At 51.1% G+C, this 209,701-nt stretch overlaps 78 protein-coding genes across 78 annotated transcripts; 51 read left to right on the top strand and 27 right to left on the bottom strand.

The window, feature by feature from the left end:
- Positions 1 to 511: 511 nt before the first annotated feature.
- On the bottom strand, positions 512 to 2,078 carry N7477_009476 (FKBP-type peptidyl-prolyl cis-trans isomerase; the record flags this gene model as incomplete). Its single annotated transcript, XM_056971137.1, has 3 exons — positions 1,985 to 2,078; positions 1,484 to 1,930; positions 512 to 1,429 (listed from the first exon to the last, which is right to left on the bottom strand). Exons 1-3 carry the CDS (start codon positions 2,069 to 2,071, stop codon positions 512 to 514), a joined length of 1,452 nt encoding a protein of 483 aa, XP_056818116.1. The 5' UTR covers positions 2,072 to 2,078.
- Positions 2,079 to 2,593: 515 nt separating this feature from the next.
- N7477_009475 (putative DNA damage repair protein Mus42) lies at positions 2,594 to 6,016 on the top strand (the record flags this gene model as incomplete). Its single annotated transcript, XM_056971136.1, has 1 exon — positions 2,594 to 6,016. The coding sequence occupies one exon, from the start codon at positions 2,594 to 2,596 to the stop codon at positions 6,014 to 6,016; it is 3,423 nt and encodes a 1,140-aa protein (XP_056818115.1).
- An 898-nt stretch (positions 6,017 to 6,914) lies between these two features.
- On the top strand, positions 6,915 to 8,615 carry N7477_009474 (cytochrome P450; the record flags this gene model as incomplete). Its single annotated transcript, XM_056971135.1, is given in 3 exon segments — positions 6,915 to 7,639; positions 7,711 to 7,990; positions 8,010 to 8,615. 3 exon segments carry the CDS (start codon positions 6,915 to 6,917, stop codon positions 8,613 to 8,615), a joined length of 1,611 nt encoding a protein of 536 aa, XP_056818114.1.
- A 443-nt stretch (positions 8,616 to 9,058) lies between these two features.
- On the bottom strand, positions 9,059 to 11,094 carry N7477_009473 (glycerol kinase; the record flags this gene model as incomplete). The annotated part of the gene is made up of 4 exons (XM_056971134.1): positions 9,059 to 9,640; positions 9,698 to 9,864; positions 9,920 to 10,905; positions 10,961 to 11,094. The coding sequence occupies 4 exons, from the start codon at positions 11,092 to 11,094 to the stop codon at positions 9,059 to 9,061; spliced, it is 1,869 nt and encodes a 622-aa protein (XP_056818113.1).
- A 1,741-nt stretch (positions 11,095 to 12,835) lies between these two features.
- Positions 12,836 to 13,997, top strand: N7477_009472 (MIP/aquaporin family protein; the record flags this gene model as incomplete). The annotated part of the gene is made up of 4 exons (XM_056971133.1): positions 12,836 to 13,152; positions 13,209 to 13,434; positions 13,497 to 13,754; positions 13,833 to 13,997. The coding sequence occupies 4 exons, from the start codon at positions 12,836 to 12,838 to the stop codon at positions 13,995 to 13,997; spliced, it is 966 nt and encodes a 321-aa protein (XP_056818112.1).
- Positions 13,998 to 15,027: 1,030 nt separating this feature from the next.
- On the bottom strand, positions 15,028 to 16,595 carry N7477_009471 (glycoside hydrolase family 16 protein; the record flags this gene model as incomplete). Its single annotated transcript, XM_056971132.1, has 3 exons — positions 15,028 to 15,827; positions 15,884 to 16,444; positions 16,502 to 16,595. 3 exons carry the CDS (start codon positions 16,593 to 16,595, stop codon positions 15,028 to 15,030), a joined length of 1,455 nt encoding a protein of 484 aa, XP_056818111.1.
- Positions 16,596 to 19,418: 2,823 nt separating this feature from the next.
- On the top strand, positions 19,419 to 26,790 carry acyA (adenylate cyclase acyA; the record flags this gene model as incomplete). Its single annotated transcript, XM_056971131.1, has 7 exons — positions 19,419 to 19,592; positions 19,960 to 20,125; positions 20,191 to 20,458; positions 20,549 to 21,069; positions 21,128 to 21,635; positions 21,689 to 23,301; positions 23,408 to 26,790. 7 exons carry the CDS (start codon positions 19,419 to 19,421, stop codon positions 26,788 to 26,790), a joined length of 6,633 nt encoding a protein of 2,210 aa, XP_056818110.1.
- A 1,450-nt stretch (positions 26,791 to 28,240) lies between these two features.
- N7477_009469 (putative sister chromatid separation protein (Src1)) lies at positions 28,241 to 30,576 on the top strand (the record flags this gene model as incomplete). The annotated part of the gene is given in 3 exon segments (XM_056971130.1): positions 28,241 to 28,874; positions 28,894 to 29,794; positions 29,946 to 30,576. 3 exon segments carry the CDS (start codon positions 28,241 to 28,243, stop codon positions 30,574 to 30,576), a joined length of 2,166 nt encoding a protein of 721 aa, XP_056818109.1.
- A 3,887-nt stretch (positions 30,577 to 34,463) lies between these two features.
- On the top strand, positions 34,464 to 35,027 carry N7477_009468 (Zn(II)2Cys6 transcription factor domain-containing protein; the record flags this gene model as incomplete). Its single annotated transcript, XM_056971129.1, has 2 exons — positions 34,464 to 34,628; positions 34,701 to 35,027. 2 exons carry the CDS (start codon positions 34,464 to 34,466, stop codon positions 35,025 to 35,027), a joined length of 492 nt encoding a protein of 163 aa, XP_056818108.1.
- Positions 35,028 to 36,301: 1,274 nt separating this feature from the next.
- On the top strand, positions 36,302 to 38,617 carry N7477_009467 (Zn(II)2Cys6 transcription factor; the record flags this gene model as incomplete). The annotated part of the gene is made up of 3 exons (XM_056971128.1): positions 36,302 to 37,164; positions 37,220 to 38,519; positions 38,573 to 38,617. The coding sequence occupies 3 exons, from the start codon at positions 36,302 to 36,304 to the stop codon at positions 38,615 to 38,617; spliced, it is 2,208 nt and encodes a 735-aa protein (XP_056818107.1).
- A 1,282-nt stretch (positions 38,618 to 39,899) lies between these two features.
- N7477_009466 (mRNA-binding protein NAB2) lies at positions 39,900 to 41,389 on the top strand (the record flags this gene model as incomplete). The annotated part of the gene is made up of 2 exons (XM_056971127.1): positions 39,900 to 40,282; positions 40,345 to 41,389. The coding sequence occupies 2 exons, from the start codon at positions 39,900 to 39,902 to the stop codon at positions 41,387 to 41,389; spliced, it is 1,428 nt and encodes a 475-aa protein (XP_056818106.1).
- A 431-nt stretch (positions 41,390 to 41,820) lies between these two features.
- Positions 41,821 to 43,765, top strand: hem14 (oxygen-dependent protoporphyrinogen oxidase; the record flags this gene model as incomplete). Its single annotated transcript, XM_056971126.1, has 3 exons — positions 41,821 to 42,126; positions 42,183 to 42,881; positions 42,932 to 43,765. The coding sequence occupies 3 exons, from the start codon at positions 41,821 to 41,823 to the stop codon at positions 43,763 to 43,765; spliced, it is 1,839 nt and encodes a 612-aa protein (XP_056818105.1).
- Positions 43,766 to 44,249: 484 nt separating this feature from the next.
- Positions 44,250 to 44,900, bottom strand: N7477_009464 (putative RNA binding protein Pym; the record flags this gene model as incomplete). Its single annotated transcript, XM_056971125.1, has 1 exon — positions 44,250 to 44,900. One exon carries the CDS (start codon positions 44,898 to 44,900, stop codon positions 44,250 to 44,252), a length of 651 nt encoding a protein of 216 aa, XP_056818104.1.
- A 474-nt stretch (positions 44,901 to 45,374) lies between these two features.
- On the top strand, positions 45,375 to 45,723 carry N7477_009463 (cytochrome b-c1 complex subunit 9; the record flags this gene model as incomplete). Its single annotated transcript, XM_056971124.1, has 3 exons — positions 45,375 to 45,457; positions 45,523 to 45,571; positions 45,661 to 45,723. Coding segments are annotated over 3 exons (195 nt in total), but the record flags the coding sequence as incomplete, so codon positions are not given.
- A 671-nt stretch (positions 45,724 to 46,394) lies between these two features.
- Positions 46,395 to 52,886, top strand: N7477_009462 (putative ubiquitin-protein ligase E3 component (UBR1); the record flags this gene model as incomplete). Its single annotated transcript, XM_056971123.1, has 2 exons — positions 46,395 to 52,561; positions 52,619 to 52,886. 2 exons carry the CDS (start codon positions 46,395 to 46,397, stop codon positions 52,884 to 52,886), a joined length of 6,435 nt encoding a protein of 2,144 aa, XP_056818102.1.
- A 539-nt stretch (positions 52,887 to 53,425) lies between these two features.
- Positions 53,426 to 55,049, top strand: N7477_009461 (uncharacterized protein; the record flags this gene model as incomplete). The annotated part of the gene is made up of 2 exons (XM_056971122.1): positions 53,426 to 53,568; positions 53,636 to 55,049. The coding sequence occupies 2 exons, from the start codon at positions 53,426 to 53,428 to the stop codon at positions 55,047 to 55,049; spliced, it is 1,557 nt and encodes a 518-aa protein (XP_056818101.1).
- Positions 55,050 to 56,097: 1,048 nt separating this feature from the next.
- Positions 56,098 to 57,303, top strand: N7477_009460 (uncharacterized protein; the record flags this gene model as incomplete). Its single annotated transcript, XM_056971121.1, has 1 exon — positions 56,098 to 57,303. One exon carries the CDS (start codon positions 56,098 to 56,100, stop codon positions 57,301 to 57,303), a length of 1,206 nt encoding a protein of 401 aa, XP_056818100.1.
- Positions 57,304 to 57,783: 480 nt separating this feature from the next.
- On the bottom strand, positions 57,784 to 60,063 carry N7477_009459 (SNARE-binding exocyst subunit SEC6; the record flags this gene model as incomplete). The annotated part of the gene is made up of 1 exon (XM_056971120.1): positions 57,784 to 60,063. One exon carries the CDS (start codon positions 60,061 to 60,063, stop codon positions 57,784 to 57,786), a length of 2,280 nt encoding a protein of 759 aa, XP_056818099.1.
- A 534-nt stretch (positions 60,064 to 60,597) lies between these two features.
- On the top strand, positions 60,598 to 60,950 carry N7477_009458 (mitochondrial 54S ribosomal protein uL30m; the record flags this gene model as incomplete). The annotated part of the gene is made up of 2 exons (XM_056971119.1): positions 60,598 to 60,879; positions 60,945 to 60,950. The coding sequence occupies 2 exons, from the start codon at positions 60,598 to 60,600 to the stop codon at positions 60,948 to 60,950; spliced, it is 288 nt and encodes a 95-aa protein (XP_056818098.1).
- A 373-nt stretch (positions 60,951 to 61,323) lies between these two features.
- On the bottom strand, positions 61,324 to 63,214 carry N7477_009457 (sphinganine-1-phosphate aldolase DPL1; the record flags this gene model as incomplete). The annotated part of the gene is made up of 4 exons (XM_056971118.1): positions 61,324 to 62,335; positions 62,391 to 62,524; positions 62,588 to 63,065; positions 63,120 to 63,214. The coding sequence occupies 4 exons, from the start codon at positions 63,212 to 63,214 to the stop codon at positions 61,324 to 61,326; spliced, it is 1,719 nt and encodes a 572-aa protein (XP_056818097.1).
- A 527-nt stretch (positions 63,215 to 63,741) lies between these two features.
- hcsA (homocitrate synthase) lies at positions 63,742 to 65,400 on the bottom strand (the record flags this gene model as incomplete). The annotated part of the gene is made up of 5 exons (XM_056971117.1): positions 63,742 to 64,708; positions 64,765 to 64,832; positions 64,898 to 64,978; positions 65,049 to 65,278; positions 65,340 to 65,400. 5 exons carry the CDS (start codon positions 65,398 to 65,400, stop codon positions 63,742 to 63,744), a joined length of 1,407 nt encoding a protein of 468 aa, XP_056818096.1.
- A 4,238-nt stretch (positions 65,401 to 69,638) lies between these two features.
- On the top strand, positions 69,639 to 70,472 carry N7477_009455 (uncharacterized protein; the record flags this gene model as incomplete). The annotated part of the gene is made up of 2 exons (XM_056971116.1): positions 69,639 to 69,944; positions 70,002 to 70,472. The coding sequence occupies 2 exons, from the start codon at positions 69,639 to 69,641 to the stop codon at positions 70,470 to 70,472; spliced, it is 777 nt and encodes a 258-aa protein (XP_056818095.1).
- A 582-nt stretch (positions 70,473 to 71,054) lies between these two features.
- N7477_009454 (aminoacyl-tRNA hydrolase PTH2) lies at positions 71,055 to 71,740 on the top strand (the record flags this gene model as incomplete). Its single annotated transcript, XM_056971115.1, has 2 exons — positions 71,055 to 71,376; positions 71,436 to 71,740. The coding sequence occupies 2 exons, from the start codon at positions 71,055 to 71,057 to the stop codon at positions 71,738 to 71,740; spliced, it is 627 nt and encodes a 208-aa protein (XP_056818094.1).
- Positions 71,741 to 72,497: 757 nt separating this feature from the next.
- Positions 72,498 to 74,513, top strand: N7477_009453 (U4/U6-U5 snRNP complex subunit SNU66; the record flags this gene model as incomplete). The annotated part of the gene is made up of 1 exon (XM_056971114.1): positions 72,498 to 74,513. The coding sequence occupies one exon, from the start codon at positions 72,498 to 72,500 to the stop codon at positions 74,511 to 74,513; it is 2,016 nt and encodes a 671-aa protein (XP_056818093.1).
- A 941-nt stretch (positions 74,514 to 75,454) lies between these two features.
- On the top strand, positions 75,455 to 76,970 carry N7477_009452 (aspartate aminotransferase; the record flags this gene model as incomplete). Its single annotated transcript, XM_056971113.1, has 4 exons — positions 75,455 to 75,574; positions 75,649 to 75,727; positions 75,807 to 76,447; positions 76,521 to 76,970. 4 exons carry the CDS (start codon positions 75,455 to 75,457, stop codon positions 76,968 to 76,970), a joined length of 1,290 nt encoding a protein of 429 aa, XP_056818092.1.
- Positions 76,971 to 79,286: 2,316 nt separating this feature from the next.
- Positions 79,287 to 81,638, bottom strand: N7477_009451 (RMD1 family protein; the record flags this gene model as incomplete). Its single annotated transcript, XM_056971112.1, has 4 exons — positions 79,287 to 79,558; positions 79,609 to 79,794; positions 79,844 to 81,500; positions 81,585 to 81,638. The coding sequence occupies 4 exons, from the start codon at positions 81,636 to 81,638 to the stop codon at positions 79,287 to 79,289; spliced, it is 2,169 nt and encodes a 722-aa protein (XP_056818091.1).
- Positions 81,639 to 82,260: 622 nt separating this feature from the next.
- On the bottom strand, positions 82,261 to 84,444 carry N7477_009450 (uncharacterized protein; the record flags this gene model as incomplete). Its single annotated transcript, XM_056971111.1, has 1 exon — positions 82,261 to 84,444. One exon carries the CDS (start codon positions 84,442 to 84,444, stop codon positions 82,261 to 82,263), a length of 2,184 nt encoding a protein of 727 aa, XP_056818090.1.
- A 1,939-nt stretch (positions 84,445 to 86,383) lies between these two features.
- On the top strand, positions 86,384 to 87,217 carry N7477_009449 (isocitrate lyase/PEP mutase family protein; the record flags this gene model as incomplete). Its single annotated transcript, XM_056971110.1, has 1 exon — positions 86,384 to 87,217. One exon carries the CDS (start codon positions 86,384 to 86,386, stop codon positions 87,215 to 87,217), a length of 834 nt encoding a protein of 277 aa, XP_056818089.1.
- Positions 87,218 to 87,700: 483 nt separating this feature from the next.
- On the bottom strand, positions 87,701 to 87,947 carry N7477_009448 (uncharacterized protein; the record flags this gene model as incomplete). The annotated part of the gene is made up of 2 exons (XM_056971109.1): positions 87,701 to 87,843; positions 87,896 to 87,947. 2 exons carry the CDS (start codon positions 87,945 to 87,947, stop codon positions 87,701 to 87,703), a joined length of 195 nt encoding a protein of 64 aa, XP_056818088.1.
- Positions 87,948 to 89,947: 2,000 nt separating this feature from the next.
- N7477_009447 (putative C2H2 finger domain protein) lies at positions 89,948 to 91,306 on the bottom strand (the record flags this gene model as incomplete). The annotated part of the gene is made up of 2 exons (XM_056971108.1): positions 89,948 to 90,855; positions 90,910 to 91,306. The coding sequence occupies 2 exons, from the start codon at positions 91,304 to 91,306 to the stop codon at positions 89,948 to 89,950; spliced, it is 1,305 nt and encodes a 434-aa protein (XP_056818087.1).
- Positions 91,307 to 95,836: 4,530 nt separating this feature from the next.
- On the bottom strand, positions 95,837 to 96,643 carry N7477_009446 (SDR family NAD(P)-dependent oxidoreductase; the record flags this gene model as incomplete). The annotated part of the gene is made up of 1 exon (XM_056971107.1): positions 95,837 to 96,643. The coding sequence occupies one exon, from the start codon at positions 96,641 to 96,643 to the stop codon at positions 95,837 to 95,839; it is 807 nt and encodes a 268-aa protein (XP_056818086.1).
- A 785-nt stretch (positions 96,644 to 97,428) lies between these two features.
- On the bottom strand, positions 97,429 to 98,873 carry N7477_009445 (glycosyltransferase family 31 protein; the record flags this gene model as incomplete). Its single annotated transcript, XM_056971106.1, has 2 exons — positions 97,429 to 97,765; positions 97,813 to 98,873. 2 exons carry the CDS (start codon positions 98,871 to 98,873, stop codon positions 97,429 to 97,431), a joined length of 1,398 nt encoding a protein of 465 aa, XP_056818085.1.
- Positions 98,874 to 101,948: 3,075 nt separating this feature from the next.
- Positions 101,949 to 102,751, top strand: N7477_009444 (uncharacterized protein; the record flags this gene model as incomplete). The annotated part of the gene is made up of 4 exons (XM_056971105.1): positions 101,949 to 101,987; positions 102,045 to 102,065; positions 102,113 to 102,170; positions 102,237 to 102,751. The coding sequence occupies 4 exons, from the start codon at positions 101,949 to 101,951 to the stop codon at positions 102,749 to 102,751; spliced, it is 633 nt and encodes a 210-aa protein (XP_056818084.1).
- A 1,324-nt stretch (positions 102,752 to 104,075) lies between these two features.
- N7477_009443 (signal recognition particle subunit SRP72) lies at positions 104,076 to 106,344 on the top strand (the record flags this gene model as incomplete). Its single annotated transcript, XM_056971104.1, has 4 exons — positions 104,076 to 104,570; positions 104,630 to 104,894; positions 104,945 to 105,089; positions 105,141 to 106,344. The coding sequence occupies 4 exons, from the start codon at positions 104,076 to 104,078 to the stop codon at positions 106,342 to 106,344; spliced, it is 2,109 nt and encodes a 702-aa protein (XP_056818083.1).
- Positions 106,345 to 106,513: 169 nt separating this feature from the next.
- N7477_009442 (Gfo/Idh/MocA family protein) lies at positions 106,514 to 107,821 on the bottom strand (the record flags this gene model as incomplete). Its single annotated transcript, XM_056971103.1, has 1 exon — positions 106,514 to 107,821. The coding sequence occupies one exon, from the start codon at positions 107,819 to 107,821 to the stop codon at positions 106,514 to 106,516; it is 1,308 nt and encodes a 435-aa protein (XP_056818082.1).
- A 1,697-nt stretch (positions 107,822 to 109,518) lies between these two features.
- Positions 109,519 to 111,358, top strand: rfeF (uncharacterized protein; the record flags this gene model as incomplete). The annotated part of the gene is made up of 4 exons (XM_056971102.1): positions 109,519 to 109,836; positions 109,954 to 110,818; positions 110,874 to 110,941; positions 110,993 to 111,358. 4 exons carry the CDS (start codon positions 109,519 to 109,521, stop codon positions 111,356 to 111,358), a joined length of 1,617 nt encoding a protein of 538 aa, XP_056818081.1.
- A 1,151-nt stretch (positions 111,359 to 112,509) lies between these two features.
- Positions 112,510 to 114,410, top strand: N7477_009440 (uncharacterized protein; the record flags this gene model as incomplete). Its single annotated transcript, XM_056971101.1, has 2 exons — positions 112,510 to 112,792; positions 112,855 to 114,410. 2 exons carry the CDS (start codon positions 112,510 to 112,512, stop codon positions 114,408 to 114,410), a joined length of 1,839 nt encoding a protein of 612 aa, XP_056818080.1.
- A 43-nt stretch (positions 114,411 to 114,453) lies between these two features.
- Positions 114,454 to 117,389, top strand: N7477_009439 (uncharacterized protein; the record flags this gene model as incomplete). Its single annotated transcript, XM_056971100.1, is given in 2 exon segments — positions 114,454 to 114,983; positions 115,001 to 117,389. The coding sequence occupies 2 exon segments, from the start codon at positions 114,454 to 114,456 to the stop codon at positions 117,387 to 117,389; spliced, it is 2,919 nt and encodes a 972-aa protein (XP_056818079.1).
- A 1,168-nt stretch (positions 117,390 to 118,557) lies between these two features.
- N7477_009438 (uncharacterized protein) lies at positions 118,558 to 119,042 on the bottom strand (the record flags this gene model as incomplete). Its single annotated transcript, XM_056971099.1, has 2 exons — positions 118,558 to 118,864; positions 118,963 to 119,042. 2 exons carry the CDS (start codon positions 119,040 to 119,042, stop codon positions 118,558 to 118,560), a joined length of 387 nt encoding a protein of 128 aa, XP_056818078.1.
- A 451-nt stretch (positions 119,043 to 119,493) lies between these two features.
- On the bottom strand, positions 119,494 to 120,011 carry N7477_009437 (uncharacterized protein; the record flags this gene model as incomplete). Its single annotated transcript, XM_056971098.1, has 3 exons — positions 119,494 to 119,547; positions 119,599 to 119,832; positions 119,883 to 120,011. 3 exons carry the CDS (start codon positions 120,009 to 120,011, stop codon positions 119,494 to 119,496), a joined length of 417 nt encoding a protein of 138 aa, XP_056818077.1.
- Positions 120,012 to 121,420: 1,409 nt separating this feature from the next.
- On the bottom strand, positions 121,421 to 121,707 carry N7477_009436 (uncharacterized protein; the record flags this gene model as incomplete). The annotated part of the gene is made up of 2 exons (XM_056971097.1): positions 121,421 to 121,428; positions 121,470 to 121,707. The coding sequence occupies 2 exons, from the start codon at positions 121,705 to 121,707 to the stop codon at positions 121,421 to 121,423; spliced, it is 246 nt and encodes an 81-aa protein (XP_056818076.1).
- A 582-nt stretch (positions 121,708 to 122,289) lies between these two features.
- On the bottom strand, positions 122,290 to 123,223 carry N7477_009435 (uncharacterized protein; the record flags this gene model as incomplete). The annotated part of the gene is made up of 2 exons (XM_056971096.1): positions 122,290 to 122,775; positions 122,831 to 123,223. 2 exons carry the CDS (start codon positions 123,221 to 123,223, stop codon positions 122,290 to 122,292), a joined length of 879 nt encoding a protein of 292 aa, XP_056818075.1.
- A 522-nt stretch (positions 123,224 to 123,745) lies between these two features.
- Positions 123,746 to 124,833, top strand: N7477_009434 (uncharacterized protein; the record flags this gene model as incomplete). The annotated part of the gene is made up of 2 exons (XM_056971095.1): positions 123,746 to 124,091; positions 124,148 to 124,833. Coding segments are annotated over 2 exons (1,032 nt in total), but the record flags the coding sequence as incomplete, so codon positions are not given.
- Positions 124,834 to 124,958: 125 nt separating this feature from the next.
- On the bottom strand, positions 124,959 to 126,768 carry N7477_009433 (Zn(II)2Cys6 transcription factor domain-containing protein; the record flags this gene model as incomplete). The annotated part of the gene is made up of 7 exons (XM_056971094.1): positions 124,959 to 125,027; positions 125,099 to 125,644; positions 125,709 to 125,786; positions 125,837 to 125,986; positions 126,034 to 126,558; positions 126,645 to 126,662; positions 126,712 to 126,768. The coding sequence occupies 7 exons, from the start codon at positions 126,766 to 126,768 to the stop codon at positions 124,959 to 124,961; spliced, it is 1,443 nt and encodes a 480-aa protein (XP_056818073.1).
- Positions 126,769 to 127,395: 627 nt separating this feature from the next.
- On the top strand, positions 127,396 to 130,065 carry N7477_009432 (reverse transcriptase; the record flags this gene model as incomplete). The annotated part of the gene is made up of 1 exon (XM_056971093.1): positions 127,396 to 130,065. The coding sequence occupies one exon, from the start codon at positions 127,396 to 127,398 to the stop codon at positions 130,063 to 130,065; it is 2,670 nt and encodes an 889-aa protein (XP_056818072.1).
- A 1,293-nt stretch (positions 130,066 to 131,358) lies between these two features.
- N7477_009431 (SDR family NAD(P)-dependent oxidoreductase) lies at positions 131,359 to 132,353 on the top strand (the record flags this gene model as incomplete). The annotated part of the gene is made up of 3 exons (XM_056971092.1): positions 131,359 to 131,952; positions 132,030 to 132,093; positions 132,163 to 132,353. The coding sequence occupies 3 exons, from the start codon at positions 131,359 to 131,361 to the stop codon at positions 132,351 to 132,353; spliced, it is 849 nt and encodes a 282-aa protein (XP_056818071.1).
- Positions 132,354 to 133,440: 1,087 nt separating this feature from the next.
- Positions 133,441 to 134,085, top strand: N7477_009430 (uncharacterized protein; the record flags this gene model as incomplete). Its single annotated transcript, XM_056971091.1, has 1 exon — positions 133,441 to 134,085. One exon carries the CDS (start codon positions 133,441 to 133,443, stop codon positions 134,083 to 134,085), a length of 645 nt encoding a protein of 214 aa, XP_056818070.1.
- Positions 134,086 to 134,663: 578 nt separating this feature from the next.
- N7477_009429 (uncharacterized protein) lies at positions 134,664 to 136,240 on the top strand (the record flags this gene model as incomplete). Its single annotated transcript, XM_056971090.1, has 4 exons — positions 134,664 to 135,039; positions 135,095 to 135,441; positions 135,495 to 135,947; positions 135,998 to 136,240. 4 exons carry the CDS (start codon positions 134,664 to 134,666, stop codon positions 136,238 to 136,240), a joined length of 1,419 nt encoding a protein of 472 aa, XP_056818069.1.
- A 681-nt stretch (positions 136,241 to 136,921) lies between these two features.
- Positions 136,922 to 137,185, top strand: N7477_009428 (uncharacterized protein; the record flags this gene model as incomplete). Its single annotated transcript, XM_056971089.1, has 2 exons — positions 136,922 to 136,958; positions 137,043 to 137,185. 2 exons carry the CDS (start codon positions 136,922 to 136,924, stop codon positions 137,183 to 137,185), a joined length of 180 nt encoding a protein of 59 aa, XP_056818068.1.
- A 1-nt stretch (position 137,186) lies between these two features.
- Positions 137,187 to 137,652, top strand: N7477_009427 (uncharacterized protein; the record flags this gene model as incomplete). Its single annotated transcript, XM_056971088.1, has 2 exons — positions 137,187 to 137,268; positions 137,318 to 137,652. The coding sequence occupies 2 exons, from the start codon at positions 137,187 to 137,189 to the stop codon at positions 137,650 to 137,652; spliced, it is 417 nt and encodes a 138-aa protein (XP_056818067.1).
- A 29-nt stretch (positions 137,653 to 137,681) lies between these two features.
- N7477_009426 (uncharacterized protein) lies at positions 137,682 to 138,494 on the top strand (the record flags this gene model as incomplete). Its single annotated transcript, XM_056971087.1, has 1 exon — positions 137,682 to 138,494. The coding sequence occupies one exon, from the start codon at positions 137,682 to 137,684 to the stop codon at positions 138,492 to 138,494; it is 813 nt and encodes a 270-aa protein (XP_056818066.1).
- Positions 138,495 to 140,791: 2,297 nt separating this feature from the next.
- On the top strand, positions 140,792 to 141,856 carry N7477_009425 (homeobox domain-containing protein; the record flags this gene model as incomplete). Its single annotated transcript, XM_056971086.1, has 1 exon — positions 140,792 to 141,856. The coding sequence occupies one exon, from the start codon at positions 140,792 to 140,794 to the stop codon at positions 141,854 to 141,856; it is 1,065 nt and encodes a 354-aa protein (XP_056818065.1).
- Positions 141,857 to 141,891: 35 nt separating this feature from the next.
- N7477_009424 (Homeodomain) lies at positions 141,892 to 142,602 on the top strand (the record flags this gene model as incomplete). Its single annotated transcript, XM_056971085.1, has 1 exon — positions 141,892 to 142,602. One exon carries the CDS (start codon positions 141,892 to 141,894, stop codon positions 142,600 to 142,602), a length of 711 nt encoding a protein of 236 aa, XP_056818064.1.
- Positions 142,603 to 143,538: 936 nt separating this feature from the next.
- Positions 143,539 to 144,261, bottom strand: N7477_009423 (phosphatidylglycerophosphatase; the record flags this gene model as incomplete). Its single annotated transcript, XM_056971084.1, has 1 exon — positions 143,539 to 144,261. One exon carries the CDS (start codon positions 144,259 to 144,261, stop codon positions 143,539 to 143,541), a length of 723 nt encoding a protein of 240 aa, XP_056818063.1.
- Positions 144,262 to 144,564: 303 nt separating this feature from the next.
- Positions 144,565 to 145,257, top strand: N7477_009422 (putative small nuclear ribonucleoprotein SmD3; the record flags this gene model as incomplete). Its single annotated transcript, XM_056971083.1, has 4 exons — positions 144,565 to 144,621; positions 144,741 to 144,801; positions 144,919 to 145,048; positions 145,152 to 145,257. 4 exons carry the CDS (start codon positions 144,565 to 144,567, stop codon positions 145,255 to 145,257), a joined length of 354 nt encoding a protein of 117 aa, XP_056818062.1.
- Positions 145,258 to 145,852: 595 nt separating this feature from the next.
- On the top strand, positions 145,853 to 147,159 carry N7477_009421 (adaptin-binding domain-containing protein; the record flags this gene model as incomplete). The annotated part of the gene is made up of 3 exons (XM_056971082.1): positions 145,853 to 146,660; positions 146,731 to 147,030; positions 147,080 to 147,159. The coding sequence occupies 3 exons, from the start codon at positions 145,853 to 145,855 to the stop codon at positions 147,157 to 147,159; spliced, it is 1,188 nt and encodes a 395-aa protein (XP_056818061.1).
- Positions 147,160 to 147,530: 371 nt separating this feature from the next.
- N7477_009420 (protein tyrosine phosphatase-like domain-containing protein) lies at positions 147,531 to 148,276 on the bottom strand (the record flags this gene model as incomplete). Its single annotated transcript, XM_056971081.1, has 2 exons — positions 147,531 to 147,604; positions 147,682 to 148,276. The coding sequence occupies 2 exons, from the start codon at positions 148,274 to 148,276 to the stop codon at positions 147,531 to 147,533; spliced, it is 669 nt and encodes a 222-aa protein (XP_056818060.1).
- Positions 148,277 to 152,150: 3,874 nt separating this feature from the next.
- N7477_009419 (Hpt domain-containing protein) lies at positions 152,151 to 152,841 on the top strand (the record flags this gene model as incomplete). Its single annotated transcript, XM_056971080.1, has 3 exons — positions 152,151 to 152,184; positions 152,222 to 152,399; positions 152,448 to 152,841. 3 exons carry the CDS (start codon positions 152,151 to 152,153, stop codon positions 152,839 to 152,841), a joined length of 606 nt encoding a protein of 201 aa, XP_056818059.1.
- Positions 152,842 to 155,993: 3,152 nt separating this feature from the next.
- Positions 155,994 to 156,657, top strand: N7477_009418 (uncharacterized protein; the record flags this gene model as incomplete). The annotated part of the gene is given in 4 exon segments (XM_056971079.1): positions 155,994 to 156,095; positions 156,204 to 156,311; positions 156,326 to 156,515; positions 156,584 to 156,657. The coding sequence occupies 4 exon segments, from the start codon at positions 155,994 to 155,996 to the stop codon at positions 156,655 to 156,657; spliced, it is 474 nt and encodes a 157-aa protein (XP_056818058.1).
- Positions 156,658 to 156,869: 212 nt separating this feature from the next.
- On the bottom strand, positions 156,870 to 158,504 carry N7477_009417 (uncharacterized protein; the record flags this gene model as incomplete). Its single annotated transcript, XM_056971078.1, has 3 exons — positions 156,870 to 157,798; positions 157,942 to 158,019; positions 158,069 to 158,504. The coding sequence occupies 3 exons, from the start codon at positions 158,502 to 158,504 to the stop codon at positions 156,870 to 156,872; spliced, it is 1,443 nt and encodes a 480-aa protein (XP_056818057.1).
- A 1,846-nt stretch (positions 158,505 to 160,350) lies between these two features.
- N7477_009416 (uncharacterized protein) lies at positions 160,351 to 160,923 on the bottom strand (the record flags this gene model as incomplete). The annotated part of the gene is made up of 2 exons (XM_056971077.1): positions 160,351 to 160,772; positions 160,899 to 160,923. The coding sequence occupies 2 exons, from the start codon at positions 160,921 to 160,923 to the stop codon at positions 160,351 to 160,353; spliced, it is 447 nt and encodes a 148-aa protein (XP_056818056.1).
- A 1,876-nt stretch (positions 160,924 to 162,799) lies between these two features.
- Positions 162,800 to 164,728, bottom strand: N7477_009415 (CAAX farnesyltransferase subunit beta RAM1; the record flags this gene model as incomplete). Its single annotated transcript, XM_056971076.1, has 7 exons — positions 162,800 to 163,052; positions 163,108 to 163,386; positions 163,444 to 163,561; positions 163,621 to 163,748; positions 163,803 to 163,877; positions 163,926 to 164,081; positions 164,268 to 164,728. 7 exons carry the CDS (start codon positions 164,726 to 164,728, stop codon positions 162,800 to 162,802), a joined length of 1,470 nt encoding a protein of 489 aa, XP_056818055.1.
- A 1,507-nt stretch (positions 164,729 to 166,235) lies between these two features.
- Positions 166,236 to 168,656, top strand: N7477_009414 (Zn(II)2Cys6 transcription factor domain-containing protein; the record flags this gene model as incomplete). The annotated part of the gene is made up of 4 exons (XM_056971075.1): positions 166,236 to 166,608; positions 166,641 to 167,992; positions 168,111 to 168,489; positions 168,556 to 168,656. 4 exons carry the CDS (start codon positions 166,236 to 166,238, stop codon positions 168,654 to 168,656), a joined length of 2,205 nt encoding a protein of 734 aa, XP_056818054.1.
- Positions 168,657 to 171,596: 2,940 nt separating this feature from the next.
- Positions 171,597 to 171,827, top strand: N7477_009413 (uncharacterized protein; the record flags this gene model as incomplete). The annotated part of the gene is made up of 1 exon (XM_056971074.1): positions 171,597 to 171,827. The coding sequence occupies one exon, from the start codon at positions 171,597 to 171,599 to the stop codon at positions 171,825 to 171,827; it is 231 nt and encodes a 76-aa protein (XP_056818053.1).
- Positions 171,828 to 172,129: 302 nt separating this feature from the next.
- On the top strand, positions 172,130 to 174,286 carry N7477_009412 (putative RING and UBP finger domain protein; the record flags this gene model as incomplete). The annotated part of the gene is made up of 2 exons (XM_056971073.1): positions 172,130 to 173,062; positions 173,129 to 174,286. 2 exons carry the CDS (start codon positions 172,130 to 172,132, stop codon positions 174,284 to 174,286), a joined length of 2,091 nt encoding a protein of 696 aa, XP_056818052.1.
- Positions 174,287 to 175,446: 1,160 nt separating this feature from the next.
- Positions 175,447 to 176,778, top strand: N7477_009411 (t-SNARE syntaxin TLG2; the record flags this gene model as incomplete). Its single annotated transcript, XM_056971072.1, has 5 exons — positions 175,447 to 175,469; positions 175,531 to 175,847; positions 175,903 to 176,061; positions 176,138 to 176,481; positions 176,536 to 176,778. The coding sequence occupies 5 exons, from the start codon at positions 175,447 to 175,449 to the stop codon at positions 176,776 to 176,778; spliced, it is 1,086 nt and encodes a 361-aa protein (XP_056818051.1).
- A 439-nt stretch (positions 176,779 to 177,217) lies between these two features.
- N7477_009410 (uncharacterized protein) lies at positions 177,218 to 178,654 on the bottom strand (the record flags this gene model as incomplete). The annotated part of the gene is made up of 5 exons (XM_056971071.1): positions 177,218 to 178,029; positions 178,087 to 178,228; positions 178,284 to 178,342; positions 178,400 to 178,473; positions 178,557 to 178,654. The coding sequence occupies 5 exons, from the start codon at positions 178,652 to 178,654 to the stop codon at positions 177,218 to 177,220; spliced, it is 1,185 nt and encodes a 394-aa protein (XP_056818050.1).
- Positions 178,655 to 179,077: 423 nt separating this feature from the next.
- On the top strand, positions 179,078 to 180,032 carry N7477_009409 (clathrin light chain CLC1; the record flags this gene model as incomplete). Its single annotated transcript, XM_056971070.1, has 4 exons — positions 179,078 to 179,117; positions 179,186 to 179,373; positions 179,467 to 179,567; positions 179,681 to 180,032. The coding sequence occupies 4 exons, from the start codon at positions 179,078 to 179,080 to the stop codon at positions 180,030 to 180,032; spliced, it is 681 nt and encodes a 226-aa protein (XP_056818049.1).
- Positions 180,033 to 180,521: 489 nt separating this feature from the next.
- On the bottom strand, positions 180,522 to 182,029 carry N7477_009408 (Hsp90 co-chaperone CDC37; the record flags this gene model as incomplete). The annotated part of the gene is made up of 2 exons (XM_056971069.1): positions 180,522 to 181,017; positions 181,068 to 182,029. 2 exons carry the CDS (start codon positions 182,027 to 182,029, stop codon positions 180,522 to 180,524), a joined length of 1,458 nt encoding a protein of 485 aa, XP_056818048.1.
- Positions 182,030 to 182,446: 417 nt separating this feature from the next.
- Positions 182,447 to 184,919, top strand: mdr2 (ATP-binding cassette permease mdr2; the record flags this gene model as incomplete). Its single annotated transcript, XM_056971068.1, has 3 exons — positions 182,447 to 183,679; positions 183,737 to 184,372; positions 184,428 to 184,919. 3 exons carry the CDS (start codon positions 182,447 to 182,449, stop codon positions 184,917 to 184,919), a joined length of 2,361 nt encoding a protein of 786 aa, XP_056818047.1.
- A 418-nt stretch (positions 184,920 to 185,337) lies between these two features.
- On the top strand, positions 185,338 to 186,739 carry N7477_009406 (nucleoside transmembrane transporter FUN26; the record flags this gene model as incomplete). The annotated part of the gene is made up of 2 exons (XM_056971067.1): positions 185,338 to 185,498; positions 185,578 to 186,739. 2 exons carry the CDS (start codon positions 185,338 to 185,340, stop codon positions 186,737 to 186,739), a joined length of 1,323 nt encoding a protein of 440 aa, XP_056818046.1.
- A 930-nt stretch (positions 186,740 to 187,669) lies between these two features.
- Positions 187,670 to 189,419, top strand: N7477_009405 (cytochrome P450; the record flags this gene model as incomplete). The annotated part of the gene is made up of 4 exons (XM_056971066.1): positions 187,670 to 187,741; positions 187,801 to 188,866; positions 188,984 to 189,173; positions 189,236 to 189,419. 4 exons carry the CDS (start codon positions 187,670 to 187,672, stop codon positions 189,417 to 189,419), a joined length of 1,512 nt encoding a protein of 503 aa, XP_056818045.1.
- A 1,146-nt stretch (positions 189,420 to 190,565) lies between these two features.
- N7477_009404 (glycoside hydrolase family 47 protein) lies at positions 190,566 to 192,531 on the top strand (the record flags this gene model as incomplete). Its single annotated transcript, XM_056971065.1, has 4 exons — positions 190,566 to 191,275; positions 191,326 to 192,114; positions 192,171 to 192,428; positions 192,483 to 192,531. The coding sequence occupies 4 exons, from the start codon at positions 190,566 to 190,568 to the stop codon at positions 192,529 to 192,531; spliced, it is 1,806 nt and encodes a 601-aa protein (XP_056818044.1).
- A 193-nt stretch (positions 192,532 to 192,724) lies between these two features.
- Positions 192,725 to 194,413, bottom strand: N7477_009403 (uncharacterized protein; the record flags this gene model as incomplete). Its single annotated transcript, XM_056971064.1, has 5 exons — positions 192,725 to 193,454; positions 193,531 to 193,648; positions 193,770 to 193,998; positions 194,045 to 194,149; positions 194,219 to 194,413. The coding sequence occupies 5 exons, from the start codon at positions 194,411 to 194,413 to the stop codon at positions 192,725 to 192,727; spliced, it is 1,377 nt and encodes a 458-aa protein (XP_056818043.1).
- Positions 194,414 to 195,825: 1,412 nt separating this feature from the next.
- N7477_009402 (putative GABA permease) lies at positions 195,826 to 197,620 on the top strand (the record flags this gene model as incomplete). The annotated part of the gene is made up of 7 exons (XM_056971063.1): positions 195,826 to 196,000; positions 196,052 to 196,100; positions 196,185 to 196,298; positions 196,353 to 196,435; positions 196,486 to 196,887; positions 196,941 to 197,266; positions 197,315 to 197,620. 7 exons carry the CDS (start codon positions 195,826 to 195,828, stop codon positions 197,618 to 197,620), a joined length of 1,455 nt encoding a protein of 484 aa, XP_056818042.1.
- A 1,566-nt stretch (positions 197,621 to 199,186) lies between these two features.
- Positions 199,187 to 201,169, top strand: N7477_009401 (FAD binding domain protein; the record flags this gene model as incomplete). The annotated part of the gene is made up of 3 exons (XM_056971062.1): positions 199,187 to 199,190; positions 199,250 to 199,821; positions 199,898 to 201,169. The coding sequence occupies 3 exons, from the start codon at positions 199,187 to 199,189 to the stop codon at positions 201,167 to 201,169; spliced, it is 1,848 nt and encodes a 615-aa protein (XP_056818041.1).
- Positions 201,170 to 202,075: 906 nt separating this feature from the next.
- Positions 202,076 to 203,026, top strand: N7477_009400 (pyrroline-5-carboxylate reductase family protein; the record flags this gene model as incomplete). The annotated part of the gene is made up of 3 exons (XM_056971061.1): positions 202,076 to 202,303; positions 202,324 to 202,624; positions 202,731 to 203,026. 3 exons carry the CDS (start codon positions 202,076 to 202,078, stop codon positions 203,024 to 203,026), a joined length of 825 nt encoding a protein of 274 aa, XP_056818040.1.
- Positions 203,027 to 208,184: 5,158 nt separating this feature from the next.
- On the top strand, positions 208,185 to 209,199 carry N7477_009399 (homeobox domain-containing protein; the record flags this gene model as incomplete). The annotated part of the gene is made up of 3 exons (XM_056971060.1): positions 208,185 to 208,286; positions 208,339 to 208,998; positions 209,053 to 209,199. 3 exons carry the CDS (start codon positions 208,185 to 208,187, stop codon positions 209,197 to 209,199), a joined length of 909 nt encoding a protein of 302 aa, XP_056818039.1.
- Between the last annotated feature and the right edge of the window lie 502 nt (positions 209,200 to 209,701).

Here is a 209,701-nt window from a genome sequence, read left to right as displayed (position 1 = left end):
TTCAAACTATAGTTAACGGTTCGGGCTCTATGCATTTGTCTTGAGTCAAGTGAGTTTAGTTTCCAACTTCTTTGAATTCGACATTGTGTATTAGTCTGCGGTTGACTATATTGGCTGATATGCAACAAGCATCGCTGACGGCCGGGTTTCCTTGATTCGATCACAGTGATTCTACCGTTTTCCAGGCTTGGTTGCAGATAGAGTAGATTCAAAACCCGTCCTTTCCAGGGCCAAGGGAGTGCATCGACGGAAGAACAAGCTACGTGGACCGCGTCTAAGGAGACCTACAAAGGAGATGATAATATTAACAGGGAAATGACAAGTTCTTGCATTACATGACAAATTTGGGCAACTTTTCAAATGCAGGGGTACAAATTCCTCGTGATAGCCTCGTCCTCAATCAGGAGAGGCTCAAAACAGAAAAGAAACAAGCCGGATATCACGAGAAATCATGCAATCAAACAGACCCATAACAACACCCTTGCAAACGTTATATGATTAAGCTAGGCATTTACTTGATCTCCAGCAGCTTGACGTCGAAGATCAGCTTGGAGTTGGCGGGGATGCCGGGAAGGGCCTTCTTGCCGTAGGCGAGATTGGCAGGAATGGTGATGCGACGCTCACCACCGGGGGCCATACCGGCAATACCGATGTCCCAGCCCTTGATGACCTCACCCTTGCCAAGCTTGAAGGAGAAAGGCTTGCCTTTCTTGTTGGAGTCAAAGACCTTGCCGTCCTCGAGCTTGCCGATGTAGCGCATGGCAACAGTGTTACCACTGCGGGCAGTGGCACCCTTGCCAAGCTTCTTGTCATCGATCTTAACACCACGGACCTCCTTGACACCGAGGGTGCCGGTGGGCTTGTCGCCGGAGGGAGTAGGGCCCTGCTCGAGGTTCTTGGCAAACTGAACCTTCTTGTCGGCCTTGGTCTCCTTCTTGGGCTCCTCCTTCTTGGGCTCCTCCTTCTTGGCCTCAACAGCCGCAGCGTCGCCGTTGTTCTTCTTCAACTTCTTCTGCTGGGCCTTGGTGAGGGTGGGCTCGGCCTTCTCAGCCTTCTTGGCACCCTTGGCCATCATGTCGTCGAGGCTCTCCTCCTCAGCGGCGCGCTTGTTCTTGCCCTTCTTGGCCTCGACTAGCTTGGGAGCCTCCTCCTCCTCGCTCTCGACCTCGGTGATGCGGGGGTCTTCCATGCCGTCAAGGTCATCGCTCTCGTCATCCTCCATGGCCATGATCTCGTCCAGGTCGAGCTCATCCTCATCAGGGGACAGGTCGTACTCATCTTCATCATCCTCGTCGTCGTGATCGTGGTCGTGAGCCTCATCGAGGCCAATGACGTAGTTACCGGTGAGGTAGATGGTGTAGTTACCGGTAGACTTGAAGAAGACGGTCTCGCCCTCGCAGACAGTGATGTCCAGGGGCTGCTGGAAGTTCTGCACGATTGTTAGTTACTATCGCATTTTGCAATAGAGGAAAAGCACGCTTACCTGCTCAGCGTTCAGTGTGCAGATAACGCTCTCGTCGAGGTCGAGGCCCTCCTCGGACTCATCGTCAGACTCGCCGTCGGTAGCGGGGCCCTTGCCCTTGATAAGCTTGGAGATGGCGGCCTTGAGGTCGAACTCGCTATCTTCCTCGTCATCAGACTCTTCATCCTCCTCCATGGCCTCTAGGAGCTCCTTCTGGGCAGCGAGCTGCTTAAGCTTGCGGGCCTTCTCCTTGTCGCTGGGACCTCCGTTGACCTCCTCGTCATCGGAGTCTTCCTCATCGTCTTCCTCAACATCGCTGTAGTCCTCATCATCGGACTCATCATCACCCATGTCGAGACCGGGAGGAGCGCGAACAATCTTCAGAGTAGCGCGGGCGGGCTTGCTAGAGTCGCCATCCTCGAACTCGGGGGTCTCATCAGGGTCGATGGCAGCCATGCTCACGCGGAACTATTATTTCAGTCAGTATGCACTCTGTACTTCACTGTGAAAGTTTGTACTGACCGAAGCGGCGGCATTGGGCACGGCGGGAACCATAGCGCCGGCAGGAACCCGAAGGGCGTAGACTGCGACAGGCTGGACTGCAGACATTTTGAGGGATTGGTTTGAAAAAATATTTGCAAATTGAACAAGAAAAGAAAGAGGGTATGAGAGAGAGAAATCTGAACCACCGGGTGAAAGCAGATGTGGATGAAGAAGAGAAAAGATACGACCCAAGCCGCAGCAACAGAGATCGTAGGAGCTCTTTTTTTTTTTTAATTAATTTTTCTGACTGCTTTCATCGACCAATGATATCAATGTGAATGAGCTCACCGCTCACCTACTTGCTTTGATTGACCGCTATGTCCACCGCTGCTGATCACCTGACCCCGTCACGCTTTTCTGCCGCTGACGCGTGATTTGCCTTCGGCCGCGTCGCATCGGCCAAAGTACCCTGTGTATCACAGTCCTCATTTACTGAGTGTCATGTTGGTGCTGCTGGCCCAGCATGGGCTCTCGTCTTGACGCTAACTCTAGCGCAGTGCGCAAACGCATTGAGAACCGTGAGCACCGAACCTGTCCATCTTGCCTTCGAGCAAGCTCTAATCAGCTTCTATATAGATGACTTTAACGATGAGGGGGGGCGAGGAATATGAAGCTTCCACCTTTGGCGGATTTGGAGACTATATGCGACGAAAAAAAATTAAACTCCAGAATCTAGATGCGGAAATCCGAGCCTCGGCTGGCGATCGTCCGCCGATATTTCGCGGTATCGTCGCGCACGTCAACGGCTACACACAACCCTCCCTCCAGGACCTCCACCGTTTGATTGTCAGTCATGGTGGTGGATTCCTACAATATTTGGATGGCAAGACAATCGCGACGCACATCATCGCCAGTTCTTTAACTCCGAAGAAACGCGAAGAGTTCCGACGATACCGTATTGTGAAGCCCGCGTGGGTGACCGAAAGCGTGAAAGCTGGACGACTGCTTCCTTGGGATGAATTTCGAGTCGTAGATGAAGGCCGGTCTCAGAAAGTGCTGAAACTCAATGATGGCCGCTTCACAAGTCAAACAAATAGTCCACAGGTGGGCTACAAGGAGCAATCAAGCACAAGTTGGTATAATTCCCAACTGAAAGCTATGAGCGCGGAACTCGACACGCTATCTAATCCACCGCAGTCGGCTCCTTTACAAACTGCAGAGTCGACCGAGACCACTCAGTCAGACTATGGCGACTTTCCTAGCTTTGACTCAGTGGAGGACCAAAATGCAATCACTACTCCTCATCAAGCCAAGGAAAATACGTCTTCCAACATTCAGACGCCAATTTCTAATATTACACCTCGAGAGCACAGTGACGTACCCGTGTCTCCTCACAACAAGTCGCAGACTTCGCCTTCAAACCAGGCCATTGCTGTTAATCCAAACATGACCTCTGAAGAGTATAACGCGCAATTATTGTCCGATCCTCGAATGAGAAAGTCAAGTGTCGTCAATCCAGAATTCCTGCAACAATATTATCGAGAATCGCGACTTCATCATTTATCAACATGGAAGGCCGAGTTGAAGGCTCAACTTCAAGCGGCAACCAAAGAAAAGGTCAATTCTCGCATGTCCCAAAAAAAGCCCGTGACTGGTGCCAGACGATACATCCTCCACGTGGACTTTGACTCCTTTTTTGCCGCTGTCTCGCTCCTCAAACATCCCGAGCTTCGAGATAAGCCCGTGGCTATTGCCCATGGTCCTGGCTCAGGTTCTGAAATTGCAAGCTGCAATTACGTGGCTCGTGGACGGGGGATCAAGAATGGGATGTGGATGAAAGGTGCGATGCAAGCGTGTCCCGAACTCCAGGTGCTGCCCTATGACTTCCCAGCCTACGAAGATGCCAGTCGGAAATTTTACAGCTCCGTTTTGTCTATAGACGGAACTGTTCAGAGTGTGAGCATCGACGAAGCCCTCATCGATGTCACTAACCAGTGTTTGGAAGCTGGCGGCTCAGACGGGAGAGGCATATCGGAGGGTTCCATGTATCGCGAACAAGCAAAAGCAGAGGAGATAGCCCAGGCTTTGCGTGATTCTGTCCAAGCGAAGACCGGGTGCGCAGTCTCTGTGGGCATCGGCGGCAACATCTTGCTAGCCAAAGTCGCACTGCGAAAGGCAAAGCCAGCTGGGCAATTTCAGCTGAAACCAGAGGCTGTCCTGGATTTTATCGGAAATCTCACGATGCAAGATCTTCCGGGTGTTGGCTATAGTCTCAGCAACAAGCTTGAAGAGCTTGGGGTCAAGTTTGTAAAGGATGCTCGAGATGTCACGAAGGAAAAACTGATCAGCAGTCTGGGACCGAAAACTGGAATCAAGATTTGGGAATTCGCTCGTGGCATTGATAAGTCAGAAGTTGGCAACGAAGTGATCAGGAAGTCCGTTTCGGCGGAAGTCAACTGGGGTATTCGATTCGTCAATCAGAGCCAGGCGGAAGACTTTGTCAGATCTCTTTGCGGAGAGTTGAACAAGAGACTCGTTGAGAACTTGGTCAAAGGTAGACAGCTCACACTCAAAGTCATGCGACGCTCAATGGATGCGCCACTCGAGCCAGTGAAGCATCTCGGCCATGGAAAATGCGATGTATATAACAAAAGCGTTGTCCTCGGCGTGGCAACCAATGCACCTGACACCCTGGGCAAAGAGGCCGTCTCGATGTTAAGAAGCTTTAACATTTCTCCGGGCGATCTACGCGGCCTCGGAGTTCAAATGACCAAACTTGAGCCACTCAAGGCCGGCCCTACAGCAACCCTTGAGAGTAGCCAACGTCAACTCAATTTCCAACTGTCCCCATCCCGCAAGCAAATGCAGACTCCATCTCGCAAGCCCCCTGTTATAGATGTTGATCCTGATGAGCTGGAAAGTCCGCACAAGGACTCATCCACTCGAATCCAAGTCGATCCGATCCTCAGCAACAGTGCTCACAAGCCTTTGAACATATCCGGGTCTCAATTTATAATGCCAACCCAAGCCGACCCCAAGGTTATTTCAGAACTCCCGAGTGATATCCGATCAAGACTCGTCGCTCAAAAGTCTCGACAAGATTCCCGTTCTGGGTCACCATGCCCTCCTCCACGCCGAGTGCCAGAACCCACCACCAACGACCTCCCGCCTCACTCTCAATTGGATCCTGAAATTCTAGCAGCTTTGCCACCAGATCTGCGAAACGAAGTGTTGGGGTATTACAAGCAGCCTGTGCCGTTTGAGCCACCATCGCCTCCACCCCCAATGGTGTCCGCCCCTTCTATCTCTAATCCAACACCTGCGGCAAGATCTCTCGAATTGAAAAGGCCAATATCACCGCTGAAAAAGAGGCGAGGTCGTCCGCCCAAGTCGGCAAGTGCCAGCAATAAGACTTTAAAACAGACGGGCTTCGGTTTTGGCCGACCAGTGACCTCCGTCACGTCTGTTCAAGATATACCATCTAGGCATCAGTCTCCAGCCGTTGAGGAACAGCCCGAAGTCTCGGCGGAGTTCCTGGCCGCCTTACCAGAAGACATTCGCCAAGAGGTCCTCGAAGAGCAGAAGCGTAATCGCATGCTCCAACGCTCCCATGCCGCCGCTGCAACCAATTCTCGGCCAACATCCCAGCACCGGAGTACACCTGAGCCTGTCCCGGTCGAGAAACGACTTCCTCTTCCTCCTCGCCCCGAGCGACCCGTTTTTACTTCAAAGCGCCTGTCCACTCTCCCAGACCTTCGTGACGCCGTCGGTGCTTGGTATTCTGCATTTGCAAGTGATGGTCCATATTTCGAGGATACCGAGGTTCTGTGTACCTACCTGCGACGTGTCGTTGCCGAAGAGAAGGATATTGACAAGGCCGTCTCTGTGGTGCGCTGGTTAATGTGGCTTGTCGATGAAGACAAGGGCTCACAGGATTCTGCAGAGAATCAAATTCCCCGATCTGGACAGGGCGTTGTGACTTGGGCCGATGCAATTGATACTATGCAAAGGAGTATACAGCGTGCTTTGGATAGAAGGGGATTGCCGCCAGTGGATTTCGAAATAGGGTAAAGTGATAGTTACCGGTCACGATGTGATGTTTGATGATATACCCTCAATTGCTTTCAACGATTTTTCTATGATCCAAAATCCAAACGCAGAGCTTAATTAATCCCGTAATCCCTCTAAGCATTCGTAGGCCCGAGTCGGGGCTCAACCCTGAAATCGTTGCACCATGGCCTCAGCATGACTTGACCAGATCTCCTACAACTACGGGAAAACTATCATCCTCATACCTAGGGAAACTCGTCTAGGCTCTTTGTCTGATGATCATCACTTCCGTGTTAGCGGCAAATTCGCGGCACTGACTCAAATCGTCATTGCATTCTCCACATCAGAATCATATGAAACCCCCCCTTTGGAACCGAGGTCCACAGATGCCCTTTCCCCGGATTTCCCCACCCCCTGGTAGTTGTGAGTTGAATCCGAGTATAACCTGGACTAGAGGTGCATTGATTCCCGAAAACACAAAGGATATGCTCAACGACTGCAAATAATGAAGCAGCAGTGAATCAAGTGGATCGAGCTCGGCATGAGATCATCGAGCGGGGCTCGCAAGCACCTCGCAAGAAACACTCGAAGGGGAGTCCAATCCAGCTAAGGGGAATCATCCGTGGTTCCTCATAGGGCCACTCGTGTGCTTTTCCTGGGTACACCGGAGCCTTTGGACCCGAATCGATCCAAGCCCGCGACGGGACCATTTTCACACAAGCGTGCATTAGCGCGGACGCCTTGGGGCATTGATCTTTAAACGTGCCGGTCCCCTGCTAGCTGCCTTTGTGATCTGCCATCAGTGCATGTAGCTTGGATCTCAGTCTGGTTTTCGGTCCTATTTCAAACTCCTACTTGGATCCGAGGCATTCTTCAGCACAACCACGCGAGCACAACACCAAAAGTTCGAATCACCAATATGATTGAAGAGCTCCTTGAGGGCATGACGCCTGGACAGGCCATTCTGTGGTCTCTAGGCGTATTTACCGTGGTCTTGATGCTTCGGAGAATTCAGACTCAGATCCAGATCTCGCGCCTCGGTGCTAGGGCGCCCAAGGTTTCATTTCGTCTTCCATACGCCCTCGACTTTATCTACAAGGGCCAGATCGCCAACCTTGCACACAACGACCTTCAGTTCTGGGGGGACACCATCATGTCCGCTGGAGGCAAAACAAATGTCAAGACTGCCGAGGTCGATGCTGGTGTCTCGACACGAGCGATAATGACCTTGGACCCGGAGAATATCAAGGCGCTATTGACTGGCCAATTTGCCGACTATGGAAAAGGTGAGCCTTTCCATCGGGATTGGAAAGAATTCTTAGGCGACAGTATTTTCGCTACAGATGGTGAAATGTGGTCGCGCTCGCGCCAGCTAATCCGGCCTATGTTCGTCCGAGACCGCATCGTCGATACGGAGATCTTTGAGAAGCATGTCCAGAAGCTCATTCCACTTCTCGGCGGAAGCCAATCTCCTTTTGGAAGCAAGGTGGTCGACGTTGGATCGCTCTTCTTCCGATATACGCTCGATGCAGCTACAGACTACCTGCTAGGCCAGGGCACTGATAGCTTGGAAAACCCGGCGACACGCTTTGCGGAAGCTTTCAGATATGTGCAACAACGACAAGCCGAGTTGTTCCGATTTGGGTCAGTATTCCCGATCTTGTGCAATGCAAGAAATCAGTCTATTGGCGAATGGAAATCTAATCTGGACACAGCGTCTTCAACTTTGCCATGTCGCGCAAAGAGTTCCGCCGCAATTTGAAGATCATGGACCAATTCATTCAGCCATACATTGAAACTGTACTATCTTTATCGACCGACGAACTGGACCAGAAGCTCTCAAAGCGTGAGACATTCCTCGATGCCCTGGCTCGCTTCACTCGCGACCCAAGAGTCCTCCGAGACCAACTGGTCGCCGTGCTCCTCGCAGGCCGAGATACAACCGCCGGAACACTATCCTTCTGTCTCTTCGAATTATCTCGCAACCCCGAAGTCGTCACAAAATTGCGCGAAGAAATCCGCGGACGTCTCAGGCGTCGGCGCCGACGCTCAGAAACCCGAATACACAGACCTCAAGGAGATGAAATACCTCAACGCGGTCATCAACGAGACAATGCGCGTCTACCCTGTCGTTCCGTTCAACGTGCGCTACTCACTCCGCGACACGACCCTCCCTCGCGGCGGTGGTCCAGACGGCCAAGAGCCCGTCGGTGTCCGCGCGCACTCGCGAGTCATCTACTCAACTATGCTGATGCAGCGCGATCCCGATCTTTACGATGGACCAGAATCGAAGAATTATTTCGATCCAGGCAAATGGATTCCTGAGCGCTGGGTTTCCGGATGGTCGCCGAAGCCGTGGCAGTTTATCCCGTTCAATGGTGGTCCACGTATTTGCATCGGGCAGCAGTTCGCGACTATTGAGATGGGATATACCATTATTCGGATCTTGCAGGCTTACGAGCGGATTGTGGCGCTGCCGGTCAGCGGAAAGGATCGCGTCGAGGATCCCGTTCTGCGCTTTGAAGTTACCTTGAGTCCTGGGTCGGAGTTGAATTGTGTCTTCTTGAAGGAGGGAGAGGACTTTACTCGGCTTGGTTCTAAAGCTAAGGTTGCTGCTTGAGTTGTCGAGATCTTGGATCTTGGATCTTGTATGCTTTGGAGGGAAAGCTTGCTGGGCGATGGCGAATGGGCGTCTCCTCTCTCTTCTCTTTTGAAATTAGGGGCAACTATTTGATATCATACGAGAATGAATACACACATTGAGCTTTACACGAATGATCAACCTCAATCAACATTGAAAGTCATGGGACTTGAGAGGAGTTTGAAACATGGCGAAGAATGGTATTATACACCGTTTTTTCAGGTTCTCAGAGAACGGGCATGAGCTAATTGATGAAACTTCTCAAGAGTGGCTCAGCCTCAGAATACATAGACTAATGTGATCGAATACCTCTGCTCTTGGCAGTACACGGTAACAGGAAATAGGTTCTAGGAGATACTCGGTTCGCTATTGAAATCAATATTATTGAGCAGTGGTAGGATCTAAACCAACGCTTTTCAAAGCTAGTAATAGCTCAACTTCAATTTACGCAATTTTTTCAACTTCTGCAAAATCTCCACCCTCCTTAACTCCATGAACAAATCTTCTTCATCGGCGTCATCATCTAGATCTCCGGAAATACTAAGCAATGGGGCTTTCGCCGGTGAAAATTGCCCGCCGTTCACTGTCCGTGTCTTCACTTTGGGCATTTCACCCACTCCGCTCATCGCCGCAATATCCGATATCAACGATGAAAGGGCTGGCTTTTGAGTCTTGAGGACTGGGTCAACACGGCTCTCTACCAAGGCTCCGGGGGTCTTATTTGTTGGTGCTTTAGTGGAGCTGGCAGGCTCGTCGATGTCATTCCCTCCAACCCATCCTCTTGACATCTGTACGGCTTTTTCCCAATTTGCAGATTTTCTTGCGCTCTCTTCACGAGAGATTTTTGGCTCGAATACGGTTCCGCCAGCGCGATTGATATCTCTTAGTTCGGCAAAGCTGTTCCAGATGCCACATGCAAGACCGGCTGCAATTGCGGCACCTAAAGCTGTAGTTTCGCGCATTTTTGGGCGGTAGACGGGGATTGAAATAAGGTCTGCCTGCGTCTGTTTTGCGGTCAAGTCAGATTATACCTAAGCATCTGTGCGCTATGGGACTTGTACCTGCATGGCCAAGTCTGAATTGCTCATTCCTCCATCCACGGCCAACTCGGAGAGTGCTTTTCCGCTGTCCTTTTCCATTGCGTCTAGGATCGCTTTGGTTTGGAAACAAGTCGCTTCCAGTGTTGCTCGTGCGATGTGGCCTTTTTGGGTGTAATGGGTAATTCCGACTACGGAGATATATCGTCAGTCTTCGATTGGATATCAACAGGGACGGGAACTTACAGATTGTTCCTTTAGCATCATCAATCCAGTAGGGTGCAAACAAACCGCTAAAAGCCGTCACAAAAATGCATCCGCCGTTATCATCCACCGAGAGAGCCAAGTCATTGACATCTTTTGGCTCCTGAAAGAAGGTTAAGTTATTCTGTAAGAACTTGATCCCCGACCCCGCAACAGCAATACTTCCCTCTAAGGCATACACAGCCTTCTCACCAATATGGTACGCCACGGTTGCCAAAAGACCGTGTGTAGAGAAAACAGGCTTGTCACCAACGTTGTAGAGCAGAAAACACCCGGTACCATATGTGTTCTTCGCCATACCCGGCAAGAACCCTTTCTGGCCAACCAAGGCAGAGGACTGGTCACCAAGACATCCCATTATTGGCACACCCTTTAAAGGGCCTGATGCAAGAGCACCATAAGAATGAGCATCCGATGAAGGCACAATTTGGGGCAAATGAATCTTTCCTTTGATCCCAAAGAAATCTAGTAACGTATCATCATATTGTAAAGACTCCAAATTGACGAACATTGTGCGCGACGCGTTTGTCGAATCCGAGACATAGACGTTGGCACTCACGCCACCATTCAAACGATAGACAAGCCATGAGTCGACCGTTCCAAACGCTAAAGTACCGCGGTCGAATGCTTCTTTCACTTGAGGTACATGAGCTAGCATCCACAGTAGCTTCGTGGCAGATGAGTAGGTCGACAGCGGCAGGCCACATATTCTCTGGAGCTGTGATGCGCCGGCTCGTTGTTTCAGCTCGGTCACGATAGCTTGTGAGCGTGTGTCGGTCCATACAATGGCATTGTAAAGGGGTTCGCCAGTCTCGTGGTCCCAGACTACGGTTGTCTCGCGTTGGTTAGTGATCCCGACGCACTTAATGCTGGCGCGGGTGTGGCCGTGTCCTTCAAATGATTGTACGGCTTGTTCAATGCAGGTCTCTACCGAGGTGACGAGCTCGAGGGGATCGTGTTCGTGCCATCTTCAACGAAGATTATTAGTTGCTCTCACCAGGCTGTTTGCCATGGCTTACTCACCCTGAATTAGGATAGATCTGGGGGAACTCCACCTGGTGGGACGCCACGGGCTCTCCATCTCGATTGAAAATGAGGAACCGGGTGCTAGTTGTGCCCTGGTCGATTGAGCCGATAAAGATCTCCGAGGACTGCATAGTGAGGGTTGTCGGAGGGAAGCAAATCCACTGGTCTATGGAATCATCGAAGCAGGGTAGCAGAGGTAGAACAGAGAACAGACTCCTATCGAACCCAGGGCGACCATGTTAAATAAATGCCGTGGTCACACAGCCTGCGGGGTCTTTGGCCGATGGATTGGTGGAATTATGAACGACCCGGGGTGAATCCGAGCCACGGCAAACTCGTCCAGTTGAGGCTTGAGCGTTGCGAGAATTGAGACCGGAGGGATCGGGATGGGTCTGACAGCGACCACTCTGTGCAGGATGCATTGCAGACTCGAGTTCACATTTACCAGCAGTGCATGCATGTTTCTATACTACAACCTTTACTATAGACTCTATCCTGGGTGTCTCCTCGGTAATCAATCCAGGGAAATGTCATCTACGAACCGTGGTGCCTGTATAGCCACATCGTCTGAACCTCTGACACTATTCCCCAAAACCAAGGATCAACACCCTTGACACCAATGTAAGGATGCGAGGCATCGGAAGACTCTACTGTTAGCACTTTCTGGAGTGTATGGAGTATCTACTCCACTCCCGCGATATGACAGCTCTGGCTGCTGCATCTCGCTCTCAGGATTGTCGTCTGGTCCAAATTACAACTCCATTCAAACTTCAACCTCTGCGCTCTGTATGCAACATGCACTTACTCTCCGTTTTCGGCTCTATCGGTGAGTCTATCCCTGACAATACACCTCTGGGAAGACACTACCTCTAGCCATTTTTTACACCCCCTGTCCGATCCTAGAAGAGATCAAGTCTGATCCATCCTGGACCTGGTGATGCGACACGCATGGAAAGGCATCACACAGGAGATGAGCACGGGTGTCATCACGAAGAGCCGAACATCTCCCAATGCCACCATCAGTCGCGCATATGGCCCCGAAATGGCGAAAGAGGGTATAGATCGAGGGATGGATACCGAACAATAGCCGTTCCAAGCCCACACACCGTCACTTTCCCAACCAGAATTGTACAAACCGTCGTCTTGGTGGTACAGTTCGAACTTCTAGAAATCACAATACGGTCTGGCGTGGGCTTCAGTCTCCCGAGTTACTCATGAGTAACAGAAGAAATGGAAACTTCTTCATACCGCAACATTCTTCCAATCAATAATGCCAGGCACCCGTCCCACCTGTAGGAATACCGCGCAAATTTCCGGTGTCACTCAAAGAACCTGTCTGGAAAGAAAGAAGCAAAAAATAAAATAAAAAGGAGTGCCTGAAATAAACTTCAAAGTCAGAAAAGGGCCGGTGTTCTCCGGCTACACAATTCAAACGGCCGTACAAACGCTCGTGGGACTGCCAACAATGGCATATATCGGGAGGGGAGGGTTTTTTTCTCTTTTCTGGCACCGCCCAACTGAGAGAAAACAAAAGGGGAAAAAAACGAAGAAGTCGCTCGTCCTGGCTACTCAATCCTGGCTGTGACATCTACCGCCGGTCACGGTCACCCCGAGACTTTGACATCTGCATCTGGTTGTCGGCCGGCTCACGCGGGCGTGGAGAGAGACACGCCTCTCCCGAGGCTTGCATTCGTACAATTGAGCCAATTTACGCGAGACGACACTGCGCAAACTCTACCTGTGAGGGTTACACCATTGGCAACCGAGTCAGTGGCTGCTAGGCTGATATATCGGTGTGCTGGTTCCCTCTGCTGGAGAGGGGTGAGATTCCGAGATACGCTGCTAGTCTGAGTATCATCTCTGTTTTTCTTCATGCTCTGGACTGTCACATACAAGCCAAAGACGAAGACACATAAAGAGATTGGTTCGAACATGAGTCAGGATAGTGGGTGTACTTCTCTTTACTTGGGGAGTAAAAATGAGACTTCGATTCATGATCTCTCTTCCTCTGTCGATGATCCTGTTCCGCCGCCGCTACTCTGGTCCCGGCTGAGAGCATACGGCCGAGATGCATTCTCCGAATTCTTCGGAACGATGATCTTAATCCTTTTCGGTGACGGGGTGGTGGCTCAGGTTCTTCTCAGCCACGGTCAGAAGGGAAACTACCAGTCCATCTCCTGGGGGTGGGGGTAAGTCTACCTACTCTGCGGCCACTCCCGTAATACTCATGAACCTCCATTTCCAGATTAGGCGTCATGCTCGGAGTATACGCCAGCGGCGCCTCAGGAGCCCATATCAATCCAGCCGTAACCTTCGCGAACTGCGTCTTCCGCGGATTTCCCTGGCGGAAATTCCCAATTTACGCACTATCCCAACTCCTTGGCGCCATGTGCGGCGCAGCAATTGTCTATGGCAACTACAAAACTGCCATCGACGTCTTTGAGGAGGAGCCCACATCCGCACTGTGCCAGGTTACTCAACCACCGCCACAGCGGGCATATTCTGCACATATCCAGCAGACTTTATGAGCAAGACAGGACAATTCTTCTCTGAATTTCTGGCCAGTGCAATCTTGATGTTCATGATCTTCGCCCTGAAAGATGATGGCAATCTAGGCGCCGGCCCTCTCACGCCTCTGGCGTTATTCTTCGTCATCTTCGGAATCGGTGCTTGCTTCGGCTGGGAGACTGGGTACGCTATCAATCTGGCCCGAGACTTCGGTCCAAGGCTTGTATCCTACATGCTGGGCTACGGACATGAAGTCTGGGCTGCGGGGAATTACTACTTCTGGGTATACACTACTCCCCCCCCTTTTTTTTAAAACACCGTCTGTCATTGCCTGTTCTGTGCTGAATTTATGCGACGATAGGTCCCAATGGTAGCCCCATTTCTAGGCTGCACCTCCGGTGGCTGGATCTACGACCTATTTCTATACACAGGTCTCGACAGTCCAATCAATACACCCTGGATGGGAATCAAGCGTCTCCTTGGACCCTTCCACCGGAAGAAGCTGGCACTACAGAATCCCGTTTGAGGAAAATGTGGAAAATAAGCGCAAGCTGGTGGTATTCGATGCTCAGGTGGGACAAGAGTTTACCGGGGTATATTTCCTTCCAGATCCTGGAAACATGTAGAGGACGGTTTATGTACTGGACCATGGTCGCTCAAAGGCTTCGAGGACAATAACTTGATGGTAACAGTTCCCGTAAAGCTCTGTTTCTGTCATCAAATATCAGAAAATCAGTCTACTGGGTCAAAAAAATCATTTTCATGTGATGAACTTTCTCCTGGCGTAAGATTCAGACCCGGGTCAGCTTCTCGTCAACATTGTCTGCATGGGTTAACGCAAGTGACAGTTGACGCGGTCCTAGTGCGGCTTGGTCCATCTATAAACGTTGGATATGTGTATTTGTATTTTGTCTACATTTTTTACAAGCCCCACTTGCGTGCTTTGCTGGTGCTCACTCGCGACTCAAGCTGCAAGGTGATTTAGTTACGTATCAGGTGTCTCCAATTACCAGGATTGGACGGACTATGGCGCATGACGTGGGGCTTGTTTGCTGTTGAAGTGTAGCTATTGGGTATCATTGCTTTGAACTAGCGAAGGGCGATTCCAATGCGTTGGAGGGGGATCGGGGGAGGGTCATCCAGGGGTTTTTGCGTGATATGCCGCTAGTAGCGAGCAGTTGTGAGTGATTCAACGTAGCTATTTACAGTTTGGGTAAGTCGATTGGTAGCTTGAGAATTGCATTTCTGCGTGTATGATGTATGAATATCTATAAACACTGTCAATGATTAATACATGAAAGTGGGTGGTGGGCTATATTGCTCCACCGAACGCGATATCCATCGAGTTTGGGTATCTATGCGTGACAAGAATGAAATACTGAAAAAAAGCAAAATACGTAAGCGCCAATATGCTGTGGACCTGTGCAATCAGGTACCGCCTAAACGTTTCGCGTCTCATGTTACAGGTCGTGAAGTGAAAGTGTCGTTTTCGCCTTGTTCAAAAAATCATCCCATCATGAGTAATAATACAGGTCGTTGGTCGTCATGACCCGGGTTTAAAGGACAGCAAAAGTGCTACCAATCAGAGCGCAGAAAATGCTGAGCATGGCTGGAGTGCGCGTGCTGATTCCCGCGTTCACCGCAGAAGCAGTGGCCGATATCGAAGTAGTGGCTGGCTCATTGGTCTTGGTGGGCTCGGTCTTGGTTTTCGCCTTGTTAATCTCGGTTTGTGTCGTGGTTGTCTTGGTTTTCGTCTTGTTTGGGTTGGTTTTCGTCTTCGTTTTCTTCGAGGTCATACTGGGGGCAAGACGGGTCCCATTGCCCCAAGAGGTCTCAACACCAGAAGGGGAAAAGGCAGCCGAGGGTGAAGCCCAGAACACTGAGGTAGATTGGAAGGTAGACTGTGGAAGTGACTTCGTCTTAGTGGCTGATTCCAGGGTCTTCTTTACGAAGGGTACAGGGTATTGCTCACTCATTGAGCTCCCGCCAGGTGGTGAGATGCGGCCAGAGGCAGATTCCCAACCATTGGGCAGAGAGGTGGAAGCCGAGGATGAACCAGTGGCAACCCAGGGCCAGACGTCGGGGGTGGTCCAAGTCGAGGTCTCCTTGTGTGTTCCACTCCAGGGAATCGGAATTCCAGAGGCGGTCGACGTGATTGTGGGAGCGGACTGGGTCTCAGTAGGCTCATCGGCACTGTTGCCGTTGATTTTGCCTCCGTTAGAGATAATAGACTGCCAGGTGCCAGATTTGTCGCCGTAACTGTATGACTTGCCGGTCGAGTAGTCGGTCACCACCAGCTTCTTCATGTACATGCTGAAAGGACCTTGGCTGTAATCGGTCACACCACCAGCCCAATCTAGAGAGCTCGTTAGTATCGCTGTGCCCTCGCTTGCATTGAAATCCTGAGCTCACCAATGGTTCCTTGGGCATTGTCGGAATCACCGCCGGCCCAAACGCCGACCTTGATCATCATCGGAGTCTGGGGGTACTGGTTGGTGTCTGCTGTCGCGGGCGTGAGGGCGCGAACGGTGACACCATCAATGGCCCAGACAATTTCTTCACTGGTCCAGTCGACGGAGTAGGTGTGCCATTCAGCCTGGTTGTTAGGATTGGAGTGGAAGGCGCCGCGGTTGTAGGTGCTCGTGTCTCCTTTGCCGAAGTAATTGGTCTGGACCTGGGAGCTCTTGCCTCCGAGCCACTCCCAGTCGATCTCGTCAAGATCGTCGGACTGCAGTACGGCGCTGCTCACAATGCCTGTTCCTGGAGCAGCCTTGATGGTGAACTCGACCCTGCCGAACATGATGTACCAGCCGGACTGGATCAGGGGCCCGTCACCCTTCTTTGCCACGGTGAATGTGGCGCCGTTGGTGTCATCGTAAGTCACGGTCCCGGAGGCAGAGAACTGTTCCGAGGCACCAGAGGTGAAGTCGTAAGTGACATCCGCTTGGCCCAAGGCAGTATCCGCGGGGCAGGCTATTTGTATGGATGGTTAGCGAACTGTCAGGTTGCACCAAGATCTGGACCACATACTTTTCTCGGTCGGATTGCAATTAGTGTACGTCTGGGCTGTGACCAAGACGGAGGAGGAGAGCAGGCCCACGGCTGCAGTCAGAGCGAGCTTCATGATGTAGTTCACAGCGGTATGATGATATAGAAACAAACGATACTGTAAGATCTGGGGGGCGTAGGGTATGAAGAGGGTAGGGTGAAAGAGGAAGGAAAAGTCAGACGCTTAAGTCGAGATCAACACTGGCCCAACTGCCCAAATGGCAGGATCGATCTCGTCATTGAGAAAGAGGAAAGAGCCAGCCTCCGTCTTTTTTAGATCCATCGCTTCCTCATTGGGCATCCGTGGGTCCTGCCTAATGGCCCAATCATATCCATGAGTCTGAAGTACTCGCGGATTCCTTTGTTCCTTTGTGTTCCCTTGTGGTTCGCTAGTGCCTATTGTGTCTATTGTGTCCCCTACCGGGCTATCAATGTTGAATTCCCTCATATGTCTCACTCTCCTTGCCATCTCCGTATTATCCGTGTTCAGTGACTGAAAATCTTTGAAGATGTGAATTTGGGGAGATGGGGTCGGCAAGTGGATCCTCCATCCCAGCCTCCCCATTTTCTGCATCAACATCCGCGTTTCAGGCTGTCGTGCGGATGGAAAGTTGTCGCTGGTCGTTGTGTACCCTTGTAGATCGCATCGGTGTCCAGATCAATCTGCATGGGGGTTGGCTTTGCCACCCCCTCGATCGGACAGTGTGAAGAACGATGCACCATTGTGATGGACCTCGCAAAGCACAATGACCGCAATGGGTCCTGACATTTCAAGATCCTTCAGATGCTTGCACCGTGGTCTCGATGTCTTATCCACTTGAAAATACCGATCGCCAGCTGTACCGGCGATCCTCGGTGCCACATGGGCGGGGACTCCCCCGCCATTAATAGCATAGCCTCCGTACCACGGTGGTGCTGTGCATCCATCAACACAACAGATGATGGATCTCACGCTGCACCGACTGGACAACCTGGCAACTGCTGGAGCACGTCAATAGCTCACGATCTAGGGGAAAGAAGCTTCCTTGCTATCTTGGTGCTACCTCCCCACCCCTAACTTGCAGTAGATTGTAGATTATTCCCCAGCCAAAGAACATTTTTACCAAATATATCCTTTCTAAACCTTCGCACAAACATCCTTGATTTTGCCTTGAATGACTGTCCTCTCTTCGGCGTGAAAGCGAGCTTATGTATTTTCTATTGCCAAGTAGTCGACCAGAGTCATCTGAGGATAGCCATGGAGCCATGTGCAGGACAGTGGCAATGCTCTCAACACGCTCACTCCAACTCAGTATGTCAACATGAATCAGTACGGAGATATGCTGAGCAATCCTCATAACTTTCTTTTGAGGCGGACTAGTCCTCCGGTCTACTCGCAGCATTGCGATCTACACTTTACATCCTGTCACCATGCCCAGATCAATGCCCTTGATCCCCAGTGGCACGAGTTTGGCAGGACAAAGTAAATCGACTTAATGTTGTCTCATTTCAATCCGGATTTGACCATTCTGTATACAAAACATGCAATAGTGGCCATGAGTGGATCGTCTGAATTAATTACCACACTGGTTTCCTCGTCACCTGCGAGCAGCTCCCACGAGAAACAGCTGCCGAGCGAGTCTCACCGTCTCGAGTGGCTTTCCTGAGTTTCTCCGTTCATGTCTCTTATACACTGGGAAAGAACCCATCATCTCCAGAGATGCGACTCTCCTCCAGGGCATTACGAAGAGAAAAAGACACCGGCTCACGAGACGCTACCAGGATAGCAAGCTTATGATAAAGCGACTGTCGTGCCATCCTCGAAGGTAATCATGAGCTATGTCTGCCCCTGAAGTCATCATAATTAGGATCTACCGCGCCGGATCTAGCTAGATGGCACCGATTGTGCAAGTTTACATGCAAGCGTCCGGGCGATCTATCCCGGAGATCAGACACTTGATATACGCCCATGTCGTTGTTGAGAAGCCATGGCAATGATCTGCAAAAATGACTGGTCGCTGACCGCTGTATAGACGATTCAGCGTTTCCCAATTCAGGCTCACGTTGTGCTCCCGTCGCCTGGGTCCGATAAGGTTTGCAGCGGGGGTGTTACGGCCGAAAAACCGCAATAGCTACGTCAATCGTTCGTCGACGAGTAACCGAGTCTTGAGCTCCTACGCTTTTTACTTCTCGCCGCAAAATGAATTTCTCTTTCCGTTTAACCGATATCCGCAAACATGAACTCGAGCAGGACGTTGTGCACATCGAGACATCAAGAACAAAATCGAAACAAGTAATTCTTTGGACCCCAACTGCTTCTCGTCAAAAAGCTTGAATCTGCGTAGCCTTCGAGTCTATCATAGCCGTGGGGTTTTCTTTGGGTCCAATGGGCCTCCAGGTTGAACTTTGCTGCGCATAGGCTGACACTAGTCAAGGATTTCAAGGACGAGATAAAGGGATCAAGGCAACATTTACTGTCTAAGTTTCTAGGAGCCAATCCACGATTGAGTTGCTGAGGTTGATCCTTGGAAAGTAAGATAAATGTCATGAACTAGCATGATCGGTTGTTGAAAGGAAGAGAGGAAGAGGAGGAGCGTGAGATGAGCCAGAATCGTTTGGTCAGTGAAATCCTAGGAAGGGTGGTAATAGGGTGACAAGTGCCGCTCGATTCGGGTAAATGGGTCATGTCAGGAGAAAGGGACGCTTGAAAGCAGTCAAAGATATTTGTGAATAGCTCGTCTAAGAAAACCACACGACTAGGCATGCTCACTTGATGCTCGTAGTGCTTGTAAAGAGCTTCCTGTACAATTTTCTACGCGCCTTTTTGTATTTGTGATGATTCATTTTTCCCATGGCTCATCGTACAGTACAGGGCTTGCAGGACGGTCAGACCAGTCAGATTCCAATCATCCGCGTCGTTATGCGGGAGCGGGAGCGCTGGGTGACAAGTGCAGCTCCACAGCAGGAAGCACGGACAGCCTCACAGGACTCACGGACCATTTTGCCCCAGACACAAATCAGCCAGGGCCTGGCGAATAATGAACATTACAATCGATCTTCTGCAGCTACCTCTTATGAAATCGCCGGTCTCACTGTGAGACCAGTCCAGCACCAATCAAATACCCACTGGACCTGGAGAGCCTCACCTCCCTCCCCCTCCTCCGCCTCAGCTTACTCTTCCTCGCTTTACATCCACCCGACTCGTTTGAACCTCGACCTTCTCTTCAATCGGCACGGGTATCGGCTCAGTCCTGCATCACCATCCCCGCCTTGTGCCGTATTTGCACATGGGACCTGCCTTGTGCTTTCGTATGACGCCCATCCGCATCGCTGCGCCATGTTCCCCATCGGCCTTTGACCGCGCCACACTTTGTTACGAGAATACACTCTAGCGACACGCTCTGTCGTACCCAGACCTTTGTGCCTATCCGCGCTTCATAGTTTGTCACGCCCTGCTTCAGGGACTCCACACCCGATTACCCCCGCCCATCGATGAGACCCGCCTCGCAGCCTCACTCATCTTCAATATCCCCGATCGCACCGGACAGCCCAAGTCCACGCCACTTCCAGCCATACAAATCCCCGCCGCGCTTCCGCATCGGGTTCCACACGTCGGCGCAAGCATTGGTGAGATCCAGATCAACCTTCCTCTAGCTTCGTGATCCTCCGACGTATCCGATACCTATCCGCAGTTATTGATGGTGGCCTGCACGGAACATTTGTATCATCGGGAAGCACAGCTGGCACTTATCTGATCAAGCCCTTTGTGGCGGGACTCACCCGAGTCTCAGGACCAGTCATGCCTGCGCAGGATCACGAGCAACCCGACCGGCGTCAAGGCTCAGCGAGCTCCGGATTCTCGCAGGAGACAGTACGGAACAACGAGAACTCACGTCGGGCTCCAAATGCTTCCTTCAACGGTCGCAATGACGACATCTTCCCAGGCAACCTGATGGACAGGTGAGAGCTCTATTCTGCGACTCATCAATACCGCGGCACACGCGCCGCGCTGTGGTGGGGATTACAGCTAACATGTTAAACTTCATCCAGATCCAACGCGTCCCAAGGTCCGATCAATTTTGGACAGTTCAGATGGTCCCCAGAAGTCTCCCCAACAGAAGACCGCAAAGGCTCCGGGTACAGCGGTCACCGTAAGGCGCTGGCTGTTCTCGGAGCCGGCGACGAAGCCGCTCGATCAATGTCCAACAGTCCGCGACCCCCGCCTATCAATCTTCCTCCCCATCACGATGAAATGGACTCGATTGCTCCGTGGGCTACGACGCCTGGCACTTCAGCTGGCCAAACGTTCTTCAACAATGATTCCGAGTTCGAGCAGTCCCCTGCATCCGCAACATTCCGTCGTCCAACGACCGGGCGCACCGCGTCGAGTGAACCGGCCGATTTAGATTGGAATGGAGACCGACGAAGGCCATCCGCTGTGAGCATGACGAGCAGCCAAGGTTCGAGGTCAAGCCAGAAGCGCTTGAGAAAGAAGACCAAGACATCAGTCGGAGAAGACAACTCGGGGTTTGATGAGCCCGAAGATGGCCCATCAAATCCACCGAGCAGACGTGGGGGGACCAATTGATCAGTTAAAGGCCCGAGAAAGAGCTAACTCAGATGGTGCAGAAGCAACTGGGTCGCAGCGGCCCTCACGGCCACGAGCTGAGGGTTCTCTGCCTTCGAGTGACATAACTCCATGGGTGTATCAAAGCTATCATGACATTCCCCAGTACGGGGAAGCTCCGGTAAGACAGGTGCCTATTGGACCTGACGGTCAGCGTCTTCCGTCCCGCGCTCCTAGTACTGCCAACAGAGACACAAGTCGAAGAGCGCACAATGGACACCGCCATTCTCGAAGCAAAGAAGAGAAACCTACGCTCGCAGGGGATCTTGCTGGATACAACGCCCGTTCAGGTGGGTTCGACGACTTCAATGTCGGCCTTAGACCCTGGAATGACAGTCACCTCACCTCATATACTGCTATGAGTTCTTCTACCAATCTCGGTGGACGTTCGACTAGCCCAACACCAAGCGTGCAAAGCGCGGTCTACCGTGAGCAAGGCCAAAACTCGCCTGGGGGCCCACCCAACAAAAGTGGCATACTTGGCAGAATCGGACGACACTTGCTGCCAGGGTCACACAAGCCGCATGAAAAATCCAAGCGTGACCAGTCCCCGGCCGACACAGGCAGGGTAGCATCGAAGGGCCCTCTGGCAGTGGCCGCAATTTGGAATCATCCGACTCCGGTAGCATTAAAAAGGAATCTGGGAAGGGCCTTGGTGGTATCCGGGGGCCCAAGTTCGGCAATCGCCGCTTTGCCAGCAATCTGACCGGTGATCTTGGCCCGCGAGACGGAGCACACCATGGAGAAGAAGATAAGCATGTCTTCAAACTCGACACTGATCTAAAGAATGTGGATGATATTGTGCGTTCCACTTCACCAAGCCGCATGCTCCAGGGAACGGAAGGAGCTGCTACACCTCATGAACCTCTGACCCGGCCTGATACCCAGGCGAGTTTGGGTGCCGACAGTTGGCATGCGCCTGATAGTTGGCATGTCAAGAAGCAAAACGACCTTTTAGATGCCGACGAAGGCGGTCGTAAGCCGACTGCCAGTCTTCGTGATCGAAATGGTTCATCTTACTTCATCCGAGTTTTCCGCATCGATTCCACCTTTGCTACTCTTTCAGCTGGCCTGAACGCAACTGTTGCAGAAATCCTCTATATGCTTGGGAAAAAGTCGTTCTTGCAGGATCATCTCAACAACTATGAGATAGTGTTCAGAAAGAATGACTTATCTCGGCAGCTTGATCATAAAGAAAGGCCAATCTTCATGCAGAAGCAACTTCTGGAACAAGTCGGCTATACTGAAAGAGACCGGATAGAAGATATTGGTCGTGAGGACCATAGCTATCTCTGTCGCTTTATATTCTTACCGACGAAGCTCAGCGGATACACCAGCCTGGAAGCTGACCCTGGCTTCAACAAGATGCAAAAGTTCAACCACGTGGATCTCCAAGGCAAGAGCCTTGTCACAATCCCTATTACACTATACAAGAAATCATCGGAGATCATTTCCTTGAACTTGTCCAGGAATCTCTCCCTGGATGTGCCAAAGGATTTCATCCAGAGCTGCATAAACTTAAGGGAGATCAAGTTCGTTGGAAACGAGGCTTCGTATCTTCCCACAAGTTTCAGTTTGGCCAGTCGCTTAACCTACCTGGATGTGTCAAACAATTTCCTGGAGAATTTGGATGAGGCACAGCTTGACCAGCTCCAAGGTTTGGTCAGTATCAAACTCTCAAACAATCAGTTGACGAGCCTGCCTAGCTACTTTGGAAATTTTAGTTCCTTGAGAAGTCTGAGCATGTCCTCGAACAGCTTCAAGGTCTTTCCGGAATTCATTTGCAACCTGAAGAGCTTAGTCGATCTTGACATCAGTTTTAATGGCATCGAGTCACTTCCTAATATCGGCAAATTGACCACTTTGGAGCGTCTTTGGATGACGAATAACAACATTAGCGGATCTCTTGATGAGTCTTTCAGAGACCTGGTTAATCTGAAAGAGATCGACGGGCGATTCAACGCCATCACTAGCATTGACAATCTGTCTCGTTTACCGCGACTAGAGCAGGTTACCGTCGGTCACAACTTGATATCTCGGTTCAGAGGAGCATTCCCCCGGTTACGCAGTTTGCACATGGATCACAATCCATTGACACAGTTTGATATTGACAGTCCTATGCCAACGCTGACTTCTCTCAATCTTGCATCTGGCAAACTATCCCAATTTCGGGATGGTATGTTTGAGAACATCACGAATCTTACAAAGCTCATCCTAGACAAGAATCATTTGTCCTCAGTTTCGATACAAATTGGCAAGCTGCGTCGACTGGAGCATTTCAGTATCATCAAGAACCCCCCTCTCCTCGTTGCCTGCCACTATCGGCTGTCTTTCTGAGCTCAGGGACTTCAACCTGAGAGAGTGCAACCTCAAGGTCTTGCCGGAGGAAATCTGGCACTGTGTGAAGCTGGAAACTCTCAATGTCTCCACGAACCTGCTATCATCTTTCCCCAAGCATGGAGCCCCACAGCCTTTGATACCTGGAGAGCCGACCACGACTCCTGCCACAACTCCCGGAGTTTCTGGAACCCCTAACTATGAGGAATTGGGACCACTCGATGAAATGAAATATCGCCGACATAGTCAAACATCCAGCGGGGCTTTACCATCTGGGGCATCGCCAGGTGGATCGTATCGAAATCCTTCGACGACACCATCTATTGGACAGTCGACAGCAGGACGAAAGGTATCATCAACATCACGAACAGGAAACATAGAACCAAGCTCATCTTCCCGAAAGGATTCAAACTTCTCACAGCATGGTGTAGCAATGAGCTTTGCCGGATCTTTGCGCAACCTTCACCTTGCCGATAACCGCCTGGACGACGACATTTTCCGCGAATTGGCGCGTCTCCCTGAATTGCGTGTCGTCAATCTTTCCTACAATGAGCTTACAGAGCTGCCCCAGGGTGTTCTCAAGCGATGGCCCAATCTCTCCGAACTCTATCTTTCTGGCAATGAGTTGACCTCACTTCCATCAGATGATCTCGAGGAGGGAAGCCAACTGAAGGTTCTTCACATCAATGCTAACCGCTTTCAAGTCTTGCCTGCCGAGCTATGCAAAGTCAGCAAGCTCGCCATTCTTGATGTTGGAAGCAATGCCTTAAAATATAACGTCTCGAATTGGCCCTATGACTGGAACTGGAATTGGAATCGGAGCTTGAAGTACCTGAACTTCTCGGGCAACAAGCGTCTCGAGATCAAGCCCAACATTGCATCTCTGGGCCAACCGGTCACAAACGGAGCTGACTTGACTGACTTTACGTCTTTGACTCACCTTCGTGTTCTCGGTCTAATGGATGTCACTCTTACGATTCCTACAATTCCAGAAGAAAATGAGGATCGCCGTGTGCGGACTTCTGCGTCTTTGGCAGGTTCACTTGCCTATGGTATGGCAGATACACTCGGCCGGACCGAGCACTTATCCATCATCGATATGATTGTGCCACGCTTGAAGCCAGATAACGTCGAGACACTGATGGGGATGTTTGACGGTTCAACAATGTCGAGCGGTGGCTCCCGGGTTGCGAAGTACTTGCATGAGCACTTTACTCCGACATTTTCTCATGAGCTGAAGAAGCTTCATCGGGATCAGGATGAGACTCCAGCTGATGCTTTGCGTCGTACATTCTTGGCTTTGAACAAGAACATGGCTGGCTCAGCATACAGATCGATTGATGATCGTGAGCTTCGCCAGTATAACAGGCGAAACATTGGTTCAAAGCAGCTCAATCAAGATGATATTCAATCTGGCGGTGTTGCGACCGTATTGTATCTGCACAATATGGATTTGTATGCTGCTAATGTCGGTGATGCTCAAGCCATACTTGTGAAGTCAGATGGTTCCTTCCGCAATCTGACGCAAAACCACGATCCTGCTGAGCCACGAGAGCGAGCGCGCGTTCGTGCTGCTGGAGGCTTCGTGTCTCGCAATGGAAAGCTGAATGATGTCCTACCTGTTTCGAGATGCTTTGGCCACTTTCCAATGATGCCTGCTGTCATCGCGGCTCCGCATACCATGCATGCTAGTTTGACGGAGCAGGACGAAATGATCATTCTGGCCTCAAAGGAACTTTGGGACTATGTTGCACCAGAATTAGTGGTCGATATCACCAGAGCGGTTTATCCAGACTTGATGTTTGCTGCTCAAAAGCTTCGAGATCTGGCCATTGCCTTTGGCGCGAACAACAAGTTGATGGTGATGATCCTCGGCGTGAGCGAGCTTCAAAAGCGACAGAAGAAGTGGGCTCGTCCTAGCCTGTCTTTGGGTCCCTCCGCTTTCCCTGATGAGCAGATCATTCCCACAACAAAAATTCGCAAGCGGCCTCGTGATGTTCCTGGAGATTCTCGTTTGGCTCGCTTCGATTATGTTGATGCCCCCATCGGTGAACTGGTCATCATCTTTACCGATATTAAGAAGTCAACAGGTCTGTGGGAGACTTGTCCAGAAGCTATGCGCTCGGCCATTCAAATTCACAACGACATCCTGCGACGACAACTTGGCATTATTGGTGGTTACGAAGTTAAGACCGAGGGAGATGCATTCATGGTCGCTTTTGCAACCACAACTGCTGCATTGCTATGGTGCTTCAACTGTCAAAATCAGCTGTTGGAAGCTGAATGGCCTACGGAGATTCTCGAGCAGCCGCAGTGTCAGGTTGTCGTTGACATGGAGGAAAATGTTATCTTCCGCGGTCTGTCTGTTCGTATGGGTGGCCATTGGGGAGAGCCTGTCTGCGAGAAAGACCCCGTCACCAATCGCATGGACTACTTCGGACCTATGGTGAACCGAGCATCTCGTATTTCCGCTGTTGCCGATGGTGGGCAGATCTTCGTCTCGTCTGACTTCATGACGGATATTCAGCGCAATCTTGAGATCTTTGCTGATGCCGAGCGCTCTGCTTCTACAAGCTCAACCGAGAGCCACCCGCGTGTTGATAGCCTTGGACAAAACATTCGCCGGGAGCTGAACCAACTCAATAGCCAGGGCTTCGTGATCAAGGACCAGGGTGAACGAAAATTGAAGGGCCTTGAAAACCCAGAGCCTCTATACCTCGTCTACCCTCACTCGCTTGCTGGTCGCCTGACAACCATGGAGGAAGCGAGCAATGAGCCCAGCGGCCCAGCTACGCTAAAGCCCGGGTCAGAACTCGACCTCAAACCCGAACTGATCTGGCGTCTATGGGAAGTTACCCTTCGTCTAGAACGTCTCTGCAGCGCTCTTGAGACTCCCATCAACCCCACACTTCGTGAACCAAACATCGCCCTGTTCAACATGGTTAAGAATCACGGCGGCGAGCTCAACGATTCAACCGTAATCAGCCTAGTCGACCAACAAGTGACCCGCATTGAACTGACCATCAACACACTCTCCGTGCGGCACATGATGCGGCCCTTCAAGCCCGGTGACCGCCTCGAAGACCACGCCGTCCCAATCAGTGAAGTGATGCAACAACTCGCGACACAACTGGCCGAATACAACGCCTTAAAAGAACAAATGGCCATCGCAGATACAAGTCTTGCCGTCGTACCCCCAGCCGGATATGGTTCCCCAATCCACATCACCGCCAGTGGACATAGCAACGACATCTCCGCCTCCTCATCCTTCCTCAACCTTTCTGCGGACAACCCACGCAACTTGGAGTTCCCGCACAACGCCCGTTAATTCAGGTCTATCCGTATTTCCTCCACTCTCATAATGGCTTTTGGCTCTTTGGGCCTTCATTCGGCTTCTTTGCACTATCTTCACTTCCCTATCTCGGTTCTGTTGTTCGTGGGCGGCGTCTCACCGGTTGGGGGGGGGCAATCTTTCAGATCGATTAACGATACATCTGGGGCGTGGAGCCACGGGGGATATTTCTGTTTCTATTTGATTTTTCTTTTTTCTTTTTTCTTCTTTTTTCTTCCTTCTTTCTTCCTTCTTTCTTCTTTCTTCTTTACAACTTTGTTTGCAAATGTTATTTATGGTGTGTATCAACGTGAACATATGGTCATTACTTGTACACTGATCTCTTTCGATGATTGTTGTGTTAACTTAGAAATGATGAATCGTTTTATCAGTCGAAACCTGTTCTCTATTTATATACCAGCAGAGAGGTGTCCGAGACATCCACTGTGCGATATCTATAGTAGGCGAGGATACACCAGGGCATGTGTTATATGCCCAAGGTGCTCAAAGATGTGTCCCGAGATGTATTTGAAGAGATACTTCGAGTATTATCCTACAGGGAATGTGTATCGAGACCATTTGGTGTGCCCAGAGAAGAGAACGTCTAGGCCCATTTATTTCCTTGGTCCAGCTGTGCAAGGGTTGAAATATGATGACCCTTAGAAACTAAACTATGACTCATTTCCGACCGAAGGGATACAACTCGATACATCCAGGGCTTTCATGGGACGGTTTTGAGGGTCCATTTTGGTGATACCTTTTGTCATTCGCCATCGCCATTGCCAAGCTGAGATGGCTTTCAGCACATGTCAACCAAAAAATGCCAATACGACCTGGTACTGAAACACGCTATGTGCGGACTTAGGTGTATTTTAATGAGACGTGGGAGTACATTGTAGGAGACCTTTCTCCTGCGTCGATGGAGGCTTTGTACTATTGAGGCACCACGGAAGTTTCTTGTCTTTCAGTGGCAAGATCACGTGGAGCCTTTGTTTGTTTGTACGTCATCGTGCAACAGTCATCAGCTTTCATTTTCCCTTCTTCGTCTCCGCAGCGTGAGAAGCACACTTCTGATCTCTCCAGGGCTAGGATCAACTGCCATCTGAGGTTTGACCAAAGTGCCCAGGTGGTTGTGCTCAAGCTTCATTGCACCCGCCCCTCCTGTTGCCCCGACTACGAGTCTGACCAACCGTCTCTAGTCAAATTGCCAAGTGGACAAACATCCACTTCGATTTTCCAAACCCTGCACTTTTCACCCACTGCTAGAAGTAGGAGCGATCGGTGGCTGTCTCCTCTTGCAACACTAACTTCACTGGACGTGTACTGCACCGTGCCACCATCCCTGCATCCCGTTACTGAGCCACATCAATCTTGGTCTGCTGACCGTTGGCAACCTCACCATCCTCAGTCAACCAGTCGAGTCCGCGCGCTCCCCACATCATACATCATGGACGAACTAGAATACCTGCAGCCAGGATTCGACCTGAGCTCCCTCACTATGCCTCGTCTGCGCAATATTCTTGTCAACCACGATGTTCCCTATCCTGCCTCCGCGAAGAAAGCACAGCTGATCGCTATACTGGAGGACGAGGTCCTGCCGCAGGCTAAGAAGCTATTGCGCGATCGCGAAAGGGTGAGGAGGACCAGCACCGGAATCACCGATATGGGCAGTCGAGCTTCATCAGTCGTCAGCTCTAGGGATGAGCGAGAATCCATGCCACCACCTGCCACGCCGTCCACCGTTGCTTCAACTACAAGCACAAGACGCGGTACATCCCGACGGAGCGTCCGCGCTTCAACAATCGATACTGAGGAGTACCTCGCGCCAGCGACACCGGCTTCATCCAAGCGAAAAAGCACAGCGCGGTCTGTGGGCAAGCACCCTCGTGCCTCGGATACGGAAACCGGCGATGACAACCTTGCAACACCAGTCGTTGCTGTCGGTACCTCACCGCGAAAATCTACAGCGCGTAAGATGCGGCGCAGTGAGGTTCTGCCTTCCATGGAGACCGATGACTATACTCCTGTCAAGGCCGAGCCCAGAGACGATGTGCTCTTAACGGATGACAATCCCTTCCAGAGTGGAAGCCCGGATTACAGTGCGAGCCGAAGGTCTCAGCTATGAGCCTAAGCGCAAAAGTGGTGGACGCTTGTCTACTGAGAGCCCGGCCCGTAAGAGTGGACTGCGGTCGCGGAAATCGGCCACTCCCGGTAGCGTTAAGCAAGAAGATGGGATCAGGGCTCCTACGCGTGAAATTTTCGACTTTGCTTCACGCCTAAAACCTCCTAAGGAAGAGTCCGAAGAGTCCGATGAAGAGTCCGATGAAGACGAGGAAAGTGAAATAGGTGCCGGCGAGGAGTTTACGCCGGAAGAGCAGCTTGCCCTGGAGACAGAGCAATATGCACCGCTCACCCAAGTTCGAAAACGCTCGCGCAAGCAAGGGAAGACCAGTATCATCGCGTCCTGGTTCGTGATCCTCGGAGTTCTTGGTGGCTTCGGTGCTTGGTGGCGTAAGGAGAAGATTGAAATCGGCTATTGTGGTCTTGGAAAACCTACCTGGTCGCTCGCTGAGACAAATGTCCCTGAATGGGCCAATGTTCTCGAGCCACGATGCGAGCCTTGCCCGCCTCACGCATTCTGCTACCCCGACTTCGAGGCTCGTTGTGAGCACGATTTCATCCTCAAGCCTCACCCTCTCGCCCTGGGTGGCCTCGTACCTCTGCCGCCAACATGTGAGCCCGACAGTGAGAAGGCACGCCGTGTCAAGGCGGTTGCGGATAAGGCCGTAGAGGAACTTCGGGAGCGGAGAGCCATGTATGAATGTGGTCAGCTCACTGAGGACGGAAAGGTACCATCGCCTGAAATCAGCGAACCCGAACTGAAGGAGGAAGTCGCCAAGAAGCGCCGCCGAGGGCTCAGCGACAGTGAATTTGATGATCTGTGGAAGGGAGCCATTGGCGAGATCGTTGACAAGGAGGAAGTCGTCAGCAACACCAAGCAGTAAGTTATCCCTCTATAGATATCTTGATGTCTCCTTAGTTCCGCATGTTGTTCCGGATCCCTATCCCGTGGCCGGATTTCTTTCAAAACAAAAAGGTCTTGGTTCTGACATTGTGTATTGGAACTAACAGTGGCGCCCTCGCAATCACAGACCTTCCGTCCTCGTCCTATCGTCAACATCAACAGCCCGACTCCCACTCACATGTGCCGCCCGCCGCTACGTCCGACTCGCTCTCCTCGCGTATCGACTCCCTCTTTCATTTCTAGCTACGATCATTGCGGCTCTGGCTTACGCCCGCTCGCGTGTTCGGGCCCGCCGCTCTGACATGGCTCGAGTGCCCGAGCTAGTCGCAACTACTCTCGACCGTCTATCTACTCAAGCTGCATTGCACGCCCGCGGTGGCGCCATAGAGCCCTATATTCCCATCAGCCAGCTACGTGATGATGTCCTGCGTTCTGAATTGCGGGACAAACGGCGGGAGGAGCTATGGACTCGAGTTCGTCGTGTCGTCGAAGGTAACGCCAATGTGCGAGCAGCCGTTCGTGAAGGCCGCAGCGGTGATGTCGCGCGATGCTGGGAATGGATTGGTGGCATCGGAGGCGCTGGCGGTAATGGCGCGGAACTTGAGGGAAGTGCTAGTCGCGGGAGTGCTCGGTTCTCACTGCCTTCTCCTTCGGGTAACGCCGACGTGGACCAGCATCACATGGACGACACCAAAGACGAGCTAGCTACAAGTCCTCGACAGGCCCGCCGCTGGGACGAGGGCCGTCCGATCTACTGAGCACAGACCCGCTTTATTTTTCCTTCAAGCGGGTGGCCCCTTGGGCATCCTTGCATCTCTTGAGATGCATTGGATATTATATCCCGCTCTGAGTGCACGAGACACGGCATTGCACATTTTGTACGCTTATTTTCTTTTTTTTTATTTCTCCAGTACATATTCCTCTTTCTCCTGTTGTTACTAGCTCTATATGAAATGTTCAATACCCACATACTATCTACTTTGCTAGCTACCACCTTCCGTATTACCAGACTCACGGACTGGTTGACTAATTGACTTGAGTAGACCGAGTAACGTGAATGCACAAGCCACAGCCACACAAGCCAAAATGTATCTATCGTGCCTATTCGTGTCATCTCACCGACGATCTCGACGATCTTACCCATAAGCGACAAACTCGTCTACCATCCCTATATGCCGTCTCCTGAAAGACCAAAAGACAGCATGCTCATGCCGTACAAACCCATCTCATCTCATCAGATCCGATATCATATCAGGCTCGCAGGTTCGTGGGGGGCGCGTAGAGGTATGCAATATAAGTAGCACCACCGACTATTCCTTCGGAAGGCGTTCAATTGGTTTTGGGAGGGTGAATAGTTGGCACGGACAATTGCCGGATTGGACGGTATACGCGGCCTCTCGGCTAAGCATCTACACTGACTGTTATTTGTCCTACTTGGCAGATTGCTACCTTGTTCGGCGCAGTATGGACACAGTCGAGTCGTGCAGATGCACGAGGTCTCGAGGCGAATACCTCTAAATGGCCGATTGGAGCATCCAATCAGGGTGCGTGATTTAGCGAGCGATTGGCGCAAAGGCTGCATTTGCTTATTATATCATACGGATATCATTTGTCGCTAGTGTTCCGATGGACAGGGTCCGCCTAGTCTGTTTAGGGAGCTGCATATTTCGGATTGACCACTGGGAGTCTGTCTTGGCCGGGCTGAATGCCATGGCTATGTATCTCTGCTCGTATTGTAGGTGTTGGGAACGGGACTCCTGTATCCTATCATGCCCTCGCGCTGAAGAGGCGCCTTGGTGTTTTTGGACGTGAAGCGAGATCGTAGGCGCTCCCACTTTTCTACATACTGTATTGTAGTAATCGCAAAAGTGTCGAGGGTCAGCCGATATTCCTTTGGGGGTTGGCTCTCAGAGGAGTCGGGGAGTTTAGGGAAGTCTGTTGGTGGCTTTGACGCGGGTCTGCTAGTATAGCTCGGTAGCGTAAGCGAGTCATCATTGCCTGTCCAAACCTGTATCAAGGGTGGCCTGGAGCTCGGAGTATAGTATTTCAAAAGCCAGGATGAAGGTGTCAGGTACCCGATCTGTCAGTTCCGATATGGGAAATGGCCTCAAGGCTAGGGGCGGTAGTTGGGAGTTTATGGGCGCAAGGGAAAGACCTCGAGGACACGGACCCCGGCAATGGTCTTCCTCGGTAATTGCAGACGCCAACGGGATCGGAGTCTAATGTGGCTTCAGGACCTGGTTGTTGGGCCGGGCTGCACTGACCCAGGACGGTTAACGCTGCCAAGTGGGCTTGCCAAGTGGGCTGCCAGATCTGTTCGGCCCGGGCAGACAAATCATGCTGCTGGGAAACGGTTTCCTCAGATCGGCGGGAATGTCAACTGAAAGCGGCGCCGCAGTGGGGGGAGCAGATTGCTGGGACCAGTCTTTTTTTTCCTATCTGTTCCTCAGGGTCGAGGGCGGTACTATACGTCTGTCATACGTGGTTCTCCCATGTGGTGAGTAATATGTACTTGTAATAGATTGCGATGACTTCCTCGGTCAGGGGAGGGGGCGGAGAGACTGGAGAGAAATCTTGCCGATGCTATCCGCAAGCTATACATGGCGATCTCGATCCAGCAATGAAGTTCTCAGAGGAGTGGAAAGTTCAAGAACCTCCCTAGGAAGGTTTAGCTTGACCGAGTACATGGGAGACTCATCGATCGCACGACCCTTCCTGTGCCCATCCTCATCTAATGGTCTATCGATCGGTTGATCTGTTGCACCAGATCAGAGGTCCTGCAGCAGGTGCAGACGTAGACTTTTCCTACGATACTATGCACGGGAGACAATTCCTAGAATAGTAAGTCTACCATTGTGGGAAATTGGTTCAGCCACACGGGGCTCAGTCGAGTGGAACAGTCGAACAGTGGGTGATGTGCCACAGTCAAAAGGGCTCCTCAAGCCGAACCAACACTAACTCGTTCGATCCTCACGGTGGCAAATCTCGCTCATCGTTGACGACCATTTTTCCGGACCTTCCGGCTAATGACTCCAGCCAATGGTGGCGGGGCCCGTCGAGAGAGAGGCGATGCCGTCAAGGCGCCGTGCCTCTGATGTCTGCAAGCACCACGATGACCGCCCGGTTACGACACTCGGGTAAAGCAAGCCACAGTGGGGGATGGCCAACGTGGTGGAGTTGGAGGTTGGAGGGTGGCGAGTCTTATCATGTCACGACTTTCTCGGGTGCCTGACGCTGGGGTATGCAGGTGCTTTTTTTTGCTTTTCTTTAACTGAGGGCGGGCCTAGGAGCTTGCGCGACTCAAGTACTCGGCCGGCGAGACACCGTACCAAAATACATGTACCGAGCTGGAGGGGCAGAACGGGGAACAGGGCTAAGACCACCGGGGACAAGCCTTGCACAACCTTGGAAGACGATCTGTCATGATTAGATAGATGCTCCAATGATCAGCGAGGAGAGTCCGGATTCCCGATCGAGTCAGATCACCTTGGCTGCACTCTTTCGCTCGTGACGCCTAAGTGACACGCCCGTCCTCGCACTCCCTTGATGCCCGTCCTATGGCCAGCCTCGGAAATGGATTCCGATCCCCCAGTCGGCCAGAATCCACTTTTGACCCTGATGTGTAGTCTCGCCTCCAGGGGGAGACATGGGCATGTGTTGTAGAACAGCAAATAAGAGCCAACAGGCTATGGCCGGGGCCCTTTCATCCCTCCCAATCAGATGCTCGTGGAACTCGATTGCCGCGGTTCCCTCGATGGGCCTATCTGCATGTCAGCTCGCGTGCAATGGCTCCCGAAAGCTAAGTCAGAGGCTCCAGAGAAGCAAGCCCAAATTGCTATATACGGCGGGTAACGTCTTCACCTGAGCGGAGTGGAAGTAGACTGCAGATGGCGCCGGAATCGGGGTGCAGGCCACGATAGGAATCCCACGCGAACTTGCACTTATCACCGGGCTACCAACTCGACGATGGACTATTGGGCAATGATCGGTCTGTGGTGGCGCTGTGAAAACCCGAACGTGTATTACGCCCATACACTTACACTTTACACTTACACATACCCACACCCAGTACAACGTACAACGTACAACGTACGACGTGTGTGCATGGGAGCAGATAGCTGTTCCTGGCTAGCTTTCCATGGCATGGATTAATTGATTTAATTTTCCCTTCTCTTTTCTGAAAATCCATTACTGATACATGGTTTCCCCTCCCGCCCTTAACAAGCCCCCAGGACAGTTTTAGGGGAATGCCAGCTTAAGAGAAAGATCCACACTTCCGCCACACACGCTCTTGATTATCTGCCAGTCTCTCCTCTCCCATTCACTCCCTATTCCACACACAATCCCACCCCCCGTTTTTTTTTTTTGGCCCTTGGACGACCCCCCCCCACCGCCTCCTCCACCTACCTTTTCTGGCGCCCGGAGCAGTGCGCAGCTTCTGTGCAGAATTTGTCTTTGACCATACAGTGGAGGGGCTAAGGATCAACTGCGCTCCGTTTCCACTCGATAATATGATTCATGTGGCATAGACTATGTTTCTTCATAGTGGCTTGTCCGGATAGTCAAGAGCCATAATCCTTCCTTTGCTTTTCTTTTTGTGATTCTATTCTTCTCTTCCCATCCACTGCTTCCACCTACTTTCGCGATGGGCGACGTAGGCAAGTTTAGGCCGATTGCGCCTCGGACCGTTCCTCCACACGGCGGAAGTGGGAGCCCTCAACCGCCGAATGGCAACGGAGGTGCCTCTGATGACGGCAGGATGAAAAGGGCCTCGACGGCCTGTAAAGAGTGCCAGAAACGTCGAACAAGGGTATACTCACCTCTGATTCCCTGTCCTTTCCCATCATGACTCTGCCGTCCGTAGCTAACACTTGCCACTTAGTGTAGCATGAGTCCCTTAAGTAATAGCTGCACTGAATGTGAGACACATGGTCGCGAGTGTCTCTACGATGAAACGTCGGACAAGCGCCGCAAAGCAGCGGCCAAGCGGACCCAGGAAGATCTCGCCAACCTACGCGAATTCGTAGAACAACTGCTACATCTCTTACGGGCTGGCGACAACAACACCGTCCAACATCTTATCCACCGGATTCGATCCGGTGCCTCGCAGGAAGACATTCGCGCCATCACCCTTCAATACCTGACTCAGACCGGTCAACTCAACCCCAATATGGTGAACAACAACAACAACTTCTTCGATGATCGATAGGACTCCCGTGTGGTCTTAGTCTCGACCTTGACATCGTTGCATTCCACTGGAGTGAATCTGGAGTCCCTTTCTTCCATCATCCGTTCAGACGGCGGTCATATCCGTCGGGGTCATATACACGAACTGATTCCGTGCATGACGCCATCCCGACCGCGAAATCGGTTCTATAATCAGGATGGCTGCTTGCCTGTTAGCTGACCTTCATACGATCGTTCTGTTTTGATTGTTCCAATTGGAATGGGAAGCATATGCATTATTCATAATCATGACAGGAGGTACAACCCGATTGAGCTCCTCGAAACTGCACCGTGCGGAACCTCTCCTTTTTGAAACTTGTCACAAATCATTGGTTCTCCGGCCTTGTATTTCTCTTTTCTTCCGAGTCCTAGCCCTGTATCTTCCTACTTGTCTCCTTGTCCGAGTTACTGTGGTAGACTCACACCTTTCTATTCTCCTATACCCGACGATAACATACTAATCACGATGCATATGGTTCCTCAATTGGACCTTCATGGATGTCGCTTTTGTCACGCGATGTCATGGTGTTCATGGCTTCCCCCTTGGGTTCGAGCGTTACGTCTGCGAAAAGGTGACGTGGGTGACGAATATTTGAAATTGCACTGGGAAATACCCTGCGCCACAAAAGCTTTTGACTTTCAAGTCTTCGACAGTCCGTGTGACACTGACCTTGAGTCGCCGGTGATCCAATGTTGACGTCTGCACTGTGGCTCGCGGGTCTGACAAATGGTATTGTCCAGTTTTTTTGACTCTGAATAGCCATTATCAAACTGACTCAGAGCTATGAAATTGCAATTGACAGAAAATGAAGCAAGAAATGGCCTCAGCTTTCGTCAGTGATGTACTGGGAAAATCATATCTTTAAGAAAGTAAAAACAAAGTGAAGCCAAATCAGGCACGCATAGGCTGAAATGAAGTCAAAAGTACCCAACCTTGTTCGATTCTCATCTAGTGCACGTCCGGGATAACTGTATGTAATGGCAACTGAACCCAGCAATGGCTCATCACACCACTTCTGCGCTGCTGACCACCCGATTCAGGAGCAGCGCCTGTTCCCGTATTCAGACCCCGTTTCAAATAACTGTCAAGAAAATTTATATAGTTGTATATCAACATAAAAAATCTGCGGAGAATAAAAGTGGAGAGAAAGGGAGAAAGCGCACGGGTTGACTCCGATCGCGGGGGGCTCTCCACCTCCCCGGATTCTTCTCCTCCCCCTCACTCCGGAAATGCCCTGAACCATCTAGCACCCACGCATGGCACCTAGCGCAGGAACAGCCCCGGGGCCGAGTCCTGATCTGCTCTCCCCGGGCCACGACTTCCCCAGTCGCAAACGGAAATCATCCGGCTCACTACCATATAAGAACGGCATCCGCCAGAAGATCACGCGAGCCTGTGATTCGTGCAAAGAGAAAAAAACGCGCTGCACAGGTACTTTGCCCTGCACCCGATGTACGCGACTCTCTCTGTCCTGTGAATACACCGCTGCCTACTCGCGAGGGCTCCCGCCAGACCCTCTGCCGTCGGAAGATCGGCCGGCATGTCGCAGGGTTGGCCGGGTGTCCAACGGCTCGCGATCTCGTGGCAGTGCAGGGGCCGAGACGGGCCTGAATTCAGGCAATCCTGCGTTCTCCAGTCGCGGCCCTTCGTCCTTGCGTAATTCGCCAGAGCCAGGATCTACTGATTTTGAAGGCAATTATATCGGCCCTGCGTCGGGTGTCTCGTTCATCAACCGGGTTTGGAGTCGATTGAATCAGGATGAGACGGCGCATATACCTAATGAAGTACGAAATGAGTCTTCAGCGAATACGGCCGTTTTTATGTTTGGTGATAAGCCGTACTCTCACCCGCAGGATGTTGACTTTACGTTGCCTTCGTTTGAGACGGCAATGGAGTTGGTGGCTATCTATTTCGACTACTCCATGGTGACTTATCGGTTTTTACATCGGGGGAGTGTGGAGAACTGGGTCAAGCAGGTATACGAAAGTAAAATATCTATGTCGAATCTTCCTGTCGGGAATATGGTTGCTCGGACTACTATCGTTCTTATGATCTTTGCTATCGGCACGATCCATAATGACCTCGCCCCGGAAGATTTAGTGGATGGGCACAGTGAAAGGTAAGTGCTTGTGCTCTCACCGGGACCAACACTCAATTTGCTAACCAACAAATAGCGAGCGCTGGTATGCAGCTTCCAAGTTTATGTCATCTTTAGAGTCGGGACCTCCGCGACTAGAGACTATTCAAGCTCGACTCATCCAATGCTTGTATCTGCTCTCATCATCAAGAGCGAACGAGTGCTGGTATTCTTTTGGAACCGCCTTACAGATTGTAACCGCCCTTGGCCTACACCGCAAATGCCCTGTCAAACTATCCAAGAAAGTTTGCACATACTTCGAACTCGAACTCCGGAAACGCATTTTCTGGAGCGTCTACACTCTAGATAAATACCTCAGCATAATGTTCGGCCGGCCCCGTCTCCTTCACGACGAAGACATCGACCAAGAACTCCCCGATGAAATGAATGACGAAGATCTTCTCGAAGAAGACCCGTCCCGCCGCTCCGGCTCAACCGACAGCATGATGATTGCATCAATCCTTCACTACCGTCTCGGCCTCGTCCTCGGCGACATATCCCGCCAACTCTACAGCATTACCCCGCCATCTCGCATCTCGCCCCTCGAAAAAGCCGTTCGTCTAACCGCGGACCTCGAAAAATGGAAAGCAAGCGTCCCGCCCCTCTTCAACAGCGTCCGTCCAACAAGCCTAATCCCTCCTCTCTGTCGCCAAAGCCAAGTTCTCCAATTAGCCTACTCCCACGCCATGATCCATGTCACCCGCTCTTTCCTCCTAAACGACTTCACCGACCTAAGCCGTAGACCACGAGACCCGCATCCCATGGTCAGCGCACACGCACAGAAATGTATCGGCGCCGCAGAGGACATCATGACGCTAGTCGATAGTCTCGCTCAGCAAACACTGTTAACACAGTCCTTCTGGTTCACCCATTACGTGTGTTTTTGCGCTATCCTCGTCGTGTATATCCACATTATCCAACAGCATCGCCAATCTACAGTTCCCAGTCCGTCAGCCTCAAGTCCAGCAGATTCCGACAAATTGCAATCCCTCTTCTCCCTCGCCGAGATGTGTCAGCAGCATCTTGCTGAAGCTACGAGGAAAAATTGTCCCAGTCGAAGGTATGGAATTATTCTTGAAGAGTTGCGGCAGGAGGTTCATAGGCAAATTGGTTCGGATCATTCATCTACGCCGAAGATTAGTACTTGGAAGGATGAGGTGGGGCTGGGTATGACACCGAATGAACACGATAGCGAGCCTGTTGGCGCTGCTCAGAATGTGGATTTCATGCCAAGTATCTTACAGCCTGGGGAATTGGGGTCTATGAATCCTATGGAGGAGGCTGGGGTTTTGGAGAACCTTGAGGGCTCAATTTGGTGGGCTCAGTTGGATTCATGGGTAAGTGGTTTCCGGCTTGTTGGCGGATTTGTTGCTAATGATTGATTTGATAGGCGCTTTCTAGTTTTCCGAATGATCCCTCGACGTTTATTTTTTAACGCTAGAAGTGTGTATCCACTGTTTTCACATGTATTTATTGATTGAGTTGTTTCATAGACCAGTACTTGTCTACTTCATGTGGCTCTGTGACAGCTACGGATAATGGATATTGAATTGCTTGGATCTGCATGAGAGAACTAAAAACATGATAGGAATCTTTGAAAATACGTGGCAGCCTGATCTGTGCTCTCGGCCCCAATTCGCGTGCACGGAAATTCCTTGTGCATAGATTCGTCGTTTTGATTACTTATACCTCTGGATCCTTATCATCTCTCAGAGATTGAAATGTGTTCACGGAGAAATCGAGGCTGAAAACCACTGAATATAGTGATTTAGGCTGACCAGACCCCTATGATAAGTCGTGCTTTTGCCAATTTCGTTAATTTGACCTCTAATTGACAACATGGCAGCGCAAGGAGCCTGTTCAAATGTGCGAAGCAATTCGAAAGTTAAAAAAAAAAATGGACTCGCGGGGAATCGAACCCCGGACCACTCCCATGCTAAGGGAGTATTATACCACTAAACCACAAGCCCAGTTGATGAAGGATACTCTTAAATTTATGTTGCTTAAATCTGACAGACATGTCTCTTGAACAACGTTTTTGTTCTGGGGCATATGTTGCTTACAAGTTGGGCACAAGCGCACCTTCACAGGTGTCAAAGTTGGTAGGAAGGAACTCAAACATGAAAATGAATCTTAAATTACGAATACCAGCTTTTCCTGTCAAATCCATCTGTCTCACAGGTTATTGAGTGTGGAGACATTGTACGAATTCGACAATCACTTCATATTTCCAATAGAGGCGTTGTGCGCAAGAGACCTATGTAGATTGTGCCTCTCTGTTCGGGTTTACCAGAGGCCAATCAGCAATTCTGCTCCACGGCGTCGAACGCGTACAGATATCTTTTGGCTTGAAAATATTCCTAGCCTATAAGCAAAAATGCAACCTCCGTCTGCAACGGACAGCGTTAAGCCTCTTTTGGACTTTTGTGTTTGACTCATTTGCAAGCAACGTCACGTGATCATAATCGCATTTTCGCCCCCGAAGCTTTCGATTATCGCGTCAACTTCTTACTGAGCTCGGAAATCTTCTTGCTTCAGAACCCACAGCGCACCCTACCTCATCGAAAAGCTTCAAGCGCATTTCCTGAATCTCGTCTCACGCCAACTTTTCAGTGCGCTGAACTTGCCGGAAGCGCATCTTCTCGAGTGGCGCGAAACACCAACCTCTCCAAATTTGGAGTCCTAATTCCAACATCACTCTCCCTTTAAAGTTCAATATGCTTCCGACAATCACCCAGGATTCGCCGCTGGCGGCGGCCATCGCCGAGACCATTCAGCCGAAATTGGTGGAGATGGGCTGGAGCGACGCTGGCCAGGAGTCTGCTCTTATTGAATACATTGTCCTGATGTTGGTGAACGGCAAGTCTCAAGAACAGCTTGCAACCGAGCTCTCGAACGACTTCCTCGGTCTCGACGAAGGTGACACACAAGCGCTAGAGTTTTCAAGATGGCTGTTCGGACAGGTTGAGATTCTCAACCAACAGATCAATGGCGTCTCAAGTCAAACTTCAGGCGGACAGGCTCCTTCATTTGGACAAGGTTCCGCACAGGCGCAAGGCTCTGGAAACGGAGATGCCGAAATGGGTGGCACTGATTCCATGTAAGTTTGCATTTGGAACTGACCCAATTTGTGTTATGCTAACCTTGTCTTTTCCTTTTCAGACCCACTGGACCCAAGTCGATGCGTAATGGAAACCAACGAGGTGGTCGAGGAAGAATGCTCAACCATCTGAACCGCAATATGGATCGCGCCGGCGACGCCGCTCTTCATCGTGTGAACGGACAACAAGGAAACAGCCGCATCGGTGGCCGCGGCCGAGACCAGCGGGGCGGCAGAGGAGGTCGCGGAGGTCGCAACATGGGCGGTATGGGCATGGGCATGGGTGGAATGGGAGGAAACATGGCCAACGGCATGATGCAAATGAGTCCCGAGAATCAGATGCAGATCATGAACATGTTGGAAGAACAGGCACGGATGATGTCCCAACTAATGCCCGGCTTTGGATCTCCAGCTATCAACCCATCCTTCCAGAACGGTCAGGCCGGTCGCCCACTCGGTGACCGAGTCCAACGTCCTGGCAGAGGCGGACGGTTCCAAAAAGGCGATCACAAGCCACGCCATGATGGAGGCGATGTCGACATGGATTCTTCCATGAGCGGAGGGCAAGATGAGAGCAACACAGACAGCGTCTGCCGTTTCAACCTCCGATGTACGCGCAATGATTGTCCATTCGCCCACCAATCGCCTGCCGCCCCCGAAGGCACCTCAATCGACCCCGCTGATGTCTGCTCCTTCGGCGCGGCTTGCAAAAACCGAAAATGTACCGGCCGCCACCCATCACCGGCAGTCAAATCTTCACACCAGGCCGAGGAGATGTGTCGATTCTTCCCTCACTGCACGAACAAGTTCTGCCACTTTAAGCACCCCAGCATGCCGCTCTGCCGCAACGGAGCTGACTGCAAGACTGAGGGATGCAAGTTCACTCATGTTCAGACCGCCTGCAAGTTTAATCCGTGCATGAACCCCAACTGCCCGTACAAGCACGCTGAGGGCCAGCGGGGTGCATTCAACGACAAAGTTTGGACTCCTAACGGCGGCACTCATGTGAGCGAGCGCAAATTTGTCGATGGCGAAGAAGGAACCGAGGAATTGATCAAGCCCGAGGCTGAGACCGACGGGTCTCAGGGCCAGGAAATGACTGCGTGACTGCGCCTGAATTGACGATATGAACGGATACAATGCTGAAGACAGAAGCCAGAAGCAAGAAGGAAGAAAGGAATAAGCAGCCAAGAAAGATAGCTCTGCAAAGGAGCCATATTGTGTACAATCTGATCTGTGATGATGAATGGTTGGGGAGGGCGTTCATACTTCGATGCATTTTTGCTAGTCTCAGGACATTTCGAGTCTCATTCTGTACATAGATATCCCCTGATATTCACGAAAAGAATAACGCGCCGCGAGCGATACCGCCTCATTCAGAATATATATTGCTGTTGAATCGTAGTTCAAATTGGAAAACAGGCCTACAGGGTTCTCAGTGCTCCGCGCCGGCTTAAGTAAGTCACGCCACCTCCAACCCTGGCCGGGGGACCTTCGAGACAGCTCCAGCAACCTTGAGAGACCAGATCATTGCCGAAATGCGGTTAACAGGGGCTACGAGGGAGCTCCGAACCGGCCGCACGACCGTCGTTTCTATCCTCCAGTCGCAGCGGCGCGCCTATAATCTCGCGGTAGTCGGAGGCGGTATCACCGGCCTCACGTCCGCGTGGTTAGCATCACACAACCCGAACTGCACCAGCGTCACAATCCTCGAGAAAGAGTCACGAGTCGGCGGATGGCTTCAGTCCGAGAAGATTCCTGTCGATGGCGGCCATGTCCTGTTCGAGTATGGCCCGCGCACCTTGCGAAGCTCGTTCCCGGGCTCAATGCCTCTGCTCACCATGGTGAATGCGACCTTGCAAGTTCCGCACCGTTTGACCAAGATGCTGACTTTGCAAAGATGTGGGACCTGAAAATATTCGACCAGATCATTACGACTTCTAGAAAGAGCCCGGCCGCGAGGAATCGTTTCATCTACTACCCAGACCATCTCGTCAAAATACCTACCCTTGATTTATCCTCGCCCTCCACTAGTATAAACAGTATCATGAATACATTTCGAACACTTCGCTCCGAGCCAGTTTTTCAAAATGTCATGTCGAGCTTTATTCTTGAGCCTACCAAGCCGCCGCGACCCCATTCCGAATGGCAAAAAGACGAGTCTATCGCAAGCTTCATTGGCCGCCGATTTCACCCAAGCATGGCAGAAAACCTGGTGTCAGCCGTCATGCATGGCATCTACGCGGGAGATATTGATCAATTAAGTGCCCAGACTATTCTAGGCTCCCTTCGCAACATGGACGATGGTGGTATCTTGAGAGGCATGCTTGATTGCGCCATTGAGAAGAAGACGCCCCTACAAATGGATGACATGATTGCCTGGTACGCAGTTCGCGGTCGTGCGGATGAAGCCTCGGAAAAGACTCGATCTCACATGCGAAATGTGCTGAAAGAGAGCTCTACCTTTACTCTGAAGGGAGGAACACAGCAGCTTGTCGAAAGCCTAGAGACGGCCTTGAATAAGTCAGACAAAGTCAAGATCATGACCGGCACCGATATCAAATCCATGACACAGCAGGCAGGCCGCGACTCAATACAGGTAAAGTGTCCTGCTCACACTTGACATATTGCGATTCTCACCATCTACAGATCCGAACCGCGGAATCCACCGAATCATTTGACCATGTCATTGCTGCGCTTCCAGCACCTGCCTTGGGGAAGATTTTGGAGTCAAAAGCAAATTTGCCCCATCAAAAGGCCCCGCCATATGATACTATCCACAAACTTCGATCGCACAACTACGCTACGACTATCATGGTGATCAACCTGTATTATCCGAACCCCAATCTTCTCCCTGTCGAAGGATTTGGTTATCTGATTCCTCGCTCCATTCCCGCCGAGCAAAACCCCGAGTGCGGCCTAGGCGTCATCTTCGCCTCTGCGTCCAGTTCCGGCACGAATGCTTTATACAGAGACAGAGAAGAATCACAAGATACCGCCCCAGGAACTAAGCTGACCATCATGATGGGCGGCCATTACTGGGATGGCTGGAAGGACAGCGACTATCCAGACCACGATTCAGCCGTGAACATGGCTCGCGCCATGCTGGAGAGACACCTGGGCATCACCGAAGCTCCCACGGTGGCGCGAACCCGTCTGCAGAAAGATGCCGTTCCCCAGTATACCGTTGGTCACCTTGACCGGATATATTCGTTGTCCAAGGCCGTCCGCGACGACTTTAATCGCCGACTCGTTCTCGCTGGGAATTGGTATTCCGGCGTCGGCGTCGGCGATTGTGTGAGGTCGGGGATGCTGGCCTCATTACTCGGTACTGGTCATTGGCACCTGGGCGACCGGCCCGCGGGGGATCGCACGTGGGAACCTTGGAGGGATTATGATTATAAAGATTGGGAGTTCGAAGGCGGGATTCCTACGGCGCCGATTCGGATTTTCGACTTCCGTGTTGGAGATTCAAATCGTTGAGGAGGGTTGTACATTAGATCTTTGTAATATAGCTGTATCCAGGACAAAATACATATGACACGTGCTCGAGGCAAAATATGGGCATATGCCAAACTCTGGATTTCTGAGACCTGCCTGTATAGATCGAGGTCATGCAATTTCACTATCTCTAACCGAGGCCCTGTTGGTTATTGAACAGAGTGATAATGTCCATCTATCGCCTTGATCATTTGCAGAAGACGAGACGTGCTAGGAGTGTCTCCTATTGAGATGGACGCAACAGTTGCCTGACAGCTGCGCCTGTGGGCCGAAGTTGCGAAAACGAGGTGGGAATTGGCATATAATACCATTCAGCTTGGTAGGTGCAGATTATTGTTCGGGGTGCGACTTCCTTTCGGTCGCAAGCCCGATGCACTCGGACGCACATAACAATGTCGTGATAACATGCTGAGAATCCGACTCGGCCCGGGGGAGTTGTACAAATAGAACACACGTAGCGACGAGCTCAAGGGTTCAGGGGCTCGTTGTTCTCCTTCTTATCGCCATTAGAGTCAAACCCAAGAGCATCGAGCTGTCGTACAAGCTCTTGGATCTTGATGACTTTCTCCAACTGCTCGGGCAGCAGAGCTTCGCCGGAGTTCTTTTTCTCACGAAGATCGCGCGCTTGTCGTAGTTTTTTCTTCAGATTGCGCGCCTTCTTCTCCTTCTCGGCCTCGACGTCCACAGGATCCTCTACCGGCTTCTCTACGGGCTTGTCCGCGGGCTTCTCTTCCGGTTTGGGAGCTGCCCGCCAGTTGTCCGAGTCCGAACCCTTCTTCTCAATCGTGGCGTCAGTGCCCTCGGCCTCCTTAGCCTTGCGTTTGGCTTCTCTGCGCTTGGCATTCTTGTTGCTGGCCGTGGTGCTAGGTGCCTGTGCATTCTTGTCGTCTTCGCTACTCGGGGCTTCAGCACCCGGCACCCCACCTCGTGCGGTACGGTTTTTCCATGCAGCTGCGGCGCGATTCTTATACAGCTCCACGTCTTCCGGAGGCTTGTAGCCAGGTCGCACACGGATCTCTTTGCGCTTGGAGCCATCCGCACGAATGGATGAGGGAATGTATCGTTCGCCGGTGCTTTCGTCGGTGGTGATACCGGCCTTGGAGACGTTAGAGGCCATGTTCAGGAAATGTAAACCGCAAAGAAACAGGGACGAAGCAATAAGTCCGAAGACTCAACCCCCGTAAGACAGCGCAGGTAAAAAGAAATAAGTAGTCAAAGAGAACTGCAATTGAAGAGTAAAAAACAACGAGGGCGGATGGCCGGACTGAGCGTTGGAGCAGAGCCAATCAGCGGGCCGGGAATTCCCGCAGCTTTTCGTCCTGCGAACTTCCATCCTCGTCTCTTCTTTAACCTCACGCAATTCTGACTTCTCTCCGCCCTTGTCTCCCCAGTCGTGTCTTCTTCCTCGTCACAATGGCCGGCGTACGTTTCTCTCCTCCCCATAGTGGGACTATCCGATCATCCCCAGCGCACTCAGGACCCTTGACTGACTTGTCGCATCTCCAGATCTCCAACATTATCTACCAGCACGTCTCCCCGCTCTAGCATGGTCGCAATTGCTTGATTCTGCTTGATTTCAATCTAACCGAGGAATTTCATCGTGTCCAGGACCCTCATCCGCAAGAACGCCGTCTACTTGACTGCCATCTTCGCCGGTGCCTTCGCCTTCGAGCTGTGCGTGACATTCGACCGTCCCTTCATGCCGTACATTATTTCTGACTGAATATCTGGCGACTTAGGTCTTTCGACACTGCCTCCAACAAGATCTGGGACACCTGGAACGCTGGCGTATGTTCCCTCGGCCCCCATCCCTGACCGCGGCGATACTCGGAACCTGCCTCACGAAACACTTGCTAACCTGTCTATCTCACTTATAGCGTCAATGGAAGGACATTAAGCCCCGCTACCTCACTGCCGCCGAGGAGGAGGACGATGAATAAAGGAATCGATTTGCCGTGATAGCTGCGGGATATACCGCAGCGAAGGGGACATGGGAAAAGCGGAGGGACCCCTGTGATTTTACTCTTACTCTATTGTGCGAACTTGTGTACGGATAGAACTTTGAAGTCTGTATTGACACAATTCATATTGACCATGACCTGAACGTGGACGTAGCGTGGAACGCTGTGGCGCTTGGAGACCGCTCCCAGCCGTCGATGTCATAGCGAAAAATACTTAGCCCTCGCCCAACTACTTTCCCCTATCCTCGCTTCTCTCTGTACATTTGTAAATTTTGCGTTTCCAGCTACGGTGTGATCAAATCTATCGCTTGCATCATTTCTCGCGTATTCGACCGATGCACTGTGGCTGGTTCGAGCTGCTTGTCGACCTCATTGATCCACCTCTCGCCTGTCTTCCCTCCCCCCCACTACAATCCTCAAAGAACCTCACGAAAGCTAGGGACCTTTGAAACGACCCAGCGCTGGGATTTGAATTTTCTTCGAATCCACCTGAACTACTTCCTGGACTGCAGATCCTGCATTGCAACTGAACGCTCGATCCTCTCGACTTAGAGTATTACGACCTCGTTTCACCGCGCCAACGGCTCTCCGTCCTTTCGCCCGTGGCAGCCGTGCGGCCTCTACCTATACTTCCCTCCGAAATCCAAGCCATGCACATGCTCGCAGAATGTGAGAGAATCCTCGGTGATGGCCTTCTACGATTACCTGCGCAGCACAACTACCGCTACAGCCCAACGGCGGAAAAGGACTTGCTAGAGCTTCTCTTCCGGTCGCTGGTCGGTCACAATGAGGAGCTGATAAATCATCTGTTCCCTGAAGGTGTGCCAAATGGCCCTTGGAAGCTGGCTGAGGCCCACGGCGCCCGTGAAGGAGCCGAATATAGCGAGGCTGCGCGGGGCAAGCGATGCGGTCATATTTTCCGAGCGGGGGAAGCCACTTATCGTTGCGTGACCTGCGCTGCGGACGATACCTGTGTGCTTTGCAGTCGGTGTTTTGATGCTTCGGATCACACCTCTCACCAATATCAGATTTCGCTTTCGTCCGGCAATTGCGGTTGCTGCGACTGTGGTGACGAGGAGGCTTGGCGGCTACCGCTGTTCTGCGCAATTCATACAGACAGTGGTCACGAAAAGGAGAAAGAGAGAGAACAGAGAAAACTTCCACCTGATTTGGTATCTACGATCCGTTTGACGATCTCGCGTGTATTGGACTACTTCTGCGATGTCATCTCTTGTTCGCCTGAGCAATTGCGCCTGGCGAAAACCATCGAGGGGATCAAAGCAGATGAAGAAGCTTCAAGACTGCGTTCAGGCTGGTATGGTGAAGGTGATTTGGAGGAAGAAGAACCTGAGTTTGCCGTCATGCTATGGAATGATGAGAAGCATACGATTCGGGATGTGGCCCATCAAGTCACCCGTGCCTGTCGCGAACGAGACAGCTTCGGCGTTGCCCGCGCACATGAGACCAACGACATCGGTCGAAGTGTGATTAGATACTCGAAGGATCTTCAGAGACTGCTGGCAGTGTCCAAGATTATCGAAGAGATCAAGGTGACAGTCACAGTACGCTCCGCCCGAGACACTTTCCGCGAGCAAATGTGCGGGACAGTTGTCGAATGGCTGGCCGACATTGCTGGCTGCAGTATACTCGGCGACAACGAGATCTTCAGACAAATCATCTGTGAAGAGATGCTTAGTCCTTGGCGAAAAGGAAGCGGGGCCTACAATGCGGAGATCGGCGTGAAGGGCATTGATGATCAACAAATACTCGACAATCACCTTCCTGGTCGGACTGTGATGCTTACTCTGCCGCCACATGGTCAAATTTTGTTGGCAACCGAAGACGATGTGGAAGAAGATGACGATGATGATGCTGGGGAAGGTAACGAGCAGGATGAAGATGACGATTATGTCGAGGCTCATGATGACGCCGACGACGAAGATGATGAGATGGAACTTGAGCTTGCTAGGCTTCAGGCTGAAGCCGATGGTGAAGACGACGACATGGACATGGATATGGGTGCCGACGACGAACTTGCTCTTGCGGAGCGCATTCTGGCCAACCTGACTCGCCCACCGCGCCCTCATTCGCCTCCTACTGAGCCAAGAGAGCAGACACCCCAACCAGAGCATGCTGATGCAAATGGCTCGGGTGCCCCCAGCTATGTGTCCATCCCAAGGACACCCCATGCTGTAGTCAAACCGCCCCCAGCGAGAACTGAAGGCCACTGGGAAGTGCGACCACCTATGCCTGCTCCTGGCGAAAAGGTCCCTCCGTACGAGGATTTGTGGCAGCGCACGCGCCTCGACTGGCTGGTCCTGTTCGACCTTCGGCTGTGGAAGAAGACGCGCACCGATCTGCGAGATCTCTATATCAGTACCGTTGTCAACGTTCCTCAATTCAAGCGCATCATGGGTCTTCGCTTATCTGCTTTATACACTGCCCTTGCCCAGCTTTATCTTATTGCGGACCGAGAGCCAGACCATTCTATCGTCAACCTCTCGCTGCAACTTCTTACCACACCTTCCATTACCGAAGAAATTGTCTATCGTGGTAACTTCCTCACCAAGGTGATGTCAATTCTTTATACGTTCTTGACAACTAGACAAGTCGGGGAACCTCAAGCCGTTAATCCAAATGCCACCCTAGCATTTGATTCTGGTTCGGTGACCAACAGGCGCCTGTACCATTTCTTCCTTGACTTGCGATATCTCCTTCAGTCCGAGTATGTCCAGCACCGTGTCCGCACAGAGGAACAATATCTGCCTCAGTTCCTTGATCTCGTGAAGCTTTCCCAAGGTATCTGTCCAAATGTACGCGCCGTAGGCGAGCACGTTGAATACGAGACAGATGCCTGGATCAGCGCGTCGATCCTCATGCGGGAGATCAACCGACTTTGCCGCCAATTCTGTGAAGCTTTCCGCAGCCCTGAACTCGACGATGGCCATAATCTCCTGCGAGCTATCAAGACCACGACCCTCACCGCCATCATTCACTCCACTGGTGTTGAACGCAAGCGCTTCGAGCAGGCAGAAATCAAGGAAGAAATCCGCTTCAAGACTCTGCCGCCCTTCGATTTCGAAATCGGTCGCTCCGGCCAGATTCCGTGCCATCGGGTGGTCGAGTTCGTCGTGGAGAAGGGCTCAATTAGTTTCCACCATGCGCTGCATTATACTTTGTCATGGCTCATTGAATGCGGCCGCAGTGTGGATAGTGCAGCGATGCGCGGTGTCCTCTTTGAAGCCGCGCAAAATGCCAGAGACGAGCTTCACGCTGCCAAAGCTGCCGACAAGCCCGTTGAAGAGAATCTTCTCGCTCTTGGTCCTGAAGATCTTCTTTTGACCATGTTCGATTACCCTCTAAGGGTGTGTGCCTGGCTCGCGCAAATGAAGGCTGGTATGTGGGTGCGCAATGGTCTGAGTCTTCGACACCAGATGTCCCAATACCGCGGTGTGTCTTCTCGCGACTTTGCCTATTACCGGGACATCTTCCTCTTGCAAACTGCACTGGTGACATGCGATCCTAGCCGTGTCCTTGCGTCCATTGCGCACCGATTCGGAATGGTTGAGTGGATGTCTCGAAATTACATGCCTCGCTCTGGCTACGAAGATTCCCAGATTGTCGATGTTGCTGAGGAATTTATCCATCTGCTGGTTATTTTGTTGACGGATCGTACCTCCTTGACTGCAATCGACGATAGTATCCATCTGACAAAGGAGAACATCAGTCGCGACATCGCTCATGTACTGTGCTTCAAGCCCCTCTCCTTCTCTGATCTCTCAACTCGTCTTAGTGACAAGCTGCTTGAGGCGGATGAGTTCCAGGATGTATTGGAAGAGGTGGCTAATTTCCGTCCTCCCGAGGGATTAAGCGACTCTGGAACTTTCGAATTGAAGCCTGAGTACCTGGATCTGGTGGACCCTTATAGTGCACACTACACCAAGAACCAGAGAGACGAGGCCGAGAGTATTTACAGAGAATGGATGGCCAAGAAGACCGGCAAGAAGCCGTCTGATATTGTCTATGAGCCAAAACTTCGACCTATCAGCTCTGGTGTCTTCTCTGATCTCCCACGCTTCACTAGCACTATGATCTTTGCTCAGATCGTCCATCAGTGCCTGGAATATGTCATTTCGTGCCAGGAGTGCACACCGACTATCCCACCGACACGCGTGGAAACATTCCTACAGGTCATCCTGCACCTTATCTTGGCTGCAGTATTGGAGGACAACTCTCACGATGGCGACATGGAGACGGAACAGAGCCAGTCTTTCAATCTGCATGCTCTGTCCAAATCCCGCGAGATCAAATCGGGCAAGCTGACCATTGTCGGTCTCTTGGAGAGAATATCTGTGATGAACGAGTTCTCAGCTTGTGGACCCAAGATTCGCCATATTCTCAAGCGCCTGTGGCAAAAGCGCCCGCAAACATACACCGCTGCTACTGCTACTCTCAAGTTCCCATTCGACCGCATTGATACAAGCTCTCCTGCAATCGACCTGGACGGTGAGAAGGAGACCAAGAAGAAGCAGGCTATGGAAAGACAAGCACGCGTCATGGCTCAGTTCCAGCAACAGCAGCAACAATTCTTGAACAGTCAAGGCGACATTGACTGGGGCGAAGAAGACTTCAGTGACCTGGAATCAGAGACTGAAGCCACTCCTGAAACGAAAACGTGGAAGTATCCTAGTGGGACTTGTATTCTCTGTCAGGAAGAAACCAATGACTCGAGACTTTATGGTACTTTTGCTCTGATCCAAGACAGCACTATCTTGCGACAGACCGACATCAGAGACCCTGACAGGATTCGTGAAGTGCTTCGCACTCCCACAAGCCTGGACCGATCTGCTGAAGATATTCGTCCGTTTGGTGTTGCCGGAGAAAACCGTACCACAATTCGTCGACTGGACTCGTCTGGAGGCGAGGTCATCAGTGAGAAGGTTGGCCTCAGCAAGGGCTTCAATCCGAAGTGCACTCTACGTGGACCTGTGACAACTGGCTGTGGCCACATCATGCATTACTCGTGCTTTGAAGTCTACTATGGAGCAACGCAGAGACGCCACACACAACAAATCGCGCGAAATCATCCCGAGAATACATTGCTCAAGGAATTCGTATGCCCGCTGTGCAAGGCGCTTGGCAATGCATTCCTTCCCATCACCTGGAAGGGCAAAGAAGAATCCTATCCGGGTGCATTAAACACGTCGAGTTCATTCGACGACTGGATGGGCGCTGGACTGAAGCAGAGTTTGAATCAATCACAGAATTTCCCTGTTCTCATGATTGAGAAGGACAAGGCGTACCAGCAACCTTATTCAGATTTGTTTGTCGAATATCTTTCGAAGACTTTGGTGCCTCCTCTTGCCTCAAAGGTCGGCCAACTTGTGAACTCGTCGGGCCAATCGGGCGCGGCGCCCCCGCATTTCATTTCCTCTTCATCACGAATGGCAGTGCCGGGCCTGTTTCCTGGAGACGACATTGCGCCATCTAGTCCCTTACAGCAAGTCTCTAGTCCATCAGACAGCCCTATGACTGAGCTTCTGCAGATCTATAGGCGTCTCAAGAAGACGATCAAGATGAACCACATCCAATCGATCTTCAACAACCCCCCGGATACCATCAACAATGACGATCTCGTGCACATTGACTCTCTGATACGAAGCTTCGGCTTCAGTATCGCTGCGGTCGAGATTGCCCAGCGCGGAGTTGAGTCTGAGCAAGGCTCGACTTTGCTAGATAAGATTCCTCCTTTGACCTTGACCCATCTGCGTGTCCTGTCGGAAACAGCCCTGACATATGCTGCTGTGGGCTGTGTTCACTCCAGCGGTATTGGAAAGAGCCTTCCGACTCATGAGTTCCAGGAAATGCATCGCCAAAAGATCTGCCAGTTGTTTGTTGGGCACCCTTGTCTGAGCGGCACCGCACTGTTGAATGATGTCAGGAACATCGAACCTTTGCTGGCTATGGATACATTTGTTTTCCTAGCTGAAAGCTCGCTGTCATTGCTTCCAGTCCTGCAAATCGATATGCGCCATCTGATTCAGATGTGTTACGTTGCTGAGATCGTGAAAGCTGCCGTTACTTTCATCTTGTGGCCTCTGGGTCTCAAGGAGGAGATGGCGCAGCAAGGAGAAACAGACCTTGCGGGCTCGGAAGTTTCCAGCGAGCGATACGATGTGACAAGACATTTCTTCGACTCCATCGTGGCCGAGCTCAAGGCAAACTCTGTTGGTCGTGCTGAAGGCTCCTCGTTCCCGGCCGAAAGTGGATATGTGAAGGATGGCGAGGAATCTGCTACTCCGGCCGTCATCATGGCTCTCCATCGCCTGATTTCAAGCTATGCTCTCACATTCCTGCGGAAGGCCGTTATCCTTCTTCACGTCCAGCACGGTGTAGATTTCCCGAACTCAGGCTTCGCTGATGTCGGAGCATCGGAGCTGGACAGACTCAGCAAGGTCTTGCGTCTGCCTTCGATTGACGAGGTATTCATGACTATCAACCCGGCGCGTAACACCAATAACCCCTTCGATGCGGTTGTCTCGGGATGGATTTTCCATTGGAACGCCTCACGCTCTGGCATCCGCTTCGAGGATCACCGATTGTGGCCTAGCCTTCCCCATCCTGCTATCTTCGAGCTTGTCGGTCTGCCCAGGAACTTTGACAGCTTGATTGAAGAGGCGAACCGACGCCGCTGCCCCAACTCCAAGAAGGAACTCAGTGACCCGAGTATTTGTCTTTTCTGCGGAGATATCTTCTGCTCACAAGCAGTATGCTGCATGCACAACAAGCTAGGTGGCTGCAACCAGCACCTCCAGAAGTAAGCAAGTTCATCTCCTTGGTGTGTTTCTAATTATCTAAACTTTCTCTCTTCTAGATGTGGCAAGAACATCGGCCTCTTCATCAACATTCGCAAGTGCACTGTGTTATACCTACACAATCACAATGGCTCCTGGCACTGGGCCCCCTATCTTGACCGCCACGGCGAAGTTGACCCCGGCCTCCGGCGCAACCGCCAATTGATTCTAAACCAAAAGCGGTACGATCGCCTCTTGCGCGATGTATGGCTCTCCCATGCCGTGCCCGCGACCATCAGCCGCAAGCTGGAAGCAGAGATCAACAACGGTGGATGGGAAACGATCTAATGACAGACCTATCGATAAAACTGCGTTATGTGTTTGCTGCGCTAGAATCATGATTATGAGGGCGAACTCGGCATGGTGGGCTAACATCATTTGTTTTTGTTTCTTTCTTTGCGTTTCTATGATCGCTTCGCTTGTGTATCTATGTATATCGAGGTTGTCTGTTCGTATCCTGGGGTTTATGATAATACGACTCTTCTTTTCAATCTTATTTTGCTTGTTCGGTTATAGACTGTGAATGTTCAATGTTAGTGATCGAGACTCGGGGTTGAATGTGAAGATGTGAAATTCCACGAGTTCGACCATCATAAACTAAATAGTGCAACAAAAGACCACGATAATCTAGACCTATGATTCTGATCATCGTCTCAATTGTACTTGCTACCTTAGTTGCCTTTTTGACGTTGGTCCACCCACCGCCTTGACCGATGGTTCCCTTGCCCCCAACACCCCGACGATAAGGTCTCAAATCGTTATCCGGCGCTGGAGGACCTTTCCCCGTCTTAAAATTGACGACTGTTCCTGAACGACCACCACCAGCCATGAACAACGAGCAATTTCGGCGGCTCTTAAACACCTCGTCGAGCTCCGAGACTTCGTCAGCCCCAGCCCGCAATGCATCATCTGGGGCGAGTGGGGGTGGGCTCCTCGGCTCGCGAATGCGCAATAGCATTCCCATGACTCCGTACGTCTTCCCCGCTCATCGCTCCCGTGTGTTCAAGCCAAGCTAACATCCAGTCTTGCTGCTATAGGCGCTCTGTGTCAGGAGTCGATTTCGCTCGCCAACTCGCCGACCAACGCCGCGAGGGCGATCGACCGAGCAAGCGATTCAAGTCCTCCGCCGCGCCGAAGGGAACCAAACTACCAACGGGATACCAAGACCGAGCACAATTGCGCAATGCGAACGACGAGGCAGAAAACAAGGATGATCTCGAGCAGCGCATCAAGGCGCTGGAAGAGATGGTGAAATTAGGACAGATAGATCAGGCGACGTTTGACAAGTTGCAAGCTGAGCTTGGCGTTGGTGGTGATGTCGGCAGTACACATATGGTCAAAGGCCTTGACTGGGGGCTTCTACGGCGAGTCAGAGCCGGAGAAGACGTAACGCAGGCTCCCGAGAAGCCGGAATCAGAGCCCGCGGAAGAGCCTGTACTGGAAGAAGATGCGGAAGCGGAATTTGAGCGCTTGATGGAGGCAAAGGGGCAGGAAGAAGTTGTCCCTGCGCCGAAAGAGCCAAAGGAGAAGAAGAAAGGAACTATGGCACCGCCTCCGCCGCGTAAGAAGACGAGAGATGAGATTCTCAAGGAATTGAGGGCTAGCCGGGCTGCGGCTGCGGCTCCTCCGCCGCCAGCGCCGGTTCTGGGCTCAAAGTTCAAGAAGCTTGGGAATGGTAAACCGGAAAAGAAGCGCTTTGTGGAGATTGATGAACCTACTGGTCGTCGACGAGAGGTTTTGGTCATTACTGATGCTGAGGGTAATACGAAACGCAAGGTTCGATGGATTGATAAACCCTCCGATTCGGCGAGGTCTACTAGTGCGCTTCCTATGCCTGACAAGGCTGCAGAGCCCCTAGGAATGGAGATTCCTGCTGAGGTTGCTGCTCGAGAAGCCGCCAAGGCTGCGTCTGAGGAGGATGATGATATCTTCGCCGGTGTTGGCGCAGACTATGACCCGCTTGCTGGCATTGAAGACGACGCGTCTTCGTCCGATGAAGAAGAAAGTCCGGAGAAGTCTGCGACAAAGGAGAAAGTGCCTACACATGATGATCAGAAACCACCGGAGGAAGCAGCTCCCACGCCGCGCAATTACTTCGGAACCAGCACCGCATCCGATACTTCGGTGGATCGTACCAACCCGCTCACGAAAGATCCCACTATCATGGCTGCGTTGAAGCGAGCAGCGGCTTTACGACAGGGTTCTCCTTCTACCGAGGAAGGCGAGACTCCAGAAGCTACTCTTCGTCACAAAAAGTTCCTTGAAGAAGCTCGGCGACGCGACGCCATGGACGCTGCGGATCTGGATATGGGCTTCGGAGGCAGCCGAGGAGAAGATGCTGAGGATGAGGATACTGTTCTGCATGACTTTAATGAGGACGAAAAAGGGGGAAGAAACGGAAGCGTGGTCCGAAGAAGAGGAAAGGTGACAAGGACAGTGTCAATGATGTGATGCGTGTTCTGGAGGGCCGGAAGAAAGGAGAGTAGATGAACTACTCAATATTCTCTCATGCAGTTCAGCTATTGTATACCCCATACAACATTCCATTTCTACTATGTTATCTTACTGTCTACTGCAAGAGGACTTGAGTAATATTGATTTTGTCTTCGAGTCCCTTCATACAGCTCGACCTAGGCAATAATCCCAACAGGTCAAAATACCTAATTCTTTGATTCCGTCTTAACATCCCTCTGGAAGTCGCTGTGTGTTTTCTTTGAGATTTCTGCAATATAGCCTAGCATCATGCTGGAGCCGAGAGACAATTGAAATCGTTCCCAGCCGGACACGTTGTCGAACTGAAGCAAGACGACCATTCATTGATTTGATGACGTGTGGTCCACTAGTACCGAATCATAGTCCTTGGATATTGGCACTTCGATATAAAATTCAAGGGGCTAAGCCACAGCTCTGACGCCCGCGCTGCGATTCCTCTAGGACGTCGTCTCTACAAGAAGGTGAACTGGCAAGGACATTGCGGAAGCTTTGGGTAATTTCCACATGCCTAGGAATTGGTTTTACAATATTTGGAAAGCAGAATATGATCGGACTTGGGGTTGGCAGACAGCGCTGAAGGATTTTGCAGCGTTTGTAAAACTTCGTAGGTTCGACTATGGGCGAAGTGGTAAATTCCTCAGGCTGTGGGAGACTGAAGCGGGTTAACAGCTAAACAGCAGTCAAGCTACCTATAACCAACTCATTTAATTCCTTGTTTTCTTTTTGTTGCTTATTCACCCTGTGATCACTCAATCAAGCATGAGATATGAGATGATGTCCAGTCGAAACTCCGGCCAGTCCAGGCGGTAGGCGGCACTCGCGGGAGACAGGCTGAAAATAAGATGAGTAGTGGTCCGATATCAAGTCAAGACCCTCAAACATCACTTCAACTACCTCGATCGCCAGCTGAACCTCAATGAGGCCCAGATGGCCACGAGTGCCCTTGTATATATTCACCTTGACCTTCAACCATCAGGCCAAATATTCTTATTCAGCTCGAACAGTCATGACGGGAGCTAAGCGCAATGCCCCGAAACAACAGAACCGAAACCAAAACCAACGACCAGAGAAGCGCCCGCCCCTCACGCATTTTCTGTGTCTTCCACTAGTCAACCCCACCTCATTATCACAGTTAGAGTCTTCTTTTGCATCTTTCAAGGCAGACTATCAGCCAGTACCGGTCACAAATCTGTCAAATGCATCGACGAGACAAGATGCGCGCGCAATCATTCCCGAAGGCGCAATCCGTCCGTTGGGCACACTGCACCTCACTATTGGAGTGATGAGCCTCCCGACCGTGAATAAGCTCGCGGAGGCATTGCGGTTCTTTCATTCGCTTGATCTCGCTGGTCTAATGCGCGAGACGGGGCGGGTTGCAACCGAGTTGCGAGAAAGAAGAAAGTCTCACAATTTGTCAAATTCCGCAATGGATGACCCTCGACATATCAGGTCTCGGGCATCTGTGACTGAGGCATCGCGGGATCTAGGCCCCATGCATGTTACTCTCCAGTCACTGCATAGCTTACCACGGGCAAAAGCCGCGACTGTTCTACATGCTTTTCCTGAGGATCCGACTGGACGATTGTATCCGTTTTGTCTGATGCTGCGGGATAAATTCATTGAAGCTGGATTTATACGAAACGAAAATAAAGACAATCAGGGACACGATAAACAATTCGCGGAAGACGATCGGCCTCGATCGGAGTCTAAAATAGCTCCTCAAGCATTGGACCCGTACACAGCGGCTCTCAACCGCGTTCCGAAACCACGTCCTCTGCTTTTGCATGCGACGATCGTGAACACAATCTACGTTCGGAGACAACCAAAGGCTAAGCCTGACGTTGGGCATTCCAAGAGAGCAAAGAACAAACCCAGCCCTCTTGAAATCGATGCAAGAGACATTCTAGCTCGGTACCAGAATTACTATTTCGATGAAGCTCGAACAATTCCCCGGCAAGGACCTCCCTCACACTCTGAAGCCATGGAAGCTACGCAGAATGAGGACAACAGGGGCGCGAGTCAACCTACGAAAGTCTGTCCCCAGTACCCATTTGTCTGGGCAAAAGATATCCCCATCGACACAGTCTGCATCTGTGAAATGGGCGCAAAGAAACTCCCTCTCCATTCTGAAGATGCAGATTTGAATAAGCGGCTAGGGGAGAAGTATACTGTCGTTGCCCAGCGGAGTCTCTCAGCCTCCCATAGACGGTAGCATCAATCTTATACCGTGCGATCCCAGGCTCCGAAAGCGATCTGGTATTCTTCAGCTGTCCACTAGCGTGACCAATCAGCGGCGAAATCAGCTCTTCCATCTGCCAGGGGTAGGAGAACCTGACTTCCTAGGAGAATATGTTCATATTAAAAACACTTCCGTTGCAGCATGTTTCTCCAGTTCTCTCCAGACATCTATCTCGGCATCGACCGAGGGCGCAACCGAGGGCGGTAGGTTCAAAAGGGTAATTGAATCAAATGCCTCTTGTGGGCCGCCACAAGCCCCAGATTTTACAATTAGTCAGGTTTGCAATGTAAATGAGATTCCAGTTTTATTATTCATAACTATTGCTATATCTTCAAAGTGGTGCAGGGGTGTCTCAAGCCAGCTTGAGCATACCAAATACCATTCCATGTATTGGTAATCCCTTACTCATAGTAAAGTCCGAGAGCCAAACCCGCTTCAAAGACCTCATACGAATTACCTCAATCGACTCATGATTGTTTCCGCACCACGCTCCACAGATAATTCTGCAGCCTTGGCCTTGATAGAGCTGATCATGCTTCGTTCAAAGTCATCACGAGTGCGCAGCACAGCCTCCACCCATGACAGTTGCAGATCCCAGTACTCCATCTTGAATGACTCGTACACATTGACAAGAGGCTGGCCCTTCTCAGCATCAAGTAGACGGACAAGCCAATCGACCAATCGCCACTTCTGTTTGATTGTTCCTTCGAAGGAATCCTCGTATCTCTGGAAGAAAGCGAAGACCGTGAGGACGTCGTCCTTGAATTTGTCGGTGTACGGATCGACATGGCGGCGGAATTTGACGCCTTTGTTGCGGACAGATGATAGATAGCGCACCAGCAGCTCATCTGATAATTCTTCAACGAGGATGTCGACGAGAGATGGGTGGAGCACGGGTGTGTAGTCGGCCATGTAGTCCTCGAAAGTGGAGATAATGCGCTTGACGGTATATTCGCCATACCACTTCGATGTGAACAAGTCTGGAATGACGGTTGCCAGATCCACGGTGAATATCACGGCCACAAACTGCGCCAGACAGTGTGTGCTCAGGTCAACGTAGCTGTCGCGCAATGCGTCCAACTCGGCATTTGCCCGGGTGGCCATGTATTTGGGTGTCACCAGCGGCTCAATGTCACACTTGAATCTTGTAAGGTATCCCAGCTGACCGGTCTCCTTGTTGTCATCGATACAGGCAATCTGGTCGTTGGCTACTCCGATCAGCCAGTCCTGTAGAAGCTGCACGCCTTCGGCTTGGTCGCCACCTGGTGCTTTGTGCTTGGTACATTCTTCGTCAATGACTGCGACCCATGCGCTCATCCGAGTCTTCAATGCGCGGAACATGGCGTCGATAACGCCTTCGATCACGTCGGCTCGTTCAGATGCAGCGGAGGCCATGACCTGCTCGTGAAGCATACGCCACATGTCTGCAAGGGTCTTGGTGCGGAAGTATCCGTCTGCATTGGTGTCCAGGGCATCTGGTTGTCGCTCCATGAGGCCTTGCTTATCAGCCTCGAAGATGCGGTCCATGAACTCCTCCACCGCGTTGATAATAACACTCTGCCACTGGCGCACAAGTTCAGGCTCACGGTCATCCAGAATGTTGGGTTGAAGTTCAGCTGGTGACCAGCCCAGCTTCATCATTTTCTTGTAATACTTGTCGCTCCAGTGGATGATCTTCAACAGATTGTCGGCAGGGATCTCAGGGTCATCGATCATACCAACGAGGAAGTCATGCATCATCCGATGATAGATATTGGTGTATGTCTTGAATATCTTCCATTTCTTCGGCACTAGGTTCTGCATCCCCTGCTTCACTGTGAAAAGATCATTGAAAAACCACCGGAAACTCTTCTCCAGAAGGTCAGGGTCTCCCAAGAATTCTTCTTTGGTCCTTTCAAATTGATTCGACGCGTAGAACTCAATGGCCTGCATGAATTTCTCCTTGTACCCACGAACGGTCTTGGGGCCGATATTCATCGACTTGAAGCGGCTTGCCAAGTCTTTGTGGTCTTTTTGAGCCTCTTGCAGTGCCCTCACGGTCTCATCGTTCTTCTCTTCGTTGGCAACCACCACTGCGAGTCGAACAACCATACTCTTATTATCTTCCTGAACCAGAGGGATCAGGTTCATGCACGCCGTGCCGAGGTGATCATCAAACCAGTCGATCACAGAGTCTAAGCCTTCAAAATATTCTGTCAAAGTCTCCTCAGCACTTGGATCATTCGCTTTGCGAATCTGATCCATCGCCTCATCCCGGAAATCCCGCAACCGCGAGATATTCATATGTGCTCGGAGTAAATTGGGTTGATTTTCAAGGTCATCGTCGTCTTCTCTGAGTAAATTTTCCACCTCTTCTATGTCAGCGCTGAAGTTCTCCAGCCCTCTCTTCATCAACAAAGTAGCATCGAAATTTCGTTGAATCCGAGCGAGTTTGTCGATCTGCGCAAAGTCCTCTACACTGTTCTGGGATTCGGCGCACAACTTGTCGATCCCGTACAATTCATCCTTGGTTTTCATAACTTGTCGCTGACCTTCCGACAAAATCCCAATACTTCGCTGCACTGCTTCCAACTGGTCTCGCAGGCCTTCACGGAGTTGTGAATCGACGGCGCCTTTCTTCCGCAAGTATTCGGCTTTGAGACCATTGATCTTGTCCAGATCCTCTGGGTGGCGTAGAATATCTTCCAGGCGAGGCATGGCCACCGTGCCATCGGTGTTGGCCGCTTGGGCCATTGTGATAGCGTGGTCTTGGTCAAGGAAGGGTAAGGTGTCGTCGCGGTCAATTCGGAGCCGCTTGTTCTAGCTCCAATGATAAATTCAGGAACAAGTCGATAGGGCAGGCATATGACGAAAACCCTGGAGCTTTGTTGTGCAAGGGCAACACTTGAAGTGTAACAGTCACGCCCAAACACGCTTCATAGCCGTCAAGTATGCAATGTAGGCGTCCCGCGTTCCAGAGCTGCGGAGCTGCCCACCCGGGGATGCGGCAAAATGTACACGTGATATACCGCCTGAGATTTTGCGAAATCGCGCCAAACATCCGCATCTTAAGACCTTGATTGAAGCAGCGCAACACAGAATCCCCAGCCTCTCACGGAGTCTAATTCTGCAATCTATCAATCTACTTCAATTGTTGTTCCGAGTAACACGCAAATCACGGTTTCTCCCAACGGTTCATCCATCGTGAACCAGCACGAAACTCTGAAGACTTCACTACCTCCAAAACCACGAATTACCGGACTTGCGTCCCCCACACACACCATCAAGATGAGCTTTACCTATTTCCGCATCACCCTCCTCCGCTCCGCAATCGGTCTCCCGCGCCGCTCAACAGACGTCCTCAAGGCCCTTGGCCTCAAAAAGCGCATGGCCACAGTCTTCCACCCCGTGTCTCCGTCCGTTGCCGGTCAGATCATGCGCGTGAAGGAGCTTGTCTCGGTCCAGGAGGTCGAGCAGGCTCTCACAAAGCAGCAAGTCCATCTTGAACGGAAGCCCGATCCCGGTTATTACATTGAAAAGAGCTGTGTTGAGGAACGGGGGAGATGTTGGGTCAGTAGATGGGATGATCTTCTCTCATGAGTTGGAGGTTTTTCAAATACTGATTGAATGCTGAGAAATAACTTTTCTTGTGGGCTTCACTGGCGCTATTGCTCTCGAAACAGGTTTGTTGCTGGTTGAAGAAGGGCATACAGCCTTTTCTTTCTTTGAGGTTTTTTGCTGTGATTTTTATTGCATGGAGCGGGCTTATTTTTCATGTCATGTACTCTACGTCCCCTATTTGTCTCGACTACTGTACTATACCGGACATTATTCCACAATCAAGAACAAAAATTACTTGGGATTAAGAACCATGTGCAATTTAAAATAGACGCTGAATAGCAATAAAGGCGCCAATCGTTTTTGTATCGACCCGCGTGAGCTAAGGAGTGCGTAGGGATATCTGTGGCTGTGGCTGTTGATGTACAGTGCAAGAAAGAAGTCACACTCAGGCCTTCAGGCTTTGTACAGAGTGTCAAGGAAACCCTCGGCCAAGCGGCTCACAATGCTCTTATCAGGGATGCTTCCAGCCACACCGTAAAGGGCGGAGGTATCGCCGCGTTTCAGGATGTAGGCTTTGCCTTGCTGGCGGCGCTCTTCGGCCTTAGCCAACTCCTTCTCAATGACCTCGACCACATCGGTGATAAGCTGGTCGACAGCCTTTGCCGTGGGAAGGGTGAAAGCGCAGTGCAGAGCCGCCGGGGACTGCAGAGCATTGAGGTGCCAACCCTTGGCGGAAAGGTCGTCGGCAATGTCATATGTATCAATAGCGCCATTCTTACTGCGGAAAGCGATCACGCTGACCATGGGGTTACCCACGACCTCCATGTGGAGCGAGATAAGGGGGTGTCCACGGACAGCAGAGTCGAACTTGCGCGCGGCATTGATAATTTCTGTGCAGCTGTTGATGTATCCGGTCTCACCGACGCTCATCAAACTAGCCCAGCAGCCAGCAATCAGCGCGCCAGGACGAGAACCCGCTACGGAGGGAGAGGCGTAGACACCACCCGACCAGTCGGGGTAGATGAAGTACTGGTTACTGCGGTAGGCCTTGTTGCGGTAGAGAACAACCGAGTTTCCCTTAGGCGCAAATCCGTACTTGTGAGTATCCACACTGATACTGGTGACACCAGGCTGGCGGAAGTCGAAACCACCCTCTTCCTCGTAAGGCGAGGGGAAGCCAGCCTTTTTGAGAAGGGCAATGACGAAAGAGCCCAAGCAGCAGTCGACGTGGAGAGGAATCTTATACTTGACCGCCAGGCGCGACAAGGCGGGAATATCATCGACGATACCATGAGGGAAGTTGGGAGCAGAGCCGACAAGGAGAACGGTGTTAGGGTTGATCAAACGGCGCACAGCGTTGACATCAACCTTGAACTCAGGTTCAGGGCAAGGGACGCGGTGCAGCTTAATCTTGAAGTAGTTGCAAGCCTTGATGAAGGCAGCATGAGCTGTATCGGGAATGATCCTGTACATGGTTAGCAACTACATCTCACCAATGCTGAGAGAAAAGCCAAACTCACATTTCCGGCTCCGTCACACCACGCTCAAGGAAGCCCTTTTGCCGGGCCGCCAAACAGGCCATGAGAATTGACTCAGTACCACCACTGGTGGTAACACCAGCGCCGTCCGAGGGAGCATTGAACATAGACAAGACCTGCGAACATTAGCCATCGCGTCCCAATCATGTCGCGCAGCGCATTGAAGACATGCAACATACCATGGCAACGACCTCGGCCTCCATTTTGCGAACACCGGGGAAAACATCTGGATGAATCGGGTTTGCAACACCAAATTGACCAAAGGCCTCCGTCTGTAGTTTCAGAAGTTCCTCGCCACCATGATACACCGCGCCGCTGACACGGCCATCTTCCCAGCGAGTATGTTCCAGCCCGGCCAACTTAGTGAGTTCCGCTCGAATCTGATCCGGTGACCACCCCTCCTTAGGCAGTGTAAGATACCTCGTTACATCCGGCCCAGTCTGCACAAGCTTTGACTCAAGCTTCCCAATAGCCTCTGAAACCTGCTTATCGACTTGACCGCGGACACCGGGAGCGCGAAGGAAGATACCGTAACAGAACAGGCGAACAGCGAGGTAGACGTTGCGGATGCTTCCAAAGAGGCCGTAGCCGCGAAACGAATAGAATGACTTGCGCGTGTAGCGCAGAATGAAGATTATGAACACAATGTTGCGGATGCTGTGGTAACGGTCAGTGTTGACGTTCGGCGTTTCGCGGAGAGGCGCTACTCACAGGTCTAGGTTCACGGCTGATAAGTGCGCGCTAGATGCCCGGCCGTAGCCCAGCAGCTTGTTCTGCAGGGCGACAGGGAGTGTTGGATTCATCATCTTGTCCCCTATGGATAGGTGTAGTGACGCAGAGTCGGGGAAGTGGATGTTAAGTAACGTCCGTTCCGCCCGCGGACGCCGAGTCCGGATTCTCCTAGCGCCTGCCGAGGCTGCCACATGAAGACCCTGGGGACTTGTATTGGATGATTCTTGAGCCGCTTGCTCATGTATTACTTTGCATATCGTACTTCACATCTTATCTGACTTTCTATCTTGATGCTGATATATAGGGTATTCCCAATCCTACGTTAAGAAATGACATTTGAATGCTTCTTGATTGCCGCAGCCGATAAGGCTTCGCTTATATACATGGAGAGATCACTCTCCGAACACCAGTCCAGCCGTTCTTTTTTGGTATTCAGAAAAAACAAAACGACTTTTGAAAACCTGGAAAAAATGAGAAAGAAAGTCCCAAACACATGAATCACATCGAATCATCAGAGATTCCACGACACCCAATGTTTATGTTGAATGCGGAAATGGTCTGGCGAAAAGCACGCTATTGAACACAGAATATATGATGTTGCTTAGATAGCAACATTGTTGGTCTCGGCCTCAGCCGCAAGCTCCTTCTCCTTCTCGGCGAATTGGGCCTGCTCCTCGGGGCTCAAGTCCATCAAGGGCTTGTTCTCACCAGACTTGAGGTTGCGGTGGTAAGCACGGATAATGGAATCGGCATCATCGACGGCGATAGGGCGAATGTCAGCCAGAGCCTTAATCTTGGCAGTGCACTCCTTGCACTGCGCATCAGTCAGGTCGATCTTGAGCTGCTGAGCACGCGACTTGATGGCGTTCCAGCCAGTCAGACGAGAAGCGAAGTGGACGTAGCGGGTCATGCCGAAGTCGGCGGGATTGATGATCTCGTAGGTGCTAGGGTTGTTGAGGATAGCCTTGGCGTGGATACCGGCCTTGTGGGTGAAGGCACAGAAACCAGTGATGTAGTTGTTGAAGGGGATGTTGACCTGGACAGCCTCGGCAACGAGATCCTCGATGTCCTTGAGCTTCTCGAGCTTGTACTTGCCCTTGACGTACTCGGGGTCGGCGACCATCATACGGGCCATCAGACCACCGAGAGGGGTAATACCGTTACGCTCACCGATACCGAGGACGGAGGTATCAATGTGGGTGGCACCGGCCTCAAGGGCACAGTAGGCGTTGGCAATGGCACAGCCAGTGTCGTTGTGGAAGTGAGTCTCAATATCACAGCCAACAACTCCGCGGAGGACACGGACGAGCTCGTAGACCTGGCGAGGGGAGGCACAGCCGACAGTGTCGGCGATACCGACACGCTGGACACCGACCTTGTCGACGGCGGAGTAGATGGACAGAAGGTCAACCAGGTCGGAACGGAAGGAGTCCTCGCTGGAGAAACGGATCTCAATGCCCTTGGACTTGACAAACTCAATAACTTCAATGGCGGCGTTCTTGATGTAGGTCATGTCCTTGCCGTGGGAATGCTCACGGAGGTAGGAGGAGGTGCCAATGACGACATCGCTGGGAACGAGTGTCAGAAATAGTTCAAAGAGTGTCCAGTTTAGTTAGTAACTCACACTCCGTCAACACCAGTCTCGACAGCAACACGGGCATCATCCATGTGGCAGCGAATGTGAGTGAGGATCTATACATGATTTAGACTCCACTCCACCAATATGAGCGCAACTAGCCTCCGGGTCTAACACATACCTTGGCCTTAAGACCAAGCTTGCAAATTGCCTCGCAGTCAAGACGTGACTGCTCAGAAGCGCACGGGCTGGTGAGCTCGATCTATTGCCAGAATCATGGTTAGACTTTCATTCTTCATCACCTTATCATCCGTGAGTTTTCCATGACTCACGTAGTCAACACCGAAGTCATCAAGAGCCTTGGCGATTTCGATCTTCTTCTCGGTATCAAAGAAGGCATTGGCGAACTGCTCGCCCTCACGAAGGGTGCTCTCAATGATCTGGAAGCGGGAGACATTGCTCAAAAAATCGGTAACACCGACGTTGTGGCCGTAAGGGTTGCGGGATTGTGTAGGGTGAGGATTCTGGCGGGTCTCGATACCAGTGAAGCCGGGGTGGTCACCTAGAGTTCCTGGGATTAGCATGGCGAGCTCATGGTCCGAATCCGCCGGCTGGATTCTTACCGTTGGCACCGTTGGCACCGTTAGTCTGCCCATTGGGCTCGGGGTCGGCACCGGGACACATTCTGTGCGTAGATAGTGGGGTGGAGGGGCTTGAGGAGTGACGGGTGGGCTGTAGTGACGATAGCACTAGACAAATATGCAAAAGTAGGGTAAATCGACCAAGCAAAAATGAGTCAATTCAAAGATGATATTTATGTGCTGAGGAGAAAGGAAGTAAGAGTCATAGGTGGAGTGGGCGGTGTGGTTCCTCTTTTGCGTAGTAATCGTCGCACCTTCGCTCGGCGGCAAAAAGGTGAAATTTTTTGCCTGGGGGTGTGGGGAGCGGCCGTTCTCGCTCACTGGATATATCCTGCCTGTGTGCAAATGCAACAAGTCTTGTGTACTATATAATCGTTGAATATGACTCAAAAGACTTATAGTGATTGACCTGCATGTCCTGAACTACTATTACTGTGAATTGTGAGGAGGAATGGTGGGTTACTCACTCGTCGCCGCCCTGAAGATTTCGAGAGGGAGGGGGAACCGACATCGGCACGCCCGGGCCTTACTCCGTCAATATTTTTTGCGTCATGTTGGTGGACTTCGCCGATGCCCTGGTTCAAGACCTTGGAATTGGTAATCCTACAGCTTGTCGCAACAAAGAATTACGGGCCAGGTATCTGGCGAGATTTACTGCGTTACGTAGTATTCTTATCAATTTTACGTTTCATGTTCAAAGACCTTACGGTCCAGGTTCTTTTACCGTACTGGTCTAACATCTTGAGCTGATTTGCACACTTCGTGTTAGTAGTCCACTCGGCTGTGGATCACGTTACATTGGTACCTACAGAGCCTCGGGCTGCCCGGTGGTACCTACCATAGTACCTCCCCTCCAGAGTTCTCGGGCCACGCTAAACATCGATTACAGTACATGCGGGTGGAATTGACCTTTCCTAACTAACTTTAGCTTCAAATTGGCCTGAGTTCTATTTAGTGGGCTGTTCACCCCCATCTGCACACCTTCTATCCCACTGGAATTTCAACTTTTCAATGGCTTCACAAGCCCTGCGGTCTCGGGCCCCTGATGGCAACAAACACCCTGTGGCTTCTTCATTTGCCCCCCCGAAACGATCGCATCGATCGCATCCTTTTCATCGAATGAAGATATTAAGTCGTTGCGCTTGAGATGCAAAACGCTCAGCGAGCTCACGCTATTCTCATCGTCTCGAGTCAATCCGTTGGACATCCAAGTTTTCCGCGCGATTGCGGACCACCCAAAATTTCGACAACAGATCACGGAGATCATCTGGGACGACGCGTGTTTTGTCTCCGCACCATTGGTCTGGGAAGATGTGCACCCAATAATCAACCCTAGAAGCTTGCAAATCAACCGCGATAAAGGATGTCCTGAGTGGTTCGTGGAGGAATGCAAAGAAAATCGGTATACGATGAAACATCGGAAATCCTATAATGTGGACCGACCTGACCATCTTACTCGGAAGGAGGAGATGGATATAGAGATGCCTCTAGAAGCCTGCTGGGAGTATTACTCGCAAATATTGCATGATCAGAGAACTGTGATCAAATCTAGTGACGACGAAAATGCCTTTCGTTATGGCCTAGAGCGGTTCCCACGATTAAAGAGAGTGACCGTTACGCCCGCGACTCATGGGTGGCTTTTTGCTCCATTATACGAGACACCGATGATCCGAGCATTTCCATACGGATTTAACTATCCTATTCCGCGGGGATGGCATATAGAAAGAAACGAGGGTCAAGTAGCTAATCCGGTGCCGTGGTCAGAGCAACCGAGGGATATAAGGAGCTATGGCGGGGTGCTCGAATCGCTCTCCGCGTTTTATCGCAGGTACAGAAATATAACGTTTCCGAGCTAAGCTTCGATGCAAAGCAGCTCCTTACCGGAATAAATTATATGATCTTTGCCCAGCCATGCGAGGAATACGATCAATTCGCGGCTATTATAAAACGACCCGGCTTTCGGCGCGTGCATCTGTCCTTACTTACCGGTACGAGTGGTATTTGGGACTGGGGAGGATTCCGAAGCGGACTTCTTTATCAGGCTTTCAGCCAGGCTAAGGACTTAACCCATATCCATTTATCGACAACATTTGATGATGAATCCTTAGCGGGGGGCCAACCTATTCCCTTAAAGAACGTTCTTCCTATTAAGCAATGGCCAAACCTATGTTATTTGGGACTTTTTCGTTTTAGTGTCGAGACGTCAGAATTGATCGATTTATTCGACGTGGTGCCGGACTCATTACATTCTATTGAATTAGGATTTCTTGAGTTCCCAAATAATGAAGATCGATTCTCTGGGCTATTGAATAGGATGCGGGGGGAACTGAATTGGGCTCAGAGAGATCCACCTCTGCAACCGACTGTCATAATCGCTATGGAAGGTTTTCGCGGAATACCGGGGAGGTTCGTTGAGCTTACAGACGAGGTGGCAAGCTTTCTCTACGGCTCTGGTGAAATCCCCGTGGAAGGACAAAATACTCGCAACCCCAGGTTCGGGATGGGGACGAGCCGTGACCTTTTTGAACCGGAGTATACTCGGCCCAATGTGTCTGAGGAGCTCGTGGAACTCGGAATTGTTGATTGGTAAGATAGACCAAGCCGACTTCAAGCAAAAAGTCTTATTATTTGTCATTGGTTGAGAGTCAATAATTGGACCGGCGTATCCAACAAACTGTATGAATGTGTGCCAAGACATGCCTCATTCAAGATGTCTGGTCGATTTTACTGTTCCCATCACGCTGAAGATACGCCAACACAAACATACTCACTCGCTCGGAGGCCGGAGCAGTCAGTCTTCACCGCTGGGTTCCAGGAATAGAAATAATCGAGTGTAATCCCAAGGCCTCAATCTTCCAAACCTCCAAGACGAATGGAAACTCTACATCAACACGGCCCTCGGTTTGATCGTCTTCCAACGGCAAAACCATATTCAATCGGATGCATGCCTGGGCGTAAGTCAGCATTGATTTCTCCTTTTTTGCTTGGATCTAACGCAGCCTTGTTAGGACTCTTACCAACCCATTCTGGGTCACTAAATGGGGCTGTATGTGGTGGTTCAATAAAGGTCAGATCCGAATGGGTAGAAGTTGTCCGAATCTGCCAAAGTAGCAGCTGCTAGGGGCCGAGTCCATTATGGCATGTGTATATCCTTGAAACGAATTCAAGCAGAATCAGTGGCCGAGAGGCTTGTCTCATCTGACATCTTCCCTATGTATCCTGTCATTAGGAACTTACAGTACTGAAAATCATGCTGCGTAAACCCCCATTCAATTGAAATTCACTTTATAACTAGACGAGTTTCTGTCGGATCAGGAAGACGGAGCGCTTTTTTCTGGACGCCTTGAATGTCGATATTGTAAGAAGGGAAGAAAGAAGCAGCCCAAAGAGATGCATGAAGGCAAGAGAGGTCTATCAGAGGTCTGGAGGGTCTAGATACGGAAAGTTAGGTGACCGTTACGCCATCCGCCGAAGGGCATTTGAAATATGATTTTCTACCGCGCTTTTCATGAAGAGGTTTCAAAATGTACTGTGACGATATTGAAACTCATTGATGCCTGCTACACAATTTCTATGAAAAAAGCCCCTACCCTGATGCATGTGAAAAGGCGAGTAGAATCCATTGGTCGCAAAACATCGGGTCGATACTCAGGAGGTACCCACAGTACTTTCTTGTCGTCCAGGTTTATCCACAACCATTCTTGGCAGTTTTCATATTCACATAGCGTGAATCAGGAGCATGAAACATGTCTGCACTTTTCTTCGAGGCATCTCAGTCTGTTCATAAACATGGGAAGCTATGCAGCATACATGCTGCCGCTGGAGCTCTGCTAAGTGGGACCCAAGGCGAGATCGGGGAAGGCTCCAGCTGCACCTCATATTTCAAGTGTAGCTGGGGATACTGTCAGCATGATGTCTACTATCCGCGGATGTTCATGTGTCGGGTTACTCCAGTGGGTCTAGAGGTGTAGGTGGATGATGGGAATGGCACCGAGCTCGTTCAATAGGGAATGCTCCGGACGAAAAGGAGTGCGATCACGGAGTGGAGCGGATCTCCCCGCGTGCGAATTACGCGACGGTGGTTGGCCCGGGCGCTCAGGCCAGCTGTCGTTCTAACGCTCACTGGGCTCGTTCCTTATTCCTTCTCTCCCTATTCCTCTCAGGTGCCGTTGCAGTGATCTATAGTTAGTCAAGGTAAGTTTAGCTTCTAGTCCATCGAGATTCATCTCTCCCTCTCCTTTCTTTCCGCGCTAATCCCTCATACGCGTCGCAGCCATCAAGATGCGTTTCACTTCGCTTGTCGCCCTCCTCCCTGCCGTCGTTTTGGCGCAGGAGCAGATTCCCCTCGTCGATCGCGTCCAGGGATGGTTCAACAAGGCCAAGGCCATTGTTCCCACTGCTGTGCCGTCCGAGCCTATCGTGAAGCTGGCCGAGAAGGTTTCGGAGAAGTCTGTCACTCCCATCACCCTCAGCAACTGGCAGCCCACCCTGGAGCCCAGCTCCGAAGCGAAGGACTGGTACATTTACGTGACCGGCGGTAACAAGACCTGCTTCGGTCGCTGCGATCGTGCCGATAAGGCCTTCAAGGTAAGCTTCCGCGCTCCTTGTGCATCAACCTGTCGCCAGCATCTGATCATCATCTAGGAATCCGTCCTCCTCTTCTCTGCCGACCCGACTGCCCCCAACCTCGGTCTACTGGACTGCGAGGAGAACCGCGTTCTTTGCGCTGCCTGGTCCGCCGGTGCTCCCTCCGTCTACTACTACCAGATCCCTAAGGCCCAGCCCGAGGGCGAGGAGCGTCTGCCCACCCCCCTGCACGTCGTCTACATGAATACCACCACCGTCACTCCCGAGAACTTCTACGAAATCCACTCCAAGAAGATCTATGAGGATGCCGCCGAGTACACTGGCGCTTTCCACCCCACCGACGGCTGGCTGGCGAAGTACCAGCTGCTCATGCCCCTTGGCTATGTCATCTTCGCCGTTGGTGCTATTCCCAGCTGGTTGTTCATGATTGGTATTAGTTTCTTCAGCCGTACCGTCATGGGTCGCCGTATGAACAACGTGGGCACTAACCGCCCTGCCGCTGCTCCTGCTGCGGGAAGTGCTAACTAAGAGTTTGTTTCTGGCAAATATATCTTTTTTTCTGGCATGTACATAGTAAGCGGTCGGCCAATCTTGGGTCAACTGCACCCCGGTTGGTTTTCTTTTCCCACGTTTCCAAGACAATGGTCGGAAGCAGTTTCCGGCTGTAGGAATTTTAATCAACTTGCGCATGACTCGAGGCTCAGTCCCAAGGCATAATCCGTAGTGATGCTGTCACAGACGTTAGAATGTAGATACCTCGATATGGAGGTAAGACCTAATTTCAGAATTAATATGACCGCATTCCGATGACTTGAGATAAAGGGTCGCGCCCAGGGCGGCAAAAATACATCATTACGATCTCAGGCCTACCACATATCCTAGAGCACATATGCCAAAACGTGTATGTTGAAAATTGCTACTGAACCCTTGAACACGAGAAAGATAATGGAGGAAATTTCACAACATTGGACTTCTTGAGTTGAGTCGTTTGGCTGTTGCGCGTTCTTTGAAGGATATGTCATCCCGGTGAGGCGATTAAGCGCCGCGGAACAAATTATCTGTATCTTCCACCCAACTGCACCGACACCACCCCAACCTCTTCAGCTCAAAATGGCCGCACCAGTGCCGCTCGATCGAATTCCTCCCACAACAACTGCCTACGTAATCGCCACCGCCATTGTCGCCGGCGTCGCAGGTTACTTCATTGGCCAAGGAAAATCGCTCGGCCTCTTCAAAGAGAAGCAGGGCTGGCCGAATGGCTACGATGTGAAGGTCCACAAGGACTCTTCTGACGAAGAAGGCGACTCCGAATCTGAAGAGATGAGCGATGTGGAAGACGATGGCAACGGCGAGGAACTGGCTAGCTTCAAGGACAACACCGACGAGGTGAAGCTGGTGCTTGTCGTGCGGACAGACCTGGGCATGACCAAGGGTACGAGCTCTACAATCTTTGCAAAAGCAGACAATATGATACTGACTTCTGCATTATAGGCAAAATCGCCGCCCAAGCCTCGCACGCGACACTCGCCTGTTACAAGTACTTCCATGCGCACTCGCCTGACTCCCCAATCCTGCGCCGCTGGGAGCGCAACGGTCAAGCCAAGATCGCACTGCAGGTCAAGTCCGAAGATGAGCTGCTTTTGCTGCAGGCCCAGGCTATGAGCTTGGGACTTTGCGCACGCATTATTCAAGATGCTGGTCGCACTCAGATTGCCAGTGGTAGCCGGACGGTGTTGGGTATCCTAGGCCCTAAGAGCGTCATTGACGGCGTGACAGGACATCTGAAGCTTCTGTAGAATACATATCCTTCGGTGTAGACAATGACGTTCATGATGATAACGCATGCGACCCGACCTCGAGAATGCAACCTGTAGCTAAAGATTCGACCTAGTCTCTGCAAGATTTTAGCGTTCACTCAAGTGATCACAAAGAGATTCTGCGCAAAGATCGCAAAGTCCTTAGAAGCAATTGCCTGTAGCAACTGCTCAATTCTCTTCGGCAAGTTGAAATAGACTGTTCCTACGATTGAAGTAATTCTGAGAGCTAATGAGGGTATGTTGGCTAGTCATGGTTATTCCCTGGCCTCACTAGCCAACGGCCAATCGGCAAAGGGATCAGGAATATGACGCCGTCCACAACCAGGACCCAAGCCGAGCTCACCAGTGGGAGCTCAAGACCCGGGCCACGCCTGGCGCGGAGCTTTAATCTGAGATCTGTCGACAGGAAACCGTAGTGTGCCATACACAAGTGAGTATGGCTCCGTAGTCGTCGAACTGCCCAGCTCTCAACCGAAACACAGATCGCTCCGTGAACGGGAAATCTGGACACAGATCTAAGGTGTGTTTGTGGTGAGGAAAGAAAGGAAAAGGAAAGAGAAGAGTCTTCTTATTTAAGCGCGCTAAGAATTCGTGGCGCTAACCTTATTAGGACTTAGCGTGTCAGTCACATGACACATCCTGATATCAGGGTCGGCGACTCTGGCGACTTCTCAAGGCAGCTCGTTTCTTGCCTATTCCCTCTTCACTTGCGTTCTTGGTCGACTATACCGTCAAAATGGCGGACGCTTTATCCATCGAGCAGAACAACAAGATCCGAGTGGCCCTTGGCCTCAAGCCACTCCCCGTCCCCGGCGCCGAGCCTGACGCCACCGGGCCTGATTTCAGGGACAATGGTTCCAGCGACTCCGGCGAAGAAGAGGAACCCGCGAGCACCATCGACACGCGACAGGCTCAGAGCTATGAAAACTGGCAGAAACTCCAGGAAGAGGCCAACGCCAAGAAGAGACGAGAGGAGAAGAATGCCGCCATCAAGAAAGCACGCGACATCGCTCAAAGAAATCTGAAGCTGCAAGGCTCTACCCTCGGGGAGTTGGATGGCGCAGAACTCGACACTAAGGCTTGGTTGATGCAGAGCAAGAAACGCTCGAAGAAGATCGAGAAGGAGCGCGCGCGCAAACTTGCCGAAGAGCTGGAAGAGCGAGAGCGAGCGGCGGCTGTCGAATACACTGCTGCAGATCTGGCAGGTGTCAAGGTCGGCCATGCTATCGGCGACTTCGAGGGTGGTGAGGACCACATCCTTACTCTCAAGGATACCGGAGTAGATGATGACGAGGAGGGCGATGAGCTTGAAGATGTCAATCTGGTCGACAAAGAGCGAACCGAGGAACGCAACGATCTCAAGAAGCGCAAGCCTGTTTACGATCCTACAGCCGAGAACCAAGGAATTCTTTCACACTACGATGAGGAGATTGAGGGCAAGAAACGCAAACGTTTCACACTTGATGCCAAGGGTTCAACTGAAGAGGAACGTAACGCTCAGCGACAAGAGGCTTCGGACCGACTGAAAAAGGGTATTATCAGTCTCGACTTTGAGCCTGAAGTTCCAGCATCCGATTACATGGATATCAGCGAGATCAAAATCAAGAAGCCAAAGAAGAAGAAGAATAAGACGACAAAACAGAGAGCTGTGATGGATGATGAAGATATTGCCCTGACGACCGAACCGAATGGCACAGCTATGGATATTGATTCGACAAACGGTGCCGCGCCTGTGCCCAAGAAGCCGATCAACCAAGATATTTCCTTTGTGGATGACGATGACCTGCAAGCATCACTTGCGCTCCAGCGTCGTGCTGCTTTCAAGAAGCGCAAGAAGATGCGTCCCGAAGACCTTGCACAGCAACTTCGTGAAGAGGCGTCCCAGACCCCAATGGACATTGAAAATGAAGATGGCGCAGAGGCACCCGGTCTTGTGATCGACGAGACCTCGGAGTTTGTTTCCAACCTTCAGAAACCCATATTGGCAGAACGGGAAGAGCGGCGAACAAGAACACCGGCCCCTGCTGACGAGGCCAATGCTCAACCGACGCTCGAGGCTGAGACTGAGATTGTGGACATGGAACGGACCTACAATGATATTGAAGACGAAGAGGATCTTGAGGAGCGTATCAGGCGTGAGGAATCCAAGCAGGACCACCAGGATTTGACTGGCACTGGTCTGGAAGAAGAAGCCACTTTGGACCAAGGTCTAGGAGCGACTCTATCGATGCTGAAGCAGCGTGGCATTGTGAAGGAAACTAACAGCACCGATCATAACGCGCTCATGCGCAAACGCCAGCAATTCCTTCAAGACAAGCTCAACCGCGAGGCCGAGGCCGATCGACGTGCGCGGGCCCAGCGCGAGCGCGACCGTGCCTCCGGCAAGCTGGACCGCATGTCCGCCCGCGAGCGTGAAGAACACGCCCGCTGGGAGAATAAGCAGCGCGACCAGCAAGATGCACGACAAATGGCCGAGATTTTCAACAAGGAATACAAGCCTGACGTACAGCTCAAGTACACGGATGAGTACGGCCGCTCAATGAACCAAAAGGAAGCCTTTAAGCACCTCAGTCACCAGTTCCATGGCAAGGGCAGCGGAAAGATGAAGACTGAGAAGCGCCTGAAGAAGATTGAGGAAGAGAAGAAACGCGAAGCAATGAGTGCGCTCGACAGCAGTCAGCACACAGGTATGAACAACGCCATGGGCGCTCAAGCGCGAAAAAATCGCCAGGCCGGAGTGCGCCTGGGCTGAACTCTGTCGCCTTTTTTTTTTGGTTTGTGTGTGTAAAGAACTTGCATGATCAATGATCAACCCTTACGATATCCCGCCCAGATAGGCAATTCCATGCGCCGTGTTGATTCTCTCAATTATCATGTCCTCCCGATTCACTAGAAGACTCCGCGTGCTACGTAATACCGCCGAGGGATCGGCCACTGCTCCTGTCTCCGCGTGTGGGGATAGCCCGGGTAACCTAGGGTAAAAGTTGCATTTTAGCCGAGTGGATTCACCCATTTCTTCAGGCGTGTTGTACTTGGGAAATTCACCTAGGGCGAGTGTCTCCAGTATAACAGTATCGCAGCCATTGCAGCAACTGAGTCTCCCTGTCGGAAATGTTGTCAGTCAATCATAGGTCATAGGTCATAGGGCAGCTACTTACCCCAAACCCGTGAGGGGAAAAAAGGCGTGAGTGGAGTCAAGAAGCACTCGATCAGCTCACCGGGGGCAGCAGAATTCCGATGTCGCGCCATGTCCGGGCACAAATCTGGAGAACCGTTGGATTTGGTCATCGCTGTTGGCAAACAGTTCCATGGCTCCAATTGAATTGCCTCGGCGATGGATATTGTTACTAGATGCTCAATTCTACATTCTACATTTCTTTACCCTAAGCAAAGGGATAATACCAAGAGAAACCCCTGCCGTCTAAATGTAATGATCCGCGTTGCGCGGAAGGACGCAGCCAATCCCGCGTAGTCGCTATTCTCGCTGGGCGGTGATGTATCAGATACCTGCTTGGCTATGTGGGGTTACATACTGGACAAGGTACCGAGTACTGCTGTCACATGAGTCAGGCCAAAACGACGCACCGCAGCATCTCCGACCTTTTCAGATTCTCCCGGTTTCTTCCCTTTCCCCTTCCATCCCAGTTCTCTGAGCTAGGTCTTGTCTTTTCTTTTCCTGATACCATCGCAATCATGCTCTCCACTCTGCGCGTTGCCAGCCGCTCGGCTGCGGCCCGCGAAGCTAACATGCGCACCATTGTCATCGGTGCTAGACAGGCCTCGGCTTGGTCCAAGGTTCCCCAGGGCCCTCCCGTAAGCTTGAAACAACCTATCTGGTGCGCGCAGCACAATTGCGTGGGTCAATGCTAACGTAGTCGTTGTGCTAGGATGCGATTCTCGGCATCACTGAGGCTTTCAAGGCCGACTCTTTCAAAGAGAAGATCAACCTGGGTGTTGGCGCCTACCGTACGTTGTGTTCGAAGAGATCAAGAGTAGTTCTGGATCACGCCCGTGGCACGTTACTAACTGGATTGCTGTTGTGTAGGTGACGATGCGGGCAAGCCCTACGTTCTGCCCTCCGTCCGCACCGCCGAGGACAAGGTCGTGGCCTCGCGCAGCGACAAGGAATACGCTGGCATCACCGGTATCCCTGCCTTCACCAAGGCCGCCGCTGAGCTCGCCTATGGTGCCGACTCCGCTGTTCTGAAGGAGGACCGTCTCGTCATCACCCAGACCATCTCTGGAACTGGTGCCCTGAGAATTGGTGGAGCTTTCCTTGAGCGCTTCTACCCCAACGCGAAGAAGATCTACCTTCCCAACCCCAGCTGGGCCAACCACAACGCCGTTTTCAAGGACTCCGGCCTTGAGGTCGAGAAGTACCGCTACTACAACAAGGATACAATCGGCCTGGACTTCGAGGGTCTGATTGCCGACATCAAGGCTGCTCCCGAGAACAGCATCATTCTGCTGCACGCTTGTGCCCACAACCCTACCGGTGTTGATCCCACACATGACCAGTGGCGTCAGATCAGCGATGTCATGAAGCAGAAGGGCCACTTCGCCTTCTTCGACATGGCCTACCAGGGCTTCGCCAGTGGTAACGCTGACCAGGATGCCTTTGCGCCCCGTCACTTCGTCAAGGAGGGCCACAACATTGCTCTGTGCCAGTCCTTTGCCAAGAACATGGTGAGTCACGAGATGTCCGATAACGGCTAGCGCGGCTAGTCGTATAGAAGCAAGAATTAACACAAGTTTTCAGGGTCTCTACGGAGAGCGTGTCGGTGCCTTCTCTCTCGTTTGCGAGAGCAACGAGGAGAAGAAGCGTGTCGAGTCTCAGATCAAGATTCTCATCCGTCCCTTCTACTCCAACCCTCCCATCCACGGCGCCCGCGTTGCCTCGACCATCATGAACGACCCCGCTTTGAACGAGCAGTGGCTCGGTGAGGTCAAGGGCATGGCCGACCGCATCATCGAGATGCGCTCTCTTCTGCGCAAGAACCTCGAGTCTCTCGGCAGCAAGCACGATTGGTCCCACATCACCAGCCAGATTGGCATGTTCGCCTTCACCGGTCTGAAGCCCGAGCAGATGGAGGCTCTTGCTAAGGAGCACTCCGTCTACGCTACCAAGGACGGCCGTATCTCCGTCGCTGGTATCACCTCCGGCAACGTGAAGCGCCTGGCGGAGGCCATCTTCAAGGTCACTGGTTAAGCGGAAATAGACACGATGAACTTTGGGGAATCGATTTGATCGTGAAAAGGGGGAACGAAGAAAGCTGCTACGCATTGGCTGAAGCCGGCTCTTGTACTCATATCTAATGTCTCTGTGTTTTATATTTAGCATGGCTTGGCTTTGTCCATCTCAACGTAGATTTCGGATTCATTCGCTTCTCGTAAATATAGAACTTTCATTATCTCAAAGGATACGTTCAGTTCCTTCGAGCTCTCCCATGAGGCTCTCAAGACTTCCTCTACCATGTATTCATACTAAGCGGAGAGGTCTTGAAATGAGCAAACGAGGCGGGTTGATTGACTGGGGCTTGAGACGGGTTTTTAGTTTCTGAGTGTTGCATGGGCATGTCCGGTCGTTTCGTTGGTCTCGAAATTCAAAGGTGGTAGGCTCAAGTGTTGACTTTGAAAGGATCTTCGGAAGTCACTAGATCCTGTATTCCCAGTCTATGCTGTACCTAATGTCGAAGTGGCGATGAATGGAACAATCAAGATTACGTTTGTGACTAGCCAGCAAATTCCACCTGTGGCGATGAGAACGAAACCCTCGAAGATAAGGGGAAAGAAGCTCATCCTGCACCTAACGGCGTTCTCAACTCTTCCTTCGGCTGCTCTGGCGCCCAAGCGTCTCAAGGATGCATGGGCGCTAGTGGGGGGACATTGAGTGCAGTTATGCCAACCCAGCCAACTCCCGGTCCTATATCCAGTGTACCGATGGAACTGCCTACACCGTGCGGTGCAAGAGTGGAGAGTACAAGGATGCGATTAAGGCCTGTAAGCAGTCGGGGAAATAAATATCTGATTCTTGGACGGCGTCCGATGTCGGCCACTTTGTACTTGGCGTATCTAGTTGACGTATTCAAAGGCGAAGAGCCGAACTAAGGGAGGGCCGGATCCCCCAGCTCGGCAGCTCAGGTTTCGGCCATCAAATGCTCCTAGGACTAGTAGTTGTCACAAACCGCCGCTCTGAAAGTCCATAGCAGGCAGCCATGACGGCGGGCAATTGAGTGGTTCCCAATCCCATATTTTCTTAATCTGGACGTTGAAGAACAGATGCTATATTTCCATCATTTTTGACTATCAAGGCTGGCAACATCGAAAGACGGCAATATTTGCAGAATGTCTCTTCAGTGGTTTAGCCTTCGAGTCAGAAGTGGCCTCTCGCGCTATGATCTTCTTGCACTAACAGCCTTGACGCACTATTTCCGACATACATCGCCTCTCGGTCAGGAACTCCTTCATGGGTTGCCCCGGTCACTTCATATCCAGATCACCACTTGTTATTTTAGCAGACTTCAAGCTAACTCCTAGTATCTACGCGCATCACTTTCAGGACGGATACTTAGGTACCAAGGTGTAGCGTAAGGTAGAGGAAGTGCACCGCCAAGTATAGATACAACGACCCTGCCCCTGCTGACCCCCTTGGACCCAGCCCATCAGAGAGCCATGCACTGTGGATTCTATCAAACAAGCCACGTCCACTTTCGCAAGAACAGCCCCACCCATTCAAAAAGGGTGAATTAGAAATTAAATAAAATAAAATTGGGAAAAAAGTAAACGTCAGCTACAGGATTCGAACCTGTGCGTGCGAACACAACGCCTTACAGTTCACAGGCGGAGCTGTGATCCATAGCAGGGCGTCGCCTTAACCACTCGGCCAAACTGACTTGTTATGATGTTAGTCATCAGAGACTGGTCCTTGTGGTGCCCGGGAACATTCCAACATTTGGATGAAGTATCGGTGCGTGTTGGGGATTGAGTTGCTTTGGGGGATATCGGCACAAATGTCATTTATTGAGGCTTGAAGACTCTAAACATGATTCTTGTCCACAAGCGCGAGGTCTATTTGAGGGTTAAAGGCTAGCCCATAAGGTCAATGGGCTCACCGTGTGTGAAACAAAATTCGGCAGGCCGTTAGATATATCTTGGATTGACCAGCCAGTCCCCAGGGGCCAATTCCAGTCCATTGTAAGCTCGCCAAATGTCATCTTCTACATATTCATCCCGAATGACAGTATCCACAGGTATCACGTAAATACGAAATACAGATGCCCACGAGGTCTTAACGAAAGAACTCCTAGATTAAAAATATCTCACCAAAAGATTAATTAACGAGCGGACAAAACCCAATCGACGCATTCCGCATAGACTCAGTATGTAACACTTGAAACAGCCAATTGATCGTATTTGTCCTGTTCCAACCTATAACACCAGTACACCATATTTCCATATTTCCATATTTCGATAAAAAAGATACATATACTGGAATCCGTTCCAAAGGATAGAGCAGGGTACCAGATCAAAGCCCATACCCACTCAACCCACTAAATTCCGATCCAGTAGCGGAGGGAAGAGAAGGGCAAACACACCCAGGCGGGGTATTCGGCACATTGTAGGACCAGCCTGCGGGCGGCGAAGGAGGCACAGAGCGGCCCATTGCGCGGGCGATGATACTCGCCGGATTAGAGGATGTGCCCTGACTAGAGTGGAGGAGGCCGAAGCGAAGGAAGACTTCGGAGCAGGTTACGATGATGGAGATGATAATTAGGATGATGATGATCCAGGTTTGGTCTGGACTTGTTAGTTCTTCAACATTGTGAAGGGGAGGGGGTTAGGCATACGGGATGTGCGATTATCGGCGATGGAGTCGGAAAGAATCTCTGCGAGGTCGAGGAAGACGCGGCAGCGTTCATTGAGGACTTGGATGCGGGGTTTGATCTCAAGGTATTCGCGCACGGCGATGTAAAGGGGGTACAGGGTTGGCTCACTTTCCCAGAAGAAGTTGGGGACGTCGAGCATGTTTGATGCTGTGAATTGTTAGTACAATTTGAGACACGGAAGGGAATAGACGCTTACAAAGATTGACCTCCACGCGGCTTTTGAACAAACGGCCTAGGATACGGAAGACTTCTTCGCGTTTCATGCCTAGTTGGCCTGTCATGGCGAGGCGGCGGGGAACGTCCTTTGCGTCTGCCATTTGGCGGGCCATAACCTCTTCAAAGAAGCATAGCTTGGTACTCTGAGAGATGCCGTGACTGATGGCAAGCTTGATCATGTGGTCGCCGCTTCGGAGGGTGATCATGTCGTTGAAGACGCGCGGGCGGGAAATTTCTGTGGAGTATTCGAAATGGAACTCTTCGGTTTCAAAGTCCTCTTCATGGAGAGGCATGGTGGTCAGCGGGATGGGCGTGCCAGTCGCGGAGGAGGTAGCGAATGCTAGATCTGCCAGCAGGTCCTTCTCTTGTCGCTCTGTGAAGTTCCAAAAGACTACCACGCCGTAGCTGAAGACGAACATCTCAGCCACGTTGTAGAGAGTTCGTGCGGGAGCTTGGGGTAATGTGGCTGGCATTGGCGGGGAAGATCGCTCGCGGAATAGGGCATGACCATCATCAGAACTGTATCGACGGCGGCGAGGAGTTGGCTCGCTTTGCTGCTCTTCGACAGGTCCAGACTGGGACAAACTATGTAGGCCACCATTATGGTTGGGTGCATTCTGCTGGTCATCTTGAACCTGACTGTCTTCCTCGGAGATGCGGTTCAAGAATCCCTGATGATGCTGCTCCCCAGGACCATGTTCCCCAGAGTCCTGAGGAGACGCTTCGTGGTGATGCTCCTCCCCAGGCCGATTATCGCCCCCAACAGAATGATCCTCAGCCTCGTAATCATCATGGTGATCACGCTGCTCATTCCGCTCAATCTCTTCGTCCAGGAGTGACTTTCCACCAGGGAACTTGACCACCGGACTGCTCCGCAACCGATACCCCTCGTGACCAGGCAGTAGAGGGAGATGGTACGCAGTGTAGAGACAATCATCATAAAGCTTCGTCCTTGCGCCATGCCACTCCTTCACAAAAGAAGCCAAGGACCCCATTTTATACGCCTGCGCCGTGCAATATGCCGTTACCCGCGCAAGCTTCTCTGTGCGACGCGCCTTAGGCAAACGTTCTGCGTAGCTCTTCGCGCGCTCAGGCCCAACACGTCGTTTGCGCTGGTGCTCTTCGTCAGCCAGCAGAGGCGCCATATCATTGTCTACACCAAAGTCACCGGCAAGCCGCTTCTGCGCCAGCAATTGCTGTCTCACGACATCCGGATCAACGCGTCTCTCCCTTGAGAGCTGCTGAACAAGCTCTTCGTCAAGGAGATCATTGTCCTCATCCTCATCTCCTTCATCCTCTTCAACATCTGGTTCTCCAACACCACCAGTATCAGGTAATAGCACCAGCTTCTCGCTAACCTTAGTCGTTCGAGGTGGCAGACGCGGCTGCGCCGCAAGGCGCCCGATAGTTCCGGCGGAGCCCGAGATCACAGTAGAGCTACTGCCTCCGGCGCCAATTAAGCCACCGGTGGCTGAAGCAAGGCGGCGGGATCTCGAAATGGGCGGCGGGTGCCGCTGCTGCATGGAGGGGACGTCGGAAGCATATTGGAGAACATTATCGACAGTGATGAACCTTGTAGCCGGGGATCGTCGGCGTCGGGTGGTGGAGGTAGATTGTTGGTCGCGGGAGTCGGTGACCTATGTTCCGTACAGCTGTCTCAGTAATCCATGCACGGCAATTGCTTTTGGGAGGAGGGAGGAGGGGGCTCCTGTCTTTCTTACCAGAACGGTCGGACTTCGCTGACTGGTGCCCCGTCCGCGTGAAGGGGGAGTCATTGTCGCGCTCCTTACACCAGGATAGCTTCAATTGCTCGAGGGTGGGACGGGCGGGTGTGTTGGATGCTCAGAGATGGAGAATCGACTTTCCCAAGTTCCTACGGAAGCTAGGCCCAACACAGGTTAGTGGAAGAGCACTTGATGACGTAAACGGATGTATTTCTTTCGTTTTGTTGGCTGTAATATAACAGGGTCTCGTGACTATGCCACGTGCGAGCCCGCGAATCACAAGGGACGGATGGGACCCCACATCCACTAGAGGGTGCGAGTGTTCGGTTCGCTGATCCGGGGTAAGGCGTGGATCAAACACTACGAGTACGAGGTCGGGAGTAGAAATTGCATCACAGGAATTTTGGTTCATGTTCTGGTAACATGCATGTGTATTGGTGCTCGAAGATGGGAGCGGTAATGCAGAAGTCTATGCCACAAATCACGAGGTTTCAGGGAATGCACGACCGGTTTGCAAGGGGAATATGCAGAGGGGAAAAAAAGGAAATGGAAAGGGAAATTGTAATCATTGAGAAATAAAACGCCGAGCTGTCGATCTGGTAAATTCAGGGTTCAAATCTTCGCCATGTGGGTGAATACGAGAACAGTCGTCACCATGCAGAAAAAGGTATCGTTAGAAATCACGAGATATGCCGTCATTAAGTCTGGCGTGTTCGTCCCAGATCTCTTCTTTCATGCTTCGCAGCATATCATGCTGTCGACTGAGTTTGTTGAGATCGGCTGATGAAGGATTGGTGGAGGTGTCGAGGCTGCGATGCAAGGAGAGGTACTTTGCATAATATCTCTTGAATCTCATCGACTTCTCCCGCAGCTGCTCCCGAAGAATCTCCTGGCTTAAAGGTGGAGATGCGCTTCCGGTGCTACCCCCACTAGAGGTGCTGACCGCCCGGCGGCGCTTGTGGTCAAGGTTTCCAGTCGTGCGTCCTGTGACTGCATGGGACGGAGCCAATCGGTCAGATTCCGCTTTGCGTTTTAAGGGATTACCCACAAGCCCAGACTTGGGGGGACCATTGGTTGAGTCAACAGACTTGGAAGGTCGAGCAGCAGCTGTTCCAGTCGTGGCTTTGTTGGTACGAGCGAGTTGGGAGATAAGCGGGGAAGAAGACGAGCTGGAGGTCAGGTTTTGGCTGTCGGAACGGCTCCGACGGGCGGCATCGGATGCATTGTCAGGAGGAGAAGACCCAAGAGGGGAGGGTTTTTGAGGAGAGGTTGAGCTCCGAGGGGCAGGTCGCTTGGAAGTAGCTGAGGTGGTAGAGCGGGATTGAGAAGAGTCAAGTTTGGGAGCCGATGATTCAGTCTTGGTAGACTTTGCTGCAGGTGGAGCATTGTTGGTGACACGAGGTTTGGCAGGCGCCGGAGCTTTAGTCGGAGCTTTGCCCGGAGCCTTGATAGCAGCCTGGGGCTTCTTCGAAGGTGCTATCTTCTCTTCCTTCAGACGTTGAGCCAGGGTAGGCGGAGAAGGAGCAGTATTGGGAGTGTCATCATCATCGTCGGAGTCATGCACGAACTCCGAAGACTTGAATTTGGTCTCAGTCTTCGCTGAGGGCTTGGCGGCAGTCTTCTTCGTAACCCGGCCGGTCAATGTGGTGTTGTTGGTGCTCTTGGTCTTGGCGGGACCTTTGGCGGCAGGTCCCTTGACAGGACCCTTACCAGCGGTAGGCTTCTGGGTGGGGGTCGATCGAGGAGTGTCCGATGTCTTCGAAGGGGCGGCGCGTCGGTCCGTCTCGTTGCCCGTGGTTTCACCGTTCTTGCCCACATCGTCACCGCCATCTGACTGAGATCGACTCTGAGTAGTCTTCTTCACAGGACCATTGCTAAGGTTCAGTCGGGACAGACACTTGCCCTTGCCCCGTTCGGCCTTGGGAAGCAGCATTTGCCATAGCTTATCAGTGCGGGAAATCCGCATACGATCGAAAGCTGAAATAGCATTCTCAATTGCCTCCTGCCGATCGTCCTGAGTTGGGTAGGGGAAGGCCCACACATCGAGGTCCTTGTAAGACTTATCCTTGAGGTCGTATTTCTCGCGATTGAGGCGATTCTCGCTGCCGTACTTTTGGGCGAGGACCATGCAGTCTTCAATCGTGGAACGGGTTTGACGGGCCAGAAACTTGGCGGAGACGGCACGGACAGCGAGAAGGTGGATGAAAGGTGCCTTGAGAGCCTCGTGCCGGGCGTTGTTCTTGGTCTGCAAAAGCGGTGCGGACGTCGGAATGGGGGCCGGAGACTTGGCGGACCCCAAGTTGGGGCTGGAGGTCAGAGACCGGGAAGCAGCCGTGCGAAGTAATCGTTCTTTCTCCAATTCAGCCTTGCTTCTAGGGCCTCGCTGACCGTAGCCACCAGCAACACGAAGAGACCTCAATTCATCCGGGTGTTGGATCATGTGAGTTTTCTTGGATTCCTTGCCTCGCTCGAAAGCATTGAGACTCTCCTCCAGATTGGCCAGGGCCTGATCAGTGGCGGCAGTGGCGGCCTTGGCCTTTTCAACCTCAAGGCTGTGGCTCAGCACACCCGTGAAGTATAGATTTCGCTTGTCGGAAGAGCTATGGTAGATCTCAGAGCGGTGTGTTTCGGGGTAGGTGTGGAAGGAATGAGATTTCCCAGCGTATTGTAGGGAAGGGTGTTTCCCCAGACGGACTCGAGCAGGCTGATCATTTCGGAGGCTCTCAATCAGCTCGTCAAGGGTGCTCTGGACTAGGTTCAGACGCATGATTTGAACCGGCTTGGAGGCAGGTTCGCCGGATTGCTCTCCGGCACAGAGAGACAGCCCGGTCTCGGGTATATCGAAATCTGTCGTCATGACGAGTGGAAGGTGAGGGAGGGAGATTGGGAAGGTAGGGTTCGGAGGTACGAGCAGGGTCGGATGGCAGCGTGAGAGCTGCAGGTCAGGCGGCCAACTGCACGGGGAGATGAGGCGACACCATACGCCATAAGATCGAGGACAGTATTGGGGCCAGGAATGGCAGAGGGTTCGAAAATGCAAATCCAAATGCAAAAAGAGGAGAGCTGGGTGGTGAGTGAGTCAAGGTAGAGAGTGAAGGTGCAAGAGAGGGAATGAGGAGAGGGCGAGCAAGGCGAAGCGGAGAGTGGGGAGAGCTGACGGGGCGATTCCCTGGGTAAATTACAGGGGATTCCCGATGCGTGGAAAAAGAAAAAAAGGAAAAAAAAACCCCTCAGGTAATTCTTTTCCCAATTTTCTTTTTGTTCCAACGTGCGAATCACTCCAATGCCATTTTCGTTCTTCCTCTTTTCTTTCTGCAGGGCCGTGGTGATCCTCGGGTTGATCTCCATTCGGAAGCGCGATCCGCGCTGTCTCAATCTCAACTTTCTTTCAGGCTTTCAGGAATCATAATGGAAATAATTATAGTACATATTCCATGGTTCCCTGGGACATAGTCTATGGGAACGTAGTCCATAGCCTCTCTCCTCCCTGGTAGGGCCATTTCGTTTTTCTTTTGTCCGTTTCGAGTACACATCTTACGAATCTTACAATCTTACCAATTTACGGATGTACCATCTTACAATTCTTACGTTTTCCCTTACACTTCCCTTTCCTCCGAAGTCCGAGCTGTAACGCTGTACAACCCCCAAGGTTCGAAGACAGCGGGCAAAGGCAAAAAAGAAGGTGTTGCACCGGTGCGCTTGCACCTGGAGAGCTTGAGGACCTGCTGACAACAATGGGTCTTCCCGAGTCCAGAACCCACTTCCCACTTCCCCTCAAGCGGAGTCCAGGGTAATTTATGACGGGTGTTGCCGGGAAACGTTGTCAGGAAATGTTGGCAGTCGCCTTATTGCGACTTAGGTACCTTTACCTAAGCACCTGAGCACCCGAGCACCTGAACACCCTGAACGCCTGAATACCTGGGCACCCAAGCACCTAAGTAAAGCACCTGGGCAAGGCACCTAACCTGGTCTGCCTCGATGTACTTGTCTTTCCACTACCATGGTATGCACATACCATAGGGTTCCGAGCTGCACAACCTCTATGACCGAGCCAAGGAATGCCAGTACCCCCTCGTTCATGCACGTAGGCACGGATCGAGCAGGAGGCGAAACCAGGTCGCCCGTGATTGAAAATTTCCCGGCGCTATGGGCGAGAATGTACCTACAGTAAGCCCTAGGAGGTGCCCAAGATCTCTAGACCGAGGATACACGTACAGAGGAATTACATCAAATTGATTGGCAGTCCTGTTGCACGGCATAGACTTCGTTCATGCACGCCCCCCAATGGCGCCCGTCGCGCTCCGGGCCTTCTCAGAGGGCCGTCGCTTCGGCTGTATTTCCGCCCTCTTGAGTCGAACCGATCGTGATTTTCTCAATTTTGCTCCGGTCTTACGGAAGCGGGGAATGGCCGAGTCCCCTTGCTTGTGCTACTGCTTCGCTGCTAGACCGTGTGGGCGACTACAATAGTGCCGTAATAGTCTGAGACAGTCAGTAACGAGACTTGTTCTGCATTGCATGACTCGGATCGACTCTGCACGTAATGCCCAGTACCCGGGAGTGTCCCTAGTGTTTCTAGTGTTTCTAGTGTTCCTTGTCCAGACATGGGTCAACGTGGGTCATCTTGCTGGACCGGCTTTCATTGGATACTTTACAGCAACGTTCTCGTATCTCAATCCCATTTCAATTTATTCAGTCCACGCAATAAAAGCCAATCTAGCCAAAAACTATTGCCTACTAACCAAAACAGCAACTTAATACACCCACAGAAATCCCTTTACATCCTGAGGCCTGAGACCATGAATACTCAGAACGAAATCGCCCAACACCTCATAAGTCTCCACAATCCCGGCAACCGAATCATTCTCCCAAACGCCTACGACGCAGCTACCGCGACAATAATCGCTTCCCTACCAACCGCCCACGCCGTTGCAACAGCATCCTTCGCAATTGCGGCCACCCTCGGCGTAAAGAACTCAGCACTCACCAAGATCAAAAACATATCCGCGCTAAAATCTATCGCGTCAGCCGTGCACGCCGTCAACTGCACCAAACCCATAACGGTGGACCTGCAGGACGACTACGGCTCAGTGGCCGAGCTTTCCGCCACAATCCCGGAAGTCATTCATTTGGGTGCGGTGGGGTGTAATCTCGAAGATCTAGATAGTGGGACTGGTGCATTGAGGACGCTGGAGGATGCCGTAGAAAGGGTCCGGGCTGTTGTGAAGGCTGCTGCAGAGGCGAGTATTCTTGATCGCGTAGTAAATGCGCGGACGGATGTACTTTGCCAAGATGGAATGGGTATTCCGGATGCGGTGGCGGGAGGACGGGCATTTTTGGAGGCGGGGGCGTGTACGGTTTTCGTTTGGGGCGGGCCGTGGGGAAGGGGGATTTATAGTAACGAGGGTAGGGAGTTAGTGAGAGCGTTGCTGGGTATGGTCAATGTGAAGATGTCGTTGAACAGTTTCTTGGATGTGCAGCAGCTTCGGGATCTTAGTGTCGCGAGGATCAGTGTTGGTCCTGAGTTGTGGAAGGCAGCGATGAGAACATTCCAGCAGCGTGCGGAAGTCCTGCTAAGGCCATTTCAATTTGAATATTTATCCCGACAATGCTTTTGGGATACAGCAAGGTGAGTTGAATCTAGCCGAACTAACAGTAAGATAATAATGGTTCTGAACGGACGCCCATGATTTATTACCCCAGACGTATTCGAAGTCATGCAACTAGACAAGAACAAAAAGTCTTGCAAAGAGAACCACGAAGAGACCTTGAAAGATGCGAAGGAGGAACCGAAGAACTGAGCCCATTGTTCCTGAAATCATCCTCACTGTCGGGGCTCTATTGAAGCAATCCATAGAGCCCTGAAGGCTTTATACCTCTCCACTACTCAGTTGCTGAGCACAACGTCCGGCAACACACTTATTCTCATAACAACAATTGCCGTCACTCAGACAGGGATATCCATCTTCCTGACAATCAGGCCATTTACTATCCGTCGACCGGCACTTGGTAGCGGCGCAGTATCCCGAACAACAATTGCCGACAGGTTGGCCGCCAGACGAACAGTCCCCTACGCACGACGCACGGTCAATAACGAGTAGGGCAACAGTCAAATCCTAGTACTTACCGTAAACACCCAGACAAGTGGGTGTCGGGATGCAGGTCGTGATAGTGGTAGAAGTAGGCGCCGTGAAGGTAGCTGTGGCACAGAACTCGGTGCCGAGGCAGGCGTTTGCGTTGCCGCATCCCATCCCCGCTGCTACATAGTCAAGATTAGCAGGGCTGACGTGTGGGTATGTGTGATGACATACAGCCCAGTGCAATATTCGAGAACAGCAGAGCGAGAGACTTTGAAAATTGCATTGTGATTCTGCCTGTTGATCAATGTTACTTGTGCGTGAATTGATTTGCAAGGGCATCCTGGTATCCGCACCAGTTGACCTATATACCCAATCTTCGAACGCGCCACCCTTCCCCCCAACCTCGAACAAGAATGTCAAATTTCTCGCAGCAGATGACCGAGCCCGAAGCTTTCAACCCATAATTTTCTCTTTTCAAAGCAGGGATAATAACCGCGCCATCATGCTAGAGACATCGAAATCCCCTACGCGCTATATGAATACGAGTGATGACACGGAACAACCTTGCGGGCAACAATTTAATTGGTATACATATGAGACATCTCTCACTTATACCCTCAACTCACATCTAGGGGACAAAAGCATACCAAATGCGAAGCAAGTTCGAGACCGAGACCGCTTCGCCAACATGATTCCGAAGACGCCTGAGTCGCAGATGCACTGAAAAGGAGCTTTTTAGGGGCAGTGACAAGTCTAATTTTAGAGAACGAACAAAACCATAGCCTCCGTGTCAACGCATGCCACAAATTCGGTATCTTCTCCCCATTGCATGTTAATCCCCTCATTCATATCCATTTTCCCCTAATCTAGGTCTCGGGTACGAATTCACCGACTTATACAAATGCCCCAAATCGTGATAGCCTAGACCACCGAGCTCCACCCAGCCTCGGCGACAAGAAAAAAAAGCAAATAAAAGAAAAGCAAGAAATCCCTCCTTACAACTCAGCCATGTCCACCGCTACACTCTAAATTGTAGATCATGCAAATCCCCAAATATTACAGTAGCGCTCGTACCGCCCCCTAGACGTGGCTTAGATATGAAGCGGGTCTCTTGCCTCGAGTCGACCTACCCCTGGATGGTCCACCGGTTCTATACCATAAATAGTATTTTTTGTTCCTGATTTCCAAGCGTTTCATGAGATCATTGTGGTATGGGCTGATCTCAAGAGACGGAACTGGGAGCTTTGTTTTTTTGAGGACCCTGGACATATCGTTTTTGCAGCCTTGTCCGCTATGTTGAAAAAAGCTTGGTGGCCAAGAATAGGGGAAATTACAAAGGATGGGTCCCTAACAACAAGCTAGCTTGGCTTGAGACGGGAAGTGTTGAGGGATCTAGTGATAGGGTGAAAATGGTCTCAGAACGCTTGATCGAGGCGGGTGTTTGAGATTACCCTGACGTTCGGAGTCAATCCGCTCATCTCGCAACTTTTTACGAATTTCTTATTCCAATGATATATTGGTGTAAAGCAGACAAGATTGGAAAATTATAAACTGCAACTCTATTATACACAGCTATAGTACATAAATGGGATCGAAGTCCTCATCTCACAAAATGGTATTCGATGCGAAAGAGGAAAAAAAAGAAACCACACAAGAAAGGAACCTGACGCGAAACAATGAGACCAGACCAAATAATCGAGAAAAAAGAGGAAAGAGAAAAGGAAAGAAAGCAATGCAACAGCGGATATTAAGGGCAGAAAAAGATGTATATGAAACAGACAAGAAAAGGACGAAGGACATATGAAGCAAAATGTAGACAATATGCAAAACTTGAACGCAGTGAAAAAATGTCAAGAATAATTCAGATACCAACCAGACACCACACTCAAGGGCCAGATATCCCAAGCAAAGAAAGCCCAGTCCCGATTTCCAATCCAGTACAAATGATACCCCAAAAGATCCTGATCCCTGGTCCCGCGCTCTATCTATGCTGTTTCCTCGTCTGGTCGTGTCTCGGTAAAGCCATGTCATCCGCAAAGCAAGAACAAAGGAAATGGTGAATAGTGGGGGGATGACAAGGTGCTCAAAAAACAAAAAGATGGACGGTCCTGACTCCAGGAGGACTGTCTACCTATAGATACAAGTTGTGTAAAGAGATAACAGATGCGAAAGCTCAAACGAACGATGGAAAGTTACTTGTTTCCATGGGAATCAGGGGAACGATGCAATGAAATGATGTCAACATAGGAAATGGTGGAGCTGTAAAGCAATATAGAGCACTGATCATACGGGTGTGGACCAAGTGTGCTCGCCCATTCGGGGCTTGGTCTCGTACTGGTCCGGCTCGGTTGAGCCGGGCCTCCGAATTGTCGAATTGGGGAAATACATGTGAGGGGGCATCGAGGTTGGGTATGCTGGGCCGCTCGGCTCGGGGTAGGTGAAGTCGTTGGCTGAGCCAGGGGAGGGCATGCTACCATGAGAAGGCGAGGCCCAACCGAGACTGGTCATGTGCGGGCTCCCGCCGACACTGTTTGGCCGGTGGTCGTTGTTCGCCGGGGGCTCGAGCGGCTGCGGGGGAGCATAAGGGTGAGACGTCATGGCTGGGCGCGCGTGAGGAGCGCTACCATAACTGGAGAGAGAGGGAGAAGTCGCTGTGGGAGAAGCACGAGGACTGCCTTGCGTAAAGTCGCCGCGTACATGAGGGGGAATAGAGCCATTACCCATGTAGTAATCACCGGCCGAACGATGCATGTTCAGAGGAGGCAGATCACCACCAGGGGACATAGACTGGGCTGGGGATGGGGCAGAATGAATAGAGACGTGGTCCGGGAACATGCCCTCGCTCGGGCCCCGGCGTTCCTTATTTTGACGCAGGTTGGCCTCGGTCTCAGCAGCAGCTTCCTCAATAGTGCCGGTGTGGTGGTTTTGGTGACGGGTCAAGGTCGTCCGACGAGTGAAAGTCTTCTGGCAGTTGGCGTACGGACACTTGTAGGGTCGCTTGCCAGAATGGATACGACGATGCCGAGCCAATGACGAAGAATCACTGAAGGGTTTGCCACATCGCTCACACATATGGGGCTTCTCACCAGTGTGTACACGAGAGTGTACTGTTAGGGCAGAGCGTTGGATGAACTGCTTGCCGCAACCAGGCCAGTCACAGGCATGAGGCCTGATACCTGTGTGGATTCGCTCTAGATACGAAAGGTTAGTACTGATTCAGAAGGGCAGTTAACGAGTCATCTTACCGTGTCGAGCGAGATCACTGCGTCGAGCAAATCCCTTGTTGCAAGTAGAGCAGTGGAAGGTCTTAGGTGGCGCATCAGCACTACTCCTTCCGACGGGAACGGGCGCTGGCTGCATCTGAGCATCGCTAGCATATCCGCCAGGGACGTATGCCATGTTCCGAGGGGTGGCACCTTGTGCTTGAGCATAGTAGAAAGACTCCGCCAGTCCTGAGTCCATTCCCGGGGGAACAGCGTGAGGAGGGTATGCGCCGACGGAATTGTCGGAGGCACCCGGCTCGGGTTTCATGGCGGAATTGTGGTGAAACTGGTTCTGCATGTATTGTTGCTGTAATTGTGCTTCTGCGGCGACAGCTGCTGCGGCAGAGTTCTTTCGATTCAGAATGGTCGTGAAGTCCATGACACGACCCAGCGATCAGCTGAGTGCCCGCGGTGGAGGTCAGCTTCAGCAAGCGTCTTGTTCTGCGCGAACCGTTCAGAGTCCTGCTCTTGTCGTGTTCACGAGTTTTTCGACTTGATCCGCCTGCCTGGTAGCGTGAGTATGAGCGTAGGCGCGTTCTTGCCGCCTTACTTTTCAAGTGCTCGGAGAAATCGAGGCAATAATGCAGCAGCTATTTGCTGGGACGAACAAGCGATGTCCTCAAGTGTAGAATCCGGCTCCCGAGCCTTTTCGACGCGTTATGCGCTGAATGCCGAACCGAAGCGAAAGCGGATGCTCGCGGCGTAGTCTTATCCGAGACGCAGGAATATTGTCCTGTTTGAGTCTCGCTGCTTGAAAGAGCAGAGAAAGTTCAGGTATGGCGATCGGCTGGAATCGGAGGAGATGGCTTGTGATCGGGGCGTTCGCCAGGGAGAGGAGGAAGGAAGGGCAGAATGCCTGTTGCGAAAGAATACGGTCAGCTCAAAATCACTTTCCAGGGATCAAAGACCACCAGTGCTGCCCAGTTGCCCGGATCTTGACGCAGGTCTGCAGTCTTCACGTCTTCGGTGCTCCACCGCCGTGGACCTTGCAGGAGGTCCCAGCGCGAAAAAAAAGTTCCCCAGGAAGACAGCACCCAGGCTAGTGAACATCCGTATCAGACCCGGACAGATGGCTAGCTCGAGGCAAAATGTCGCAAGGGCACAGCCCGTTGGGCAGCCGCGCCACGCGGGGAGGGAAATTGCGGGAATCGCGGTCAGAGTCTCGGAAGACAGGTACGAACCTTAGCACGGCCGAAGATAAGGCACAAAGGATGGGCGGCAGTAGGCGTACGTCCCAGGTCAGATAAAGGAGAGTCGCGACAACAGAGTTGGCGAGAGAGAGAGGGAAGTCAGTGGGGAGGCGGAAGGCGGAACCAAGTATCGAGAATGCAGGGTGTGAAAGAGAAAGGGGAGGGGGAGAGAAAATATGATGGGACTATGTGATGATTGCTTGGGTTATTTAGGTGTGGTAGGTGCCACTGGCATACATCATTATTTACATCGAGAATCCGTTGCTGCATTGCCCCCACTTGGTTTAGAAGGTTTGGTCAAGGACTGGAAATTGAATCCCTTTTTGGTGTTTGGGTTTGTATTCCTTCTCATCAGTCAGTATTATTTCTTCTAGCTTTGGCTTCATTTCCATGCCCAACCCTTCCTGTTTCGTACCTCTAGCGATATAGCTATAGCTAGACCGTACAGATGTACTGGTACTAGTCACCTCCTATTCCCCTAAAGTTCCGTATCCCTGCAGGCGGCCACGCTCGTTCTAGTTGATACCCTATTTTCTTTAGTCGCCCCCAGCGAAGTGCGCTAGAAGGAAACCTGGCCGCACCAGAAGCCCCCGTCAGCAAGCCGGCTCCACAACGTGCGGTTTCCCCCGTCCCTGCGCGTGAAAAAAAAGAGTGGATACGAGATAGCGACGCCGATCTGAATCACAATTTCGCTGAACGGGGCCACTAGTCCTAGATCCCTCTCTTCACTACGTTACTAAGAAGCAAACCGCTGCACTAGTGTGAAACGAGTGGGAAACTTTGCCAATGACGCAAATCTCACATGGTTGAGCAGCGGTGGATCTCCTTCCCAACCGCCCCAGAACTGCAAGAAAGGGGAAAGTAGTGCCAAGGGGGGTTAGAATTATACAGGGTATAGTGGACATTTGATATGGCTTTTGATTCTCGTTTGCTCGAGTTCGGGCATGAGAAGACAGAGGTGTTTTACTATAATTCATAGTGATAGTGATTACTTGCATTATCCCCTAGAGGCGGGAATGGTGCGACACGAACGATTGTATACGGCACAGTAGATCATCAAAGACGTCAAGGGGAGGGGATGAGCCCATCGCGGTAGTCCGCTTCCCACTATTGCCGGCCGATGCTAGACGGCCAAATGCTAAATTGATTCCTTCTAGAAGGTTTCTACGAGAGGAGGGGCGCTCATCCAAACACGCCAACACGGGACACAAAGTGGCCTGTTGCACAGCAGGACTCAATTGTCTCGTTCTCGTTCGTCCCGGATCGTACAACCCGTTGCTGACCAAGTGCGAGCCCTAGGGACGATCCAAATGGAGTGGAGTCCGATGAAGCTCCCCCCCGAGCGTCGGTAATTGCACTTCCAAAGTCGTCCATTGCCCCTTTTTCTCCGGGGCCACTAGAAGGACCACTGACCGCGTTCAGCCTCCAGAATCTCCACTTGTCTGCCACCACGGCTCGGCGGGCTGGAGGAATCACTCTGGATTGGCCTGCCAAGCCTTCTCCTGACCTTCCAGAAGGCCGCCAGAAGGATTTCGAAGGGCCGTGGAAGCCGCAAAAAGAAGTCGCCGTTGGTCTCCATCCTGCACGGTCGATGGGTCCAAGCCCTACTTTGTGTACTACCGTGATGAGCAACGCCGAGACCCATTCCAAGGCTGTGTTGCCCGGAATTTAATTGGGCTCTGCGTATCCCTCCAGGTTGGGTAATAATAGACATGAGAGCAGCCGTGGCTGGTGCCTGACTGCAAAATCAGGAGTTCACTGAGTTTGCAAAGGGAAACGGGTTGGGCACAACGAAGTTGACCAGTCAACTTGGCGGTCAACTTACAGTCGTGTCAAGCGGTCGAGTGGCCCAGCCACGTGCCCTTCTCTGGTCTTTGTCGTGATCGCCCTAGCTGTGTATTTTCCCGTTCAGGTACCACCCCCTGACCGTTGATGATGCCATACACCTTGTCCAAGTTGCAGGTCTTCATTCCGGACATACGGCGCGTTGCGGAAATTATTCGCCCTGCAGATATTCGTGTTGCAATAGGTGTCTCATCTTTCGAACCAATGACCCATCGCATAATGAATTGCCTGCCACTTCGTGCCAAAATACCCTGTCATGAATGATCGAATCGTCGGAAGCCGGAAGCTTGAACGGAGTTTATTGGACGCCTAGCAAGGGCGAGAACCACATGGTTGTGGCTGAGACGTGCTTTGGTGTATCAAGTTCTACGCTAGTCTCCATATTTTCTATTAGTAGAAACAGGAGGTGGGCGCCTCCTTCCGACACCGTAACCTCGAGAGGATTTCTCAGGGGGTGGACCGCGTGTCGAGCCACGAAGAACATTGAAAACAAGGAAACTGGATATAAAAAAAAAACGGTCTAACGCTAGGACGAAATCCACGGCCAGGGGAATGAACCAGTGTTGCCCTGCATGATGTCACTGGGGAAATCGTGCACTGGCCCGCGCGGTTCATCCATTGCGTGCCCCATCCAAAATTAAATAGTTCCGATCAGTGCGAGCTTTCATTTCGGTCCGTTTTCCCTGACCTGTCCGGATCGTCTCGACGAATATGCTGAGTGCCCCCGAGACAAATGATCTGCATCCAAAGAGGAGACATGCTTAGCCGAATCGTCGCCTTGCGCACACACCTCTGATCTACCGTCACTTGGTCATTGTCGTCTCGCACTTTCTTGCGTTCACCTACAGGTTTCATGTGGAGGTCCTGGGCCATTAGCTCGCCAGGTTATCGGAAATTTCGGATTCTCGGTGAACGACTTCAGAGCATGAGCGATCTCAGTAGCTTCGATCTTAGATCGGAAACGTGGCGGGGACCGGAAGAGCGCTTTTGTGGCTGCCCGAACGCCCTTTGGGCTAAGCCCGTATCGAGTTGTCCGCCTCTTAGGGTGGAGCGTCTTACTCGTACAGTAGGCTGGAAGGGTATCAGGCCGAGGGTTCGGTGGCTGTTCGGTGGCTGTTTGGGAGCCAAGTGTCTCGTGCGTGATTGTCCAGGGACTGCGAGGTAACCCTAGTCTACCCCACGAAGCCATTGCTTCAAGGCCCGGGTCACATTGGGATATCGGGCCGAATTTAATAATCTGTCGGGATTTAAGAAGCCACAAAGTGAACATTGGAGCATGGGTGCTGAGTGAAGTTGAACTTATCCAGGGAAAGAGAATGGTTGATTCCTGACGTCTAGTCAAAGTCGTTTCTCTCAGTGGAGAGCCGCCATTTTGCGTGCCACTCCTATTATATTTGAACAGGACTCATCTCTTGACTTTGGAACTCCAGAACACCGCTACTTCTCGTCCATATCACTGTGATCTGGGTTAAGCAAGGATATGAAGGACCTCGGATGGTCTGACGAGCCATTTTAGATGAAAAGTGTAATCCTGCATGGCAGACAGCGAGGTCTGCCCGCAGTCTGACAGATCAATCTCGCACCGAGGAACCTCTTGAGCGCTACACGTAGTCTAAGGATCGCTTGCATGCATCGCAGGACCATGGATGATCAACGGTGTTCGCCTTCAAAGTGCTTCAGGACGCCCGGTAAGTTCTGAGCGCTGTAGATCTCACGCTCGAGCCATATATTCATTGTTCAGCCTTTGAAGGCAAGATCTGATTCGAAGCCTGTGTTGGCATGCACAAGTAGTGTTGTACTTGTCGCTCCTAAGGTCCATGAACATACCTGGAATACCAAATCCACGACTTCATTCGCACTGAGACACAAATTGATCAGGGATCACTACACCAACCCCCATCAACGGTATAAGTACTTCCAGTTACCGCACTCGCCTCCTCACTCCCCAAAAATACAATGACTTTAGCAACCTCCTCCGGCTCCAAATCCCTCTGCAGACTCTGATTCCGCATAACCGTATCCCGATACTCATCCGTCAGCACTTCCTCTCTCTGCCTTCTCGTCGCTATCGCCCCAGGCATAACACTGTTTACCCGGATATTATCCCCACCAACCTCTCTCCCTTGCACCCTCGTCAACCCCATAATCGCCGCCTTACACGCAGCGTAAACAGGCTGACTCGGATCCGGTATCCGCCACGTAATAGAGCCCAGATTGACAATACTCCCACCGCCCGCTTTTTTCATCGCCGGCAACACAGCTTGCGTGAGGAAGAATACGTGGCGGAAGTTGGCGTTGATGCTGAAATCCCAGGATTCGGGAGTTACTTCCGCTGTGGAGCGGCGGGCACCGGAGCCTGTTGCTGCGGCGTTGTTGATTAGGATGTTGATGACGCCATATTCGGATAGTATTTTGGATGTCGTGGCTTGGATGCTCGGGAGATCGGTAATGTCGCAGTAGTAGAATACTGGGGTGGTGATTGGGGGTGCACCACTTTGGGGAGCTAGAGAGGCAATGTGATCGATTGTGTTTTGCGCGGAGGTTTGTGATATGTCCATGAACAAGACCTGGCTGCCTTGGCGGGCAAATAGTTCAACTGTTGCGGCGCCTATACCTTCGGCGCCGCCGGTGACGAGAACGACCTTGCCTTCGAGGCTGGGGTAGATTGCGTGGCGGGTCATGGGGATTCTTCTTCAGATACTTGTAAGGAAAAATTGTCTAGTATATCTTTCGAGATGAGAGCTGTTAACGGAGTAATGAGATACGAAATGAACCCCCGCTCCGGGATCGCGGGGGTGATGACTTCGTGTGGGGGTTCCGCTGCCATTGCAATCAGGTCGTGGGCTGCGGTGCTTCGCGGATTTTTCGACCTTGATCTCGTGATGTGGTTTGCGAAGGTCATTGTTCACTGGTTATTTTTGACATCAAGATGCGCTGGAGAGTCTGCTCCTAGATTTGATTGAGATTTATTGACAGAATGACATCGGAGCAGAAGAGGTCAGTTCTCTCTTCGAGCCCATGAAGACCTCACGAGGCACCGACCAATAGATCCGGATACATTCTGGCTAACGTTCCTGAGGTCTATGAAGACTAGTCGGATAAGTTCTTGTAGAACAAGCCAAGGGGTCGGCAGATGACAATTCGACTTCGAAAGAAATGAACACTTTGGCGGAAAGCAAGTTGACTGAAAAAGTGTACTGCCACATGAATCGTTCTAGATAGCCATAATTTATTCCATAGTCACATTAAGTGTGATCGTCCTAAGCATTAAACGGTGTAACGAAAAGGATGTATCGCCGATCTATAAACAAGAATCCATGCAAAGAGCCCAAGACCAAGCGCCGGACCGATGAGATGAGGAGAAGAACCCGAATTCGAATGCCACCCATCCTCATATAGCGTGAATAAGCAGAAAGTAACAAGAATGCAGAGACAGAACGAAATGAAACCTGCTAAGCCATGCACATTACTGCTTGCGCCATGTCAATTCCAAGATTTCGTCGCCAAGGATCGAGTCCCGCTTGATATACCACTGGATAACGTGACCGTTCTCCTGGATCTTGGCATCTTCGAGAAGATAGCTTTCTTTCATTTCGTCCTTTCGGCGGAGAGGACCTAGCTCGTGGAGGTACGATTCCTCTGTCGCGCCGTTGTGCGGCTCCCATGTCATTTCCATGGAGAGGTCACCAGGCTCAGGCGGGAATCCGTACTTCACGACGGAGAACCCATTGGTTAGTAGATAGCCATCGGAGAATTGCCATTGGCGCAAAAGACAGGTGTCGCCGCACAACTCGGAGATTACGCTAAGTTTGGGCATGTCGGCATTGAACCATGACTTCCAGTGGTGTACCGAGAGCGGGAGCTCTCGCCTGACTCGAAAAATCCGGATGCATCCTTCATCAAGTCCAGCTGATGGAGGCGGTGGTCGATTGTCATGCGAGTTGTAGTGTACTGGTAGATGCAATTGGCGATCCGGCGGTCGCCGGTGTATGTCATCTGTTCGCATTCATCATAGACGGTTGCAAGATCGGATAATAAGGGTCGAGAAAGGAAGACGCCAGCGCCTCCGAAAGCGATGATTCCGAAAACTGCAATCTGGGGGGTGCCTTCTGAGAGACCGCCAATGTACATCGGCTTGGTGTGGTCATATTCAGCCAAGGCGTCCACCAGCGCGGACATGGAAGGGAAGAACGTGTCGTCGTCGATGATGCACGCCCACTGTGTCTGCCCCCGCATGTGCTCCTCCAAAAGGGCAATGAGCGCGAAGTAGCGATGCAGGTAGTCATCCTCGGATTCGGTGATAAAAAGGTTGATTCCCAGGTTTTCCGCCTTGTGCTTGACATATGCGACTCCTTCTTTGGTCTCATCGGGCTCGATCAGAGCAAATATGCGAGTGCGCGTATACCCAGCCCAATGAGCAAACTGGTCAAGCGAGTCGTTCAATCTTCCAATTGAAGTAGCGACTCCAAAGTCGATGTGCGAAGCCACCGCCATCTTGGGTGGTTGGACCACCTGGACCTGCATGGGCGTCCTGACGGTGCAGCCGTCCTGCGACTGTCCAGTCTCGGACTCAGAGGCCGAAGGCTTCCACTTTGTGTCCAGCAACGGCTGCTTTACGCCCTGACGGATGGGGAGCGGATCCGCAGAGAAGTCCAGAATCATCTCACGGCGGGTATAAGCGACCAGCTTTCGTACGTCGAGACGGTGCAGCATTTCGAGGTCAAGGTCGCACTCGACGTTTGAGGAGATAGTCACGTTCGAGTAGGCGTGCATCGCATTGTAGCGAGGTGGGGAGGATGGCCAGAGCAGGGCGGCGAAACCCGTGACAGCGACGATGATGATGGCAAAACGCATGATCTTCTTCCAGGCCCATGAGGCCGGAATAGGCCCTTCCCTATTCTGGAACAGCATCCCGGCTGCTGGTGTATTCCTCCTAATTCGGGAGTGGTAATCGGTCGTATTATAGAAGGTCAACGAGTAGACATCCGCATTGCGGAGACAATCTCCGTGATCGAGCAAGCTATTCTGAACCCCGGCCGAAGAAAAAGAAAATCGACACGGAAGGCGAAGGAGGAAAAAAAAACAAAAGCAGGTTCCAAAGAGGGACGGGAAGTCAAGGGACGATCATGGTTCCGTGGACGCTCCAAGCGGCAAAGGCGTAACTCTGCCCTTAAGGGGTGACGTACGGTCACGTGCTCTTTTACGCCCATTCTTTATTGTAATATTTCACAGGGCCTTCAGCTTTTGGGCTACTCTTAAGTATTTTCATCATTGGAGGCAATGGGATCACCTACATGGTTACGACGCCTTTGACCTCAATTGCGCATAGACTTCGCGTTGAGAGGTATATAGCGCCCCGAGTGTCTCATCAACCCCGAGTGCCAAGACTCGGAACCAGGGCAGTCTCTCACTCGCCGTTACCCCGTCGCGTAGCTCCACGTCCGCGCGTCCCTTGGCACTGACCTCTGTCCGATTCTGTACTGTTGGCTGTCCGAAATGTTCTATCATGCTCTTTATGCATGCCGCCGAGACTCATTTTCTACTGAGACATGGGAAATTCTCAGTGTTTGGTCTCCCCCCCCGTGGTGCGCTGTTTTAGGTGATCTAGATGTCGATCAGCCCCTGTCGATGACCTCCCAGCTCGACTCACCGACACCCACCCGGCGGGAGATACTTTGACCGCTTGAAGCTTCTCTAGCGGCCAAGCGGATCGCAAGTGGTTTTCAGGGTCCAGCCCGAGTCTCAGCGCACCCTGGGGTGACCATTATTGCGCCCTAGGCAAATGGGCGGATTGGGGGCTACGCCGTCCCAAATGCCCTTGCAAGGAATGATGGGGCCTAGACTAGGCTTTCTGAGCCTATCTGCCACCTGGACGATCGAGTGTGAAACCGTGGCGACCCTCCATGACTTGACCTAGGGTTAAGCTTGGCCCCAGAAGCTTCGTTATTTCAAGGAGTGACAGTTCATTAGGCTGTAGATACCTCAGGCTATATGCAGATATCATTTTGTAGTAAGCAGGATATTGCCTGCAAGATGGGGCTTTCTAGTCTGGGCTGCCATCGCTTGTTTGGAGGGTGCTTCGGCTGCGGCTCACTGAGTAGGTGCCAGTACGGGCTCAGACTCTAAGTGATCACACCAATGTAGTCATGCGCAACTATGTAGAAACAGAATCGTGGATGCGAAACTCGGCGCGTTGAATTGGAGCAGGCCGCCGGAAGATTTTGCCAGTAAGAGTGGCCCCGCTATGCAGCTTTAGGCAAAACGACTAGACATGACTGCTACTATCCTTTCGTAAAGGGGACAACGGTCAGAATAAGATGGTGAATGAATGCATTAGATGGGACTAACGTAATGCATTTTATTGAGATGGGCTGCTGACATAGCTGCTCTCCCGCTTTGCTCAGGCCATGTCAGTGATGGAGATCGGATTGCTCACTGAGCGAGCCATCTGGCTTATGTAGCGATGAGGAGTTCTGCTCAGGAACGTGCTCGAACTTAGATAATCAACAAAATGCGGCAAGAGGTGAGCCTTTGAGCCAGGAATAGAAATTCGAAATTGACAAACATTATCCGGTAAATAAGTGGGATGGGGAGCGGATGCTGGTCGTATGGTGGTGCCAAGGCACACCAAGATTTCCCATTCTCAAGATCTTACTTACATATCGAAGAAACAACGTTGGCATTTGTTCCGGCGTATTGGAATATAAGATACATTCCGGGTCGAGTTTCATGATCTACACTGCCTCACGTTGCTCCACTAGGCGGGTTACCAAATATTTACTCTCCTGGATGTTCAGCAACGCCTAAGCAGATTCATCACTGTCAAGAACAGCGACGCGATGCTCAAGTAGTCCAATGCTCGGGCGCAGCTCTCAAGAACCTTCTTGCATCTTGAACTATTCATCACCTCGGACCCTCGTCAGCTGGCCGGGCTGACCTGTAGTTTGAACACAACTTGGGCCCACGTGCCATGAATACCTCGGGCGTGGGCTAAATATGAATACACTAATCTGGGACATTTGCAAGGTTAGGTAGATTGGGGGGGTAGTCCAAGTGGGTTTCCACGACATGATCAACATGATTGCACTGCAAAGTCCTACCCAAAGGGCTAGCCTTTGTTTGTTTTTAAGAAAAAAAAAATCTAGAAAAGAAGATGATAAGAGTCCAAATATGCTCAGAAAACTTCGTCTACAAAGCCTTATCAAGTACAGTGAGGTATCACAGCGTTATGCCAAGAGCATAGCTGTCGTCAATTCAATTCAAGTCATTCAAATTCTATTAACCTGATCGAGCCTAACTAGTGTCGTCGAGGCTATGATAGCTGTCGTCACAGCACATGGAGAATCAGGCAGCAAAGCCCAGCGAAAAAGCTAAGAGATACACATAGAAATACCGCAATCGCGGGGTCGAAAAAGACAACGCAAATATGCATGAAAGTGGCGAGCGTGAGATCCTGCGGTCTGTGTCCATTAGCAAATCCCGCTGCGAATACCTAGTCAATTCGTGTGATCCATCCAAGCTAATATGGATCGAAGTTGCTCTTTCAAAACACGTGTCCCTACATACCAAGCCATGGGCAGTGCATTGGCTGGAAATATCATGGGGTTCAGCGCTCAGCTACGCCGAAGTGAGTAGGAATGGCTATTTATGCAAATATTAGCTTCTCAGCCATGTATGCACTAGGTGGGCATCCTGCAGGAGCCTTGCAGGCGGAGACCACGGAGCCATACATTACAGATACGATGTAAAGTATGAGAGAGACTGATGTGCCGGGTTTGAGATCTCCTCTGCATATGCGGCGGTAATCAGGTTTTGTCTTAGGAGTGTCGGCAGCATTTTTTTTTTTTTGCAAACTTCACTTGATTTATCTTCATTTGCATGAGTCGGTGGTGAGACTTGGACAACATGAATCCGCAACGGCTTCATTCATGGGCTAAGCTTGTCAGTGGGCCGCGCCCTTGTTTGCTCGAAATGCGATCGTCGCAAATGTTCATTGTCGCGACTATCTCGCTATCCATGTTTACGGTATGTCTGCGGGTGCCAGCTTTGTGCTTCCGCGAGATCAAAGCTAATTTTTCCAAGGACACCTTTCTCCACGGAATGGTGTGTGATTTTCCAATTTTTAATGCACAGCTCTAATGTGCAGGCAGATCATACCCATCATGCCGACTGCCTTGATCACTCGCACCAATATAGCATTCGAAGATCGTGCGTGATCGTGAGGAACTGCCCACATTGATTGTTAATTGTACTGATACATGAGCAATTGAGCAGTTGAACTTTTAAACAGTATTCTGCTCGTATCTGAAGCCACAGCCAGTTTCCTTAGCGCCCTAATCTTTAGGTACGTCCTCGACCGGTCGGAGACGCGTCGAAAACTATACATTATTGGACTGCTCCTATTGTTGGTCTCAATGGCCTTGCTTACATCTGCATTCTCATTTGCCTGCTACTTGGCAGCACGGATTCTCCAGGGTGCCGCTGCGGCTATGGTCGCAGTAGCTGGACTTAGCATTGTTACCGAGACAATAGATAAGGCTCATCTGGGCTATATGCTTCGCTATATTGATTTTGGCCTTATCCTGGGATTTGCCTTGGGCCCTTTGCTAGGCGGACTCATATACCACACCGCCGGATATTATACGGTGTGTGGAATCGCTTTTGGCCTTATTAGCATTGACCTTGTGTTGCAACTAGCAGTCATTGAGAAAAAGGCTGCGACGTATTGGCTTGAGCCGGAGGAAAACGAAAGGATGCCCGATCCCGTTCTTCCCACACCTTGCCTGTAATATGGCGCAATTCAGGAGAGTAGTGAGTCCCTGAACTCAGAACGTGGGATGTTTGCATTCTGGGCGCTTCTTCAGCAACCACGAATTTTGATCACCACATGGACATTCATCCTACAATCGCTCTTTCACTCCGCTTTAGACTCAGTGAGACTTTCTTTCCACAGATTCTGTTTCTCAGATCCCCCTTCTAACATCAATCTCGATAGACGCTTCCTGGTTTTGTGATGGACAGATTTCATTGGGATACGTCCGGTGCCGGCATGATATTCTTTCCAATAGTTGCCACGGTCATATTACAGCCATTTTGCGGTGACCTCTGCCATGTGACAGTTAGTAAAGCTTAGCTAATTATATAGGGTATTATTACGGTCGACTCAGCGCCCGTATAATTGCGACAACGGGTTTCATACTCATCGTTCCATCGTTGATATGTCTACGGTTCATTGAGATGGAGTCAATGCGGGACAAAACTCTGCTTGTCATCCTACTCGCACTTTTCGGTACATTGAACAATGGAATCTCACCTTTTTTGTTAGTGGAGATGTAAAAAGTGGTCGATGAGCTAGAAGAGGAAACCCCTGGAGTGTTTGGTGAGAATGGGGCCACAGCGCAAGCCTTCAGTCTTCTACGAACGGCTCAGCTTACTGGAATGGTGATAGGCCCGATAATGGGGGGGGTTGAATGATCATCTTTATGGGTGGAAGGTGATGACTTTGTGTCTTGGCATACTTTCTGCAACCACGGCTGTCTTCACACTCCAGCTCTCGGGGCCTGAGTCAAAGGGAATTTCGGAAGAGAGCGACCAGGAACAGGAACACTCCTGAGGCGATTGGGCTGACATCCAGATGAAAAAAAAAGATCTTGAGGTAAAGTATAGGCGAACGGAAAGGACTTGCATTCACCGGGATAGTGCCTTTCACATTGGTGTATTCTAGGAAAGATACGTGGGGTTGGATCGTACAGCCTGACCAAGGTAACTCTCTTACCTTCCCAGTAATATCTAGCGTTCGACTTAATTGATATACAAGATTCCCATACCAGGCTTAAGAGGCACTGGGGAGCAATCGTTGGTCTCTTTAATGATACGTCAAAATATCTCTCATTGTACCTGGGGACTTCGAAAAATCTCACCAATTATGTAGCTGGGATCAAATCATCGGTTATTGCCTGATTCAAAATACACCGCAAGGTTTCAAATGAGTTACTTCCCTGACTAATGATTGAGATCAGTGTCATATATTTGCGCGCCAGATATATGGCATTTGCAACGTCAACACGTGATCAAATACGGCGGGGCATTCGACACTATGCGCAATATTGCCCAATGGGGAAGGACATTTCCGCACACTCTGGCGTTGTGGAGGTGGATAACAACCTGGAGATCTCCCTGATTGTGACAATTGCACCAAGTTCGATATTCCGAGGCCATCGCATTTCAATTGAACGCATAGATTTGCGAAGAATCTGTGCTCTCGACGATCTCCCCGCAACCCCCGCCATGGTCGCGCAGTCGCTGAGCTCGCTTTTGCAGCGGGCATCGATTGATGATCATGAGGAGGTCATTCAATCCTGCAATGAAACCCTCGCCAAGTCCAAGACCGATATTCACGCCCAACACATCAAAGTCATCGCTTTATTAAAGCTGGACCGCTACGAGGATGCGCTGCAGGTGCTTGAGGCCGGAGGCGATGCCCTGAAGCAGCGGGCTGGGTTGGAACATGCATATGCGCTGTACAAGTGTGCGAAATTGGAACAGGCTCTGGAGGCTGTGACTCGTGCGGGTTCTAGCCGCGGTGCCAGCCATTTGGAGGCTCAAGTGGTATGGCAGATCGTCTCTGCTGCTTTTCGCGACATAGGCTAATATTGAATTTTGAACAGAGCTACCGCGCTGAGCAGTTCCGTCGGGCTGCAGAGATATACGAGAAACTCTCCCAGACTCCCAGCTCTGAAGATCACGATTTGAGCATCAATTCATGGGCCACCGATGCCCAGCTGCAGTGGAAGGGCGAGGCGGAATACGTGCGCCACGAACGGCCTTCTAGAGAGGATCTGGAGGCATTTGAAACGGCATACAATGCGGCTTGCTTGAATATTGCCAAGGGTGCTCTTCCGCAGGGCGAGGTCCTCCTCAACCGCGCGAAGAGTAAGTATCGCGCTTAAAGACCACCTGAGTCAATGCTGACAGACTTGCAGACATTTGTCAGACATCAGAGGACCTCTCACCCGAGGATAGGGCCGCAGAGCTGCTTCCCATCTCTGTCCAGTATTTATATGTGTTGATTCGGCAAGGAAAAACAGAGGAGGCCGCGGCGCTCCTTAAAGAGATCTCCGTGGATGAGTATGTCGAATCCTAACACGATGAAACCTCAGAACTAACTTATTCAACTAGCATTCAAGAGCTTTCCACAAAGAAAGTCGCTCGTAACAACATTGTTCTGGCCCGTCAGGCTGCGGTCAATCCGTTCACCCTCTACAAGGCCCTGCACGAAACCCCTGATGCTATTAACAACGACCGCCTGTTCGACTACCAAAACAATGCGCTGCTGGGTAACTCGCATGCAGCGGATCTCCTCGTGCAGAAATATGATGGTATGATTCGTTCAACAGCCAAGGTGCTCTCAAAGAGCCCTTGCCCGTCTACCGAGGCCAGCGTGAACCTTCAATCCGTCTACAACGCCGCTGGCCATGCGCGCGGCGAAACCGGCCAGAAAGCCTTGAAGCGGATCCTTCCTGTCCTGGAAAGGCGGCCAAAGGACCTCGGTCTCCTCCTGACCGTGGTTCAGCTTTACGTCGACGTCGGCAACACTACCTCCGCCATCACCGCCGTCGAGCGCTCCCTTCACAGCCTCGAAGAATCCATCTCCGAATCCGACCAAGACGCTCGCTTTAACCCTGGCTTGCTCAGCGTTCTCGTCTCTCTCTACCAACGCGAAGGCCGGAAAATCCAGATCCAATCCACCCTGGCACAAGCAGCGAACTACTGGCGCAAGAAGCCTGAGCCTCCTGCCTCCCTCTTGCGCGCCGCCGCTACCTCTCTTCTCCACTCCGATGATTTCACCAACCTAACCATGGCCGCAGACCTGTTCCGCTCCCTGTACCAGCAAGACTCCAGCGACCGCGTCGCCATCGCTGGCTACATCGCTGCTCAGGCTACAGTAGACTATTCCCAGGTTGAATCGCAACTCGAGCGCCTTCCTGAGATCAGCGATCTCGTCGCCGATATCGACATTTCTGCCCTCGAGTCTGCAGGCATTGCACCCTCCGCCTCATCTGCTGCTGCGGCTGCGGCCGCATTCGCTAGTGCCCGGAAGCGTTCTGCCACGGACAAGGGTGACCACGCTACGAAACGTGTCCGCAAGTCTCGTATGCCTAAGGACTACGACGAGTCCAAAAAGCCCGACCCCGAGCGCTGGCTTCCTCTGCGTGATCGATCCTCCTACAGACCCAAGGGTAGGAAGAACAAGCAGCGCGCCGCGGACCGTACCCAGGGTGGCGTCGTTAGCGAAAGGGTCGAGGAATCCCCTGCTCCGCAACAACAAAAGTCTGGCGGTGGAAACAACGCCAAGAAGAATAAGAAGAAGGGCAAGCGGTAGTGGAGTTCATTGCTGGTTGGTAAATATGGATAAATACCCGCCTTGCATATCCCTATTACTGTTACATTTTCGCCGATCTCATTGTAAAGACTAAGAATTAACGGATCATTGACCCTGATCGCACTTTTCCAACGTCCAGCAGAAGCACTCCCCCGCAACGTATATTTGCTTAACCCAACGGGGTCCGAATGGTTCCACACTGCCGATCATAGTGTCCAAAGATCATATGCAGCAGACGAAGATCACTCAAGGCATCCTCGGGGGTTGTCTTCGCTTCCGGACCATTTCCACCAGAGAGATAGGAGTGCAGGGCGCGCAGTTCGCGATCGTATGCTTCGTTGCAGGTACTCACGTACTCGGTTCTCTTGACGCGGGACCGGACGACATCAGCTGCATTACCGTTTCCGTTCCCGTTTCCATTGATTGCATTTCCATTCGCATTCATAGTTCCATTCCCATTTCCCATCTCCTCACCACAATCTACCTCTTCGACCACGACCTTCACCGATCTCTTTTCTCCCGCCGCCTCCCCAGGCAGCGGAAAGTCATAGACCACACTGACCGTCTTCTTCGCCCCATAAACAGTAAGATGTGCATCACACCTTGGCAGCGCATTCACACCGGCCTCATAGAGCAACGTAAACGGATTTCCATCATCACCCGAATCATCCGTATAATGGAAAACAGCGGAGTAGAACGGATCTGTGATCGAGACGCAGGAAACAGCATCGGGGAAACCAAGCGACTCGCGCATCAATGATAAATCATGACATCCGAGACTACCCAAAAAGCGGCAGAACGCGACTCGCTCAGGCGTGATGTCTCCATCGGAACCGAAGATATCAATGAGCAAATTCTGGAACTGAGGTTGGCTTGCATGTCCATTTCCTTCCTTAGCGCTAGCGCCGTTTGATCGATGTAGTTCGTTGATAGTGTCATCATACCCGTTTTTCGGGACGCGAAGTGGACCAGAGATATTGCGGCATCGCGCGTAATGAATCCGGGGAATGGTCGCCAGTTCCTTTTTGAAGATGTCAGTGTAACATGGTGCGTAGCGGCGGGCACATCCAACGAAGACACGAGGGGCGGAGGTGGTTTCGTCGGGTGAACGGGCCAAGAGGCCTTTCTTGGTTGCGGCGCGGATTCGACGAAGGGATTCGATGGTCATTGAAAGGGGAACTTCGACCATGACATGCTTGCCAGCTTCGAGTGCGGCGATGGTATATTTTTCATGATGTTCGAAAGGAAAGAGGTTAAGGATAACCTCTATTTGGGGATTGGAGAGAATTTCTTCGGGCGATGTGGTGATGTTGGGGATGGCAAAGAGCTTTTGGCAGCGTTCGATGGCTTCGAGGTCACTGGTTTGGAGGGCAATGATGGTGAAGTGAGATTTGAGCGTTGTGAGAGTGGGGAGGTAAGTTGTTTCGACAGCGTCGGTGGCGCCGAGGATGCCTAGGCGGAGAACCGGGGTAGACATTGTGGCAAGTTCGAAGGTCCGGAATGATGGATCGGGTGGGTTGCGCGGAAAGAGAGAGCTTTTGACTGGGCCTTGAGGTAGTCCTTTGATGCGTGGCGAATGTAGAAGGGAATCAAGGGGGTTCTTCTTGACAGAGGGGATTAGGGAGGCTTATAATAGAGTAGGTCAATGGGGAGTCCCTTGGATCCGGTGACTTCAGAAGTGAAACTAAACAAAGAGGCGTCTGATTAACCAGAAACAGAAAGGAAGGAACAAAGATGCACTTGATGTCCAGGCTGTCCATTCCGCAAAACAGCATCCCACTTCTGCCGTGACATCAGTCGCCTCTAATGCCATCCACGGTATTTAAATTGAGACCTGGTTGGGCCCTGAAGCTTCCCCGGAATGTTCCCATGGATCGGCTCATCAAGGGAATCAGCGCCCCTGAAGCCATCGCTACGAGGTTAGAGTGTCGACCTGAACTATGATTATGGGGTCATGGGGCGAAGCCTGGACTGGTGCGCAAGGACGAATCTCTCCGTGGCGAGCATGGAGAGTACATTAGGAGTTTTGGTCAAGGACATTCAATGTAGGAAGGTGATTCACAGGTCCCCATTTCCAATGAAGCAGAATGGAAGTATAACGTAGCAGGAAGTTTCCACTTGTTCTGGAAGGTGGATCGGGTGGGTCCCACAGGCACAGAGTTGATGAGCTGTGCATTCGGCGCCTGTTTCTAAACTTGGCGACTCGTAAGTGCCATGTAACTAATTAAGTACTCCGGGAGCTGAAGAACAGCCAAGGCTGTGTAGACATAGATGATCAGGGCCGGGGCCCAGGTCACCTGCCCCGCTGAGCAGTACTCATCTTATGTTCACCTTGACACTCACGCTCACGTATCCGTACAGGGTGACCAAAGAAGAGAGGTTACTTCTGTTCACCGCCTTTTCCTTTTAATTACATACCGCCTACGTATTAACTTTACGTGACGGGTTCAATCCTTCCCTTTTCACAAATTACCACGCGGTATTGAGGGAACGAAACAAGCTAGATACGTTGATTATTCATATAAAACTGGCAGAATCGAAGTGGAGAAGTAACCTTTATTCCACAGCCCCGTAGTCTTTCCCCAATCTGGTGTGGTGTGAACTTGTCTGGCGTCATCAGCTCATCCACTCGCTTTTCTTCCTTAACTCTCTCTCTATCGACACAATGGGTGTAAGTATTCGATCTGTCCTATTCACCTGCTCACCCGTTTGCCTCTACCCCGCGAGGAACCGAGCTGACGCGACTTCAAAACGCACAGTTCGCCTCGAAGATAGCCGCTTCCCAGAGTCAGAACCCAAACCAAAGCCAGAGTCAGAATCAGACCATGTCGAACACTGGCAACACGGGCTCCTACCAAGGCGCACCTCCTGCGGGATACACTGGAGGCCCCCCGACTGCCCTGCGGCCTGCTGGATACGTAAGTCACCTGTGAACCTCGCGACGTCATGGTGGGACAGGGTTGTTGAACTTTCCTGCAGCAACAGCCACAAGCGCAGTACCAGGCTTATCCAGGATCCCCTCCTCCTCAGGGATCGGTAAGCTTCCCTTGATATTATCCTGTTGCCTTTCTTTCTTTCTTTTTTTTTTTGGTCTTTGTCTTCCCTTCAAGTACCCCTCCATCGGCTTCCCTCGGCTCCTCCCCCCCCCCAACCTGCGTGGGACAACTCGAAATCATGTCGGGTCCCTATTACAACCAGGGTTATCCTCAGTACGACGGCTCACTTGCTCAACCCTACCAGTCCTACAATACTCCTCCTCCGGGTGGTGCCTACAATAGGGCTCCGCAACAGCAACAGCCTTACCCCGCATCGTCTCAGCAGGGCTATGCACGTCCTCCCCCCCCGCCGCCTCAGGGTCAAGGTCAGCCCTACGGATCGTCACAATCACCTTATCCTGGACAACCGCCTCAGTCTCCGTACCCCACTCAACAATCACCCTACCCTGGACAGCAGCCACCCCAGTCCCAGTACCCCGGACAGCAGCAGCCCTATGTACATTGAACCCCATATGCCCCTGTTTCTCTTTTTTTTTTCTTCTTTTTCCTTTTTGTTTGTTGCATCTTTTATGTTGTATCAGAGAGGACGCGAATGAATGCTGACGAGAAACAGGGCCAGGCACCCTACCCAAACCAGGGCGCTCCGTACCCCGGTGGACAAGGTCGTCCTGGACCTTCGCCAGGACCTCCTGGGGGCCAGTATGGTGCTCCAGGTGGCCCTCCACCCCAGGCTGCTCCCGCCACTCCTCAGCAACTCAATGCCTATCGCCAGCTGTTGATTAGCACCATCCAAGAGAAAAGTCTTGAGAGCTTCTACCCGCCAGAGAGACTCAACCAACTCGTCCAAACTCTCGCCAATGATGCACCTGGCAAGCTGGCCAAGTTGACTAATGAATGGTCTGTCCCTATGGAGGTGGCCACTGATGTTATGAAGCTCGCTCTGTTCGACGTGATTCTCTATGTCGACGACAGTGGATCCATTGAGTTCGAGGAGAAGGGACTTCGTAAGGACCAGCTGAGACAAATCTTGGGCATTGTGGCCACCGCTGCTTCGACTTTCGACCAGGATGGAATTTCGGTACGATTCATGAACAACCAAGAGCGCGGTGATGGCATTCGCAGTGCTATGGATGTTGAGAATCTGGTCTCGCGTGTGCGTTTCGCAGGACTGACCCCTCTGGGTACTGGCCTGAAGGACAAGGTCGTCGACCCCATGGTGGTGGGTCCTGCTCGCGCCAACCGCCTCGACAAGCCAGTCCTTATCATTACGATTACGGATGGACAGCCCGCAGGTGAGCCTCACGGGGCTTTGCGCGACGTAATCCAACACGCCGTGAACGAGGTGTCGCGAACTCGGTATGGCCGCGGTGCTGTTTCCTTTCAATTCACTCAGGTTGGCAATGACCAGCGTGCGCGTGAATTCTTGTCTGAATTGGACGAGGATCCTCAGATTGGCCAACTGATTGACTGCACTTCGAGTACGTTGTGCACTATGTCCCGCGGGCCACTTGGGCGTACTAACTATTGGAATAGACTTTGAAGTGGAGCAAGATGAGATGTCCCGAGCTGTGCCGCCGGTGCATTTGACTCGCGAACTTTGGGTAGGTTTTGATGATGGCTCGTAATGGACCCCCTACTGATCATCTCCCCAGTGCGCGAAAATCATGCTCGGAGCCATCGATTCGTCATACGACACCAAAGACGAGAAAGCAGCCGGACGATCCAACGCACCCCCACCCCAGCAAGGTGGCTATGGTGGATACGGTCAAGCACCACCTCAGGGACCGCCTGGAGGATACAATGCTCCATCTGGCTACCCTCCGCAGCCCAGCTACCAGCAAGCTCCTCAACAGCCGCCTCAGCCCCCTTACCAACAAGGCAATAGCCAGGGCAACCCTGCATATGGCCAGGGCCAGGGCCAGGCACCCTATGGATATGGTGCTCCCTCGCCGCAACCTGGTGGATCAGGCTATCCGCCTTACGGATCCCATGGACAGGCGCCACCACGCCGTTATTGACGGCAGTGACGTCACGGGGACGATCACGATCCTCTCTTCTTCATTCATGTTATCCTTAACCTATGGACCTTTTCAACAATCCCACCGTTAGCACAATAGATTGTAGGACGTTATCAAATGTTCCCGCTGCCAAGTCCCAACTTCTAAAAACGGAGATCCGTAGGGGCTCCCGGACCTTGCAATCGCTCTAGCGAAATTGTGGAGACATCGCTCAGGGTTCCGAACACCCAGAACGGGACCTTGAATTTAGGCTGCGATCGCCAGTCTGTATACGAACAGTAGAGTCATTGTCGGGGAAAGTTGGTAGTCCATCACCCTGGACTATGGACTATAGACTATGGACTGTGCACTGTGTGCTGTACAAAAGGCCGCCTAGAATGGCTAAAATTAAATAGGGTTGCCACCACACTGACATGGATCAATTTCTGGCCACGCAATGTGAGGGAATGCAGCCGGTTGGCCAATAATTCTTGATGCCTGTTCACGGCCCTCGTTAGGCCCATGGATGCGGCAGGCGGAACCCCGTATCTCCAACTTTTGGGTGGCTGAGTGCCGTCGCAATCAGCCAGGGCCCGGTGTGGTCTTTTGGCGCAAAGGTGGATGCAACCGTCCATCTCCTACCCACCATTGCGCGTGCAGTACTCCACCACCCCCAGGCACGACGAGTCTGGACACCTGGGTGACAGACGACTCCAGTCTTCGCTCCTCTGGTTCCCTCCAATTCTAATCTTAAATCTGCTTGCCTTTTTTTCTTTTGCCTCCGTTTCGGGTTCTTTGACGCTTCCGGTCTTGCACCGCCTCGACACAACAAACTTCTTGTTTCGCTGGCAACTCGCAACTTTACGATCTTGAGATATCGTCTTCTCTTTTACACTCGCTTTCCTCCGCACCTATTCATTTGGACCCCTCGCTTGTCCTTGCGTCGGACACACTTTCGTTGGCGATCTTCTGCACCATTCATTCGATCGGAAAACTCACCGGGCCATGTGGTGAGCGATCAAGAATGCCTCATCTTTCCTCGAGCTCTTAAATCGATTGTTCCGATTATCTTTTGAAGGAAGAAGGCCGAGGAAAGTCGATTACATTTCTCGAGCGCAGTGATCGGCACGGTGCCGCGCAGGCACGATCCGAAGCATTTAGCATTTTCCACCATGTCCAACCACAGGTCCTCCCATGATGACCAGCCCCCGGAGCCTCACGACGTCGCGGAGCACCCCTCTCTCGTCTCGCGTTCCATGTCCGACTCCGGGCGGCGCACCTCCCAACAACATGTGCGCTTTTCTACAGACCTCGAACGAGCCCCGGTCGATGAACGACAAGCAGGCTGGGACCGACGCCCCAGCTCGCGTGGCCTGACCATGACCATCAATACGGCGCTGGCGCCTCCGACGGTTACATCGCCTGCCCGCTCGCCTACCTCCCCTCTTTCGCCCAGTACTGCCCCCGGGGCGACTCTCTCTCCCCTCCCTTCGACCTCCCCACGAGCCCTGAAACAGGGCGATCGCGCTCGCGAAACCGTGGTTACTCTCTCCGCCGATCGATCTTCAATAGGAATATTCAGACAACCTCCGAAACAGATGTCGGCGATGCAGAGCTAGGTGAAGCTAAGGGACCGAACCCTGTGCCGGAGGATGGTCCAGCGCCGGCTTTAATTGAGCATGTGGTTATCAACGACAAGGACGAATTGACCATTGCTCCGACTGCGACCGTCGGATCTCTCAAGGAAACCTCGACCTACCCTTCGACCGACTCTTCAGAGCGCGCTTTTATAGACTACTATATATCTGCGCAGGACACATGGGTAAAGAAAAAGGCTGCCACCGCGGCGATTTGCAACCGAGTAGAGGCTGTCATGACCGCCATGCAGAGGGTTATCTTGCGCATCAAGGATATCCCACCTACGCAGGACGGACGCCACATCGATTTGAATCCATCATCAGTGGAGAACTTGCTCGACGAGCGGACCGGCAAGCCTTACGTCGGCAACTGGATTCGGTCGAGCCGCTACAGTTTCTGGAGTTTCTTTCCCCGGCAGCTGTTTGCCCAATTCACGAAAATGGCCAACTTCTATTTTCTGATTGTTGCGATTCTGCAAATGATACCCGGCCTGAGTACTACTGGAACATACACAACCATTGTTCCGCTTTTGATTTTCGTCGGTATCTCGATGGGTAAGGAAGGATTCGATGACTGGCGCCGGTATCGTCTGGACAAGGAGGAGAACAATCGATTTGCATGGGTGCTTCGGTGTAGCGAGGCCGGTCAACAAGTCTGGGTTGAGATCAAATGGCAGGATATTCGAGTTGGAGATGTCATTAAACTCGGACGAGATGAGCCAGTACCGGCTGATTTCGTTCTGCTGCATGCAAATGGGACCAATGGCGTGGCCTATATCGAGACCATGGCCTTGGATGGAGAGACCAATCTGAAAAACAAGCAGCCATGTCAAGCAGTTTCGAAGGTCTGCTCTACAGTCGAGGACATTACCAGTAACTCGCTTCATTTCGTTGTGGAGGACCCGAACCTGGATCTCTACAAATTTGACGGTCATGTCACTGTCAACGCCCAGGAGAAGCTGCCCTTGACCAATAACGAAATCGTCTACCGAGGAAGTATTCTGCGCAACACCGACGAAACGATCGGCATGGTCATTTACACTGGTGAAGAATGCAAGATCCGCATGAACGCCAACAAAAACCCTCGAATCAAGAAGCCCACACTGCAATCGAAGGTGAACCACGTCGTGATGCTGATTGTGGGTCTCGTGGTTATCCTGGCTGTTGTCTGCACCATCTGCTACAAATACTGGGAGCAAGATGTGGGAAGCCGCTCTTGGTACTTGACAAACGCGAGCGTTAGTTACGGCCCGATCTTTACCTCGTTCCTCATCATGTTCAATACTATGATCCCTATCTCACTCTATGTGAGTATGGAAATTGTCAAGGTTGTTCAGATGTTCCTTCTCAACGATATCGACATGTACGACCCCAGAGACCGATACTCCTCTCGAGGCCCGCACATCCACCATCAACGAAGAGCTGGGACAAATTAGCTATATCTTCTCCGACAAGACTGGAACCTTGACGAACAACTCAATGCGTTTCCGGAAGATGAGCGTTGCTGGCACAGCGTGGTTGCACGATTTGGATCTTCAGGAAGAGGCCGCTCGCGAAGGCGATCACACCAAGCTCATCCACAAGAAGCGTAAATTTAAGGGAAAGAAAGCTGTGGGGCGCAAGTCTACTGCGTCTGAGGCACGCATGCCATCCGGTCCTCGACCTTCCAATATCTCTGCCAATTATGAAGCTATGCGCCGCCTTCGTCACTCGCCGTACAAGACGACCGACATGCTCGAGTACATCCAGCGCAAGCCTTACACTGTTTTCGCGCGAAAAGCCAAATTGTTAATCATGTCTATTGCACTCTGCCACACTTGTATCCCAGAGAAGGATGAGAATGGCAATGTCTCCTTCCAAGCAGCCTCGCCCGACGAGCTGGCTCTTGTTCTGGCAGCCCAAGAACTCGGCTACCTGGTCATTGACCGCCAGGTGAACACATTGACGATCCGCACCTACCCCAACGGCCCCGAAGAATCTGCCCAGACGAAGTCTTCCAAGTCATGGATGTAATAGATTTCTCCAGCGCCCGGAAGCGTATGTCAGTCGTGGTTCGCATGCCTGATCAGCGCATCTGTCTCTTCTGCAAGGGCGCCGATACCACTCTCATGCGTCTGTTTAAGAAGGCCGATCTGGCACAGGAGAAAGCAACCGAGATTGAGCGCCGTGTTAGCAAGCGTAAGGCTGCTGAAGCGAACCAGATAATTCGTCGCAATAGCGAACACCATAGCCGAAAGGACAGCGGTGCTCGTAACAGTCTGAGTCGGCCTAGCTTCAACCATCGCCGCTCTTCTGTCTCTGGGCACCATGCGTCAGCTCTGCGCGAAAGCATCGATGTCTGGCTTCGCGATCGTGAGACAGATGGTGGTATGCTTGACCGGAGAGCTGATAGCGAGTACTACAGTCCGCGCCCGTCTGCACAGATTGGACGCAACTCGACCGCTATCTCCGACTCTGGCAGTGAGACGAATGGCGAGGAAGACGAGGACTTGGTCGAAGAAGCTCTTGTTGTCAATGAGGCGGCCATCTTCGAGCGATGCTTCCAGCACCTGAATGACTTTGCTACTGAAGGATTGCGTACTTTGCTTTATGGTCATCGCTTCCTGGACGAGACTACCTATCAGTCCTGGAGGGCTGCGTATCACGAGGCGTCCACCAGTATCGTCGACCGACAGGAAAAGATTGAGCGCGTTGGTGAGGAGATCGAGCAGCAGCTCGAGCTGACGGGTGCCACTGCGATTGAGGATAAGTTGCAGAAGGGTGTTCCTGAAGCCATTGATAAGCTGCGCCGTGCCAATATCAAATTGTGGATGTTGACTGGTGACAAGCGCGAGACTGCCATCAATGTTGGGCATTCTTGCCGTCTTGTGAAGGATTACTCAACTTTGACCATTCTGGATCATGAGAATGGAGACGTCGAGCAGACTATTGTCCAGTTGACTTCTGATATCAGTCACAACCGTGTGGCTCATTCTGTTGTGGTTGTTGACGGCCAGACTCTTTCGAAGATCGAAGCAGATGAGATTGTCATGAAGCGCTTCTTCCAACTCGCCATTCGTGTTGACTCCGTCATCTGCTGCCGAGCTAGTCCCAAGCAGAAGGCGTTCCTGGTGAAGTCTATTCGCACGCATGTGCAAGATGCAATTACTCTTGCCATTGGTGATGGTGCCAATGACATTGCGATGATCCAAGAAGCGCATGTTGGTATCGGTATCGCTGGTAAGGAAGGTCTTCAGGCTGCGCGTATCTCGGACTACTCGATTGCACAGTTCCGCTTCTTGTTGAAGCTGCTTCTCGTTCACGGACGGTGGAACTACATGCGGGCGTGCAAGTACACCCTCGGCACATTCTGGAAGGAAATGCTGTTCTATCTCACTCAAGCGCTGTACCAGCGCTGGAACGGTTACACCGGAACTAGTCTTTACGAGTCTTGGAGTCTGAGTATGTTCAATACTCTCTTCACCTCGCTGGCTGTCATCTTCCTTGGTATCTTCGCCAAAGACCTTGCTGCATCGACATTGCTCGCTGTCCCTGAGCTGTACGCCCGAGGTCAGCGACACGGTGGCTTCAATATCCGCTTGTGGCTGGGCTGGACCTTTATGGCAGCATGCGAAGCCATGATCATCTTCTTTACGATGTACGGTCTGTACGGTATGTGTCACATCAATCCAAGTGACATCGATACCTTCTCCCTAGGCCTCCTCACATTCTCGGCCTGTGTAGTGGTGATCAACATTAAGCTACAAGCCCTGGAGGTGCACAACAAGACCTATCTCTCCATCATCGTGATCGTCATCTCCGTTGGCGGCTGGTTCCTCTGGAACATCATCCTTTCTGAGCGCTACACGCTAAGCTCCGGTAAAGGCGTCTACGACGTCCCCGAGAACTTCCTCCACCACGCCGGCGACAACCTTCTGTTCTGGGTGGTCCTTCTCATTTCCGTCGCCTCCGTCCTCCTCTTCGAACTCACCATGAGCACTCTCCGCGCCCTCTTCTTCCCAACAGACGTGGACATCTTCCAAGAGTACGAGCAAGACCTTGAAATCCGCAAACGTTTCGAAGAAGCCGCCGCTCCAGAACTTCAACAAGGCTGGGACCACGGGAACAAAAAGTCCAGCTTCGAAATCGCGCGCGAAAACGCCGAATTGGACGCTCGGGAACGCCAGGTCCAGGAACTCCTTTCTCGACCCCGCGTCATGACCAAGTCTAAACCCGTTACCCACGAGATCGAATTGGAAGGCTACTCCAGCGTCAGCGTCAACGCTAGTCACGCAGACATTGCGCCGGAACCAGCCACCGTCACTTACGCGGAACCAATGTCTCCGGGAGAATCGTGTGCGCCGAGGCGCTCAGTTGAGATCCATGAATTATTCAGTAAGGGCTTCGGGGCTATTCGCAAGGGCCAACTGAAATGATTTTATGGAAAGTGTACAAAGTGTGCATATGTGGGGCTGTTGCTCTCCATTTCCTTCTTTTTTCCTCATCTTGTCATTCCCTCATAGCGTCTGTTTATTTGTTGCCTTTACGATGCCACCAGAAGGTGTTGGTGTATTTGACGTTCCTTTCTATTATCATGCGCAGTCGAGACAGACTGAGATACCCCGTTGATGGACGCCTTTTTTTCTTCTCGGTGGGATTCATCCCAATACATATCAAACTCTTGCAATTCTACACAATACGGTCCTACATGTTACTTGCATATCTTGCACTCATCAGAAAAGTACTAGACGTGAGAGCGGAGTCATAATACATATCGTAAGGTCCAGCTCCAGCGAAAGAGGTATATCAAAAAGCCAGAACCCCCTAATCTCGCCTCTCATTCTCCCCTTCCCATCTTTCAAGTCTGCTTTCATCGGAGGCTGATGAGAGATCTCATATAATTCCCTATGAAGTTTCCTGAACAGCTCCCAACTCTCCTCAGCAACCCAATCATCACTACCTGCCCGCAACATACCGCAGAACATATCCTTCAACTGCACCTACGACCTCTTGTCCTTAGCCTCTTTGTTACGCTTCTCGACTCCCCAGACCGTAGCTCCCGCCGCGGAGACACTCCACTGAAATCCAGACTCCCCCAATCCTTTCAAAATTCTAGAGTGAGCTCTCGATATATGCTCGGATATCTCGGCGTCCAGATAATACCATGCACTCAATACAGCCTGGAATCATTCACACGCAAAGCCAGAGGAGTATCCAACTCCATAATAGACTTAGGGCCCGGTCAGTCTCGTTCCCACTCCTATACTTGAGCTTTTTGAAGACAAAGGTGTCGAGACTACTTTGCTTTCATTCAACAGAGTTTACCCAGGGAGAACACGATCGTAAGCCTTTCGAGCGTTCCCCGTCATTATCATGATTTCCTACGTATCTACATGACGAATGAGGTACATCATGGATGTCAAGCTTACTAGCAAAGTAATAAGTTATATCAAGGTTGGGTGAGCCCTCCTGTAGTTAATATTCAAGTCATATGAATACGTTAATCATGCTCGGTTTTGGGGTATCCAAGGTTTCCTCCACCCTAATCTGTATTGGTTTCACAAGCGAGTCCGTTTACAGACATACATACCCATGTCACCGTTTTCAAAGCAGACCGATCACAATATCACCATAGATCTGGGCATCGAGATCCAGACGGACCTTCGCGTAGAGGCTGAGGTGGATTTTGATATTCAGACGCCCTTCCTTGCCCTCAGAGCCACCCTTGGTTTCATTGGGCATGGTCAGGCCAGTGCTAGGCAGGGCATCACCCACCTTGTTGGTGACACCGCCGAGCTCCTCTTCGGGGCGATTGCCCTTGCGGCCTCCTTTGGGAAGAGTGTCGGTGACGGAAGTCACACTAGGCGGAGGAGAGTTAGCCGGGACTTCAAGCTCAGGAAATTGCGCGCGTCTGGCAGAATCTGAATTTGGATTTTGATTTGGGGATTGACATTGGTAATTAATAGCAGGCGCGTCAAAAGTAGCGCTTCGAGATTTTGGTCATTTAACATTGAGGCTTGATTAGTCTGGGTCGCCGTTGACACATGGTTTTCCTGGGCGTCTACACGGCTGTGTGTGATTATTGTCATGGCGACTATTTCAATACCTCGGGTCTCGCCATTTGATTAATTGGACTTTTATACCAGGCTCGTCTAATCAAATGCTCACTTTAAGCTCAATTAAAAACATGCGTAGTTCCCTGAAGACAGAAATTTATCAGGTACCGGAGGCGAGCGGTTGGTCAACTGACAGGGACAAATGCTCAGCTTGAAATCACGAATATTCGACACGGAGAATATGACCTAGCAAAGGGCTTTAGCATCTTGCAGTCGTGAGAATTGCCTCTTACGAAGCTATGAACTTGGTCTTGGGACAAGAGATATGAGAATTGGTTAATGAAATTCCGCTTCTGTACTAGTCTATACATAGACAAAGCTAAATGCCAAAAAAGGATGTGAAATAGGTACAACACGAAGACAAGATATACAATGCTTTGCGGGGAACTAAGAAATCAAATATCGTCGTCAAGATATAGGGCCATTAGACAATGACAACGGTACGGTTCAGAGCCTCGAGGAAGGGGAATGGTCCGGCCTGTAATTGTGTTAGAACCGAGTTTAAACAGAGTTGCGTTTCAGGACTTACTCCGATGAGAGTAGCGTGCGCGACATTGATCTGGGCAGTCCCAGCGGTGAAATCGGCTGGGACCTTGACGGAGAAGTTCTGGTACGGAGGCAGGTAATACTCGTGGTACTGGGGGTGGAATTTGCCATTGTAGAGAATGGTTCCCATAACCTCATCAGACTCTTGGCAGACATCAGAGGCGCAAGAGGAAATGCCAATAGCAACGGCCATCTCAGTAGATCCGGTGATGGTGTTCTGCTGGGATTAAAATCGCGACTGTAAAGACCGGGGGGATATGAACATACAGGACGCTGAACCTGGACAACCACGTCTCTGCCCTTGTGAAGCTTCTGTCCAACAGTAGGGAGACCAATCTGGGCGCTCTGGGCCAGAGCGGCACCAGCAAAGGCAGCAAGAGCAAGGAAGGACTTCATTCTATAGATAGAAAGATGAACAAGAGAGTAGAATTAGCTTGAGATTTAAGGGTAGAATATTGTGGGTTGAGTATTATAGAGCTTCGGGCCACCAGCTATTTATCTGCCGCTCTCCAAGAAACACTCTCGGATTTTTAACGCTTGAAGGAAGGACCAAGGCGACCGTGGTCAAAGAGTGATTCGCCAAGTCTCAGCAGATCTTTGCAGATCTTGGAAAGATGTCTCGGTATGATGCCCAATTCCACTTCTTGTTTTACATGATGTGGACCCTCCCTCGGAGAAGTCGCCAATGATACTCTGCAAAGCCTCTTTGCAAGAAACCCGGTTCCTCATTTATTGATTCTCCACGCTAGGTTCTTTTTTCGGTCTCGGAAACAGGGGACCCCTTAGCGCGGATACCCGTTGCCGTGTCGATCCGGGCGCCCAACCTATGCCACCAGTGCCACCTAGAAGCTTACACTGCCACCCGCAGCTACAGTACACCGACCTCACGCTATTCCACCAAATGTGTCCTCCGATGCAGTGGGCTGAGGCTTAGCAATCTGCTCACCATTAGGCCCGCTACTCATATGACTACTTATATGCCTGCTTGCGCATATGATTGGTAATTTCCGTCTCAAACACATCGTATTTTCCAGATCTGTGCTTGGCTCTATAATAAGATCGCTGTATCCGTGTAAATAATTCATTGTTCATCAGCAAGAGACCTCAAAAGTTGCCTGATCATGTATTATGGGTCTCAGAAGATGGTCACATTGTCACAAAGCTGCACCAACAGATCAAATGTGAACAGTCTATTTGGAGACCTTGGAGTCCCCACTAATGGGGGGCCTGACGATGATTACTGTTGAAATGGACACGAGATCCGAACGCACTTCATCGGCACAGTTCACGACATGCGAGCTTTGTAATCAAGGATGAGTCGATTGTATAATCATTACTCTGAAGCATACAGTGGCGACCGTTATTGCCTTTCATGTCGGAAACCCAGAGAGCGGTCCTTCAACCCCTAGTCACATGATCAACTAAACCTAATATAGGCTACGCGTAAATGACCTGTTTTGAGAAAAAACCAGGTAATAAATACCAGATCTTTTATCATGTCAAAAGCCGCATGTACTGTACGACGTCCCAAAATGGAGGTCCAAACGAGGAGTGAATAAATCCCGTCTTCTCTAATTCTGTACAGGACCAAAATAAGACAATTGAATTACACAACCCAATTACATAAGCCAAAGTAGGCTGTTAATTAGGGTGCCAAATTTGGTATCAATATTATAGCTAGTCACTTATTATCAAAAGAGTGATACAATCGATCCATAACCGTGTTATACTCTTGGGCCTTTTCATTATAGATGAGGATGAAGTACAACTTCATTTTCCCCTTGTTGAAAGTAGTAGTGACCACCTTATTTCGCTAGTTAGTAATTATCAATTATTTAGCATATGGTCGCTCACCATCACCGCGCAGAACAACTTCCCTATTAGCGTCGAAATTCACATCAGCATCAATATGCCGGATATCCTTGTATTCCTTTCCGTTTGAGGTATCTGTGCGGAAAAGAGTAAACTTTTCAACTTCTCCCGTGATACCTTTGAATCGAGTGTCAGCCTTTGCGCTATCACCCAGGGCCATTTTCGAAATGTCGAATGCCGACACGGCGATGTCGTCATTGATAAATCTTGCTTTAGGCATCGTGGAATACAGTAGAATAATTTTTGTTAGAGTTATGAAAAGGGATTGATGGGGAAGGATAGTAGTGAAGCAGTAGCTGGTATCTTTTCATAAACTGTCACGATTCCTGCTAAAATTGTTGCGGACAGGATGTCATCAGCTTATATATGCGTATTGTGTTGAATATGTACCGTCGTCATAATGATTACTTCTTACCTATTGTATGTCAGTCATGATATCATCAGCTAGTTCTGTACAAGGTCTAGTTTTGAAGCTGTAACAATACATGAACATAGAACTACTTGGTTTTTTACGCGCTTAGTAATATACCGTTCAACTCTGTAGCAGATCTTTCAATACAGGAATAACCATATCGGGATTAATGTATCACGTGATTAGGATTCGAAAGAGCATCTCTGGTTTTTCGACATGGAAGGTAAAAGCGGTCGCCACTGTACAGTACGTCTACATTTGGGTCGTTGTAAGAGCGCGGTCTACGACTCAAAATTCTGAATGTCGTCCGATTTCTTCTTTCAAAATGTACTTTACTTCCATACTGATTGCACCCTGCGCGACATGTCAATACAAGGGCCAACCCCATCTTCAACTTGTAAGCGACGTTTCCAGGTAGGTAGCATCCACTCGCGCTTTCTCCCGCGTTAAGAAGTTGGCAAAACTTCCCAGCTCAATCCCCCAAGACTTGATCTTCTCCATTTCCACAAACAGTGACAGATCGCGCATTGCCAACTGAGCACGAACCATCGGGTCCTGTGCTGCATTTATCTTGATCTCCTCCTCCGACATGAAATTGGCCTTAATATTCCTCCCCGTTGCTTCCGATAGATCCCGCATCACATCCTCCACTCCCATCATCTGCGATGCGATCTCGATCTCCTTTTGATTGAATCTGGCGGGGTCCAGGATAGCCGCAGCAGCGAATTTGCCAATGTCATCTGGGTCAACCATAGGCAGAATTGTGTCGCGAGCAAAGGCGGTAGTGAATGTGTTCGTCTCCACCAGGCCTTGGTACATTCGAACCACAGGATTGAGGAAGTTGGTCATAAAGTTGCCCGGTCGCAGAATGACCCACTTCTTGAAACCTGCATTCCGATAGTTTCTCAATGGCTTGCTTGCTGAGGAGCACCATAGCCACAAGACTGTTTGGGTCCCAGTACGTAAGGCGCGTAGGATCCGTGGTGGCCATGGCGCTGGTGTAGATGACTTGCTGAATACCGAGCCGCTTGGCCAGATAGAGAATACGCTGAGCTTGTTCGAGTTCTTCCTGGGGTTTTGTGTAGTTGAAGTTCAGGTTGAGGAAGAGAGTTGTGCAACCGGTCATACTCTTCTCTAGGCTTACTTCGTTGTCGTAGTCACCTTCAGCAAGAGAGACACCCCGCGCGAGAAGGCTCTTAGCAGAAGCAGACTCGAGATCCCGACTGATGGCATGAACTTCAATGTGATGATCAAGTATATTTGGAATGAGGGCGCCTCCTTGGTTGCCGGTTGCGCCGCAAACGAACACTTTTGGCGAGGACATGGTTATTCGAGTAGAGCGTATGAGACGAAGTTATTCATACAGATTGTCTGATTCTATTTCACACAAAGTCTTGCCCGTCTTTATACCTTGCTGCGATGCTATGTCTAAATGCTGCCCTTCGTCGTCTTCCTTTTCTAGAATATGTACATCGTGGAATTCCGCCGAGGGAAGGGTGGAGTGGATCTTGATTGGATCACAACAAGGCTTGCTCCACTGTTAGCTGGCGGAATTCCGCACGCTAGTCCTGGCATAGAAAATATTATCGATGCTCTTAGTCTTACTGCCAAATTCTGGCACCTCATCTCATAGAGCCGCCAATATGTACGAGACAGGTGCTCCGCCGCGGCGCAAGTCTTGCGAGGCGTGCAAGACGTCTAAAAGACGATGTGATCTTGCTTTCCCGTTCTGCTCTCGATGCATTAGCCGGAATTTGCCATGCATATATCCCGGGACGCAGCCTTCTGCTTATCCCGACTTTGCGAAGAGATGCCTACCTATTTGGCTCCAGTGAATACATCACAGCCAGTGGTGCTCTCGTCGCCCTTGGAGCTGGATACCCTCTTCTGTCCCCAATCAAATATCACGCCCAATACTAGCTACATAGATGATGCACAGCCACGAAATTCACTCCCCTATCTACCTCGGAGCGAAGTGCTGGCTAGTCGTAACAACTCGGCATGCAAGTCGAATCGCCAATTAGTGGGGTCGAGGACCAGGCCGCCAAGACCACTTTCTGAAGTTATCGCCTCCCATCTCCAATTTGCGATCGATGTCCTCAAGGACACACCGCGGATGATGGTTCTTCGGAACCAGACTCCGTGGTGCCATCCATCTCTTTATACAAACCACTTGCCAAGAGCAATGCAAGGTCAGTAATCTTATTGTAATACCATTTAGATGGATCTTTTACCTGACTTGAACTAGATGCCTACGCCTGCTGCTCCCTCTACATGTCAAAAACCCAAATTAACGCCCCTGTCATCATGTCACTTTTCGAAAATAGAGTCAGAGAGCTCCTCGAATTGCCAGAAACAAGAAATACCCGCGAACTACTTGCTCGCACCCACGCGCTAATCCTGTACCAAATCATGCGTCTATTTGACAACGCCATCTGCACTCAACCAATAGCAGAAGCCCTATTCACACACTTGGAAGCATCGGTTAATATTCTTATGAGAACGGTCTGTATTCCAAATCCAAAACAGCCGATCGACCTTCTCCCCTCCTCACTGAACCCGATCATTGAATTCTGGGAGTCATGGGTCTTACAAGAGTCCATTCGACGAACTGTCCTGTTGACATATTTCCTTATGCGAGTTTATAGAATTCTGCAGGGCATGGTCCCCGTTGAATGTGATAGCAAGCTTGGGATGTGTGGGAATCATGCGTGGTATCTGTCGGCTCATTTGTGGACTGCGCCGAATGCATTCGACTTCGCAATTGCATGGGCGAGACGGGATCACTTGATTGTGTATGATCTTGACTTCACCCGGACTTTGACGAGTGCACAGCCTGATGATTTGGATGTTTTTGGGAGAATGCTGCTGGTGACAATTCTAGGATCTGATAAGGCCAGAGCTTGGTTTCATGTTCGCGGGGCCGTCTTATGACACCATGTATCTTTGGACTGGGGCTCTAACGAACTAAAACTGAACTGTGAATTTTCCATGAACTGTATGTCTATCCTGAAGGCCCCGTGACTCAACTCCTGTAGGATTAGCGGAAGGGAATACTTTCACACTCCCACTCCGATGAGTGTAAATATGCAGCCGCTGGCAAAGTCTTCGGTTTCGAATGTTGAGGACTAGATCAGCAACGTGTCAGCATCATTTATCCTGGGACTTTCATTGCGCAGCAAATAACTCGATTACTCACTTTGGAAAAGAGAGAAGCCTGTCCAATCCCCATATTCTTCCCAATCCAAAGAAGACATCTCTTTAAATAACACCTCACATCGAGGTCTACAAGCGACAGATTCGATATCACATGCAGAGGGTGCATAAGAAAGAGCCCAGAGGCCGCTTGCCCAACATTTGCCAGCGGGGCTCCGCTGTCAATCTGATTGAGGAATCCGTACAGGTTTTCCGTCAGGTGATACGGAATGGACGATAGCACATCCTGAACAAGGTCGTCCATGTCTTGCCCGTGTCGGGGGTCTGTTCTTGGGTTTCGATTCCCATTTGAAAGTGTCAGGATCAGTTCAGAAAGATATAGTCGAGCAGCCCGGTAGATGTTCCAGATGCCTGCGATATAGCGGTCGAAGTACACGTCCACCCTTCCAGGCCAATAGCCAACAATGGACTCAAGGGCAGTGGTTTTGCTCACTTGGCCAATAACTGTGGGTCTGTTTCTTTGGCTTTGAGCCTCGCTCCATTGCTTGAACTTTCCATCGAGGTTCAGTGCTTCTCGGAGAAGCCAACTCTTTTCATCGCAATCCATAAAGACCACCCGTAGCAGTGATTTTTACTTTTTCTCCGATTTTTACAAGTGCAAGCAATAGCGAATCCAATGATTCGGTCGAAGCGGTCACATTGGGCATAGCGAGTAGGCCCATTTTGTCATTCTAAATAGGTCACTTAGTATGAGCGATCCTGACAAAGACAGGGGACATACCTGTATTCCTTCTCTGAGAATACCGAGCGATCTGCCATTATGTAGAGCTTCTAAAACGGACTTTGAATTGTTTTTGAGTTTAAGCAGGGCGGCGAGACCAATTGCATGTGCGTTGTGGAATCCGTTTCGGGCATCATTCGCGATAATCATCTATCGCTATCAGACCAAGGAACAAGTCATGTAAAGGGACAACTCACTTCATAGATTCCAAGAAGCGTCACGACCAAGGCGTCATCTTTTTTAGATGCACCGGAATTGTTTTGAAGACCAACAGCTAAAGAAGAGACCAGACCATGATTCAACTTCTCGGCTTCGACGATTGAATCGGGGCGGTTGAGCTTGACGCCGTGGTTGGCCAATGCCACCATCTTGCATGCTTTCGCTAAGTTGGACCGGTCATTCACTCTGCGTAGCCTTGGCTCCATACCACTTAAAAAGCCATGGGTTACCTCAGATCCAGTTGGCACAATACAGAACTCATGTAGAAATGATTGGAGCGTGGAGTCATCGACATCTCGGTCTGGAACCGCTTTTGGAGGAACGTCTTTTGCGAGCGCGACCGTCCTAGGTAATCTTTGCCCGATTGGAAGAGAGCTTCTTCGTGCGGCAGATCGAATCGGAAGAGCCAGTTTCTTTCCGCCATTGAACTCATGGATTGTGAGCGCTTGCTCGTTTTCGTAGCTGCTGCAAGTACGCCGCGCATTTACGCATCGCGAACATACCTATCACTGATAGTTAGTATGCTAAGTACAGCGGACGAAGCATTCTTCTTAAGAGTTCAGATTGATCACAGCTCTAGTGAACATACTGGTCGAGCTTCATCCCACTGGAGGATTGTTAGCGTTGTCGGCCCCATATTTCGCAACGATAATCACCTTCTTGCTTCGTCGCTTGCAGGCCTCGCAGCCATTTGGACGACCGAGGCTCACCATTCCTAGATATCAGTGAAAATTTTGACCCTCGAAACATACAATCAACTTTTCAAAAGAACCGAACTTCGATCCTCACAAAGCTTGAAAAGGGGGGGTTTGCCGGATGCGGGGCAGCGTCGGCCGGCAGTTTACCCTGGAATACGTGAGATCTGTACCAAAGCCTGGAAGCTACTGCTTTTTACATGACAGATTTCTCTAGAATTCTTCTTTTGCAATAACGTCTTCAACATCAGCTGCCTGGCGAAATAGATGAAGCATTGAAGGAGTTTCGATAAATCCAACCAAGGGCTCAGACCCCGCGAATGTTCCTTATGCGGTAGGTAAGAAACAAGAGGCCCATTTGTCGGTGAGTCATATCACCCCTCAAATTATGGGGCTCTGTACTTGAAAAGCATGTTTTGAAGCAGATCGAAGCTTAGCCAGCGATGCGTTGGCCATTGCGTGGTTTTTTTGTCGATCGCAGCAGGCAGCGAAGCAGGGGTAGCCTGCCGAGTGCAATGGCAAACATGAGGCTGAAAAGATCTACAGCTAAGGGACCAAGGATAAATAGAGTCGCCGTTGACCGAAGGTGGTTGAGTTTCACAAGCAACGAGTTCCTGCAAAACACACGCTGGAAAGCTACTCCTCATGGATCCATACCTCTCTCGAACTCTCCAATCGCTGACTCGGAGCAAGATTCACGAGCTGAAAAAACAACGAAGTGAATACGAATCTCGCAAAGCCGAAGTTCTCGTGGCCGCAGCTCAGCGCTCAATCCTTCGCGATAAAGTCGCATGCCTCCTGGCTGGAACCAAGGAGCTCGCACCGGGCGCCAGCCATGACAACGCCATTTCCAATATCGAGCACTGGATTGAACAGGCGAAATACGATTCATCGATCCCTTTAGAGAAGCTCGAAGAGTTCGAAACACACCTGCGTAACGCCTTGGACGCCCATAGCCGAAAGCTGAGTCTTGCGGATTTGTATTCACGGCTGTTGACCGAGTGGATGAACCCGCCATCCAATCAGACCAACGAGGCTGTAGAATTCTCCAGCGAAGGCGACGATTTTCTCTTTGTTGATGAGCGGCAAAAGCAGAGACTCAAGCAATTATGCGATCAGTTCGAGAGAACAGTCTTCGAGCCTTATGAAACAGAACCAATTGCAATTGACTCGTTTCTGTCTGGCCTGTTCCCCACCGAGAAGAGCAAGAATGCGCTAGAATCCTTGCGTGAGAGTATCCGGAGATATCTGGCGGCTATCTGGGAAGAGAAAAACCCGTTTACGATCGACTCGCTGTCTGCATGCATCCGGGGCATTCAGACAGAGGAAATTGTAAGCGAAGAGAAACAAGAGACCTTGAAACACTTCCTCAACAGCAAAGTTGTGCTGAACGAGATTGCCGATGTCCTCAACATGCGATACACGGACTTGAAGAATTGGGACTGGCATGCTGATGACGAGGGTGTCCCTGTGCTTCCTCGTCAGCAGCTGAATGGCAAATACAGAATCTGGATGGATGATGATGTCCTCGAGACCATTTTCGTGGAACACATCTGCATCAAGCTTTGTGTTACGCTCAAAGCCATTCTAAAAGACTACATTCAGAGTAACGCTGGTTGGAAGTTCGCGCAAGGTCCGGAATTGACGACTCGTGATCGCCATCGACGACAATATTATCTTGAAGAAAGACTTGATCATCCTAACAACGTTGAAAGTCGTCGTAAGCAGGACTATCTCGATACATTTTTCCTTGCATCTATGCCAGCAGACGAAGACACATTGGCGGGCCGTATTTGTGGTTATGACGAAGACGAAGATGATGGTCAACGAGGAAGCTTGGCCTCAAAAAGCGTGAAACAGCAGCTTCTGAGAAAGATAGTGACGGAGACGATTTTCCGTCGTCAGTTCTATGGTCAGGCTGCTGTGATCCAATCTGATCTGCAGTGGTATGCCACGTCGATTCCGCATAGCACCGCCTGCACCATCTTGGAGTTCATCGGTTTCTCGCAAGACTGGATTAGGTTTCTGCGGAAGTACCTTGAGACGCCTTTGAACATGGACAACGCATTCGAAGGGCACGAGAAGGTCGGACCTCGCAAGCGCAGACGAGGTATTCCGATCGCACATGCCTCTGAAAAAGTCATCGGGGAACTGATCCTATTCTTCATGGATTGCGCCGTAAATGAAAAGACAGGCTTGCTTCTGTATCGTCTCCATGATGATATTTGGCTGTCTGGTGATCCTGAGAAATGTGCACAGGCATGGGAAGTCATGCAAACGTTCGCCAACATCACCGGCCTCCAGTTCAACGAAAGTAAGTCTGGGTCTGTTTGTCTTGGTGACGCTGTTGGCAAAGAAATGAAGTCCCGCATGCCTCAAGGCCCGGTCAAAATCGGCTTCTTGATGCTGGACCCGGTAACCGGAGACTGGGTCATTGATCATTCTCAAGTCGATGCACATGTTCGGCAGCTGAAGACTCAGCTCGATAACTGCAATAGCGTCATTTCATGGGTTCGTACCTGGAACAGCTGCATTGGGCGGTTTTTCAAGAACACGTTTGGTGAGCCGGCGCACTGTTTTGGACGTCCTCATATCGATGCCATTCTTGACACGTACAAAAAGATGTATGATGTCATATTTGAGACAGAAAATACCAAGACCGGGCGTACCGTCGCAGACTATCTGAGAGGAAGAATTGAGTCAGACTTCAACGTCTTCGATGTTCCAGATGCGTTCTTCTTCCTTCCTGAGAAGCTTGGCGGTCTTGGCCTACGAAACCCCTTCGTTTCGATCTTCATGCTACGCGATAGATTGAAATATTCGCCACGAGAGCTCATGGACATTTTCATAATCAACGAACGTGAGATTTACGAAGCTGAAAAAGAAGTTTTTGAAAAGAGGACCGCGACTCAGCAACGTCGAATTTGGCAGACTATGGAGAACGACCATGAGCTCGATGAGCTCAAGGATGCTTTCCCGTCAGGTAAGAAGGACAATTTTCCATCTTTTGGCGAATGGAGCAAGTTCCGTGAAGTCAAAAGCTCCAAATTATGCGGACTATATGGCGCTTTCATGGAGGTGCCTAGCTCGACCTACCCGAAGACAACAAGCGCAGTAGAAGATGCGGTCACAATGGCCCAGAGCATTTTTGACATCGGAAATCAAGGAGCAGAAATGAAGTGGACTCTGTACCTGTACGTAGAGGACCTTATGATTAAATTCGGTGGGCTGAATTTGGTGGACAAGCAGTTTTTGCCCACGGGTGTGCTTGACATGATCAGAGGGCAGAAGGTGAGGTGGCAGATGGTGCTATAGCACGATTCTTGAGTGCAATAAGCACACTCGTATGTCGAAGAATCGTGTATCCGTCCATGTGTTCCATCTCTTAAGTTGAATAGAGATACCCTTAAATTGAATTACTATATGGTAGCTTTCCACTGTGAAGATACAGAAGTAGCGAATCGTTAATCAGGGCGGCAGGCTAGTAGCTATCTCATCGTTCCATCTCCCAAATGTACGACCTCAATGGCGAACGTTGCCATGATCATGTTTTGTGGGATTCACAAGTGGCCCCTCCGGAACCTGAATCATTCCTCGCCCGCTACTTCGCTGGACCAGTCCACTTGTTTCTATTCCTGGATGTATTTCTCAGATCTTCCGTATCTTGGATATTCCATTTCTATTTGAATTTGTTAAATAAATCGTCGCGGCACGATTCACAAGTCAGAACCTCACAAGCAGGTCCCTGAATCAAATTTCCATAACCCGAGTAGCATTCTAACACATTCTCTCGTCCTTGAATAACTTGAGTCTGAGGACATGTGAGAAGAAAGCCAAATATTATCGCTTAGAAGGTTCAGATGACCACCTTTGTACTCGTAGCTTTGTGCCTCGAGTCGCCGCTGACCGCCTGCTACCTTCCGCCAGCTTTATTCCTTCTGTCATGGATAGTCCATCAACGACTTCAGACATCGTACATTACTTTTTAAGCCATGATACTGGCGTGCTATATTGCTCTATTTTTGCATCTCCCCTAAACGAGGCAGCATGGCCGAGTGGTCTAAGGCGATAGACTTGAACGAGATTAAATCTTATCAGGCATCTATTCTCTTCGGAGGCGTGCGTTCGAACCGCACTGCTGTCGTTTCTTTTTTATTTCTTTGCTCTCCCTCCAAATCTGAACACATTAGTCTCAAGGCCCAGTATAAGCAAATGAACTATGCGAAGAAAGCGACCTTGAGAATAAGCAGCATGCTGACACCCATGAGTTTTACGCATTGATCCCCGTTTTTTCCGAACTATATTTTTGGGTGAGTACAACCACACGAGGTTTGTCCTACTATCACCTGTCTATATCCAATTTCCCAAAGTCACTTTCGGAAGCGTGTGACAATCAAATGTACCTAGAAATGCGTCAAATGGTACACAGCTTCTTCTAAAACTTTTGGACCTAGCCTTCGTCAGTGAATCCCCGGCTTAAGTCCGGCTAAGCCCGGGCAGTATTTGACTTTGGCATTGATAAAAGAATCTATAAAGCTCGTTAAGCATCCGAAATAAGTATTTAACATCTCATCATTCAGGACATTGTGCGAATTATCTATCGTCAGGATGACGCCTACGCCGAGTCAGCTCAACGCACAGCACTGCCGCAACTTTATTCCCAAGCTTCATACGACACCCTATCCAGATATAGACCCGTCAAGTGTAAAACTGCCTTCTCCGTTTGTTGTTTGCATAATCGGCGGGCGGGGTGCAGCAGGTGGTGGACTAGCTCGAGCATACGCCCAGGCCGGGGCATCGGGTCTCATCCTGGCTGCTCGCACACGTTCGGGTCTTGAGGAAACAGCCAACCAAGCACGCTCAATCAGCTCGACGATCAAAGTCGTCATCTCAGAATGCGACATCACCATCGAGGGAAACATTGCTTCGGTCGCACAGACTGTCATGTCTGAATTTGACGGGCACCTTGATATTGTTGTGGTAAACTCTGGCTATTCGGGCCCGATGATACTTGATATTGCGAAAGAGTCGCCGGAGGATTACCGAACTGCGTTTGATGTCCACGCGATTGGCCTCTTCTACGCGGCACATCATCTGCTCCCTTTGCTTGAGGCCACACAGTCGCCCGCCATGTCTTTTATCGCGATCAGCTCTATGGCTACGCCCACTGTTGGTGGGATGAGCGGTCACGCCCATTATTGTGTGAGTAAGGCTGCTCAGGCAAGGTTAATTGAGATGATCTATGAGCAGTATTCGAGTCGTGGACTCTTTTGTGCCAGTGTGCACCCCGGGGCATGAATAGCGGATTCATCCAGAATGATGTGCCTGAAGATATCAGGAAGAGTATGTGGCATATCCTTACTTGTTATACAAATTTTCAAGCGTTTCGAGCTGACTATCGCGACCGATCAGTGCTAAACGATAGCCCCGATCTGGTTGGGGCATTTTGCGTTTGGTTGTCGACTCCCGGCTCTTCTGAAAAACAACGAAAGGCCCTCAACGGTCGCTTCCTCTCTTGCAAATGGGATGTGTCCGAACTCAAGGATCGATTCGATGAAATTCTGAAGAAAGACTTGCTGAGATTCCGGATTGCTGTGGATTGAAACTTCGAATCGACCACCCTGAACTTGTCGAAATGAATAGTCAACTTACTTCTCTATACCTAGCCAGGTAGTTTGCAGAATAAGCTGATCGCACGGCTCATACATACTTGATTTCGTGATGACAATGCAGGTCACTGTTGAGGGCTTGCTATGAGGCCTAGCTTTTCCTTGTAGCTGCATCAACCGCCCAACCATAGGAGCGGTGAATATGCCGTGCGTTCCAAAGATCGCCAAAGATCGCCGAGCTTCAATACAATTTTTGGCCAAGCGTCCCCACCGTCCTGCATGTTGTGAGCTCCTCAATACAGCACTATGCGGTCATAGGGATCTGAGTCACCAATCATAGATCATGGCCTTCAGATATTTCCAACATTTTGGTGTTTGCATGCATGAGAAAGGGCAATGGTCGCATGCCTTAAGAGTTCCTTTCAGCTGAGAAAGTCCACCCAAATTCTGGCTCAAACGCTTTTTGTCCGCTTTCCCTTCTCATTTTAGGACTGATCTTACGTCCCCGTAAAGTTTCTCCTTACAAACATCAAAGGAACCTCGACATGAATGGCACAAAGAGTGATTTGCGAGTACTTGTCACCGGAGTGAGCAAGATCATTCAGTCTCTGCGTGAAAACATTGTACTGATCAAAAGCGTATAGGGCGCCGGGTTTCTTGGGTCCAATTTGATTGACATGTTGCTAGAAAAAGGCCATGAGGTCATCGGACTCGACAGTTTTGAGACAGGTTCTCCGAGAAATTTGAGTCATCTTGAGAACCATCCTAGATTCACTTTAATGAAGTAGAGACCCTAAAGCGCAATCTCAAGCATCGAGAATACTGACCAGAGATATTGAACTAAACTAGACACGACATTCAGACTTCTCTGGATGACATAGGGCATATTGATCAAATTTACAATCTAGCTTGCCCCGCAAGTCCGATTCAATATCAAAAAGAGCCTGTCTCAACCCTGCGGACGTGTTTTGTTGGGACTGAGAATCTCTTAAAGCTCGCAAAATCGAGAAACATTCGCATCCTACATACGAGTACCTCCGGTTCGTGATATCTTCCACACTTTGAAGTCCTAATTAACCACATGCACCCAAACTCAGAGGTTTACGGGGACCCTCTTGTTCACCCCCAGCCAGAGAATTACTGGGGAAACGTTAACCCATTCGGTCCACGCTCATGCTACGATGAAGGGAAGCGAGTTGCAGAAGCCCTGTGTTTTGCTTATCGCGAACAGCATGGGGTAGATATTCGCATTGCACGCATTTTCAATACATACGGACCCCGCATGAGCAGCAGCGACGGACGGGTGGTGTCCAACTTTATTGCTGCAGCCTTGGCCGGGGAAGATCTGAAGATCACTGGCGACGGCTCTGCTACTCGATCATTTCAGTATGTCACCGATTGTCTCGCCGGACTTTACACCTTGATGAACAATGATTACGCCGAGGGTCCTGTGAATATCGGGAACGAGGGGGAATTCACGATTCAGCAACTGGCTGAAATTGTCAATGAGCTTGTCTCGGAAATCACAGGGCATGCTAAGGTACAAATTACCTATCATCCAAAGGTTGCAGATGATCCGACTTTGCGTCGACCACAGACATCGTTGGCTGAGAGGGTGCTTCACTGGACGCCGAGGGTTCAGTTGAGAGAGGGGCTGCGGAAAACGATCGAGTGGCATATTAGTCAAGGCAATGTCAAGGGGGGGCGGCTGAATATTCCTCAATGACTACATGGCTACCTGAAAGACTTGAAAAGCACATTCTCAGAGCTTTGATTGCATCATGGCTATGTTTCTATATAACCCATCATACGTTCTTTTACCCAACTCAGCTCCATCCTTTCGAGCACTCGGAGATTCTAGCAAATCCCACAGCATGAAAAACAAGCCCAACGTTATCACCTACCAACTTTTGTCTTAGTTAACTAAAATCCCGACGATTCGAGGTGATAAAGGAGACTGTTCAGTCTATCGTACTCCTGATTCGATGACCAACATCAACACCCCATCCCGATGATGTGGGCCCGACAAAGATTTCCCTTTTGGGATTAGTTCTCGACTGATAAGCTGCTTTGGTTCACGTTTACTTCTACGTCGGGTGTTGAGCACCAATCATAGTTATTTACTTTAGATAATGCTCGGTTACATCGAGCTTGGAAATACGGGATTGGGGTTGCTTGTCGCCAAGCCCCGTTATTATTTATAGGCTGAGGTCATCCTAGAGCAGACAGGTTCATAGTTGTTCTCTCACATCTCCGACTTCAAAGTAATATCTCTTTAGTCTTTAATTTACATCATATATCATCATGGGTGCCTACCAACCGGACACAGCCGATGTGGTTGTCCCCACCATACTCGGCAAGCCTGAAGCTGACATCTCCCGAGGGCAAAGCGGCGTTTTATACCACCAGCTTCGTCAAAGACCTCTCAATATTGTCGGCGGTCGTGGAAGCTACCTCATTACTGAAGATGGTTTGGAGATCTTGGACGCTACCTGCGGTGCTGCGGTGTCCTGCCTTGGCCACAGTGAGAAGCGCGTGCAAGAGGCCATCATGGAGCAACTACAGAAGGTTCCCTACTGCTACTCGATGTTTTTCACCAACTCCGCTGCAGAAAGTCTCTCCAAGATTCTGGTGGATTCAACCGGAGGGAAGATGACAAGGGCTTTTATTGTAAGCTCAGGTACGTCTGACCATCATCTTTGTTCGACCATTTTCAGTCAATGACTTCGTCTCAGGCACCGAGGCTGTGGAAGCTGCTCTGAAGATGGCTGTTCAGTACTTCATGGAGCTGCCTACTCCTCAGCCCCAGCGAGCCAACTTCATCTCTCGCAAACAGTCATACCATGGCAACACGCTTGGTTCACTTTCGGTCGGGCATCACGTTGGCCGTAGGGCACTTTATGAGAAGGTCCTTGCGAAGAATACTGGACATGTGGCTCCTTGCTACCCATATCGCGGAATGCGGTCTGATGAGAAGGTTGAAAGCTATGTTGCCAGGCTTGCGCAAGAATTGGAGGAAGAGTTCCAGAGATTGGGACCGAATACTGTTTGCGCATTCGTAGCGGAGACAATGGCTGGCGCGGTAAGCTTTGAAATTAGGTGCTGAGAGGAACCCGCTGACCTGAGAAAACATAGACTCTGGGGTGTGTTCCCCCTCTACCCGGATACCTAAAAGCAATGAAAAAGGTCTGTGAGCGACATGGAGCCTTGTTCATTTTAGATGAGGTCATGTCTGGCATGGGACGCACAGGAACGCTTCATGCGTGGGAGCAGGAAGATGTTGTTCCAGATTTGCAGACCGTGGCCAAAGGTCTCGGGGCTGGATATGCCCCTATCGCCTGCCTGCTCTTGAACAAGCATGTTGTCGATGCTCTGACAGAAGGCACCGGCGCGTTCTCTCACAGTCAGACTTATCAAGGCCACCCGGTATCCTGTGCCGCTGCGGTCAGAGTGCAACAGATTATCCAGGAAGACAATCTGTTACCTAACGTCCGCGCGATGGGTGATTACCTTGGTCAACTTCTCCATGAGAAGTTCGATGAACATCCTCATGTTGGAGATGTCCGTGGCAGGGGACTCTTCTGGGCTGTAAGTGAAGACGTTCTGCTGCGGTTTGAAATCTCACTAATTTTGTGCAGCTTGAGTTTGTTCAGGATAAAGAAACTAAGGAGCCGTTTCCACCAGCTAAGAAGCTCGCATGGACTATTCATGCTACTGGCCTCAAGCCACAGTATGCTATCTCTCTGATGCCCGGTAATGGTGGTGCTGACGGGATTAATGGTGATCATATCTGCTTGGCGCCGCCATACAATACCACTCGTTCTGAGATTGAAATGATTGTTGAACGCACATTTTGTGTCATTAGAGAGGTATTGGGCTGATCGCTGTATCTTTGGACCTCAGCGAGGACTGTTCACTGGCGAATGGGTGACCAACCCAGGTTCTGAGTAAAGTGCAAAGTACTCAACGTCTTGACCCTTGGCCTTGAAATGACAACTCATAAATCAACTTTTGATACAGAGCCCAAACTGTGAAAAAGTGTCTATTTTTAATTGTAAGCCGCCATAAATCTCACCTTTTCCTCCGACTTAGACTTGATAAACTCGGGGATGGTGCCACTGTTTTCGCACGCATATTCCCACTCTGCGCGCATTTCCCATTTGGCATACTTTGGGCCAGCCAAGTAGCATCCATCCCTGCAAAATGCCCCCCCGGATCCTTGGTTCCTTTATCCTGGACATACTCAAGCTGCTCAAACTTAGTGAGATTTCATATCGAAGAAGAGCTTCATTTAAATGATCACGATGTTCGAAATTATGAACTTGGGGTGTGAAGTCTGCGTGAAAAGTAGAGGGCTAACTTTATCAACTCTTTCTGCGCAGTTTTTTTGTTCCCTCAGGCTGAAATTTCGCGTATAATTTGGACGCTGTTATGCTTAGTTGGCTCCATCATCATGTGATCGGCTGGTCGTGATAAGCGGGGGAGATCCAGACGTGGAGCAAGCATTGTCATGGAGGTTCGAACATCCGATCATCAGTGCACAGACTAATCTCGCCGGCGGGATGCCCCGTGACGATCGATTCCACCGATCAAAGACCGGTAATGAGGCATCTTGGAGGAGCATACGACAGGCGCTAACATGGGGCTGTAGGATGTCTACAATGTCGCAGGAAACATCATAAGTGCGACGAGAATCGACCTATCTGTTCATTCTGCTCTTTGCGGGATCTAGAGTGTCAGTACCCATCGGGCCTGAAATGGGTCCATCAGACGCAACCGATGTCTTCGAGACATCGATCTCGCAGAGGACCTCGGCCTATGAATGAGATGGCGATATTGGAGAGATCTCCGTTTATTTTCCCGGATGTTTTATTTCATACTGAGGAGGATAGACATGCTTGGGAATATTGTATGTGCCATGAGTGTCCCATGTCTACGGTACTGAACAAATCTTTCAGATGTGCGGCTGGTATCCTCGAATGTACCGGCGCTGGATGGTCCCGACAATCCATACCGGCAATTATCATTCACGGCGTTGACGTCGCCAATTTTACTTGAGACTATTGTCTGCATCGCGACAGAGCACATGCTTAACTTTGGCCTGGGAACGGTGTCAACGGCAGCACAGCGCCAGCAACAAATGCTCAGAACCATTGGACATAGCCTACATGGCATAGATGCGACAGGAATCCACATGACGGGCTCCGCAGCAAACAATATAGATCACGAAGCACTCCTCACGGCAGTTGTCCTCCAGGGGTGGTGGTGGCCCAGTCGGCCGACGGCGTCCTAGAACCACACGTCAAATGCGCCTCGTTCCTTATGCAAACCCTGGACCACTTCAGACATGTTCCGCACAGCACGCTTGCACGCATGGCAGTACAACGCTTCGGCATGGTCGACGTGATGCTAGCCATTTCCCGGCAACGACGACCCTACGCCCCGCGCAACTTTGTACTTCACGAGCCAGATACCGAGCGATGGGACAACTCGACGCCCTCATTCCGCAACATGACCGGCTGTCCCCAGCCGCTAATGTGCTTCCTCGTCAGCATCTCACATCTGGCGTGCGACGTGCAAGAGCGGCTGGAGCAGGCTGCGTCGATGAACGATATCCTTGCACGGGCATATCGGCTCGAAAGTGACCTTCGATTTTGGGGCAATGAATTCGCGGGTTCAGAGAGTATTGCAGAAGACATCGTGCGCCCGCCGCTAGATATCCTTACCGAATGTTTCTACTGGACGGCACATCTATTGCTGGCACGTCGCGTGTTTCGCGATTCGACCCGCAGTCTCCGGGTGCAACATCTGATGCACACGTGCTTCGGCCTCATGGATCAACTGTCTACTGGGTGTGGACCGGATTCGTCTCTGCCGCAGCCGTTCTATCTTGCTGCTCGGGAAGCTATCACTCCTGAGGATCGCGCGTGGGTACGGCAGAAGCATGAGTCGATGACTGAATACTATCGTGAACAGCAGAGAAATATGGCAATGCATCTCACTGAGAGAATATGGGATATTAGTGATGAGGCCCAGGTGGCAAGCTCTATCGGTTCGCAGCCGGTCACTGCGCTATCGAATGGAGATGATAGGATAAGGGCCATGGATCAGCAAAGCTGTCTGTTCATTTTTTGACAGGCCTGTTTCTAAATATATCGCGGTGGCAAGGTTCCGACACGTATCCACCGGTTTCCAGTGGCAAGGAGAACGTCGAAAATCTGGACACAAGCTTGTGTTTGACGTAGCCCATGAAGTAATGCTAGTTAGTCCGCGTTCAATAGTGTACAGGTAGCGCGAGATAGTTATTGCGGCACGAGTGGTTCGCAACGAGGAGGCGCACACTAGTCCATGTTGGGCATACCCATGCAAGGACTGGCGGCGCCGCCAAAACCCACCGAGGATTGTGGGTTCGCCCACACTATTCTTGTCCTTTTCTCGGAAATAGACCTTCTATGGATGTACCACATATCGAGGTGGTACAACTTGATTATTCAGGTCTTGTTCGTTGCGTCAGCAATTGACCGGTTGACCGGTTCAAGCCTGACAGTCAGGCTGGAAATTGTGAGCAGCCTGAGCGATGTCTCGGCACTCCTATTGCCGTTCAAAAGTTCGAAACATCGGATGCTGCGGATGGCGCGCACGGAGTCGTATTCGCGACGTGCACTGCAGAGAACTCACGGCTTCATCCCTGCTCACCTCGGACCGATTGGGCCAATGGGACCGCGTCAGGAAGCGCACGGAACGTTTTCGAGACCAAGCTGTGGGTGGGGGGGGTTTAAAAATACCGGGGATTTGGCCTAGGTCAGGGTTGCACCCTGGTCCGGGACTGTGTCCAACGCGACTTGAAGGTCTGGAATGACCTGTCATGATGTGCTAGACCAATGAGCAGTGAACCCGGGGCGGGTACCTGAATGGTGTTCCCCTTCTCCGTCGCAAGTCTCGGGGTTCCATGGGCCACAAAACAGACTCTACGCTCATTGGCGCTGTCCTGATGGATCAACCCCCTGGCACCGTGGGCGTCCAACGGTGGGGACTGGAGTCGTGGCGGTCATATTCTCGAATCAGGGGGGGAAAGGTGTTTACCCAGGGACTTAGACTTTATTTTTTCCGTAAGGATTTGGGTGGATGCTACAGTCGTGATAAGGGAGTGTACTGCAGACAGCCCGATGCATTGGCACAGGGTTATATCGATGCGTCAACCGTCACAAATAGGTCCGGTGTTTCAGATCCCCGCAAATCTCACGTGGGAGTCGCCGTTCGGCGGCATTTGGCGACGATCTATCGTTTCTGGATGGTTGAGAATTGTGTCTGTGGTTTGTCTGGTTTCTTTGGTACTGAGGGGACGCCACAATGCTCACGGACTCTGATGGACAAGTGTATGATCTAGGTCCGTGGGCGGACTCCTTTCCATTCTTCTATTTTTCCGTGAACTGGCGCAGTACAACAAACTTGTAGTACAGACGTAAATTTGTGCGATCCGAGTTGAGTAAGGAGTGCAGAACAACAGGGGAAAAGTTCAGACTGCAAGTTTGTATGCAGACCGATGCAGGGGCAGGGTAGAAGCCAGGAGGGTGGAACGACAGCCACGACACGGCGCAGACGCAGACGCAGACGCAGACGCAGACGCAGGCTTGAGAGCGAGTGTAGAAGGGGTTCATACACCAAAGTCGAGGCCCTGGTGGTTTGGAGACCAAGGCGACTGGAGGGCTCCACGAGGTGCCAATAGTCGCGGCTCATCTCCATACTGACTCAGCATCTCCTGATCTCCCTCTTTCTCTTCACACTGGTGTGTCCTCCCTTTCCCTTCGCCATCCCATTCTTTTCTTTTGCCAGGTCGTTCGTTTCACTCTTTCAACGGCGACCTAGACCACTCTTTCTACCCATCTGTCACTTCATTTCTTCGGTTTCCCGACCTTGTTCTCGAACCCTCCCCCCCTCCCCCAGTTGATCGATTCAACCCGGGTATTGCGATTCCTCCAAGTCCGACCTTTTATCAAGTTTCACGGTCGATACCTGAGCCTCAATTGCCCTTATACTAGAGCTGCATAGGCCAGCCTTTTTTCAGTTATTCCTTCCTTTACTGGGACGCCTCTGCGACGTGACCCTTACTACCCAACCCCCCCCGTTTTGGACGTGAACGCAATCGAACGCGACCGCGATCCGATCTCCTTACGCCAGAGCGATTTCGTTTCTTTCTCTTCTCGTTTTTACCTCTCGCGCTTGACGCTGCTTCGAGAGACTAGGATTTCGAAGACCATCCGTCATTTTCTGCACCCACATCTCCACTCGTCGGCCGGATCGTCACAACATTGAACCTCTTCTTTGAAAGAAACGCTTACGCTATACGCAAACAAATAACCCCTTTGTGAAAATCTTTGATTCTCACTATCTTACTTTCTCCAGCCTATATCTTGCTGGATCGTGGTCGCAGCATGTCTTTGTCGTCAGAAACTCCCGAGCCCTCGGGCACGGGCACCACAGCTTCATCCACGTCCCCAAATTCCACACCTTCTCCTTCCACCTCGAGCGCTACGACTGTTACCTCAGGCTCTGCTTCGCGCCGTCCGCCGCGCAAGAGCACTCTGACTCAACAGCAGAAAAACAACAAACGCCAACGCGCAACTCAGGATCAGCTGGTCACTCTGGAGGTCGAGTTCAACAAGAACCCTACTCCCACTGCGGCCACTCGGGAACGCATTGCATCGGACATCAACATGACTGAGCGATCGGTCCAGATCTGGTTCCAAAATCGACGCGCCAAAATCAAGATGCTCGCGAAGAAGAGCATTGAGACTGGCGAGGGCTGCGACTCAATTCCGGAGTCAATGCGCCACTATCTTGCAATGCAATTCGATCCAACGAAGCCGGGAACACGGGATCCTTTTGGGCACTCAGTGGGGTACAGCACACCTGGCATGTATCCCAATGAGTCTAACCCGACCGGCAAAGTTGTGATTTCTCATTTCACCTGCCGGTCTTTGACTATTGGAAGTTGGCGCCGTATCGGGCAGAACGCCATGGACCTGGTGGTCTTTTATTCGCCTGACAAGGCCTGCATGACCTACTATATCAACAATGATTCTGCTGGTTACAAGATCGAATACCCCTTCGCGCATATCAAAAACATAACATTGGAAACCGGAGACTCGAACCCTGGGCCCCATGGCGCACCGCCCCGGCCTGGTGGTCTAGTGGTGGAATTGAACCGCCCTCCCCTGTTCTACATGGACTCGTCCAACTCTGGTGGTTTCTATCAATGCGGTGATTTTACCGAGGAACAGCAAGCCAGCCAAATTATGGTTCATCACCTGGGAGGCCACCCCAAAGTCCTGAGCGTTCAGCTTGCGAAGCTCGTTTCTCTGGAGTCTTTCCAGAACCGCCTTGTGTACAACAACGGTAACAACGGTAACCACTTTTCTATGCCTGGTGCCATGTCTCCCCCTTCATCCAGCGCCCAGCCTCCCAACCCAATCACTTCCAACCCGCCGCCTACTTGAATATCTACCAAGACCACAACCACCTCGGCTTCAACATGCCGGCTGCTCGTGGACATAAGCGCCAGCGGAGTCGCTCAGTGCCAGCGGCTGTGGACTTCTCTGTACTGCAGGGTCCGATGAACTCATTCAACATACCGCAGACACCGGCTCCGTTTAATCACACCGAGTCGCACATTTATGCGCCAGTTCCACAGTCCGCACACGCTCTGCCCACCGACCTGCGCATCGATACAGATGGATACGGTCTCGATTTCCGCCCGAACCCCATGTCTGCAACAACCACTACGTCGCCGTCCGACTTCGCCAGCCCTTCCATGTTCAGCAGTGCTACCAATGGTGAATCGACTCCCGTCGCCAGCATGGCGCCTCAATATAATGTTCCCTACGGGCAAGGACCTTCCGACTCTTCAGCCGTCGGGTCACATGCGCCGTCGCCCTACTCTGGCGTGAGTCCTGCGGACCCTATGATTGCCAACCACTCTCCCCCGCTTTCCAACATGTCTCATTCGTCCGACATGTACGGATTTGGGCACGACCAGAAGTCTACTTTTGCTGAAGACGGCCTCTCCATGAATGACATGTACCCCAAGCATAACTTCAACTACACGGTTTCGCACGATGCTCCTACTTTTGAGCTACCGATGCACGGTATGTCTGGTCATGCGTCTCCTGCGTTGGATTACACCCTCGGGATGGTTAACTTGGACGAAATCAACTCGCAAGGCCTGCCCTCCGGGTCAAGATGACCTTCCGGGACTCGAAGTTGAAGCTTTTCTTTATATATTTATGTTTCACGGACTTTGGAGTGATTGTGGCGCTTTTGTTTTGGTTCTTGGTTCCATCTCGGAGACATCCTCATTGTCCCTGATGAATCGTCGATTGCGACTAGCATTGAGTGGGAAGGAGCGGTATGGTTGTTGACTCCATTCTTGGAGAACTCGTGTCTCGCTGGCGATGACCGGGACAGCAATTCCGATGGAATGGTTGCTATTTCTGTTCATTGCGTGACATATATCCCTTCTGTCTTGTGCGTTGTATTAATACCCTTCTACTCTGGGGCCGGTCCTGCAGCGAATTTCTGCTCTTTCAATCTCATGGAATCCCGGGTGTTCTGGTCAATTCCTTTTCTTCTTTCTTCTTTCTCCTTTCTTCTTTCTTCTTTCTTCTTATCTTGGCCACCCCTTTTTTGAGCCTTTGATTATACTGGCCAGGATCTTTTTTTTACGTGGTTATGCCCTACAGACCGACTTGGACGGCGACTCCCTGATCTTCCTACCTTTTTCCTTTTTTTGTGTGATTTGTGACTTTTGTCTTGTGGGTTTCAAGATGGATCCCAGCGTTGGATTGCATTCCCGTGGTTTAGTAATGGGTTTGGAGTCAGCCTTTTCGCTTCCATTGCCATGTCGGTACCTGTTCGGGTCTGATGACGGCGTTACTTCAATTGATCCTTGGGTTCAAACATCCTGGGGGCATCTGCAGTTGGCGCTGCTCTGGCGGTAAACGAGGGAGATTTGACGCTAGGCTCCGAATCGAATACTTCTTTTTGCCCTTAAATTCCGATTCTGTAGTGGCATATTTTCTGGCCTACATCAGTTTACATGAAACCAGTGAACTGGTCTATGGAACTCATCCTATCGTACAAGTAATCCCACAATGCAAATATTATACAATGATTCCTGACCTTACGACTCCCACCCTTTCGGCGTCGGCGCCCTCAATCCCTTCCTCTCCCGAAGATATCTCTCAATCCAAACCTCCATCTTCTCCAACAAGTTCCTCTCAGGCTTGCCCTCCTCTCCGACCTCAAAAGCGCCCTCCTTGGTCCAAACGCTCCATGACCCCATCAAACCAGCCATTAGCACATCTGTCCCCAACCGATCCCCCACTACAGCAATCTCATCCGGCGACTGAACAACATCTTTTTTCTTAAACCACTTCACAACCTCATCGCCACAAAACGGCTTCTTCGCTGTCCCCTCCGGAAGCCTGAACACGGGGATCTGCAGATGCGCGAGCTGCGATTCGAGCTCATGCACCTCTTGCTCGAAGGACGGGTGGCTCCCTGCCCGGTTCGAAACGATTAAGATTGAGTGTGGATTGCGGCTTTGGTGAAAAGGGGATGTTGGGGACGTGCGGAGGGATTGAAGTTTTGCTAGAATTTGCGGACGGAGGGCTGTGGTTTTGGGCGCGCAGAGGGTGTTATCTTTATCTAAGACTAGGGCGCGGATTGTCGGTGTTCGTGGAGGCTTTTCTGTGCCTTTGTTGATCAGATGTGGACCGAGTTCTTCAGGGAGATGCGTGAAGGTCGGGATGGTTAGGTGTGGGAGGAATTGAGCCGGTTGTTTGAGGAGGGTTTGCACGGCCAGGTTGAAGGCTGCAAGGTTGGAATTTGGTGAGCCTGCCATTTCCTCTCTTTCGTTTTCTCTTTTGACCCCTAGACTAGGCCTAGGTTGGGTAGAGTCAAGGTTATAAGTTCTGGTAAAGTACAGATTGTAGAATGGGTCTGACGCCCAAAGCGGAAAGGAGGGAGAGCTCGGCCGCAAAACTCGCCTTTCGATCCTCCAACTCCATCGTCGTCCCACCACCCGCCAAGTCCTCTCGTCTTCCACTTCTTGATCGCGATCAGATTGATTTAGTCGTCGTGGCAACGTATTTCTCGCCTTTACGAATCGAATCCTCCGTTTCGTATCGCACAACCCGCCGTTGAAATGGGCAAGCTCACTAGCACGATCGGTATCCCGATCAAGCTCCTGAACGAAGCGCAGGTGTGTTCTTGCTCTCTGCTGATCCATTGTGATTTCTGCCTTTGGTGGGATGAAGACAACTCTCCGTTGAAGGGGGGTCATTTGGATCGCGTGCGCAGACCGCTAATTTCGTCTTGCAGGGTCACGTCGTGACGCTCGAGATCACATCCGGTGTCGTCTACCGAGGGAAGCTTTTGGAAGGTAGGTTGGGCCCTTGATATATCCTAATGACGAAGAGGGCGATTGATCTTTCATTGACGATCCAACTTGCTCAACTCGCGCCAGTCGAATCTCGCTAACAATGTCCTTCTCTCACAGCCGAGGATAACATGAACGTCCAACTGAAGGATATCACCGTCACAGCACGCGACGGCCGTGTTTCGCATCTTGACCAGGTCTACATTCGCGGTAGCCATGTGCGATTTTTCATTGTGCCGGACATGCTGAGGTACGTGGACAGCCGGTCAATTGAATTACTTGGGGCTTCAGTTCCGTCCGTTCCCACATTCCAATGATTAGTACTGACTCGTCTATTTTTTTCTTTTTTACAGGAACGCTCCCATGTTCCGCTCACGAGGCGTGCGCGGACGCGGCGTCGGTTTGGCCCGTGGTAAGGCTACTGTGCAGCGCGCGCGGGGCCAGACACGGAGAGGGTAAATGAAATGAGAGAGCGCGGTTTCAAGAGCAGCTTTCAGTGGTTGGCGTTTATACTTGTTGCGTTTTTCAAAGAATCCAAAGGAAATTTCGAGGGCTTTCGTGCTGCGCTGAGCATTTGTCCGCGAGGACTCTATCTTCCCACTCATGATTGAATACCCGACTCGACGAGTTTCTTTGCTTCCGAGGCAATCGAAGCTCTTTCAGAAGTATAAGTATGATTATGGCATGATCGTGGCATTGTTGCTTCCCGGGTAGCTCAAGGCTGGGAGGGGGGGTATGGGCTTTCATTTCTTGCATTGGTAGCTGAAAAGCCACTGTGCTCATAAAGCCAATCAATTCATAGAAATATATACACCAAGGCTGTAATCAAATCCCTAAGACCAAAGCATTTTGTAATGTTCAATAGATATTGGAAACACTTCCAAGTATGCTGTAGTAATAGCAAGGTCATACCGATAACCTATCGGACCTTGTCGCATCTCCGCAACATTTTTCGCTCATGCGGGGAGCTTCCTCTCTACAAACCCCCACTAACCATTGCCTGTGGACGACCACTATCTGTCCCACGACTTCGAGAGCAACCCATTATTCCACAATGACAACGTCCTCGGCCTCCGCATCCGCGGACAAATCAAAAGTCAAAACCATCACCAACCCCCGCCGGCTCTTGATCCTAACACCAACAACCCAATCCCTAACAACAATTCCACCTCTCCTACACTCCCTCACCGGCGTCGCTATCACCAACCCCCCACAACGAGAGAAAGAGCCTGAATCCAAAGAAACACCCACCACACAAACGACCTCCTTCGCAGGCTACACAACCCACAGCCCTCTTCGCCTCTCAACGAAATACTACACCGCCGAAATCCCCCTATGGGTTGACGAAATCCCGCTCCTCGAGAAAACAGAAAGCTCAAAGCAATGGCGCACGGAATTTCTCAGCGGTGAAGCGGAGATTGTGCGCGAAGCAGTCGGCGCATTGGTTGTTTGCGTGCATGCGCCGGAACTGAGCTCAAATCCCACGGGAAACGAATCGGATATCGCGGATCGGGAGGATGTGCGCGCTGTGCGCGAGTTGATGGGGGATGTCGGGGCTGTAAAGTCTGTTATTGATGAGGAGAGGGGAGGGATGGGTGATGTTCCTGGTATTCTTGTTCTTGTTGGGGGTAAGAAGAGTGTGTCAGGTACAGCACAAGCTGCGGCTACAGTTACAGCTGCGACGACAGGCGAGGATGAGTTGGGGTTGGGCGTCGGAGATGATGAGCTGGGGGAAGACACGGCACCGTTATCGGTTGGGTGGTGGGAGGACCAGATGTTTGATATGGGGTTGTTTGGATGGGAGATTATTGAGTGGGACCCTGCGGAACAAGGTGGTGAAGTTACGAGGAATAAGTTCGGAGGTATCACAACCCATCCTGTCCCTTGTTTTATTTGCAGTTTTTCTTGACGAATGGCTCTAATGGTGTATAGAGTACGAGGGCATGCCGCGTATCAAGGAAGTTCTCGAAACTCACGACTGGACAGCTTCCGGAGATTCATTCGATGCCGACGAGCTCGATATGGAAGACGACTTTGACGAGTTTATGAGTGGTGGTAAATCACACTCGCGAGGTTTCGGGGAGGAAGTCAATGAATTGGAGCGTGAAATGTTTGGCCTGCGCATGGCTATTGAGCGTGGTGGGGATAGACATGACGATAGTGAGAGTGAGAATGAGGAGGATCAGGTTGAGTCCATCGAGGCGCTGATGCTACGCATGCAGTCCATACGAGGTATGTTGGCTGTATAACATAGGAGTGGGCTGTGCTGATTATGTTCCAGAGATGAGCGCTGATATGCCAGAGGCTCAGAGGAAGAGATTTGCTGCGAAGGCTGTGCAAGATATTATGCGGGACTTATGAGAGTAGTCTTACTTGCTAACAAGGCTGCCGAGCCCATTCTAGAGGGCCATCTTGGCTACAATAATAATGGATGTTCATTTCTCCGAGTTATTTCCATTATTCGGGCTTCCGGGGTCTTTCAGCTCAAAGAGCAAAATATCATGGAACTGTGATCTGAAGCTTGCAAGGGAGCAGTAGTCTCGGGATCAGCATAAACTTCCTTAGAGATTTCCACCCGGTCCTACGAAGTAGCCAACCGTGAACATATTCTATGCAACTACATATTAAATACAATGATCTCTACGTCGAGGTCAATATCTATGACAACACTACCGTCCCCGTATCTCTCCAGCAATCAGCACAATGCATCGGGCAACTCGATCACCTCAGATCTAATCACTGCGCTTCTTTCCTCGAAGGACCTTTCGGCGCTGCGCAATCATGTGGGTATAGAGCACGTAGGAGCCTAAGATGAAGTTGAAAACAAGTCAGCAAAACCTGCACTCCATCACAGACAATTTTCAAGTAACAGAAAAATCATACCAGGCACATAGATAACCAAAATGGCGATCAACGCCCACCGGAATAACGGATCAATCTCCGCCGCCGGCCCCAGAGCCTTGTAAATAAGTGTGCACTCGCTCGAGATACCAATCGGATACAACACATAGAAAGTGTTATACCGCAACCAAGTCCACCAGCTCGGCACACTATTCCCCGAAAGCGTGATTGCAAAGAACCCATAGCGAATGATCTCCGTAATTCCCCAGGCCGCAACACAGCCCAGGTACGCGTAATCGCCGAGCTGAGTACGACTGTTACCGACAATCTCGCCACCAAAGGGCGCCATGATGCCCCAGACGAGAAGCAGGCGACTGGCGACTTGCATCGCGGTTGTGACGAAGGGTGCGCGCACGAGGCGGACGAGGCTGTGGACGACTTCGAGGATGGCGAGGGATTGAGTGAGCAGGAGGGGGTGGAATGTTTCATTGAAGATCGAAGGGATCTTGTTCTTGGAGATGGCAGCCGGGAGAAGGCTGGCGACGGAGACTACGCAGCTGCCCCAGGCGAGGAGGTTTAGAGTGTTGTAGGTGAAGAGGTAGGCTCTTGTGAGCCCCGTGGGCGCAGAGGAAGACATTTTGGTTGTCGACGGGTGAACGGATGGACTGGCGTGGTTGCGAATTGATGCGACGTCGAGTCTGGGTCAATTGAAGCCCCAGTTGGGTCGAGGGGGAAGTCTGTTGGGAATTCACGAGAGCTTCGACTTTGTTGAATCGGAAGGGGACCTCGGATCATTACATAAGCATTCCAGAAGCCGCTGAGAACTTGTGGGGGAGGGCAAGCTCCAGAATGCAGATTACCTTCACTCTAACTGGGGCTAGTCGTGGGCTCTGCGGAGCCCCTAGAGGTGTCATGGCTCTTCGCAATCGTGTCTGCGACATTCTGCTAAAGGCGAGGTTCGGGGCCGAGCTCGTGGTTCCATTGACGGATTTGATCTAGTCATGCTGGCCATGGTTTTGACCTCTGCTAGTCTCTGCTGGCCTTTACGACTACTTCTAGTTTGGGGGTTACTTGGCCGTGAGAAACCAACCGGAAGACTTTCCCACCCTGCAATACACGACGTGGAAACTGCCCCGGGGGTGTGTTGTGCATTACCCACCACTGCACGATCTAGTTCCCAGTGCTACTAGTGGCCGGTACCAGGCGCCCTGTCGCCTCGTGTTGTGATAAATAGCAAACGTCGGCGGGGCCGACTTGCTGATTCTGCATGCTGGTCATGTTGCTGAACCCAGATTGTGACGGGATCTGTCTCGGTCAGTCGGTGGCTGGTTTTGATGGCCCATTTGGGAATGGCGTTTGTTGGAAGGGTGGTCACGAGACGGCATGTTATGGCATTGGCGGTTGCGGGTGTGGCTGTTGCTTTCGCTGTGTAGCATAGCAATCCTGGCCTTGGACAAGATTTACCAAACCCAGCTAGAGCCGTGACTGTGCTCGGCGAGGGGCTGACGTCCGTCGTACATCCCAGGTGCGCCCCTTTTACTGTAGTACAGGACACTAGACTCCCTAGGTCGCACGGTCATCTGCAGCCTGACATCATGATCAGAGTCATATTTACAAAACCGTGATATTGGCGGAGCAGCTTGGACCGAGCAGGGGAAAAATGAGTAGACGTGGCAAGAACAACATAACCCCGGACTCGTGAGGCTGGAGTTGTAGATGTAGATTGCCGTATTATTTCCCATTATGTAATCGACACAAATGACATCAGAGGCGGCGTGCATCGGTGGGCCGATCCGTTATGATGTCATGGCGGCATACCAGCCCTATGATTGGTCTTCGGGTTTCGAAGCGAACCACCTCACGCGAAAAACCAGAAGATGGCCACGATGAGCACGAAGCCCCCCTTTGCTATATAAACAAATGAGTCGGCGTAAATCCGCAGAGAGATGGATGCTTCATTTTCTGGGTGGTTCCGTACCTGAGAGTTCACCGATGTCCTTCAATTGGAGTCAAATGTTAATAATCCATACCCCAGGAATGTGATCCCGCCTAAACGTCCAATTCCACCCAGCATCGTCATCGGTGACAGCATAATGGCTCGTGGGCTCATGTCTTAGGGGCCCAGCTTACCCCTTCCGATATCAATCCGACCCGACCAGCTCAAGCTCATAGGAAGGGAAAACATGCCGTGCCCACACTGACCACTTCGGAAACCATGCAAGTATGCAACCTGACACGGTCCAGGTGGACTGAGAAATGGCCTTCCGGTTTGTTGGCTTTGGGACGACGAGGGCCCAGACCGTCTCCGGATTTGGGTCAGGTTCTCGCGGTTCGCGGTCCAATGCATTGTCGACACAAAATCTTGATTGGGGTGATGGCTCATTTGCCTCCCAATCCCCCCCCCCCCCACCTTCTCGCCCCTTCGGGACTGCGGCTACAAGAAAAAAGAAAAAAAACCCCCCCTAAAAGATATTAACACTAGGCTCACTATTCTTACCTCGAATGGACCGTATGACCATTTCCCACCCTTATCTATCAACTAACGCAAGTGGAGATTGTCTGTGTTTGCTGGTGGCTTGCTATCATGGGTTCCACGTGTGGTTCGGGGGTTATAGCAACCAACCGTCATCATTTGCAGAGAAGGGAGTGACGTGCCTGGGTCTGGGATCGGCGGGCCGATGATGTCGTTTTGCGGCTGCACCCCCTGCCCGCTGCCAGATCTCTGGCCCCAGTTGGTCAAGACTATCGCTTCGCTAGCCATCTTTCCACTTGAGGGCCCAGTATTTTTGTTTCTTCCCCACTCTCCATTTCGCGGAATGTACCCATCCAGTAAATGCTGAGGGGGGGTAAATGATCTCAGAGCTCACATGGTGTTCCGGTGGATCGAAGGCCCGGGGTTCGTTTCCCTCCACGGACCGCTAATGGTGGAAGGTGTCCGGAGGGGCCATGATCCAATCATGACCTCAGAGTTCAGATTTCGAAATTTCAGCTTTCAGTTTTCAAGTTCGCAGACAGGGATTATGGTTCTGGAAGATGGAGAGGGTTTCACGGTCTCAAAAGCCGTTTTGGGGGGAGTCACCGGAAATCGGCAGCCTGAGAGGGATAGCATACAGTCGTTCGGACTCCCTGCATGATCCAGGCTCACCCATTTTTTTTTTTTAAAATAGCCAACAATTAATATGAAAGAAAATTTGCAACTCCCAAGTACAAGCCATCAGTCCAGATGCGTATTAGCGCACAATTCCCAAGTATACAGGAGGCCTCAGAAGACATTCCGCCAGTGAGAAAGCCACTTGCTGTGAAAACAGAAGAAGCTCTTTCTCTCTCTCTCTCTAGCATAGTGATGACTTAGAAATGAACAGTGTTTCAATCAGATTAATGAACTAGGAGATGTCAGAAGGCGGGAGGGCGGAGAAGGAATCATTGTCCTCCGCTCGTTCGGTTTGTGAAGGGCCGCGATAATTACCCACCCTAAACGTTCTCCGCCCTCCCCTTTCCCTCGCTAACCCCATTTTCCCTTCCTCCCTTCGCGTGTCCTCTCCCGGCGTGGTGAAACCTCCTCCCTGTTCCTAGAACAACCATAAAAAGGTATCCAGGTTGCCGTGAGAAGCTTTGAGCCTCCAGAACAGATCCGAACACGAAAGGTGGGATGAACTCCAATCCGCGTTTGACATTCTGCCCCTCCTCGCCCATTCTAGCCCTGACATAAAATTCCCTCCACACGCGATACCCGATTGATCTGCCCTTTCTGTTGGAGATTTGGGTCTTTGTGTCGACCCAGTTTCTATTTCCTTTTTCATACTCGCGCATCTCTCTTGTCTTCCCGTTCGTGTGGGACCCTGGGTCTCTTTCTCGCTGCTGGAAGCCCCCGCGACGGTCGAGAGTATATGCGCGGGTGTATTGGGCCAAGCCTTGACTTATGAGGGCGTGTACACACTCCTCCACTTACTTCCTTTTCCCTCTTCGTCCCTCCCAACCCTGTCCCCTCGGCTTGCGGTCTCGCACAGTAAGCCCCTCCTGCTTCCCTTCTCCTTCCGGCTGGGCTGGCCCGCTTCAAAGCACCACCACTCAGACCTGGCTCGTTCCTCGGTGGCTTGTCCCATTAATCCCCCTGACCCGCGCGTTGACCCGGAGCAGTATCATACCTGCCGCTCCGGTGATCATCTAACACCTCACACGCTCGATCTGTAATACACCCTTGGCTTTAGTAAGGGTCACATTCGACGGTTCGACGTTTCGACGGTTCTCTTTCGGAAATGAAGCGGGGTCGTAGTCCCAGCCTGGGATCACATTCCAAGCCGATCTGATTCCTCCCTTTGCGCCTCCCAAGATGTGGCATTCACGTGGAGATAAAATGTGGCTGACCAAGAACTTACACAGATCTGTCGAGCTCCTCGATTTGGACTCACTGTCAGACCGGGCAACCGGAGTTCGATTTCTACGACCTGACGAACCGTGCTGTGGACTAGTTGATCCTTTCCTCGCACTTTCTACTCCCCCACATTCACGACATGGCTCCCCCTGAAAGCAAGGCCGAGGCGGTATGTTTCGCTGCGTTCCTCGCATATCGCATGCTAACCAGATGACCAGCCCAAGAGCGCTCCTCCCAAGCTCTCTGACGTCAAGGAGCTCATCGATGAGAGCACTTTCGAGCAAATCCTGGAAATGGATGATGACGATGACCGGGATTTCAGCAAGGGCATCGTCTACGGCTTTTTCGACCAGGCTCACAACACATTCGACAAAATGGAGAACGCACTGTAAGTGTCTCAGCTTGTCAATGCAGACCCAGTCTTAACATCCCACAGGAAGGAGAAGAAGCTCGAGGAGCTTTCACAGCTCGGTCACTTCCTGAAGGGCTCTTCGGCTACCCTGGGCTTGACTAACGTTAAGGACGCTTGCGAAAAGATCCAGCATTACGGCGCCGGCAAGGACGAGTCCGGCTCGACAGACGAGCCGGACGAGACGGTGTCTTTGAAGAAAATCGATACCACCTTGAAGGAAGTCAAGGTCGAGTATGCCAAGGTCGAGAAGTTCCTGCGCAGGTACTACGGCGAGGAGGTCAAGGAGGAGGAGCCCAAGAAGGAAGAACCCAAGGAGGAACAGACGAAGCTGGAGCTTAAGAAAGAAGAGCCAAAGCCCAAGGACGACAAGGACGACAAGGAGAAGAAGGAAAAGAAGGAAGAGCCCACGAAGAAATAAGCGGCTCGCAGTTTGCTTTTCTCTTTTAGCGACGGACGCAGCATTGCAAGGGCCTTTGATTTGTTCCAGTTTCTGCTTTCTTGACGTACATATCAACCCGCCACGGCTCGACTGTTGGTGACAATCCTCAGGTACGGTCAGTCGAGAATCTGTGGGGGAAACTAGCGACAGTGCACTTTTTCCAGAGGGATTTGAAGAGTATTTGAACGGAACCCGAGGGCTCCTACCTGGCCAACTCCTCCACGCCGTGCATGTTACCCTATTTTTTTTTTTCCGAGGACCGGCTCTATTGTGGCTCTCGAGAACCGGGAGGAGAGTCACACCGGGGAAGTACAAATTAAGCGCGTAGACGTGCATAGACCACGGAGACCAAAGATGCAGGCTAGAACCAGGCCCTGCTCCACCGAGACCATGCATCCAGGGGGACGATTGGTGCCTCAGAAAGTTTCCGTAAGCCACCGCGGGTCTAAGAGTCGTTCGATAAGCTTGAATCGACTCCCCCAGAGCCGCACTGGCGCAGTCGATCATGTAGATCAATCTCAATCTCAATCTCAAGCATTTTATTTTTACTTTTGTCTTAAGGATCACTTCTTTTTCTTTTTTCTGTTCATATATAGATATGTAGTGCTTGGGGTCTCGGTACTTCTCGTTCTCTGCTTCACCTCGAGTCTGACCCAATACAAGACTCAAACAACCCAGCAGCTCGCCACACAATCCCCAGCAAGTTCTATTAAAGTCAAGACCCGATCCAAGTGCAGATCCACGCCAAAGCCTCCATCCAACGGACAATATGGCATAATCGGGTCACGGAAGAGCTCCCCAGCTTCCCCGGGGAATTTCTGCATCTCCACCCGAGCCCATATCCACACCTGAAGCTATGGGTAAGGTTCGATTGAAAATCGGAGGCCCGGCGACCTGCATCTGATCGAGTCGATTGTTGAAATCCATGCGGCAAATCAGTCCCTCCGATGACCAGACTCACGGCTCATTCTTTTCTTCTCTTCTATCATCTCCCCAAATCGTTCGTCGAGATCATCCGAGATCATCTGGAGAGATCATCGGCAACTTGTCGAGCGATTCAAGTAAAAGTGCTCTATCATAGCGTCACTCACTATCGGCCACATGCATCGAATCCACGCTGCGGACGACGTGTCGCGGCCTCGTGTTTACTATGGTAACATCCGGATCCTGTTCGATGGGCGACTGAATATTACAGCCAGTCCCGAAAGAAAAAGCAAAACCAGAAAAGCTCCGAAAGGGACTTTGAGTCTGTGTCACCCCGTTTTTACCACTCTGTTTCTTGAGTTGCCAGTATTACATGACTCTCTATCTCCTGGTATCCCCCTCCCCTTGCTTTGGAGTTCGTAGACACATGGCTCTTGTATTCCCTCCCAGGACGAGGGAATACACGAAAGTGGTCTGTCACTCCTTCATCCGGGGATTTCAGAGCTGTCCACGTTGTGGTTTCGGCTCATTTGTCTTACACTCTTTCCGCATGTGGTCATGTTGGACGAGAGGCTCTGTGTCCTGCCGTTCTGGGCCTGGTTACTTGGGTGAACAAACGATTTCAAGAATATGGTTCTTTGTGTCTTGCGGATAGGACGTTATCTATCCTTTTCCCCGCAATCCATGCAGCCTTTTGGCCGGACTGGTCTTTGTGGATTGTATGCAGGCTACTCGGTTTGTCAAGTATCAGATTGTGATTCAATCGGTGTCTGGGCGCGGCTTGGCGCGTCACACGGCATGCTTGCTGGGCCGCAGCCCGGTACAGGTTCCTGCCCTATTGGGATTATTGATCGCTGGAGATGGAAATGAGGCTAATGATTGTTTTCAGCTATCGTGAGTGGGAGCGTTGTCGTCGAGTCATGAGCAGACGTGAGAAAGAGAGGTAAAGTTTAGAGAAGGGTGCTTATTTTGATATGTTGTCCTAGATAGGGGGGGGCTTTTTTTTTACTACGGATAGAAGCATACGTCCCTCGAATGTATGTAAAGTTTTTGACTCGGCCAAACTACAATGTTTGATTGTAACTAGATTTGTACTTGGCTCGAAGACTCTCCCTGCATCCAAATCTACATAAACCTCCCGTCTGTCTGTCTCGGATAGTGGACTTGATCTCGGGAAGTCTCCTTCGAAAGTCCTACGCTGTCCACAGCGCCTAGTCCTCGACTCCAGATTATGTCTCATGATGCACATTCTGTGTCGGATCGAACATCTCGGCGAAAGGATGTATTTCCTGCAGATCGAGCTCATGGTCTTAGTAGAGTTCCGTTTGCCAGCTTTCTTTTCTGTATCTAGGGGTGCATATGGTCGTGTCTAACACAATATGATATACACCTCTAAGCGTTATGCCCTCTACTCATATAGACGAGTCCAAAAATTAATCTGACAGCTTTAACAAAAATCCCATGTCCAACATGAGTAGTCTGGGGTTGGAAGCCAACGGGTGTACGATGGACGAACAGACACATTGTACAACCAGCACAGCCAAAGAGAAGCGACGAATCTTACAGACGCATCGATGCGCATCCTGGATGATTCAAATACCCGAAAACAGTAAGAAAAAGGACGAGCTTAACTCTGCCACCCTACCCTTTCTGTTCGACCTAGACATTATTTTTTTATTATTTCCATTTTATATCCTAGAATTGTGCGAATTACTTCCCGAGGCTAGTCATTCATCTTGTTTAATTCCGAGTGTCTCCCTGTCCGCCAGAACGAACAGAGCCCATCTGCACTGTCCTCCGCCTCGACCTACCCACTCGCTCGATTGCATTGCCCTCATCCTCCGATTGTCTGTTATCCGTTCGTCCTGCTCCGTTCCGCAGGGCAATCTGATTGCATTACATCCTTGACTATCCCAACGGCCTGCAAGTCACGGCACTAGCGACCGTTGAATGAGATCACCGTTGGGATGTCGAATTTGAATTGGGGGGCGGTGTTGTTCACGATATAAAGAGCTGGAAGTTGAGGACCCAAAAACAATCCACGCAACCATACTCCATCTTACTTCCCAAGTTTGATAAGCGATTCTTCGAGATATACTCTTGATCCGGTGTACACGACATCCCGGACTCCCTAGCTCAGCAGCACACTCGTATACATATTCCGACTCTACAACTTACTCTATATACCTCGCGCCCTCACTAACACCATGGCGCCCGTCGGGCCCCGAGTCTCGAAAGAGGAATTCATGCACGCGCTGAATCTGAATGCGCACAATCCACAAGATGAGCATTTCTACCGCGCCATGCGAGTAAGTATCCCGTCTCCCGGCTCTATACCAGCCCATTTATGCCCAGTACCCTCGAAATATGTCCTTTTCTCGTCGGATCCCAAAAAAAATGAAACTAAGTTTCTCCAGGATGAAGCTATTATCGTCTACAATCGCATGAACCAAGATACCTCCTACCTCGTTGACAGTGTTCGCGCTGACCCAAACACCCGTCCCCGTTCTTCTGGCACCATATCCGTCCTGACCACCAGCGGTACGCTATTATGGAGATCTGGCGCAATGCAAGCCCCATGACGCGGCGATGCTTTGACCAGGGCGGCACAAATGGCGAGTACGGGCCGAACTGGGTTGCTGGTTGGTTGCTGTATAGTGTGTTTCGGTCGAGAGATGTGCGCAATAATCGTAATCGGAGGAAGGGGGAGAGTGGAGCTGTCACTGATGGTAAGTCTGATTGTTTTGCGATCTTTGTTGATTGATGAGAAAAGGCTAATGGGGTTATTTGGGGATAGGGAAGAAACAGGTTGAGGACACGACTTTGCCGAAGAAAGGGTACTATGACCCGGTGCGGAATGGAACGTTGTGATCGATACTAGGCAGTGCCTAGAAGTTGATGATTGGTAAAAATGAGATGAGAATATAATCAGTTGAATCCCGGGGATAGTCAAAAGGGTAATGCAAGTAATAATTACAAAGAGAAATCTGAAAGCGCTATGAATTCGGTGTAGACAAGAGAGACACCAGATCTAAAACCAGATCTAAACCAGAATGATATCCAACTCCCGAGCCTTTACTCAATCAATCGGCTTCAACGTCCTTATCCTTCTTATTCTTCCTCTTGTCGTCCTCCTCCTCCTTCTTGGACCTCAACGCCTCTGTGACCCTCTCATCCTGCTCATCCGCCCTCTCGTTCCACTCAGCATCATACTCGGCCGCAATACTCTTGATCTCCCTCCTAATAGCCTTGCCCTCATCAATCAGATTCTCCCAGAGCTGCAAGTCCACATTGTGCAACTGATACAACTTCTTCTGCCTTGCACTGACTGTAAAGTCCAACGCAGACTTGTAGGAGATCTCCCGATTGTGGTACAAGAACCACAAATAACCTCCCATCAGCGTGGATAAACTGACCAAGTATGTAACTGGCTCCATGGTATCCCACCCCAAATCCGTCTCAAAGGTCAACTTGTATACACTGTACCACCAAACAGCCAGAATACCGAATCCGCCCATCGCGACACGCTGCGCCCCGCGGTGCGCGAGCTCGTCACATTTATGCTTGATATCTGCGATCCCTTGGATGCGACGGGATAGTTTCCGCAACCTGAGACGCAGGAAATATGTCCGTTCGTGGAACGAGGGCACAGTTACCCGGATCTGACCTAACCCCTCAGGCGCACCCTCGATTGTCACGATGAACTCCCCTGCGCGGGAAGCATCGCGGATGAAATCACCCACTTCGGTCGCCTGGGACCATCGGACGAATCGCTCAGGTTGGCCCTCTAGAGGGTCGAGGCTGGAATCTGTTTTGCGGGGGTAGCTGTAGATTTCTGCGTCTTCTTCACGCGATCGGCGGCGCTGGACGGGTTTGTTGTGGTATTCATCGGGGTTTCCGCCTTTGGTATCACTCAGGTCATCATCAATGCGCTTGCGGGGTCTGATTGCGTTATCTTCGTGTTGTAAGGCAATGAATGAGACGGCCGGCGGACGGAGCTTTTCATTTTTGCCTTCGATTGGGGGAAATTTCGGATTGAATGAGGCGCTCGAGGTAGGAGAGTGGTTGGTGCGGGTGGACCAATATGGCGATCGGTTCGAGTCCTAATTTCTCTCAGTTTTGTGTTGCGGTAGAGAGAGGGAAAAGCTGACTTACCTTTGTTGCCGTGTGTGTCGACGGTGGTCAAAGGAATAATCAATTTGAAGAGTCGGGAAGGGGTCGTTAGCATTTTCCCTATGACGATCAGCTGGTGCACATTGTGTTGCCATGGATTGCTGCTTACCCTTGGTCATGTCTTCAGACCATTTGGCATCCTGTCGCTCTGTGGATGGCTTCTCTCCTTTGGCATTGAGGACTTTCGGTGAAGAGCTGGTGTCCGGCTCATCATCCCTGACTTCAAGCGCCTCAAGGACATCTTCGGTCCTTTCATTGTCGCCAATTCTCTCGATGTAATTTGCCTTTTTGAAGAAGCGAGACTGGGTCTGTCCTAGCCCCTGAAGAGCTCCAACATTGGGTGTGAATAACGTCGGTGAGGTTGACAACCGCCATCGGGATGGATTGTTCCTCCCAAACCGATCGTTCGAGAGCAGGTGCAATTGGCGATATCCACCGAGAGCAATCGTCCCCGATCTGCCAGCTAACGCAGGTATTCCACCACAGCGCGCCTGGTGTCTTGCCATCGACACGAGGGGCGCGCAGCTTCGTGTCGCGTGACGCATCGTGAATTATGTGAGTGGTCTGTCCTTTCGCTCAGTATGGATAGTTATATTGCGGAGTGAGGGAGCTAGAGGACATCCGTAGGTATGTTTATGGAGAGAAGAGAGAAAAGTGAGGCGCGGTTACTTCATGACGCAAAGGTGTTTCAAGGAATTGTGGAGAAGACTTGGGCGTGCGCGGTCAAGACCGCTAGGCCCAAGCCAGATCTAGGTCCAGGTACAGCAACAATTCTCGATGTCATCTGGCGCTGCCTTGGATCGGCGGCGTGACGTCATGTCGATAAGTGGCGGATTTTGGGCTGCTGTGGCGGTGTTTGAGGCTGGTGAAAGGTTAAATGCTTTCTGGAACAGATCTAAAGAACTTTGTTTATCTCCAGGCAGGGGTTGCTTCTGCTGTACAGACGCCCTTATCTTCGGGCTCTTGCTCTTCTGCCTCACATCTGTGTGAATATTCACGTCTCACACCGCTGCCAAGTGTTTCTCACCGTTCGTAGTCCTTCAATGCGAACGCGACTACGCTCGTCTGTTTGGTCTCCTTGCTGATCTCAATCATATTTGAATGGGGTTCCTGAAACAAGATACACCTCAATCTGCACTCAACAAGGTGCTTGCGCAGTGTGCATCAACAGATGAATGATAAGAGTCCTACAGAATTACAAGGGAGCTTTGAAGCAATTGTTCTTTCATGCCTGTTCTTCCTGAATTATATGTATTTGCCTTATCTTGGACTTTTGAACCGGCGTTCGAGTTGCAGAGAGATGCGTTCAAGCCAATCCCTCCTGTCAGCGCTTATTATGCAATTTCTGTTTAGAATTGACAGGAAAAATAAACATTGCGACAATTTTCGCAATGCTACAACGCGTAGAAACCAATGATTACTTTCTCTTAGATCGCTTAATATGCTGTAAAATCGCAGTAAGTAATCTAAAATAAGATACAGGTAACTTCAATCTGAAGGTCGCGTGGGCAGGACCTGCAGTGTCTTGAATTGATTGGCTCAGCCAGGAACTAGACTATAACATTAGTCTTCTGTTTTCAAATCGCAGCTTCCCCTATGCTTTCTTGAGATCTGCCAACTTTAGCTTACTGTGGGCTGAGTGGCTGAGATTAGAACCATTGGTTGTTCAAGGGGATGTTAATGAGAATTTGATGCGCCGAAGGCACATCGGATTTCACCAGATGCACCTGCACAAATAGTTGTTCAGCGTTCTAGTGTTCAATAGTTGTTACGAAATCACATATCGTGGATCTTCAACGCCGATCTCAAATATGGAGAACATAGATTTTACCACTCTGATGCATTCCCGCAATGCGATGTCCCGACCAAGGAACAAGCGATTGTTATATATTAAACCGGAAGAGAGCAAACGAATGTATTTGAATCGTAATCGAGAGCCAGAAAGTTTATAGAAATGTTCATCACATCGTCATCGGAATACCCATCGACCAACAAGCCACGCTAAATGAAGATGAAGATCAAGAGCACAACAGATCATGTCCACAGCGCTTGAGAGATCCGCACAGTCGCACAAAGCCATCGTTAACCACTGATCTCCATAATGATGCAAAATTCCAGAAGACCCAATGTTGAAGCTCGAAACCAATCCACCATCTATGTACCATTAGTTCAAAACACAGCCATGGCTCAAGCCCAGATCATCAAAGCATCAACCAACAGTCACACATTTTCATCTATGAAAGCTCAGTAGAGCCGCAAACGAAGCCGCGAAAAAGTATCATCATAAGCCGTTAAGTCGTAACCCCCCACCATCCCTCTGCAGGAGACATAAAATAGCCCCTCCCCTCCCCCTCTTCTTCAAACACATCACCAGATTGAGCCCCTGATACCTTAATTCCTCGCATAATCAAGCACCCTCCTCGCCACACTCGCAGGAACAACGACCTGTCCCTCCGCGTCCAACCTCATCATGCGCTCGGGACTACTGCCCCCACTCCAGCTCCCCCCACTACTGACAGAGGTATCAGTATCATCATCGCGACTGGTCTTGCGTCCCGTGCCAATTGCAACAGGAATCCCCTGCACAGCGCCACCGTGCTTATGACCACTCGGATACATGCCATCATTGACGGAGAAATTGCGGCAGATCAGGTACGCACGCATGGCCGCATTTTCGCGCGCCAGGGTCTCGGATTCGTGGGTGCTATCAGTCTGATATTCGCGGTTGTTGACCCGTGCCACGCACGTATACCCGCCAGATGTGGCGTAAGCTTCGTAGGTTGGTTCTGGCCAGCGGCGGCGGCGGCAGAGACCTGTTCGGAAATTGTCAATTGGGTGCCTTCCGTCATAAGTAACAGGACATTTTGAAGTCATACCCTAGTGCAGCTAGGCTTCTAGGGATGGGGGGAAAAGACGCCATGCGAGACGGGGTTACTTACTTGCCAGGTAGAGGATATAGTACATCTCGGGTGAGATCTGGACCAGTCAAGAAGGGAAAAGCGGATGTGGTGCCCACTGACGACTTCGCGAGAGGCGGCTACCCCGACAGCATTGAATGGATTGGCTGACTTGCGACGGGGAGCGGGTAGGGCTGAGGCCGAGGCTGTCGGTGCAGCGACAAGATATGCGGATGGTGATGCCCAACAGTCGACAATAGTACCCTTGAGGGTCTTATTTGCCGCAAGGCTAGACAGGAAGCACACCCAGGACGTTTGGTCAGACGCCAACCACAGTGAATCTTTTGGATGCCGGATTGTGCGAAGGGGGTGAGGAGAGGAGGAGAGAGGGCCTTTAGTAAATCGAAGGAGACATTGGAAGCCACACAACAAGTTAATAAAAAAAATTACACGGTACCAGGAAAAGAGAAAAGTCCAGTAATGAAAAATTCAGGGAGTTTCTTTCAAGCTATACTTAATTACTTCTTCTGGAAACAGGTGGGGCAATTGATACAAAGAGTCATACCGTGAGTTGTCCCGTGTACAGAGTACACAATGAAAGAGGCAACGGTTGCAATCAAGACGAATAGTCCTCTAGCTCGACACCTAACTTAAGATCCGACGTGTCAGTCAATGAGCAAGTACCTTTCTCCGGATCGGGATAGAGATAGACGAAGGAAGCAACATCTTTCCCCTGTCCGATTGCCCTCAATTGGAGCAGAACTCAGAAACACGGAACACAGGATTTCGATACCTGTTGACTCTCTGTCCTGAACATGGGTCCGGGGTCCTGGAATACCTGGGATACCTAGGTATACACTGCCAGGAATGTAAAAACCTGGGTCGCATTAGGGTATCGGTAGGCTCGGTGTCATGAAATGCGGCACGCAGAAAAGAGATTGGACCGGGGCACCAAGGCAAAAAAGCCCGCACTGTCTTCCTCTGACTCTCTGAGGGGCAATTGGATGTGCGCCCGTCTTTCGGCGGATTTTAAGGTACTGATGCGCTGGCATGGCTGCTTGCCAGTCGAATGGAGCCGAGTTGAGGACACTACCGGCCTTCGTGGGCCCGGCTTTTTGAGCCCCCTGCAATCCGCCGATCAAGCGGAAGCATCGAGATTCGCAGCCTGAACCCTGGTTGGGAATATTCAGAATCTCTCCGAGTCAATGTCAAGTGGTGCTTCAACTCGGGGTAAATGGGAAATAGCCCCCGCACTAGGCGCAGAAGACACTCTCTGAGACCTAAACGTATAGTCCTGGGATCTTCATCTCAACCGCGCAGGAAAATCCACCGTCCACGGCCTGAGCGGCGATAGGCGCCAAGGCCCCTCATGTTGTGCAGAACGCGTCTGACTTGTGGACTCTGATGCACGCACCCCTCGGAACGATTCGAACAGACAAAGTTACTCGACAGGCATCTCGGACGCAGTGATGAGTTGGCACTGCGGTGGGGGATAGGCGTTGATTTATTATGCGCCCGTGATGACTGGGACTTTTGCCCTCTTGGGCTTCGTGCAGTGCCTCGGTCTGTCTGATGGCGAACAGTGATCTACGATTTCTCCAGATCATAGGAGTTACTAGGGTAAAGTTCGAAGTGAAAACTTGAAAATTGACAATACATGCTCCGAGCCCGATGTTGCACCTCTTTCAGCCGCCCCGATGAGTAAATCCCGTGCGTTTTGACAATTCGCCCGCGTGGCTTGCACGGGGAAACCCTCACCTGTCTAGGGCTCTGCTAGTCATTCATTGACGGCTCATCGCTAATTGCTCTGATAGCCGAAAGCTCTCGGTCCCCGATTCCATCCTGCACTCATTTGGGTCTCATAGCTCATGGATCTATCATTGTGGCCTAACATAGCTCATCCTATGTGGGAAATATGTGTTGCGTATCGCAGCTGCTTGGTCTCAGAAGGCTTCAGATTCATACCAGAGACGCATTCGCTCAGCGGCTTGGTGCGGGATGACAAAAACCGGGTGGAAAGCAGTGAGTCGGTCGCTCTTCTCAAAGACATTATCCTTGCGGATCGGCGTGGACTTCCAGGAAAAGGCGGATGCAAACGTCTCGCTGGACGAAGCACTGGTGTCTGTGCGGTAATGACTGTACTGAGTTGCGCTCAAGCCCGTCAACACGTAGCAGGTGTGGTAACAATCCGGACTCCTGGGATCATGGTCAGCATCTCTGTAAAATCATCAAGGATAGACCGGCCACGCACTTTCCCGGCTTATCGCGAAGACCGCCGTGCGGAGACTGGCAGCAGCTGAGGATATATCGGTCTAATCCTTCACGGCTAAACAAACTGCCCACGGTTTGCGTGGGAGGACCGCTAGATAGCGGCTTTCCATCCATTGCAGACTGCAGCAGTGGCCAGCATCCGCCGACCCAGTGGCTGTAACATCCATCTACTAGCTTGTTTGTCCTTCCGGAGAATCCTCCCTCCGGAGCATTCTGCCGAGCAGATAGCCATGATAGAAGGAGGGGCAGATCCATACATCTTCAAAGTGGTCAGCATCACATCGATCGTCATTAGTGGTCGCCGGAAATTTCGTACCTGGCAATTGTTTCCTCCGGGGGACCTATGATCGACAAGCAAGCCAATGCGCAGAAAGCATATGCTCCATGGGCTTCTACACCAGGGCTACCGGAGATACCTCCCTCGAAGGTTTGACCTAGATGCACAAAATCTGTCAGCACCGGCGTCCGTACCACCAACAACGACATGCCTTACACCTCGCCAAATAATTAGGAAGCTCATCCGTGAATGTTTCCATCCCTGCAGATCGAGCTACCGCATGGGGCGGCAGAGCCAGGGGCAAGTCAAGAAGCGAGATGATCGTCATAGCGCAATATGCACCGCTGCCACGACAAGTCAGAGCCTAGATCGAGCCTCACAGACATGAAATTGCTTACCGCACGTCCTCTTCCCCGCCTTCACAAACGCGAAAGCCTCCGTCCGCCTGCTTCAATCGGCCCAGCCATCGCCACCTAGGAACGGGTCAGACGCATGCATTACATTCTGGGAAGACAACTCACATGGACTGCCGATCGATTACCGCGAAGGCTTCTTCGCCTCCAACCATGGCCAGCGATAAAACAGCGGCGTAAGCTCCAGCAACATGCGATGTTTGGCCATGGCCGCCACCAAAGCCGCCCGTAGGGTTCTGCATCGGCCGTAGTGTTTCGATGACGCTAAAACCGCATTAGCCTCGATTGTTCTTCTGAACAAGTTGATGCCATGCCATGCCAGTGATGCCCAAGCCACCGAGAAGTTCCCCGGAACTGCATGGGCTAGCACCACGCATGTAAGAGCACATTCAAAACAAGACACCAAAAAAGACTGGTGGCGTCAATCATGAAACAAGCAATGAGACTTACCGTTGACGAACCCGAGTAACATCTTCACCCAACAAAGACAGCCCCGCCAAGGCCCAGTAGACCATCCACGGGCGACTGGCATCCATGGCGACGAAGCCAGCGGGGTAATCTTCCAGGGCATCATAGAGATAGGCTACATGATCGTCACGCTGGAGTGCAGGAACGCCATATGCATTGAATGGGCCCTTCTGATTACTATGGATGCCCTTGAGAAACGGGAGACACTTCTCAAGGGTCGCGTCTTGCAGATCGATAGACTCTGTCACGAGCGGGTCGCGGATGGGCGGCGGCTGCGTGAACAGGGCTGGGATCCCCGGTCTAGGTACCTCTTGGCTGGACATTTTCCCGGCCGGATGTGAGCTCGCAGGGCGCTTCCCTGGGCGCGTCTGTTCCCGCGCTATCGATGCGGATTGAGAGGGGAATCGAACTCGTCGGTGTTTCCCCGCGACTGTGAGTGGCATGGACTTAGGGACCCTTTTATTTTCAATCGATGGAATCACCGGAACAAAGAGCACATCGGGACCAGACTCCCACAGTCCAAATAGGGGGAACGTGACTGCCGTTGCTATTGTGGAAGACTTTGACGTTGGTATTGTTCTCCCCACTTTCCTGGTTTTTGGAGGGGGGGGGTTTTTTTGGCTGTTCCGCCCGCCAACCCCTCTCTCTTTCGTTCTATCTACGAACATGTTGTACATCGCTCTACTGCAACTTCATAACGCTCTTCCCCCAATGAGGGATAATGGCCTCCATGCATCATGTCATGACAGCGTGCAGTAGCTATTGAATGCTCCGCATGTCAGAGGCGAACAGTGAATCTGCAACCAATCGTGACATGCCATGCGATGTGATCGATCCAATTCTTGGGCTCCTGCACGCGACGGTGGCTGGTGCCGTTGTACTCTAAGACCGCAATGCTTTGCCAGTGGCTTGTTATTCTCCCTTGCTTGTTGCAGGCCTCAAGCCTCCGTGCGAGGAAGAGAACGAGCCCCGAGGTCATGACCTGTCATTTCTTGAACCTCCTTCCCCAACGCTTCTCCCGAGGGAGAGATTCAAGGTTTGATAGAGTACAAGAACGAACTTGGTTTCATACTGGATCAGCGTCGTCTCCAACAGGAATCACTCTGCCTTCGACTTGCATAGGCAGCCCCCACCATGATTCCCCGTGAGGTCTAGTTTCCTTATTTCGAGGTAAACCCTGGACTGCGCGAATCACGGGCGTGCTGCTCATCACTGGGCACGGTGATTGGAGCAGATTAGGAAGGACTCGACTATCATCCACGATCCCCGATGTCAGATCGACCCGCAGCACGGGCCTAGGCTTATTGCCACGCTTTTTCGTCTAATTTTTCTACAATTTTTCTATTGTTTTTTTTTTTTTGGAATTTCTCTTCGTGGATCCACTGATCTCCCTTTCCGTTGGCTTCCCGTGTGTCTTTCCAACGATTCCCACGGTCCTCCACCTCAACAGTACCCAAAAATGGGAGGGGTAAACAACCATCAATCTATAGATGTGGATAGGGTAAACACACCTGAGAGCATAGCCAGGCGTCCCGAGAGCTACAAGAAATAAGAATAAGAATCTCATCGAAAAGGCTACCCGGTCCGCATTCCGAGTGAAAGATCATGGGACCCGGGCCTTGCGATCCGGGCTACCCAGGGTATCCAGTAATGTTGAGAGAGTCGAACGAAGACTACGGCAGAGACTAAACTAGGCCAGGAAATGGTACGGCGTGGCAGTAGGGCGGGTGCTCCAATTGTGATGCACACATCACCGCCAGCCTCCCCACTCTCCACACGATTCTCCCCTAGCGCATCACTTGCTCACCGCTGCTTTGTCCCCCCCACCGCCTCACTCGCGGTCTCCCCCATGGCTGTGTGACTCTCTGAAGAAGGCCTTTTCATCCAGGCTGGCCCTTCCCCTTCCCTTCTCCCTCACCTAAACACCACGTTTTGGACCTCCAAGACGCCATGTCGAATGTCGATTTACCTAGTGATGGCCTCCTCGGCGTCGATTATGATTCTAGAGCCTATCTTCAGCATACATGGCCCGTGCCGGTAGATCAGAACCCCTCCCGGTCTGACGAAGCCCACGATCTCTCGCGCCTTCAAACCAGCGGTCACACCCTGGAACAGTCGGTGGCCCATGACCACAATCTGATGGTCGACTGGCAATTCCAACAGCTACACCACAGTCCACATCAGCACCAGCCGCTGCCTTATTCGCCCGAGGACCCGTCATCCGCGCCCCAATTTACCTCGAGCTATGCCATGGCCATTCAGTCGTCCCCAGTGGATCTCATGTCTGCTCCTCATGGCCAAATGAACGCCGGCCTGCTCGATGGTCCCTATCTGCCTTTGTCGGGCCCGTCGGAGATATGGTGCCCTTCACCTATCATGACTTCCAGGCCGATCTGATGACCTTCCCACATGGGCTTCAGGATGTGTACCATTCGGCCCCGCACCCTATGCTGGAGAGCAGCTCGCCTACAGACACCTATCTCGAGGTCCGTTCCCTTTCGAGTAGCGACAATGGCTGGAGCACGGTCGACCACCGCCGTTCCCTCGACTTTGGTTTCCCCGAGCAGGGTGTTTTTGTCAACCCCACCCAGACTCTCCACGACCGCAGTCTCTCCGAGTCTTCATATTCCACTTCCTACGGCAGCTTCGTTGATCTCGCCAATCCCATTAGTTCTCCCAGCTCGGAAACAAATATGGAATTGCCTTATAACCACCACCATCACCACCACCATGGCCACTCCCACAGCCACAGTCACTCGTTGAGCCTGTCAGGTACATCTCCGATATGCAACTCTATCATTCCCCGCGCCAATGATGAGCACTCCTCCCACGGCTCCCGCTCTCCGTCTGCGGTCAGCCCTAGTGCCATGGTCCGCCCTATCCCAGTGCCGATTAAGAAATCAACCTCTCCCACGCGGTCAGCTGGATCTCAGTCCTCTACTTCTCCTCCGAGTCGGAAACCATCCCGCAAAAGCCCAATAGCCGCCAAGACTGCCGAGACCAAGGTCCGCAAGCAATCTCAGAACGGCAAGCCCGAGACTGAGAAGCGAGTCGGCAAGCGAAAGGGTCCTCTGAAGCCCGACCAACGAAAGCAGGCCAGCGAGATTCGCAAGCTTCGTGCATGCTTGCGATGCAAGTTCCTCAAGAAGACCTGTGACAAGGGCGAGCCCTGTGCAGGCTGCCAGCCGTCTCATGCTCGGTTGTGGCAGGTGCCTTGCACTCGTATTGACATCAAGGAGATTGGATATTTCATGAAGGACTGGAAGGCCGACTACGAACGCCATATATCCATGGGCTTCTCGGTTGGTAACATCAAGGGCTTCTCGGACCAGGAGCGCACGTTATTCATTACGCATGGCTACGGTCAAATTTTGCCCATCAATGCTCGTGAGGTCTACGTCCGCGACGAGCAGTGCTTCACCATCGACTGGGTCGAGACTATGCACCGCGAACCCACGCAGTACGAAGTCGAGACTGCCAAACTCTCCGCTGGTATGGAGGGCATCTCGCACGCTATGTTGTCTGACTACCTCGACCGTCACATTGACGGTAACGGAACTTTTGAGAAGTTCGTCGACGACTACTTTGAGGGCACTCCGTTCTTGACGCAGATGCTCAAGACTGCCTTCCGCTACTACTACCGCACTAAGCTGCCAGTCATCCGGAAGGCATTGAAATTGATTATTGCCTACAACCTGACCTTGCACGTCACCATGGTCGAGGGACTGGGTGGCGAGGAAGGATTCCTTGGTCAGATTCAGGAGCCGGGCTCCAAGTTCCGTGGCAAGACCATGGCCCCCCGTGATGATCAACTTCCAGATCAAGTGTGCTATGGCGAGCATGTGGCGTGAGCTTCAAAAAGATGTTCTGGAAGAGCTTTCTGCCTTGTACTCCAGTGTGTACAGTGGTGATAAGCTCAAAAATTGGCCGACCATCTTCATCCTGGCTTCTATCTTGTTGGCTGTCTGGGAGGAGATGCAGTTCGACTCCGCCTACCGCACACCGGACCAGGCTGCTGTCGACAAATTCTGTACCGACATGGAGACCACCCCCGTCGGTGTCATTGTTGGTTTGTTCCAAGCAATCTCACAAAAGCTGCCCCCCTTCACTGAGTGGGACTCGCAAAAACACCACCAGCTGCTGTACTCCAACCCCAACGTATGCAACACCATGACCGAGGTTCGCCAGCACGTTGAACAGCACGGTAAGAATACATCTTTCCCCTCTTCCCCCCTCAATCCTGTTGGACACCCACTAATACCCTGAAAAGAGACCTACCTCCGCAGCCGCTCAAGTTCCAAATTCAACCGCAGCGACTTCGACTGCCTCTCCAACAAATTCGTCTCCCGACTTGTGATTCGCGCCAACTAGACACGAGCAGATGTTGCGCATGCGCATGACGACGATGATGTTTATTCACGATCTCTGTTTCCCGCCGCGAATTTTTCTCGTCCAGCCCTTTCTTGCTTTCCCGTGACCATTTTTCCGATGCCCATGCCCTGGATGAACAAGAAATTACGCCGACCTCCGACATGACGATGCGCGAACTCGTCTTTAAACCCCCTCTCTCTCTCTCTATGAACTCTCTCGGCGAGATGCGTGTTAAGTGAATTGTGTCTTTTTTTGCCCCGACATCTCTTTTTGCATTGGTTTTCCAAAGAAACCGACCGTTTTCTTCTCTTTTTGTCTTTCCAAGCCATTACTGTCTTTTATTTCCTAGCCATTGTCTTTGTGGTATACCTTTCTCGCATAGCTTTCCAGCGATGAACGAGGATCACGAATGTTATGACCTGTGTACGGCCGAGTGTGTTGTTGAATTTTAAATTTCTTTTTTCTTCTTTCCCCGCGACAGTGCCTGTGCCTCGCCTGGGCCGGGTAAAAGCAACCGTGTCGCATTCTATCTTTGATCGCTCGCAATATTCTATTTATTTCGAAGTGCCGAGGAACACGGCGCTCGGCAAGGCTGGAGTTCTCTGTCTTAACGAACCGCGGGATCGTGTCTATATAGCTTTCATGCATACCAGTCAAAGAAAAGACATATCCCTTGAATGTAGACTTGGTCGTAAACAGTCCCCCGTAGGGAGCTCCGATGCCGGATCCGGCATCACCTGACCCAATGCCTCCCACGTGATCGATCACATGACCTTCTCAGCTAGCCGCTATCGTGCTATCGGGCTATCGTAATGGGGCGCAAATCCACCGGATTGACCGGTCTCAGCCCCGTTTCCCGAGTACCTCGATGGCGCTAGAGACCTATTTCGGGTCCACCCCCTCTTTTCGCGATAAGACGTCACACGTCATCGAGCTTGGATTCGGGCCGTTTCGTATAGCCCGGAGTGCTCCGTGGCAACGGATTTAGGATGGAGAGGCAAACCTGTAAAAAAAAGAAAATTCTGAAAGGATAAGCATTCTAAGGCAGGAACCGCGACATGGGACTGGTGGCGTCAATGACTGGCCGGTGCCTCTTGACTTTGACTCATTCGGCACGCGGCATCTCTAAGGTTCCAGTCGTTTCCCAAATATAGGCTTCCTGACTAAGAGTCTTCGCCCCCTCTCCTACATAAACCTGTCTCTCCCAACTTCCTCCTTCCCCTTTCCCCAACCTTTCGCGTTTCTTTGCGCATCCCCCCTGTTCTTGATACCTGTCCTCCTCCATTTTATCACTCTCTGTTTGATCACCGTCACCATGCAGATCTTTGTGAAGACTCGTGAGTACCCTCCCGGCTATCGTTGCCTCCGCGACGCGGAGGCACGTTCGTTGCCACCCGACTGGTTTCTAACTCTCTTCTCTTAGTTACTGGCAAGACTATCACCCTTGAGGTCGAGTCCAGCGATACCATCGACAATGTGAAGTCCAAGATCCAGGACAAGGAGGGTATCCCTCCGGATCAGCAGCGTCTTATCTTCGCTGGCAAGCAGCTTGAGGATGGCCGCACCCTTTCCGACTACAACATTCAGAAGGAGTCTACTCTCCACTTGGTCCTCCGCCTGCGTGGTGGTATGCAGATCTGTAAGTTTCACTCTCACCGCCACTCTACTGTTACTGTACTAACTCGGCCATAGTCGTTAAGACCTTGACTGGCAAGACTATCACCCTTGAGGTCGAGTCCTCCGACACTATCGACAATGTCAAGTCCAAGATTCAGGATAAGGAGGGCATTCCCCCTGACCAGCAGCGCCTGATCTTCGCCGGCAAGCAGCTCGAGGATGGCCGCACCCTTTCCGACTACAACATCCAGAAGGAGTCCACCCTTCATCTCGTCCTCCGCCTTCGTGGTGGTATGCAGATTTTCGTTAAGACCCTCACCGGCAAGACCATTACCCTGGAGGTCGAATCCTCAGACACAATCGACAACGTAAAGTCCAAAATCCAAGATAAAGAGGGTATCCCTCCGGACCAGCAGCGTCTTATCTTCGCTGGCAAGCAACTCGAGGATGGCCGCACCCTTTCCGACTACAACATTCAGAAGGAGTCTACTCTCCACTTGGTCCTCCGTCTGCGCGGTGGTATGCAAATCTTTGTTAAGACCTTGACCGGCAAGACCATCACGCTTGAAGTCGAGTCCTCTGATACCATCGACAATGTCAAGTCTAAGATCCAGGATAAGGAGGGTATTCCTCCGGACCAGCAGCGTCTCATCTTCGCTGGTAAGCAACTTGAGGATGGCCGTACTTTGTCCGATTACAACATCCAAAAGGAGTCTACTCTCCACTTGGTGCTTCGTCTTCGCGGCGGACAGTAAATAGGGATCCCGGATTTATGCTGAGGATTCTGTTTTAACGACTTCAGATGGGTCTGTGACCTGCATGGCGTTTGGTTGGTTTTGAAGCTATGGCTTCTTTCCTTTTCATTTTTGGTTTCAGGGCACTCTTTCCTTTCTGGCCCTAGAGCCGTCATACTTTCTATCTATGAATTGAACGTGGCATTACTGCCGTTCTAGCTACTTTTCTTCCCTTTGTAGTCGTACTTTAAGTGTAGCTGTATTTTGAAATTACACGCAACATAGTAGGTGACGTGAATGGGGAATTCCTAAGTCAATCTGACCCAGAAAGACTCCCACACGCTCTTGCCGAATTAATTTCCTATGCTAACGGGCGTCTGGATTCCCTCTCAGCTTCCCAATCAAGAATATAACCCCAGAACTCCACTACAGGCACGGCATATTCCTTCGGCCGATACGAGACCCAGCGAAGAAACACAACTGTAGGCACTCGCTGCCATCGTCCCAGCGAGTTCGTTAGAATATATCTCCTGGAGACGCTCTTAGTGCTGACAGTTTTTCCGGCACCACTGAAACAATAGAGCCCAAAATGAACCCACCCGGACTTGGAGACTTCGATCTTTCACCTGCTCTACCGGCCAACTTCCAGGAAGATAATTGTTGTCTGGTCAACTACACAGCGGATGATGTCGATGACGCGTATATCACGCTCTTTGCATTGCAATGGGAGCCACCGGATTGGTTCCGGCGGGCTAGATTGGACGAAGAATTATTCAATAAGTTCGATGTGCTCAAAGAATATCAAAGAGCAGTAGACTGACAATCGTTACGACTGAAGCTACTGGGGCCCTTTTTCAGATCGTGCGTGGTAAGTCCACAATGTCCAGCGAATCGTGAACGTTTATTGGGCTACATGACTGAACAGGAGAGGGCACACTTGTAAGTTGGAAGGACCATTTCACTTTCCATAAATGCTCTGGTGGGAATCGGTTTGAATTGATTTAGATGGCGCGACGATGGCTTTTAAGGCAATCCGGGTTTGCTGACTAACCGCGTCTTATCGCGAAAGCAACTCGGACGGCGTCAGGATCTCGCGCTCAAACGTGTGAGCCATCGCCCGGGATGCCCTCTTACTTTTACCACCTGAGTCTCGAAATTCTGCCAAGCCCAAAATCATCTCAAGCTTCATCATTGGTCCTAGAATCCGCGTGGGAAGCTCTCCTACCATTTCAGAAGCGATCCGGGCTGTCAAGCTCCAGCCCACTACCAGGCCCAAGCGACTTCCAAAGCAGCAACCAAACCTCGATTACGAACCTCACACTTGACAAAAGAACACAACGACCGCACATCTCTACAAGCTCTTATATTTCTACACGAACGGCAAAGGACACACAAGCCGACATCCGCTGCGGCGCCATCGTCATCGAGTGCATCGACATGGTGGCGCCAGAAGATGGCCTTGCGAAACGCAGCTCGAAGCACGGTAGCCTCTCCACCACCGATGAAAACCTTGTCGCAGCAGGTATTGGGACCGATATCCTAGGTGGCTTACGCACCAAGGGTCGATACATTCCACTCGACCAAAAAGTCGCCGATAGCGTCTTCGGCATCGTTCACCTGTACCGCGATGCGCAAGAGTCTCCCTACCTCGCTGGTAATGAAGACGACTACCCAACCTACCTCAAAGGCTCTGCTGCCGCTGCACGACATCCTGGTGAGCGGCAGGCTGGCTATCAGCCGTTGATGAGTGGGGCCAACACAGGGCAGCTTCGCGGCCGGGGTAAGGAAGCTTCCTATCCATTCCCTGTTACGGCTTCGGCCTCGGTTGAAGAAGAGGACTGTACGACGCTGTGCATTCTAGCGGTTCCTTCGTACTTGTCGCCATCGGACTTTTTAGGATTCGTGGGTGACAAAACGAGGGACTCTGTTAGCCATTTCCGCATGATCAGGACACCAAGGGCCAATCGATATATGGTCCTACTCAAGTTTCGCAGTGCGAAGAAAGCAAAAGAGTGGCAAAAGGAGTGGAATGGGAAGGTATTCAACAGCATGGAGGTACGTTTGGGTCTTTTGTTTCCGGCAATGGGGAGAAGGAAAGCAGGCTAACATGACCGTGTACAGCCTGAGACATGTCACGTTGTTTTTGTCAAGTCGGTTGAGATTCAGGTCGTCGAGCCTGGCTCGCCGTCTGCTTTTTCTCCTAACGAATCATCTGCTGGGCAATCAAAGCTTACCGGTAAACCATTAGCGCCACCAACACCGGCGCTGATTGAGCTGCCCACATGCCCTGTCTGTCTTGAGCGAATGGACGAGACAACCGGCCTCTTAACAATCATCTGCCAGCACGTCTTCCATTGCATGTGTCTCCAAAAATGGAAAGGCAGCGGCTGCCCTGTGTGCCGTTATACACAGGACGACTTTCGCAAAAGCGGGATGGCAGCCGACGGCGATCAAGAACCAGCTGAGTGCTCAGTCTGCCACACTGAAGATAATCTTTGGGCATGCTTGATCTGTGGCACTGTCGGCTGTGGCCGCTATGATGGCGCACACGCATTTGACCACTGGAAAGCAACCGCGCACGCCTTCGCCATTGATCTGAATTCTCAGCGCGTATGGGATTACGTCGGGGACGCCTATGTGCACCGTATCATCCAGAGTAAATCCGACGGCAAGTTGGTTGAGCTCCCCGCCGCCGACCACAGCGCACTCGACCCACCGGACTGGGGCGATGCAGTACCGCGTGAGAAGCTCGAGAACATGAGCGTCGAATATACACATCTACTCACTAGTCAACTCGAAAGCCAGCGAGCGTACTTTGAAGAAGTCGTCGAACGCGCAGCTGACAAGGCATCACAGGCCAGTGCAGCAGCCGCAGCAGCCGAAGAAGCAGCGATGGCCGCATCCGCTCGTCTCATCGAGATGCAGACGAGATTTGAAACTCTTTCCTCAGAGACAATACCCAGTCTCGAGCGCGATCGCACTCGGCTCGAGAAGCGTGCTGATAAATTTGAAGCCATGGCCCGTGCTATGGAAAAGGATTACCGCGAAGAAAAGACCATAAACCAGAGTCTTATGGAAAGACTTGAGATCCTCACCAGTGAGAATCGGACGCTTAAGGCTGAGAAGACGGATCTTGAAGAGCAGAATCGGGATCTTACATTCTTCATCAGTGGGAGTCAGCGCCTGCAGGGGCAGAGTGATGACATTGTTCAGGGCACTGTCAGTGTTCCTGAGCCTGAAGTTAAGAAGAAGAAGAACAAAGGGAAGGGGAGGAAGTAGGGTCCTTGGGATGTCTCTTGCTCTTCTTGTGATGTACGAGTATCTTTCTATTATGACTGAATGACTGGAATGAACTTGAACGAGCTTCATCATGATGCGCTGCTTCATAATCGTTTGAACAATACCTGGTGCTTATGATTTGGTCCCGCGATCTGTGGTCCGTTTTGCGATGGAACCTGTGGGCGAAACATGATGGTACTTCAGCAATAAATTCACAAGTGTGGAAGCCATAGTCCACTAGCCCCGAATCAAACAATTCACATGGTCTCTTTGTCCCTTTCACAGAAACAAAAAATTCATACTCTGGAGGTGTTATACATCGTCAGTTCGGATAATGAGTCGTCATCAGCGACACGAGGTATATGCTTGCCTTGGGTGTTGGGGAAATAGTACCAGCTTCATTATTATAGGATGGAGTCGGAATCTCAGACATTCTTGAACTGCTCTCTACTATCTAAGTAGAAAATCTACATATCAATGCAATGAAAAAGACGCAGCGATATTCTAATTCCAATATCCTGATCCCCTGTTGCCATCTATAGATCTCGCCGAGAGTGACGCCACACAACATGACAATGATGAAACGATTATCTGAGTTAAGAAGGATGTTTACCTACTTATCTCACTTCTAGCTTTTCCAAGAGCAATTTATGCATTCATGCATAGTTGCATTTGGCAGACGGTCTAAACAGGTGTAGTTCTTGTCTTTCCATAGCAAATGCGAGCAAGTAGACACGATTAGTCCTACACCTGCGGGGAATTCATCTATCAGTGGCCGGAAAGCTTTGCTATTTAAGATCTGCTGGTTGCCTCAATTCTGAAAGTCGAGAAAAGATGACCCGTGGAAAAAAAGCCAACGGTCTGAATCTGTAAACCTATTGGTATGCGCCTTCAGAGCCTGTGCCTGACATAGCCTTATATGTGTCATACAGGAAATGCATTATACACCAGATGCGTGGGCAGACCCATCAGTACCGCGCGGATACGGTACCTTTGACCCCTGCGGGAGAGCTCCGTCAACTCTCGGCTTCATCATCCAACTCCGACCCAGCCAACCTCCACCATCTCTGACTCGCCCTCGTCAGCTGACCATGATATTCGCATCCGCCTTGATTATCTCGCAATAATTCTCACGCGGAATACCTCCCACCCCGCTCACGATGTGGCGGGATCGCACCAACCTGTACGTATCCCAAGCAGCTGTATCGACCCCTCAGGATTCTAACTAAATTCGCCCGCAACAGATACATATCCTACCGACAGTCCTTTGCACATCATCCCTCCAAAAAGCCTCGATTTCTCGGTCCGTCCAATGGCTTCGAAACCTCCGCGCAGCCGGAGGAAAGCCGGCGCCTGATCTCCGAGACAGGCGGCTTCGAGGACGATGGTGATATGGTGATTGAGATGGATTTGCTTCCACCACGCTGGGTCGATATCCAGGAAGAAGTCTCCGAGCACCTAGCGGATATTGCGCTAAAGTCTTCACAACTGGACAAGCTCCACCAAAAGCACCTGCTTCCCGGGTTCGGCGATGAGGATCTCCGGAGAAAAAGACGAGGGCGTGATTGAGCATCTGACGCAGGAAATAACTCGGAGCTTCCATGACTGCCAGAAAGCCATTAAGCGGATTGAGACAATGGTGCGCGACTCGAAGCAACAGGGTGGAGTGAGTAACGGCGAAGAGACAATGGCCAAGAATATCCAAATATCCTTAGCCGCGAGAGTCCAGGAGTCGAGTGCTCGATTCCGGAAGAAGCAAAGCACTTACTTGAGGAGTAAGACTCTCCCTTCCATCAATCTGTCTCATGCCAGCGCTCGGAGACCCAGGCTAACCAGTAATGCACCGTGCAGAATTACGAGACCTCGAGGGTTTCTCAACGCCATTCGACCACGCCCCAACTCCAGTCCAGAACCCGTACACAGATCCCTCCTTGATGGAATCCGACGCCGATAAGTCATTCTCGCAGACCATGTTGCAGCAGACATCCCAGCGTCACACGGGCCAGAATGACGCCGCCATTGCGCAGCGAGAGCGCGAGATCAATGATATTGCAAAGGGAATTATCGAGCTATCAGACATCTTCCGGGAACTACAATCGATGATCATCGACCAAGGGACTATGCTCGACCGCATTGACTACAACGTGGAAAGAATGGGAACCGAGGTCAAAGCCGCGGACAAGGAACTCAAAGTGGTACGGTTCCCAACCATATACTTGAATTTTGCATCGGTCACTAACATCCATCAGGCCACAAACTACCAAAAGCGCACCACTAAGCGCAAAGTAATGATCCTCTTGGCCCTGGTGGTAATTGGACTCATAATTGTCTTGGTCGTGAAACCGAAACGTTCTAGTGCTCCACCACCTCCTGTCGAAGAGTCTTCGAACAATATTCGATCTTTATTGGCTTCAGAGGCTCGGGCAAGGAGATATAGCTTGTCCAGTCGGTTTGCGAGGGACCGGTGGATGGACCCGCATATACTTCGATGATCACTTTTCACGCGCTCATACCCTCGAAACATAGTTAATACGAATGATTGAAGACCTAATTTATATCAAAGATCACCCCACTTCTTTCAAACTCATGTCATGCTCATACAAATAAGACCGAATCGAACCTGTAGATACTCTCTTTCTTGCCGGAGAACCCCGGTGGCCCACCTGGGATTCATGCTGCAACCGCAGAAATGTTCTGTTTCACATCCTCACCAGGGCCATATCCATGCCTCTTACTACAGCACGTGGCAGTGACATTCCATTTGCTTCCATTATCATTAACTTGCTAGTATGCCACTTGATGGTATGCGCATTCGAAAAGGCAACGTTGGGGCCTCAAAAGTCCCCAACTGGCAGATGGGATTCCTTGATCTACAAACACGGTGAGAAGTTGGGAGTAACTTCTTAAAGGAAAAATAGGTAGCAGCTTCAACTAATTCCCTTGAGAAGCCAGCAAAGCCGACACATCCTCATCCAGCTCTCCACTTGCAAATTGCGAATAATCATCCTCGCCGTGGGTCGTCTTGCGCCGCTTTGCGCCTGATCCACTGGCACCGAGATCAAAGTCATTGCTACCCCCAGGGGAGAGGTTGCCTAGGTCAGGGAACGCAGAGCCATCGTCGGGCTGGCCACTATAGGGCAAAGAGAATTCCTCGGGAAGAGGCTCTTCAGGCTCGTCCATGAAGGGACCATGGGAAGCTTGCGATGGCTTGGCTTTTGGGGATCCTACAGGTGTGATGGCCTCAACTGGAGGGGGAGTCAAGGCTTCGACCGTCGGTCGACCGGGTTCTTGTGTGTCGTCAAAGCCGCGCACGATGGCATCTTCGACTTCGTGCTTCTTGGCATCCGTTTGAGCTTTTTTCTCTGCGAGGTCGGAAGCGATACTCTCTTCCTTCGTCAATTCGGAGCGGTTGGTCGTGAGGAGCTTCTCAAGTCCCTCAATTAGCGCGCGCCGTGACTTGATTACCTCTGAAACGGAGCTTTCGGCGCTAGTCAAGGTTCTCAACAATTGGTTGAGTTGCGCTGCCTGACGTGGAAGCGGGGGCTGCTCAGAATTGGGATCGTTCAGTTTTTTATACTCCGTAGATGCAGTGTCGGTGGAAGTGTTAGAGGCCATGGCAGCTTTTGTGAGAGCAACCTGAAGAGGAACCAGGGGCTGGAGTTCAGAGGGTGTGGATCCGAATAAAGAACCGCCGAGAGGTTGTTTCTGGGTAGTTTGTTCGTCTTCTTTCTTGGGTTTGAATTCTGGTATTGAATTAGTTACGGCAACGCAGCTAGAGGATCAAGTGGCGGTTGACTAACCGGGTATGCGAGCCATGATGGCTTCCAAGACTGGCATGTCAAATACCTTGCGGTCAAGCCATGCGTCAAACGTTTTCCTTAACTTCGCCTGAACATATTGCGGCGCTCCTTTCCATGTGATCACGGTGGCCTCTTCGATGATCTGTTTTCTTGTCAGGTTGCGCCGGAGCGTGTCGGGGCAGCAGCGCATAACTAACCGGTGAGATAGCGAGCACAAACTCCTTTTTACCTCGTGCCTTCGATTGCTGAGCAAGCTCTATTGCGTCATTAGCTGATGAAGCGAAACCAAGCCTGGGATGTTTCATTTTCGCACCGTTTAGAAGGCTTATCAGAGCGATTTTTTTGGCAGGTGGAGAGTCGGGAAGCCTCTGGAAAATGAGGCGCACACTATTTTTGGCGAAGCGTCTGTGCAAACCAATCTTCCAAGTCAGCGTGTTTCTTATGCGGCGGAAGAACGGGAAAGAGTATACCGATGAAAGTAGAGCCAAGCGCCGACGTGAGGGACACTGTCGGCGGTGTCCTGCAAAGTCGACAGCTTTGAGTTGACGAGATCATCGCTGTAGGCCATGATCGGTTGATTGATTGGAAGATTTCAATATCAGCTTAGGGAGCGCGTGGGTATGAGAAGCCGAGACGCGACAATCGTGATTGGGAGAGAGGTGATAGGTGGATTATCAGAGCAATTGAAGCCCACAGTGATGACAATGACAGTAATTGGGATAAAGTAAGTGGAGTCGGACCATTCAACACAAATGGTAAATTAGCCCAGATTCGTAGTAGCAACAGAGTACGAAGTTGAAGCTGTCACTCGCTAGAACCAAGAGCTACTCACCGCCCCTGGTGGCAGTATACGGGGCTCCGAGCGTCTCGCCGGCAACAACTGTCAACTACTTGCTTCTCTTCTCACCTCACTCTTATCCTACAAATAACTAGGGTCTTTTCATCTTGACTGTGTCTCATCCCTGATAGCGCGCATACAAAGAACCACATAATGGCCGACCGATTCCCCTCCCTGGAGGACTTCTCTGAGGGTAAGATCCACCCGCTTGCAGGAGCCTCAAGCCCGTCCGCGCAATTAAGACTCACAACGTGATTTTAGGCCAGACTGAAGTTGTTGAGAACAATGTCAGTGCCGACGATGACTTCCTTGCCCGTGAGCGCGCCGCTCTCGGCGAAGACGCAGACCAATTCGCAACCCCTCAAGACAACGTGGCTGAGGGCCTAGAGGGGGAGATGACCTATTGGGCGGCGACGAGGTTCCCGCAGAGGAGCTCGGACAATTTGAGAGTTCTTTCCCATCAGTTGAGACACACACACAGAACGAGGTACGGATTGACATCATTCCGAGTGCGTCCCATGCTGACTTGAGTGTTTCCACAGCGTGTTGCCCCCAGCGGTACAATCACTGGCTCCGGCTCCCCCTTCCCAACTTCTGGATATGTGAACCCCATGGAAACCGAGGCAGAGTCCGAGGCAGTTCGGTAAGGAGATTTCAAAGATTCCTAGGCAGACAGGCGCATGAGATCTACTGCACGCCATGAGCCGTCCCCACAGCCCACGTCATCCGGCTAACATTTACTTTTCACCAATAAAGGGAATGGCGCGAGAAGCGAGATGCGGAGATTGCGCGCCGCGCAGAGGTTTCCAACGAGAAGAAGGAGGCCACTATTAAGAAGGCTCGCGAGGACATTGACGACTTCTACGTGTCCTACAACAACAAGTCAGACAAGCACCGCGCCCAGACCAAGACCGAAGCCGAACAATTCCTGGCCAGCCGGGAGGACACCTCTGCTGGTGGCACCAGCTGGGAGCGCATTGCGAAGCTGGTTGATATCTCTGGCAAGGGCGCTATCGGTGGTGGCAGCGGATCGGGCAAGGAGCGCTTCCGCGAGATGTTGATCGACTTGCGGAAGGACCAGGAAGCTCCGGGTGCTAGCGGGATCTAGGTTGCTCTGATCTACTGTCAAGGTCATTGCCGATCTCTGGGCGATTGTGAGGTGACTAGTTCCCAGTGATCATGCTCTTTAGCTTTTAACCATCATGCTTCAGTCGCCTCGCCTTGGAGGTCGTTTGCCTTGTTTCTCCTTTCTATTTTCCACTCCATGCAGCGAGGTCTTCAGGGGATTTGTGTAATTTAAGTATTTCAGACTAGTGGCATCGTTAATACCAAGGAATATTCATGAATGCATTCGAAAGTCAGATTCTAGGGCAAAGATAAGGCCCCGGTCCATGACGAAATTGGGCCGCAAAAATCACAATGAGCGACGAACGTCCAATTCCATAATGATTCGGGACACAGATAGAATCTGGAATCAAGGACTTTCTTCTGGCTTGCTGGTCATGTAACATCGAAAAGTTAGAATAACTCATTGAATAAAGATCAAATGCATTCATTCATGACATCGGCAACTTTAATTCATCACCCATAACTATTTTCAATCCAATTCAGTAACGTCACCACCGGGCTCTCCAACCTCCTGGACCTCCTCAAGCTTATTCTCTGCCTCAATCTCAGCGAGCTTCTTGCGACCCTCTTCCGTAGTACCGTCGATAATGCCCTCTTCCAGACTGAGCATACCGCTCTCACCTAGCTGCTCAACGACAACCTCTGCATCCTCGACAGACATGTTGCCCAGCACCTTGTTCACTTCGTCCAGAGACTCGGTCGCAAGGGCCTTTTGCAGCTCCGGAGAGAAGGCCTCGAAAATCTTGCGAGCCTCGATTTCAACGGGGTCTTGGCTTCCTGCCGCAGGGATGTTAATGGTGATCTTGGTGTTGGGGTCCACAGCGTGTAGCTGGATTTGCTCGACGCCGGCAGGGTCGTTGCCAGTCTCTTTGCTGAGCTCTGCCGAGCGGGTCTTGATGCGGTTGTAGGTGTCTCGCACATCATTGTTGAACAATGTGTATGCGCGGTGCTCCTTGTTTGTGATGCTGAAGAAATTAGCTATGCTTCAAGGATCAATGAGTTGACGGGAACATACCGGGTGAAGAAGAGCTTGATGCCGTCAGGGCCAAGCGAACGGCAATATTGCAAGAGCAGGCCTTGGTGAACGCATTGACGAGCGTATTCTTCCTGGCCCTTGATTTGGCTGTTGAAGGCTTCAACCAAGAGCCCGTCTGTTTCTTTTTCGGCAACAATTTCCGGGTGCTCGGAGATAAACTGCAGATAGGCGCTGTAGTCGTTGGGTCTCAAATGTGCAAACTTCTTTGCCAGTGGGCTGATTTCCACATTTGCGGGGTCATCATCATCATTGCCATTCTCGACATTACTAGCGGAGCTGCCCGCACCGGGGTTCAACAATTCAACCTCCGTTGATTTGGACGACGTAGCCTTAGCCTGCTCAGCGGCCTTGGCCTTGGCAATGTGAGATTGGTTGAAGCCCTCATGCAGCTTGTCACTGGTGATTTTGCTACCCTCCTCCTTCTCAAGCTGGGCAAGTTTCTCGAACAGCTGTGTCTGCAGCCCCTGGACCTTGTCCTTGTGTCCCTGCACGCCTTGAATGTATGCCTTGAAAAGGTTGTCAGGCTTCGACTCCTCAAGATCCTTCTTGACCTGGTCCACGAGCGAGCTCATCATTTGCGAGTATTTCGGTTGTTCTGGCTCGTTCTGGTAGATGCCCTCCGGGGGTGTAGGAGCTTGGTCTTCCGCGGGGTCACTTGCAAACTCCATGATGGTTTGGAAGATGAATTGCTCGGGAGATGCGGAGGAGTCCTCATGCTTCTTGAGAGACTCGAGAAGCTTGTCGATGCGAGTAAGCAGACCATCGTTGATGATGCGCTCATACTTCAGGGTCTTGATATCATGGCGGCGCTGCTCTCGTTGCTGGTGAATTTGAGCTTGCTTGGCGCGGATAAAAGACTTCTTGTCAACATTAGGATGAACTTCAATATCAGAGTCATCGGACAGCTCCAGCTGGTCCCACTTGCTGTAGTCAAGAACCATCTTGGCTATGTTGCGACGATCGCAAGAAGGTTAGGTGGGGTAGGATGTTGGCGTAAGGCAAGGAATGTGGGATGTTGTTAGAGTGAAAGCGTGAGAGAGCCTTGGGATCTTGTTAAGAATTGGTAACCGAGTAAAATGGTACCATCCAAGATAAACACAATCAGGGATACAACAAACACGTAAAAAGAAGCATCGAAAGCTCTCGACCAGCTTCCATGAGCGGACAATAAGGCAGAATCGGAGATCGGACTGCCGAACTTGGCTGCGATCCCTCTTCTCCACATGCTCTGACGCTGTAATGGAGTGAGCACCTAATTTCTTGTTTATATAATGGCCTTCCCCAAAACTTGACCTTGACAATCTTGCGCACTACAATTGAAAGCATTCCGACGACGACAGTCTGATCCATCTCCGAAGATGCGCAGTCTCCGACTGCCGGCCTGGGCTCCGGGCGTCAGCCCTCGACCGATTTCAAGGACGCAAAGCGCCATCCTGCACGACTCGTTTTCGCAGGTAACCCGATTCTCGTACCGCGCTGGCGACTTCATCGGTAACGGTCGACTATACTCAACCGCCTCCGGAACTCTTCGCAACCACGCCATCTCGTTCCGCTCAGCCGAGGCTCCTACCCTGCTTCGCCAGAAGAGCCCTCAATACAGCCCACACACGTCTCAGATTGCTTCTCAAATACGCCTGTTATGTTCCACGCCACACTTACTCCAAGCGAAATTGTCTAAATCCTCGCCGAATGACCCCGGACTTACAAACCGCTCCGAACCGGAAACAGAGGAGGAAGACAAAGGGTTCGAACTGTCTGAGCGAGCCGCACAGGCTGCACAGGTCGATCTGCGAGCCAAGCTGGCCAAAGATGGCGTTAGTGGCAAGAAGTCTAATTTCGCAGAGATCTGGCGGTTAATCAAGGTTGCGCGACCTGAAGCCAAGTGGCTCGGATTTGCATTCTTCTTCTTGCTGATCTCCTCGTCCATCACCATGTCGATTCCGTTTTCGATTGGCAAGATTATGGACACTGCGACCAAGAGCGTCGAGGAAGGTGGTAACCAGCTGTTTGGCTTGAGCCTCCCCATGTTCTACAGCGCTCTGGGTGGAATCCTTCTCGTTGGAGCGGGTGCCAACTATGGTCGTATCATCATTCTCCGGATTGTGGGTGAGCGCATTGTCGCAAGATTGCGCTCCAAGCTATTCCGCCAGACATTTGTGCAGGACGCTGAATTTTTCGACGCTAATCGGGTCGGAGATCTCATCTCCCGTCTCAGCTCTGACACTATCATCGTGGGCAAGAGTATCACACAGAACTTGTCAGACGGTCTTCGTGCCGGCGTTAGTGGCGCCGCTGGTTTCGGTCTCATGGCCTACACCAGTTTGAAACTTTCCAGTATCTTGCTTTTGTTGCTTCCGCCAATTGGCTTAGGTGCTCTCTTCTATGGACGAGCTATCCGAAATCTTAGTCGCAAAATCCAGAAAAACCTGGGCTCGCTCACTAAGATTGCCGAGGAACGCCTGGGTAACGTGAAGACGAGTCAATCCTTCGCGGGCGAGATCCTTGAAGTCAACCGGTATAACAAACAAGTGCGCAAGATATTTGACCTTGGAAAGAAGGAATCTTTGATCAGCGCGACCTTCTTCAGCACGGTAAGTACTTCTTTCGAGATCCACAACTTCCCGGAACTATCCACTGACTGTTACTAGACTGGATTGATGGGTAACATGACAATTCTGAGTCTTCTTTATGTCGGAGGTGGTATGGTTCAATCAGGTGCCATCAGTATTGGAGAATTGACATCATTCCTGATGTACACTGCATATGCTGGTTCCAGCATGTTCGGTCTTTCCAGCTTCTACTCGGAGCTCATGAAGGGTGTTGGTGCTGCCAGTCGACTCTTCGAGCTACAAGACCGCCAGCCGACTATCCATCCGACTAAGGGTCTCAAGGTGGAATCTGCTCGTGGTCCCATTCGCTTTGAGAACGTATCCTTCAGCTACCCGACCCGACCTGCCGTGACCATTTTCAAGGACTTGAACTTTGAGATCCCCCAGGGAACCAACGTTGCGATCGTTGGCCCCTCCGGTGGCGGCAAATCGACTATTGCGTCTATTCTGCTTCGTTTCTACAGCCCTACCGCGGGTAGAGTCTTGATAAATGGCAAGGATATTAAGAGCTTCAACGCCAAGTCCCTTCGTCGCAAGATCGGCGTGGTTTCACAGGAGCCTGTGCTTTTCTCTGGAAGCATCGCCGATAACATTTCTTATGGCCTTCCCCGCGCCACTCGCTCCGAGATTGTCTCTGCAGCGCGCAAAGCCAACTGCCAGTTCATCAGCGATTTCGTAAGTTCAACTTGACTAGGTTCTATTCAGTATTGTTCACTGACAGTTTGTCTAGCCTGATGGACTCGACACTCATGTCGGCGCTCGCGGGGCGCAGTTGTCTGGTGGACAGAAGCAGCGGATTGCCATTGCACGCGCTCTGATCAAGAACCCTGATATCTTGATTCTCGATGAAGCCACATCGGCCCTCGATGCTGAGTCTGAAACTCTTGTCAACAGCGCGTTGGCCGCTCTCCTGCGTGGCAACAATACGACCATCAGCATCGCCCATCGCCTTTCCACCATCAAGCGATCGGACTCGATCATCGTTCTCGGCAACGACGGCACAGTCGCTGAACAGGGCAGCTACGAAGAGCTCAGCGCCCGTCCAGATGGAGCTTTCACTAAGCTCATGGAATGGCAGATGAGTGGTGGCGACACCGTTAGCCCTCCGCAGGCCCGCGCCGTGCAGCCGGATGAACTCTACGAGTTCCATAAAGACATGGAGCAGGATCTCGAAGTCGAAGAGGAAGAATTCGAAGAGTCCAAGTCGGAGAAAAAGGAATAGACGGTGTTATATCATTACCCTCTACCACACCCTAGCGTTTAAAGCTGGGGCACTCTTTGCATCTTCTCACTGAATCCTCTCTTCTCATTCTCCTTTAGCATGTTTGATCCTCCTGGCGATAGAATTTTTCCTCTCTTTCTTTTTGGCAACTATGTACAAAACAACGAATATCCGAAATACTACATTAGTTCTTTGTTACTAATAAATCATTTCATTACCTTCAAAGGTGTTCGCATGTAGTTCGCGTTCTCCGCCATGTGCAATCCGCAAGTGGATCACGCGGATCTGCCCGTCCCCGCTGAATCATCTCAGCTGCAACCTCCCAGCCTGGAACCTGGAACTCACCAGCTCCCGCTAGGTTCCAGGAGCTTTTTTCTCAACGTCAAATATCTTTTGAAGAGATACACAATTATCGATCATGGACCGTGTTCGCAGACTTATGACTGAAACGTCGGCCTACGAGCCACTGGAAGACTCCGCGGAGGACGGCGACCACGATGACTCCCGACGGTCATCCCGATTCTCCCGACTGGAGTACAGCGTTTTCTTCCTCCTTGGAGTGGCCATGCTATGGGCTTGGTAAGTTTCTCGGCGAAATACTCCCGAAGACCATCCCAGGAATGTATGCGGGGCTCTGCAGGCTAACTTGAGACTCCAGGAACATGTTCCTAGCCGCAGCACCCTACTTTCACGACCGTTTCGAATCAAGTGAATGGTTTGCCACACATTACCAGTCCTCCATTCTCTCCGTTTCAACGGTCACGAACCTTGCAGCCGCGTATATCCTCGCCCGAATGCAGAAGAATGCGTCCTACCCGGGGCGCATAACGCTTTCACTGCTTATTAATTGCGCCGTTTTCACTCTTCTGGCCTTTTCAACGATCGTTATGAAAGACGTCTCTGTGGGTGGCTACTTTGCATTCTTGATGATCATGGTGTTTGGCGCAAGCTTTGCAACGGGTCTCAACCAGAATGGTGTCTTTGCCTACGTGGCGGGCTTCGGCAGAGAAGAGTACATGCAGGCGATTATGAGCGGACAGGGAGTGGCTGGTGTTCTGCCGTGTATTGCACAGATTCTTTCGGTGCTAGTTGTGTCGAGGAAGCCGGGCCAGAACGGATCGCCGCAGTCGTCTTCCAAATCGGCCTTTACTTATTTCTTAACTGCTACAGTCGTGTCTATAATCACCCTGCTAGCTTTCCTTCATCTTCTCCGACGCCGCCCTAGTGTGCAGTCAAAGGCCCTGGATGAAGACGACGATGGAGAGGATGACCAGGTAGACCAGAAGTCGGTCAGCTTGTGGATGCTGTTCAAGAAGTTGCGGTATCTGTCGGTGTCTGTCTTCTTGTGCTTCACAGTCACGATGATGTTCTTCCCCGTCTTCACCACGGAGATTAGGTCTGTTAATGACCCGGCCAAATCCCGAATGTACGACCCATCTGTGTTCATTCCGCTTGGATTCCTCTTCTGGAACATGGGAGATCTTGGCGGGAGAATGCTCGTGGCGATCCCTCGCTTCTCTCTCGCGCACCGCCCCTGGATAGCGTTTGTATTCTCTATTGCGCGTTTGGGGTTCGCTCCTCTCTATCTACTCTGCAACATAAACGGCCGAGGAGCCGTGGTGCAAAGCGATTTCTTCTATCTTTGCATCGTGCAAATCTTCTTCGGCGCAACCAATGGCTACTTAGCATCTAGCTGCATGATGGGCGCTAGCATTTGGGTGTCAGAGGATGAGAGAGAGGCCGCAGGAGGGTTCATGGGCATGATGCTTGTGGGTGGATTGACCGCAGGCAGTCTGCTTAGTTTCCTTGTCGCCAGCTGATTCCTGTGACCACGGGCGCTTTTTCCCTATATACATTATCTCGACCAATAGATAGAGAGCGGTTATGATTTACGACTAGATGACTATCAGCTTGGCGATCTGTAATTTTGCATACAGATGTCAATAGAACTCTTTGGAAATAAATTCTCGGGCTATTATGTCTTTCCTCGATCACTCAATTATTAGAGCGGCGTCAACCGATCATCAAGCCATATCTCAGCCTTTACGTACTCCATCTTTCGACATGGGCTTCTAGATCGAATCGCTTGCATGCAATCTGCATGACCTGGACAAACGGCTTGGGTGAATAAAGAAAATGATATAACAGACCCGCAACAACATCATGCCAACTCACTTTTGTGTTGTCGGAGTATCGAAGCCAAGAAATGACACGATAGGAGTCTCCGGTCTCTCTGAAATAGGCTAGAGTAGTTGATTTTGTCGTAGTGATTTAGCTGGGTGCATCCTCCATTCGAGCACATAACGGCTTCCCAACGATTCTCCGCAAAGAAGTGTCTAAGGGCCAGTCCATTTGATTTAAGGGCGCATGAAAATAAATGCTATTCGTTAGTCTAGCAAGTGCATTGAAAGAACAACTACAGGAGACTCAGGGTAAAAGATAGGAAAATTCACAAAGTTCGAGTCCTGTACACAATTGTCAAGGATCGATCATTTCGAGCGTCAGCTACATTATAAGTTGCGCCTTCCCACTCCAGATTAGTGCTAGTTGCTTTCCATGCGACTTGACTGATCCTTTGAAAGAAAGTCGACCCCTCCACCCCATCGCTGTGAGTCCTTTGCTGATTCCATAACTCTACGGACCTAATGCACCGGAGACTCCTAAACACCTTCTCATTTTCGTGATTCGGACTCCAAGCCTTTGAAATTGTACCTCTGTAATTCATTAAACGCTTCAGAAGGGGTTTCAAGATGAAGTCTGGAAACCTGGTCTCCCAGGAGGCTTCGTGTGTCTGGATTGTGCCTATTATTGCAATCATTTTGGTGAGCGATCTCAAGAACCAATTGTGTTAATTGGAACTAACGACAATCGTGGAATTTAGCTAGGAGTCTACTTCACCATCTGGACGATCTATACTCTATACTTTCACCCGCTCTGCCATTATCCCGGCCCCAAGCTGGCTGCTATCACTCCGCTGGTCCATTTGCTTTGGGACGTGCAAGGTAAACAACACTCAGCCATCAAGAAACTTCATGATGAATATGGCGACGTCGTCCGGATTGCCCCCAATTCACTTGTCTATCGCGCTGCGCCTGCCTGGAGGGACATCTACGGCCATCGCAAGAAGGGCCATCGGACTTTCTGCAAAGATCCCGCTCTGTACACACCTACCCCCAACGGAGTGAATGCCATCATCACGGCCAATGACGAACAGCACACTCGAATGCGTCGTCTCTTGACCCACGCCTTCTCCAGTAAGGCCCTCAGCGAGCAGGAAAGTATTCTACATACCTACGCCGACATGCTCATTCAGAAGCTCGCAGGCCTGCTGGGCCAAGAGCAGTCTCTCGTCGTCGACTTGACCCGCTGGTTCAATTACACAACTTTCGACTTGATCGGCGATCTTGCCTTCGGCGAGCCATTTGGCTGTCTCGCCGAGCACCGCTACCACTGGTGGGTTGTGATCATCCTAGACGCCGTCAAGGCCAGCTCATATCTCAAAATCTTTTGGTTCTATCCTGTTCTTCTGCCGATGGTCGTATTCTTGATCCCGCGCCACCTGATGCAGAAACGAACGGATAGCTTTAATTTGAGCGTTGAGAAGGTCCGTCGCCGTCTCCAATCTGGGACTACGCGCCCGGATTTTACCTCGTACATCCTCAAGCATAGCAAGGATGGAAAGGGTTTAACTCCTTCAGAAATTGATGCCAATGCTGCCGTCTTCGTGCTGGCAGGTAGTGAGACCACCGCTGCTTTGCTGTCTGGGTGTGTGTACTATCTCCTTCTTCATCGAGACAAGTACCTTCGATTGGTCCGTGAGATCCGTGGGAACTTTGACAAAGCCTCTGACATTACCTTGTCGGCCATCGCGGATATGCCTTATCTGAAAGCAGTTCTGGCGGAGACGATGCGCATCTATCCCCCCCATCCCAGCCATGCTACCTCGGGTTGTCCCTGAGGGCGGTGCCTTCATCAACGGCGAACATGTACCTGGAGGAGTAAGTACCATCCCACTGACGAGACTTCACAGGACCCTCAGTGTCTAAATTGACTAATCTCAAAAGCTAACGGTTCGCAGGTATCTGTTTCAATTTCGTTGTACTCAGCCTTTCACTCACCAGACAACTTCCTGCTCCCGAATACCTTCGTCCCTGAGCGCTGGCTTGATAGCTCTGAATCTCGTCCTTTTATGTCTGATAAGAAAGAGGCATTCCGGCCATTTTCTCATGGTCCTCGTAACTGTCTTGGGCAGCAGTAAGCAATGCACTTCATCTGTCCTACTTGTCCAAGGGTGCTAATGTTATAATTCTGGACAGTCTTGCCAACGCCGAAATGCGCTTGATTCTTACCAAGGTCCTTTTCAACTTCGACCTGGAACTCGAGACTGAGTCCATGGGCTGGATTGCTCAGAAGTCTTTCTCGCTCTGGGAACGACCTCCTTTGATGGTGCAGCTCAACCGCGCTGGCTCCACTGAGTCTAGTCCCTTAGCTTGTTTCTAGGTGGAGGACAGGTTCCGAAATCGCGATCTACTTCATATTTGATCCTTGTCTCTCGAATGTTTTGAAAAATGCTGATGTCATCGGTGGCAACGACTGGGGAGTGTTTGGGACTTGGGCACTTGTTGTAATGAAACGAATTTTGCTGATCATCTCCCTCTGTACTTGCGCGGTCTTGCACGGCTTTGCAATATTGTGTTCTGGCGCTTTGGGCCATGGATGCCTGCTCTGCTTTTCCCCTTTGCTAATGTCTACTATCTCTCTTGGGAATGAACGGATCTGTCGCAGTCCTTATTCAATCGTGTTTACGTAAGTCGATTTAGAAAGCGGTTCCCGATCCATTTTTCGACCCAGTCCTTCCATAAGACGGAAGACTACTGCAGTATACTGTATCGTATCCCTGTAGTGGCACAGACCAAACAATGGAAAGCAGATCGCGTGTTTTCCATGCCAAGGTTTGTACAAAGCTTGACCAGCCAAAACGCAAGAAGACAATCGAGACCTGCACGGCTGCGAGCTCAGCCACCAGATGGGTCCTCTTAGACGAATCAAAGCAGCAGACGCGTTCGAGTTAAACGCAACTAACCCGATCAGATCATTTTCAGGGGACAAGTGGAGCTTGACTTGACAGCTAACAAAACAGAAAGAGTAAAGGATACCTAAGACCCTGCTCTGGCCTCACCCACTCTCAATGTACCTGGTACATCGGCAGGTTCTAGACCGTCTCCCCCAAGAATCACGCTGGACCCTGCATCGCCAGCTCCTTACTGAATGTGCCATTTTGCCTGAGTGGAGTGCATATGGCCCCCCTTTGCATGCCAATGCTGTTGGCTATGTTTCCAGCGACGCGTGTCAGAAAGAGTATCAGAACTCCCTGGCGATCAATGGAGTAATTGCCCTCCGATCCTTCCCCATCCCGCTGGTGTCTGACGTGCTTCCCACACGACACTCTTTTCCTGCCTCCATCCCTGGTTTCTCGAGCAAAAGCTTTCTAGCATGATATCTCACGGCCATTCTCTCTCCTTGTGATTTCCGTACTCTTTTAGCTATTCAGGTTGTCCACTCTTTGCATCTGATGGCCGCCACTCTTTCAATATCTTCATAACGTCAATATCCTAGCATTCTAGCGCCGCTCACCCCGCCCTCATTATGCTTGCCAACCGCAAAAGCCGCTCTCTCACATCTTCTATTATTTTTCTCGCCGTCGCCTACATCTTTTTGATCTGGCTTCCTCTCAGCCGTTTCCACAAATATCAATTATATCACTCGAGGCCCACACCCATTCTCAACAGCCAGCTCTCATCGCCCAACGCCATTCAGTTGAACTTCTCAGCCGAGAGGTACCCTGTTACCTCATACACTCCTTTACCAACACAACCAGTACCAATTCCCCGCATTCAACATGACTTTCCGCCTGAATCGAGAAGTGAACGCAAACAACGAGTTAAGAGGCAAAAGGCCGTTAAGGAGGCTTTTGTGCACGCGTGGAATGGATATAAATCACACGCGTGGATGCGCGATGAGGTATCGCCCAGCAGTGGGAGATACGTAGACTCGTTCAGTGGGTGGGGCGCTACACTGGTTGATTCTCTAGATGCTCTTATCATCATGGGACTCGACAAGGAACTCCATATTGCTCTGGAAGCTTTACAACACATCGATTTCACGACTACATTTAGTCGGGAGGTCAACGTGTTTGAAATCGTGATTCGATATATGGGTGGACTCCTTGCTGCTCACGATTTGACCGAGGGCAAGTATCCCATTCTTCTTAAGAAAGCCGTGGAGTTGGGTGAGATGATCTTCAATTGCTTTGATACGCATAACCGCATGCCCCAGATGCGTTGGGAATGGTCCAAGTAAGTCAAATTACTAGCTGACCACAGGCGCAGATGTTAACATGCTGCAGATCTGCCCAAGGCGAGGAAATTCAACCATCAGAACGGATGGCTTTGGCCGAACTAGGCTCCTTCAGCGTGGAATTCACCCGCCTAACCCAAATCACTGGCGATCCGAAATACTTCGACGCCGTTCAAAGAATCACAGATGAGCTTGAATCGAGCCAGAACGCCACTCGCATTCCTGGTCTCTGGCCTGTATGGGTCAACGCGGACCAGCTCAAATTCGACTCGAGCGATTTTTCGCTCGGTGGGTGCGCTGACTCGGCCTACGAGTATCTTCCCAAAGAACACATTCTTCTCGGCGCCCAAACAGACCAGTATCGTGACATGTACAACAATGCCATGGAAGCGATCAAGAAGAATTTGCTCTTCAGGATCATGACCAAGAACGAGAGCGAAAAGGTCCTGTTCACTGCAGATGTTTGGTCTTCAAAAGGCGGCGGGATGCATAGTGTTCAGTATGTTCAGGATCACTTGAAATGTTTCCTCGGTGGAATGGTTGGTATTGGTGCCAAGGTCTTTGACCGAGAGGACGATATGACTATCGCCCGTGGACTTACGGATGGCTGTATCTGGGCCTACGACCAAATGCCTTCCGGTATTATGCCCGAGATCATGAAGGTATCCGCCTGCGAAGACCTCGACGAGTGTCCCTGGGACGAGAACCGGTGGTACGAGGAGATCATGGCGAAGCCAGTGAGCGCGCCTGAGGAGCGCAAGAAGGCTCAAGAGGTCGTTGAGCTGGAAGGTATCCCACCAGGTATTCTCAGCTTGCGTGATCCTACTTATAAGCTCAGGTTGGTCTTAAAAACTTTTGCGCGATACTTCTGGACTTTGACTGATAATTCAACAGACCCGAAGCCCTCGAATCTGTCTTTATCATGTACCGAATCACGGGCGACAAGTCACTTCAAGATGCAGCATGGCGTATGTTTCAGAATATCGACAAGGCGACGCGCACCAAATATGGACACTCTGCTATCCAGGACGTGCGCACCTCTGTCTCTGAGCATAGCGATAAGATGGAAAGTTTCTGGCTTGCTGAGACTCTCAAATATCTTTATCTTATATTTTCCGAGCCCGATCATATCAGCTTGGATGAGTACGTTTTGTAAGTTCCGTTGATCTTTGCTCGCTGACGTGCAAAGCGCTAATTCATCCGCAGGAGTACCGAGGCACATCCATTTAAACGGCCTTCCGGGTATATTGGATGAGGATCACCTTTTTTTGATTGGATTAGCGTTCAAGTAACATCATGAGGGACTCCAAGGTCGGCGTTTATGAATCCTTATCACTCTCATTTGGATCTGTATATATTCATTATTTTCCGACCATTTAGAAAAGAACGGGAACACCCAATATTGCAATAAATTTCCTTTCCTTGATTGTACACAGAACAAAGCTCAGCTAAACATAAGCCATGGCATCATTCGAGATCCTATTCGAAGGCCCTTGGCCCCTCCTTCTTGCCTCATCATACTCATACTGCACTGAATACTGGACCTCTTTCCGGATCACCATTGCGTCCGAATCCTCCTCCATTACATCACCCGCGATCCGACTTTGCCTTTTCGTCTGAGGCATCAGCTCAATTGCATCCACATCCTCCCTTGAACCAGGTCCCACTCCACGCCCGTCCTTCCTCTTCTCCACACGCGCAAAGCTCTTCCCAGGCTCACTAATCGGGAACATAGAACTTCGCATCGGCGCCCTTATCTCCTCTCGCTTTCTCCCCTCAAATTCCTGATCACTTTTCACAATCCCATCGCACAATTTCTCCTTTGAAGCCGACCTCAGGCCCCTAGTATCCCGTTCCGTCCCAGCCCTTTTCCCTCGAACCCGACATAGACTCCTACTGCGACTCCCGGACCCAGATCCCGATCCAGACCCAGACCCCGATTTCGACTTGCTTTGTGACGCGGATACACTACTTTCCAAATTCGAGTCCCCGGCTGTTCCGTAGTTTGTGCTGACGGCTGCCATGAATGGACGGAGGCAAAAGATACTGCACGCGACGAGGGCATAATGTACTTCGACTTGGAGCCAAAGGGTGGGCTCGACGGCGGCGAGGGTTACGTCTGGCTCAGCGAGGGCGGAGTGGAGGGTCGAGATGTGGAGAAGAGTGAATATGATTAGACTGCAAAAAACGATGTGAGTAATTTCAATATTTGATTACCGTAAGGGTATGAGTGGGGAGTCGGTGGTCGGCTCACGGGAATCGAAATATGAATGCGAAGCCAATGGCTAGCTTGCGTTTCATGGACATGAAGAGGCCTTTTAGGAGGACCACCGCCAGGAGGAATATTATGAGCTCGGTAATCACGTCGACTGCTGCGATGAATTGCCAGCGTTTGAACTTGCATGTTGTGTTAGCCTCGTGATATATTTCGAGACGCATGTTTCGGGACATATCATAGATCGATTTGCCGAAAGCTCAACGCCCACAATACACTCACCAGATTTAAACATTGTCCACCCTGTGTCCGCCATGGTTTGTTCAGCTCACAATTGACCAACAAGATAAATACAGCTGGGATTAGCCAAGCCGTGCAAAGTGCCAAAGTTGCCCACGAGGCTCTGTTATGTGGCTTCTGGGGCGTAAGACGGAGATAGATCGCCACAACGCAACATTTCGAAAGATAGATAATGATCAGAGCGAAGATGTCGCTTGTTGCAATTAACTAACTGTTTAGTTTCCACAAGTCACCGCTTGGATTATCGACTTACTCCTTGGACCTGGTTCAGGCGAATATCGTCCAGCAAAGTAATGGATGTACCGAAACCGCGCGAACATGCGTAGAATATCAGTGAGGATTGTATGATCGCCATAACCTGTTATAATGATTTCTCGATTTTAGTATTCTTTCTCAACTCTTAACGCATCAGCTCAGCTCAGCATACCGTAGCGCCCAATAACACGAAATCGTCCCTCGCGAAGGGCGGAATCAGCATTAATCGCACATAAAGCCGAATCAAAAAGCAGACCAGTGAGACCACGAGCCCCAGTGCAGCAGTGATGATTATCCATGCGCCATGGTGATATTCATCGACTACCTCGAAAGGAGCTGACTGGCCTGGGGGCACATAAGGGCCCATGACAGGACACCAAGACTTAAGCCAGTGCACAGGGGATCATGGAAAGTATAACCACAATTCGAATGGATGAAATAGGAGTACGAGAGGGCCATGAATGATGACCACATGCACAGCAGGCCTCGAGGAACCTGGATAAGCCCCGGAAGCTCCACCCGAGCAGCCTATATACAATAGAGCCATCCCAGTGATCCTGCAGCCCGAAAGACCAGAAACACCACATCCAATAAAACCCTCGACTAGCTAGTGTGCGCCCATGTGCTGGTAGCCGCCATGGGTGCAAGGCCTTCGGTGACTTTCCGTGGCGAGTTCTTCATCCATCCCTTCCAAGGCTCCCCAGTGAGAATGACGCTGGCTCAATATTATGTAGGAACATGTGGTCTGATATCAGAGTTTCCAGAATGGCTAGTGTTGTAACCCTCACGTCCGGCGCCGATCATCCGAGTTATGGTGCCAAGCGGGCCGCTGCTATTCTGGCACTGGGGCCAATTGAGCGATGCGTCTGTGGAATTGGGGATGGGCTCCGATAGGCCATGTGGTGCGTACTTTGAGATGGAGATGCGAGGAGAGATTGTGGCGTGGTCTGGGGGAGGGGAACTAAAGGGGGGTGATCCGCGCAGGGATGCGGGAGTGATAGATCCGAAATGTTCAAGTGTTCGGGGGGGTGCCGATGTGAACTCAAGGTGTATAGGGCTTATGCTTTGCAGGGTCGCCGATGCCCCAACAACCTACGCAATCAAGCAAATATTATGCTCGATGGTTGATCTATTTCATCAGTCGACCATAATAATTCTCGTCGGCATACATTCATGTGTGCAATAAAAAGGTACGCGAGGCGGCAACAGCAGACAATTTGCCACCCTCAACTCCTGCACGTAACCCCCTCCTTGGCATGCAAGGCGCCGATGGCTTCATCGCCCATTCTTCAACCCTCGACTCACCAAGGGATAGAAATTACATGAATCGCGCGGTCCAAGCTCAGTTCCAAATACTCTTGTCTAACATCAAACAAGCGATGTATCAATCTGATTTGGATTCCACATGGCGCCGAAATTCCCCTGACCATGCCTTGCTCCCACGCCCTTTTCCACGCTCAATGCTACCGTGCCTGGCATGGACCTCGATAGATTCTAGACGCTAGACTCTTCTCTAGGGACCTGCTTCATCGGGACTGACCAGGGGAAGTTGAATTCTAATCCTGTTTCAAATTCAGACTTGAAAACTTGTCCTGGTTGGAGTTGTCGTTACCGGGGTTCTCCCTCTTATATATTCGGGCGAAAATTGTGTCGCGGACTGCATGCTGTGTTCCATGAAACTGGTACAAATTGTGGTTCAATTGCGCATTCCAGCTTTGATTTCGAGCCTGTCGGAGGTTTTGCCCTGCTGACGATCTTGATCTCGATCTTTAATCGCGCATGATGTCTCGGCTCAGGTCTGGGAATGATTCCCAAATGACTGCTACTGCTAATGATTATGACCATGACGAGGAGGATTTTCCTCAAAAGGGGCTTGTTGCGCCCAAGTATATGGGGACGATTGCGGATAAGAGGGATATGAATGCGTTGGGGAGGGCTCAAGTCTTACGAGTGAGTGTGTCTAGACCGGACGTTGCTTGGACGGAACGGAGCTGATGATGTGAAGAGAAATTTTCGATTTATTTCGATCGTTGGGTTTGGATGCACTTTGATTTGTACGTGGGAGGTTATTTTGACGTTCGTTGATCTTATTCTAGGCCTTTAGTGGTCTCCTGAAGGCGAATGCTAATCGCAAACAGATTATTGTCAGCTGGACTGACTGACGGCGGGACGGCGGGGTTGATTTGGGGATTTATTGGAGTCTCGTTGGGATTCACACTTGTTTATGCCAGTATAGCCGAGATGGCTTCGATGTGAGTTCGTCGTACATCCGTCCTTCACTTTCACAGTGTTGATGGCCTGCGTAGGGCCCCCACAGCTGGTGGACAGTACCATTGGGTGTCAGAATTCGCACCGAGAAGAGGACAGAAATTCCTCAGCTACATGACAGGTAAGACAGAGTTGACATGGTGTCGATCAGTTTGCTTTAACTTCTATCAGGATGGCTCTCTGCGATGGGTTGGCAATGTGCAATCGTCTCCATTGCTTACCTGGCCGGAACTATCATACAGGGCCTAATCGTATTGAATCGGCCAGACTATGACTTCCAGCGCTGGCATGGGACTATGTTAGTCATTGCCATTTCGACCTTTTCCATCATCTTCAACACTTTCTTAGCAAAGAACTTGCCGTTTGTGGAAGGGCTGATTTTGATCATCCATGTCATTGGATTGTTTGCGATCATTATTCCTCTGTGGGTGCTGGCACCAAGGAACAATGCCTATGCAGTCTTCACCCACTTCAACAATGGTGGTGGTTGGGATAGTGCTGGGACGGCAACACTAGTGGGCCTCTCCACCACCATCACCTCCATGCTGGGTTATGACTGCTCTGTCCACATGTGTAAGTCGATCCGCCTCTTCTCGAGATCTTTGCTTCCGTGCTAATCTGTGCAGCGGAGGAGATCAAAGACGCTTCGGAGACGCTACCCAAGGCCATGATGTCCTCAGTGGCGGTCAACGGGGTATTGGGATTCATTATGCTTGTCACGCTGTGCTTCACCCTCGGAGAAGTCGAAACTGTGCTAGAAAGTGCGACGGGATTCCCATTCATTCAAATCTTCTACAACACGACGGGCAGCTTAGCAGCCACCAACGCCATGACAGCCGTCCTCATAGTAACCCTCACGGCTAGCACCATCACCGAAGTCGCGACCGCATCACGACAGCTGTGGTCTTTCGCTCGGGATGAAGGTGTTCCCTTCTCATCCTTCTTCGCCTACGTATGATTTTCGACGCTTTACAGAGAGACTGGCTGACCGAAACAACAGGTAACACCGGGATGGAACATCCCTCTCAACTCCGTGATGGTGTCGCTGGCAGTGACTGTTCTCTTGTCAATGATCAACATCGGATCCCAGGTAGCTTTGAATGCCATCATATCTCTGACAATCACGTCCTTGATGTCAGCGTACATTGTGTCAATTGGCTGCGTGCTCTTGAAGCGGCTCCGTGGAGAATCTCTCCCACCTCACCGTTGGTCACTGGGCCGATACGGCCTGGCGGTGAATGTCGGAGCGCTATGCTTCCTACTCCCCCTCTTCGTCTTTGCTTTCTTCCCCTGTCAACGCCCGTGACACGCGAGACGATGAACTGGAGTGTGGCCATGTATGTTGGCGTCATAGGATCGGCAACGATCTATTATTGGGCTAGAGGGCGGCATCATTTCATTCCGCCTGTAGCATTAGTCAAGCGAGAGGTCGGGGTGGCATTTTAGGTTGACCTCGGGTTGTGCAGGGATTTGAATTTCTTATGATTATAATTTGACTTGGCGTACTCCGCTTGTATTTAGTTAGATAAATGTGACATACGGCGAGAACGTGATCGGAGATCGGGCATGAATGCCTCATCAAAACCTCTCGGAATAGCGCAAAATCTTCCCATTACCCCTTTCGCATGACATGACAGTCTTGCTCAAGGGGGCTCTTACTAAAAGTGTGGGGCACGTCACAGAATGCCCTTCCATAGTACAGGATTGAATGATCCGAGGAAATCGTTTCAAACTAGCGAGCATTGCCTGAGGTGGGAAGGTTTCACAGGCTGATTCAAGTTTTGCCCCCCTGATCAACCGGTTCGAATCGTAGCCCGAGGTCTCCAGTCTCAGGAAGAATGTCTGGCTCGGCTGAGCGCCCAGTTGAGCTCCCGGCTCAATAGCTGAGATCTGACGATCATTGCGAAAGCAGGCCGAGCACATGGGTTGTTTCTTCTCAGGCCATCGAGCCAGCGGAATCGATAGTGTTTCTAGAACGACCCACCATTGGTACCGGTTCATCCACCAGGACCCCAACCGTCGGAAATGCCCGACCCGAGTGGCAGGACATGAGTCTGAATCGAGAAAGGTGCAATAACCGGCAGGCCGGAAAGTGGACCGATGAGATCCATCCCTGTTGACCCCCTAAGAAAGGGGGTCGCCAGGGACGAATAAGGAAGTGTAAAGGACCCGATGTGGTGTGACATGCGCTATCTGATTGATTGATAAGTTTATCCGGTGTCGGCCCACTCCGGAACCTCCTTTTCGTGTCCTTGATAATTTTGCTTGTAAACACCAGGTGTCCCCGACAAGGATTGCTTGCAATTGCAGTCTATTTTTCGTCAAACCAGATAGACCTGGTAGTGACTCCCACTTTACGAAGCGGCTTCACCGCGATTACATCCGTAGCATGAGCCAAGGTGTGGTAGAAAGCCAAGATCTGATAAGACGGAAAAGACCGACAAGTAAAAAAATACCTAATGGAAATCAAACGGAGCCCAAATGCACGGTCGATCTGGGGGGCAAGATGGATACGATTCCCCAAGTCAGCAAGTCCTCCCCGAATGTTGAGTGAAAAGGTTTACCCGACGAAGAATGTGGCAAAATCAGATAATTCCTTTCCCAAACCTGGCGTGCGGTTCCGCTCCACAAGCCGACTTCCGTAATTTTCACTCCAACTTGCCGGTTCCCCTCTAGACCCTGTCCCGACTTCGTATAATCGATCACCCTTCTTCAAAGAACCATACGTTATCTGTTCACAGCTTCTCCTATGCCCCCGAGGCTCTAAGTCTTCACCATCACGTTCCGCGCCCGTCTCCCCCGTCTCCCCCTTCTCCTCCGGCGGCCATTACCGACAGCCCCTCCAGTGGCCCTCGGCTCACCTCTACACCCCATGGGTACGTCGAAAGCTTGACCCAGACTGCTACTGCGAAACTCACACTTTTCACCTGAACAGTTCACGCAGTTGAATCAGCTATGCCGTCGGCAACTATCGCCTCTACGGGGACTCGCCTCCGCAAGGGTACCTTCCCAGAGATCCCCGTCTCGTCCACCTCCCACCCCGATAACCCGATTCCCGAAGAACCACGCGGAGTGAGGTCACTATCTGTGACAGACATCAACTTCAATGTCTCGTCCCAAGAAAGCTCCGATACAAACAGCTCGAACTCCCCCGCCACCCCCGCCACCCCAATCACACCTCCCGAATCCCTGAGCGAGAAAGAGCTTGACGAGACCAATGGCCGTCGCCGCCGAGCCTCGACTATCTTGATCTCCCAGAATTTGGAGGACATGAGAAGGGTCTTGGAGAATGTCGGCACAGGTGGTACACAGAAGATCCAGTCTTCATGTTGTGGTGGCGGATGCTGCCGAGGACAGAAATTGCGGCCGGTAGATGGTCCTATCTCGGGTTTCAATTCGATCACCACTCCCGACAACAAGGCATTTGCTAGCCTGGGGCTGACCTTGGATCTCCTCACGCTGGATAGTGACCTCTCCAACATTGCCCCCCCTCCCGGAGAAAACTGTGTCATTCAAATCCGACCCCGCATATACCGCCAAGGTCGAACTCGGCCCGGCTGACCATCCCCCCTCATTCGTACAGCCCCATCCGCCTTATGATGTTTATCGGGCTCCTCTTCACCATGCTCGTGAATTGACCAAGACTGGTGCGGAGAAGCGCACCTATCACTTCGATATTGATGTCACCGATTACCCTGCTGAGAGCGGGATGGTGGATTTCGTCGTTGGCGGCGCAATTGGCGTGTGCCCCATGAACAAGCCCGAGGAAGTCGAAGATATCTTTGATAAATTAGGTGTGCCCAAGTCATTGCGAGACAAGAGGGTCCTCATGCGCACCACCAAGGGCCGCTGGCCCACCATTTGGGGAGACGATAAGCCCCGCGAGCTGGTTACCACACGACGCGAGGTCCTGACCTGGTGCTCAGATATTCAGAGCTACGCCCCGAGTAAGTCGCTGTTTAGACTCCTCGCAGAGTACACCAGCGAGGCGAATGAGAAGAAGATCCTGGAGTTCCTCTCGTCCGCCCAGGGCCAAGCCGCCTTCTGTGAACTTCGCACCAATTCCCACATCAGCCTGTCCCAGCTGCTCCACGCTTTCCCCTCGTCTCAGCCTCCTCTGGATCACCTTCTCTCCGTGCTCAACACTCTCATGCCCCGCTTCTATTCTCTTTCCCAGGACCCTCAGATCTCCTGCCAGTTTAAGGGTACTGAATGCCGCCGACTCATTGAAGTCGCCGTGACAGTCGCCGACTCTCATGATTGGAAGGGCGGTATGCGCACCGGTGTCAGCTCTGGCTACCTTGAGCAGCTCGCTCGGCGCGCAATTGCCGCCGAGGCAGCCGGAGAGAAGCATGACATCCACATCCCCATGTTCCGCGGTCTGATGGCCAACCCTCTTGCCACACGATTTGCCTCTGATGGACCCATGCTCCTGATCGGCGCCGGTGTCGGCATTGCTCCCTTCCGTGGGTTCGTTCAGCGTCGCCTGCAGTCTGCCAACTGTGCCAACAAGGTGTGGGTGCTTCAAGGCGTGCGCGACTCCCTACTAGATGAGCTGTACAGCGGTGAATGGGGTGTGCACGAGGACAAGGTTCGCACTGTTGTGCAGAGTCGTCGTGGGGAGAGCCGCTATGTCCAGGAGGAGGTCCGCCATCAGGCTGATCTGGTTTGGTATGTGATCAACGCCCTTGATGGTCGTGTCTTTGTTTGCGGTAGCGGCAAAGGCATGGGTGAAGGCGTTGAGGCTGCTCTAGTCGAGGTAGCGATGGCAAAGGGTAACTTGAACTCTCAAGAAGCTGAGCTGTTCTGGAAGCGCAAGAAGGAGGCTGGCCAGTACATCGCTGAGACTTGGTAATCGATCACTAGCGATTTCAAGCCGAGTCCGACTGCCTTAATTCGATGATTTCTCGACGAGGCTTTTTGACCACGCCAGTATCGTCGATCTGTACATACCATCTTTCGACCATCCACATCGTTGCGACTCTTTTCTTTGCTCTGCATTCAGGTTGATAAAGGATCAGCTTCAGGGCACGCATATGACGTCCAGCTGGGTCCCAACCTGCCAGGCTTTTCTTTTTTATCTTTTTTCTTGTATTTTTAGCGGGGCGGTCCTTCATCTGTCTTTTTATTTCTGGGCTTCGTCGTTATCACTCATGGTACATCCCACTAAATCCCCAAGGTCCTTCGACCTTTGTCATTTGCTTGTCTGGTACAATCAGGGGAGTTCACCTGTTCATTGTACCTTAGATACAGATCCGATTCCTCATCTGAAACATTTGATATTCCATTTTTGAGTCAACTCGTAGAATGTCATCTATCTATGCTTACTATGTTCCAGCACATTGCAACAAGAAGCTGAAGAATCTCCCTCTAGATGATTTACATCCTCTTTTCTCTGTGACTCATTTCCCCCCATTTACTTTTCCCCAGAATCGAACTTCAAAGAACGCAGAGGCCGGTTACCCGGGCCGGTGCGCGCGAGAGTGGCATATCACGTGACATCCACCGTGATGAATAAAAAGAGTCAAACACGCAGCCATCAATATGCCCTTTCTAGGAGTGAAAAGGTCAATCGAATCAATTCCCTTTGATAACTTACCAAATCGTCCCAGGAATAGACCAATTTCCACCCCAAGCCGACATCGGTCCTTGCAGTACCTCCGTGCCCCACATCGATAAGACCATCGAAAGGTGGGGGAGAACTTCTGAAAGCTTCCAACGGAAACCCAAACCCACATCACACCACACTACACAATCGACCATGCCTACCCTCCAAGAAAGCAAAATCTCCTTCATTGGCGGAGGCAACATGGCCTCCGCCATCATCGGCGGCTTGACGGCCAAGGGCGTCTCAAAGACCAACATCATCGTTTCCGAGCCCTGGGACGTGAACCGCGAAAAGCTCGCGGCGATCGGCGTCCAAACCACCACCGACAACGCGACTGCAGGCGCCGAGGCGGATATCGTGATCATCGCCGTCAAGCCGCAGGTTGCGCAGGCGTGTGCGAGGAGCTCGGAAAGAGCTGGAGCTCTAGGAAGGATCTGCCTGTTGTTGTGAGTATTGCGGCTGGTATTACGCTGGAGTCGCTGCAAGGGTGGTCGAAGACTGGGGATGGGCGTACACCGCATGTTGTGCGTGTTATGCCGAATACGCCGGCGCTTGTTGGGGAGGGGGCTAGTGGTGCTTTTGCTGGGGAGGGTGTCACTGGTGAGGAGAAGGAGCTTGTTGGGGCTCTTTTGGCGAGTGTCAGTAAAGCTTTGGAATGGGTTGACCGGGAGGAGTTGTTGGATGTTGTGACTGGATTGTCTGGTGAGTTTTTTTCAATTTTTTTTTTCCTTGTCCTTTCTTGTTCTCCTTTTTTATACAGTGTTTCACCCGATGAGACAGATGAGCAATTGGCTGATTGTGGGATTAGGATCCGGTCCGGCTTACTTCTTTGCTATGGTTGAGCATCTGGTCTCTAGCGCTACTGCTCTTGGTCTTTCAAAGGACCAGGCTACGCGTTTGGCTACGCAGACTTGTCTTGGTGCGGGTAAGATGCTTGTTGAGTCTGAGGATGAGCCTAGTCAGCTGCGCAAGAATGTGACTAGTCCCAATGGTACTACCTATGCGGCGCTGCAGACTTTTGAGAAGGAGGGTTTCAAGGAGATTGTTGATAAGGCTGTGACGGCGGCGACTGAGCGGGCCGCTGAGTTGGGCAAAAAGGCTTGAGGGTGATGCTTTATGGGGGAGTTTTGCATTGATCTGTCATAATGAGTGTAGACTAAAAGGAACAACGCCATTCAATAAAACGTATTGCCATTGCAGTCCATGATTTCCGCACCTAAACACGCTGGGAAGAGTTGCATAAATAGGAGATTACGGGAGGTCTTTGGAAAGTCATTTGAAGTCAATCGTCTGGGAGGTGAACAGGGCATTTGCCTTTGAATTGAGACCTTAACTACCTTCAACCTTCCGAGATCTGATATACAGAGAGATGAAGCATGCCCAAAGGAAGCATGGGATTCAATAAAGTCAGCTGCATGCGGTAGCACATCGGGTAGCGACACATGCACCATTCATCGAAGCAGCTAACATGGTGAGTGGAGGAAGCATGAGATGTGCAATCTTTCTAGTTACTGGACTTTCCCGCAGTAGTGAACAAGTTTGCTATGCTACTTCTTGCGACGTGTCTACTATGACAGGTCAAGACTCAGGACATACTAGAATTTTCATGTGCTTGAGTCAACCAATAAAGATATGGGAGTTCTGCTGACGATGTTGATTGAGGTCAATACGAGAAGACATGTAGCCTGCTTATGCCTGATCTCCCACCCTTTCCAGGGCTTGCACGGCTGCTTCGGGAACCAAAACGGCATCAAAGCCTCCCACCGAACGACCCGGTGGCGGATATAACCCAAGGACTGATCAACCGAAAGGCGGGGTATCGGGTTTGCTGGATCGCATTGGAGGTCTCTCGGGTATGAATACCTTACCTCCCAGATGGATATGTAGAGTCATTGGTGGTCAGAGCACTCACTCCCTCTACGGAGACCTGAACGTGGGGATCACGCGAATGTTTTATCGATAATTGGAAACCTGAACTATTCGAAAGGTTCGAATTAAGGAGGCGTGGAAATCCGGACGGAAGACTTCGGCTCTTATGCGGTGTATCACGAAGTCAGTATTGCCATAACAAATTTCTCCATTGTTTGTCTATCTAGCTACATCATGCTTCTGATCAGAGTTAGAATGTGTCAGAAACCGCAGAGTCGCCATTCATTCGCAAAGCAAGCTTAGCGTTGACGACCGGCGCGTAACCTCGGCTGCGGTGGTCAAAATCAACATCCATAGTTCTCTTTATTTGCTACGATTCCGCCAAGCACTGTTAGCGACCGAAATATTGATTGTCCGAGCCAGGATGAGGTCACCAACGCCAAGTCCACACCTCAGAAATGGCGCGTCCGCATGATGATCACATCAAGCCTCGCGATCAACAAGGAAGCGGTGTCAAAAGAGGACTGTGACAGTGCACAAACGCGGTGAAAATGTGAAAGTGGAGATAGCATCGTCCCAGGAGCGAAATAAGAACCCGGCATCGTGCATGAACCATTCCCTTCACACGGGCCCCTGGTACGGGTGACCTGTCAACTTCTGTTGGGCAAAACTACACGATCTCGCACTTTGATTGGCCACGAGAGCACACAGCAGATCGAACGGCGATCAACCCATAACACATGACTAGGGGAAGAGGGGAGGGGTGGGCCGCAGAGGTATCATAGAAGTAGGGCACGACGCCCGCGGTCGGCGATATTGAAGTCGACATTGAATTTCCCAAAGAGAGATCGGGGCCGGGGCCACATGGGGAGGAAGCAGGAAACACGGCGACCGGAGTAACCGGGTTACATGGATGTAGAAAGCGAATGTAACTAAATCCGAGAATGTCAGGAGCCCGAGAACCAGGGGGTTGGGATGACAGGCGACAGGTGGCAGGCGCCAAAAGCCGTCCTTGCATCTGAACACGCCACCCCTCACATTTTTGGATTGATATTCGCGAAGCAACCGATGCAGTTGAGATTCGAAGCCCGATCCAAGATCGAGATGGCCCCAGAACCCCCCTAGCAAATGAGAAGGAGACGATCGATAAGGGCCGTGGGCACTAATCTACTGTACTTTATTTCTTGTGCCGTTGACCCCGGTATGAAGTCCTCGTGCTTTGATCTCGCGTGAAAAGTCCATGCAAGTCGCCGAGTAATAAGGTTCGTCTTCGCCGGCTTCGCAGGTGCTCGAATCACAGTTGTCTGTGGCGGAGCAGATGAAAGAAAGAATTGAATTAGAAAAAACCGATCTCATCCCTAGTCCCAAGTACCGGGATAGCTGCGTTCCACCATGCCAAATTCCTGCATGTAGTATGCGTGGGAGTATTTCCGAGTCGTTTCCTTCATTCCTCGGGCCCTGACGAAGGACCGCCGATCAGAGAGAACCCCTGCAAAATCCGATGATCTGCATCCTTACTCCGTTTCATGCACGATCTCGGATCTTGTGTGGTATGGACGATCCCGTCACTCCGATTCTCGTGCCTGGGGGTGGCAAGAGGATGGTCGCGGTGGAGTCCGTCCCGTGCTTTCTTTTTCTGCCTCGCTTGCGCAGTCGGCCTCGATCGTCCCCGAGAGAAGAGAATAGATTCCAAAGATCACAAAAAAAAAAGCAAATATAAACGTGACAAATTCCGGAAATAGAGGCCTGGTTAGACCCAATCCGCAAGGGCTACGGCTGCTTCAAACCCCGATCGCCCTTGAATGACGTGACGAACCGGGTAGATCCAGATCCAGATCCAAGTCTCCACGAGGACTCAAATTCCATGGCATGTCCGGCTCCGATGTGGATCATTTGAATGTTGACCCTGGAGCCTTTGTGGCATCCAGCAAGCGGCCCGGGGGTGATTACCCTCTCTAACCTGGTGTTGGGTAACAAACTCTGGGTCCTGGAAACCCCGGGTCGGATGGCGTCAACTTATGTAGTGCGGAACCCATCCGAGATATCATGGCACCGGAGTTCAATTGGTGTCACATTGGGGGAGGTTTGACGGGGGGGACTCGACTGCAGCTTTCTACCCGTAAAATCAAGTATTCTCGTAGGAGCAGGGCGGCTCGCGGTCCTATACCAGGCCGGGCAAGTGGGTATTCCTATTGTTGCTGCACGGATTGATTGGAGGAGTCATGGCCTGGCTCGGGGTCCACTGGGGGCAATCTTCGATGACAGGCTCGCGATGAATTACCGTAATTCCTTTGGTCCGCCGAGTCAGCTTAGAGCCTAGGAACAAAACAGCATTAGTAACCACCTAGCCTCGCGAGCTGATCCGGTTGCACCCTGTAGTGCGACTGGATACGAAAGAAGAGGTACACGATACGCGAGCCGCAAGCCGCACGCTGCATGGCAGATCGAAGCGATCGAGGCAAAGCAACGCTAGAGGGTTAGTGGGAGCGACTCGTATGTCACATCGAGGGATAATCAAATCCCGGGCCTCTCTTGACCACGTCAGTCCTTTTCTCTCCCAGCCTCCTCTCCCGCATTTTCCAAGTCTCCCCCCCTCCCCCCCCTCCTCCCCCCTTCTCCCCTTCCCTTAAACATGATATGAGAAGTCATATGCAAGATAGTCTTTTCCCCTCCCTGATCTCAGCTCAGAGGAAACCCAGGAGACTGCTCGGAGAACAGTGCCAGTGGGACGATTCATCTGGAAGGAAGTGGAGCAATGAATGAAGAACCCCTAGGCGATCTCACTGACCTATCCTGCGGCATCGCCAAGCCCAATACCATGGATACCACCAGCCCCTCCGAGTCTTTCCTGATCGATCTCCACCGATCAGGATCGAGCCCGAGGTGCTAATTCGTAGTTCGGGTTAAGCTCCTCGGGACCGCGATCTACCTGGTAGCCAGTCATACTCTTCTCAGACGCTTCTGACACCAGCTGGGATGTGGATACTTTGGGCCCAACCTCGATGATCTTTTCCCTCTGAAATGTGAATGGCCTCTTTTTCTGGTCGATCCGCATCATATGTTGTGTTCTTTTGAATTTTGGTTTATTTTGATTTTTTTCGTATTAGCTTCTTTTCGCCCGGGACATTCATCAAAATTGACCCTCCCTAGTACATGATTTGATTAACTTCAGCCTGACTCAGGTCCATGGTGAATGGCAGAATGTCGCCCACCTTTCTACTCTCCACTTTCCCCTCCCCCCTTCATGTCCGCGGCAGTTGCTGCCAGCATACCCTAGCCTACCCTACCTTCTTTCCCCAAACTGTATCGGTATGCAGCGACATCGAATCATCTGGTTCTTTTTCTCATTCTTTTTCTTTGCACATATTACATCCGAATTCTGGACCGCGCCCATTTTCCTAGGTCAGATCGCCCCCATGTAACCGGCGGATCATTTCTGAAATCACAATCTGATCCTGCGGCTGAAGTCAACTCTAGAGCCCTGGCCAATGTGATCCTTGGATCCCGCATGGGTAGAAAGCAAACCGGAAACAACAGAAAAAAAAAAAAGAAAAAAAGGGAAAGATTTAAAAGAAAACCCAAGTCCCAAATCCGAGATCCAAAATTCAATGAAAAGGAAAGAATAATGAAAATTAAGTCAAACTCTGGCCCAAAAGGCACATCAAATAACAAGATTCCCAAAAAAATTAATTCAAATAGCGCGAGCCCGGGGGTGGAGGAGTTCATGAAGGCCCACCTGATAGATCCTGGCGCTAGCACGACGGACTATGCCAGGATGACAGGAACCAGAGAGGGTTCCTTGGCGCTATCTGTCAAGGTCAACCTTAAGGATGCTCCATAGTGTTTTTGGTTTGCATCCCCGCTCTGCATGCCTTGAGGACACGGAGTGCTGGTGCTCCGTAGTTTGTGGCTCCCTGTACCCACTTGCGCCCACGATCGTCATTTTTCTGAGCCACTCTTCCCCACCCCCCCCTGTTCCTACTTTACCATGGACATGTAACAGCCGGGTGCCTCGTCTTTTTTTTGATTTATTTAATTTAATTTTTTTTTTATTAAAATGTACAGCGGCCCTGCGCATGATTTGGAGACCCAAAAAGCACGCTCATTCCCCAACCTTGCATAATCTTGGCCGGCGATGTCAACGTAAAGTCAGCCCCGTTTCCCAGGTCAGTTCCTATCCTGTCCCTCTGCCATTTACGTCCCTTTTTTCCTATCATTGCCCCCTTCTTTCCAATTTCCCATCTAGCTTTCGGGTGGGCTGATTATCGATCAGAGATCCCTTTTAGGTCTATCTGCATCCACCCGCGATTGTCGAACACGACCTGTATACTTGAGATCTGTCACACGTTGAACCTTCTACACTTCTCGGTCTTTTCCATAAAAATCTCGTCATATGTCCCAGTCCCGGGAGACGGACGAAGATACCGACATGGCCATTTCCTATGCAAGCAGGGCGTCGGCCGGTCACCCGCCAACACTTCCATCATTCCGCGAGGTAAGACAATAAGCAAGAAGAGTCTCAATTACTTGACTTACTAGAAGTTCAGCTTCTCCCTCCCCACCTTCACGATGAAATTGATTCCTCCTCATATCACACCCCGCGCCAGTCACAAGACCGCCCTTCATCAAGGCATGAGATGGCCGATCCCCAATCCATCCCAGGTTATCCAACAAACGCCCCATCCAAGATGCCCTACGACGACCACCGCGAATATACCACCCGTACCGAACGTCCGATGGGCGAGCCTACGTCTATGCGGGGACCTAGTCCTATTTTACCACCCATCCGGGACCTACACTCGATGCCCGAGCGCAAAGGATATCCAGACAGCCGTATGGCTCCAAGATCCGATCCCTTCACACACGACTATCGCGGGCAACCCAGCCCAGGACATATTCCAGACCGAATGAATGCAGAGTACTCACCCATGATGCATGGCCAACCACCCGCACCCTATGTGCATCCGTCTATGGCCTATCCCAGCGACCCTGAACAAGGCTCCCCCAATGTGATGGCCCACCCGCAAGCCAATTTTGGAATTATGGGCGAAACAATCGACCCCAAGACAAAACGCCGCCGTGGCAACCTGCCGAAACCGGTCACCGATATCCTACGTGCCTGGTTCCACGAGCACCTGGACCACCCATACCCCAGTGAAGAAGACAAGCAGATGTTCATGACACGGACAGGTCTGTCGATTAGCCAGGTAAGAACACGAAGCCTCAAGTGTTTGGAATGGCGAGCTCACACCCAACAATAGATTAGCAATTGGTTCATTAATGCGAGGCGGCGACAACTACCAGCCTTGCGCAACCAAATGCGCACTGGTGGCGACGGGGACTCGTCACGTCATTCTCCATTCAGCGACATCGATCAGGGATCGGAAATTCCTTCGCCTCATCATTAAACATGCTCTGAGCGTCTTGGTTTCTTATTTTTTTTTTTTTTTTTTCTTCCTGCGACGTCTGGCCCCAAACAATCGCCCCCCTCCTCCCTCCCAAATGCCTTGACGGCAGTGGAGCTGGGCGTCGGTTTCAGCTTTCTTCACCTGCAAGCACGGCCTTTAATTTTCTCTCCGTTTCAAATGGTCCCATGGCATCGACAGCGTTCATGCGCTTTTACGACCGGGAGTTTTCTCTCTTGTTTTTCTTAATTCTATCTTCACGAGTTCACGGAGTTGGGTATGCGGAACAGGGGATAAACTGGCATTTGGATTATTGTCTTATTCTCTCTTTCTTCATCCTCTTTGACACTATGAGATCGCCGCATTTTTGTCATCATTTGCTTTTTTCTTATTACAGGGTACTCGACAGAGTCAAGTGCCGCGAGATATCATTTTTGATACCCTTTACACACATTGGATGTTACCAAGCGGGATGTACCGGGAAACAAGGGGTCTTTGGAGAAAA

The sequence above is a fragment of the Penicillium maclennaniae genome (genome assembly GCF_028827695.1).
Source record: "Penicillium maclennaniae strain IBT 15551 chromosome Unknown utg000008l:1.0-3552695.0:1.0-3555053.0, whole genome shotgun sequence".
Lineage (NCBI taxonomy): Eukaryota > Fungi > Ascomycota > Eurotiomycetes > Eurotiales > Aspergillaceae > Penicillium > Penicillium maclennaniae.
The sequence above is the reverse complement of the archived record's forward strand: the minus strand, read 5'-3'. Positions and strand labels throughout refer to the sequence as shown.